Source organism: Oncorhynchus masou, chromosome 2 (genome assembly GCF_036934945.1).
Source record: "Oncorhynchus masou masou isolate Uvic2021 chromosome 2, UVic_Omas_1.1, whole genome shotgun sequence".
Taxonomy (NCBI): Eukaryota; Metazoa; Chordata; class Actinopteri; order Salmoniformes; family Salmonidae; genus Oncorhynchus; species Oncorhynchus masou.
Genome location: NC_088213.1, coordinates 27,756,298 through 28,044,655, shown reverse-complemented (window position 1 = coordinate 28,044,655; position 288,358 = coordinate 27,756,298). Strand labels below are relative to the sequence as shown.

The window sequence follows — 288,358 nt, the reverse complement described above, 5'->3', positions numbered from 1 at the left end:
TCAAGTAGACTTAAGTCAATCTGAGCCAATACTCCACAACATCTGTTGTACAGATATTGCTACAGGTTTTAGAAGGAATCTTCAGGCCTCAATCCTACATGAATGGGTAAATATGGTCAGGTAGATACAGACATATTAAGATGGGAATGATATGAAATAATATTTATGAAAAATGGAGTATGAGTCATGTGACTCACACTGTACTATATGAGTATGAATGGATGTGTGCCATCCATACCGGTGTCATACATTACCTCCAGAGAATGTACAGTGTCGTTATCGCTTACTTATATGAATTAGTGAATAGAGACGGTTCGTCTTTTGAATTATACTATACTAGGTGTTGCATACATGTGCAACAAAATTCACTTTGGCAACTTTACACTAGATTGTGATACTGACTCAACAGAACATCTTTTAAGCCTGAGTTTAATGCTTTCTTCTGTTCAGAATGGTGCATATGCTGCTGCCTGCCTACAGCAGACAGTATTGGACGCTGAGGGGGTCGGGCCTGGTCACAGCTGCCGACGAGGCTGAGAACCAGGACCTGGAGCACCTGGTCCTCAGGGAGAGGGGTGTGGTGTGGGCCGATCAGGAGAAGGCCGGGGAACAGAAGGACGAGGAGACCCAGGCTGAGGTTTCCAGGCTTAGGCCAGAGCTCGTACCTATCCTGTCATTTTCACACCTCATCTGTCCCCATCAAAACAGTCCCTGCAGTAGTAAGTCATGACTTCACATCTTATGTTGTTTTTAAAAAACGCAGACTTAGCTTCAACTCCCAGTGACAACGATGACATGTAATTTCCCCCTGAGGGATAAACTACAAAGCTATTGACTTTCTGCTTCATTAAGAAAGCTCAAGTTCAATATGTGTTTTTGGTTGATGATTTAATTAGACCATGCCCATTCTTTCTAGAAAATCTAAATATATTTTGGCACGTTAGCTGGCCATTGATCTTGCTTTGTAGTATACCCCCCCTGGTTGACTGTTTAATCCTCTGTTGTAGTGTACTTTATTTTCAGGCCACCAGTGGCCATACAGCAATATCTGGTGGCCCTGGGCTATTGGGCTCTATTTACTGTTGATCATGGGAAACTACACACACGGGAGCCACCATTCTCCAGGTCCTATCACACCCTGTATAACCCAGCACCAGTGCGCCATCAGGCCTCCTTTCATGACATTCAGCCCCTAAGAGACAATGGAGCGTGAACCAAAGCTGGCCAGCAATACTTAATTACTATGTTGCTGTCCATCATATGTCAGCAGGTGCACCCCGCACCTGTCCCCCTGCACCTGTCACATGCTTGTTTCCCTGTGTCTTTTATTTAGTATTTTTGGCTCTGTCCACTTGTGCTTGTAGTTGAGTGATATCCTGTAATTTGACCCTCCTTTCACAAGCCATGGGCACAAATGTATGATACCAGATCTCAATAGGTCCCGTCTGTTTGTTCTATTCCCTCTGTTTTCACCTTGCAATGACTATCCTGAAGACTACTGTTATTATATATTTAAAGCTACATTTAGTTAAATGCCCAGTGCAATCAAAACCTGATTTCCTGCATTTTATATATATATTTATTTATTTATTTACACTATGAAATTGTAAAGATTATGATGACGCCCATTTTTAGTTTAAGAAAAGACCGTCTAAAATGTCTGCCTGTTTTGGTGGGGTGGCATTTTGGCCTGCCTGGTGACATCACCAAGTGGTAAATTAGTTAATTAGAAAACGTTCCAAACCTCTCTGCCAATAACAGCTATTTTTCCCTTCTCCATTCAGACCACTCCCAGACAGTCCTAGAAAACTTCTTGCTTGAAAAATTGCGCTTTGCTAAGAAGCAATATTTGTTTCTTTTTGACCATTTTTAATTGAAAACAATCACAGTAAGGTACTTAATTGTTACCCAGAAATGATTTCATATTTTGATTAAAAATGGCTGCATTGAACCTTTACTCCCTTACACTTGTGGGAATTGGATAGGGATAGAGCTACATTGAAATGTTTCTTAAAGAAAAAATATGGAAATGCATAATCATGTAGAAGTTAGAAGGGAACAGTTTGGAGATTATGGAGAATTTATTAGACTAAAGGTGAGGCCAACCGTTCAGCTGACACAAGACTGAATCCAAACATTACACTGTTGATTTTATGAGCATTTTTAAATTTACAGTAATTTGACACACTTGTTTTGTTTTTTAACAATCTGGGACAAGTGGGTGAAATTTGAGCGCTTGTTCTATTGCCAACATGACTAGCAAAATTCTAAAATGAGATCTTAGTGTTAGGCTTTCACAAAGCAATTCAGAGAAACAGATTGTAATTTTGATATGCGCACAGAATGGATTCATGAGTAAATCCAAATGCCTGGTTCGCGGCAAATCTTCACAATACAACAAACAGGCTCCTTCTGTTCCGGACAACTCAGGGTATAACGCCAGGTTATCTTGTAACTGTACATCAAACATAGTAATCATAAACGTTGAGAATGTATATTACATACGTTTAATGATATGGAAATGTGAAGTGCACATTAGGACTCATGGGTGTTGGGCTTGCTTGTATGCCATCAAAGCAGTATTTATTATAATCCTTAGTCACATCTTTCAAAATACATAGAGTCCTTGTAATTTACAGCATTTCCCTCACTCAGACAAAACATTTTCTAAAGTTGCCCAATTAGCAGGAGGGATTGGGGCAACTTCTTGTCGTGTGCGGTGCTCAAGTTCAGAACGGCTGTCAGTCCAAACCCATACAGAGCTGTGAAGTGCAGAGCCTGAGTTCTGACGTCACGTATAGCATGTTACTGTACTGTTCCAATTTAAGAGCTTATCAATGTCCAAAGCTGACATTTTCAACCCACATACAGATACAAGTGTAAAGGGCTACCCATTTTTTTAGCCAGGCAAGTGTACAATCGCAGACGTTGCTACACAGTTCATGATGATTATTCACATTTACCACAGCCAAATGCTGAGGCACGATTGTGTCTGTTCTATTGATAACTGTGCAGGCTGAGCTGTGATGCTAGTCATGCTGTGTGTTGTGCTGATAACTGCGGGGGTGGCATGGTATTCATGAAGGAGGCTGTGTTGTTGAACATACTGTTGTCTGTCACTCAGGTGCTGAGAAACATAAGAGGAGAGTCTCGCTGCGCCTTCAACCCAATCCATCATCGAAAGGTAAACCTGTCTTTACTCTCCCTCAGGCCTGCTAACCTGGTCATTAATCTAACAGCTTGCCACATGGAATCCTTCATAGTGACAGTCCGAGGGGATCAAATATGTCCATCAAAGTCATCACTCCTGTGGTAAAAGCTCTGTTTCAGCTGTTAATTGTTCATCAGCAATTTCAGTTGGGTTAAAACTGGTTTCAGGATTCACTAGTATAAACTTGGGATGTTAACAGAGAAGGCTTGTTTCAGAAGACCACAAGAACTGAAATGGTTAAAATAATGAACTGACAATATTAAACATCCCCTCTGTAGTGCTCAAACTGAAGTGAGAAATTAGTAATATTGATTTGTGGATTAACAGTGGTTTTTGTTTTATTCCCACTGATCACTGGTGTTTAGTGTAACAACTTAATTTCCCTTCTGCCGTCCTCGAGATGATGGGATATCAATTGGCACTTCAACTGATTCTTAAACGAGGAAAAATAAAATCGGCAAACTGTTACAGAAACTTCAAAAAGTATTCCGACATGAAATAGAATTTGATTTCCAGTTGTGCAGCACTGCAGACTTTCTGGTCTGGAACTAAAGATATTTTGTGAAAATGAAATGACACTCGAGACCCCTTTAGAGAAAGAAAAGGACTGGAAAAACCTTTAGGGAAGTACAATAAGGAAGTATGTGAAATATGGCCGTCCAAATTGTCTGTAATGATATTTTCTGCTGAACAGATGTTCTACACTTGATTGAAACACATTGTGGGAAACGTCGGCTACATTTTTAAAGAAAACAACACCAGACGACCACAGCGCAACAGGAAATGGCTTTAAAAACACTTTTTACTAGGGCTGGCACAATTACTGTTTAACCGCCATGAAAATAAAATAACCCTCGTAAGTTGTACCTTTTTTTTTGTGGAACGGCTGGCTGAAGACGGGACGGCCAGGCATTTGTACGGTTGAGTCTGTTTCTACGGTAACATGGACTGTTAACAATGTGATGACTTTACTCCTTGCTGAAACAAGCAAGGTGTTGTAGCAAACAGGCAGCAGCACATGCAGTCAGGAGCAGAGCAGAGGAGATGTGTGTGTTTTTATTTTGCTATTCGAGCTGTAATAACGGTGACCACGGTCATTTGGCTGACCAATAACCGTCATCCAAAATTCCATGATCGTCACAGCCCTATTTTGTTTGCATGTCTTATCTACTTCAGAGTGGCTTTTTGTGATTGTGCATTACATGAATGGCCTTAAGGGTTTATCATAGTCCAAAACCAATACACATTTGCACTGTAGTGTTCTAGAATATTGGACCGGCTTTCATACTTTTCTCATTCTGAGCGCACCTCAAACAGTTTCGCCAACTGTCAAATCTTTCAAATGAGTAGAGGACGCGTACCAGACCAGAAAGTTGGTTGGGAATTGTGGGGCGGTGCGCGTTTGGGCTTTGTGTCCCCAGCAGATGGTTGTCTCAGATCCAGGTAGCTTTGTCACAATGGGACGCTGGACTATCGCTTCTGTGTCTGTGGACTATGATTTACATTTTAGATATGAAATAAGATCTTGTCCAAGTAATGTTACCTGTTTAGTGTGAAATCCTTGTTTTATTCTGTGTTTGTGCAACTAGCATCAGTGATTGAGTATGGAGATCCTCCCTCTTCCAACCTTCTCATTACAGCACCATCTCTAAGTGGATACGAGGGCAGGTCACCACACATGACCCTGTCAATAGGGTTCTGCACCCCACCAGTCCAATGCCTTGTACCCATCAGCACAGGATGGCCCACACAATTTCAATCACTCTTCTCTCTCTCTCTCTCTAACCTCATTCTGTGCCAGTTACTTTTTCCTGCACTATCACTCTCTTCCTCCTTGCCCCCCCTCCCCCTTTCCTCCATATCTTGTACTCAGTCAATCCATCATCCAGCCCTCCCAACCCAGGCTGCTCAAACCTCATTCATGAAAATGCAAATTCACTGCAGGGAAAAGCAGGTAGGCAAGGCAAGCGTAAACGCCCCTTCCCCGTCAGCGATAAAGTGGGAGGCAGCAGCCAAGCGACCCTAATACAGTGCAGTCTCCACCAGAAATAGCACCTCATGCATGTATTAATCCTACAAGCTAAAAATATGTGATTGAAAGAACTTGGCTGCCATTTATTGCCAGGCCAGATCTCCATCAGAAACGGTACCATTTATCACTGTCCCCTCATCCTGCCTTGCTATCTGAGCTGTGACTCAAATTTCCTAAATATTGCTTTCTGCTCTTCGTATGAATAAATAGGTCCATTAATCTTCCATATCCCCCCCTCCCTTTTATGATACACAAGTGTGTTGTTAAAAAATGTGAGCATTGTCACTTAAAAGCTTCTACATTAAACAATTTAGTTGGTTGTCCTATTTTGTCTGTGCGGGGGTGGGTAGGAAAATTGATATGTCAAATCCACCACCACACAGTTCACATTTCTGGGAATTGCCTCCTCCTCAGTAAAATGTAGTAGGTAGGAAGCGGCGTCACAGGGCTGTGGTCAGCAGCATGTAAATGATGCAGCCGCAGTGTCTCACTGCAACAAGTGAGTCTGCCTACTCGTGCTCTGATGCAACGTGCTCTCCACTTTACTCTTACACACCAGCCATTAACCTCGAACAACCCTGCTAACGTATGTTCTTTAGGTGACATAATCAATCTCAGCCAGGTTTTATCATAGTCTTCCTATTCTCGTAAAACACATTTATTCATGTTAATACGTTTAAGCTCTTATTACAGAATGAAATCCCAAAGTTCTATTCATAACATTTGGCCGGTTAACGGAAGACAAGTTTTCTATTAAAACGACTTTGGTGTATATTAAAAATGTATTGTGTAGCCTATATCAATTATTCCCATTTAATCAGTTGTATGTAAAGTTAGTTGTATCTTAATTATTGGTCATTTGATCAAGACTAACAGTATGTCGTGTGTATGACTCATCCTCACTGATGACTAATATGGTGATCCATTCAGTGTAGCTGTATCCTTTGTACGACAGGTTGCTAAGCGTGTGAGTCATCAATTATGGCTAGTGAGTGTGAACCACTTATACCATGAAATAACTTATCCTATGTCCACTCCTGCTTTGTCGGCCATAAGTTGTTTCCCCTCATTCCTTGCTTTGTGTTCCATAAGGATTTTATGTGGCCTTGTTATGTTTCCTTGATTGGTTAAAGTCCAAATGCAGCAGATTTTATCTCGGTATCAAATAATTTCTGGATAACAATTAAGTCATCTTACTGTCATCTTACTGTGATTGTATTCCATAAGCAAAGAGTAATTTCTCAAGCAAGAATTGTAGTCTGAGTGGGGAGGGGAAAACTAGCTGTTATTGGCAGAGTGGTTTAGAACTCTTATTGGTCCATTAACTAGTTTACCGCTTGGCGACGTCACAGGGCAGCCCAAAACAGCTTAAATTTTTGTCTTTTCAAACTGCTGTTATTAAACAGTTATTCCAACCTCGTGGTGTGGAAATATACACTGAGTTTACAAAACCTAATGAACACTGACCAGACTGACTAGGTGAATCCAGGTGAAAGCTATAGTCCCTTTTTGAATCCACTTCGATCACTGTAGATGAATGGGATTAGACCGTTTTAAAGAAGGATTTATGAGACATGGCTTGTGTATCTGTGCCATTGGGGGCGAATAGGCCAGATAAAAGATTTAAGTGCCTTTGAACAGGGTACGTTAGTAGGTGCCAGGCACACCGGTTTGTGTCAAGAACTGCAACGCTGCTGGGTTTTTCACACTCAACAGTTTCCCGTGTGAGTCAAGAATGGTCCACCACCCAAAGGTGTCAAGTTGGCTTGATGTCAACTGTGGGAAGCATTGGAGTCAACATGGGCCAGCATCCCTGTGGAATGTATTCAGCACCTTGTGGAGTCTGTGCCCTGACTAATTGAGGCTGTTCTGAGGGCTTTAAGTCTTGGTTTCTTTGAAACATCGAATTATATTTTCATTTTGCCTCATTTGATTCCTTTTCTTCTTTCCCCTACTTAGCCATCTTCCATGTCACATTAGCAGGGCTTGTCGGGACTGGTGAAACTCAATTTGTGAGTGTGTCCCGGCCCTTACTCCCTTACACCTCTGATTAATGTCTGCACTGTGTAAAGGTCACCAGGTTCACTTTCTTTGGCTACCTCTACACTTCTCCAACTGCCAAAAGATGAGAACCCATATTAGGCCTACTGCAGACATCGACTTCTCCTTTCAGTATTTTACAGAGAGGTTATTCCTTCATCTTTCAATGGTGGTGATACTGTCTTTTTATACCGGTGCCACCTAAGATCTATTCAGATGTGATTTATTTTCTTAAAACATGAGTATGGTGCTTCAACACAGATGGTAAGGCCATACAGGGGTTAAAGTTCTCCAGGAGGGTGATTATTTGGGGTGTTAAAATAAAAACACTCCAGACCACACTTGAATGTCTAGGAATAGATAGAACGTATGTGAAAATTTGTAATGGACATATCTATTTTCAAATAACTGCCCTTTTTCATGACCGCAAATCTATTTTTGACAAACATATCGGTCATAAAAAAATCTGTGCAGCACTGAATTTCGACATCCCAATGTGGACCTCGAGGCAAAATGTTTTCCTGCCAATCTAAGATCGACTCCAGTTCCAGTCATGGGATATAAAATAATCTTTCATCCCTGGGCCATGTATGACATTTCTATGTCAAACTACTGCCATGTTGTTAGTGAATACCCAATGCTGAAGCCGACAGCCTACTGTGATTTAGACTGGATAATAATATATAATAATAATATATCCCATTTAGCAGACGCTTTTGTCCAAAGCGACTTACAAGTCGGCTGGGGCCACTACTTTTACATATGGGTGGCCCCAGCGGGAATCGAACCCACGACGCTTGGCGTTGCAAGTGCCATGCTCTACCGACTGAGCCACACAGGACCCTGTGCATTCTTATCTTGCACTTGAGCTCAAACTAGTAAACCAAGTAGCAAGACCTCACCAACCACTAACAGAAAGTGTTCTGGCTGAACAGGATGAACCCTGAACCCAGTTCAGGAAGAAGCTTATAGAACGCCCCCATATAAATGTGTGTAGAACAGATGTGACTATCAAGTAAAACATGGAACCCTTTACATTTTTATAACCGCAACATTCCAAAGATCTTACCTCACTGAATACTTCCATGTAAGTGCTTGGTGGAGGATGTTTATGATTTTTTTTTTTCAATTACAATTCCATTTGACCTCTCAATTCATTAAGTGATTTGTAGAGTTAGGCCAGAATTGAAAAAAATCCCCTTGTCAATTCGCAGTACATGGATTGGACTGTATTGAAATGGAATTGACCTTGATGAAGTGTGTTGTGGAACTTTAGCAATTTATTTGATCATGTATAGGCTTAAATTTGTTTGGTTCTTTGGCTTCTTCATAAAAAAGAAATCCTATTGATGTTGTTTTCTAGGCCCATCGGCCCAGGTGACAGTGATGGAACCAATTCCCAAGAAACCTACCAGGAGGAAGCTGGCAGTGTCTCCACCAAACCCTGGGAGTGTTGTCTCCGCGTCAGCGCAGGTTCCCATGGTCCTCCAGGAGGTTTTAAGACAGGAGGGGATGTTTCCACTGCTCTACACTCCAGAGGCCAGCAGTACACTCAACAGGCCTTCACTCCTGCCTCTCCAGCACTCTGCAGTCAATGACCCCAACATGACATTTGACATTGAAGATGGAGACAATGAAGCAGATCTTGCCAACGCTACCGCCATCCTTTACCAATGTAGCCCCAATCATCAGGCTGAGACTTCGTGCCCCTTGAGTCCAAGCCAACAGCAGGCTCCCCGAGCCAATGACATGAGCAAACCCCCCAAAAGGTGGGTGTGGTATTGTCTAAGATGGTCATCATACTCCGGCATTTCAACTATCCAGTTTAATATTAGCTGCTGAACAATGTAAAACAGTGCGTACATTCATAGATTAAGACTTTCTCTGTATATATATATATATTTCTTTTGCCTCTTACAACGATTCACAATTTTATTTAACACATTTTGTCCCAGGACACAGACTGGCAGAAATTGTATTCGGGTTCGAGCCCGTCCAAGTACTTATTTCTAAACGTTGAGCTGCCTTGTCTTTTAAGTTTTAGGTACGAGCAAGTGGCAGTGAGAGAGCTCAGAATTGTCTAATGTAACAGAGTGCGGTACTCATTCCAGTCTGTTTATGTTTTGGTCACATGTCAGAGACTGTTCAAATATTGAGAAGGAAAGTGACATTGCCTGACTTGTTGTTTCCCGCAGACTGGAGATACCGTCTCTGTTAGACATCCGACGTGGCAAGACCTACATGGCCATGACTTCGGCTGCGCAGGGCAAACGCAAAATAAACTGGTAGGTGTGGTTGTGACATACTCAAAATAAATTTTTCTTAGTGAAGGATCAGCGAAGGAAGTGTTGTGCTGCTCAGATATTAACGTATTTCATCTCTTGTGTTTCCATCTCCCCCTGTAGCAGCAGCAGAGAGCAGGAAATCATTTCAGCACCCAAGCGCATAAAGCAGGACCCCACAGTAGTAGCAAGCAGACCACTAAGAGTGCGTCGTTTTGCTGGTGAGTGCAACAATACCAGTGTTTCTCCCCTGAAGTGACCGAGGGAAACAGTGTAGTTTGCTTTCATTCACTATTTATAAAATATATTCATGTGTGGCTTTTCCCCCCTCTAAAATCCCCATGTTCATTTCAATTAGTGGTGCTTACATGCAGAGCTTATGCCTACATCTGTCAGCTGCAACACAAAGTTCAGGGCAGGGCCAGAATATGCTTTTTTATATGCCTGTTATGAAGGACACAAGCTTTTAGAAAACCAAGCTGTTTTTAAATCTACAATGAAGGCGCTTGTCTGCCTGTTACGTATGGCGTGTATTTTATGAAGGGTTTTGTTTGGCTTTTGGACAACTGCAGAATTTGGTTTCTCATCAGATTGCATACTTTTGATGTGATGTGTTTTAGACAGCAATTTGTTTTACTATTCAATTTTTGTCATTTAAAATAACCAACTTTTTTTATGATGGGATTTTTCACACTGCAACGGAAAAACATTTAATTTGAAGCTCCCCATACAGACTGGGGCTCTATCTAAGCATTGTGTTTCTCCTTAGGGTCAGAGGAGAACGAGCCCAGAAGAGTTATGAGGAGTGTTTCTGAGGGGAATCTTCACCTCATGGATGTTCAGAGAAAAAAGTCCATATTCTATAAAACCTCCCAGAAATTCAAGAGTGTGACAAAGAGGATGTGAGACCTGCTTTTGACCAGATGTTGCTGATGTCGTGTAGATATTGGGGAATTGTGTGTAGCTATGGAGAGAGAAATTAAGTCCTATGGATTTCTTGAATCGTTTTTGCTTGAATTGTGTATGATTCTGAAGTTGTTCTTAGTTTTATTTTAGTTTGTAGAATTAATGTTTTTACATGATTTTCTACATTAATATTTGTTGTACCAATAATTTGTTATTTAGTAATAAAATGTTTAACTACTAATGTATGTGGATGGTTTTTACCATGAATAATTCAACTCTTCCAATCTTTTTTTTTTTCTCGAATGGTTCATTTCTGAGCCTTTCCCTGTACATATATTTCCTTTCAATGTAAAATTGAACGGAAGAGGCAGATTGAGTTATCAGACAGGCTGTTTTACTGTCAAGTCATGTGGCCATGCATGTGAATGCTGTTGACATGGAGACTTGTGATGTTCGTTCATTCTGCTTGTAACTCATCTGTATAGGGAAACTCATTCACCTGTGGAACTTTTTTCACTGTTCTATATCAGGCTACACATAAACAGAAATGAAGGCTCATAAAATATTGTTAAAGTTGAACAGTGTTAAGAATTCCTACTCACTGAGAGCTGTATTGAGCCCCATCTAGTTGCCACTCTAAAGTAAATACATGTTGTTTTCTACCAGCTCTAACAATAGGTGTTGTACATGCACTTTGATACCAGCTCCCTTTTGTAATGGCTGTATATATCTTCAGAGAAAAAATCAGACTTACATTATGTCTGGAAAGATGCCAACTCATCACTTTGAATTCAGTCTTTCTGTTGCACAGCATCCAATGTTGTTCTTTATTTTTAGCCAGGAAGCTCAATGCCTGGTGCGCAGCCCGCCCGCCCCACACACACCGCTTGTTCTGGAACTGGTCTACACACAATTCCCCATAATGTCAAAAAGGAATTATGTTTACAAATTAATTAATGAAAAGCTTATGGTAAGCCTAAATAAGTTCAGGAGTAAAAATGTGCTCAATAAGTTGCATGGACTCTGTGCAATAAGTGTTTTTACCATTTTTAATTGAGTACCACATCTCTGTAACCCACACAATTCTCTGTAAGATCCCTCAGTCGAGCAGTGAATTTCAAGTACAAAAAAGGAGGTTTTCCAATGGTTCACCAAGAAGGGCACCTAGTGGTAGATTGGTAAAAAATAAAACTGACATGAATATCCGTTTGAGCATGTTGAAGTTATTAATTACACTTTGGATGTTATATCAATACACCCAGTCATTACGAAGATGCATGCACCCTTCCTAACGCAGATGCTGGAGAGGAATGAAACCACAGAGATTTCACCATGAGGCCAATGGTGATTTTAAAACAGTTTAATGGCTGTGATAGATGACTGAGGATGGCGCAACAACATTAGTTATCCCACAATAATAACATAAATGAGAATGAATAGAATACAAAAATTCCGAAACTTGCAGCCTGTTTGCAATAAGCCAATAAAATACTGCTAAGTCATTAACTCCTGAATACAAAGTTATGTTTGGGTTAAATCCATCACCTCAATGAGTACCACTTCATATGTTCAATTATGGTGTCTGCATCATGTTATGGGTATGCTTGTCTTTGGCAAAGACTAGGGAGTTTTTTGTGATATAAGAAATAGAATAGGGCTAAGCACAGGCAAAACCCTAGTGTAAAACTTGGTTCAATCTACTTTCCAACAGATACTGGGAGACAAATTAACCTTTCAGCAGGACAATTACCAAAAACAGAAGGTCAAATATACACAAGCTGCTTACCAAGACAACATTGAATGTTCCTGAGTGGCCTAGTTAGTTTTGACTTAAATTGGATTAAAAATATCTGTCTAGCAAATATCAACAACCAACTTGACAGAGCTTGAATATTTTTTTTAAGGGGTAATGGGCCAATATTGCACAATGCAGGTGTGATTCTAACATGTATTTTGGAAAAAGTCAAGGGATGTGAATACTTTCTGAAGGCACTGTATATTGTTTTGTAAAGTTGTTCTGAACCCACTGCCCGCAAGTCGTCATGACGTCAAGATAGCCTGTTGGTTTGCTCTGTACAGAGCACGGCGCGCCCGGGTTGTGCCTGTTTTCAAGTCTGCGCTGTATGGAGATTGCGCACGCCGGTTATCCAAACTTGCATTGATTGAGATGCGGTCAGTGGTCAAGTGTGTGTTGCAAGCTACCACAGCAGCATAACATTTCATTAACACACGATAATACTTGATTTACGTCATCAACACTCGGTCTGGTTGGCTGATACGCGCAGCACAGAAGCAGAAAGACATAAAGAAGAGCACCTGAATCAACGACCCTCTGACTCGACTCCATCCCTTCTTCAGTTGGAAGTTGCACGTGTCAGGGCAGCAGCAACACAGGGAGTCTAGACTAGCTAACCACCACTCAAATATCTACACGAGCCTCTAGCCTGCCAGCCATATATCATGAGTTGGAAGATCATAAATATATTAAGTTATTATTTTAAAACGTTTAATTTTGAGCACCCCTGAAATGTCTGTGCACTGTGCTGCTCAATGCTAATATCCACACTCTGCTGCGCAAGTACTGACACCTCTTATTAACAAGAAACTCTTCATTTTGCTTTTTCTCCAGGAGAGGCAGGTCTTGACTAAAGTTTATTAACTTCCTCTGAGCCAATGAGGTGACGACTGCGTTTTACCCACTGACCAATGGGACAGATTGAGAGATTGTAGGTGGATGTTGCTTGGCAACTGCAGGTAGAATCTAGGATCATGTTGGTATCTTTGTCTTATCTCACCTCCCAGAGAGACAATACATGTTATGTGTTGTGACTTTTGAAGATGACATCTGTTTAAATGCGTAAAATAATTTGAAGGTAAGTCTTTTTTTTATACTTAAACTAAAACCTTATTTCCTTTTATAACGTCACTGCACAATGTCCCTTTAAGTCAGACCACTTTTAATTTAATACAATAAATACCCAAAGCCTATACTGAGTGTACAAAACATTATGAACACCTGCACTTTCCATGAAATAAGCTGACCAGGTGAATCCAGGTGCAAGCTATGATCCCTTATTGATGTCACCTTAAATCCACTTCAAATCACATTTTATTTGTCACATACACATGGTTAGCAGATGTTAATGCGAGTGTAGCGAAATGCTTGTGCTTCTAGTTCCGACAATGCAGTAATAACCAACAAGTAATCTAACAATTCCAAACTAATTTCTTATACACAGTGTAAGGGGATAAAGAATATGTACATAAAGATATGAATGAGTGATGGTGCCGATCAGCATAGGCAAGATACAGTAGATGGTATCGAGTACAGTATATATGAGATGAGTATGTAAACAAAGTGGCATAGTTAAAGTGGCTAGTGATACATGTATTACATAAGGATGCAGTAGATGATATAGAGTACAGTATATACGTATACATATGAGATGAATAATGTAGGGTATGTAAACACTATATTAGGTAGCATTGTTTAAAGTGGCTAGTGATATATTTTACATCATTTCCCATCAATTCCCATTATTAAAGTGGCTGGAGTTGGGTCAGTGTGTTGGCAGCAGCCACTCAATGTTAGTGGTTGCTGTTTAACAGTCTGATGGCCTTGAGATAGAAGCTGTTTTTCAGTCTCTCGGTCCCAGCTTTGATGCACCTGTACTGACCTCGCCTTCTGGATGATAGCGGGGTGAACAGGCAGTGGCTCGGGTGGGTGTTGTCCTTGATGATCTTTATGGCCTTCCTGTAACATCGGGTGGTGTAGGTGTCCTGGAGGGCAGGTAGTTTGCCCCCGGTGATGCGTTGTGCAGACCTCAATCACTGTAGATGAAGGGGAGGAGTCAGATTAAAGATGGATTTTTAAGCCCTGAGACAATTGAGACATGAATTGTGTGTGCCATTCAGAGGGTGAATGGGCAAAATAAAATATGTAAGTTCCTTTGAACAGGGTATGGTACAGTGGAGGCTGCTGAGGGGAGAATGTCTCAATGGCTGGAACGGAGCAAATGGAATGGCACCCAACACCTAGAAACCATGTGTTTGATGTATTTGATTACATTCCACTGATTCCGCTCCAGTCATTACTGTTCGCCCCAATTAAGGTGCCACCAACCTCCTGTGGTATGGTAGTAGGTGCTAGGTGCACCGGTTTGTGTCAAGAACGGCATCTCTGCTGTTTTTTTAAAGATCAACAGTTTCCTGTGTGTATCAAGAATGGTCCACCAGCCAAAGGACATCCAGCCAACTTGACATAACTGTGGGAAGCATTGGAGTCAACATGGGCTGGCATCCCTGTGGAACCTTGTAGTCCATGCCCCAACGAATTGAGGCTGTTCTGGGAGCAGAAGGTGTTCCTAATGTTTGGTATACTGAGTGTATACTGCCAACCCATTGGAAAATGCCTTCCTTAATTTAGACGTAAATGTGTTATAGTACTTCATCAACGGCCAGATTTTCTACTGTAGAATAATGGGGCAGGCCTACTATTATCAAATGAATACTGCTAACTGCTATAGTTATAGTTGTACTATTAAAAAACATTGATATGACAAAATGAAACCTTTATTCCCATACTTTCCTAGATCCTATGTTTTTTATTGTCAGGTTGCATCTTGTATAATTTTCCAGCTGAGGTGAGTTTGGCTGGACTTTTAAGGGAGGCTACTATTGATAAAGCTGAGCGCGCGAGAGAACATGGTTTGGGGGGTAGATGCTGAAGTTTTAGACAGATTGCAGCTTTCTGTTTCCATGACTAGTAAGCAGGAAAACAAGCACAGACTCCCACACAAACATACGCACTCCCCTCCTACAATGCTGCCGTCTCCCACAAGGCAGTGCGTCACAGCTGTGATCCTTTAGTCTCCTGACTAATTAGAGAAACTGAAGACTTAAGACTTCTTCTTGAGTGAAGAGTTGCTTTTTATTGTTTCAGTCACCCCCCTTCTTTCTTCCAGTAGTTTTTCAGCTTTTACTTTACTACACTTTTCTCTGTGGAGTGTCTTGGTTCGGTTTATCTTTGTATGTGGCTGTGTTTCTGTAAGTCTGTTTCTCAACCCAAATCCAAAAAGGATATATTAAACGTAGAGATCAGGCAAGGTGACATAATACTATGTGTATGAAAGTCATTATCACCCAAAATTATTACCAAAAAGAAGAGTGGCGAAAACCTCTTAAGATTCACCACTTCATTCTCAGGAGGGTCCAGTACAAGTATAAAAATAAGTAATAACAATCATTATAAACCACAAAAGAAGAGAATGTCAACAGAACACAAACTCACCAACAGACAAATAGAAGTCAAGTTCTTCAATGCACCTTGTGGAAACATCATCTAGTCTAAATGTTACTATATAATACTAAATTACTCTTTGCTTGCATACACTTAAATACATTAAGACTCGGGTTACCATTCAAGCTACTGTAAACCACTCTGCAGAATAGCATTGTATCGGCAGTGTAGAAATGAACAATGCTATTTTTCTAAAGTGATTGTGAAGGTAGGAATGAATTCTGTTCTTGGTAATCAGGGAGGGAAAACAGACAAAACAGTATCAAGCTTTTCTCTTGCAAGCTTAAAATCTATTTTGAGCAGGGGTTTTTTATCAGTAAACTTATTTTCTCCTGAGCCTAAATAAACGTTTTACACTGAATCCTGTCTGCTGGCATTAGCTCTATCCCAGCCTCAGCACCAAGCAAACAGCTTTGAGCCATCCCTGCCAAGTAGGGGGCCTGCCATCCTCCCTTTTCAATCTCAACAACCCCACACAACTGTGATGCAGGGTTTTTGTTAATCTCTTCAACTGTAGAGAGATTGGAACTGTTCACATTTGAAATTCAATTGCCTGCACTTAACTCTGGCTTCTCTATTTCCTACTGAGTTGGCATTTGGTCTCTGATGCTCATTAACCCTGTGTGACCCAACATTGTAAAAATACCAGCCAAGTCACCCGTGATACAAGTCAGTATTTGACGTCCATCCATGTCTGAGGATGTCGGGAGAGGACATGGAAACCGGTCACTAGGGGCAACAGTGAGCGCTGTTACCTTCAAGAAGGTATTGGGGACGGGGATAGTGGATGGGTGTAAGCAACTGCCTCTGATTCCTAAGGTTGCAAGTTTGAATCCAGCAATAGAAAGTTAACCCTTACCTTAAGCATTCGGAATGAAGGCCTAACCTTAAGAATGTGGAGTTAAATGCCTGAACTTAAGCCTGAACTTAAGAATGTGGAGTTAATGCCTGAACTTAAGCCTAACCTTAAGAATGTGGAGTTAATGCCTGAACTTAAGCCTAACCTTAAGAATGTGGAGTTAATGCCTAAACTTAACCTTTAACAAATTTGTCGTTTGGAACAACTTTGAAATTTGACTTTTGAGAAACATGGATGAACATCTAATTCTGATGTGAGACCGTGAGAGCTGGTAGCAGCATACAGTATTTTCTTAATTGCATCCTGCATTCATGTCAAACACTGCATGGTGCATCTCCGTAGATGTATCTTACAGTAATATTTGTTCAGTGTCAGTATGATTACTGTAGCATCAGTAGCCTCTGGAAAATGTGAAAACTGTCCACTCATCTAACACCACACTGGCCCCTACACAAGCATATATTGTAGGTCATCCATGCATGTACATGACATGAAATATGTTTTCCTGTCTTTTATAAGATGTAGTGATTATGTACAAAAGAAATGTAAATCTAGAAACAAACATTCTGAATCAGAGCGAGAGGCAGTTTTGTAAGTGTTGCAAAAAAGCTAAATTGGGTTTGAAGGGTTGACACACTGATAGAAACACTCTTAGAAAAAAGGTGCTCTCTAGAGCTTAAAGGTTTTTTTCGGCTGATCCATAGGAGAACCCTTTGAAGAACCCTTATGGGTTCCATGTAGAACCCTTTCCACAGAGGGTTCTACTTGGAACCCAAAAGGGCTCTACCCGGAACTAAAAAATGTTCTACATGGAACCAAAACGAGTTCTCCTATGGGGACAGCTGAAGAACCCTTTTAGAACCCTTTTTTCTAAGAGTGTAAGGCCACAATCATATTTTGATAGACAAGTTTCCTTTACAAATTCTGCAAATATGGACAACCAAATACTTCAAGAGTAACTTTGATGCCCTCTCTACACATCTAAATAACAAAACTGTATGTCTTTTTTTATGTGGTTTATGAGGTCAGAATAGTGCTGTTAACGACCATTCATTTTATGGTAGAGAAGTTCGATTGAAAGTTCTCTACAATTGAAGATAGAAAGGACAATAAGATATTACTCAAATTAAGTTATATGTTCTCCATACACAGAAAATTAAAAAAAATGTGTACTTTAAAACATAAACATTTGGATTGTTCAAGTTGATCAATTTGGCTATTTCAGACAAAATATAACTTCATTTTAAATGTATATAGCATTAGACAATATTTTTCATTACATGTAAATGCTTAGGATCCATTTTGATGTGATTTTAATATCATTTATGACCACAAATTGTTGCTACCATTGAAGCCCAATGTTGCATTTTTGCAACATTGGAAACTGTATGACATAAATAAATGCATTTGAAAGGATGATGAGGAAGCTGCGGGTATAAACCGAAGTCAAAAGTTGGAGTAAGTTGGAGGAGAGTAATACAGTATGATGATGTTTTATTACCATGTTTTAATTATCATTATCAATCCAGTGAAACTGGCTTTTTATAAAGGGTAGCTTTGGTCTCTGTCCCATGTTGCTAAATTTAAATATTTAAAAAGGGTTTATGGAAATTTCTGTCATGCACCCTGGATTTGAAATGTAAAGCAGGGCAGTAGAAGATGGTTGCTGGGACCCACTCCCTACCAACAGAACAGGACAGAACCCTGGCATTACATTGATTTGGGGTTCTGATATATTATTTTCTGGATCTGGGCCTGCACTAGGAGATATTGCAGTCCATAGGCAGTTGCCTGACAAGTGACACCTACTTTAGCTACAGAATAAGGTAAGCTTTGCTGCACAGATTCCTTTATGCTTGGATTGCACAGGTAGAATAGCACCACAGGATCGTGTTTCACCATATTTTATGACTCAAATCTTTCCATGGTTTCCTGTCAAACTTGATAACCTCAATGGAGATGTTAGTGTCTCATTTTCAACTGGCTTCATAAGTACAGTACATGTGGATGACCTTAGATCTTCTTTGTCAAACAAGGTGAGTGATCTAAAGCAAGCTATACAGGTAACTGCCAAGATAAATACCAACATAAAGTGTCCTAATAGATTGTTGGGCCTTTATGAGCCAGAACAGATTCAATGCACCTTGGCATGGATTCTACAATGTCCAGGACTCTATTGGAGGGATGTGACACCATTATTCCACAAGAAATTCCATAATTTTGTGTTTTATTGATGGTGGTGGAAAACACTGTATCAGGCACCACTCCAGAATCTCCCATAATTGTTCAATTGGGTTTAGATGTGGTGACTGAGATGGACATGACGTATGGTTTACATCATTTTCATGCTCACCAAACCATTCAGTGACCACTCGTGCCCTGTGGATGGAGGGATTGTCATCCTATGGGTGCATAGCCATGGTAGCCAAAATAACGGCCTGCCCAGCATTTTTATACATGACCCTAAGCACTGCTTAATGTTAATTGCTTAATTAGCTCAGGAACCACACCTGTGTTTAAGCACCTGCTTTCAATATACTATCCCTCATATACTCAAGTGGAGTGTTTCCATTATTTTGGTTTCCTGTAGCTATCAGTAACATTATTGGTCTGATAGGTCATATACGATATTCCAGACAGCTGTACATTAGCTTGTTAGGTCTTGTCAGTTTCTACTCTATATATTTATGTTATGGTGCATGATTTCGTTAGAATGGATTCATTTCATTAGATTGAATTCATTTTGATTTGAAACTCCTATTTGGTATCATCAGGTACCATGAATCTGCCTTGATTTATTAGTGGTTAATTTGCAGAGAGATCTTAGCAGGGTGTCTAGCTAGGAGATTGACTACACCAGTATTAAAATATAATATATATGCAGAATCGTTGGTTGGTTTGTTAGAATAGTTACAAGGATAATCCTAATGCATATATTCAATGTTTTGTCCATATACTGTATCCTGGTCCTGGACCATTGCTTAAAGGAATCCACTCAAAAGTTTAATTTTTTTTTATTAGTCCACTGTTGATAGAATCCCAACATGTGTTGCATGTCAGCAATCAAGTTTTCAAGATATAAAACTTTTCAAAAAGCAAGTTGTTGCCACATCATCATGATTCATGAAGAATGTGGGGGGGGGGGGGGTACAAATAATCTCTTTACCAGGTAATGTCTGCTGTTGTGAAATAAAGTGACATAAAATCACTATATAGCTGTGATGGCTCAGCAGTATGCTCAGCCCTGCTACCTCTACTCAGGAACTCAGCCAAAACACACCCAAAATGTATAGAGCTTGTGATGACTCACCCTCAGGGGAATGTGTTGTATTGTGCATGTAGCCTTGCATTTCAGCACTACAGCTTTACCCCAGCTTTGCCACGATGTTGTTCACCATCTGAATCATGCCTTCTGAGTATGATTGTCAGATTGATAAGCGTTTAGGTTTTGAGTAAGGGATCTTCAAAAAGACATGCTAGACAAAATAGACTGAATGCTATGTAGATGTCTATATTCGGCCATTTTTATTTGAAAATGAACTATTTCACACGGTAAAGAGGCCCTTTGTGAAAGGAAAACAGAATCTGAAGCTGTAATGACAGTATGTATATGTGCCACAAACACAGTATATTGTATGGTTTCTACCTCAAGGGGTGTTTGACGCAGGGATTACGAACTGATTACTGTTCAGAGCCGGTTTCTCAACCTCAACCTTCAACCTTTCCTTATTCAAATAGTGTAAAAACAAAAACACCTGACATTCTCTATCCAATTACACAGCATTCACTAAATTAACATGTAACATGGTAATACAATGTTGTTGCTATTAATTACTGCTTTACTACACAAGAATAAGTGTAACTTAATGTGAAGCGTTACCAAGAACCTAGATATCCAAAAGGAACAAAATAGGTTGATATAAGTAAATTGTATTGTAACAGGGCAATACGTATTTGTATTTAATCAAAAAAAATTCGTAAAGCATGCACATTTGGAAAGGTGAACTGCTGTTGTGCATGGACATAGTCTATCAAAACAGGTTAACCTTGATGAAATCTAAGTTTATTTGTCACGTGTGCCGAATACATCCTTACAGTGAAATGCTTACTTACAGGCTCTAGTCAATAGTGCAAAAAAAGGTTTTAGGTGAACAATGGGCAAGTAAAGAAATAAAACAGTAAAAAGACAGGCTATATACAGTAGCGAGGCTATAAAAGTAGTGAGGCTACATACAGACACCGGTTAGTCAGGCTGATTGAGGTAGTATGAAGATATGGTTAAAGTGACTATGCATATATGATGCACAGAGAGTAGCAGTAGTATAAAAGAGGGGTTGGCGGGTGGTGGGTGGCGGGACACAATGCAGATAGCCCGGTTAGCCAATGTGCGGGAGCACTGGTTGGTCGGCCCAATTGAGGTAGTATGTACTGTACATGAATGTATAGTTAAAGTGACTATGCATATATGATAAACAGAGTAGCAGCAGCGTAAAAAGAGGGTTTGGAGGATTGGGGGGGCACACAATGCAAATTGTCCAGGGTGCCATTTGATTACCTGTTCAGGAGTTGTCAGGACCCGGTTACGAACCTGGGTCTCCGGAGTGAGAAACAGTCACTTAACCAACTGAGCCACGAATAGTCAGCAGAACCCAGAAGATGAGGCAGACACAGCAGTACTTAAGACGGTGTATTTAATAAAGTAAAAAGGAGAAGTCCTTCAATACAAAAATGGTAAATCCAAAAGGTGGTAGGAATAGCACAAAAAAGCCTTAAGAGATACTCAAAAACAAAAACAGAATTCCACAAGAGCATCCACCGGAATCGACAAGAATACACAGAACACTAGGGCTGGGTGCTAACATACAAACACAGAGCACAGAACTGAGGGAAACTAAGGGTTTAAATACAATCAGGGAAAACGAGGCACAGGTGCAAATAATAATGGGGAACAAGGGAAAAAACATAAGGTCAAAAAGCACAATGGGGGCATCTAGTGACCAAAACCCGGAACAACCCTGGCCAAATCCTGACAGGAGTGTTATGGATTGGGGGTAAAAACTGTTGAGAAGCCTTTTTGTTCTAGACTTGGCACTCCGGTACCGCTTGCCATGCGGTAGTATAGAGAACAGTCTATGACTGGGGTGGCTGATGTTGGCCAGCACAGGCCAAAGGTTTCTCTCAAAGACATGGCGCAGTGCCAACACAGTGTATTAACTCTTCGTTTTAAGGTCATGATTGGAGTAGAGAAAGCTGATCCGAGAACAACGCTTCCAGTCCTATCAATCATTCCATAATATACACAGCATGTTACTCTATGCTCCAATTATGCCCTTAGTATTATACTTCCCTGTTTATTGAGACCCCTCACACATGGAAAAAAGCAACTGTTCCTAACATTCCCTTTAGTAGGAGAAGTTGGATTGAGGTAGCCTATCTGTACGATTTTAGTAATGAAGCTAATGTTAGCCATCTTGGACTTTCGTTATGGAAACTTATGGTCTCATCCCTCTAGGGTAAGAAAATACTTCATGCAATTACCAATTTGAGTGAACTATCACTTTAAGTCTCATCGATGTCGGGGGATGAACGTAGAGTTACCTATTGTGTTGCCATGGCAGCCTTATCAAATCATGGCTACGCTAGTATTATTGGTGTTAAAAGGTCCTTATGTTTGACAGAACAAGAGAAGAATCTTTTCTCCATTACTTTTTGTCCTTGCATTGGCAAGGCTTTTTATGTGTACTTAGAATTGTGAAGGGAGAAGATGTCCGTTGGAGTTCCTTTGGTTACATAGACATCTGGGTAGCTCATGTCTTCATCAGGAGAAGCAGACATTTGTAATTGTTGACATTCATCTGCATTTGCAACATCTTACTGGCCTTGCAAATCCCTTCTTGTTTGGACAAATATAGCTCTTAAATAATAAAAACAATATCCAGCTTATATCTGCAAGTTAGTGAGACACCCACACTCATTTACAGCGATAGGCAAATGACCTTAACGATGACTCATATCAGTCGATTAAAGACTTTTTTAAAGCACATTAAAAATCCTTTCATTCCAAGTCCAGACGCCCCTGAGAAAGAAGAATGGTGTAAAGCTTTGCTGTGAGCAGCGACCATGGGGCCATGGTTATTGTCAAAAATGCCCTCCCAAGTAAATTCCCCTGGAAACTCCCCTCATGTTCTAGTGCACAACAAACATATCAGTCATGTTTATAGAAGTGCAAATCATAAAGCCTGCATAAATAATGAGTCATTTCACAAACATGACATAACAGCTTTGTAAATCATTCATAAGCTTGTGTCATACTTGGGTGACATAGCTCATACTGGGGTGGCTACAATGGCATTACCACATGGCAAAGCACATGATCTACATAGCATATTGCATGTTACAGTTCTACAGTGTGTTATTCTTTAAAATAGTAATTCATGTCAAATGACCTGTATGTTATACCACGGTTAATTATGGTGTGCTACAGCATAATAATACTAATTCAACCAAGAAGTACATGCTGGAAATAATTTAATAATTACATTTTAAATGTAACCTTTCTTTAACTAGGCAAGTCAATTACAATGATGGCCTGTCATAAATATGTTGTGTATGGAATAGATAAAATAGCGAGTTTATCTGTAAAACCTCTGAAGTAATATCATATTCTTATGATAGTGAATGAGGTAATTGGTGTGGAGCTGCAGGCCAGTTTACTGTGGGTGAGCATGCATCTAACATAGGTTTTCAGGATGGGACAACAAAAAAGAGGACTTAGCTTCCCTGCCAGCTGCCACAACAATGTGTATTTGTCCAATCTGATCAGATCTGAGAGTACTTCGTTCTTAAAACCAGTAAGAACCTGACACTCATTTTAGGCCTCAGGCCTTAGGGGTGCAAGTGTTAACAGTCCCTGTCTTATCTGGCTGCATCAAGTTTACTTTGTTGTAAAAAAAAAAAAGTTGTGTAATTGGAGTCTTTAACAGGTTGTAAAAGGGACTGAAAGGATTCTGATGCAGTGATATTATATATCTGTCCTGGTCAGGGCAGACAAAAGCACACAGCAAACTGCCAGAGCAAAGCATGTCATCTGAATGGTAAGTCTTCTTTGCAGTGTATTACATCCAAAGGCTTTGTGTCCCTGAATTTGGCTGGTAGAATGCACAAAGGAAGCAGTTTGTTCGCCCCTGACAAGTGTGCTTTTATTTGCCGCGGCCCTTTGATGTATCGAGAAACTTTGGCTGTGATATCCCTCGTGGACAAATGCAGGAGAAATCCCACTCATTCGTATCATCCTTAACAATTCCTCACCATTCACTGGAGAGCCTTTATTCACTTTAAGACCTTAACTTTGAACCTTTGTGCCTACCGTCTGTTTCTTAAGTGTAATGAGGAATTTTGTATGACTTTATTGTTGGGGGTGGATGGTCGGTTGAAGTGAGGGACATGTTAGGAATCGTTGAGTAATGCTACAGAAGCATCACATCACAAACACATTAGCCCTGTGTTGATGCTTCATTAGCTGTCCTTTGGTGACATTCATCTTTGCACCTGCTGCATTTAAAAGAACTTCAAGTTTTGAGACAAATATTCTTCCTCAATTATATTCAACATCAGTAGCAAATTGCTCACACCGGTGAAACAAAGAAAACATGTTGATAGGTTAAAAAATATTTGTTTGTAAATCCAATGGATTTAAACACAGCAGCTGCATGGGTCTGGTCATGTTCTTAGGTATAAGTTGATCATATAAAAATGCTTAGTATCTGCATGGAGCCAGAGAAGTGTGAGATTTACACAAGGTCCCAACACTGTAATTGGGTGTTGACTTTGTGTTGACTGACAGCTTTGTTCTGACTGTATGCTTGAATAAAAGTTCTCTCATCTCAGCTGCCTTCTGTGAACAATATTATGAATAGAGCCCAACCGATCATGGCCCCTAAACTGCTTTTCCCATAGCATAGACAAAAGTATAGATATGAGTCCTACTCCAGTGAATAGAGTGAGGGCTTAAGATGGCGTAACAGATAGCTTTTAGGGGTGTGAAAGTTGGGTGCTGAAAAGGGGATGGTATGACCAGTATTTCTCTCTCACTTATTTGTAATGGGAGTAGTTAGCTCTGACCTTGGGCCCCAGCAGAAACTTCCATGAGTATGGAAGACAGTGTCTCTCACTACTGGACTAATATCATTATATTGAGGGCCAATCTACTACACTTCAGGTAGTTATTTTTTTCTATTAGTGTAATGGACTGTGTGAGTTGTCAGGCTAGTCATAAATGCAAATGATCAGGTCAGCACTCCTCGGAAGCCTGCAATGCCTTTGGCCTGGCTAAGGAACCATATGCAAATGTACTTATTCAAATGTACACCTACCTCTTTGTACACATACATGGGCCAATGAACTACTGCTTATGGACTGAGCAATACCATCACTGTATCTGTCTGTATATGTTGTTTGTTAAGAGGAGCAATTATTACCCTAGTGAAATGGGTGTGTTCATTCTTACCCTCAGCTCAGGGAGAGGGCAAGCAGCTCTACAGACCTGCAAAAGCCCCAAAAGTAATAGCAACATGCATATTTAATTTATTTTGAAATGTACATGGTTGGTTCTGAAATGTTGCTATTTAGTGATGAGCTCAGGCAAACCTGACAGGGTATGATTTATGACAAGCTCAGAGCTGTCAGCATGCAACAGGCCCTAGCAGGGCCATAAACAAACACATATCACCCCACTGGGAAAAAACTGGTTGAATCAACGTTGTTTACACATAATTTCAACAACAACAACAACAAAAATATGATGTTGAAATCAATGTTGAAAACTGATTGGATTTGCAAAAAGTACTTTTTTTCACCCAACTTTTTACCTAAATCCAATGTCATGGTGACATTTTTTGTTGATTTCACATTGAGGTAATGTTAGTTGAACTGACGTCTGTGCCCTATGGGATGTGACAACAACAAGGAAGAGAGTTAAAACAGAGTAAAAACATACATTGTTATGAAGGAAATGACTGACAGCCTGTAATGACTATGCTGATCATTCCTGTTCCTCATCGAGATAGATTTTATTTGACCCCATATCATTGTGGTTACCTCAGGGTTTTGGCCATGAAGGCCAGTCACTTTATGTCACAAGTTGGACCAACAGAATATGACTCGAGTATGACACTAGCAAGTAGACTGGGGAGGGGACATGTAATCTGATAAACCTATATTGATTCTGATGTTGCAGTGCAGCATGACAGAGAAGAACTACAAAGAGTTCAGCACACCGTGATGAGAAGATAAATAGGTTTTGCTAGTGTTCTCTTCCTAAAGGGCAGTCGAAATACGAGAGGGGTGTCTGCGTTACAAAAGCATAATTTAAAGCAATTCTCTCTTTTCTCTCTGTCCTTTTGTGACAGAAAAATACTTAGTCTTTCTGCATATTGGATTCTTAAATGGTAAATAAAAAGGGAGTGAAACAGTTTCACTGTCATGGTAGTAATTGTGCAAATCCATGTGCTCAGTATGCGCTCATCTGTAGAGCCCAACATCCTGTAAACAGAGACATGGGGAGAGAAGTTGAAGAGATGGACTGGGATCTGAGGGTTAGAGATATCCCGCCATCAGTGTGTACGCTATTTTTAGCGCAGGTACTAGTAACTCGTGACGTGAGGCACTCATTATCAATATTTATGGAACAAAGATTGAGACAGAGTAATGATACGCAATCCTCTTAGGACCCATCCACCCATAATAGTTGTCGTTACAGGCAACAAAGGAAAATGCTGATGGACAAATAAAATGTAGGCGGGCACTTTACATTTAGTAATGATTTCAGAGACCAGGCTATGCCCAAATGTAATTAACAGGCGTAAACAAGAAAGCCGGATGACCTAAAACACATGTTAAACTATAAAGAAACACACATTCTAAATAAATGGCTACAGTTAAACAAGCTACGGATTGTATTTTGGCCTAGCATTTTCCAAGCTAGCCCTGCAATACAAACACTATTTCACCTGTTGGAGCCTACTGAAAGAAACCCAATGTAATCACACATCTCTAAGGACTGCACTACATATCAAAGGAATAATGCATGAGGAATCTATTGAGGAAATTATCTTACAAACCCACAAAACAATAAAAAAAATGTTTTTAAAAGTGATTGAATTCTACCAGACTGTGGATCTATTGATTTGATTTTGATTATCAAATCAGGGTAAAATTGATATTGCAACTCAAAACGATGTACTGTTGCTATAAAATGAACAAAAAACTAAAGCCTTCGTGACTGTTGTATAATATGAGAGAATCCTGGATAGAGAACCTACAGGTAGTTAGTTGATGATGCTGCAGGTGAAGAGTTGCCCACCCCCTGCAGTAACAGACTGGCCATAGGGCATTTTGGGCAAATGCCATATTGTCTGGTCCATCTTTAGCAGTGGGCAGGTCTAAATAGGGGGTTTTGAACAGAATTATCATTATTTGGCTAATAATAAGCCTCAAGGGGAAAATGGGCCGGTGCATTAGAAATCCCTTGGCCAATTTCAGGTCCCAATCCGTCCCTGACCCCCACCATAATGGTGGGACCTGTGAGTAGTTCTCACAGGAGTAGGTCTAGTTTCTGTTCATTGAGGATTCAGGAACTGGAAATGTATCATATCAATGTGTTGACTAGGAGTAACAAATGATCAAATGTTTGTTACAATGTTTTTTGCTCATACTGAGTTTTTGTCCTGACTGAAATTTAGTTCCTTTTTGTGTTCGTAGTGAATATGCTGTAATGGAAGATTGTCGGATTGGTTTTCATTCCTTTGGGACTTTTGTTTCAAGATTGCTAATATGTACGGTCCCCGCTGTTAACTGACCTGTTTTGCTTTAAACGTTAAGTTCTGGTACATGGCCCCATTGTAGGAATCACTTCCTGGAATGGTCTTGGTGTTGATCAGTCTTGGATCTGTCCAATCACAGCTTGGAAAGATAAGAAGAGAATAATACTAACAAACCAGTTCATCTACAACACTTAAAGTCATGTGCATGTTTTGTAGACAAGAGGTGACTGATATTGTAGGGTAGGGCACATGGCATAGGGGAGAATTCCATGCCAACTAACATGTAGTCCAGGAATCATGTGATCAATTGGTGACCTCGGAGTCAGCCATAAGATATTGTGGTGCAGAGTGCAGGGGAGGGCATAGATAGTGGAAAAGGGGCGAGCATGAGTCAGTGGCAGAGTGTGTGAAAGCTGTGGGAGCAGAAGAAGCGTTAACAACATGACAAGTAGATGTAAGTCAAGTTGCCATGTTATGAGGAGGACTAAGGAGGACAGAGTAGGATGACGGTAGAAGACGGAGAGGTGACGGATGAAGTACCGCCTTCTAGAGAGCTCTGCTTTGTGGAAGGGCTACTACTAATCAAACTTAGTGATCTAATAATGTGTGGTTCATCCACAGTTTGCCTTAATTTAGCACGGAGCTGATTGGAGTCTAAAATAAGTGAGAATTAAACTAAAGAAAATGTAGTATCCATTGCCATAGAGGAAGACTGATTTATTTTTGTGTGCTGTTATTTTTGCCAAACAAAAACAGTCTTGGGGAATAGCCTTGCTGTAGAACAGGTATGGAAACTACATCCACGTTTAGTTGACATGTGATGAGCTATGTAAAAAAAATACATTTTTTTAAATAGCTAAAGAATAGGCTATCTGATTGTGCACAAGTGATGTTTTTGAGGGTATCAAGTTGGTTTCAGGGACTTCATAGTCTTTCACAAAGCCCTCTTGACTTCCATAACCCACCCCAAACACACACACAGTAACACACAAACACACACACACACATACAGGTTGATGGAGTTTGTGTATGTTTACCTGGGGAATGCTATCTCTCTTTACTCTAGAAGTTGTCTCTTGGACTGACAGTTCAAATAGACATACAGTATGTACACAATCAGAATTAGGGGAGGGTTACCATGCATGCAAGTGTCAGTGGCATCGTGTTTTCGGGTGCAGCCCTCTGATTGAGTTATGTGTTACATTGTTAAACCTAGTTGTCTAATTAGTCCAACGGTCCACGGATCCCATGTGGTGCGTGCAGTGTGCATATGCTAGAGATCTAATGTAGCCATAGGCTACCATTCCTACAGTATTTGCCATGAGCAACGAATTATTAATACCATTCTGTTTCACTTATTTTACAACTCCCTAGATAGTTCGAATCCTGGTTCAAAGTTGGGCAAATATCTCCTATTACTCATGTTACTTACCAGTACATTTGTAGCGCATATAGAAGTGTCACAGGTGTGACGAATACCCCAAGCATAGCGCTTCGTCACTGCATAACAATTAGATGGCTCAGTGTTCGCGGTGCAACTGATGGAATTTTACTGAAAACAGATATCGCGTTTGAACTTGGAATTTATGGTGGTAAACTGAAACATTTAGGATTTAAACCATTGAGGTGTAGGCTACAACAAAATACCTAAACATATCTAGAAGTTTAGGGCATAGCTTAGGCTACTTGAAGACGTGGATTCACTTCAGATTTTTCTAGGCATTTGAAAACGAAGCAAATAACAGTATATTGCAAATGTAAGTATATGAGTCTGGCTCTGTTTCGTCCACAACGCTAGTTTAATTTTTTTAGCAGCAACAAGTTCTCAAAGAACATCATCTCACGAGCGAGAGGGACGATAAAAGATTGAGAATTGTTTGTCTTATCGGGTATCATCCCACCTCTGATTGAAAAAAATCGAAATGTTAAAAGTTGTGCCGGCTTTGCGTAATATTGCCTGAGTGGTAACATTAGACAGGCAGCAAAAGCTATAACCTAGGCTACTTCGTGCATATGTCTTATATTGTACAACTGTTAGGGGGGCTGAACATTATTGTGCAAACATAGCCTAATTTAAATAATTGAGATTGTATTCATTGAGTGGTCAGTTAGGGTCCCTCATAAACTTGACTGCCTTCGCTTATTTCAATCACGCAAGACCTCTAATGGCGTTGTCCGGGGGAGGGTATTGCGTATATCTGTCTTTCTATCTATACAGGCTTTTGTGAAAATCGCGGCTGGTTGTTGTTTGTCCTGACTGTAGAGCCACCAAGGTGTTACAGACTATAAGCACGCGGAGATTGCAAAGGGTTATTAGATTGATAAGTCACCGAAGTGGTGGGCGATCTACTGAGCACAGCAGAAGTTCTCATATGATGACTTCAAACAAGACACATTACCTACCAGCATCTGTTGGAGTGAGTGGATATTAAGACACTTCTATCTCCAGGACAGCGTTGAGGAAAATGGTAAGTAACATGGAAATACAATCGAAACAGGAATGGTATCCAAGAAATAGCAATGCTTGCGATTTAATCCGGGAATTAATATAGGCTAGCTGGATGATGGGATGGACTCTGTGGGCTACTTAAGAAACTCTCAACAGAGACCCATGTGTATGTTAAGAATGATGATGTTGGCAAAGCTTGCGTACAAATATTGGAAGACATTTCTAAGCTCAAGAAATGCAGGTAAACTATGTATTGGGATATATTGTATCATCTGTGCGCGCAACGAGCGAGTGTGCTGTATTGTCTTTGAGGGCTTTAAGGTTGTGTATATTGCCAACCAGGGTTTTACGGTATGTATTGAATATTTTTTTCAAGTGTGGTGCCAATGAAAAGCAACATGTGTGTACCTGTCGTCCTGCCCTGTACATGACTTGAAGAGTGCGACAAAAACCCAGCAGGATCAGCATTGTTAGGTGTACAGCTATTTGGAGATGCTATTTGATTGAGTCTTTGTGGTGACAAGAGGCTTTTGGTATAGGTGCTGCTTTTCCTAAGGTCCGGCCAACATGTGATCAAATATTAACAGGACGGGCTTGGGGAGAAAAACGTTCACGTGACAAGGCGTTGGAAAGCAGTAGAGTAAAGCAGTATCAAATGGCACTTAACAAAACTATAGATTTTTTTTGCCCCCTTAGTTACCCTCGCTGTGTTATGCTTTCAGCACGTTGGACAGAGGCACCGGAGTCGTTGTATGGACTAAAACACCAAGTGGACATCAACTCTCTTTTGCTGTTCCCTTACCAAAGCTGGGGAATTTTTTTCAACTTTTGGTAAGAGTATGCTGAGGGAGCCCTGTGATCTAAAACGGAAAATAGGAGAAATGCGCGTATCAATGAAGGGCTTGCGCTTTGAGATTGGTCTCGCCACTTAGAGCATGTGAAAGTTGAAATCTTAGAGCCGCTGTATAGGGCGTGCGTTCTTTTCAAGCTCCAGTCTTGGTATACAGCTTTAACTTTGGGAAATGCAAGTCTTGGTCTTGGAGATCTAACCACTGATAGTGGTTGTCAGCCCTTAAAAAGGTAAGAGTTCACACCATTGTGATTCATTGTTATTCATCCGCAATCCTTGTCATTATCGTCTATATTGTTTTATGGTTTCAAATTGAACTTGGATCCTATCAAATGCACCGTCATGATATTGTGCATTGATTTGCGTGAAATTATATCCAGCTAATTATTTTCCAATTTGAATTACTATTTTGATTTGATTTGATTGATAACAGTCAGCGTTTATGGATTTATGCAGGGTGCTATTTAACCTCATCAAAGTTTCGTTTGAAGGATGTATATTTGTATACAGATTACAATATTTATCATTACTATGAGTACATGATGGAACCTTAAATTAAACACGCAAAGCACTCGTTTAGGTTTATGTTGTAGTCATTTAGCAAACGCTCTTGTTCAGAGTGACTTACCAAGGCTATGCATGAAGGGAAGCTAAATAAAACTCGTAAACAAAACCTTTAGAATCACTCAAATATATTTTTTAAACATTTACTGCAACACAATCTAGGCTACGGGATCCTGTCTCCCAATCGAAATGGAACTTTGGAATGCGCAATTCATGAATCATTCTACCCGACACTAAGCAGAATAATGGTGCATGTCCTAAATAAAATATTAGCCTCAGCCCAGGCTACCTTCTCACTGACTCGCATCATATTAGGGCATATCTATCTATCTATCTATCTATCTATCTATCTATCTATCTATCTATCTATCTATCTATCTATCTATCTATCTATCTATCTACCTACCTACCTACCTACCTACCTACCTGGGGCTATATGTATTTTTCATATCAAACTATTTTATTCCTCTCTCGACCCTAAGCGGCAAAATAATAGCCTACTCTTATCTGCTTAACATCTTACCATCCTCCGTCATCGCGATCAAATCACTTGTGTTTTTACTACGGCCGCTCCTCGGTTTCATTCATACTGCGCTTTCACTCGAGCACTAGCATCACCTGCTACCCCTCTTTGTCCGCGCGCAAGTCTGTGTAGCCCACATTCGACCTGTCGAAGACAACTTCCACCTTTACAATAAATAGCAAAACCACAAATTACACAATGATTTCATGAAATATGAATAACACAAACATTACCGAGAAATCCTCGCATAGAAATCAGATGAATTTCAAAGATGCAATCAGAGATATGAAATTACAAGAAAGATAGGCGTGGTCAAACTGCCTATTGGCAGATGTTAAGCTATGGCTGGCTAAAGGTGGTGCGAGATAAGATGGCTTGATAAGAAATTGTCTGAAAGCAGTGTGTTTTTAAGACAGTAGAAAATCAGACATGCAAGATTGCGATGATCTTCAAATTGATTTGAACAATGTTTTTGCTGATTTAACACCCAACGGACTTAGAAATTCGTCTTGCGTGCCAGCGAAGAAACTGCAGGATATTATCTGTATTCAATCTATCTCTTTGTACGGCTTCAGTTCAAATATTCTGATTTCAGGACGACGCTATTGAATGGCAAACAGCTGCGCGAGAAACCCTGAGATATCAACGCCCACAAGCGCTCGCAGCCCTGTTTTAATCAAGAGGCTTCCAGTGGGGTTACATTTCAATGCATTATTGATGCATTATCCTCATTTATAGGCTACGTCTGAATTATTACAGCTTCATTGTGTTTTTAAATTACATGTTTAAGTTCAATTCTAGCTTGCTTTAGATAACCAAATAAGGCTCTTTAAAACATAGTCCATGTGTGACTCATTATTTAATTCATTAATGTACTTAATAATTTAACGAAATTAGTATACTTATTAGGCTATTGCCTATAGGAAAGCAGGATACCCGTTAGCAAGGATGACGCTGTATGTTGTAACATATATCACAGCTGTAATAATAAGAACAAGAGGAATCATGTTAATATTATTAATAAAATATTGTATATAATAAGATGATAATTACTAGCGCTATGCTCAACGAATCGATCGCCTAAAACGTTTTCGTTGTATTTGTTGCAGTGGGTTTATGAATGAGTAGACCAGCGACAATATGACAAATTGGCTGCATACAAAGCAACGTGTATATTGTTATTTATTAGATTTTCAGATTATCTGTTATATTTCTTAATTTGGTCAGCTTTTTCTTTTAATAATTTTCTCAGGAATAACGTATTTTCTTCAGGAAAGTCGTAGCGAGAGGAGAAGTGGGTTTATGTGTAGGCGTGCGGAGGGAGGGAAGAGCGGAGGCGGGGTAGGGGGGGTCTGTGGGGTGGCACGACACACTTTGTATGTATGAAGTTTTTTTTTAGAACTTTCTGCAATGTACGTCATCGGATCAGTCCATAAATGGGGATGTGTTATCTTACTGAGAATCTCCCTCAACCCGCCCCCCTCTCCGCACTCTTAGCGCTGCAGAGTTGGGGTGGGCGTCAATAACAAATCTGAGGATGGTAGGTTTCATTCCAAATAACATTAAATGCTATTGTGGCATCATATTTGACAGAATATGCGTGTTTCATTCTTTATAGATGACTCACAGGGGCGATGAGAGATATTTCTGTTTGCGTTCCTATAAAGGTGTTTAGTTTTCCGAGTAAACCTTTCATGAACTTTAAATGGCGAGGGCTATGAATATGTATAGCTGTAGCTATAGCCTATAGCTCTCGGAAGTATTTTATTATTTTACATGGTAGGATCTGAAGTAGGCTAACAGTTGATAACACTCCAGTTGGAACTCCGACTCTCAACACAACGTTTTTACAAAACAAAAATCAGTTTCCATCCTTATCGTGCTTAATTGATAGGGGATAGTTTAACATTTCCATAACAGTAAAAAACAAAACCATCACAAGTCTAATAATTATCATAATATTAATTGGCTAATGATAATAATATTATAATAATCGGATTATAATCGGCGGCGGTGTGGTCATCATTTTCATCATCAGCACCTCCATCCATTCTAGTTATCGTGTCATCATACTGAGTTATGGCGGGTTTAAACGTTTGAATCCAGCTATTTATCTATTCAACGATGCCGAGACACATCTTGGTTACTTTAAATCATGGGAATACACGATTACAATAGTTGATCCAACACAATATGTCGAGGTTGTTGTTTCCAAAACCAATACCTTCCTGTGCTGCTTGTCCAGTAATTGTAACCAACGAGACAAGAGTCTGACTGGCTGCTGGCATGACGCCACTGCAGGACAATTCGGTGTGTGTGTGGGTGTGTTTGTGTGTGTGAAACAATGAGGTCCGATGAATTGCGTCTGTTCAGAAAATTATATTTACAATCAACTCAATTCCGTTCTTACATGTAATTGATTAAAGAGAGTGCATTGTACTGAATGTGCTCAGAAAAATATCTGTAATTGTAAAAGCATTTGTTGTGCATGCATATTATGCATATGTGTCTGTACAGTAGCCTAATTAATATTTGTATTCAGCATAACTTTGAGATGTCTTATGTGGTAGAGTTGGACTCAGGATACCTGCCATGAGTGTTTGAATATGGAATGGGGTGCTCAGCTCTACCACTGGTTGGCTTTCCACATTCTTTTGATATTGACATCAAGTTGGATGCCTCTGTTATGGACAGGGAGGGGCGAGCGACTCATTTACCTTACCTATTGAAATACTTGGGTGTAGTGCTCAAATAAGAGCTCATCTTAGATCCTCCAGACATTCTGGCAAACATTTCTGTGTCTGTACATTTCTTTTGTGTGAGTTGGTGCTGCAGTCAATTTGATGAAACAAAGTGTGTGTTTTTGTTGTTTTGTGGTTTGTGTGTATGTGTGTGTGTGTGTGTGTGTGTGTGTGTGTGTGTGTGTGTGTGTGTGTGTGTGTGTGTGTGTGTGTGTGTGTGTGTGAGTGAGTGAGTGAGTGAGTGAGTGAGTGAGTGAGTGAGTGAGTGAGAGAGAGAGAAAGATATATGAGACTTCTTGCATATTCCCCCGAACTGAGCTTGTTATGCCTTGTGCATTTTCTCATCCAGGTGTTCCCACAGGGTTTGGGCAGTATATACATAGACAGACTAGAGTTCAAACTTACCATTGGTTCTTAATAACACTATAGCCGGATATTCATTATGTTTCATGGGAAGCAGAGAAAGGGTTAATTGTACCCTGAAGTGTGAATTTTGATATAGAGTAGCTAATTCTCAGCAGATATGCTTATGATGCCCAATTTGATGCTGCCACAGAGCCTTGTTATTCTATTGTCTGATTACTTCCAAGAGGTATCTTCTGAAGGTGTCTTAATTGAATGTTCATGTCCCAGTGTGGATCTTGGCATCGCTGACTTGTCAGAATTATGTCACATTTGGCAAGAGAAGATGTGAAAAGATGTATGTCTGTGTGTAGTGTCATCAGTGTTGTTTTGGGCATCTGGTCAGTGAAGAGCAGGTATAGGGGGCCACAGTGTGTGCTTCTTGTGTTCGCTAAGTGAAGACTATCATGTTGTCTTTAACTTCAAAATGTTATTCAATATTTCTAAATTATTTGTTTATGGACTTCAGAACCATCTGTTTAAAATGTTATGTCTGTTTTAGTTTTTACAAGTTTAGTTCACCCAAAATACAAAATTAAGTTCAATATTCGCTCACATTGAAAATGGTGTAAAAGCTAGAGAGAGTGTATATTCCATGCTTCAGATTTCTGGTTACTGCCACCATCCCCTAAGATGGGAGTGAACAGGGCTCCATCACCATGCTCTAAATTGCATGATCAAACCACCTCATAGTACCCTTCAAGTAGCCTAACATTACGTGTTTATATAAAAAATAATGTAATTCATCATGCTGGCCTTTTCTGAGTAGAAAATAGTTCAGTGGGTAATAGAAAGCATGAGTAAGCCACTTCTGTCCAAGGATTGTAATGTTATGAAAGACGTGAAACAATGAAATGTTGGCTTGCCACACCATTCATGGTAAAGCACCCATCACTCGAGAACTCCTTTTGCATAGCAATGACACTTTTTGTCAAATATAACCCTAGTGGGAGATGTCCCACACTTAACCTCAAGAATGATGTCTATTTTCTGAAAAAGGATTGGCGGGGTAGCCTAGTGGTTAGAGCGTTGGACTAGTAACCGAAAGGTTGCAAGTTTGAATCCCCGAGCTGACAAGGTACAAATCTGTCGTTCTGCCCCTGAACAGGCAGTTAACCCACTGTTCCTAGGCCGTCATTGAAAATAAAAATTTGTTCTTCACTGACTTGCCTAGTAAAATAAAAAAAAGATATATTTTATTCTGAAAGTGGCATGCTGAAAGCCAGTTTGGTTCACTGCTCAACATAACATAAGGGTCTTATGTTAGCATGAGTGAGTGTGTCTGAGTTTTAGTTTAGGGGCAGCAAGTTCCGATCAGGCACCCAATGTAACCTTCATCAGACACATAGTGTACTGTAGGTGCAAGGGCTGATCATTAGCACTGACACGTATAGCATAGGATAGCATTGCATAGCATAGCACAGCATGGTACTCGGTATTGGCTAGCTCTTTCTGACTTTGCTTAAGCGTGACGCAACTATGCATTTTAAATTCAGTTGCGATGCACTTTATTTCTGACACCCTAAACTTTATTTTGAAGTTCTACACAAAATGCAAAATAATCTCCTCAAACAAACTCTCTTAGGTAACAAGTCTCCTGAATTTACCACTACTTAGAACGCCACCTTGCATTGTGCTGTATTTGCAGATATGAGAGAGACCATGTTGTTGTTCTTCTAATGAGATGCCAAGTGATTTATTTATGAATTACCTTGTTGGAACAGCCCCCGTGCAAGCTTCTTTTTTTTTGGAGTCATGTCGCTCAGCGATTGCTGATGCAACTCTTTGTCATCCAGAGTTTGCCCTCGCCTACTGTGATCCTTCGGGGAGGGCTATATTCATCTTGGCATGTCCCCAGGTGTGTTGGAGGTGGAGTGAATCACAAAACAGGTGTGAGCATTCAATCCCATACTGCTGTATGCCAAGTAAGAACCATCCACCTCATTAACTTGTACAGAGAAGAATCACGATGGCCATATAGCAAACACATCACAATAAATCTTTCATTGGAGGAGGTCCAAGCCACAAGGACAATGAACTGTTTCCTTCATTTGACTGAGGTTGAGCCCACAACCTTTTCTCTTCATCACTTGACTTCTCTAAACACCCACTGGATGCTAAAGTTAAAATCTTTATTAATTTAAGTGAGACATTTTTTTTTCCTTTTCCAAGTTTATTGATTCAAGCCTTATTGAACACGGCTGGGATCTTCAGAATAACGTGTACATTTTCTTGAGTGTATATCTTTAATATTGAGAAGCCTTACATTTAATGATAAGACTTTTGCTTTCATATGATTAAGTTATGTGTTATGAGAAGTTTACAATTTTATGTTAGGGGAAAAGGGAATGGAGACAATTGGTATCATGGCAAAAAGTGTCTACCAGTAGGCTTTCCGCTTGCATAGATCCCAACAACTAGTGCATGGAATCTTCTCATTATATAGGTTGCCTGGAAGCGGCGCTGTTCAGTAGCTCTAGTTCGCAATCAGCGATCAGTCATTCACTTCGCGCAAATCGTGGTGCTGTCCGCGGTTCTGAATGTTTAGTATGCGGCGCGTTGATAGAGGCGCTGTCCGTGGTGCTGAATGTTTAGTTCGTGGGCGCGCTGACCACAACACTGACAATGGTGTTGTTGTTTTCTCGAGCTGATCGCGGCGCTGTCCATGTTGCTGAATATTTGTGCACTGATATAATGGCACAACGAGGGATTCCCACAGATAAGTTAAATGTACACGCATGATTATATGTCAAGTTGGATAAAGGCGTCTGGTAAATGGCTATTTTGTATTGTATCTGCGGCTTCTTCAATTTAAGTTACAACAATTTCGAGAGCTAGCCTATTCAAATGCTTCTTTGTCTTAACTTTGGACATTCCCGGACATTATATCTACTTGTAACTCATAGTTTTGTTGGTATAACATACATGGCATAGCCTACCTATGGGATCTGACGATAAACCATGTCAAACGAGGTCGAGCTAGGCAGGCTTACCTTTTGCATTTATAACACATCTTCTGGTCTATACAATAGCATTTCAATGTATCCACTGCTAGTCGTAAGTGTTCTGTAGACTTAATCAATCTCATACAGAATATACACTTAGTTATAACACGTTAATGAAATAATTATGTAGCAGTTAATGTGTGATTCTGTCCAATTTCGCAACTAAAGTAGCAGTGCTCTCTAAAGAAATGCCATATTTCTGGTAAAATGCATGGAATAAGAATCTATATTTTTGGGTAGGGTATCGGTTTTCTTATTTTCATTATTATTATTATTTTTTAAAGACCAACACACACACACACACACACACACACACACACACACACACACACACACACACACACACATATATATATATATATATATATACACAGGCTATAAGCCTCGGACATCTTATCAGATCTATTCACCACTTATCATGACACGCAATGTAGCCACATGGCACGGAATCAAATGCGTTATTATTTTTTTATGAACAGTACAGCTACAAAAATATCACATCTGATGTCAGTGAAACACGGAAGAAAGATCCATGGCCAATCCCTTCTTTATCCCACTCCCATCTGTCGACCAAAGGCGTATAAAAAGCACGATGAGAGCTAGGCCTGCTTTAGGACTCTGGTAACCGTGTTTGGTGGCAAGCAACCAGTCAGCCAGCGGAGAGTCACATGCTGCAACGTCATTATGTAGTAAGTTACTGTAATTGCAAGGGATACAGGCGTCATTTCAAGCTCAAGAGGTCTCTCATCGCGTAGTGCCGTTGCGGTGCGGCGTATAGCATGCAACCCCTTCGGTTTTAAGCGATCTCCAAAGGAGCCGTACAGCCATGGGAGTCCATTACCTCAGCCATGCAATTTCCACCATCAATAATTTAATCTATTTGCTCCAAAGCTGAAGAGATATCCTGAAGCTGTCGGACAGTACAGGGAAAATATAGCTTAAGTAATTACACAGGGGGTTGTCCAAAACATCCCAGATGACACTGTCCTGTTGAATGGTCTCCTTTACGACTGGGCAATAAAAGGTATGTTTTTCTAAACTTTTTTTGATCATATTCGCTCTGCTGTGTCGATGCTCGCTCGTTTTGTAAGTGTGGAGATGTTTTAAAAGTATTGTAATCAAGTTGGGGATCATGCAGGCGCACCGACTTTGTCGCAGTTTGAGAGAGGATACGTGTAACTCTATCCTCTTGTTCATTAATAAAAAACGGCGTTATTATGCTGATTGAATTTCTAATAGGGACCACGAAAGAGGTCAGTGGAGGTAATCATTTAGTTGTCTGGTGTATTTAGCTGGTTAATTAATGCGAAGGGTTGTACATTTAGCCATGTTGGCTATTGCCACTGTAAGAAATAGGCGAGTAGGCTACATTGCCTACCAACATGAGCTGCAGGCCTATTGTAGATGATTCCTTTAAACCCATAATCCATAAATGCAATGCATTTAAATGTTATGTTAAATAATATAGCATCGTAATTCAGATAACATATATTTTTGACAATCTGTCAATTGACTATATTTTCTAAAAATAAAAAAAGACAGGTTTGTAAGCAAATTATGAAAACAAAAGTTTGATGTAGTCATTAAGACTTTATAGGAAACTTGAGACCTATGCTCAGCTATACCCTGCAGTGTTGGTCTAGCTCTCTCTTAATCCGGATAACCTCACAAGGAAAGGCGAGGATGAATATACGGATTTTAAAATGAATCCCTACATAGAGCAGTCGCGCAATTATCAAGGAGTCCGCGGAAAATCCACAATTATGACATTTTATACGCTCTAGATCGAGAACAAACCAACAGCGCTGCGATACTGCTGTTTACCAAGTAAACCTGGTTAATGTTTGGTGTAGAGATTTTTGTTTGCTTTCTGTCTGAGATTGTTGCTGTTTTGTAGAGTAGGCTAGTTTGTCTCGGGACATTGCATCAAATAGCTCTGAATGTAGCCTCCAAATTTGGCACAGACTTGGAAAACTAATTAAATATGAATTAATGCCATTCGGTTAAACACGATTTTCTTCTTGTTTAGTAACCTTTTGCTTTTTCAGTCTACAAGTGTTCATGTTTTCCTTTTTGACTTTGTTATCGCCTTAGTGTAAGTAAGTGTGTGTGTGGTGTGTGTGTGTGTGTGTGTGTGTGAGAGAGAGGGAGAGAGAGAGAGGGAGAGAGAGAGGGAGAGAGAGATGGAGAGAGAGGGGGAGAGAGAGAGAGAGGGCATGTGTCTTAAGAACATTTCGTGGTCTAATACGCCACCTAGTGCAAATATATGGAAACATCTTGACACCCGTTTTAAAGTAGGACGAGGTCTAGGTCTAATGTGCTGCTGCTGCCCCTTTATCTTATTATTGTTCGTATACACCACTTGCAATCAAATTCCAATCAACATCGTTTTAAGATACTCATGATTTATTTAAATATGAATATGTGCAGTAGGCTAATAAGCTAAATTGAGCACTGTTGATGAAAGTCATTATCTTCAAGACATGTATTTCATCACGTTGCTCAATGTAATTATCCTAAGGGTCTATAAGGGCTATTTAATGGTTGTAAAAATCCCAAAGAGAGCACAGAGTACTGGGCTTGTTGACCTATTTGGGGACACTGTCTGACAGTGTCAATAAATTAATTCACATGTAATGTAGACCTTATGTTTGTTAATGAATTAAGATGGCCTACACTGGTATTACAGGCTAGCAATTGGCAACTTGTAATTTTGACAGCCAATGTACACATAATAAAATATTGTTAGGCTGTGGTTTTGAAGCAGTTATCATTTTACCTGTGTGACCTGGTTGGCAGTCACTTTGACAAGCTAACATGTTGCACCACTAATTAGTAAGTGCAACTTATGGATAGACATGCTGTAAATGTTGCACTTATTAGAGTACTAAGTTTATCAGGAGGTGGCTTAAGTATGAAGCGGTTAACCTTTGAATATTATGATATTGTTATATATAGGCTATTGGACCTGTCTTTTGTAAACTGCCACATTAATGACACTCACTGGTTCTTTCCAGATGAAGTGGTGGAGGACAACGCCAACATTGTCTGTCAATGGAAAAGATACCACTTGGGCCTTCATGATCTACTGGAACATATTCCAACAGTCTTAACATGTCTTGTTTTAAGTGGTCATTACATTTATTTTATGATTCTTATCCATTTCAAGATGCTATTTGCAAGTGTCAGATAGGGAGCAGATCTCTCAAAACAGGCTTCCACGTTGTTTCTTGGTTGCATCTGTTAGCTATTACTGGGGGAAAAAAGGATAATGGCCTTACATTTGTATATTGTGACTGAGTCCTCTAGTATGTTTCCAAAATATATAGTTCATATAAATGAAGCATTATCTTTTCGGTAGGTTTATTTTGAACACATCCAAAGGTCATATTTTAATGGACTGGATAGGAAAACATGTTGATTGGTGTAGCTACAGCACAAGCTGATGTACAGGGATCTTGGATCATCTGGAGACTGGGTATTGTCCCCCTCATAGTGACTTACTTGACAATGTGTTTTCAAAGTGAAAACATAAAAAAAGAGAGGTGTGTTAAGACAAGAATCGTGAGAAAATTACTCTTTGAAAAAGAAAGTTAGTATGTATTGCCACAGAAAATTTGCCCACATTCATGACTGTGTAAGTTAAGTGTAAGTGAAATATGAAGTCATATGTTGTCATGTGCTGAGTTTTGTACATGGTGGAAACACCATTGTGTTTGTGAATCCACTCCAGCATCTGTCAAAGGGAGATTTTTCATTATAATCCCCACCTGACACGAAGAGCAAACACTGCAAGGCACCATGCTTTCTCTAAACCCAACTGTATAGCTGTGCCTGCCTCTCTCACAACAATTGAACAGGTGCTCATCTGAATGTGTCATCGCAAAGCCCTGCCACTATGTGGAAATCCGTCAACTTTTATCTATGAACGTTCTGAATGCACCAAATGCAACTGTAAAGGACTGATTTTATTTATGGAATATTGATATTATGGAATACATGTTATGGCTGGATAGAGTGTGGAAGTTTGATTGTTCTCTTCCACACCCATACTGTACGTATTCAGTACATGATCTTTAAATAACACTGCACTGATTACCTGGAGATAAGAAAAACTTGATTGTAAAATCCAATTCAGAGCTGAAGATATTCTCAAATCTAATATATTAAATGAAAACATACCAGCCATGGTGAGAATCACTTTTACTTTGGTTTGAATTAGATTGGTCTCAGAGAGTACTGTTATTCTGAGCCAGTCCCACAGCAATGAAGTGATTCATCGGCTAGATTGCATTTTAACAGGATGTTGATTGAGAGCATAAGCCACATTGATTTTCCTGATGGAAACAGGAAATAGCCGAGTTAGAATTACAATTATTTGTTGTTCCCGGTGTGAGGAGGCCCAGAGGACTGGCAGGCAATTGCACACTGATGAGTGGCACTGCCCCCAAAACACCTCCCCTCCATCCTGTCCCCTATGGAGACCTGGGAGAGACGTCATCGGTGGTTGTTATGCTGCAAAATGACGCCTGCACTGACTCCCCACCCCCTGTTACTGCAATTTAGCCCCAGTGATCCATCAGGGAAGAAGGACTACTACATCTGCTGCAGCATCTTCTACATGAAGATGGACCCCTAATCATAATGTATCACTAAGCAGTGTGATGGGATTTCAGTCCATGTATTTGTTTTCCTAGATCATTGGGGCAGCCTAATGACTGGATTTGACAGGTCACAGGAACACTTTATAGGATGATAAAGGATTACCTCATACGAATGATTATTTTCAAATTACAATATTGAGAAAAGGTTGGAATGATTTCCTGTTCATCTATGTTTGCTTGGCTGCGTTTTGTCTCCAAGGTTGTTTTGTCGGTAAGAGGAAAGATGCCCCCATCCCCCTGCAAACACATACAAACCAAGCCCTCCCATCCTCTCCTCCTCCATCCCCTCCCTTCCCTCTAACATACACTCACACTGGAGAAACACGTCACTGAGCTTGGGGACTCAGCGGCTCATTAAGGAGAAGGATGTGATATTCTCAATCGAGACTGTGAGACTCCCAGCACGCCTATTTATAGATGCAATATCTCTATGGCAGTCACCGTGGCGTTGGCTAATCGCAGCCGTGGCCCCAGACACCAATTAAGAATGAAACAAATGCTTTTTAGGTGGGGTCTGCCCCTCCCTTCTGCTAAGGTCCTTCCATCCGCCACACTGCCTGGTGGGGGAGCGGATCTGCTTGGAGCGTATTCCTGCATCAGGTCGGGACACAAGGAGGGCGGCATGCAGAGTGCAGTCAAAGCCCTGCCATGGCTATTTTTAAATGCCCCCCCTCGGGAGAGCAAGAGCTAGGTTTCTTATATTGTGGTTGTTTTCATATGTTTGACTCTGGGTCTGGGATGTCCGTGGATATGTTGAATTGCTGTGACTCATAGGGCATAAAGGTAAGAGATGCTATTGTGAGCTAGGGGTAAAGGATGAGGATGCGGGTGTGTTTGTATATTCATATATTTTGGCTCTGTTGGGCCCTTTTGGCGTTCTTTCCCTTGTAATGTCTGTGTACCAAATTTATGTGAGCAGCTGTACAGAGTATTCATCTGATAGAAGGGGTACGTGAGTGTGTCAGGATGCAAGCACATTACCTCTCTTTTTACCTCTCACTTTTCTAACCAGTACTTTACTGACTCTCCCTCAGCCTCTGCTAGCGCTACTGCTCACTCTCAGCATTCCTTTATTTAAACATCTCTATGTCCCTTAATAAATCCTGCCCCCAATTTGACCCTATCAAGTTTAGCATATTAATGGTAATATTACAACAAATATTGGTTGCCTTTTACAAAATTACACAAAATAAACAGTCACTTATCTGAACCTAGTCAGAAACATTCATGTATTTAATCAATCAATCGATCAATAACTCCAAATGTGGTGTGAAGTCAGGCTAACACATGAAAAGTGTTAGGCTACAATACATGACATTGGATTGGAAACATGATATAACGTGCCTGTTCAATAGCTAAACTGAAAAAAAGTATTCAGGCCACATAGCGTTTATGATACAGTACATACCATCCAGGGATTACAACATCAAAATATGAGAAAAATAATTATGATGATTATGGTGATAATGATGATTATGATGAAGACATACTGTAGTTTCCTTATCAGTTTAACGTAATTGTTTAAAAAAAATGGTTGTTATTTGTCGTTGTTGAAGAAGAGAAAATAATGATATATTGGGTTGCACTTCCTAGTAGGATGGCCCATTAGGAGATAATTAGCTAATGCTCTGGCATTTAAATCATGATGCCTAGCCACTCCACTCCCAGTCTGAAAGAACTTGGCCTCAGTTGAAAACGCTGATGTCAGCAGCCCTTAATGTTGCTTCTGGGGCCTTTGTGGGAAATATTGTATGGGAAATATTGTATGGGAAATATTGTATGGGAAATATTGTATGGGAAATATTGTATGGGTAATGAGGAAACAGAAAACATGGAAATCACAAGAACAGCACAATCGGTTACATGCCCAATTAATTCAACTAGGTCTAGGTTGTTATTTTTAAAGAGGTCCAATCCAGAAAAAAATATCCAATCATGTATGGTAATTACTTATACCTTTATTTTCAAGTTGGCCAAATAGTAGTGGGCACTCACGGTGGTGTCAGACTGCTGGCTTTCTTTGCAGCTGGAGGAGAAATGTGATACTCTGGTAGTAATGGGGGGAGATGGTAGGCATGCATCATCTAATGGTGCTTAGTAATAGCTGAAAGGAACACAATTAGATTGTGATCCAACCTTGAGATATTATGGAATACTGTAATAATGAGTGTATTATGTACAGTGTTTGTATAAGCACACAACTCTGATAACTCAATGGAAGAAAAGTGTTGATATATTATATAATACATAATATAGCTACATATTATTATATACATATAAGTTGCACTAACATTTCATCCTCTCTCCCCTCTCATCCCTCTCTCTCCACTCTCTCTTTCTCTCTCTCTCTCTCTAGTTCCACCAGGTTAGAAGAGTGATGACCATCCTGTTCCTTACTATGGTAATTTCATACTTCAGTTGCATGAGAGCTGCTCCCATGAGAGATGCCCCGGGTATGCGGGGCCACCGAACGGAAGGCTACTTGGGTGCTGCAGTGACAGCCGGCCGGGGCCACGGGACTCCACAGAGCGGGGGTGGGCCGGGCCAGCATGGGGGACTGCCCTCGCTCACAGACACGTTTGAGCAGGTGATTGAGGAGCTCTTGGAGGTGGATGGAGAAGCAGCTCAGCTGGGGCCAGGGCCTGACAAGGGCCAGGGAGGAGGGGGTCCTTCCTCTGTGGTCACCACGGAGACCAAGGATGTCGACCTGTATGCATCGCGGGTGATGATCAGCAACCAAGTGCCTTTAGAGCCACCGCTGCTTTTTCTCCTGGAGGAATACAAAAACTACCTGGACGCCGCTAACATGTCCATGAGGGTACGGCGGCATTCTGACCCGTCGCGGCGTGGCGAGCTGAGTGTGTGTGATAGTATTAGCCAGTGGGTGACAGCTGTGGACAAAAAGACAGCCATAGACATGTCTGGGCAGACCGTTACCGTCCTGGAAAAGGTCCCTGTCCCCAATGGCCAACTGAAGCAATACTTTTATGAGACCAAATGTAACCCTATGGGGTACACAAAGGAGGGCTGCCGTGGAATAGACAAGAGGCATTATAACTCCCAATGCAGGACAACCCAGTCCTACGTGCGAGCGCTCACCATGGATAGCAAAAAGAAGATTGGCTGGCGGTTTATAAGGATAGACACATCATGTGTATGCACATTGACCATTAAAAGAGGAAGATAGTGTATATAATGTATAGATTTTATTGAGAGTTTAAAAAAGAGAGTAAAGAGAAAATATCTATTTGTATATATACATAACAGGGTAAATTATTCCGTCAAATGAAAATTTTATGGACTGCATGTAAAAAAAGATGAAGTTTATACAGTAAAAGTGATACTACAGTCTATTTATTGAACATATTCATGACCTTGTAAACAATTAAAAAAAGATCTGATCAGTCATTTGCGCCCAGTTTAAATTACTATATCACATTCCTCAAGACATTGTGGTTTGTTTACGTTGCCAAGAATGTGAGAAAGAAGGAAAAGAGCGATGAGGATGAGGGAGAGGGTGAGGACGAGTTCCATTAAAAAAAACTTGCATGCTGCTTCAATTGTGAATTGAGAATTTGTCCACCTAAGAAAAAAGGATATGATACCGACCAAAACATTCCGTTTACATACTCAACAGTAAGGGTTTTCCTCCTCAGTACTTTATCTGTTTACTGTTCTAAACTTCTCAAGGTAATGTTGGAATTACATACTATGTCAAGGTGCTGTTGTCAAAGCTTTGCTGTTTATTTTTTTATCCCCACCAGAGGACAAAATATAAGATATATATATATATATATATATATATATATATATATATATATATATATATATATATATATATATATATATATATATATATATATATATAAATTTATTCATTGACATATGTTTCTGGATTAATATAATTCATTTTGTATGTTGTGAAGTTGTTTGCAATATTAAATTGAAATATTTGAAGAAATAAAAATGACTATAGGCAACTGAAAAACAAAACCAATGTCAATAAAGTTTGAACCCTACATTTCTAGTTACACTGCATAAAGATTAGATGACAACATGGACGGATGGACGGCCAGACAGATACATAAATACCTACCTTCCTACATGCATACCTACCTACGTACCCGCCTGTCTGCCTGCATGCATGCAGACCAGAGGAGGCTGGTGGGAAGAGCTAGAGGAGGACAGGCTCATTGTAATGGCTGGAATGGAATAAATGGAATGGTATCAAAACATATGGAAACCGCATGTTTGACTATGTTCCATTTATACCATTATGGCTCCAAAATGGGTCAATAGTCTATGTCCTCAGTTTTGCCGTTATGATAAGGTAACACAGTTTAATACATAGTAATGAGTACTAGGCCTATTACAATGAGCCCATCCTCCTATAGCAGACAGACAGACAGACAAACAAACAGACAAACAAATAGACCAGATAGATTTTAATTTCACCAGCATTAGCTTGGTTATAAAAGCCTCAATATATACTCAACCAACAACACAAAGAATCAGAACATATAGTAGGCCCATAAGTCCATGCCGTATATCCTAGGCTACAAGCTGATCCTTGATGACCTCTGAGAGCTTGATGATGAGTACATTCAAAAGTTTTCAACCTGAAGACAGGATCCTTGACTGGTGAATTCCTTGGATGGGCCATCTCAACCCTGTCCCATCGACACAGGTAGGTGTCCCATGCCTAGAAATGGATGGACAACATTCTCTCACAAAGGATACCAAAACATGCCTAATTGTGATAATAAGAGATAACAATAAAAGTGCATTCAAGGTATATTCCGTACGATTTGCACACACAAATAGCACTTAAATTATTGCATATATATCTATAGTACTCAGAAAATTGCATTTTATGATAGAAAAATCACTTTTCTAAACATCATTTGAGGTATCCTTCCAAAGTACAGGCCTACATAATGTGTTTACAAGTCTCCTATCACAACAAAAACATAAAAAATGGGTCAATAGTCTATATCCTCTGTTTCGCCGTTATGATAAGGTAACATAGTTTAATACACAGTAATGAGCCTATGTAGTGTTTCAGCTCTCAGAAGGCAAATTCCTTATTGCTGTGAGAAGTGGAAATGAATCAATAGAAATGCATACATTATGCAAGCACTGACAGAGATCAAAATTATGGCTTAAACATATTGAATCAACATTGTAGGTTTACAAAGACATTTACAAACAATTCATTTTGGGTTATAAATAATGATCAGATAAGACATTTTAATAACTATATGTTAAAATCTATAATTTAGATAACCATTGAAAAACTGTAAATATTGCAGGTTATACATTTAGGATACCACATATTGAAAAATATATATGACTTCTCAGTTTCTCCCCCATCGTGGATTGGGCACATTGGCCGTATATTGCGCCGATTGCGTGTCCTTGACGCAACAACAATCCCCGTCAATACAGCTCAAATCTGTTTATCGCCGAGTGGATATTTTGCTAGCCTGATAATTTCTCCTGAACAGTGCCGGATTTGGGCTATTATGGCGTCTTTGGGGGAACCTGTTCGACTGGAAAGAGGTAAAACGTCAAACAACACAGATCGCTTGATCAATAATAATGGTTACAATTATGAAAATACACACGAGCCAAACAGATGGCTTGCTAGATAACGGTAGCTAATCTGGAATTTAATTTAGTTAGCTAACGTTAGCCATTTAATTTTGAAATAACTAGCCCAAAGTGCAATCATCTCTCAAAAGTCGAAAGAAAAATAGATTATTCCAATATAATCGCTTTAGTTTTAAGAAAGACAGATGGGCTGAGTTGCTAATGTTGTAGCCAGCTAACGTTAGCTGATTTAGATAGCTATCCTCTAAGGCTGGTAGTTTGCAGTGGTGTAAAGTACTTATGAACAAATACTTTAAGGTACTACTTAAATCGTTTTTGGGGGTATCTGTACATTACTATTTATATTTTTGCCAACTTTTACTTCACTACCTATCTAAAGAAAATAATGTACTTTTTACTCCATACATTTTCCCTGGCACCCAAAAGTACTGGTTACAATTTTGACAGGAAAATGGTTCAATTCACACTTATCAAGAGAACATACCCTGGTCATCCCAACTGCCTCTAATCTGGCACACTCACTAAACACAAATGCTTTGTTTGTAAATTAATGTCTTGAGTGTGTATTGTGCTCCTGGCTATCCATACATTTTAAAAATGGTGCCGTGTGGTTTGCATATTGTAAGGAATTTGAAATTATTAATATGTTTACTTTTGATACTTAAGTATATTTAAATACCAAAACCAATAGACTTTTACTCAAGTAGTATTTTACTGGGTGACTTTAACTTGAGTTGTTTTCTAAGGTATCTTTACTTTTACTCAAGTGCGACAAATGGGTACTTTGTAGCTTCCTAGTAATGTTAGCAGTTGCACCCAAACAAAAGTTCAGCGTCCAGTATGTAGCTAGCTGTATAGCTCAGTAGCTAGCTAGGTTAGTTTGAAATGTTGCGCCCGAAAGCCCGGACTATGTTACTTGCAGTCCTGATGATACAAGTCCCTGTCCATTGAATTCTACCATGTGATTACAAGCATTGTGATGAAGATTTGGTAATGATCAGCTATGCCTGCATCATAATACCCTGTGCATGGACAGATTTACTTCATTAATCTGCAAAAATCAAAAACCAACAGACTCCATTACTCTTGTGCTGAAGTGTTAGATCCTCTGCCTCAAGCAATTATTTCCCAAACCAAAGTCTTTAAATCGATGTCAATTATTGGTAAGATCTCTGACGGTGGGTGGTCTCCATGTTTTCTCCCCACAGACATTTCTCGGGCCATTGAATTGCTTGACAAGCTCCAGAGGACAGGGGAAGTGCCACCCCAGAAATTGCAGGCACTGCAAAGGGTCTTGCAGAGCGAGTTCTGTAATGCTGTGCGAGAGGTGAGCTGTGACAATGCCATTAAATGCCCATCACACCCTTCAAAGTTCAACTCAAATTATGTGGCCAAATCTGGACCTCAAGGCCAGAAGTACTGCTGATTTTCATTCTCCCCCTCCAATAAGTGTGACTGATTCAGACCTGGGGCACCAGGTGAGTGGAAAAAAAATAATCAGCAGTACTCTAGACCTCCAGACTCAGATTTGTGTACTTATGTGAGATGGGGCTGATACAGACAGGCCTATAAAATATGAATTGTTTGATTGCTGCCTATAGACTAGTTATTTGATTTCAGATATAAGATTTGTCATTCCTTCAGTGTATAGTGCTGTGATTACGAAATAAGCTATCCAGTTTGAGGATTAATTAATAGCTTGGAACCCTGGACAGCAAGAACTACCAGGATCTCCATTTTTAACATGTCAGACCTTTTGACGGAAGTAATTCAGCTTTGCAGTTTGCATTCGACTAACCTTCTTTCTGCCTTTTCTAAACAACTCTGTAGGTGTATGAACATGTGTATGAGACAGTGGACATTAACAGTAGCCCAGAAGTCAGGGCAAATGCCACAGCCAAGGTATGTTAAAACAACAACAACCAATATTAAACAACTCTGTAGGCAACTCTGGGTTAACAACCTCTCTTGTCTTGTAGGCCACTGTTGCAGCGTTTGCGGCCAGTGAGGGGCACTCACACCCTCGCGTGGTGGAGCTGCCTAAGACAGAGGAAGGACTTGGCTTCAATATAATGGGAGGGAAGGAACAGAACTCTCCTATTTACATCTCACGCATCATTCCTAGTGGAATCGCCGACCGCCACGGGGGCCTCAAGAGAGGCGACCAGCTTCTTTCTGTCAATGGGGTGGTACGTGTTGTTTATGCAGTCTCTGGTTGTGTCCGAATACCCATACTTGCGTTCTAAATAGTAGGCATTTTGGGAAGGCGAAAAAGAAAGTTTTGTAGAATGTGCAATTTCGAAAATTGAGTATGCTTTAAAAATTCCAGGATGTCATACTCATTTTGGCTTTTTGTTTAGTAGTATTTGCTGCACTTGAGGAAGAGAATTGTATTTTGAGGACCACGTGTGTCTGACAACAGTTGAGGGGACAAGCTGTACCAAAATAAATTAATGTAGGGAATCGACACAATTGCCCATTGTAGGATGAGCCTAGTATGCTGTTATATTTTGCTTACTGCATTCGTTTTTACTAAACACAACATTCTAAATAGTACAGTTGAAGTCGGAACTTTACATACACTTAGGTTGGAGTAATTCACTTGTTTTTCAACCACTCCACAAATTTCTTGTTAACAAACTATCGTTTTGGCGCATCATCATGATGATGTGGCAACAACTTGCTTTTTGAAAAGTTCTATATCTTGAAAACTTGATTGCTGACATGCAACACATTTTGGGACTCTATCAACAGTGGACGAATAAATAAAATGTATACTTTTGAGTGGATTATTCCTTTAAGCAATGGTTCCAGGACCAGAATACAGTTGAAGTCATAAGTTTACATACACTTAGGTTGGAGTCATTAAAACTAGTTTTTTTCAACCACTCCACAATTTTTTTTGTTAACAAACTATAGTTTTGGCAAGTCTGTTAGGACATCTACTTTGTGCATGACACAAGTAATTTTTCCAACAATTGTTTCCAGACAGATTATTTAACTTATAATTCACTGTATCACAATTCCAGTGGGCCAGAAGTTTACATACAGTAAGTTGACTGTGCCTTTAAACAGCTTGGACAGTTCCAGAAAATTGTCATGGCTTTAGAAGCTTCTGATGGGCTAATTGACATCATTTGAGTCAATTGGAGGTTTACATGTGGATGTATTTCCAGGCCTACCTTCAAACTCATTGCCACTTTGCTTAACCTCATGGGAAAATCAAATCAGCCAAGACCTCAGAAAAAAAATGGTAGACCTCCACAAGTCTGGTTCATCTTTGGGAGCAATTTCCAAATGCCTGAACGTACCACGTTCATCTGTACAAACAATAGTATGCAAGTATAAACACCATGGGAACACGCAGCCATCATACCGCTCAGGAAGGAGACGCGTTCTGCCTCCTAGAGATGAACGTACTTTGGTGTGGAAAGTGCAAATCAATCCCAGAACAACAGCAAAGGACCTTGTGTAGATGCTGTACAAAATGATCTATATCCACAGTAAAACGAGTCCTATAACCTGAAAGGCCGCTCAGCAAGGAAGAAGCCACTGCGCCTAAACTGCCATAAAAAAGCCAGACTACGGTTTGCAACTGCACATGGGGACAAATATCGTACTTTTTGGAGAAATGTCCTCTGGTCTGATGAAACAAAATTAGAACTGTTTGGCCAGAATGACCATGGTTATGTTTGGAGGAAGAAGGGGGAGGCTTGCAAGCCGAAGAGCCCCATCCCAACCGTGAAGCATGGTGGTGGCAGCATCATGTTGTGGGGGTGCTTTGCTGCAGGAGTGACTGGTGTGCTTCACAAAATAGATGGCAGGAAAATTATGTGGATATATTGAAGCAACATCTCAAGACATCAGTCAGAAAGTTAAAGCAAATGGGTCTTCCAAATGGACAATGTACCCAAGCATTCTTCCAAAGTTGTGGCAAAATGGCTTAAGGACAGCAAAGTCAAGGCATTGGAGTGTCCATCACAAAGTCCTGACCTCAATCCTACAGAAAATGTGTGGGCAGAACTGAAAAAGTGTGTGCGAGCAAGGAGGCCTACAAACCTGACTCAGTTACCAGCTCTGTCAAGATGGAATGGGGCAAAATTCACCCAATTTATTGTGGGAAGCTTGTGGAAGGCTACTCAAAACGTTTGACCCAAGTTTAACAATTGAAAGGCAACACTACCAAATACTAATTGAGTATATGTTAACTTCTGAGCCCTGGGGATGTGATGAAAGAAATAAAATCTGAAATAAATCCTTCTATCTGCTATTATTCTGACATGTCACATTCTTAAAATAAAGTGGTGATCCTAAGTGACCTAAGACAGGGAATTTTTCCTGGATTAAATGTCAGGAATTGTGAAAAACCTGAGTTTAAATGTATTTGGCTAAGGTGTATGTAAACTTTGGACTTCAACTGTATGTATTATGATTAGTACACAGTATGCAGTTTAATTAAATAGCATGCAAGCCAGATTTCGGACACGGCTACTATCAATATACATTCATCATATTCAGTCACCTAATTTTGTTTGTTATTTAAATTAATCCTCCTTTTATCTCTTTCTTTCCAGAGTGTGGAGGGGGAGCACCATGAGAAAGCTGTGGAGCTTCTCAAAGCTGCCCAGGGCACTGTGAAGCTGGTGGTCAGGTACACTCCTAAAGTCCTTGAGGAAATGGAGTCCCGCTTTGAGAAGATGAGGTCTGCAAAGCGCCGGCAACAGAACAGCTATCCCCAATAGTGTTTTTTCATCACTGGCACGCAATTCCCTCATCTTTCACCCTCTTCCAGCCATCTGTCCCAGTCACAATTTTAACCTTCTTCTTAAACTTAGCACACTAAATTTTTAGTTTGTATCCACATACAGTGGGGCAAAAAAGTATTTAGTCAGCCACCAATTGTGCATGTTCTCCCACTTAAAAAGATGAGAGAGGCCTGTAATTTTCATCATAGGTACACTTCAACCCTGACAGACCAAATTATAAGAAAAAAAATCCAGAAAATCACATTGTAGGATTTTTTATGAATTTATTTGCAAATTATGGTGGAAAATAAGTATTTGGTCAATAACAAAAGTGTATCTCAATACTTTGTTATATAGCCTTTGTTGGCAATGACAGAGGTCAAACGTTTTCTGTAAGTCTTCACAAGGTTTTCACACACTGTTGCTGGTATTTTGGACCATTCCTCCACGCAGATCTCCTCTAGAGCAGTGATGTTTTGGGGCTATTGCTGGGCAACACGGACTTTGAACTCCCTCCAAAGATTTTCTATGGGGTTGAGATCTGGAGACTGGCTAGGCCACTCCAGGACCTTGAAATGCTTCTTACGAAGCCACTCCTTCCCTGCCCGGGCGGTGTGTTTGGGATCATTGTCATGCTGAAAGACCCAGCCACGTTTCATCTTCAATGCCCTTGCTGATGGAAGGAGGTTTTCACTCAAAATCTCACAATACATGGCCCCATTCATTCTTTCCTTTACACGGATCAGTCGTCCTGGTCCCTTTGCCCCAAAGCATGATGTTTCCACCCCCATGCTTCACAGTAGGTATGGTGTTCTTTGGATGCAACTCAGCATTCTTTGTCCTCCAAACACGACGAGTTGAGTTTTTACCAAAAAGTTATATTTTGGTTTCATCTGAACATATGACATTCTTCCAATCTTCTTCTGCATCATCCAAATGCTCTCGAGCAAACTTCAGACGGGCCTGGACATGTACTGGCTTAAGCAGGGGGACATGTCTGGCACTGCAGGATTTGAGTCCCTGGCGGCGTAGTGTGTTGCTGATGGTAGGCTTTGTTACTTTGGTCCCAGCTCTCTGCAGGTCATTCACTAGGTCCCCCCATGTGGTTCTGGGATTTTTGCTCACCATTCTTGTGATCATTTTGACCCCACAGGGTGAGATCTTGCATGGAGCCCCAGATCGAGGGAGATTATCAGTGGTCTTTTATGTCTTCCATTTTCTAATAATTGCTCCCACAGTTGATTTCTTCAAACCAAGCTGCTTACCTATTGCAGATTCAGTCTTCCCAGCCTGATGCAGGTCTACAATTTTGTTTCTGGTGTCCTTTGACAGCTCTTTGGTCCTGGCCATAGTGGAGTTTGGAGTGTGACTGTTTGAGGTTGTGGACAGGTGTCTTTTATACTGATGACAAGTTCAAACAGGTGCCATTAGTACAGGTAACAGGTGGAGGACAGAGGAGCCTCTTAAAGAAGAAGTTACAGGTCTGTGAGAGCCAGAAATCTTGCTTGTTTGTAGGTGACCAAATACTTATTTTCCACCATAATTTGCAAATAAATTCATTAAAAATCCTACAATGTGATTTTCTAGATTTTTTTTTCTTCTCATTTTGTCTGTCATAGTTGAAGTGTACTTATGATGAAAATTACAGGCCTCTCTCATATTTTTAAGTGGGAGAACTTGCACAATTGGTGGCTGACTAAATACTTTTTTGCCCCACTATATATTATATTTCTACCTTTTCTACACCCTACCCCTGCTACTTCTGACACCACGACTCAAGGCAAACACAAGATTTATCATATTTCTACAAGTAGTTGATCATTCACGCTTTACATGTGCATTACATTTTGGGCTGACATATTGGATGCCCTTTGAGGACCTATGAGACCCACAACAGAGGTTCATTGATTGAAGAGATGGTATTTTATTTATTTTAGTACAGCCTTTATAATGTGCCTCAGGGCAATACAAATGTATTTAAACTTGTACTGTCATACTGTCATTCAAATTACCTTCATTTTCATTTGGGTTTAAAACTAAGCTCAGATGATTTAACACTTCAATGCCAGTTTACTAAGCATTTGCAGGAATGCAAACTTCACACCTGCTATTTTTGAGAGTGAAAAGAACTGGTAGTGATAGAATACATTTGGGATAAAATAGATATAGAATATATTCTCTAAGGAATTGTGTGTAAATTTTTATAGACATTTTGTGTTTACCAGTATATGAAGGCTAAATGGAGACGTTATGTTTCACCATGGTCTCTCTTGTTTTTTCCCCTCCTGAAAATAACACGTGTGAACCTTTTGGTAGATCTGTGTTTAGTATTCTAATCTTAAATTGTAAAGGAATTAAATAATACATTCTCTGAATTTATTTTTAATCTTGTGCTGGTGTTTTTACTGTCTTACAAGCTTAAAAAAAAGATTTTGCTGTCTCATAAAATATTCAGCAACTTCTAGCTTTTGCATCCCATGAATCATTTAGAGCCTTCAGATGTGTAGGTTTACAGTGGACTGGGAGAAGGCTTACTAAGCACAGCATCTGTCTATTAAAATTCAGAAAACCGTTTCCCCTTATGACAGTAAGGGGGGACAGTATACAATTTTGAGACCTGAGGCAAACCTGACATTTTAAATATTTAAAAAGAGCAAATAAGTCAGAACCTTTCGAAACCACAGGGGTATTTCATGAACAGTGTCAGTGGATTTTGAGATTCCCCAAGAAAGCTGCATTCCCATAGCCATTTTTTTCTCTCTAATTTCTTTGAGTTATTTTGCTCTATTCACACATCAACAGTGTGGCCAACTCAACTCAAAGTGGGTTTACAGTAGGTCAGCCAACTTGTGGCAGCGACGACACAAATGCCATTGTTGTCCAACACAAACTGACGTTTCCAAAAAGCATAAACGAGAAAAAGACAATTGCACTACCACCAGCATGGTTGTTTGAAATAGGGTGCTACCTGCTATCTTTCAATGCGGGTAAACCCTTTATTGAATGGCATTCATCATAAATGCATGTTATCTACTGGTATGTGAAACCCACCTTCACTAATACAGTTCAAAATAAAGACCAATAACGTTGCTATGCTGTTGCTAAGCTGTGGTTGAGTTAACAAAGCCATATTTTTGGTTGCTGTCTTACAGGTTTGAATGATTACTTGTTGACCTATAAAATTAGGTACATGTCCCATTTGGGAGAATTATCCATTTAAGATGTTAACTTAATTTGGCATCACTGATTTCAATTCCATATATGTTATTTTTCACCTGAATAGTATAGTTTGTATTTTAATTTTATGGTCACTCGTGAATGTACTGTATAATTCCAGTTATGTTGATAAAATAGATTTAATGCTTTTGTTGAATTGAATCTAATGTATTCATCTAAATCAGGAAACATTTTGTATTTCATTCACAAGTTTTCTTCACTTCATAAAGAAAATATTCTATGTTCTATTCATACTTTTAAACAGATGTGTAAAATAAACAAAGGCTTAACAGATTTGGCACACCATAGCAAGTTGGTTACATGTCGGCTTGCCCCTCAGTATGATTACTGAAATGTTGTCCTTGTGACTGACATGAATGGTTTCAACAGAATGTTCAGGACAGTTACCTTGCCAATTCCTAGAGCTTTGTGAAACACCCCTCAGGTTTCTACCCTCTTATATTTTGGAAGGGTCAATAAAATATTTTATTTTTCTAAGTGTTTTCTTTTGATATTTTTATTTTTTACAAGGGATTTTCATGAGAGAGAAAAATCCTGAAATGATTTGTATTCCTTTTCTGACTGTTATATTCTTGTTTTGAGTACCAAGACCAAACTTGAAACTTTTATGAGAACTATTTGATATCATGTTTAATGTTTGCTTGTTTTGGACTGTTAGGTCTACTTACAAAATGTGCTTCTCTCAGTTTATTCTGTCCATTTGTATTGTGTTACGTTGATGTTGATGTATAGAATTATTTAGATCAAAATTATTTAGATCCAAAAACTGCACAAAATAAATGATACCATGAAAAATGTTTTCATTTGCTTATTTTTATTCTCAATTTACTATTACCATCACTTTTATTGTGTATTTCCTTTAACAATTGTAGTTTTAACATCCTTTTTGTTTAGGAGGCCCACGTTTTTTGTTTGATACCAAATTTTGATTATGCCATATTATGTCATATTGCCAGAGGCAAGAATGGTACTATAGTAAGGGCTCTGTGCCGTTTCATAGAGTATGGCACTATGTTGGTACTAATGTAGTCCAAATTAGGTGTCTGTTCTAAGGTCACAGCACAGTCCCAGCTCCATCTGTCCCGTTATTGACCACTGAGAGCAATGGGACTTTGCTGGACTGAACAGTGGCCCAATCACTTACATGCGGCGTATCATTATCACCATGTAGTGATTCCAGTTTCCCTAAATGTTTTTTTTTTTCTGACACTTTTCATTGGGTTGACGCCGCTCGGCCTCCGGACCATCTCCTCACTTCGCCTTGCAAATCAAGTCCACCCTGTTGGAATTTTCTCCTCCAATCAAAATTCATTCGATTTCCCCGCCCATCATGCGTTTTTCCGTTTCCCCCTGCCTTGGAACTTCCTTTCCGCCTGTGCAAATCTCGTCGTGAACACGCATCTCTGTCTTTTCCGTGTCAAGTGAGTGTCTTTTAAAGGCAATTTAGGATATACACACCCAGTGAAAATACGTCCAACACGGAACCGTAACGTAGGCATTCCTTTGAAATATTTGTCTTACCCCTAACCTAAAATTGGACAGCAAATGTATGGGAGAGGAGCATGCTAGCCAGTTAGCTTGCCACCTAACAGCCATGACATGTCACCATGTGAACTCGCTCTCACTATTGCCTCAAAGAAACAAGGCCCAAAACTAGCTAGCTAAGTGATTGGTAACATTATTCACTAGGGAGTTTTTCAGTGCCACATCTTCATATTCTGATTGAATAAATAAGTTATCAGTGACAACCTCACTAACTGGAACTTTGTGGACAGTGCGCTGGCAAGCTCGACTAGCTAGCTAATTTGCTAACCTCAGTTATCTAGTTAGCTAATCTATCAGATGTTTTGAGTAAGGCAATGAGTCCTAGTGTTTGGTTAAGATGCCCAACCAACGTGTTTTTTTCTCACTTAGATTCTGGAGAAGGTGTATACAAGGCATTTTTTAATGCCTTGTTTTTTATTGTCATATGATGTATAACTGCATCATGACCTGTATTGCAGAATGCGTTACGTTGCTGCATACCTGCTCTCTGCCCTTGGTGGTAATGCCAGCCCACAGGCTGCGGACATCAAGAAGATCCTGGAAAGTGTTGGCATTGAGGCTGACAAAACACGCATGGAGAAGGTATGCTTAATATCACATGTTTGGCCTTATCTCAGTGTTGAGTAAAATAAACGCACAACGTGTGTGTTCTGAAAGTTGAGCTCAAACAAAACATGCTTGCAATTTCTATGGACCACTAATTTATGACCCCTTTCTTTTCCCCCTTCAGGTCGTCACTGAACTCGGTGGCAAAAATGTGGAAGAGGTGATTGCCCAAGGTGAGTTGCAGAACTGTCAATGCATAATCTAAAGTCACTAAAGAGAACACATCTTAGTCCATTCTGGACTAAGCACACTGGTGGTTTAATCTGCTAGACATTTGCTTTGAAACTCTAGCAAGGCTTATCTGCCACTGTATTAGTGTTATTAGTTATTGGTATATACAGCAATATAGTTGTAATTAAATCAAACTGTCATTTTCCTCACAGGCTATGGTAAACTGGCCAGTATGCCAGCAGGTGGTGCTGTGGCAGTGGCCAGCTCAGGTGGAGCCGCTGCTGCTGGGGCAGCTGCCCCCACTGCAGGTGAGCGTACATCAGAGCCCACATGAGTGTTCGAGATCCTTGTCAAGTTGACCTTTTCTATAATTTTTCATACCAAACTGGGCTCAATGCCTTCTAATGGGGTGTTAAGTTATAGATATTGATGTGTGGGTCAGCTCAATATCTATTGGGCACTTGGTCAGGCAAGCTAAAGCTTATTTGCCTTTACTAAATACATAAATGTTATAGTAATGACCAGAACTGAAAAAATAGCAGGTCAGTTTCAGATTAGTAAATGGCTGATCAGCGCATTACTAGTTCATAAAGGGTAGTTTATTTTGTTTATGAACATGTATTTTGGTAAACTGTTTATTATATTACTTTCACTATAACTCACTTTGAATATCTGTTTTCAGACAATGTATTTGGTGAAGATGGTATTGTTAATTGATTACTGTGATCTCTTTACAGCTGAGGAGAAGAAGGAAGAGAAGGAGGAGTCTGAAGAGGGATCTGATGATGACATGGGATTCGGCCTGTTCGACTAAACTTGTTAAAAATCTGAAATAAACTTTGTAATTGAGGAATAGGCTAAATGTTCCTTGTATTTTCTGCATTGGGTATCTTGCTTAATGAAAGTTAACTTTTCTTTTCGTCTGGACACAGTCAGTCGCTGAAGCATTTGGGTGCTGCATAGCCCTTGATCATGACTGTTCCATTACATTACACAAGACATTGGATGACTGCGTCTTCTGTACTGGGGAATTTTGTTAAGAGCCCTGGATGCTCAGTTTGAACATTACCACACATCACTTGCGGCAGTGTTTTGGAAGCAAAAGGACCTTATCTTTCATATCAGATAGAAATATAATAAAAAAGGATGTGTTCCCAAAAATATAGTATCTCCATGTTACAGTGTTTACAGAAAACAGATTGAAGTTAGTCTACTTACAACCTGTGCTAATTGGCCATCTGCATCTCCTAACGTGTGTAAATGGACCCTACAAAAGGGTTGTCAGTGGAAAAATAATATTGGCTGCAACCTAACTGTACAACAAGTGAATTTAGCATTTGTGAAATTATTTTGGGATATGAAAGTAGGGATTTATGTTTATAGAATTTTACCACAATTGAGAATCGATTCAGGTTTAGATGGAGTATTTGGCTGTTTAGGCTTCCAGAGCCACATCTTTAAACAACATGTAAGGTCCTTGGACTATAAGGGGTACCGTTATATACCTTTAATCAATTTTGGGAATTATAGTCAAGGTGTGTGACTGGTATTGATTGTCGACTAATTTCACTGCTACTACACAATGATTTCGGTAGTTGCTAGTGTGGTAAAAGGTTAAATTCATGGGTAAAATAGCAGATGGCGCTATTTACCCTTCTGCTACTGGCCCTGTCCAGAAACAACCGTCTCCCTAGGCACTTGTCTTGAATGGGTAGTATAACAAATGTTGGGCTCATGAGTCTGCAGCTATGGTCCACATAAAACATCACAGGCTAATACATACATTAATAGACAAGGACAGAACTATATACACATATTTCAAATTGTATTTGTCACATGTGCCGAAAAAACAGGTATTACAGTGAAATGCTTATAAGCCCTTAACCAACAATGCAGTTCTAAGAAAATACCAACAAAAAAAGAGATAATAACAAATAATTAAAGAGCAGCAGTATATAACAATAGCGGGGCTACATACAGGGGGTACCGGTGTCGAGGTAATTGAGGTAATATGTGCATGTAGGTAGAGTTATTAAAGTGACTGCAGAGATATTAACAGAGTAGCAGCAGCGTGGAGGGGGGCAATACAAATAGTCTGGGTAGCCATTTGATTAGATGTTCAGTAGTCTTATGGCTTGGGGGTAGAAGCTGTTTAGAAGCCTCTTGGGCCTAGACATGGCGCTCTGGTAGCACTTGCCGTGCGGTAGCAGAGAAAACAGTCTATGACTAGGGTGGCTGGAGTCTTTGACTATTTAGGCCCTTCCTCTGTCACCGCCTGGTATAGAGGTCCTGGATGGCAGGAAGCTTGACCCCGGTGATGTACTTGGTCGTACGTACTACCCTCTGTAGTGCCTTGCGGTCGGAGGCCCAAGCAGTTGCCATACCAGGCACTGATGCAACCCGTCAGGATGCTCTCGATGGTGCAGCTGTAAAATGTTTTGAGGATCTGAGGACCCATGACAAATCTTTTCAGTCTCCTGACGGGGAAAGGGTTTTGTCGTGCCCTCTTCACGGCTCTTGGTGTGCTTGGGCCATGTTAGTTTGTTGGTGATGTGGACGCCAAGGAACTTGAAGCTCTCAACCTGCTCCACCGCAGCCCAGTCGATGAGAATGGTGCGTGCTCGGTCCTCCTTTTCCTGTAGTCCACAATCATCTCCTTTGTCTTGATCACGTTGAGGGAGAGGTTGTTGTCCTTGCACCACACAGTCAGGTCTATGACCTCCTCACTATAGGCTGTCTCAATGTTGTCGGTGATCAAGCCTACCACTGTTGTGTCATCAGCAAACTTAATGATGGTGTTGGAGTCATGCCTGGCCGTGCAGTCATGAGTGAACAGGGAGTACAGGAGGGGACTGAGCATGCACTTCTGAGGGGCCCCCGTGTTGAGGATCAGCGTGGCGGATGTGTTGTTACCTACCCTTACCACCTGGGGGCAGCCCGTCAGGAAGTCCAGGATCCAGTTGCAGAGGGAGGTGTTTAATCCCTGGGTCCTTAGCTTAGTGATGAGTTTTGAGGGCATTATGGTGTTGAACGCTGAGCTGTAGTCAATGAATAGTATTCTCACATAGGTGTTCCTTTTGTCCATTTAATATAAGTTGTCCATTTAATATAAGTATACACATTTATGCCTTCATAACCATGTGATTCATAGACTACTGAATGCAAGTGAAACACACGAAAATCGAAGTACATTAAACGAGATGTGTTGCAAATAGGCTGCTGACACTGCTAAATTCCCCTGATGTAAATAATGCTACCATGTTCCTATAGTTACCACCCTTAATGGGTATCCTGGGTATAGACTTTTACAATTACCACCCTCAATGAGTTTCCTGAGGTAAGATGTAATCTCTTAAAGGTCCAATGCAGCCGTTATCTCAATATCAAATCATTTCTGGCTAACAATTAAGTACCTTACTGTGATTGTTTTCAATTGAAATGGTCCAAAATCATCATATTGTAACGGCGTTCTTCGTTTGTCGAAAGAGAGTCGGACCGAAATGCAGCGTGTTGGTTACTCATGTTTATTAGTGAAACAAACAACGGAACTATACATGAAATAACTAATAAATACAAAACAACAAACGGAACGTGAAACCTATTACAGCCTATCTGGTGAACACTACACAGAGACAGGAACAATCACCCACGAAATACAAAGTGAAAACCAGGCTACCTAAATACGGTTCCCAATCAGAGACAACGAGAATCACCTGACTCTGATTGAGAACCGCCTCAGGCAGCCAAACCTATACAACACCTCTACTCAGCCGCAATCCCAAATACTACATACCCCAATACGAAAATACAATACATAAACCCATGTCACACCCTGGCCTAACCAAATATATAACGAAAACACAAAATACAATGACCAAGGCATGACAGAACCCCCCCCCCCTAAGGTGCGGACTCCCGAACGCACCTCAAAACCATAGGGAGGGTCCGGGTGGGCGTCTGTCCATGGTGGCGGTTCCGGCTCGGGACGTGGACCCCACTTCATAAATGTCATTGTTCCTCCCCTTCGCGTCCTGAGATGATTCACCCTCGCCACCGACCATGGCCGAATAGTCCTCACCCAGAACCCCACTAAACTGAGGAGCAGCTCGTGACTGAGGCAGCTCGGGACTGAGGCAGCTCGGGACTGAGGGGCAGCTCGGGACTGAGGGGCAGCTCGGGACTGAGGGGCAGCTCGGGACTGAGGGGCAGCTCGGGACTGAGAGGCAGCCCAGTACTGAGAAGAAGCCCAGTACTGAGAAGAAGCCCAGTACTGAGAAGAAGCCCAGTACTGAGATGAAGCCCAGCCAGGCAGTTGAATCCGGCAGATCCTGGTTGACTGGCGGATCCTGGCTGACTATCAGATCTGGCAGATCCTGGCTGACTGGCGGATCCTGGCTGACTGGCGGATCCTGGCTGACTGGCGGATCCTGGCTGACTGGCTGATCCTGGCTGACTGGCGGATCCTGGCTGACTGGCAGATCCTGGCCGACTGGCGGATCCTGGCTGACTAGCAGATCTGGCAGAGTCTGGTTGACTGGCAGATCTGGAAGAGTGTGGTTGACTGGCAGATCTGGAAGAGTCTGGCTGTCTGGCAGATCTGGAAGAGTCTGGCTGACTGGCAGATCTGGAAGAGTCTGGCTGACTGGCAGATCTGGAAGAGTCTGGCTGACTGGCAGATCTGGAAGAGTCTGGCTGTCTGGCAGATCTGGAAGAGTCTGGCTGTCTGGCAGATCTGGAAGAGTCTGGCTGTCTGGCAGATCTGGAAGAGTCTGGCTGACTGACAGATCTGGAAGAGTCTGGCTGACTGGCAAATCTGGAAGAGTCTGGCTGTCTGGCAGATCTGGAAGAGTCTGGCTGACTGGCAGATCTGGAAGAGTCTGGCTGACTGGCAGATCCTGGCAGACTGACGGCTCTGGCTGCTTCATGCTGACTGACGGCTCTGGCTGCTCCATGCTGACTGGCGGCTCTGGCTGCTCCATGCAGACTGGCAGCTCTGGCTGCTCCATGCAGACTGGCAGCTCCTTGCAGACTGGCAGCTCTAGCTGCTCCATGCAGACTGGCAGCTCCTTGCAGATTGGCAGCTCTAGCTGCTCCATGCAGACTGGCAGCTCTGGCTGCTCCATGCAGACTGGCAGCTCTAGCTGCTCCATACAGGCAGGAGGCTCCGGCAGCGCTGTAGAGGAGGAAGGCTCTAGAACCGCTGAACAGGCGGGAGACTCCGACAGCACAGGAGAGGGAGAAAGCGCTGGCTGCGCTGAACAGGCGAGGCGCACTGAAGGCCTGATGCGTGGTGCTGGCACTGGTGGTATTGGGCCGAGGACACGCACAGGAAGCCTAGTGCGGGGAGCTGCTACCGGAGGGCTGGGGTGTGGAGGTGGTACTGGATAGAGGACAGGCACAGGAAGCCTGGTGCGGGGAGCTACCATCAGAGGACTGGTGTGTGAAGGTGGCACAGGATGGACTGGACCGTGAAGGTGTACTGGAGAGCCTGAGAGCAGGACTGGCACAGGACGTGCAAGGCTAGGTAGGTACACAGGAGGCCTAGTGCGTGAGGCTGGCACATTTTTCACCAGCCGACTAACACGCACCTCAGGACTAGTATGGAGCGCTGACCCAGGTGCCATTAAATCCCCGACATGCTCCGTTGGACGAATATTGTACCTAAAGCACCAAACTAGCAACTCCCTCATTACTTTTTCCTCCAATTTCCCCATTAACTCCTTCACAGTCTCTGCTTCGCTCACCTCCAACACCGATTCTGGTCTCCTCCTTGGCTCTTCACGATAAACAGGGAGAGTTGGCTCAGGTCTGTCTCCTGACTCAGCCACTCCCCCTCTGAGCCCCCCCAAGAAATTTTTGGGGCTTCACTCTGCGCCGCCGTGTCTTTTTTTTCGACTCCATTCTCCTATAGCCCTCTTCGCACTGCTCCAGCGAATCCCAGGCGGGCTCCGGCACTCTCTCTGGGTCGGCCGCCCACCTGTCTATTTCTTCCCACGTCGTAATATCCATACTGTACTCCTCTCTGGGCTGCTCCTGTTTCCATCCACGTCGCCGTGCTGCCTCCTCATACCAGCGCCTCTCCGCTTTAGCCGCTTCTAGTTCCTCCTTGGGGCGGCGATATTCACCAGGCTGAGCCTTCTCCTTCCAGTTCCTGTTTCCTCTTCGCCTGCTGCACCTTTGGGCGGCTACACTCCCCTGGTTTAGCCCAGGGTCCTCTCCCGTCAAGGATTTCCTCCCATGTCCAGAAATCCTTAATACGCGGCTCCTCTTTGGGCTGCTCCTGCCTGTTGACACGCTGCTCGGTCCGTGTGTGGTGGGTGATTCTGTAACGGCGTTCTTCGTTTGTCGAAAGAGAGTCGGACCGAAATGCAGCGTGTTGGTTACTCATGTTTATTAGTGAAACAAACAACGTAACTAAACATGAAATAACTAATAAATACAAAACAACAAACGGAACGTGAAACCTATTACAGCCTATCTGGTGAACACTACACAGAGACAGGAACAATCACCCACGAAATACAAAGTGAAAACCAGGCTACCTAAATACGGTTCCCAATCAGAGACAACGAGAATCACCTGACTCTGATTGAGAATGCCTCAGGCAGCCAAACCTATACAACACCCCTACTCAGCCGCAATCCCAAATACTACAAACACCAATACGAAAATACAATACATAAACCCATGTCACACCCTGGCCTAACCAAATATATAACGAAAACACAAAATACAATGACCAAGGCGTGACACATATCTTAATAGCAAAGAGCAATTTCTCAAGAAAATAATTTTCCTATGACTGTCTGGGAATGGTCTGAGTGGGGAGGGGAAAACGGAAAACTAGCTGTTATTGGCAGAGAGGTTTGGAATACTTTCTTATTGGTCTATTAACTAATTTGTCAACAGGCAAGCCAAAACTCCATCCCACCAAACAGGCAGAAATTTCAGCCATATTTCAAACAACTCTTACACTAAAAGGGCATTATCATAATTTTCTACAATTTCACAGTATTATTCCAACCTCATAGTGCGGAAATATATAAAACACAGGAAATTACGTTTTTGACAGCACTGGGCCTTTAAATTTGTACAACTTTTGTTACAGCTACCACCCACAATGGGTTTCATTAGGTAAAATACAAGATTGGCACCTCCTCACCACTGATGAAAGGCGTCTGCATGCTTCCCAGCCAAAACAATTTATGCATATATTATGACAACATTTTGTGACATTTTGGTTCTTTTTGGTCTTCGGCAAGGGTTTTTTCAGTTGTTCAGGCACACAACATTTTTTCTTGAGGCAAGCCAAAGTCGGTTTCGGTAGCCGAAGTCGGTACCCCAAAGCCGAAGTCGGTAGCCGACTCGTCGACAATTGGTCAACAGTAAGGATTCTTCAATTAAGTGCCTGTTGTCATTCAAAGGGAGACGACACCTTCTTATGCACATTTTTTCCACTTGAGAAATACTGCACCAAACATCCTAGTCAGATGCAAAATTATGTGACGAAGGTCTCCTCTGCAAAAAAATTATCTTAGATTAATTCTGACTATTTTGAGGAAGTGTATACTGGCTACAGCGTCTGAAAATTGACAAACAGTATTATTGTCGCTTTTTTCTAATTTTTCAAGCGAAAGTATTTTTTAAGGTATAATGCAAGCACACTCGTTAGGTTCGGCTAGGCACCAGGCAAATTAAAGCATGCTGACGCCTTAACACAGGTGTCTCAGCCCTCTGCTGTACTCCCTGTTCTCGCACAACACCAACTCCATTATCAAGTTTGCTGACAACACCACAGATGTAGGCCTGGAAAACAACAACAACGAGTCAGCCTATAGGAAGGAAAGTGAACTGGCATTGGAATGCCAGGACACCAACCTCCCCCTCAACATCAGAAAAAGAAAGGGTTTGATTGTTGACTTCAGGAAACAGAGGAGGGAAAGTGCCCGAATCCACATCAATGGGAGTCAGTAGTTTTAAACTCCTCAACGTCCACATCACAGAGGACTTGACATGGACCAACAACACCAAAACTCTTGTCAAGAGGATGCAACAGCGTCTCTACTTCCTAAGGCAGCTAAAGAAATTCGGCATGCCACTCCAGGTCCTCTTCAAATACTACCGCTGCACCATCAGAGCATCCTGACTGGTTGCATCACAGCCTGGTGTGGGAATTGCTCCATCCATGACCACAAGACCCTCCAGCAGGTGGTGAGGACAGCCCAGCACAGGACATCTACTTGAAACGGTGCCTGAGGAAGGCCCGCAGCATCATCACGGACCCCACACATATCAGCTAAGAGCTGTTCACTCCATTACCGTCGGACAGACAGAATTGGAGCATGAAGTCTGATACCAACAGGCTCAGAGACAGTTTCTATCTACAAGCCATCAGACTGCTGAACACTTGAACTGGACTGACCACCAGCTCTGATTCTCCACACCTTAGCACACATGCACTCACACACACAGTCGTGTTTAATTAACTAACCTTGTGGGGACACACAATTAATAACCGTTCAAAATCCTATTTTCCCTAACCCCTAAACCAAACCCAGTACATCACTGGGGCCAAGCTTCCAGCCATCCCGGACCTCTATACCAGGTGGTGTCAGAGGAAGGCCCTAAAAATGGTCAAAGACTCCAGCCACCCTAGTCATAGGTTATTCTCTCAACCGGTACCGGAGCGCCATGTCTAGGTCCAAAAGGCTTCTCAACAGCTTCTACCCCCAAGCCATAAGACTCCTGTAAAGCTAATCAAATGGCTATCCAAACTATTTACATTGTCTCCCCTCTTCTTTTAAGCTGCTGCTATTCTCTGTTTATTATCTATACATAGTCACTTTAAAAACATCTTAAGGATCCGCCCATTTTTTCCCAATTTTCTCCTAAAATGACATACCCAAAACGAATTGCCTGTAGCTCAGGACCTGAAGCAAGGATATGCATATTCTTGATAACATTTGAAAGGAAACACTTTGAAGTTTATGGAATTGTTAAATTAATGTAGGAGAATATAAAACATTAGATCTGAAATGCAAGAGAAAGGCCATAATGTATTATTCCAGCCCAGGTGCAATTTAGATATTGGCCACTAGATGGCAGCAGTGTATGTGCACAGATTTATACTGATCCAATGAACCATTGCATTTCTGTTCAACATTTTGTATCAAGACTGTCCAAATGTGCCTAATTGGTTTATTAATACATTTTCAAGTTCATAACTGTGCACTCTCCTCAAACAATAGCATGGTATTCATTCACTGTATTAGCTACTGTAAATTGGACAGTGCAGTTTGATTAACACGAATTTAAGCTTTCTGACAATATCAGATATGTTTATGTCCTGGGAAATTTTCTTGTTACGTACAACCTCATGCTAATCACATTAGCCTACGTTAGCTCAACTGTCCCGCGGGGGACCCACTGATCCTGTAGAGGTTTTAACTCTACCTACATGTACATATTACCTCAATTACCTCGACTAACTGGTGCCCTGGCACACTGACTCGGTACCGGTACCCCTTGTACATAGCCTCGCTATTGTTATTTTACTGCTGCTTTTTTATTATTTGTTCATTTATTTGATATTTTTTACTTATCTATTTTTCCATTAACACTTTTTATTTTTTATTTTTTTTGTTGTTCTTAAAACCTCTTAAAGCATTGTTGGTTATGGGCTTGTAAGTAAGCATTTCACTGTAAGGTCTGTTCTATTCGGCACATGTGACAAATAACATTTGATTTGATTTGAAACCCTTACCCTAAACCAACCCTAACCTTAACCCCAATGTGATTTTCTGGATTTTTGTTTTAGATTCCGTCTCTCACAGTTGAAGTGTACCTATGATAAAAATTACAGCCCTCTACATGCTTTGTAAGTAGGGAAAACCTGCAAAATTGGAAGTGTATCAAATACTTGTTCTTCCCACTGTATATATTCATGCTACACACACATCACAACTGCAGCTACCAGACTAGTATTGTTAAATTGTTATATACTGTACAATTGAAACACTTGGCCCCCAAACCCCCGTCCTCAAAACACATGTAAATATTAGACTATAAATTGTGCCTTCCTGTATTATACTTGTTTAAAATGTTGATTCTATTCTACTGAGCCATTTACTTTATGTTCATAATCTTATCTTTTAGTATATATTATTGCAAGTAAGAATTTATTTGGAAGGTGTATACCATGTGTATCCTGTACATACGACTAATAAAACTTGAAACATTCATGAACATGAAATAACCAGGCCTTGAATCTTGAGCCTTGTTACAGTCTATCGCCCTTAATAACGGGTTAGCTGAGATATAGTGTGCTATGGGTTGCATTGGGTAAAATGCAACATTCATGAACATGAAATAATCAGGCCTTGATCTTGAGCCTTGGCATAGTCCATCACCCTTAACGGGTTAGCTGAGATACAGTGTCATGTGTTACATTCTACCACCCATGAAGGGTTAGCTGAGGTATTGTGCTGGGCTTTGGACCTGCTCATAAAATGAACAAGGTCCCTATGAATCAGTTGTTGTTACACTCCTGCTCATATAAAATTAACCAGAATCAGATGGAAGTTTCACCTAAGGTCCTTGGTTCCGCTGAGGCTTTCACCTCAGCCACCGTGATCAGAGTTAACGGACGTGAAAGCAGCAACCTTGAATCATGTGGAGTTTCCTCCCTCTAAAGTTTCAACTTAATGATTCCCACATTCATTTCCCTACACCACATTCACACCCAGCAGCATCCACCAGTCACACACATACACACATATCAGTACACACTTCGGTATCATGGACAGAACAAGATTTTTTAAAAGAATGCTCACTTTATACACGTATGCCTAACATTCCATACATCAATAATACTTTGCTCTACTGAGGCAGGCCCTGATATCCTAATGTCACCGCATCAATGTTCTTTACATAACTTGAGAGATTCTCACATCAGTCACCCACTGGGCACAGACGTCAATTCAATGTCTATTCAACATTGGTTCAACATAATTTCATCGAAATGACATGGAAACAATGTTTATTCAACCAGTGTGTGCCCAGTGAGTAGTCAGAGAGCTGAACAGAGTATCATATCATACAGAGCATGACTGAAGTCCTTACTCTACTGCTTTCTCTAAGCAGGCCCTGATATTGTCACACCCCAACCATAGTTTGCTTTGTATGTTTCTATGTTTTGTTCGGTCAGGGTGTGATCTGAGTGGGCATTCTATGTTACATGTCTAGTTTGTCTATTTCTATGTTTGGCCTGATATGGTTCTCAATCAGAGGTAGGTGTTAGTCATTGTCTCTGATTGGGAACCATATTTAGGTAGCCTGGTTTGTGTTGGGTTTTGTGGGTGGTTGTCTCCTGTGTCAGTGTTTGTACCACACGGGACTGGTTTGGGTTTTCATGTTTCTTGTTTTTGTAGTTTATTCATGTATGGTTTCATTATTGAAGAACCATGATTTATAACCACGCTGCATTTTGGTCCGCCTCGCCTTCACCAGAAGAAAACCGTTACAGATATACCTTTAACCCAAACACCAGATGTGCTCGAGATGAAGATGCTACAAGCTATTTAGGTCAGAGGCATTGTGATGTGCTGTTTTATTCATTTTTTGCCAAAATGTTGCTCTCTGATGGTCCAATTACACTTTGTGTTGAATGACTGAGAGTTGCAGATAAGTGAGAACTGGGTTAATGTCAACTTGTGTAAAGTTGTGAGAGTTGGTAAACATAATAAGGATGCAGCTGTCAGCATTAGTGTGCTTTGTCAGCAGCTACTGGCTGTTGGGCAGGTGGTAAATTGGCTGTGCCAAATAATCATTGACGTTTTGTGCCTCCACTAGCCCCAGTAAACACAATTTTCTGAGTCTGAACAATGCAATGTTTCTATCTAGGACACAGGAAGGAATTAAACATAAGCTGCCCTCCCAAGCAATAACTGCTCATAGAGTGGAACTGAGAAAAATGCCTTCAAAGTTTTTAAATTGTCCAGCCAAATGAATTCTAGGGAGATCATTGGAGATGTAATGATCTGTTGCCTTACTATGAGTATTGTTTTTATTCATGTTGACCCTGACCTCTGACATGACCTTTGACCCTTAAATGGCAGTTACTGCCTTCTTCTTTGGCGTGATATGTTATAAATTGCAGGGTAATACCAAAGCAAAGAGCAGTATCTGCCATTTTCATTTGTTAGTTTACTATACTTCTCATTTATGCTATTAATACAAGATGAGTCTAATTAGTAACAGTGTTGAAACTGCATCTTTTGTGTGTCTTCCACTAAGATACCAGTTGCATATACATAGAGATGTAGATTCTGGGTCAGTCACATTACCTACTGTGTTTGACAAGTATTCCATGTCTTGTTATAAGAATAAATGTGAAAAGCAGCACTGCAATTGTTTGCAGTGCTGTATTTGTATTACCCTATGTCATACTTCTATCATGTTCCATCATTATATATTACAAGACAGGTAATCATTTCATGTAATAATTACCTGTCTTGTAATATATAATGATGGAACATGATAGAAGTATGACATAGGGTAATACAAATTATAAAAAATTACCATGAGATTGCTATTTTTTGTATTTTTCAAATGACACTTTTGAATGAATAAATAAATAACAGCTATAAGAATACATTTGAAACAGTTACATTGAATTTTTAAGTAAAACTTCTTCAGTGCTCTTCCATATCACTCCTTATCCTCAGCAATGCTGTTCACAGCCAAGGCATTCCAGAACTGCCTTCGATTTGCAGGCATCAGAGGACATAGCTTGGTGATTATGTCCAGCTTCTTGGACACTTCAATCCCGCTATCCTGTGTACGTAGTCTCTAGAGTGACTCTTCATGATAAAGTCAAGCTCTGTGAAGTCCTTTTCTTCATGGGAGACTTTGTAGAAGAGGCTCCTGGATCCACGTCTCAACTGGATCTCAGCCATCTCTGCCAGCTGTGGTGCTGCTGCCTTCTTCAGCTTGACGATGGAATGGCCAGCTTTCCATGCCAGGATGTTTTCCTTTTTCATTTCAACCACCTCCACCTTGCCTGCATTGGAAGTGGCGACCACATGGAGGAAGTCCCCGAAGTTGTACACCACACCTGCAGGTCGAGCTTTCATTTCCTGTTCCATGCCATGGTGGAAACTGTCTGCACTCATGAAGGTGTGTCCTGGCTCGAAGAACTTGAGGGTGATGTTCTCCATCAAAGTTGAGTCAGCATTGACAACACTCACCAGTGATGTTAGGAGGCACCAGTTTTTGTTTTGAGAAGTGCACCCAATACACTGCATGCTTGACATCTCTCTCATTCTCCAGTGCCTTTGCGTAAAATGAAGTAATCTCCTCTGCCTTCCGAACAGCTGTTCCTTCATGCCATACCACTGAGATTGTTTACTTCTTCTTTTGAGACTTCTTTCCAATGGTGGTGAATGTCTCGTGATAGGCAACGATTCTTCTTGTGAACAATGCTGATTTCACACCTGGCATGTGAGGGAGCATGGTGACTTTTTGCATATCAATGCTCCTCACAGACCAATCCTCAGGCCAATCTTTCTGTGCATCAGCCTGATAATGGCTTCTACTCTGCCCTGCAGACTTCTTATGTTCCTCATATTTCCTACATTGCCTGCAGTCGGGGTTGGTGATGGTGAATTCAGGTGCTGCATGGCTGTTGTCTTGGCAGGCTTGGGTTTCCATGGCCTCATTCTCCCTGTGCTCCATCTTCAGATGATGACCCTGCACCAAGCAGAGCTCGCACTCCTCCTCTCCAAGCTTCACAAAGCTGATGTTCCTTCCCTTTACCGCCTTGCGATAGGTTTCCTAACCGCAGCTGGCCTTTTTGTTCTTCTCCTTGTAGTCATTATGCATGAACCGAATATTGACGTCACTAGGGAGGTAGAGGCGATGTGGGACATGCTCTCGTCTGTAGTGGCTGATTTGGGGACGGAAGGACTCAATGTGTTGCAGGATTGGATTCATGTTCAATTTGCTCGCTGAAGCTATCTTTCCCCTCTGATCCTTTGGTGGAATCAGTTTGGTGGTGATTGACTTGCCCATCATCGTGACAATCAGCCTGTTATTTTTGGGATGGTAGCCAAATGTTGTCAGAAAAAACACTTTGCACACCTGTTGTGCAGAACCGCTCTGGTTTGGAAGATTGTACAGAAACGACCTGCTGCATCGACTGTCAGCACCAACAGTGATATTTTTCTTAGATTGCTGTGCCACCATGTGGAAGATCCATGTCCTCTTATACTTTATCTCCCAATACTTTTCCCATATTTCCTTTTGCCTACCCTGTGAAATATTCTGAGTACATTGTCTCTTGCATTTGGGACCACATGGCTTACCCATTGGTGGAATCTTGGATTTCTTGTTTGATAGGTTGTCTGGATGAACTTTACAACCAATTACATTTTATAACCTATGTTTCAGTACCCTCATTAACTGTCAGTTCATGACATCAATATACACTGAGTGTACAAAAAATGTGTGTGTTGACACATTGTCATGAGTGTGTGCTGCAATACCACTGGTGACATTGTGGCCTCATTGAAAGAGTGTGTGCGTTAGTGGTGCACGTCTCAGCTGTTGGTTCACCCACCCACAATTGCTAATACCCCCGTCCCCCCCTCCCCAACTGTATGTGATAAAGTATATATGTGATAACGACTCGCACCCAACCCCTTATGCTTGATCCAAAAATGTGGTCATAGGTATTCTTCGTATGGAGGGTGTGACGCAATTGCGGAGCCACCGGAGGCATGCAGAGGCCAAATCAAAATCCATACCGCATAGCTCTGCTCTGCTAAGAGCAAGAAGAATGAAAGTCCTGACGTCTGCGGCTGCTGCATCGCAGTAAATGCTGATTGACCACGCAGAGCCTATAACCCGCAAATGTAACGACGTTTTTCTGTTGAAGGAGGAGTGGACCAAAATGCAGAGTGGTGGTTACTCATATTTATTGTTGAAAATGACTAGACATGAAAATACTGAAATGTACAAAAAAAAACAACAGACGGAAACGTGAAAAAAACTATACAGCCTTTCTTGTGACTACAAACACAGAGACAGGAACAATCACCCACGAAACACTCAAAGAATATGGCTGCCTAAATATGGTTCCCAATCAGAGACAACGATAATCACCTGACTCTGATTCAGAACCGCCTCAGGCAGCCATAGACTACGCTAGACACCCCACAAAACCTCAAGACAAAAACACACCACAATAACCCATGTCACACCCTGGCCTGACCAAATAAATGAAGATAAACATAATAAATTTTGACCAGGGCGTGACAGCAAATATACACTGAGTGTACAAAACAACACCTGCTCTTTCCATGACATAGACTGACCAGGTGAATCCAGGTGAAATCTATGATACGATATTGATGTCACCTTTAAATGTAAAATCCCTGGTTCTGGTACCGGTTCCGACCGACATTTTCGCAAATAAATAGTTCTGTGGACACCATAGATCAAAATGGCTTGCATTGAGTGATAGCCCTTGTTCCAACGGACATTGTATGATATTTTTTGAACCTGTATGACACAGGATGTGAAATCTAAAAACACTTGAAACTCTTCTGACAGTCCAGCAACTCCTTCACTCATGCCGCAAAACATACCCTCGTAAAACTGACTATCCTACCGATCCTCGACATTGGCGATGTAATTCACAAAATAGCCTCCGACACTCTACTCAGCAAATTGGATGCAGTCTATCACAGTGCCATCCGTTTTGCCCCCAAAGCCCCATATACCACCCACCACTGCGACCTGTATGCTCTCATCGGCTGGCCCTCGCTACATATTCGTCGCCAGACTCACTGGCTCCAGGTCATCTATAAGTCTTTGCTAGGTAAAGCTCCGCCTTATCTCAACTCACTGGTCTCGATAACAACATCCACCCGTAGCACGCGCTCCAGCAGGTATATCTCACTGGTCATCCCCAAAGCCAACACCTCCTTTGGCCACCTTTCCTTCCAGTTTTCCTCACGCCTTTTGCACACACTGTATATAGACTTTTCAAAATTGTATTATTGACTGTACGTTTATTTATTCCGTGTGAAACTCTGTGTTGTTGTTTGTGTTGCACTGCTTTGCTTTATCTTGGCCAAGTCGCAGTTGTAAATGAGAACTTGTTCGCAAATGGCCTACCTGGTTAAATAAAGGTGAAATAAAACAAATAAACTCCTGGCTGAATCCTACCTCAGCCACTGACAAAACACATGCCTGATTCTTAAAAGACTCTACATGGCCAATCCAATGTCTGCAGTGGCCGTACAGCATTTATACTTCTTGCCTTTGCTGAGCATATCAGAGCTGTTGTCAAGGAAGTTGTTTACAGGACCTCCCGTCCTCACCTTCCGTCAACCAATGTCAATGTGGAGCTATACAGAGCCCTTCGCATTGTTATAACATTTGGAGAGACGCATGGCAATGCGCATTTTGGCCTCTGCATGCCTCCACAGGTCGCTGCAATTGCTTCACGCCATCCATTCCACGTCCCCGGCCACATTATTTGACCAAGCATACATTGGCTTATAGCCTACATTGTAGAGTAGCATGAGAGAGTGGTTAAATCACTGTAGCACATTCAGAGATCGATTTATAGCCATTCATCTAAAATAATTCATAGATTTTAAACAAAAAACACTTTCTGTTTGTCATAAATGGATAAGATTTAATGAGTTCAAGAAGCCAAGCTAGATGGGGGCAGACGTTTTGATCAAGAGAGACCTTTAGAAAATATGCACATTTTCTCGAACACTAAACATACAAATATGTATTTTACAGTTATAAAGAAGGTGACATCTTATAGTTAGTCATTTTATTTGATTATGTAAAGCATATAAGTCAAGTCTTATTCTTACAGTTTTGTTGAATAGGAAATACATCATAAAATATTTTATATTTTTATCATATTTGCACTATTTACTTGAGCTTGTGTCCTCACAAGTGACCACACCTCAGTAATTCATAATTATTTTTTATTATTATTATTATTTAGAAAGTTGAGATTTGAACCTTTCTTGGGGTATGCAGCATTACTAGTTATTGTTTATGACCCTCTCATGATAAACAATTACTTTTGGGGATTACGTAGATTACATTTTGTTACATTTAACTGGTTAAATCCGCTTCAATCAGTGTAGATGAAGGGAATGAGACAGATTAAAGGATTTTAAAGTCTTGAGACAATTGAGACATGGATTGTGTATGTATGCCATTCAGAGGGTGAATGGGCAAGACAAAAGTTTACTCACAGACATTATTTTAACGGTTTTCGAAACTTCAGTGTTTTCTATCCAATGCTACCAATTACAGTGGGGGAAAAAGTATTTAGTCAGCCACCAATTGTGCAAGTTCTCCCACTTAAAAAGATGAGAGAGGCCTGTAATTTTCATCATAGGTTCACTTCAACTATGACTATGACAGAGAAAAAAAATCCAGAAAATCACATTATAGGATTTTTAATGAATTTATTTGCAAATTACGGTGGAAGATTTGCTGCTGGATGGACTGGTGCATTTCACAAAATAGATGGCTTCATGAGGCAGGACAATTATGTGAATACATTGAAGCAACATCTCAAAACATCAGTCAGGAAGTTAAAGCTTGGTCGCAAATGGGTCTTCCAAATGGACAATGACCTCAAGCATCCTTCCAAAGTTGTGGCAAAATGGCTTAAGGACAACAAAGTCAAAGTATTGGAGTGGCCATCACAAAGCCCTGACTTCAATCCTACAGAAAATGTGTGGGCAGAACTGAAAAACCATGTGCGAGCAAGGAGGCCTACAAACCTGACTCAGTTACACCAGCTCTGTCAGGAGGAATGGGCCAAAATTCACCCAACTTATTGTGGGAAGCTTGTGGAAGACTAACTGAAACATTTGACCCAAGTCAAACAATTTAAAGGCAATGCTACCAAATACTAATTGAGTGTATGTAAACTTCTGACCCACAGTGAATGTAATGAAAGAAATAAAAGCTGAAATGAATAATTCTCTCTACTATTATTCTGACATTTCACATTCTTAAAATAAAGTGGTGATCCGAACTGACCTAAAACAGGACATTTTTCCTGGATTAAATGTCAGGAATTGTGAAAAACTGAGTTTAAATGTATTTGGCTAAGGTGTATGTAAACTTCTGACTTCCACTGTATAGCACATGATATGCTTCCTAGCATTGGGAGGAAGTGTATGATGAATGACATTAATTGAAATGTGCAAATGAGAGATTGTGAGACCTAGTGGCAAAGGAAACGAGACAGTCTTATTCATGGGTTGGATTTTCAACCAATGTTTATGGCATTATGTTGCAGCATTTTCTGTTGTGATTATATGATACACTGTATGACAATGACCCAGCAGTCCTCTGCTCTGGATGGCTGACTGTCTGGTACACACAGTGGTTATTAACTGTGTGTAGCATACCAGACAGACAGAGAGAACTGTGGTGATGATAGTACTGTTTATCTGCTACAGCTGTTCAGTGTCATGTAGTGTCAGTATTTAGTCACATGGTGATGGTTCTTCCCATTATTTAAAATCAAGTCTAGCCTGAAACTTGTAGCCACACAACTGTAATAGAAGAATTTATCATGGTTTTGTATACTTATCTGAATTTGCCCTATTTTTCCACCATGATAATGCCAATCAACTAAGTAGGACTACACCATAAATAAGTAATTTCACTGCTGGTATCTCATTCATGTGGCCACAGTTAGACTCTCATAACCTATTTTAATGTGTGGCATCCATTGTGTTTGGGATTCTGAGATATTTTGTGTTGATCAGACTATGACATCTGTTCTGCTGTTGTCACTTCAGGGAAATTCAAATACCCTCTTCAAAATACCTGTTAGGTAATATCATGAATTGTCAGCATCTCTGCTAAGAAAATGTGGTCTACGTGACTGTTTAGTGTATTGTTTAGTTCCTTATTTGATGAATCCTGTTAATTGTGTAAGGCCAGCCGTTTTTAAAGTGGGACCTGACCTGGGAAACACTCTGGGTCCATCCTTGGGAGCCTTAGCCTAGTATTTTTGGGGTTTTGTCTGGTGGTCTGGAAAAACTCTAGGCCAGGGATCATCAACTAGATTCAGCCGCGGGCCGATTTCTTCTTGAGTGGTGCTGGAACATAGACTGCCAATTGACTGCAAGAAGCCCAAGAAGATATAATATTTGTCAAAAACATAATTTCAAACCTTGCTTGCATATGATCTCTCTATTATGGTTGAAAATAAATGAGGCATTCAGCAGACACTCTTATCAAGAACAATTAGACTTAAGTGCCTTGCTCAAGGGCAAACATATAATTTTCACCTAGTTGGCTCGGGGATTCGAAACAGCACTCTTTCAGTTACTGGCCCAGCGCTCTTAACCGCCAGGCTACCTGTCACCCAGATTGCTCAAATAAAAATCACTTGAAGCGGGCCGCCAGTTGGGGAACCCTGCTCTACTCATGTGATACCATTTTCATCCGTTTGCTATGGCTCACTGAGTACGAAAGGATTTCAAACAAGTGGCTTGCTTTACCATATAGTTTACACAAGTTTGACCGAATAGAGTAATATTTTATATGAAAAAAATGATGTGCTTTGACAGTCCCTCATTGCGCCAATCTCCTCCCCTTACAGCTTTTGACGACGTCATTCCCTATTTAACCACTGCGCAACGCTCACGATTATCAGTTTGCAGACGAGAGTAAAGGTTACCTGCTTCAACAGTGCTTGAACGGCAACCTTCTACTCTTTCGAAGCAATTTATTTTTTGATGAAATTCATCCCTTTTAAGCACCAAATTAGATCAAGCTACCCATAACATTTCGGAACATCGTTAATACGAACAATTCGAATCACTCACACCACCACTTCGGACCAGAAAAACAAGGTAAGACATAACATATCTAGCTAAGGATAAATAAGTTACTAAACTAACGTTAGCTGGTTGGCATAATAGTTGGAAGGATTATGTACCTTAACGTAGTTCGCTAACCACTGCCGCCCAAGGCCGTACTAGTGAGGGTGGCTAGCTAACTACGTTTGGTAACAAACTACGCTACCTACTGTAGCCAGCTAGTTAACGTTAAACGTTAACAAGCTTGCGACGATAACGTAATAACGCGGAGTAATCTTACAATGTTTAAATAGCTACTAGTAGTTAAGTTGTCTGTTATGGCGGTGTTTTTCGATATCACTCTTTTACTTCATGTCCTTGTTTTGCCGAATTCTGGCGTCCAGTATTGGGAACTATATTTTTCAGTGGTCGTCTCCTCGATTTGCCGTTGCGTCGTCACAGCACCAATTTAACTCGCTGCGTTCCCAGACGTAGAGTTTTCGCCATCTCCTACGCACACCTCGCCCTTTGTTCTTCTCTGCCTGTTTCAGTGAGCTCTCGTTTGCGGTAGAATTAAGTGGGGAAAGTCGCCATGCTATCAACTAAACCTTGTCTGTCTGAACTCGCTAAATATTAATTGGCAACACTGATGGCATTGGTCGGTCAAGTGCGACGATCTATTATATTGGCAAGATGGTTGATTTAACAATGGAAATGCATGCCTTCAGAGGCGAGATTCATCTAGCCAATCTTTTGTAAAAAAAATATATATAAATTCCCTCGTTAACAACCTAAACATTTTCTATTCGCTCAAATAAACTTCATTTATCAAAATATAATTTCAGTTTTTTTTTAAACTTATTTAATTGGGTTAGTCAGTTAAGGCCAAACCTGAGGCACTGAGCTGCAATGCCTTTGACCACTGTGTGACATCAATATCCCATGTGACATCAATACAATGCCGAACATTTTATTTTACTGTCAAAATTGACTACAGTGTAAATGGGATAATTTGCCAGTCGGGTCAAACTGATTTTTGTGATACTTGTGGTTGTGCCTGCATCCCAACATATTTTGAGTTTGGTTTTGTATCAATCCTGGCCACACCTGGCAGCCCCCATGTAATCATCAATTCGGAGTGCAGTTGCATGCAACCTTTCTAAATGTTGGTTTACTTCGGATATCCTTACAGGGCTAGTTGGGGACCTTCGGTAAGTTGGTGTACTGTATATGGGACTGTTTCTACATTTCAACGGCTTAACCTCAAACGAACTGAAATGTATACACATATTGAAAGCATTTCATGAGAACTAAAAGGTGTGCACAATAAATGTTGTCCCCATTTACACTGTAATTTATAGATGTTATGAAGTAGCCCCAGAGGTTTATCGAAAGACCAACCCAAATCATAATTAGGACTCTTCCCACCTATCAAACCACACCCTGGAACCAATTAGTTTGAGTTCAGTCATAGCCGGTAGCACTTAATGAACCAAATAAAAAACAAGGCTATATCAGGAAGTGCAGTCGCCCTTATAGCAGACCATCTGCTTAATCTGTATGTATTTTGGGCGGCGTCGACCCTCTTACTTCCTCATTGGGTGCGATGCGCATAGATACGGTCTAAGTATCTAGCTAAATAGAGGAATATATTTGTTTCACTATTTAGTGGCAGCTGGATTTGCAATGACAACGACCTGCCCATGTTGAAATGCATCAGTTGTTTTGATGATAGTTACACACGGACACTGCGTGTGTGGAGAGGTGCAAGCTTCAGAGTCCAAATACTTGCGAGACTCACGCTCTTAGCCAACTAAAGGGCTACAGTGACATCTCATAACCAAACAAACCATTTATCTATTGCATGGACTATGACCTGATGGCACCAACTTTCTGTAACGTTAGACTGTTACTCTTCAATAATTCAATCTTCACTTTGGCAACAGTGCACTCCATGCTGTTTTAAGTGCCGGAATTCATTGAACCAAAGTGTCCGAAACATGCCTGCCTTTCCTCTGACAGTTAATGTATTTCAATTTCAGAAACATGCCTTCTGTGAGACAGAACTTCCATCAGGACTGTGAGGCTGCCATCAACCGGCAGATCAGCCTGGAGCTGTACGCTTCCTATGTCTACCTGTCCATGGTAAGAGCAAGAGTTGAATGGAGATGTAGTAAGGAAGAAGGGTTTGGCAAGTGTGGTCAAGGACACTAATATGACAAATTGAATGACTGATGATTAGATTATAGGTCCACGGAGTCATGCGGTGTAGTAAAAAGTTTACACCCCATGATGGTGCAGATGGGTGCGTTCAACACCCTGGCCTCTGGCACTCATATTAATACTAGGACTGGGCGGCATGGCCTAAATCATCTTTGTTTTCGACCTTGTGAGTGATTGATTTTATTTAGTTATATCACACGCTCTGAATAAGCTTTGAAAAATTCACTGTTCCAGAAGTCAGCAATAATCATGAATTCAGGCTTGTGAAATTATATATCTAGGCTAAATATAAGCCTTCCATAACCGTAAGGCTCACTAATATATTAATCAAAGAAGTGCTGTACTTTCAAAATGGTTTACCTGATATGGGTGAAAATACCCTTAAATTAAAGCGGACAGTCTGCACTTGAACCCCAGTCATTGTATCATTTCAAGTGCTGGAGTACAGATCCAAAACAATGTCACTGTATCAATACGTGTGGAGCTCATTTTATCTGCTTACTGATGGCACAGTTATCACTAAACGCATATTGATTCCACTGATAGCCAGCCACTACTTATGTTAATGAATATTTTGATATTGGGCTTTTGATTCAACAAAGTTAAGGTCTTGTGATCAGCTTTTCATGATAGAAGTGGAACCAGCCAGGTAGCTTTGAACTAAAGGGCTTTTCTCTCCGTCCCAGGCGTATTACTTTGATCGTGATGACCAGGCCCTACACAACTTTGCCAAGTTTTTCAAGAACCAGTCCCACGAAGAGCGTGAGCACGCTGAGAAGCTGATGAAAGTTCAGAACCAGAGGGGAGGGAGAATTTTCCTGCAGGACATCAAGGTGATTGTGTGTGCAAGTGCTTGTGTGTACATCCATGTTTTGCCTGTTAGGAAATGCGTGCTTTCAACAGGAGTTTAGTGTGGGGATATGGTAGTGCCCCTCTAGGGAGGGCCAATGGGAGATTGAGGGTGTGGACCACTCATCTCTCACAGACATTTAAACTGCTGCCAGTGATCAAAACTGTCAGGGAAAAATGTATGGTTGCAATGAGAGAACATTAAACAGCAGCCATATTGGATCCTAGAGATAGACAGACTTTGCTTACAGAGTAATGCAATGAGGGGTTAAGAAAACAGAAGTTTTAAACTTGACTGATTGGCTACTTAATAATGTGTACTCCAGTTTGTCTGACATAAGCTGGTGGGTGGTGTGGAAGCACTACTGCTGCTCTAACAGCATATGTATGGCTTGTTCTAGAAACCAGAGAAGGATGAGTGGGGTAGTGGTGTGGAGGCCCTTGAGAGTGCCCTGCAGCTGGAGAAGAGTGTAAACCAGTCCCTGCTGGACCTGCACAAGGTCTGCTCTGAACACAACGACCCACACGTGAGTATTTGGAGACAAGAACAATACAAAGGCAAAATACCATGTTATTTTAACTGCAAGATGTTAAAAATGTCAATAGTTTAAATCTGAATCTAATCCACCCACATTTCACATAATTCAGTATATCATAAACAGTGCCCAAATATGAAAAGCCTGACCTACGTCAGGTTTTTCCGTGTACACTTTCAAGTCCAGTGGGGCACATGAAGGTTTTACTACTCTGGGTTGTAAAAAAATAAACTTTTCCTCTAGGGTCTAGAAGAACACTAGATTATTCATCCATTTTCTGTTTGAGGCATCACTCCACTGAGTTTTGCTAAACTGTTTTTCCTTGTGCTCTTGTTGTCCTTCTCTTTTTCTCAGATGTGTGACTTCATTGAGACACACTACCTGGACGAGCAGGTGAAGTCTATAAAGGAGCTGGGTGACTGGGTGACCAACCTCCGCCGCATGGGTGCCCCGCAGAACGGCATGGCAGAGTACCTGTTTGACAAACACACTTTGGGGAAGGAACGCGAATAGATAGACCCTCAGTTTTCTTGCTGTAGTTCTGTCTTGCTTGATAGATCTGACTAGTCTATTTTTCTGTCAGGGACTGGCATCAATAACTTTTATCCTTAAATCCTTAGTTTGCACTAAGCTTCAACCTCCAGTTCCTATAAGCCATTAGCTCTTTGCCTCTCCAAATTGACTGTATCCCCTGCTTTTGTTTTGATGGCAGTTGTTGTGAAATAAAAACCCTCTGGATTCTGATTTCTGCAGGTGTGTGTCTGAAGATTAGTCTAAATGGTCAGCATTCAGTTAAACAAACTGGTCTGACACAAAATGGATGGAATAAGGCCCATTCAAGAAGCTTGAATTGAGTGACTATATTGATTTAGAATGGCACTGATATTTCTAAGAAATTATTTAAGCAAATTCAGCTGATCCCATTGGAATAATATTAATGAGTGTGCAGGGCCCCAGTGATTCAATGCTCTTAAGAAACTGCAACACCCAGGTGGCTCTGAAAGGATTTAATAGGGTACACCAAAACTTAGGAACACCATCCTAATATTGCGTTACTGTGTATCTTCCAATGTATTGAGTTTCATTCCAATGCTTTTATCCACTTCATTCAAGTGCTTATGGATACCTTTGAGTAAAAATGTAGTCAGGTTTCCATCCAATCTTATGTATATGTCGGAATTAAGATTTTAATTTGTGGCCCCCACAATTTAAGTTGCTCATCCCTGTTGTAGGCTATACCTGCACTGTATCTACGAGCTGTTGGCTTGAGTGCATGTGTCAATACCAGAGTGGGCACCTTCGCTTTATTAACTCAATATTTAAAAAACATCAGTTTAAAATGTGGTGGAAACCAATTGAACAAGTCTGACTTATGGTCAGACTCGCTCGTGCAGAACCACCTATGCTTGTGCCTTCTTTCAATGCTAATTTGAATGTCATTGAACACATGTCCCTTTGTTTTTCTCAAACATCCGTTCTGAATTTAAAAGTAATCTAGTTTGTCAAAAGTATCTAATCTGATTACAATTTTGCTAACGAAATGGATTACACTTACTGTTTAATCCCTTACATGTAACAGATTAGATGTAATCTGTTACTCCCCAACCCCTCCCTTTGTGTACAGGGGGGTCTATGACCTATCTAGGGTTCTACATCTATGATCACCAATGTGTCATTTATACTGTTCTTAAATATGTAGCCATATGGATATGTCACATTTGACTATAAAACATTGCAGTGGTACTCTTTTCTCTGAGTGAGGTGGATTTATGGCATTTTGCAACAGAATATGATAGTCTCTTTGAAATGAAACCATCTAATGATAGATTTCAAACAAATACACGTCTGTCATTTAATAACCATGCCCCGATATGGAAAAACACATCTGTCTTTATTTCATGTCAACTGTCTATTTGGGGCTACGGTTTGTTTTGGACAGGACAATAGTAACACTGTCAAAAACAGGATGTGATGCTGAGGAAATTCCGAAGTTTCATTTCCAGTCAGAACTGTTAGGAAAGGAGAACTGGCATCTCAGCTGGCTTTCACTGCCAACAAAACATTATTGTGCTGCAAGTTTATAATGTTCAACTAAAACTGAAACTAAAATATTAATCATGAAAAAAATGAATACTCATACACATGAAATGACATACATTTATACTGACTACACACACTCATGAAACACTGCTGCTACTCTATTCATCATATATACTGATGCCCAGTCACCTTACCCTTATACATATCTACCTCAATCGATCCAGTATCCCTGCACATTGTAAATATGGTACTGGAACTGACCCTGTATATAGCATGCTTTATCTTTTTATTTCCATATCTCGTGGGTTTTTGTTCTCCCTTGATTAATGCATTGTTAAGGTTAGAGCTCAAATTCTTATTTACAATGACAGCCTACCCCAGCCAAACCCAGATAACGCTGGGCCTATGGTGCACCGCCCTATTGGACTCCCAATCACAGCCGGATGTGATGCAGTCTGGATTCAAACCAGGGACTGCAGTGATGCCTCTTGCACTGAGATGCAGTGTCCAAACTGTACTTATGTATGTGACATTAAAACTTGAAACTGAAACTTGAAATAAAGAAATTAACAGACCTGTTTGAAAAACTAAAAGTATTCTGAAACGTGGAATGACTCCAATGTAAAATTGGAGTCATGAGAAGGGCTAACCTATGACCTGACCCATCACCTTATATGTTACTGCCCCCCAGTTATGACATCCCAAAAAACACACAACAACCCATATTTCTTCTAGCCTCCCACAAATGCTTCATGCTCTTAACACTAAAACTGAAACAAAATAATATAAAAATGAAATATAAATATTTTTTATACAACTTAAACTAAATAAAGTTATGTAAAAACGAACAGAAATAAAAACAAATATAAAAACACATAACCTTGCTGTTCTGTCTCCACACTGACATGTCATTATACCAACATGACGTCATCATGGCCATAAAAGTTTAAAACTAGTTTACATTTTTTCTTTTTTTGTTACCTTTCAAAATGGTCATATTTGGTGACACTTTACATTAAGGTACTATGTTAAGTGTGTTTAAGTACATGTAACTGCCAAAATAAAGGAAACACTTGAATAAATGATGGATACAAAGTATATTGAAAGCAGGTTCTTCCACACAGGTGTGGTTCCTGAGTTAATTAAACAATGAACGTCCCATCATGCTTAGGGTCATGTATAAAAATGCTGGGCAGGCCATTATTTTTGCTATCATGGCTATGCCCCGTAGTATGACATTGCACCCATCCACAGTGGTCATTGATCTGGTTGGCTGAGCCATATACCATGGCTGTTTAAGTGACCAGATCTCAACCCAATTGAACACTTATGGGAGATTCTGGAGCAGCGCCTGAGACAGTGTTTTCCACCAAAAAACAATGATTTCCAATTGAGGACTAAAACTGAATAGGACAGTACAGTAAAGCATTAAAATCTGTATATTTTTTTCTGATGTGTTGTTGCTGACTAGAAGAGGCAATGTTAGTTCTCCATTCTCAAGAGTCCAGACAGGGGTTATATCCAGAAACTGGTAGGCCTCACTAGATGCTAAGAGGGCTATGTACTTTAAAATATCCATATACATTTTTGTTGTTGTTGCAGTATGCCCCATAAAAGCTCCCTGGTCTTTGTTATTTAATCTTTGTTTGAAATTCACTGCTTGACTAAGAGACCTTACAGATAATTGTATGTGTATGGTACAGAGATTAAGTAGTCATTCAAAAATCATGTCAAACACTACTGTTGCACACAGAATAAGTCGATGGAACTTATTATGTGACTTGTTAAGCACATTTTTACTCCTGAACACATTTAGGCTTGCCATAACAAAGGGATTGAATACTTAGTGACTCAAGACAATTCAGATTTTCATTTTGAATTAATTTGTAGAAGTTTCTAAAACCCAAATTCCATGTTGACATGATGGGGTATTTTGTGTAGGCCAGTGACATAACATCTTTAATTGAAACATTTTACATTCAGGCTGTAACACAAAAAAATGTGGAAAAAGTAAATGGAGGTGAATACTTTGTGAAGGTACTGCACATGTCGACAGCAGAGGGAGCACGTCCCATCCACATCGACGGGGCCGCAGTGGAGAAGATGAAAAGCTTCAAGTTCCCCTGCTCAACAGCACTTCTTCAATCTTAGGAGGCTAAAGAAATCCAGCTCGGCCCCTAAGATCCTCACAAACTTTTACAGATGCACCATTGAGAGCATCCTGTCACTGTCTGGTTCGGCAACTGCACCACCCGCAACCGCAGGGCTCTCCAGAGGGTGGAGGGCTCTCAAGATTGCTTGTCGTAATATTGATATGTTTCTTAATTCCATTCTTTTACATTTAGATCTGTGTATATTGCTGTAAATTGTTAGATATTACTGCAATGCTGGAGCTAAGAACACAAGTATTTTGCTACACCCGCAATAGCACCTGCTAAATATGTGTATGCGACCAATAAAATGTGATTTGATTTGTAAACAAGCGTAATTGTGACCAGTAGTAGGATAAAAAGATAGATACTAATGGTAATGGAAATCAATAATCAATGAACAGCAACATAGGTGTGAGGGGGAGCAGTGATTGTGTCAACCGTAAGATACAGGTGCAATCAGTACGTTGTGGACATGTAAAGTGCTTTTCATGTCTATGTCTATTAAATACCTGTATTCTACCCTACTATAGTAGTCTATAATGAATCATACCATCAGGAATCATTCTCTCATATTAGGTGAGAGGCAAACGTTTGGAACCTCATCCATCATGACAATTACGACATTAAAAGCAGAAAAACAAACTTCATTGCCCCCATTAGTCTTATTAATGCTGACACATCCCATTTGATATCTTGGTTTTTAAAGCGGTAGGCCGAGTTACACAATTGAGGAGTATCCTCCTTATTGCCCAAGACTTCAGAGCAGGTAATCTAATTTTGTAATGACCTCATCTTGTGTAGCGGACAGACATTTCTGAGTGTAATAATTCGGGAGGACGAAGTTCGGGAATTCCAGCTTTTGCAAAACTAAACTCCTCCTTGGTCTGAGTGGAATATAAGAACAAGCTGCGGACCATAAACCAACACAAAACACAAGGGAGATCAAACTGCCTGATTGACTAACTAACTAAGGAGCTGAAAGGTAAGAGATAACTCTGTTATATGAGGCGGTCACAGTTTAAATGTAATAAATTATCTGTAAATATGTTAGCAATTCATATAGTAGCCTACGTTCTCTCTCTCCATGTTTCTTTTAGTCTGTCACATCTGCAAGTATGAAGCTGCTTCTAGCTGGACTTGTTCTGACCCTTATTGTGGGGGCTCAAGCTCAGTGGTACCACTTCCCTGGTGAAGCTGCTCGAGGTCCGTTTATACACTTTAATCATTATTTCTTCATTGTTGACAGAAATAGATACACAAATCAAGAGTAACAAATCATTCAAGAATAACAAATCATTCAAGAGTAACTAATCATTCAAGAGAAACAATGTACTGTATTCGAGGACTCCTTTAAAGTCATTGTTGTTTCTTGAGGCTAGTAGTTTGAAATGTTGTAAAGTTCCTTGTAAGTGTCAAACTCAACATCCGTGTCCACCTGACCCTGCAGGTGCTAGAGACATGTGGCGTGCATATGGCGACATGAAGGACGCCAACTGGAAAAACTCAGACAAGTACTTCCACGCTCGGGGCAACTATGATGCTGCCAGGAGAGGACCAGGGGGCAGGTGGGCAGCAACAGTCATCAGGTGGGTGATTCTCAAATATCTGAGAGACGCTTATAATGTGGTTCAGTTGCTCATCAAATTATCTGATCAAAACTTTCTCCATTTAGTTCTTTATGCCACATTTTGTAAAAAAATAAATAAATAAAAATGTCTGGTCAGAAAGACAATTTGACCATTATTGGTTCACTGTGGTTGATGTGTGACTTATGTAATATTTCTCCTCTCTCAGTGATGGCCGGGAGATGGTTCAGGGTTCCAGTGGTCGAGGACATGAGGACTCAGCAGCTGACCAGGAGGCTAACCGCTGGGGACGTAATGGAGGGGACCCCAACCGATTCAGACCCCAAGGACTCCCCAAGAACTACTGAACCTAAAAAAAGGTGGTTACTAGCCAAACTGAAAGGACAACAATCCAAACAACTACACTGCAATTAATTACTGCTTTTGGTTAAAAAAATGTCATATTCTCAAAAATGATTTTGCCCAAATGTTCTGATAATAGACAAGAACATGGTACTGAAACTTAGTATACAATGTATTTCAAAAGTGTTGCAAAAATAAAGTGATTACGCAACTAGAGACTGAATCTCTTTCTGTAATCAGTATGATACGACTGGGAAGGTTGGAAAGAAATGTTCAAATCCTGAAATGTATACTCAAATGATCTGGGGTTGACATTTTCTCAGCTCTCAACTGGGTCAGCCCTTTACAACTAGTAACTGGGACATTTGGACAGTGGGTCAGCCGTACATAGTACATGTTTTTCATAGGATAGACATAGAAGAAGCTGAGAAAAACATAGGATACATAGAAGAAGCTGAGAGTATTGCAGGTGACACAGTGATGTGAACTTTGAGGGTGCAACAACAATTCTAAGCCAATAGAGGTTGTGCATTTATTTGCCTCTGCTCATCACTAAGCTCCCTCCCTCTCGCCAACACAACACACACCGTGTCCTCCCCTTCTCACTTACAACCAATAGATGTTGGTTTAATTGACCACTGATCCACCAGGCCAATTTATTGAGTGTAATGATATAGCAGGGAATCCTGTTATTCGCGGGGCAGGGGATGTAAGGAGGCCTGCAGGTACCGTATAGGCTTGAACAGCTGGTCCATGAGGATGGTAGGTCAGTTCATCACAAATTGCAATTATAATATTGTTATCTGCCACGTCCATTTCAGTATAATTGTTAATCATTGAGGGTCACTGATGAAATCATTGTGAAAATAGAGACATGCTCTGGAACAAAGCTGGTGCCAGGCTATCCTTATGACATCACAAGAGAAGCATGGGGAGAGAGGCCAAAGGGGAGAGGATGGATGCCCCTGCTGTTAATGGAACATGACAGTTTGAATGAGGATTCGATTCAACATACTATGCAACTCTATGGAGACCGGAGGTTAGATGAGTAGGCTATGTATAATCTAACGTAGATAGATAATATGCATACAATTAGTATACAGTTAGGCTTTTGAACATAACCACTCATTATTACAGAATGCAGAATTACAGGCATACTGTAAAATATGCACAGACATACAAATGTAACACAGAGGAATTGTAACACAGGGGAATTGTAACACAGAGGAATTGTAACCCAGGTATATGGCTTTCCTAGGTTTTCAGTTTTTGTCACTCTTAATTTGAAAATATGAACTTTAGGGCTCAAAGTGATGTCAATAGCAATAGATATTGCAATATCAATATCATAGATTTCGCTATATCATGATACACTTCACCTGAAATGTGTAATGGTGAGCAACAGGGTTCAGCTTCACCAAGTAGAAATAAGTAGCCTCAGCAGTTGCACTCAGCATCTATGTGATGAGCCCTGAAATGCAGCTAGGAAAACATAAGTATCATGTCTTGATCCCCTGATCCCCAAATACATTTATGTGGAAGGTTCACCGGGTGAGCAATGATGTGTAGTTAATGGGTGAACAATGTTAAGTCAGGTTTACCTGACAATCATAACACTCAAATCTGAATGTGCAAGGCATAGTGTTATGTGGATGTATCTATTCATGATGTATTGACAAACTAGATGTGGTAAGTCTCTCCATTACCACATGTAATCCATTCCTGGCAATGAAAAATACATGAGCTCGTACTGTACATATACATGAAATCAGACATTGAGTAGACAGACCACTCCTGTGGCTTCTCTTAGGTACTATTCTATGACCAAGGTTTTTGCACAGCACAGAATATCATTTTATAAAGACAACAAAGTGAAATATTTGGTCAAAGGTATGTTGTTACAAACCTGCAAAGAGAGAAGGAGTGCTGTGAGGTGACAGACTAGACCTCAAACAGATATACACCCATATTTCTAATCACAGTATTGGATGTCCCATCTCCCTCTCTCTTTCTCTGCTTTCTCTTGCTCCTTTCAAATACAATGCACACAGGAGAGATTTGGGAGGAGTAGGAAGGAGTAGAGGAAATAGAAAGAGTGGGGGTTAGAATTAGCATTGAGGGAGGGGTGGAGGAGAAGGATTGATGTGATTGGTCCAGAAGGAAGGTGGCTATACAATCAGCTTCTTCTGAAAGCATGGCTTAATGAATGAACACTCTTCATTTCAGGTAGCCAGGCAACACAACAATGAGGTAAATACTATTATGCCCAGGGATAAGCCAAGTACTTTCCATGCACAGATGTTTCTCAAAGCTTTAACTGAGTGTCAGATTACTGTTCTGATATGGATTTCTACTTTGTTCTTTTCCAGTTCTCCTCCATAGCTGGCCAATTACTTGACTGACTGACTAACTGACTGAAACTGACGATTGAACATTGGCTGGTTGACCGAGGTATTCTCCATCTATCTTCCACTAATCCATTGTTTTCCTTAAACACAGAGGTGCAGATCACGTTTACAGATACACAGACAGAGAAACTGCCAGAGTAACTGTATCTCAGATAGATGGCTAACAAGCAGATCAGGTAAGTGCGGATAAGGATATTGATGGAAACAGGATTTTGAGAGGATTTTATCAAATGTTTTAAATGATGTTCCAGGTTGAATCTTGTACTAATTCCTCCACCATTATCCCTCTCTCTCATTCTTGTTTTTCTCTTTTGTTATTGATTGGTCAACGTCACCTTTTTGATACCTTCTCACCCTTCTCTCTTTCAATTCAATTCAATTCATTTAAATTAGCTTTATTGGCATGGGAAACATATGTTAACATTGCCAAAGCAAGTGAAGTAGATAATATACAAAAGTTAAATAAACAATAAAAATGAACAGTAAACATTACACTCACAGAGGTTTCAAAATAATAAAGACATTACAAATGTCATATTATCTATATATACGGTGTTGTAACGATATGCAAATGGTTAAGGTCTGCCTATGGTGGCCTTTCTTGGGTCTAATTGTGTTGCGTTCTGTTGGCTTTATGGGGTCTGTTTGTGTTTGTGAACAGAGCCCCAGGACCAGCTTGCTTAGGGGACTCTTTTCTAGTTTCATCTCTCTGGAGGTGATGGATTTGTTATGGAAGGTTTGGGAATCGCTTCTTTTTAGGTGGTTGTAGAATTTAACAGCTCTTTTCTGGATTTTGATAATTAGTGGGTATCAGCCTAATTCTGCTCTGCATGCATTATTTGGTGTTCTACGTTGTACATAGGATATTTTTGCAGAATTCTGCATGCAGAGTCTCAATTTGGTGTTTGTCCCATTTTGTAAATTCTTGGTTGGTGAGTGGACCCCAGACCTCACAACCATAAAGGGCAATGGGTCCTATAACTGATTCAAGTATTTTTAGTCAGATGCTAATTGGTATGTCCTTTTATGTTCCTTTTGATGGCATAAAATGCCCTTCTTGCCTTGTCTCTCAGATCGTTCACAGCTTTGTGGAAGTTACCTGTGGCGCTGATGTTTAGGCCAAGGTATGTATAGTTTTTTTGTGTGTTCTTGAGCAACGGTGTCTAGCTTCAATTTGTATTTGTGGTCCTGGTGACTGGACCTTTTTTGGAACACCATTATTTTGGACTTACTGAGATTTACTGTCAGGGCCCAGGTCTGGCCGAATCTGTGCAGAAGATCTAGGTTTGTATAGCAGACTCTCATACAGGCAGTCTGCGGCAGGGTAGCCTAGTGGTTAGAGCATTGGACTAGTAACCGCAAGGTTGCAAGTTCAAACCCCCGAACTGACAAGGTACAAAATCTGTCGTTCTGCACCTGAACAGGCAGTTAACCCACTGTTCCCAGGCCGTCATTGAAAATAAGAATTTGTTCTTAACTGACTTGCCTGGTTAAATAAAGGTAAAAATACCAAATTGAGTAAAAGGCTTTTTTGAAATCAACAAAGCATGAAAAGTTTTGTTTTGTTTTGTTTGTTTGTCAATTAGGGTGTGCAGGGTGAATACGTGGTCTGTCGTACAATGATTTGGTAAAAAGACAATTTGACATTTGCTCAGTACATTGTTTACACTGAGGAAATGTACGTGTCTGCTGTTAATGATAATGCAGAGGATTTTCCCAAGGTTGCTGTTGACGCATATCCCACGGCGGCTATTGGCGTCAAATTTGTCTCCACTTTTGTGGATTGGGGTGATCAGTCCTTGGTTCCAAATATTGGGGAAGATGCCAGAGCTAAGGTTGATGTTAAAGAGTTTTAGTATAACCAATTGGAATTTGTTGTCTGTATATTTTATCATTTAATTGAGGATACCATCAACACCACAGGCCTTTTTGGGTTGGAGAGTTTTTATTTTCATTCAAGGCAATTGGAGAATCCAGTGGGTTCTAAGATTTGTATTTGATCATGCATATATTTTTGCTGTTTGATCTTTGTTTATAGAGCCAAAAAGATTGGAGAAGTGGTTTACCCATACATCTCCATTTTGGATAGATAATTCTTTGTGTTGTTTTTTGTTTAGTGTTTTCCAATTTTCCCAGAAGGGGTTAGAGTCTATGGATTTTTCAATAACATTGAGCTGATTTATGATGTGCTGTTCCTTCTTTTTCCATAGAGTATTTCTGTATTGTTTTAGTGATTCACCATAGTGAAGGCGTAGACTCGGGTTTTCTGGGTCTCTAGGTTTTTGGATGAACAGGTTTCTCAATTTCTTTCTTAGGTTTTTGCATTCTTTATCAAACCATTTGTCTTTGTTGTTCATTGTCTTCAGTTTTCTATTTGAGATTTTTAGATTTGATAGGGAAGCTGAGAGGTCAAATATACTCTTCAGATTTTCAACTGCCAAGTTTACACCTTCACTATTACAGTGGAACGTTTTGTCCAGGAAGTTGTCTAAAAGGGATTTAATTTGTTGTTGTCGAATTGTTTTTTGGTAGGTTTCCACACTACATTCCTTCCATCGATAGCATTTCTTAATTTTACTCAGTACCTTTGGCTTTGATGCCTCATGATTGAGTACTGCTCTGTTGAAGTAGACTGTGATTTTTCTCTGACAGTGGGCTGACTGATCTGAGAGGTCCTAAATGGGGTGTGTGCATGTTGACTTGAGGGAGTGTTGATTGGTTGGGGTGGGGGTGTGGATGTGGCTGGTGATGTTGTGGTCTGGATGTGGGTCCTCTATGTGTAGGTCTTGGGGAGGGGGTTCCGCAGGTCTGGAAGAGTGTCTCGCTGGTGTGGGCGGGGTGTCTATTGATTTGTTGCTCCTGTGTGAAGTGTTGGGGCTGCGTTTGAGAGCGATGTCCTTTACGGTCTGGGTGAAGGTGGGCACTGCCGCCTTGTCTAGGTGGACCTGGTCATAAAGGCAGTCCAAGTTCAGGGTGGGCCAGGTAAAAATTTGCTTTTGAGTCACAGTCACGGGAAAAACTTGCTTTTATCTGCTGTATGGTAGCAGGGTGGAAGTCCTTTTGTGGTAGCACGGTGGATATAACCACTTGTGAATTAAGGAAAGTAGAAGAAGCTTTTTCAATCACTCCCTTGAGTGCTGTGGCCAACCTTTCCTGCTGTGCTCTCAGGACGTTTGTGCCTGTGTGTATTATTATGTGGCTACGTGAACCTAGTTGGTCCTCAGACAGAATCTCTAGGGCGCGTTGGGTGTTTGGACACCAGGGTTTAGGAAAAGGTTTTTTTCTTGTATATATTTCCAGTTTGAGTCCATAAGGAGAACAATCTATGTCTTGTGTATGTCCTCAGTGGTTGTGGGGGAGTTGTCAGGAGGGCTATCAGGGTGGCTGACAGTGGGGGTGCTCAGAGGGGGCTTGGGGTTCTTCATTTGTCTGTTCCACTGTGATGTCGATGCGGTCAGGGGTGGACTGTTCCTGCTGTGGTGTCAAGACTTTTGTTGGGAGCTGAGGTTGGTTGTTCTGCCTGCTTCCCTGCGGGGGTGGCCACGTCTCTAGTTTTTTAAATTTTACCTTTATTGTACTAGGCAAGTCAGTTAAGAACAAATTCTTATTTTCAATGACGGCCTAGGAACTGCCTGTTCAGGGGCAGAACAACAGATTTGTACCTTGTCAGCTCAGGGATTCGAACTTGCAACCTTTCGGTTACTAGTCCAACGCTCTAACCACTAGGCTACCCTGCTATTCTCTGTCACACGACATCCCCTCACCCTCTCCTCCAGTAGTCTGATCCTCCCCTCTAGTGCTCGGTTCTTCTCCTGCTCCTGCTTTTTCTCCTGTTGATGTTGTCTCAGAGTGCAGATATATCTCTCTCCTCCTCCAGCTCTCCAGGTCTGGATAAGGGGGTGTTGTTGTGCTGGACTGTTGTCTGGGTCTGTGCTGACTGGAGTGTAATCACCTGTTGTTGCAGCTCCACCTAACTTACCTCCAGCTGGGTGAATTTATTCTAAAACAAACATGTAGTTTGCTTGTAGTATCTGCTTACCTTGTAGAATCTGGTTGATTCTCTGAGGTCTTTGCACAGCAATCCTTATTAATGTTCACTCCACAGGTCACATTGCCTTATCAAGACCATCCGATCAGAGGGATACTTTGGCATGTACAGAGGTAGGACAAAATGTGTGTGTGTGTGTGTGTGTTTGAGCATGTTCTTTGTTTTTGACTCTGTGTCTCTCTATTTCTTTGGCCATTAGGTGCTGCTGTGAAACTGACTCTGGTCACTCCAGAGAAGGACATCAACCTAGCTGCCATTGACTTCCTTAGCCAACACCTGTCCAAGGATGGGTGAGTAGTGCTCAGAGGCCTCTTTCAAACACCTACCTGTCAAATACAATCATACACCAGTCGTAACTGACTGGTACACCAACCTCGAGCCCACTCTGATCTCTTTGAATAGATGTACTTGAAAGGTGTAGTGTATACTATATCAGCTTTAACTAACTTCTTGTTTGGATTTGATATACATATCACAAATAGGATTCTAATAATATCTTCACCATGTGCTGGGATCTAGTGGTAATACATTAGAGGTATAAATATTTTGTAAACATACAGCATGGATGATAGGACCGATCCCATAGGCCCCTGCAGCATTATCCGCATGACATACCTGGGCTATCTTTAGCGTCCCCCAACATTTCCATGGGGACCAAGAACATGGCTGATAAATTATTGAGTGACCAGCGCTCGTGAATTATTAACATGTTTCTAAGACTGTGTGTGTGTGTGTGTGTGTGTGTGTGTGTGTGCGTGTGTGTGTGTGTGTGTGCGTGTGTGCGTGTGTGTGTGTATGTTTATGTATGTTTCTCCATATGTATCATTAATGTTATGTTTATTGCTTTATGCATGTTTATGGTCATGTCCTTTGCATGTAGAAACAGGGAGTTTTAAGTTGTATGCATGTTGTTTAATGTATGTAAAACACTTGAGATAGCACCAGACCATCCAAAGAAATTAGCAAAGTCATTAAACTAAAATAATTATGACATTTGTTTTCTCTCTCAGTCAGAAGCTCACCCTGCTGAGGGAGATGCTGGTGGGTTGTGGTGCTGGTCCAGACAGCTGATGTTCTAAAAGAGCTGCACAATCTGGATCCCTACAAATCAGCTGGGCTAGACAATCTGGACCCTCTCTTCCTAAAATTATCTGACTCCATTGTTGTTACCCCTATTCGTAGTCAGTTCAACCTCTCTTTCATATGGTCTGAGATTCCTAAAGATTGGAAAGCGGCCGTGGTCATCTCCCTCTTCAAAAGGGGCAGACACTCTAGACCCAAACTGTTACAGACCTATATCCATCCTGCCCTGCCTTTCTAAAGTTTTTGAAAGCCAAGTGAACAAACAGTTCAACAACCATTACGAATTCCACCGTACCTTCTCCGCTATGCAATCTGGTTTCCGAGCTGGTCACGGGTGCACCTCAGTCACGCTCAAGGTCCAAAACGATATCATAACTGCCATCGATAAAAGACTACTGTGCAGCCATCTTTATCTGCCTGGCCAAGGCTTTTGATTGTGTCAATCATCGTATTCCTATCGGCAGACTCAACAGCCTTGGTTTCTCTAATGACTGCCTCGCCTGGTTCACTAACTACTTCTCAGATAGAGCTCAGTTTGTCAAATTGGAGGGACTTTTGTCTGGACCTCTGACAGTCTCTATGGGGGTGCCACAGGGTTCAATTCTAGGGTCGACTCTTTTCTCTGTATATATCAATGATGTTGATATATATGACAACACCATTCTGTATACATCTCGCCCTTCTTTGGACACTGTGTTAACAAACCTCCAAACGAGCTTCAACGCCATACAACACTCCTTCCGTGACCACCAACTGCTCTTAAATGCTAATAAAACTAAATGCATGCTCTTCAACTGATCGCTGCCCGACTAGCATCACTACTCTGGATGGTTCTGACTTGTGGACAACTAGAATATGTGGACAACTATAAATACCTAGGTGTCTGGCTAGACCGTAAACTCTCCCTCCAGACTCACATTAAACATCTCCAATCCAAAGTTAAATCTAGAATCGGCTTCCTATTTTGCAACAAAGCCTCCTTCACTCATGCTGCCAAACATACCCTCATAAAACTGACCATCCTACCGATCCTTGACTTCGGCGATGTCATTTACAAAATAGCCTCCAACACTTTACTCAGCAAATTGGATGCAGTCTATCACAGTGCCATCCGTTTTGTCACCAAAGGCCCATATACTACCACAACTGCGACCTGTATGCTCTCGTTGGCTGGCCCTCGCTACATATTCGTCACCAGACCCATTGGCTCCAGGTCATCTATAAGTCTTTGTTAGGTAAAGCTCTACCTTATCTCAGCTCACTGGTCACCATAGCAACACTCACCCGTAGCACGCGCTCCAGCAGGTATATTTCACTGGTCATGTCACGCCCTGACCTGACCGTAGATTGCTTTGTATGTTTCTATTTTTATTTTGGTCAGGGTGTGATGTGGGTGGGTATTCTATGTTGTAGGTCTAGGTGTTGTGTTTCTATGTTTAGGCCTGGTATGGTTTCCAATCAGAAGCAGCTGGTTATTGTTGTCTCTGATTGAGAACCATACTTAGGCAGCCTGTTTTCCCACTATGGGTGTGGGTAGTTGTTTTCTGTCTTTGTGTGTCTGCACCAGACAGAACTGTTTTGTTTGTTCCGCTTTGTTGTTTTTTTGTTCTAGTGTTCAGTTTCTTTATTAAATTTACCATGAACATGTACCATGCTGCACCTTGGTCCTCTCCTTCCAACAGCCGTTACAGAACTACCCACCACAACCGGACCAAGCAGCGTGGTAACCAGGAGCAGAGGGTTCTGGACTCCTGGACATAGGAGGAGATTTTGGACGGTAAGGGACCCTGGGCACAGGCTGGGGAATATTGCCTCCCCAGGGAGGAGCTGGAGGCAGCTAAAGCCGAGCGGTGGTGTTATGAGGAGTTAGCACGGCAGAGCAACAGGGACGAGAGGCAGCCCCAAAAATGTATTGGAGGGGGCACACGGGGAGTGTGGCTAAGTCAGGTAGGAGACCTGAGCCAACTCCCCATGCTTACCGTGGCGAGAGGTGGACCGGGCAGGCACCGTGTTATGCCGTGAGGCACACGGTGTCCCCAGTGCGCAGGCATAGCCCGGTGCGCTACATCGCAGCTCCTCGTATCGGCCGGGCTAGAGTGGGCATCAAGCCAGGAGCAATGAAGCCGGCTCAGTGCATCTGGTCTCCAGTGCGTCTCCTCGGCCTGGGTTATATGGCACCAGCCTTAGGCACGGTGTCCCCGGTTTGCCAGCACAGCCCAGTGCGATCTCTTCCACCCCGCTGCACTGGCCGGGCTACGGGGAGTATCCAGCCAGAACAGGTTGTGCAGGCTCGGTGCTCGAGACCTCCAGTGCGCCTCCACGGTCCGGTCCATCCGGTGCCTCCTCCAGCACCAGGCTGTCTCTCCGCCTCCTCCCTCCAGGTGCTCCCGCCTGTCCAGCGCTTCCAGAGTCTTCCTCCTGTCCAGCGCTTCCAGAGTCTCCCTCCTGTCCGGCGCTGCCAGAACCGCCCGTCAATCTGGAGCTGCCAGAGCCGCCCGTCTGTCCGGCGCTGCCAGAGCCGCCCGTCAGTCAGGAGCTGCCAGAGCCGTCCATCAGTCAGGAGCTGCCAGAGCCGCCCGTCTGTCAGGAGCTGCCATAGCCGCCCCTCAGTCCGTCAGGAGCTGCCTGAGCCGCCCATCAGTCAGGAGCTGCCAGAGCCACCCGTCAGTCAGGAGCTGCCAGAGCCACCTGTCAGTCAGGAGCTGCCAGAGTCGCCCGTCAGTCAGGAGCTGTCAGAGTCGCCCTTCACTCCGGCGCTGCCGGAGTCTCCCGTCTATTCGGGGCCTGATGCAAGGGTCCCCAGGCCGAGATCGGCGGCGAGGGTCGCCTGTCCAAAGGCGCCACTTAAGTGGGCCAAGACTATGGTGGAGTGGGGTCCACGTCCCGCGCCAGAGCCGCCACCGCGGACAGGTGCCCACCCAGACCCTTCCCTATGCGTTTAGGTTTTGCGGCCGTTGTAGGTCTAGGTGTTGTGTTTTTATGTTTAGGCCTGGTATGGTTCCCAATCAGAAGCAGCTGGTTATCATTGTCTCTGATTGAGAACCATACTTAGGCAGCCTGTTTTCCCAATATGGGTGTGGGTAGTTGTTTTCTGTCTTTGTGTGTCTGCACCAGAGAGAACTGTTTTGTTTGTTCCGCTTTGTTGTTTTTTTGTTCTAGTATTCAGTTTCTTTATTAAATTTACCATGAACATGTACCACGCTGCACCTTGGTCCTCTCCTACCCACAGCCGTTACAGGTCATCCCCAAAGCCAACACCCTCAGTGGCCGCCTTTCCTTCCAGTTCTCTGCTGTCAATGACTGGAACAAATGACAAAAATGACTTATCTCCCTCACAAACTTTAAGAGTCAGCTGTAGGAGCAGCTTACTGATCGCTGCAGCTGTCCACAGCCCATCTGTAAAAAGCCCATCCAACCAACTACCTACCTCATCCCATATCTGTATTTGTTTTTCTGCTATTTTGCACATCAGTATTTCTACTTGCACATCTTCATCTGCACTCCAGTGTAATTGCTAAATTGTAATTACTTCGCTACTGTTGGCATATTTATTGCCTTACTTCCTTACTTCATTTGCACACACTGTATACAGATCTTTCCATTGCGTTATTGACTGTACCTTTGTTTATCCCATGTGTAACTCTGTGTTGTTGTTTTTGTTGCACTGCTTTGCTTTATCTTGGCCAGGTCGCAATTGTAAATGAGAACTTGTTCTCAACTGGCCTACCTGGTTAAATAAAGGTGAAATGAAAAATAAAATATAAAAAACATGTCAGGTAAACTCAGCTGGGGTATCAGCCTCAGACAGCTTTCTACTACCATCTTGTGGCTCAACAGTTGTGTGTCATGCCTGGGTGTTTGAACTCTTCTGAAACACAGTCACACAGTCTCTCCATCTCTTTGTCTCTCCATCTCTTTGTCTCGCCATCTCTCTGTCTCTCCATCTCTTTCTCTCCATCTCTCTGTCTCTCCATATCTCTATCTCTTTGTCTCTCCATCTCTTTGTCTCTCCATCTCTTTGTCTCTCCATCTCTCTGTCTCTCCATCTCTCTGTCTCTTTGTCTCTCCATCTCTCTGTCTCTCCATCTCTCTGTCTCTTTGTCTCTCCATCTATTTGTCTCTCCATCTCTTTGTCTCTCCATCTCTCTATCTCTTTGTCTCTCCATCTCTTTGTCTCTCCATCTCTTTGTCTCTCCATCTCTCTGTCTGTCCATCTCTGTCTGTCCATCTCTTTGTCTCTCCATCTCTGTCTCTCCATCTCTTTGTCTCTCCATCTCTCTGTCTGTCCATCTCTTTGTCTCTCCATCTCTTTGTCTCTCCATCTCTCTGTCTGTCCATCTCTGTCTGTCCATCTCTTTGTCTCTCCATCTCTGTCTCTCCATCTCTTTGTCTCTCCATCTCTCTGTCTGTCCATCTCTTTGTCTCTCCATCTCTTTGTCTCTCCATCTCTGTCTCTCCATCTCTTTGTATCTCCATCTCTCACTCTCCATCTCTTTGTCTCTCCATCTCTCTGTCTCCATCTCTTTGTCTCTCCATCTCTCTGTGTCTCCATCTCTTTATCTCTCCATCTCTCTGTGTCTCCATCTCTCTGTCTCTCCATCTCTCTGTCTCCCATCTCTCTGTGTCTCCATCTCTTTGTCTCTCCATCTCTTTGTCTCTCCATCTCTCTGTGTCTCCTTCTCTTTTTGTATCAATGTAAATTTGTTATTTTATTGCTTGACCACATTTGTGACTCTTCCTTGTGTTCCTGTGATTCCCCAAATGTATTTTTGTTTGCCAACTTTTCCTGCTGCATTCTTGCATCTCTGTCCCTGGTTGATGATGTCACACTGATTATAATGCCGGTGTTGTGTGTGTTATGACACATGTAGAGGCTCAGAGGAAGCTGATGTTCCAGGCTGCAGGTGGGGCCCCTGGGGGTCCAGTGGAGTTGAGGTCCCATACAGCAATGCAGCTCACCCGGGAGATGGTAAGGACATCTCCATACAGCAATGCAGCTTACCTGTGGATGGTAAGGACAGTCATGTGTGTTTATACAGGTTTGAGTGTTTATACAGTTGTAAGGTTTTTCCGTGCATCGGCAAGACAGAACAGCTGCCTCCGTTAAGACAAGGAGTGGAGGTCTGTGTCTATTTGTCAATAACAGCTGGTGAGCAAAATCAAAAATGAAGGAAGTCTCGAGGTCTTGCTCACCTGAGGTAGAGTATCTCATGATAAGCTGTAGATCACACTATTTACCAAGAGAGTTTTCATCTATATTTTTCGTAGCTGTCTATTTACCACCACAAACCAATGCTGGCACTAAGACCGCACTCAACGAGCTGTGTAAAGCCATAAGCAAACAAGAAAATGCTCATCCAGAGGTGGCTCTCCTAGTGGCTGAGGACTTTAATGCAGAGACATAAATCCGTTTTACCTGTTACATGTGCAAAAAGAGGGAAAAAACTCTAGACTACCTTTCCTCCAAAAACAGAGATGCGTACAAATCTTTCCCTCGCACTCCATTTGGCAAATCTGACCATAATTCTATCCTTCTGATTCCAAGCAAAAACTAAAGCAGGAAGTACCAGTGACTTGCTCAATACGGAGGTGGTCAGATGACGCAGATGCTAAGCTACAGGACTGTTTTGTTAGCACAGACTGGAATATGTTCCGGGACTCATCCGATTTCATTGAGGAGTATACCACATCAGTCACTGGCTTCATCAATAAGTGCTGTCACGCCCTGACCTTAGAGATCCTTTTTATGCGTCTATTTGGGTTGGTCAGGTTGTGATTTGGGGTGGATATTCTATGTTCTATTATTTGTATTTCTATGTTTTCGCCGGGTAGGGTTCTCAGTCAGGGACAGCTGTCTATCGTTGTCTCTGATTGAGAACCATACTTAGGTACCCTTTTCCCACCAGTCTTTGTGGGAAGTTGACTTTGCTTATGGCACATAGCCTTTAGCTTCACGGTTTGTTTTGTAGTGTTTATTGTTTTGTTCGGCGTCTTTTCTAAATAAAAGAATATGTACCCTCACCACGCTGCACCTTGGTCCAGTTCTTTTAACAGCTGTGACAAGTGCATCAATGACGTTGTCCCCGCAGTGACCGTACGTATATACCCCAACCAGAAGCCATGAATTGCAGGCAACATCCGCACTGAGCTAAAGGGTAGAGCTGTCGCTTTCAAGGAGCGGGACTCTAACCCAGACGCTTATAAGAAATCCTGCTATGCCCTCAGGTGAACCATCAAACAGGCAAAGTGTAAATACAGGACTAAGATTGAATCCTACTACACAGGCTCCAATGGTCGTCGGATGTGGCAAGGCTTGTAAACTATTACAGACTACAAAGGGAAACCAAGCCGCGAGCTGCCCAGTGACACAAGCCTACCAGACAAACTAAATTACTTCTATGTGCGCTTTGAGGCAAGCAACACTGAAACATGGATGAGAGCACCAGCTGTACCAGACAACTGTGTGATCACGCTCACCGCAGTCGATGTAAGAACTTTAAAAAAAAATGTTTAAAAAAATGTGAACCCCCTTTTTCTTCCCAATTTTGATCTTGTCTCATCGCTGCAACTACCCAGCAGGCTCAGGAGGCAAAGGTCGAGTCCCACATCCTCCGAAACATGACCCACCAAACCTCGCTTCTTACCTTCTTATGGGCGTCCCACCTGGCCAACATCCGATGAAATTGCAGAGCGCAAAATTCAAACTACAGAATTATAAATATTTAACTTTCATAAAATCACAAGTGTAATACATCAAAATAAACCAGGCAGGTGCGCCACGAAAGTCAGAAATAGCGATATAATAAATTCCTTCGCTTTGATGATCTTCTTCTGTTGGCACTCCAAAAGGTCCCAGAATCAGAAATGGTTCTTTTGTTCGGTAATGTCCTTCTTTATATCCATAAAACTCAGTTTAGCTGGCACGCTTCAGTCAATAATCCACCCAGGTTCCCTCCATCAATGCATTCAAAATGAATCCCAAACGTTACTAATAAACTTTTCCAACCAAGTCAAACAATGTTTACAATCAAACCTTAGGTACCCTAATATGTAAATAAACGATCAAACGGACTCTAGGAAGAAAAGAAAAGACGACGAAAAAGAATCAAAATGTATTAAATGTTTTTGGAAAAGGTCAATTGATTCAAGACATCCTGTATGACAGTAGGTCTGACTGATCACAGTTGAAAATAGTGATGCACAAACTAATCTTGCACTTGGTTCTGAAGCCTAACTCTATGATATAACTATGATATATATAAGCACTCATTGTCCAGTGGATGAGATGTTACTATCCGTTGTGCAAGCACTTCCAAGAGTTAATAAACAGTGAACGTGGTGAAATTTGGGGAGCGCATCGTCAGTAGTGTACCTTTGGTTCCTAGGGTGTTTCGGCCTTTCACACTATACACCCTCCCCAAAGGCGGCCAGCGACAGGGTGATCAATCCTACGCTTGCGTCCCATTCCCAATTAGTCATAGGAGTTGCCTTGTTGTTGATAGCCAACATCCCATGGGACTATGCATGGCAGGGGCGTCCTCCTCCCTGAGTCAAGCATTGTTGACCGCATACCTCCTGGCCCTCTCACTTCGGGGCCCAGCTGGGGTCTTTCCTCTTCATCCAGAGCCACTGACTGCTGCCTTCTGCCGCCTCTGATACAGCTTTGATTGCCGAACGCTGGCTCTGCCGAACGCTGGCTCTGGCCCTTAATATATATAATTGTATTTTGTTCAGTGTAGGCCTCTACTTGAATGCATATTCTACACGCTACCTCTATCCTAAATGTTACCTTTATGTTCAGTGGGAATGAATCACATGACTACTATACAGTTGTTAGTGAATGTTGCACTAATATGTCACAATGACAATGTTACAATGAATATTGCACTAAAGTACAAGTTCAAATGTTACAATAAAGTTACAATATTAATGTTTCAATAGATGTTGCACTAAAGTAACAATGTTACAATGTATGTTGAAATATGTTGATGGTTGTTGTCTTTTTGTCTTTGCTCTCAGTATTCATATCGTGTTCTATAGGTTTTTGATATGTAAAATAGTTACACTAGAATGTGTTGGGGCATTCTAGAGGCAATGCTGGGGACTGCCAGTGACAGAGGTTTAAATGTGTCAATAACTGGGTTGGGATTTATAAGAACTTTGAGAACTGCATAGGAGAAATATGATAATTTAGTATACTAACATTATCCCACCGGTCACAATTGTGACCGACCATAAAACACACTTTTTCACCTACTTTTCCACTTCGCTATATTAACTCAATATTTTATGTAACAAAACCATCAGTTTAAAATGTGGTGGAAACCAATTGTACATTTAAGTCTCTGACTTGTGGTCAGACTCGCTCGTGCAGAACCACCTATGCTTGCGCCTGATTTCAATGCTAATTTGAATGTCATTGAGAAAACAGAGAAGTGTCCATTTTTTTTCTCAAACATCCTTTCTGAATTTAAAAGTAACCTTCAAAGTAATCATTTAGTTTTTCAAAAGTATCTGTAATCTGATTACGATATTTTTGCTGCTAACGAAATGGATTACAGTTACAGTTTTTTTGTAATCCTTTACATGTAACGGATTAGATGTAATTCATTACTCCCCAACCCCGCCATTCGTGTACAAGGGGGTCTATCTAGGGATCTATATCTATGATCACCAATGTGTCATTTGTACAGTTCTTAAATATACTGTATAACCATATGGATATACATATATTTGTCACATTTGACTATAAAACATTGCAGTGGTACTGTTTTCTCTGAGTGAGGTGGATTTATGGCATTTTGCAACAGAATATGATAGTCTCTTTGAAATGAAACCATCTAATGATAGATTTCAAACAAATACACGTCTGTCATTTAATAACCATGCCCCGATATGGAAAAACACATCTGTCTTTATTTCATGCCAACTGTCTATTTGGGGCTCCGGTTTGTTTTGGACAGGACAATAGTAACACTGTCAAAAACAGGATGTGATGCTGAGGAAATTCCGAAGTTTCATTTCCAGTCAGAACTGTTAGTCAGGAAAGGAGAACTGGCATCTCAGCTGGCTTTCACTGCCAACAAAACATTACTGTGCTGCAAGTTTATAATGTTCAACTAAAACTGAAACTAAAATATTAATCATGAAAAAAATGAATACTCATACACATGAAATGACATACATTTATACTGACTACACACACTCATGAAACACTGCTGCTACTCTATTCATCATATTTACTGATGCCCAGTCACCTTACCCTTATACATATCTACCTCAATCGATCCACTATCCCTGCACATTGTAAATATGGTACTGGAACTGACCCTGTATATAGCATGCTTTATCATCTTTTTATTTCCATATCTCGTGGGTTTTTGTTCTCCCTTGATTAATGCATTGTTAAGGTTAGAGCTCAAATTCTTATTTACAATGACAGCCTACCCCAGCCAAACCCAGATAACGCTGGGCCTATGGTGCACCGCCCTATTGGACTCCCAATCACAGCCGGATGTGATGCAGCCTGGATTCAAACCAGGGACTGCAGTGATGCCTCTTGCACTGAGATGCAGTGTCCAAACTGTACTTATGTATGTGACATTAAAACTTGAAACTGAAACTTGAAATAAAGAAATTAACAGACCTATTTGAAAAACTAAAAGTATTCTGAAACGTGGAATGACTCCAATGTAAAATTGGAGTCATGAGAAGGGCTAACCTATGACCTGACCCATCACCTTATATGTTACTGCCCCCCAGTTATGACATCCCAAAAAACACACAACAACCCATATTTCTTCTAGCCTCCCACAAATGCTTCATGCTCTTAACACTAAAACTGAAACAAAATAATATAAAAATGAAATATAAATATTTTTTATACAACTTAAACTAAATAAAGTTATGTAAAAACGAACAGAAATAAAAACAAATATAAAAACACATAACCTTGCTGTTCTGTCTCCACACTGACATGTCATTATACCAACATGACGTCATCATGGCCATAAAAGTTTAAAACTAGTTTACATTTTTTCTTTTTTTGTTACCTTTCAAAATGGTCATATTTGGCGACACTTTACATTAAGGTACTATGTTAAGTGTGTTTTAAGTACATGTAACTGCCAAAATAAAGGAAACACTTGAATAAATGATGGATACAAAGTATATTGAAAGCAGGTTCTTCCACACAGGTGTGGTTCCTGAGTTAATTAAACAATGAACATCCCATCATGCTTAGGGTCATGTATAAAAATGCTGGGCAGGCCATTATTTTTGCTATCATGGCTATGCCCCGTAGGATGACATTGCACCCATCCACAGTGGTCATTGATCTGGTTGGCTGAGCCATATACCATGGCTGTTTAAGTGACCAGATCTCAACCCAATTGAACACTTATGGGAGATTCTGGAGCAGCGCCTGAGACAGTGTTTTCCACCAAAAAACAATGATTTCCAATTGAGGACTAAAACTGAATAGGACAGTACAGTAAAGCATTAAAATCTGTATATTTTTTCTGATGTGTTGTTGCTGACTAGAAGAGGCAATGTTAGTTCTCCATTCTCAAGAGTCCAGACAGGGGTTATATCCAGAAACTGGTAGGCCTCACTAGATGCTAAGAGGGCTATGTACTTTAAAATATCCATATACATTTTTGTTGTTGTTGCAGTATGCCCCATAAAAGCTCCCTGGTCTTTGTTATTTAATCTTTGTTTGAAATTCACTGCTTGACTAAGAGACCTTACAGATAATTGTATGTGTATGGTACAGAGATTAAGTAGTCATTCAAAAATCATGTCAAACACTACTGTTGCACACAGAATAAGTCGATGGAACTTATTATGTGACTTGTTAAGCACATTTTTACTCCTGAACACATTTAGGCTTGCCATAACAAAGGGATTGAATACTTAGTGACTCAAGACAATTCAGATTTTCATTTTGAATTAATTTGTAGAAGTTTCTAAAACCCAAATTCCATGTTGACATGATGGGGTATTTTGTGTAGGCCAGTGACATAACATCTTTAATTGAAACATTTTACATTCAGGCTGTAACACAAAAGAATGTGGAAAAAGTAAATGGAGGTGAATACTTTGTGAAGGTACTGCACATGTCGACAGCAGAGGGAGCACGTCCCATCCACATCGACGGGGCCGCAGTGGAGAAGGTGAAAAGCTTCAAGTTCCCCTGCTCAACAGCACTTCTTCAATCTTAGGAGGCTAAAGAAATCCAGCTCGGCCCCTAAGATCCTCACAAACTTTTACAGATGCACCATTGAGAGCATCCTGTCACTGTCTGGTTCGGCAACTGCACCACCCGCAACCGCAGGGCTCTCCAGAGGGTGGAGGGCTCTCAAGATTGCTTGTCGTAATATTGATATGTTTCTTAATTCCATTCTTTTACATTTAGATCTGTGTATATTGCTGTAAATTGTTAGATATTACTGCAATGCTGGAGCTAAGAACACAAGTATTTTGCTACACCCGCAATAGCACCTGCTAAATATGTGTATGCGACCAATAAAATGTGATTTGATTTGTAAACAAGCGTAATTGTGACCAGTAGTAGGATAAAAAGATAGATACTAATGGTAATGGAAATCAATAATCAATGAACAGCAACATAGGTGTGAGGGGGAGCAGTGATTGTGTCAACCGTAAGATACATTTGCAATCAGTACGTTGTGGACATGTAAAGTGCTTTTCATGTCTATGTCTATTAAATACCTGTATTCTACCCTACTATAGTAGTCTATAATGAATCATACCATCAGGAATCATTCTCTCATATTAGGTGAGAGGCAAACGTTTGGAACCTCATCCATCATGACAATTACGACATTAAAAGCAGAAAAACAAACTTCATTGCCCCCATTAGTCTTATTAATGCTGACACATCCCATTTGATATCTTGGTTTTTAAAGCAGTAGGCCGAGTTACACAATTGAGGAGTATCCTCCTTATTGCCCAAGACTTCAGAGCAGGTAATCTAATTTTGTAATGACCTCATCTTGTGTAGCGGACAGACATTTCTGAGTGTAATAATTCGGGAGGACGAAGTTCGGGAATTCCAGCTTTTGCAAAACTAAACTCCTCCTTGTTCTGAGTGGAATATAAGAACAAGCTGCGGACCATAAACCAACACAAAACACAAGGGAGATCAAACTGCCTGATTGACTAACTAACTAAGGAGCTGAAAGGTAAGAGATAACTCTGTTATATGAGGCGGTCACAGTTTAAATGTAATAAATTATCTGTAAATATGTTAGCAATTCATATAGTAGCCTACGTTCTCTCTCTCCATGTTTCTTTTAGTCTGTCACATCTGCAAGTATGAAGCTGCTTCTAGCTGGACTTGTTCTGACCCTTATTGTGGGGGCTCAAGCTCAGTGGTACCACTTCCCTGGTGAAGCTGCTCGAGGTCCGTTTATACACTTTAATCATTATTTCTTCATTGTTGACAGAAATAGATACACAAATCAAGAGTAACAAATCATTCAAGAATAACAAATCATTCAAGAGTAACTAATCATTCAAGAGAAACAATGTACTGTATTCGAGGACTCCTTTAAAGTCATTGTTGTTTCTTGAGGCTAGTGGTTTGAAATGTTGCAAAGTTCCTTGTAAGTGTCAAACTCAACATCCGTGTCCACCTGACCCTGCAGGTGCTAGAGACATGTGGCGTGCATATGGCGACATGAAGGACGCCAACTGGAAAAACTCAGACAAGTACTTCCACGCTCGGGGCAACTATGATGCTGCCAGGAGAGGACCAGGGGGCAGGTGGGCAGCAACAGTCATCAGGTGGGTGATTCTCAAATATCTGAGAGACGCTTATAATGTGGTTCAGTTGCTCATCAAATTATCTGATCAAAACTTTCTCCATTTAGTTCTTTATGCCACATTTTGTAAAAAAATAAATAAATAAAAATGTCTGGTCAGAAAGACAATTTGACAATTATTGGTTCACTGTGGTTGTTGTGTGACTTATGTAATATTTCTCCTCTCTCAGTGATGGCCGGGAGATGGTTCAGGGTTCCAGTGGTCGAGGACATGAGGACTCAGCAGCTGACCAGGAGGCTAACCGCTGGGGACGTAATGGAGGGGACCCCAACCGATTCAGACCCCAAGGACTCCCCAAGAACTACTGAACCTAAAAAAAGGTGGTTACTAGCCAAACTGAAAGGACAACAATCCAAACAACTACACTGCACTCAATTACTGCTTTTGGTTAAAAAAATGTCATATTCTCAAAAATGATTTTGCCCAAATGTTCTGATAATAGACAAGAACATGGTACTGAAACTTAGTATACAATGTATTTCAAAAGTGTTGCAAAAATAAAGTGATTACGCAACTAGAGACTGAATCTCTTTCTGTAATCAGTATGATACGACTGGGAAGGTTGGAAAGAAATGTTCAAATCCTGAAATGTATACTCAAATGATCTGGGGTTGACATTTTCTCAGCTCTCAACTGGCAACGGGTCAGCCCTTTACAACTAGTAACTGGGACATTTGGACAGTGGGTCAGCCGTACATAGTACATGTTTTTCATAGGATAGACATAGAAGAAGCTGAGAAAAACATAGGATACATAGAAGAAGCTGAGAGTATTGCAGGTGACACAGTGATGTGAACTTTGAGGGTGCAACAACAATTCTAAGCCAATAGAGGTTGTGCATTTATTTGCCTCTGCTCATCACTAAGCTCCCTCCCTCTCGCCAACACAACACACACCGTGTCCTCCCCTTCTCACTTACAACCAATAGATGTTGGTTTAATTGACCACTGATCCACCAGGCCAATTTATTGAGTGTAATGATATAGCAGGGAATCCTGTTATTCGCGGGGCAGGGGATGTAAGGAGGCCTGCAGGTACCGTATAGGCTTGAACAGCTGGTCCATGAGGATGGTAGGTCAGTTCATCACAAATTGCAATTATAATATTGTTATCTGCCACGTCCATTTCAGTATAATTGTTAATCATTGAGGGTCACTGATGAAATCATTGTGAAAATAGAGACATGCTCTGGAACAAAGCTGGTGCCAGGCTATCCTTATGACATCACAAGAGAAGCATGGGGAGAGAGGCCAAAGGGGAGAGGATGGATGCCCCTGCTGTTAATGGAACATGACAGTTTGAATGAGGATTCGATTCAACATACTATGCAACTCTATGGAGACCGGAGGTTAGATGAGTAGGCTATGTATAATTTAACGTAGATAGATAATATGCATACAATTAGTATACAGTTAGGCTTTTGAACATAACCACTCATTATTACAGAATGCAGAATTACAGGCATACTGTAAAATATGCACAGACATACAAATGTAACACAGAGGAATTGTAACACAGAGGAATTGTAACACAGAGGAATTGTAACCCAGGTATATGGCTTTCCTAGGTTTTCAGTTTTTGTCACTCTTAATTTGAAAATATGAACTTTAGGGCTCAAAGTGATGTCAATAGCAATAGATATTGCAATATCAATATCATAGATTTCGCTATATCATGATACACTTCACCTGAAATGTGTAATGGTGAGCAACAGGGTTCAGCTTCACCAAGTAGAAATAAGTAGCCTCAGCAGTTGCACTCAGCATCTATGTGATGAGCCCTGAAATGCAGCTAGGAAAACATAAGTATCATGTCTTGATCCCCTGATCCCCAAATACATTTATGTGGAAGGTTCACCGGGTGAGCAATGATGTGTAGTTAATGGGTGAACAATGTTAAGTCAGGTTTACCTGACAATCATAACACTCAAATCTGAATGTGCAAGGCATAGTGTTATGTGGATGTATCTATTCATGATGTATTGACAAACTAGATGTGGTAAGTCTCTCCATTACCACATGTAATCCATTCCTGGCAATGAAAAATACATGAGCTCGTACTGTACATATACATGAAATCAGACATTGAGTAGACAGACCACTCCTGTGGCTTCTCTTAGGTACTATTCTATGACCAAGGTTTTTGCACAGCACAGAATATCATTTTATAAAGACAACAAAGTGAAATATTTGGTCAAATGTATGTTGTTACAAACCTGCAAAGAGAGGTGTGAGCTGACAGACTAGACCTCAAACAGATATACACCCATATCCGCTGTACCCGCACCCCACCATACCCCTGTCTGCGCATTATGCCCTGAATATATTCTACCATGCCCAGAAACCTGCTCCTCTTATTCTCTGTCCCCAATGCTCTAGGCGACCAGTTTTGATAGCCTTTAGCCGCACCCTCATACTACTCCTCTGTTCCGCGCGTGATGTGGAGGTAAACCCAGGCCCTGCATGTCCCCAGGCACCCTCATTTGTTGACTTCTGTGATCGAAAAAGCCTTGGTTTCATGCATGTCAACATCAGAAGCCTCCTCCCTAAGTTTGTTTTACTCACTGCTTTAGCACACTCTGCTAACCCTGATGTCCTTGCCGTGTCTGAGTCCTGGCTCAGGACGGCTACCAAAAATTCCGAGATTTCCATACCCAACTATAACATCTTCCGTCAAGATAGAACTGCCAAAGGGGGAGGAGTTGCAGTCTACTACAGAGATAGCCTGCAAAGTAATGTCATACTTTCCAGGTCCATATCCAAACAGTTCAAACTACTAATTTTGAAAATTACTCTCTCCAGAAATAAGTCTCTCACTGTTGCCGCCTGCTACCGACCCCCCTCAGCTCCCAGCTGTGGCTGGACACCATTTGTGAATTGATCGCCCCCCATCTAGCTTCAGAGTTTGTTCTTTTAGGTGACCTAAACTGGGATATGCTTAACACCCCGCAGTCCTACAATCTAAGCTAGATGCCCTCAATCTCACAAAAATCATCAAGGAACCCACCAGGTACAAACCTAACTCTGTAAACAAGGGCACCCTCATAGACGTCATCCTGACCAACTGGCCCTCCAAATACACCTCCGCTGTCTTCAACCAGGATCTCAGCGATCACTGCCTCATTGCCTGTATCCGCTATGGAGCCGCAGTCAAATGACCACCCCTCTTCACTGTCAAACGCTCCCTAAAACACTTCTGTGAGCAGGCCTTTCTAATCGACCTGGCCCGGGTATCCTGGAAGGACATTGACCTCATCCCGTCAGTTGAGGATGCCTGGTCATCCTTTAAAAGTAACTTCCTCACCATTTTAGATAAGCATGCTCCGTTCAAAAAATGCAGAACTAAGAACAGATACAGCCCTTGGTTCACTCCAGACCTGACTGCCCTCGACCAGCACAAAAACATCCTGTGGCGGACTGCAATAGCATCGAATAGTCCCCGCGATATGCAACTGTTCAGGGAAGTCAGGAACCAATACACGCAGTCAGTCAGGAAAGCTAAGGCCAGCTTCTTCAGGCAGAAGTTTGCATCCTGTAGCTCCAACTCCAAAAAGTTCTGGGACACTATGAAGTCCATGGAGAACAAGAGCACCTCCTCTCAGCTGCCCACTGCACTGAGGCTAGGTAACACGGTCACCACCGATAAATCCATGATTATTGAAAACTTCAACAAGCATTTCTCAACGGCTGGCCATGCCTTCCGCCTGGCTACTCCAACCTCGGCCAACAGCTCCGCCCCCCCGCAGCTTCTCGCCCAAGCCCTTCCAGGTTCTCCTTTACCCAAATCCAGATAGCAGATGTTCTGAAAGAGCTGCAAAACCTGGACCCGTACAAATCAGCTGGGCTTGACAATCTGGACCCTCTATTTCTGAAACTATCCGCCGCCATTGTCGCAACCCCTATTACCAGCCTGTTCAACCTCTCTTTCATATTGTCTGAGATCCCCAAGAATTGGAAAGCTGCCGCAGTCTTCCCCCTCTTCAAAGGGGGAGACACCCTGGACCCAAACTGTTACAGACCTATATCCATCCTGCCCTGCCTATCTAAGGTCTTCGAAAGCCAAGTCAACAAACAGGTCACTGACCATCTCGAATCCCACCGTGCCTTCTCCGCTGTGCAATCTGGTTTCCGAGCCGGTCACGGGTGCACCTCAGCCACACTCAAGGTACTAAACGATATCATAACCGCCATCGATAAAAGACAGTACTGTGCAGCCGTCTCCATCGACCTTGCCAAGGCTTTCGACTCTGTCAATCACCATATTCTTATCGGCAGACTCAGTAGCCTCGGTTTTTCGGATGACTGCCTTGCCTGGTTCACCAATTACTTTGCAGACAGAGTTCAGTGTGTCAAATCGGAGGGCATGCTGTCCGGTCCTCTGGCAGTCTCTATGGGGGTGCCACAGGGTTCAATTCTCGGGCCGACTCTTTTCTCTGTATATATCAATGATGTTGCTCTTGCTGCGGGCGATTCCCTGATCCACCTCTACGCAGACGACACCATTCTATATACTTCCGGCCCGTCCTTGGACACTGTGCTATCTAACCTCCAAACGAGCTTCAATGCCATACAACATTCCTTCCGTGGCCTCCAACTGCTCTTAAACGCTAGTAAAACCAAATGCATGCTTTTCAACCGATCGCTGCCTGTACCCGCATGCCCGACGAGCATCACCACCCTGGATGGTTCCGACCTTGAATATGTGGACATCTATAAGTACCTAGGTGTCTGGCTAGACTGTAAACTCTCCTTCCAGATTCATATCAAACATCTCCAATCGAAAATCAAATCAAGAGTCTGTTTTCTATTCCGCAACAAAGCCTCCTTCACTCACGCCGCCAAACTTACCCTAGTAAAACTGACTATCCTACCGATCCTCGACTTCGGCGATGTCATCTACAAAATTGCTTCCAACACTCTACTCAGCAAACTGGATGCAGTTTATCACAGTGCCATCCGTTTTGTCACTAAAGCACCTTATACCACCCACCACTGCGACTTGTATGCTCTAGTCGGCTGGCCCTCGCTACATATTCGTCGCCAGACCCACTGGCTCCAGGTCATCTACAAGTCCATGCTAGGTAAAGCTCCGCCTTATCTCAGTTCACGCGCTCCAGCAGGTGTATCTCACTGATCATCCCTAAAGCCAACACCTCATTTGGCCGCCTTTCGTTCCAGTACTCTGCTGCCTGTGACTGGAACGAATTGCAAAAATCCCTGAAGTTGGAGACTTTTATCTCCCTCACCAACTTCAAACATGTGCTATCTGAGCAGCTAACCGATCGCTGCAGCTGTACATAGTCTATTGGTAAATAGCCCACCCATTTTCACCTACCTCATCCCCACACTGTTTTTATTTATTTACTTTTCTGCTCTTTTGCACACCAGTATCTCTACCTGTACATGACCATCTGATCATTTATCACTCCAGTGTTAATCTGCAAAATTGTAATTATTCGCCTACCTCCTCATGCCTTTTGCACACAATGTACAGTGCCTTGCGAAAGTATTCGGCCCCCTTGAACTTTGCGACCTTTTGCCACATTTCAGGCTTCAAACATAAAGATATAAAACTGTATTTTTTTGTGAAGAATCAACAACAAGTGGGACACAATCATGAAGTGGAACGACATTTATTGGATATTTCAAACTTTTTTAACAAATCAAAAACTGAAAAATTGGGCGTGCAAAATTATTCAGCCGCTTTACTTTCAGTGCAGCAAACTCTCTCCAGAAGTTCAGTGAGGATCTCTGAATGATCCAATGTTGACCTAAATGACTAATGATGATAAATACAATCCACATTTTTATCAAATGTTTTAAATTATGTTTTAGGTTGAATCTTGCACTAATTCCTCCACCATTATCCCTCTTTCTCATTCTTGTTTTTCTCTTTTGTTATTGTTGGTCAATGTCACCTTTTTGATACCTTCTCACCCTTCTCTCTTTCAATTCAATTCAATTCAATTCAATTAGCTTTATTGGCATGGGAAACATATGTTAACATTGCCAAAGCAAGTGAAGTAGATAATATACAAAAGTTAAATAAACAATAAAAATGAACAGTAAACATTACACTCACAGAAGTTCCAAAATAATAAAGACATTACAAATTTCATATCATGTATATATCCGGTGTTGTAACGATATGCAAATGGTTAAGGTCGGCCTACGGTGGCCTTTCTCAATAGCAAGGCTATGCTCACTGAGTCTGTACATTGTCAAAGCTTTCCTTAAGTTTGTGTCAGTCACAGTGGTCAGGTATTCTGCTACTGTGGACTCTCTGTTTAGGGTCAAATAGCATTCTAGTTTGCTCTGTTTTTTGGTTAATTCATTCCAATGTGTCAAGTAATTATCTTGTTGTTTTCTCATGATTTGGTTGGGTCTAATTGTGTTGCGTTCTGTGGGCTCTGTGGGGTCTGTTTCTGTTTGTGTACAGAGCCCCAGGACCAGCTTGCTTAGGGGACTCTTTTCCAGGTTCATCTCTCTGGAGGTGATGGATTTGTTATGGAGGGTTTGGGAATCGCTTCTTTTTAGGTGGTTGTAGAATTTAACAGCTCTTTTCTGGATTTTGATGATTAGTGGGTATCAGCCTAATTCTGCTCTGCATGCATTATTTGGTGTTCTAAGTTGTACACAGGATATTTTTGCAGAATTCTGCATGCAGTCTCAATTTGGTGTTTGTCCCATTTTGTGAATTATTGGTTGGTGAGTGCACCCCAGACCTCACAATCATAAAGGGCAATGGGTTCTATAACTGATTCAAGTATTTTTAGCCAGATGCTAATTGGTATGTCCTTTTATGTTCTTCTTGCCTTGTCTCTCAGATCGTTCACAGCTTTGTGGAAGTTACCTGTGGCGCTGATGTTTAGGCCAAGGTATGTGTAGTTTTTTGTGTGCTCTAGGGCAACGGTGTCTAGCTTCAATTTGTATTTGTGGTCCTGGTGACTGGACCTTTTTTGGAACACCATTATTTTGGTCTTACTGAGATTTACTGTCAGGGCCCAAGTCTGTCTGAATCTGTGCAGAAGATCTAGGTGCTGCTGTAGGCCCTCCTTGGTTGGTGACAAGCACCCGATCATCAGCAAACAGTGGACATTTGACTTCAGATTCTAGTAGTGTGAGGCCGGGTGCAGCAGACTGTTCTAGTGCCCTCGCCAATTCGTTGATATATATGTTTAAGAGGGTGTGGCTGCATCCCTGTCTCACCCCATGGCCCTGTGGGAAGAAATGTGTGTTTTTTGCCTATTTTAACCGCACACTTGTTGTTTGTGTTCATGGATTTTATAATTTGTATAACAGACTCTCATATCAAATTGAGTAAAAGGCTTTGTTGAAATCAACAAAGCATGAGAAGTTTTGTTTTGTTTGTTTGTCAATTAGGGTGTGCAGGGTGAATACGTGGTCTGTCGTACAATGATTTGGTAAAAAGCCAATTTGACATTTGCTCAGTACATTGTTTTCACTGAGGAAATGTACGTGTCTGCTGTTAATGACAATGCAGAGGATTTTCCCAAGGTTGCTGTTGACGCATATCCCACGGCGGCTATTGGCGTCAAATTTGTCTCCACTTTTGTGGATTGGGGTGATCAGTCCTTGGTTCCAAATATTGGGGAAGATGCCAGAGCTAAGGTTGATGATAAAGAGTTTTAGTATAACCAATTGGAATTTGTTGTCTGTATATTTTATCATTTCATTGAGGATACCATCAACACCACAGGCCTTTTTGGGTTGGAGAGTTTTTATTTTCATTCAAGGCAATTGGAGAATCCAGTGGGTTCTAAGATTTGTATTTGATCATGCATATATTTTTGCTGTTTGTTCTTTGTTTATAGAGCCAAAAAGATTGGAGAAGTGGTTTACCCATACATCTCCATTTTGGATAGATAATTCTTTGTGTTGTTGTTTGTTTAGTGTTTTCCAATTTTACCAGAAGGGGTTAGAGTCTATGGATTCTTCAATAACATTGAGCTGATTTCTGATGTGCTGTTCCTTCTTCTTCCATAGAGTATTTCTGTATTGTTTTAGTGATTCACCATAGTGAAGGCGTAGACTCAGGTTTTCTGGGTCTCTATGTTTTTGGATGGACAGGTTTCTCAATTTCTTTCTTAGGTTTTTGCATTCTTCATCAAACCATTTGTCTTTGTTGTTCATTGTCTTCAGTTTTCTATTTGAGATTTTTTAGATTTGATAGGGAAGCTGAGAGGTCAAATATACTCTTAAGATTTTCTACTGCCAAGTTTATACCTTCACTATTACAGTGGAACGTTTTGTCCAGGAAGTTGTCTAAAAGGGATTTAATTTGTTGTTGTCTAATTGTTTTTTGGTAGGTTTCCACACTACATTCCTTCCATCGATAGCATTTCTTAATATTACTCAGTACCTTTGGCTTTGATGCCTCATGATTGAGTACTGCTCTGTTGAAGTAGACTGTGATTTTTCTCTGACAGTGGGCTGACTGATCTGAGAGGTCCTAAATGCGGTGTGTGCATGTTGACTTGAGGGAGTGTTGATTGGTTGGGGTGGGGGTGTGGATGTGGCTGGTGATGTTGTGGTCTGGATGTGGGTCCTCTATGTGTAGGTCTTGGGGAGGGGTTCCACAGGTCTGGGAGAGTGTCTCGCTGGAGTGGGATGGGGTGTCTATTGATCTGTTGCTCCTGTGTGAAGTGTTGGGGCTGCGTTTGAGAGCAATGTCCTTTACGGTCCGGGTGAAGGTGGGCACTGCCGCCTTGTCTAGGTGGACCTGGTCATAAAGGCAGTCCAAGTTCAGGGTGGGCCAGGTAAAAATTTGCTTTTGAGCCACAGTCACGGGAAAAACTTGCTTTTATCTGCTGTATGGTCGCAGGGTGGAAGTCCTTTTGTGGTAGCATGGTGTATATAACCACTTGTGAATTAGGGAAAGTAGAAGAAGCTTTTTCAATCACTCCCTTGAGTGCTGTGGCCACTCTTTCCTGCTGTGCTCTCAGGTCGTTTGTGCCTGTGTGTATTATTATGTGGCTAGGTGAACCTAGTTGGTCCTCAGACAGAATCTCTAGGGCGCGTTGGGTGTTTGGACACCAGGGTTTAGACACACTGTGTTTGGGAAAAAGTTTTTTTCTTGTATATATTTCCCGTTTGAGTCCATAAGGAGGACAATCTATGTCTTGTGTATGTCCTCAGTGGTTGTGGGGGAGTTGTCAGGAGGGCTATCAGGGTGGCTGACAGTGGGGGTGCTCAGAGGGGGTAAGATCCCCGAGGCTTGGGGTTCTTCATTTGTCTGTTCAGCTGTGATGTAGACGTGGTCAGGGTCTGGGGTGGACTGTTCTGCTGTGGTGTCAAGACTTTTGTTGGGAGCTGAGGTTGGTTGTTCTGCCTGCTTCCCTGCGGGGGTGGCCACGTCTCTAGTGGGTTGTTCTCTGTCACACGACATCCCCCTCACCCTCTCCTCCAGTAGTCTGATCCTCCCCTCGAGTGCTCTGTTCTTCTCCTGCTCCTGCTTTTTCTCCTGTTGATGTTGTCTCAGAGTGCAGATATATCTCTCTCCTCCTCCAGCTCTCCAGGTCTGGATAAGGGGGTGTTGTTGTGCTGGACTGTTGTCTGGGTCTGTGCTGACTGGAGTGTAATCACCTGTTGTTGCAGCTCCACCTAACTTACCTCCAGCTGGGTGAATTTATTCTAAAACAAACATGTAGTTTGCTTGTAGTATCTGCTTACCTTGTAGAATCTGGTTGATTCTCTGAGGTCTTTGCACAGCAATCCTTATTAATGTTCACTCCACAGGTCACATTGCCTTATCAAGACCATCCGATCAGAGGGATACTTTGGCATGTACAGAGGTAGGACAAGATTGTGTGTGTGTGTGTGTGTGTTTGAGCATGTTCTTTGTTTTTGACTCTGTGTCTCTCTATTTCTTTGGCCATTAGGTGCTGCTGTGAAACTGACTCTGGTCACTCCAGAGAAGGACATCAACCTAGCTGCCATTGACTTCCTTAGCCAACACCTGTCCAAGGATGGGTGAGTAGTGCTCAGAGGCCTATTTCAAACACCTACCTGTCAAATACAATCATACACCAGTCGTAACTGACTGGTGCACCAACCTCGAGCCCACTCTGATCTCTTTGAATAGATGTACTTGAAAGGTGTAGTGTATACTATATCAGCTTTAACTAACTTCTTGTTTGGATTTGATATACATATCACAAATAGGATTCTAATAATATCTTCACCATGTGCTGGGATCTAGTGGTAATACATTAGAGGTATAAATATTTTGTAAACATACAGCATGGATGATAGGACCGATCCCATAGGCCCCTGCAGCATTATCCGCATGACATACCTGGGCTATCTTTAGCGTCCCCCAACATTTCCATGGGGACCAAGAACATGGCTGATAAATTATTGAGTGACCAGCGCTCGTGAATTATTAACATGTTTCTAAGACTGTGTGTGTGTGTGCGTGTGTGTGTGTATGTTTATGTATGTTTCTCCATGTGTATCATTAATGTTATGTTTATTGCTTTATGCATGTTTATGGTCATGTCCTTTGCATGTAGAAACAGGGAGTTTTAAGTTGTATGCATGTTGTTTAATGTGTGTAAAACACTTGAGATAGCACCAGACCATCCAGAGAAATTAGCAAAGTCATTAACTAAAATAATTATGACATTTGTTTTCTCTCTCAGTCAGAAGCTCACCCTGCTGAGGGAGATGCTGGTGAGTTGTGGTGCTGGTCCAGACAGCTGATGTTCTAAAAGAGCTGCACAATCTGGATCCCTACAAATCAGCTGGGCTAGACAATCTGGACCCTCTCTTCCTAAAATTATCCGCCTCCATTGTTGTTACCCCTATTCCTAGTCTGTTCAACCTCTCTTTCTTATCATCTGAGATTCCTAAAGATTGGAAAGCGGCCGTGGTCATCCCCCTCTTCAAAAGGGGCAGACACTCTAGACCTAAACTGTTGCAGACCTATATCCATCCTGCCCTGCCTTTCTAAAGTCTTCGAAAGCCAAGTGAACAAACAGATCACCAACCATTTCGAATCCCACCGTACCTTCTCCGCTATGCAATCTGGTTTCCGAGCTGGTCACGGGCGCACCTCAGCCACGCTCAAGGTCCTAAACTATATCATAACTGCCATCGATAAAAGACTACTGTGCATCCGTCTTCATCGACCTGGCCAAGGCTTTTGACTGTGTCAATCACCGTATTCTTATCGGCAGACTCAACAGCCTTGGTTTCTGTAATGATTGCCTCACCTGGTTCACTAACTACTTCTCAGATAGAGCTCAGTTTGTCAAATTGGAGGGACTGTTGTCTGGACCTCTGACAGTCTCTATGGGGGTGCCACAGGGTGAAATTCTAGGGCCGACTCTTTTCTCGGTATATATCAATGATGTCGCTCTTGCTGCTGGTGATTCTTCGATCCACCTCTACGCAGACGACACCATTCTGTATACATCTGGCCCTTCTTTGGACACTGTGTTAACAAACCTCCAAACGCCTACAACACTCCTTCCGTGACCACCAACTGCTCTTAAATGCTAATAAAACTAAATGCATGCTCTTCAATCGATCGCTGCACGACTAGCATCACTACTCTGAATGGTCCTGAATGGTGGACAACTAGAATATGTGGACAACAATAAATACCTAGGTGTCTAGCTCACATTAAGCATCTCCAATCCAAAGTTAAATCTAGAATCGGCTTCCTATTTCGCATCAAAGCCTCCTTCACTCATGCTGCCAAACATACCCTCGTAAAACTGACCATCCTACCGATCCAGCTTACTGATCGCTGCAGCTGTACACAGCCCATCTGTAAAAAGCCCATCCAACCAACTACCTACCTTATCCCATATCTGTATTTGTTTTTCTGCTATTTTGCACATCAGTATTTCTACTTGCACATCTTCCTCTGCACTCCAGTGTAATTGCGAAATTGTAATTACTTCGCTACTATTGGCATATTTATTGCCTTACCTCCTTACTTCATTTGCACACACTGTATACAGATTTTTCCATTGTGTTATTGACTGTACGTTTGTTTATCCCATGTGTAACTCTGTGTTGTTGTTTTTGTCGCACTGCTTTGCTTTATCTTGGCCAGATCGCAATTGTAAATGAGAACTTGTTCTCAACAGGCCTACCTGGTTAAATAAAGGTGAAATGAAAAATAAAATATAAAAAAAACATGTCAGGTAAACTCAGCTGAAGTATCAGCCTCAGACAGCTTTCTACTACCATCTTGTGGCTCAACAGTAATTATGCACACTAGTTGTGTGTCATGCCTGGGTGTTTGAACTCTTCTGAAACACAGTCACACAGTCTCTCCATCTCTTTGTCTCTCCATCTCTTTGTCTCTCCATCTCTCTGTCTCTCCATCTCTCTGTCTCTCCATCTTTTTGTCTCTCCATCTCTTTGTCTCTCCATCTCTTTGTCTCTCCATCTCTCTGTCTCTCCATCTCTTTGTCTCTCCATCTCTTTGTCTCTCCATCTCTCTGTCTCTCCATCTCTCTGTCTCTCCATCGCTTTGTCTCTCCATCGCTTTGTCTCTCTGTCTCTCCATCTCTTTGTCTCTCCATCTCTTTGTCTCGCCATCTCTCTGTCTCTCCATCTCTTTCTCTCCATCTCTTTGTCTCTCCATCTCTTTGTCTCTCCATCTCTCCATCTCTTGGTGCAGGTCATCATCACCACTCCCATGGAGATGCTAAAGATTCAGTTACAGGATGCAGGGTGGATAGGTGAGAGATGGGTATAGAAGGAGAGAGGAGGTTGGATGTTCCCCTGTTCCCAGTCACTGTTTCATGACCAACCAATGTCTTGTGAGCCAAACAAACACAAACAGATCACAGGTATCTGATCAGTTAGAACCAGTAACAACCAGCATTGTTTTTGTATCAATGTAAAATTGTTATTTTATTGCTTGACCACATTTGTGACTCTTCCTTGTGTTCCTGTGATTCCCCAAATGTATTTTTATTTTCCAACCTCCTGAGGCATTCCTGCTTTTCTGTCCCTGGTTGATGATGTCACACTGATGATAATGATGATGTTGTGTGTGTTATGACACACGTAGAGGCTCAGAGGAAGCTGATGTCCCAGGCTGTAGTTGGGCCCCTGGGGGCCCAGTGGAGTTGAGGTCCCATACAGCAATGCAGCTCAGCTGCTGTGGAGCCAGGGCATCGCAGGGCTCTACAAGGGCCTGGGGGCCACACTCCTGAGGTAACCTGCACAGAGACACAATATAAGCCTTGCAAGAACACAAACAAATTAAGATGATTCACATTTGTTGGACCATTCCTCTGTTCGCTTAGGGACGTGCCATTCTCCATAATCTACTTCCCTGTTTGTCAATCTGAAAAGTCTTGGTGGCCGTGGAGCTAATGGCCCCACTCCCTTCTATGTGTCCTTTGCATCAGGCTGCTTCACTGGCAGTACAGTTGCTGTGGGAGTTAATCCTGTGGATGGTAAGGACAGTTGTGTGTGTGTATGCAGTTGTATGGTTTTGCCTTGAATCGGCAAGACAGAACAGCTGCCTCCAGTAAGACAAGGGGTGGAGGTTTGTGTCTATTTGTCAATATCAGCTGGTGATCAAAATCACATTTTTAGGAAGTCCCAAGGTTTTGCTCACCTGAGGTAGAGTGTCTCGTGATAAGCTGTAGACCACAATATTTAACGAGAGTTTTCATCTATACTTTTCGTAGCTGTCTATTTACCACCACAAACTAATGCTGGCACTAAGACCGCACTCAACGAGCTGTGTAAAGCCATACGCAGACAAGAAAATGCTCATTCAGAGGCCGCTCTCCTAGTGGCCGAGGACTTTAATGCAGAGAAACTTAAAGGTGAAAAAACAGGAGACTACCTTTACTCCAAACACAAAGACACGTACAAAGCTCTCCCTCGCCCTCCATTTGGCAAATCTAACCATAATTCTATCCTCCTGATTCCAATAAAAAACTAAAGCAGGAAGTACCAGTGACTCGCTCAATACCGAGGTGGTCAGATGACGCAGATGCTAAGCTACAGGACTGTTTTGCTAGCAAAGACTGGAATATATTCCGGGACTTATCTGATTTCATTGAGGAGTATACCACATCAGTCACCGGCTTCATCAATAAGTGCATCAATGACATTGTCCCCACAGGGACCGTACGTATATACCCCAACCAGAAGCCATGAATTGCGATGAACTGAGCTAAAGGGTAGAGCTGCCACTTTCAAGGAGCCAGACTCTAACCCGACACACACACAATAAATCCTACTATGCCCTCAGATGAACCATCAAACAGGTGAAGTGTAAATACAGGACTTAGATTGAATCCTACTAAACTGGTTCCAACGCTCGTCAGATGTGGCATGACTTGCATACTATTACGGACTACAAAGGGAAGCCCAGTGACACAAGCCTACCAGATGAACCAAATTACTTCTATTCAAGCAACACTGAAGCATGGATGAGAGCACCAGCTGTTCTAGATCACGCTCGCTTACCTGCTTTTTCTTCCCAATTTTGATCTTGTCTCCTTTGTGCAACTCCCCAACGGGCTAGGGAGGCGAAGATTGAGTCATGCCTCCTCTGAAATATGACCCACCAACACCCATCTGCTTAACCCGGAAGCCATCTGCACCAATGTGTTGGAGGAAACACTACCAATTGTGCAGTTCTGATACAGCCCAGGATTAAACCAGGGTCTGTAGTGATGACTCTAGCACTGCGATGCAGTACCTTAGACCACTGCTCCACTCAGGAGGCACATGAGTAAGATCTTTAAAAAGGTCAACATTCACAAGGCTGCAGGGCCAGACGGTTACCAGGACGTCTACTCCGAGCATGCGCTGACCAACTGGCAAGTGTCTTCACTGACATTTTCAACCTGTCCCTGACCGAGTCTGTAATACCTACATGTTTCAAACAGACCACCATAGTCCATGTGTCCAAGAACACCAAGGTAACCTGCCTAAATGACTACCGACCTGTAGCACTCACGTCTGTAGACATGAAGTGCTGTGAAAGGCTGGTCATGGCTCACATCAACACCATCAGCCCAGAAACCCTAGACCCACTACAATTTGCAAACCGCCCCAACCGCCCCAGCAATCGCAACTGCACTCAATACTATCCTTTCCATCCTGGACTAAATTAACAGTTATGTGAGAATGCTGTTCATTGACTACAGACTTCAGTGTTCAATATCATCGTGCTCTTAAAGCCCATCACTAACCTAAGGACCCTAGGACTAAACACCTCCCTCCTGTACTCCCTGCTCACCCATGACTGCGTGGCCAAGCACAACTCTAACTCCAACACCATCATTAAGATTACAGATGACACAACGGTGGTAGGCCTGTTCACCGACAACAATGAGACAGACTATAGGGAAGAGATCAGACCTGAAAGTGTGCTGCCAGGACAACAACCTTTCCCTCAATGTGATCAAGACAAAGAGATGATTGTGGACTACAAGAAAAGGAGGGCCGAGCATGTCCCCATTCCCATCGATGGGGCTGTAGTGTTGCGGGTTGAGAGCTTCAAGTTCCATGGTGTCCACATCACCAACACACTATCATGGTCCAAACACACCAAGACAGTCGTGAAGAGGGCACGACAATGCCCATTCCCCCAAAGATTTGGCATGGGTCCTCAGATCCTCAAAAAGTTATACAGCTGCACTATCAAGAGCATCACCGCCTGGTATGGCAACTGCTCGGCCTCCGACCGCAAGGGGCTACAAAGGGTAGTGCGTACGGCCCAGTACATCACTGGGGCCAAGCTTCCTGCCATCTAGGACCTATTTACCAGTCGGTGTCAGAGAAAGGCTCACATTTTTTTTCTTAACGATTATTTTTCTTAAAACTGCATTGTTTGTTAAGGGCTTGTACGTAACCATTTCACGGTAAGGTCTACACCTGTTGTATTCGGCGCATGTGACAAATGAAATGTGATTTGATTTGATTATGCCTGCCGTGTCTCCTGTAAACCATTTGATACAGTTAGTGTGTTTCAGCGATTAAGACCAGAATTCAGACCATGACACAGAGAAGTCAGGAGGACACCTACAGCAGAGTGACTGACTGCATCAGGTAACCTCTCCTTCTCACTCTAACTCTTCCACTGCTTCCCTCCTGGTTTTTACAGGCCTTTTCTGTTCGATTATATCAATATTATCTGATGGTAGAACATGACAACATCTACTGGTACTATGAAATAAACGGAGAAGGCATTTTAGGCTAGAATATACAGTGCCAGTCAAAAGTTTGGACACACCTACTCATTCAAGGGTTTTTCTTTATTTTTACTATTTTCTACATTATAGAATATTAGTGAAGACATAAAAAAAATGAAATAATACCTATTGTCACACCCTGATCTGTTTCACCTGTCTTTGTGATTGTCTCAACTCACCTCCAGGTGTCTCCCATCTTCCCCATTGTCCCCTGTGTATTTATACCTGTTTTCTCCGTTTGTCTATTGCCAATTCGTTTTGTTTTGTCAAGACTACCAAGCCTACCTGTCTCTCGATTGTTCCTGTTTCCTAGTTTTCTCTGTGTTTACCATTCTGCCTGCCCTGACCCTGAGCCTGCCTGCCGTCCTGTACCTTTGCCCCACCTTTCTGGATTAATGACTTTTGTCTGCCCTGAGCCTGCCTGCCGTCCTGTACCTTTGCCCCACCTATCTGGATTACTGACCTCTGTCTGCCCTTGTCCTGCCTTTTGCCTGCCCCTTTTCAAATTAATAAACTGTTGTTACTTCGACCAAGTCTGCATCTGGGTCTTACCTGAAATGTGATACATATGGAATCTTGTAGTAAACAAAAAAGTGTTAAACAAATGAAAATATATTTTATATATTAGATTCTTCAAAATAGCCACCCTTTGCCCAACCTCAACCCAATTGAGATGGTTTTGTATGGGTTGGACTACAGAGTGAAGGAAAAGCAGCCAACAAGTGCACAGCATATGCGGGAACTCCTTCAAAAAAGCATTCCAGATGAAGCTGGGTGAGAGAATGCCAAGAGTATGCAAAGCTGTCAGCAAGGCAAAGGGTGGCTACTTTGAAGAATCTCAAATATAAAATATATTTTGATTTGTTTAACACTTTTCTGGATACACAATGATTACATGGGAGTTATTTCATAGTTTTGATGTCTTCACTATTATTTTACCATTAAGAAAATAGTAAAAATTAAGAAAAACCCTTGAATGAGTAAGTGTGTCCAAACTTTTGACTGGTACTGTAGATACACCACTATATCACGACCCTCTTGTCTAACAGGAAGATTCTGCGCCAAGAGTGTCCCTCTGCTTTCCAGAAGGGGGCGTACTGCCGTGCTCTGGTCATTGCTCCCCTCTTTGGCATCGCACAGGTTGTCTACTTCCTGGGAGTGAGAGAGTTCCTTCTCAGCTTCCTGCCTCAATGGAACAACTAGTCTTGCACTCTCATACACAGCCCACAATGGAGGCAGATAATTTGTCTCTTTCCTATCACACACAGCCGACATTGGAGCTAGGTAATCTGGTACCTTCCTCTCATACACAGCCCACACTGGAGCCAGGTAATCTGTCACTTTCCTCTCATACACAGCCCACACTGGAGCCAGGTAATCTGGTACCTTCCTCTCATACACAGCCCACACTGGAGCCAGGTAATCTGGTACCTTCCTCTCATACACAGCCCACACTGGAGCCAGGTAATCTGGTACCTTCCTCTCATACACAGCCCACACTGGAGCCAGGTAATCTGGTACCTTCCTCTCATACACAGCCCACACTGGAGCCAGGTAATCTGGTACCTTCCTCTCATACACAGCCCACACTGGAGCCAGGTAATCTGGTACCTTCCTCTCATACACAGCCCACACTGGAGCCAGGTAATCTGGTACCTTCCTCTCATACACAGCCCACACTGGAGCCAGGTAATCTGGTACCTTCCTCTCATACACAGCCCACACTGGAGCCAGGTAATCTGGTACTTTCCTCTCATACACAGCCCACACTGGAGCCAGGTAATCTGTCACTTTCCTCTCATACACAGCCCACACTGGAGCCAGGTAATCTGGTACCTTCCTCTCATACACAGCCCACACTGGAGCCAGGTAATCTGTCACTTTCCTCTCATACACAGCCCACACTGGAGCCAGGTAATCTGTCACTTTCCTCTCATACACAGCCCACATTGGCCAAAGCCCTAAGGAGTTAGTTAGAGTCAGACAGAACGGTGTGTGTGTTCTAGACCAGAGTTTGCCCTCTGCACCTGTTGAGGGTGTTCTGATAGGTCATCCTTTTTTATATCCTCTACCTGAGATGAATTACTGTAAATATTTACATTTAGGTCTGATTTATAATAAAATAATCATTCAATATCATTTCAAGTGTACTTTTAGTAGTGCCTTATCAAGGTTAAGTCATAGAACTCTCTTTATTGTTTTTACTAAGATGTTGCTATCATGATATATAAATCTGTCAAATCATATTAACTCAGTGTATATCTGTCTCAACATGACTGTACTGTAATATGTTCTGTCTGTATTGATGCTATGTTTTATTGTGGTTTTGTGGCTGTTTTGCACAGCTTCTGTACCTCTTTCCAAATTGTGTTTCCCTCTTCATCCATGAAGAAGCTTTAGAATTGCATTCTTCTTCCAAGAATGCAATGAGTATTTCATCACAGTGATACTATGAGCTGATCTGGGGTGTATTCAGGATTACCAAAGATAACATAAGATGTTGGCAGAGGTTGGAAACAATGTACTCAAGCTGTGTGCCGAGAAAGAGTCAACATTGGCTGCAGCAAATGTAGCTGGTTGGTGACATTGGTGATTACACACCAAACACAATTTGCTGCCCAGCCACCATGTTGGCACCATTTTGTGACTAGGTGTCAGTTTAGGTGCCTGCCTGAATTTTATGATAGAAACTCTCCTTTTTGTGGGCAAAATGTTTTCCATTTTGTGTAAACGTTTTCTGTTAGAAAACATTTTGCAACAGACAAAACGTTTCGCAACAGAATCTGCTAAATTAATACAACCCAGGGTTCTGAGAGTGGCCCTTCACTCACAGCACTCAGCCAGAGTCAAGTCATCAAATCAAAAAGATAAAAACCCACCCTTGACATTTGTGCAAGCCCATCGCCATTATCATTACTGAAAGGTACATTTGTAGACCCTGTATGACCCTGTATCATAGTAACCTAGATTATATTGTGCTGGTTCTTCCCTGGACCGTTATTCCCTCTTCTCAGGAGGACACATGCACGTCCAAGCACTTTTATGTCGCCACCCCTCTTCCCTCCCCTGTAGATATGGTGGGTGTTGGGTTATCAGTTTGGATATGGATGTGCACTGAAGGTGTAAAACAGACTGACAGCTATTTTATAATTAATTTGAGGCAAAATAAGAAAGGAAAAAATGTATCCCTCTCGTATATATTGCTGTCTGAAAAATGAATGGGATTGTGCTACCTGTGTTGCCTTATGATTCTTTCTCTCTATTTGTGTGACAGTCTTTGGTGTGTGGTTTGTCCTCATTCTACCGTAACAAGTCTCAAGGAAATCTGAAGAGGCCCCCTGGACTGTGGTAACCAAGGAAACAATGGAGGGAGGGCTTCACCAAATTAATCTATCTCAGTATCTTGCTGTCTCTGTCAGCCTGTCTCGTTCCTACGGAACCATGTGTCCATCCAATAGCCAGATTCTCTAGTTCACATGGGCATGTCTATCCTTGTGTCCTGTTGCTTTCTTGGCATTGTCTCCTTTGGAGGAGATCCATTTCCCACCTGCAGTGTTTGTCTTTCTCCACTCTCATGGATACCACTCAGATCCCATTTGAAAACAAGCAAGCAGAGACACTGTGTATAGAGGACACATTATTTACACCTCCCATTGTTACGTGATTACTACAGTGTTAGCATATGTCCAGTGGATGGAGCAGCTGCAAGCCGGCATGCATTTAATGTATACTACATTTCATAGAATTGAATACAATTACAAGAAGGAGATGTTTGTACTATGATTATTATTCATATGATTAATTATTAATAATCATTCTAATATGTTATTATTATGTACTTTGTATGCTGCACAGGGGAATATGGCTAATACAGGTGGAGTCAAGGAACACGGTAAACCGATAAGAAATGGGAAGAAGAGAAGGGAGGGGAAGAGGGAGAGATTAGAGATGGGGAGATCGAGGCACTCAACCAAATCAGGGCATAGATTACAAAAGAAGTGAGTGCCTGGAGGGTGAGAATCTACTGTCAAGGACTGTCAAACACACACAGACCAGAGGGGATGGAGATGCCCCACCATTATTTAGATCAATTTCATTATATTAATCTAGATTCAATTTATCGTAGGCCTACTGTCACAGGCAGTGCCATACATTTCACTTTCATAAGACTTAAATTGCCTTCCTAGTGATCAATTAGCTTATTTACTATGACATTTCATATGTTGAGAAATTACATTCTCAAGGGGAATTGCAATAGCTGTATTATTCACCCTTTTTTAGGGGAATGGGAGAGTATGGTGTGTAAATGGCTCGAGAAATGATATCTACCTCATTTGATGGTGTATAACAGGCAGGAATTGTGTCTCAGGGCTATGAAAGTGGAAGAAATTGTACCAGCAAGTATGGCTGAAATGGATAGGAATATCTACTGTATGTAGCTAAGTGATCTAAATCTGTTACGGTTCTGTTGTCATTATTTGTAATCTACAGTACAGTAAATGGCATTGATTCATCAACAATTAATTTACTGTAAAATTGACATAAGACTTTTGAAAACTGCACTTTATAGGTCTACCAGCAGATTGGTATTGGGGCAAGCTGGCAGCTGCAAAATGACATAATGTCAATGAAAACCCTCATTGCTGAAGTTGCGTTGATGAAAGAGTTGCCTTGAGTTCGGAGGCGAGAGTGTGACAGGCTAATTAATATTCATGCTAGAGATGATGGGAGAGAGAGAGAGCGAGAGAGAGAGAGGGAAGGAAGGAAGGAGCAAGTCCTACGAGAGATGTAGAGAGGGGTTTTGGAATATTTGTTTGAGATCCAGTGTGTAGCTCTGAGTGGGCTGTAACCTACACTCTAAAAAATGCTGGGTTAAAAACAACTCAATTTGGGTTATTTAGTAACCCTGCGCTGGGTAAATATTGGACAGACCACATGCTGTTCTTTTGACCCAGCCAGTTGAGTTGCGTTGCGTTAATAACCCAACATGTTGGGTTGTTTGAATTACCAAACATGGGTTAATTTAACCATCAATTGTTTTTTTATTCACTTTCATGCTGGGTCTTTTTTAATGTAATTCTATGTTATTTTAAGGAGACATGGCCTATTATGGGTGTGGCTTTAATATCGTTATTTTTGGCCACCCATGAGAGTAAATGTCATTCTGGTCAATCATTTTAAGTTTGTATATTACAAAATAAAATGTTTCTTGAATATTGTTGCAAATTACACATTTTAATATAAAGTTAATAACATTATAATGGCAGCAGTTAGTCTAGTGGTTAAGAGCGATTGGCCAATAACCAAAAGGTTGCTGGTAGGAATCCCAGAGTTGGAGAAGTGGAAAAATGTGGTGTTCTGCCCTTGAGCAAAGCAGTTTCTTGTGTTTCTCAAGAATGGTCCACCACCCAAAAGACACCCAGTCAACTTGACACAACTGTGGTAAGCGTTGGAGTCAACATGGGCCAGCATCACTGTGAAACGATTTCAACACCTTGTAAAGTCAATGCCCCGACGAATTGAGGCTGTTCTGAGGGCAAAAGTGTGCAACTCAATAATAGAAATGTGTTCCTAATGTTTTGTCCACTCAGTGTCAGTGAGAGAGAGAGAGAGAGAGAGAGATGCCAGACAGACAACTGAGTTCTGGGACAGAGAAAGCATTATCTTGCAGCCAAAAGGCTTACAATGAGACAGGAAGAGGCACATGGCCAGCATCGCTCCAAGGATCAGCATATACACTCCAATCTCATGGAGTTGTCATTGGCTTCCATTATTATTGAGCACTCAAGGTTAAGGAATGGAAGATGGGTAAGACGAAAGTATAGGCTTATGCATAGACCACCTTGTAGGCCTACAACCCAGTTGCTTTAGCACATTTTGTTTGAAACATTTTAAATGTAAAATTAGAGTAAGAATGTTTCTCAACGTTATATGGGCTAGCCTACTTATCAATATCAATTAAATGCGTAATTGATAGCCCATGTCATTAAATACTTGGCATGTGGTCAAATGAAGATGGGTAAATAAGATTAGGCTACACCAAACTTTAATAGTCCTTCATAAAATAACAATTATTGAATGTACTGTTTGCCATTCGATGTTCTACAACACTAGGGACCGCTGGTGAGCCATGTCAGTCATGTTGCTACGGGTGGACGTGAGCGGTGAGTAAATCAACTTTTCGTATTGGCTATAACAGTCATATGGCGAACACAGATTGAGTGTTAAAAATAACAGGCTCAAGGAATCGAGGATGAAGAAACGCTTAACACAAAAAAAATGTGAAGGATGTTAGGCTACAGTATGTGCGCGCGAGAAAAGGCAACCGTTTCTCACACACGAACCCCAATTAATTTTCCACCTGCAGTTGGGAGTCACTGACAACCTGTCGCCCATAGACTACCAACCAGACCAGGCTGAGACGACACACCTACAGACACATATTAGCACATTTCCAGTTTGGTTACTTATGAGGCCACAAAGGCACACACATTTCCAGGTCTCTTTTTGTGGTGAATCAATCCCTCTCTCGCCCCCTCTATATGTAGTAGCCATCTGAGACGGTTTCTGGAATTCTCAAAGGACATGCTTATGAAATGAAGGGATTATAATAATAATAGTGATTGAGGTGAGGATAAGGATGGTGATATAATGGTGACTGTAGACTAACATCTAACTAGGTCGAACGAGGAGCGTACAATTTGGAGACGATTAAGTCCCTTTAAAAAATAGGCAACATTAAAGTGTATGGTTCCAGTCCGAACACGGATTTTGACTCCAGCTGCGAGTACTTTGCACGGACTGCTTTCACGTCACCCCGCCCGTCTGCCCGTCTCCTCCCTGCAATCTTATTGCGACCATCTCTTTTGAGCGCATCTGAACTGGAGAGAGAGAGATAGTAAATAGATTCAGGCACCAACATTTACCTACCTGCTCGAGCGAAATACGGGGAGGACGCTGAAGTACGCGCGCGTCCACGCGCACTCGCTGAGTAGCAAGACAATAAGGCAATAAATAAAAACCAAAATTGGAATTTCAGTTTTCAACACGAAGGCTATTCCTTAAAAATAAACATATAAGAATACAGCTTTACTGAAAAAAGCAACAGCCATGCATCTGAACAGAGAAGAAGGGAACAGCAAAGGTGAGAGAAATACCCCAATTTATATTTTCCATGCCAGACTGTCTGTCTCCCTTTTAGGCTAGTTTGTTTGAGACTCTTGTGATCGTTCAAAAACGCCCTTGAGTAGGATTTGTTGGTCTCAAGTAATGATGCTGGGAGTCATCGCCACAACACAAGCAGCATGTTATTGCTGATTTTACTAGTGTCATCTCTATCAGAATGCATAGCCCATGATGTTGTTTACTCGTTACATTCCTTGTCATGTGCCTGGATGACATTCAAAGGCTACATCATCGTTCAGAGACCGCACCAAAGGCAATTGTATAGATGGAATGACTAAAATTAGGCTGGCAGCATGGAGACTTGAGTGTAAGTTAAATATGCTTGTGCACTTGTTGTTCTCTTAGTATTGTTAACGTTAGCCTACATGCCCGAGTGTCACGGGTTTTTACTTCAGGTAAACTGAGCGGCAAAGCACACAAGGTCATCTCATCTCCTATCATGTCCACGGGTGTTTGTGTCCCTGTCATAGAGGAGGGAGAGAGGAGCATATTGTATGTGTGTGCGGGTGGGGGGCACCTATTTAAGAAATGTATCCCACGTGCATCGGGGGCGTGACAGGTTACATGGAGGAATAGTGGCCCTCTTCCCGCCCCTAAGTGTCGCCCCTGGTGGCAAGCAGTAGGCTGCACACCTTGACAGCAAACACCTGCTGCTCAGGGAGAGAAATGTGTGAACTGAATGATCCTCTGTGAAGACTGTCAGTAAACGTGAAATAGCTGAAAACAGCTTTATTCATTCATGGCCTCATTATGGCAGTGAAAAATGCACTTCCAATAAATCACCCAGTTCCAATAAATATTATTGGCTGTAGTCTGAATATATAAGAAGGCATAGTTCTATAAACACTGTGTCCCTTTGCACATCCCTTTTGTGACAGATCACTTGAAAAATAGGCCTATATATTGAGGGTCATTTGCAGAGAGGATGGTGTCTGGAACAAGTGTGTTTCTGAACACTGTACTCTATAAAATGACCTAAATCTATCCACATAATAGAGCAAAAGCAAATTGCAAACTTTCATGAACACAGAAAATGTGAGATTTGTTCATTTTCCATCATCCACTCTAGAATTACAGGCTTATTTACTGTAGTTCCTACAGCCATGTGCTGTATGTCAAAAGTATGTGGACACCTGCTCATTGAACATCTCATTCCAAAGTCATGGGCATTAATCTGGATTTGCTGCCATGACAGCCTTCATTCTTCTGGAAGGCTTTCCACTAGATGTTGGAACATTGCTGCAGGGACTTGCTTCCATTCAGCCACAAAACCATTAGTGAGGCCGGCACTGATGTTGGGCAATTAGGCCTGGCTTGCAGTCTGCGTTCCAATTCATCCCAAAGGTGTTCGATGGTCTTGAGGTCAGGGCTCTGTGCAGGCCAGTCAAGTTCTTCCACACTGATCTTGACAAACCATTTCTGTATGTACCTTGCTTTGTGCATGGGGGCATTGTCATGCTGAAACAGGAAAGGTCCTTCCCCAAACTGTTGCCACAAAGCTGGAAGCATAGAATCGTCTAGTATGTCATTGTATGCTGTAGCATTAAGATTTCCCTTCACGGGAACTAAGCTGCCTAGCCCGAGCCATGAAAAACATCCACAGACCATTATTCCTCCTCCACCTAACGTTACAGTTGGCACTATGCATTGGGGCAGGTAGTATTCTCCTGGCATCCACCAAACCCAGATTTGTCCTTCAGAGTGCTAGATGGTGAAGTGTGATTCATCACTTCAGTGAACACATTTCCACTGCTCCAGAGTCCAATGTCGGAGAGCTTTAAACCACTCCAGGCAAAGCTTGGCATTGCGCATCTTAGTGTGTGGCTGCTCGGCCATGGAAACCCATTTTATGAAGCTCCCGATGAACAGCCTTGTGCTGACGTTGCTTCCAGAGGCAGTTTGGACCTTGGTAGTGAGTGTTGTAACCAAGGACTGATGATTTTTATGCGCTACGCGCCTCAGCACTCGGTGGTCCTGTTCTGTGAGCTTGTGTGGCCTACCACTTCGGGGCTGAGCCGTTGTTGCTCCTAGACTTTCACAATAACAGCACTTACAGTTGACCAGGGCAGCATCCTCCAAAACACAAACCAGCCAAGCCGCGCTGCTTCTTGACACAATGCCCGATTAACCCGGAAGCCAGCCGCACCAAGGTGTTGGAGGAAACACCATACACCAGGCGACCGTGTCAGTGTGCATTGCGCCCGGCCCGCAACAGGAGTCGCTAGAGCACAATGGGACAGGGACATCCCTGCCGGCCAAACCCTCCCCTAACCCAAACGACGCTGGGCCAATTGTGCGCCGCCCCATGGGTCTCCCGGTTTCTCCCGGCTGGCACAGAGCCGACAGAGTGGGATTTTGCGGAGGGGGCACACTGACTTGATAATGGAATAAGAATATATGGATGAGCGATGACCGAGCGGCATAGGTTAAGATGCAGTACATATTATAGATTACAGTATATACAGTGGGGCAAAATAGCATTTAGTCAGCCACCAATTGTGCCATTAATTTTCATCATAGGTACACTTCAACTATGACAGACATAATGAGAAAAAAAAATCCAGAAAATCACATTGTAGGATTTATAATGAATTTATTTGCAAATTATGGTGGAAAATAAGTATTTGGTCACCTACAAACAAGCAAGATTTCTGGCTCTCACAGACTTGTAACTTCTTCTTTAAGAGGCTCCTCTGTCCTCCACTCGTTACCTGTATTAATGGCACCTGTTTGAACTTGTTATCAGTATTAAAGTCACCTGTCCACAACCTCAAACAGTCACACTCCAAACTCCACTATGGCCAAGACCAAAGAGCTGTCAAAGGACACCAGAAACAAAATTGTAGACCTGCACCAGGCTGGGAAGACTGAATCTGCAATAGGTAAGCAGCTTGTAGGTAAGCAGTATGTCTTCCATATTAGGAAATCTCCCTCGATCTGGGGCTCCACGCAAGATCTCACCCCATGGGGTCAAAATGATCACAAGAACAGTGAGCAAAAATCCCAGAACCACACGGGGGGACCTAGTGAATGACCTGCAGAGAGCTGGGACCAAAGTAGCAAAGCCTACCATCAGTAACACACTACGCCGCCAGGGACTCAAATCCTGCAGTGCCAGACATGTCCCCCTGCTTAAGCCAATACATGTCCAGGCCCGTCTAAAGTGTCCTAGAGAGCATTTGGATGATGCAGAAGAAGATTGGGAGAATGTCATATGGTCCGATTAAACCAAAATAGCACTTTTTGGTAAAAACACAACTCGTCATGTTTGGAGGACAAAGAATGCTGAGTTGCATCCAAAGAACACCATACCTACTGTGAAGCATGGAGGTGGAAACATCATGCTTTGGGGCTGTTTTTCTGTAAAGGGACCAGAACGACTGATCCGTGTAAAGGAAAGAATGAATGGGGCCATGTATCGTGAGATTTTGAGTGAAAACCTCCTTCCATCAGCAAGGGCATTGAAGATGAAACGTGGCTGGGTCTTTCAGCATGACAATGATCCCAAACACACCGCCCGGGCACCGAAGGAGTGACTTCGTAAGAAGCATTTCAAGGTCCTGGAGGGGCCTAGCCAGTCTCCAGAACTCAACCCCATAGAAAATCTTTGGAGGGAGTAGAAAGTCCGTGTTGCCCAGCAACAGCCCCAAAACATCACTGCTCTGGAGGAGATCTGCATGGAGGAATGGGCCAAAATACCAGCAACAGTGTGTGAAAACCTTGTGAAGACTTACAGAAAACGTTTGACCTCTGTCATTGCCAACAAAGGGTATATAACAAAGTATTGAGACAAACTTTTGTTATTGACCAAATACTTATTTTCCACCATAATTTGCAAATAAATTCATTAAAAATCCTACAATGTGATTTTCTGGATTTTTTTCCTCGTTTTGTCTGTCAGAGTTGAAGTGTACCTATGATGAAAATTACAGGCCTCTCTCATATTTTTAAGTGGGAGAACTTGCACAACTGGTGCCTGACTAAATACTTTTTTTGCCCCACTGTACATATGAGATGAGTAATGAAAGAAATGTAAACATTATTTTACCTGCGGGTGATGGGCAGGACTCACAGGAGGTATGTTGGTAAAGGAATTTAATCAAGCTATGTAGCCTTTTGATTTCTTCTTAATGAATAAATACAACTAAAATGTTTTGTTGTTTCTCTGTAATACTAGCCACCTAGCAATTTTATGACGTTGGCTTTAACTAGCCAGCTAGATAGGTTTCGAATCTCCCAACATCAAAACTATCTACCAAGCCATTTCAGGCTATCAATTAAGTTAAAGTAGCTTGTCTGACTATCTTAGCTGGAAAGCCTGCTGGCAAGGTTTCTAGACTTTAGAAAAGCAAGCAATTACTAAATGTACTGAATAAAACTCACATTCCTTTCAATCTTTTACCCAGATTTTAGCAGAGATGTAGAGAAGCATATGTGACCGACCGCCTTGATTCGGGGCTTATGTAGCAAAATTTGAAATTGTGTTTTTTACATTGGATAAAAGCACAGAGCTACAAAATGGTATATCATACACTACATTTGAGGCACAATGGGACAGTAATTCTGCTTTGGAAGTTGATAAACTTATAACCTCACTTTTGAGAAAATTCCCTTTGAATGTTTTGGAACCTACTGGAGAGCTCTTCTTTGTGTCAGGTCACTCTGGTTCACACTGACTGTGTGCAATGCCATAAGAATCATCAGATCTTTCTCCCTCTCTGTCACGAATGCCATGGTTGCCCTTAGTTTGAAGATATAATCCGGAGACAGGTGTTCTCTTTTCAACTCCCTCTGCATTTGCAATCAAATGGCAAAATTCTATTAATCTCTACCAGACATTCCACTGATTTCAAAACTTGGTCAACTTCTTCCGTGACAACAACACTGTTGATCTCTGTTTATTCCCCATCACTGTCATCAGAAGACTCTACAATGTCTTCTTCAAAGAACATGTTTTTACCTAAATCAGGCATTTCCTAATCATCTGATTCATTTTCAGAGTCAGAGAGAATCAGCATGGCACGATCATCCTCCAGAAAGTAGCCCATCACAACCTTTTCCCACTGACCTTTAAATTCAGGGGAGCATTTGTTCTCCATTGCTAAGCATTATCTAAGCATAACGAGCAGCTCATTTTATAGACATTAGATGCTACAACACAGACCAATCTGAAACTCATCTCTCTGCATGTTCAACCCACTCATTATCTCAGCCAATCATGGCTAGTGGGAAGGTTCCTGTCTTCTTCTGTGGCTAAACCAACTTGGCTCGTAATTTAACGTGTTAACGGTACAGGTTCCCCAAGGGCACCCCCCCCCCGCTCAACTCAAAAGGTGGCGCACAGAATGCAAAAATATTCTTAGAAATATTTAACCTCCACACATTAACAAGTCCAATAGCTCAAATGAAATATAAACACCTTGTTCATCTACCCAGCGAGTCAGATTTCTAAAATGTTTTACGGCGAAAACATAGCACATATTTATGTCAAACCACCACAAAGACACAGATGATATACAGCCATCAAAAGATGCAATCACAAACGCAGGATTAAAAGAAAAATAATTCACTAACCTTTTGAAAATCTTCATCAGATGACAGTAATAGGACATGTTACACAGTACATTTATGTTTTTTTCAATAATATGCAATTTATATCCATAAATCTCCGTTTACATTGACGCCATGTTCAGAAAATCCTCAAAAATGTCCGGAGAAATTATAGATAGCTCCGCCAGATAACAGAAATACACATCATAAACTTTGACTAAATATACATGTTCTACATATAGTTAGAAAGATACACTGCTTCTTAATGCAACCGCTTTGTCACCTTTATTTTTAACGTTACAGAAATCGCTCACTATGCAATAATCTGAGGCGGCGCTCAGATGTAAGCAATATTTCTCCGCTATGTTGGAGTCAACAGAAATACAAAATTACAACATAAATATTCCCTAACCTTTGATGGTCTTCGATCAGAATGTAGTGGAAGGAGTCATACTTACCCAATACATTGTTTTGTTTCAAGTCGTGTGTCTTTGTATTAGCTTCTCTTAACACTTTCAGCTGAAATGCATCCAAAATGACTTCTGGTCCCGAACAGTTGCGCATCAAAACTTCAAAATTACATATTATATGTCGACTAAACTGGTCAAACTAAGTGCAGAATCAAGCTTTAGGATGTTATAAACGTACAAAACAATTGGCGATTCAACCGGACAAAAGCAATTCTTCTCAGACAATCTGGAACAGAGGAATGACTGTGTACAATTTGCGCCCTAACGCGCATGTATTTTCTCGCGACACCCACTCTTTTGCCTCCCAAAGGGTCAAAGCTCGCGGTATTTGCACAATTAAATGCTCTACTGAATGAGGACATCTAGTGGAAGACATAGAAAGTGTTTCCAGATCCATAGCTGGTTGGGAAGGGTGGGGGCGATGATGTCAAAGTTGGCCCAACTTTCATGTTTCCAAAACTAGTTTGGGAGATTGGCTGCCCTGTGAGTTCTGCTATACTTACAGACATAATTCAAACGGTTTTAGAAGCTTTAGGGTGTTTTCTATCCAATAATAATTATTATATGCATATATTAGCAATTTTGGGCAGATTTTGTTTTCAGTTTACTATGGGCACGCAATTCATCCAAAGGGGGCAGTATTGTCCCGAGCCTTAACAGGTTTAACAACTTTATTCACATTTACAGATGGCATATAAGTTTGTTATTAAGGCACATGAAAGTTCAAATGTTCCAGAAGGCATTTCTGCCAAAAAACACATTTTGATTAAAAAAAATAATGTTCAAATGACTCTCCTGTGAAGTCGTGACTTCCAACATTCGCCTAGTTTCCTGAAACAAGTCACATATCACTTTTTTTTATAGAACCACCAGTCAGGATGTATGCTTAGATATGCTAAAGAAAATACTTGGTTTAAATGTAGTCATGATATTAGTGTATGTGTCACGCCTTGATCTTAGTATTTTGTGTTTTTAGTTAATTAGTTGGTCAGGCCAGGGTGTGACATGGGTTTATGTTATTGTGTTGTCGTATTGTTTTTTTTGTAGGCATTGGGATTGTGGTTGATTAGGGGTGTGTTTAGTTTAGGTTTGGCTGCCTGAGGCAGTTCTCAATCAGTCAGGTGATTCTTGTTGTCTCTGATGGGGAACCGTATTTAGGTAGCCTGGGTTTCACTGTGTATTTCGTGGGTGATTGTTCCTGTCTCTGTGTAGTTTCACCAGATAGGCTGTAATTAGGTTTCACGTTCCGTTTTGTTGTTATTTATTTATATCAGTTATTTCATGTACCGCGATTCATTCATTAAAAAACATGAGTAACCAACACACTGCATTTCGGTCCGACTCTCATTCAACAAACGAAGAACGTCGTTACAGAATCACCCACCACACACGGACCGAGCAGCGTGTTAACAGGCAGGAGCCACAGGAGAGGCAACAGAAGCAGCTTCAGTGGGAGAGGCTGCACCACTTGGAGAATTGGATATGGGAGGAAGAACTGGACGGAAAAGGACCCTGGGCTCAGCCTGATGAATATCGCTGCCCCAAGGAGGAATTAGAGGTGGCTAAAGCGGAGAGGCGCTGGTATGAGGAGGCAGCACGGCGACGTGGATGGAAGTCCGGGAATCAGCCCCAAAAATTTCTTGGGGGGGGGGGGGGCTTTCAGGGAGTATGGCTACGCCAGGTAGGAGACCTGCGCAAACTCCCTGTGCTTACCGGGGGGCTAGAGAGACCGGGCAGGCACCGTGTTATGCAGTGGTGCGCACGGTGTCCCCAGTGCGGGTGCATAGCCTGGTGCGGTATATTTCAGCTCCGCGTATCGGCCGGGCTAGATTGAGCGTCAAGCCAAATGCCATGAAGCTGGCTCTACGCATCTGGTCCCCAGTGCGTCTCCTTGGGCCGGCTTACATGGCACCAGCCTTGCGCTCGGTGTCTCCGTTTCGCCTACATAGCCCAGTGCGGGCTATTCCACCTCGCCGCACTGGCAGGGCGACCGAGAGTATTCAACCGGGTAAGATTAGGCAGGCTCGGTGCTCAAGAGCTCCAGTGCGCCTGCACGGTCCGGTCTATCCAGTACCTCCTCCACACCCCAGCCCTCCGGTAGCAGCTCCCCGCACCAGGCTTCCTGTGCGTGTCCTCGACCCAATACCACCAGTGCCAGCACCACGCATCAGGCCCACAGTGCGCCTCGCCTCTCCTGCGCTGTCGGAGCCTTTCTCCTCTCCTGCGCTGTTGGAATCTCCCACCTGTTCAGCGCTTCTAGAGCCTTCCTCCTCTACAGCGCTGCCGGAGCCTCCTGCCTGTTTGGAGCAGCTTGAGCTGCCAGTCTGCATGGAGCAGCCAGAGCTGCCAGTCTGAATGCAGCAGCCAGAGCTGCCAGTCTGCATGGAGCAGCCAGAGCTGTCAGTCTGCATGGAGCAGCTAGAGCTGTCAGTCTGCATGGAGCAGCTAGAGCTGCCAGTCTGCATGGAGCAGCTAGAGCTGTCAGTCTGCATGGAGCTGCCAGTCTGCATGGAGCTGCCAGTCTGCATGGAGCAGCCAGAGCTGCCAGTCTGCATGGAGCAGCCAGAGCTGCCAGTCTGCATGGAGCAGCCAGAGCTGTCAGTCTGCTTGGAGCAGCCAGAGCTGCCAGTCTGCATGGAGCTGCCAGTCTGCATGGAGCTGCCAGTCTGCAAGGAGCTGCCAGTCTGCAAGGAGCTGCCAGTCTGCATGGAGCTGCCAGTCTGCATGGAGCTGCCAGTCTGCAAGGAGCTGCCAGTCTGCAAGGAGCTGCCAGTCTGCAAGGAGCTGCCAGTCGGCAAGGAGTTGCCAAAGCTGTTAGTCTGCATGGAACAGTCTGAGCTGTCAGTCTGCAAGAAGCCGACAGAGCTGTCAATCTGCATGGAGCAGCCAGAGCCGCCAGTCAGCATGGAGCAGCCAGAGCCGCCAGTCAGCATGGAGCAGCCAGAGCCGTCAGTCAGCATGGAGCAGCCAGAGACGTCAGTCAGCATGGAGCAGCCAGAGCCGTCAGTCAGCATGAAGTAGCCAGAGCCATCAGTCTGCCAGGATCTGCCAGTCAGCCAGACTCTTCCAGATCTGCCAGTCAGCCAGACTCTTCCAGATCTGCCAGTCAGCCAGACTCTTCCAGATCTGCCAGTCAGCCAGACTCTTCCAGATCTGCCAGTCGACCAGACTCTTCCAGATCCGCCAGACAACCAGACTCTTCCAGATCCGCCAGTCAGCCAGGATCTGCCAGAACTGCCAGCCAGCCAGGATCTGCCGGATTCAACTGCCTGGCTGGGCTTCCTTTCAGTGCTGGGCTTCCTTTCAGTGCTGGGCTTCCTTTCAGTGCTGGGCTTCCTCTCAGTGCTGGGCTTCCTTTCAGTGCTGGGCTTCCTCTCAGTGCTGGGCTTCCTCTGTTCCAAGCTGCCCCTCTGTCCCGAGCTGCCCCTCTGTCCCGAGCTGCCCCTCTGTCCCAAGCTGCCCCTCTGTCTTGAGCTGCCCTTCTGTCCCGAGCTGCCCCTCTGTCTCGAGCTACCCCTCAGTCCAGTGGGGTTCTGGGTGAGGACTACTAGGCCATGGTCGGCGGCGAGGGTGGATTATCCCAGGACGCGTAGGGGAGGAACTATGACATTAATGGAGTGGGGTCTACGTCCCGAGCCGGAACCGCCACCATGGACAGACGCCCACCCGGACCCTCCCTATGGTTTTGAGGTGCGTCCGGGAGTCCGCACCTTAGGGGGGGGGGGGTTCTGTCACGCCTTGATCTTAGTATCTTGTGTTTTTAGTTAATTAGTTGGTCAGGCCAGGGTGTGACATGGGTTTATGTTATTGTGTTGTCGTATTGTTTTTTTTTGTAGGCATTGGGATTGTGGTTGATTAGGGGTGTGTTTAGTTTAGGTTTGGCTGCCTGAGGCGGTTCTCAATCAGTCAGGTGATTCTTGTTGTCTCTGATGGGGAACCGTATTTAGGTAGCCTGGGTTTCACTGTGTATTTCGTGGGTGATTGTTCCTGTCTCTGTGTAGTTTCACCAGATAGGCTGTAATTAGGTTTCACGTTCCGTTTTGTTGTTATTTATTTATATCAGTTATTTCATGTACCGCGATTCATTCATTAAAAAACATGAGTAACCAACACGCTGCATTTCGGTCCGACTCTCATTCAACAAACGAAGAATGTCGTTACAGTATGAATTATGTTACCATGATATGTGCCTGTATCCCCTGTACTGTGTTGTAATTTTTATGTCCTAGGCATGTTAGTGCAGTATATTGAGATGTGTGATTTACAACAGTCAAAATGACACCCTCATTAAAATGACAATTGAACAGGTAAAGAGGTATGCTAAATGACCTGTGCAGAAAAATATACATATTTTTTCATATTTAATTAGGCACAATGCTTAAGACTCTAGATTGCAGGAAAAGCTTTGTCAGGTGTTTGAAATACTTTGTGCCCCTTGCAGATTTGGGCTATCACTATTTTATTACAGTGATAAGTGTAGGCAGATTTTTCTCTCCTCACAAGGCCACTGGCACTCCAGTGGATGTGTGAAAATACACATAGTCAGGGAATGCTCTGTCTCCCTTTCCCTGTCTCGGGTGGTGTGAAAGGTTTTTATTAGACAAGTGTTTTACTGGCAGGTTTCATCAATGGTTATTGGCATAATTATTGTTTGCCTATAAATGTATCATAATATATTATTATTATTAATATTAGCACAATTCTGCCAAATTGCATCCCACACTGGGTGGCCAATATGACAGTCAGATGATGGTGTGTTTATATCACAGCAATCCTTTCCAATACAGATGTCTGTCCCTCCATTATCAGTAAATCACATACTGTGATGTAAATCACATCCAAAATGTTGGCCTTTACAGAGGACTACAAGGCTGTGGAATCCAGAATGTCCAGCATGTCTTAATTCCACTCTGGAATGGTTTCCACCAATCCATCTCCCAGCAGGGAATCTATTTCCCATCAGGAATGGTTCCCTGACAGGCAGCCTGTGCTGTGCTGTGGGGGGATCCCTGCAGTGGCAGGTGATCTGACATCGGCACACACTGGCGCTATTGACTCTGGTTAATCTCAGCCCTAGGTAAAGATTAGACCACATCTAAACCCTAACTCACTTATCAGACAACAGCAATGACTACATTTAGTAGGGAATTCTTCAACCGCCACAACCAATGGCCTTTCTGTGGAAAAGCAGTTTCAGGGGGCTGTAGGTTTTGATCAGTGGGGATAGGTGGAAGCTCAACATGGTGATAAATATTTTGTGATGAAATTCCTACCACTATTTATAGAGGTCACAAAGCCAAGGGAAAAAGGTATAGATTTTATCTGTCAAAGGTTTTTCAGTGATTTCAGAATCTTGAGCCTGCTGGCGGCCAAAATCCAAACATACCATTAATAATGCTATGCTAAATGTCATATTAATGGTATATGTCAATTGTTATGTAATTGGAGGGTTTACCACCTTTATCCATCCTGTTTATTAGTATTCCTGCAGGGTGGCTCTGTCATAGCAGAGCAATAATCCAAACACTGGAAGAAGGTCAGAGGTATTGTGTTAGATGTCAGGACGTTTATCTAACGTGTTCAGGTCTCCCATGTTAGCTAAGTTAGATCAGGGTAATACTTCTTCACTGGAAAACAAACTGCCACTCCTCTCAAAGCATTGTGGTCATTATGCATATACAATACATGAATTATCAGCTTAGATCTAGCTACGTTCACAAAGTCTGTGTTTTTGGACATGGACTACTCACATAACCGCCTGTACTGCAGATACACTCCATGCCCTTTTTATGGCCTTTACCTGATGTGTTCTAGTGTGGATGGAATCTGTGATAGCTTGGCTGCAGGGTGTCTGTAATGTCTGTCTAGTGCGCCTTGTCTCATGTGGGCTGGATCGTTGATAGTGGAGGACAGTGAAATGGTTTCACTCTACTGTGTCTTTAGTGATCTGGGAGTTTGCCATGGCATCGCTCTAGTTCTATCATCCGTTCTGTGGATAGGAGATGTGCTGGGAGATTGTGCCACCATGACTCTGTCAAGGCCAAACGCAGAGAAGAGACAGTGAGGGAGGGAGACAGTAGGTATGGAGGGAGGGAGACAGTAGGTATGGAGGGAGGGAGACAGTAGGTATGGAGGGAGGGAGACAGTAGGTATGGAGGGAGGGAGACAGTAGGTATGGAGGGAGGGAGACAGAAGGCATGGAGGGAGGGATACAGTAAGCATGGAGGGAGGGAGGGAGGGAGACAATAGGGAGGGAGGGGACAAATGGGGAGATGGATGCACACATTGGTCAGTCATGCTGAGGACCTTTTTCCATCCCGGCAGTTTGTAAACGTCTGAGGTAATTGCCTATTAATACCAGTATCCAGATCCATTGTCAAATGTCTTGTTAATATTACATTCCTTAGAAGGAGAAATAATGAGCTCCAATCATCTGGCTTATCAGTGTTTTATATGAGGAGAGGGAGGAGGAGCCAGAAAGAGGGAGAGGAGAGAGAGAGAGAGATGGAGGGAGGGAGGGAGGGAGGGAGGGAGGGAGGGAGGGAGGGAGGAAAAAGCAGCTATTAGTCAGGTGCTGGCAATAATAGCCATCTGAAATGAATGTATTTTTATCCAGTGGTGGTATAACTCTGGTGTGTAATGGGGGAAGGCACAGAGATCAGTTCCTCTCACTATCATACAGACTCATGAAGTACAGAGACTGGAAGGCAGGATTGGAGAAGATGTGGTTCTGTTTGTTTTTACACAAAAGGCAAAGAGGGGAAATCAGATTGGTACATAGATAAAGAAAGTGAGACTTGTGATAGTAGGGCAAATGATTTGAGAGAGACAGAAAGTGAGAAAAGCATGGATGAGAAGCAGGGCATGGAATGGGTGTTTTGCCTGGGTCAGACATTGTCCCCCACCGTCTCAATAAACCGTCACATTGATTAACCAAGACGGAGCCTGACTTGGATTGAAGGGAATCAGGAGGGAAGGAGAGAGGTGTGTGTGTGTGTGTGTTTGTGCGTGTGTGTGTGTAAGCGGGTGCATTAAGATGGGCGTAAGGTTACACACCAGTTTCTCTCTACTGATACAGAACACTCTCTGGTTCACTAGAGATGGTGGTGTCTCATGTGCACGACTCAAGTCTCTTCCCCTTGCCACCACTGCCTCTCTGTCTTTTTGTCTCATGATTATTCACAAGTAGATGCATACATTCAGGCAGACACCAGGAAGAGAAGAGATAATGATGGAATCTGGTGAGGCGCAGGCGAGAAACTCTCTCAGCAGCAAGTGTTTGTTGAGAATGATATAAGTGGACAAAAAGGTTTATGGAGAAAGATGAAAAATGAGAATTGGAGATAGAGACAGAGAGAGGGGGTTTGCACTTTGTGAGAACATCTAGGCTATGCCTCCCAGAAGAGAGTGCTTTTAAAGAGGCAGAAAAGAGAGAGAGAGAGAGAGAGAGAGAGAGAGAGAGAGAGAATGTATGCCTTTTAATCAGTGAGCTCATTGAAGGCGTGTTGGTTCCCAGAGGCTCTACATGGACAGTAAAATAGAGAGAGAGGAAGGGAATGAGGGAGGGAAACGGGAGGGGTGATGCATTGTTTTCTATTTCTCAAAGTTCTTAGCTCCGTTTGTTTTGGATGTTGATAATGGACTGCATTTAGGTGTATTTTACTGTATCAGATCAAATCAAAATGTATTGGTTGCGTACACACATTTGAAGTTGTTATCGCAGGTGCAGCAGTTATATCTAGCAATACAATAATAAACACATAATCCCCAAAGTTTTTAAATATATAATTAAGAAATATCAGACAAGCAATGTTAGTGTCCAGAATATACATTTGTTTAACACTTTTTTTGTTACAACATGATGCCATATGTGTTATTTCTTAGTTTTGATGTCTTTGCTATTATTCTACAATGTAATAAATTGTCTGAGTCATGTGTACAGGGAAGTCAGGCGCAGGAGAATCGAACTGAGTGTAATGGAGTATTTAATAACAAATAAACTAAACATACTCCAAACACTGACGGCTCCACCAGCGCGTCTACACAGGCCTTGGGGATGACCCAGAGGGCGAGGTGCATGGCGATCCGGATGGAGACGGTGGAATTCTCGCAGCATGGAAGGAATCTAATAAGTCCTCCACCGGAACCCAGCATCTCTCCTCCAGACCTTACCCCTCCCAGTCCACGAGGTACTGAAGGCCCCTCGCCCGACGTCTCGATTCCAAGATGGATCGAACGTAGTACGCCGGGACCCCCTCGATGTCCAGAGGGGGTGGAGGAACATCCTGCACTTCAGCCTTCTGGAGCAGGCCAGCCACCACCGGCCTGAGGAGAGACATATGGAACGAGGGGTTAATATAGCGATTAGTGGGTAGCTGTAACCTGTAACATACCTCGTTCACTCTCCTCAGGACTTGAAACGGCCTCACAAACCGCGGACCCAGCTTCCGGCAGAGCAGGCGGAGGGCAGGTTTTGGTTCGAGAGCCAGACCCTGTCCCCTGGTCCGAACACCGGGGCCTCACTGCGGTGACGGTCTGTGCCAACTTTCTGGCGCAGTATGATGCACTGAAGGTGGTCGTGGGCGGCCTCCCAGGTTTCCTCCGCGCGCTGGAACCAATTGTCCACCGCAGGAGCCTTGGTCTGACTCTGATGCCAAGGAGCCAGAACCGGCTGATACCCTAATACACATTGAAAGGGAGTAAGGTTAGTGGAGGAGTGGCGTAGCGAGTTCTGGGCCCTCTCTGCCCAGGGCACGAACTTCGCCCACTCCTCCGGCTAGTCCTGGCAATAAGACTGCAGAAACCTACCCACATCCTGGTTAACTCTCTCCACCTGCCCATTACTCTCGGGGTGAAAACCTGAGGTAAGGCTGACCGAGACCCCAGACGTTCCATGAACGCCTTCCAGACCCTTGATGTGAACTGGGGACCCTGATCAGACACTATATCCTCACGCAACCCATAATGCCAGAAAATGTGTGTAAACAGGGCCTCCGCAGTTTGTAAGGCTGTAGGGAGACCGGGCAAAGGGAGGAGATGACAGAACGTAGAGAAACGATCCACAACGACCAGGATCATGGTGTTACCCTGTGAAGGTGGAAGATCAGTTAAAAAAATCCACCGACAGGTGCGACCACAGCTGTTGTGGAACGGGCAAGGGTTGTCTAGGAGCCTTGCATTGGGCGCATACTGAGCAGGAGGAAACATAAATCCTCATGTCCTTAGCTAAAGTGGGCCACCAGTACCTCCCATCAAGACAGCACACCATCCGACCTATCCCCGGATGACCAGAGGAGGGTGACGTGTGGGTCCAATAGATCAGTCGGTCGCGGACAGCAGACGGAACGTACAGACGCCCAGCTGGACACTGAGGGGGAGAGGGCTCTGCACGTGACGCCCGCTCAATGTCCACGTCCAGCTCCCACACTACCAGCGCCACCAAACAATAAGCTGGGAGTATGGGAGTGGGTTCCATGGACTGCTCCTCTGTGTCATACAGCCGGGACAATGCGTCTGCCCTAACGTTCTGGGAGCCTGGTCTGTAGGAGAAGGTAAACACAAAACAAGTGAAAAACATGGCCCACCTTGCCTGACGAGGATTCAGTCTCCTCGCCTCCCGGATGTACTCCAGATTGCGATGGTCAGTCCAGATGAGAAAGGGGTGTTTAGCACCCTCAAGCCAATGTCTCCACGACTTCCAGGCTTTTACGACAACTGGTTCCCCAAATCATAGTTTTGCTCCGCCGGGCTGAGCTTCTTCGAAAAGAAGGCACAGGGGCGGAGCTTCAGTGGCGTACCCGAAAGCTGAGAGAGCACTGCTCCTATCCCAGCTTCGGATGCGTCCACCTCCACTATGAATGGCAAAAAGGGATCCGGATGAGTCAACACCGGAACCGAGGTAAACAGAGCCTTCAGGTGCCTAAAAGCCCTGTTCGCCTCAGCCAACCACTGCAAGTGCACCGGGCCCCCCTTTAGCAGTGAGGTAATGGGATAAACCTCCGGTAGTAGTTGGCAAACCCTAAGAATCGCTACACCTCCTTTACCGTGGTGGGAGTCGGCCAATTACGCACGGCTGCAATGCGGTCGCTCTCCATCTCCTCTCTTGACGTGGAAATCTGATGCCCTAGGAAGGAGACGGATTGTTGGAAGAACAAGCATTTCTCAGCCTTGACATATAGAACATGCTCCAACAGGGAACCAAGCACTTTGCGCACCAGGGACACATGCTTGGCTCGTGTATGGGAGTATATCAGGATATCATCGATATACACGACTACACCCTGCCCGTGCAGGTCTCTGAAAATCTTGTCTATAAATGATTGGAAGACTGATGGAGCATTCATCAACCCATACAGCATGACGAGGTACTCATAATGACCTGAGGTGGTGCTAAATGCCGTCTTCCACTCATCTCCTTTCCAAATAAGCACCAGATTGTACGCACTCCTGAGATCCAGTTTAGTGAAGAAGTACGCCCCGTGCATTGACTCAATCGCTGCAGTGATAAGAGGTAGCGGGTAACTATATCTCACAGTGATTTTGAGACCTCGATAATCAATGCACGGGCGCAAACCGCCATCCTTCTTCACAAAAAAAGAAACTTCGAGGAGACAGGGGAAATGGAGGGCTGAATGTACCCCTGACACAGGGATTCAGAGACATATGTCTCCATAGCCACCGTCTCTGCTTGCGATAGGGGATATACGTGACTCCTGGGAAATGCAGTGTCTACCAGGAGATCTAGCGCACAATCCCCCCGTCGATGGGGTGGTAATTGAGTCACCTTCTTTTTACAGAAGGCGAGAGCCAAATCGGCGTATTCTGGGGGAATGCGCACGGTGGAGACCTGGTCTGGACTTTCCACCATAGTAGCACCAACGGAAACCCATTAACACCTACCTGAGCACTCTCGCGACCTCCCCGTGAGAGCCCTCTGTGGCCAAGAAACAGTGGGGTTATGACAAGCTAACCAGGGTAGGTCCAGCACCCCAGAATATGCAGGAGAATCAATAAGGAAAAGACTGATCTTTTCCCTGTGACCCCCCTGCTTTACCATACACAAAGGAGCGGTGGCCTCCCTGATCAACCCTGACCCTAATGGTCGACTATCTAAGGCGTGAACGGGGAAAGGCATATGCCATGGGTACAGGAGAGAGGGTGCGGGAGGATGGAACAACCAGACCCCGATCTAGACGTCCACGAGTAGCCACCATGTTGTCCAGCCTGATGGACATGCCTCTACAGGCCAGCTCCCGACGGACGTCCTCGCGTAGACTACAGCGGTAATGGTCGATCAGGGCCCTGTTGCTCCATCCAGCGCCGGCAGCCAGGGTCCTAAACTCCAGAGCACTCCTTGTCTCCTGCCTCAGATGGTAGAGGCGCTCACCCGCCGCTCTGCCTTCAGGTGGGTGGTCGAATACTGTCCTGAAATGGCAGGTGAACTCCTCAAAATGGTCCAACACTTCCTCTTCTCCACACACAGCGCTGGCCCACTCCAGGGCTTTCCCGGTGAGGCACGAGACGAGGGTGTAACTCTTCTCATGGTCCGATGGAGCTGGGCGGACTGTGGCCAGATACAAGCTTAGTTTGAGGAGAAAAACCCTGCCAGCCGGCTGTATCTCCGTCGTACCCCTTAGGCAGGGATAAATGGATCAGGCACAGGAGAATCAAACTGAGTGTAAAGGAGTATTTAATAACAAATAAACAAAACATACTCCAAACACTAAATGTAACAATAAAAAAAGTGGGTACGAGGACCCGTCGCACACCAATACAAAAACAACACAACACTGAATAAGAAACAATCTCTGACAAAGACATGAAGGGAAACAGAGGGTTAAATACACAACAGGTAATGAATGGGATTGAAACCAGGTGTGTAGGAAGACAAGACCACCAATGGAAAATGAAAAATGGATCAATGATGGCTAGAAGACCGGTGATGTTGACCGCGGAGCACCGCCCGAACAAGGAGAGGCTTCGACTTCGGTAGAAGTCGTGACATAAATATATAAAAAAATAAAGAAAAACTGTTGAATGAGCAGGTGTGTCCAAACTTTTGACTAGTACAGTACTGTATATAAACTCCCAGTAATTTATTGGGATAAACACCAACTTTTCGGCATCCATGTGCCTTCTTCAGGGTAGTTTAATGAATGCTTAAACCAGGTTATGTAGACAAACAGTGCAATTAGTGCAACCAATGACAATAGTGAGGGGTGTGTCATTATTAGGTGAAACTGTTAAAAGACAATAGTTTACAGCATATATAATATATTAGGCTATTGTTATCATATGGAAACTTAATTAGATATTATACATCATATTAGTATCAACATACATTATTGTTTAATTTAATTTTACATGTATATTTAATTGTTTCCAATTTCATTTCATTTTTGTTACGTGTATTCTTTGGTTCAACCATAATGCATAATAAGCATCATCAACAGGGGAACATATAGGTGTACGCTGATAAGCTGTAGAAAGAATATATTCATTTATATGACGTGTTCATAAAGAAGAGTGAGTTAATAAGATGTGTTCATAAGAAGGGCCTGAGATCAAAGTCAATATTCAGACCACTAGGGGTCAATGTTTTTAGAAAGGAAATCCAGTAGGCCTCCCTCTGTAGTAGTAGGATCTCCACGTTCCCTCCTCTCCTTGGTAGAGTAACATGCTCAATGTCTGTGTATTGCACTGTGCGCATGAGACACTTTTGTAGTTCTCATTTGGAATAGGTGTCAAGAGTGTCTGAGTGGGCTCAGGGGGCAGGTCAGATCTCACTAATCTATCCCCAAAATTGCAAGCACGCTTATAGACCAGACCATAACACTACAAAAACATCCTTCTTCAGACACCCACATACTGTTATGGGTATCATGTCATGCATGACAAAGGAAGTAATCTATATCATAACATGTTCATGTGGAAAAGCCTACGTTGGACAAACTAAAAGACAATTACAATAACACATAGCTGAACACCGCAGCTCAATCAGGTGTAAGAACACTGACTATCCAGTAGCAGCTCACTTTGTTGAAGATAACCATCCTCCCTACAAATACACAGGCATTGAGCATGTTACTATAGCATGCATGCTCGGTAATGCAGATTGGCATGTAACATGCATGACAACAGTGAAGGTTGATCCAGTGTTGAGTGGAGAAGATAGAGGAAGTCACCCTCCCTAAAGCATCCTACTAGCAGGAGGACTAGAGTTCCTGACGAGCTCATTCTCATTTGTAGAAGACATGAGACATAATAGCATTTACTATAAGTTCATCATGAGAGAAAGCGTGATCGAGGAGGTTATAAGAAGGGATAATACAAGGGTTTGTGGTTTTTGGTGTGAACATTCTGTCAATCCACAGAGTACAGGTGTAACAGTGAGTCATGGTGGCACTCAGGATAGAGGACGAGGAAGGGGAGGACTGTGTGTGTCTCAGGGGAGCAGAATGGACATCAGAGAGAGATGAGGCAGTGGGGGAGTGAGGTCACCACAGACACATGCACCTTCTCACATTTCAAACTTCACCAGTTCTATTAGGCTTGTCCAGATACCCATATTGTCATACTGTCCTTCTGTCATACCGGGATTTACAGTATTATAACTTAAAAAGCATCTACAAATGTTCAGATTTATTGAAAGACTTCAAATAAATAGTTTTGACAGTATTTAAATACCATCCTGTGGCTTTTTTCCAAATATCTCGGTAGACAGTATATACAGTATACCGCCCAAGCCTAATTTCTATATCACCTAACATACTCACACTGCACACAGCATTATCACACTCTCCTCTATACAATACCTTTGTCACCTTTTGAGTAATGGAAATACTAGATGGCTGGATAGATAGATGAATGGATGGATGGATAGATAGATTAATGGAGGATGGATTTATGGACAGTAAATGGAAAGAAGTTTTTAACAAAAGAGGAAAAGATGGGGGCATATTGTAAGACTTGTAATGGTAGAGGAAGCATTTTAAAAACAACCACAGACATTCATAATGCCAGGAACAGATGGTGGGACAGATCTTCCCACAGACAGACCCAGCCTGCCAATACCAGTCTGACAGAACAAACTCACACCATGCACACACTGTTCCCCCTACCCCTTCTCACACACATGCACTCATGCACACACACACACACACAGACACACACACACACACACACACGGGCATGCACGCATGCACAGCTATGTCTTACTATACTTGTGAGGACTTTTTGGGGACAAACAATTGATTCCCATTCAAAATCTTATTTTCCCTAACCCTAACCTTAACCCCGAAACCTAACCCTAAACCTAGCTACTAACCCCAATTCGAACCCTAACCCTTAACCTAACCCCTAAGCCTAAAATAGCCTTTTTACAAGTGAGGAATGGCAAAATGTTCTAATTTCTCTGAATTTTAGTTTGTTTACTATTCTTGTGAGGACTTATGGTACTCACAAGTATAGTAAAACACACACACACACACACACACACACACACACACACACACACACACACACACACACAGACACACACACAGACACACACACACACACACAGACTGTCAGTCAAACGCAAATGTCTCAGTTCTATGCCTTCAAACACTTGGAGATGAAAGAGAATCTGGGACTATGTCCACCCTCCAACACCCTCTTTTCCACCCTCTCTCTCTCTCTCCTTCTCTTTTATTTTATTTTCCATCCCCTTCATCAACTACTTCCCCATCTCTTTCCTCCCCATCAAGACTCTCCACCCTCCTCTACGAGATCTTTTCTCTACCGTCCTCATTCCCTCTCTTCCTCCTCTTCCCCGTCTCCTTCCTTCCTGTAGCTCACTCTTCCCTTTGATCTCCCGTCCTACTTCCTCTGTTATCTGGCTGTGTTCTCCCTAGGTTTCTAGTAAACAAACACATTTGTATTCTCTGCTCCCCTCCTTCATCAGTAGTCTGCTCACTCTTGGATGACAACGCTTATCGTCTGTTGTTTGTTTTGCCAGTACTGTAAATTAGTGTGGTCTTGGTGAGCTGGGAATCAGACAGACGTGTGTGTGTGTGTGTGCGCGTGTGTGTGTGCGCGTGTGTGTGTGCGTGTGTGTGTGTGTGTGTGTGTGTGTGCGTGCGTGCGTGCGTATCTGCCAAATCTGTAATCTGGTGTACGGGCCCAGCAGTCACCTGAGGCCCAGAGCTAGCTACTCTCCACACTCCATCCTACACCACATGTGACCTTTTAGTGGCGTAGATTTGGTATATTATGGTCATAATTGCTAATTCATCATTATCAGCTATCCATATCCACTCTGTTGTCCCATGGGATGTGTACGGATATGAGGAGACATGGCTGTGTTTTCTTGGTGTTTGTGCACACTAGCCTAATGGATAAAAAAAGTTACATATTTGGTTGTGTGTGTTGTTATTATCTGTGTGTGTGAGTGAGGTAATACTCCTCGATGCCTGTCAGAGGGGTAGCATGTATCAATGACTTACTAACTGTTTTGCCAGCTGTCATAACACCCTACCTTTTTCTCTCTCTGTCATTCTATTTATCTCCCTCTGTTCTTAAGGGACTGTGTGTGTACCCGTCTCTCAGGCCAATGCACACACAAACAGTCAACTTAATTACAGAGAACCAGAGAAAGGGGGAGGAAGAGGTCAAAGAGCAATGAGGGATCTCACTTGAGTGTTTGAGGTTCAGAGGGGAGAGGAGAGAGGGAAAAGCCAGGGAGATAGATGTAAGAGGGAGAGAGGACCGGTGACTAGGAGGAGGAGTTAGTGGGAGGGTGAAACAGAGGCTGATAGAGGAGGTACTGAGAGCTATGAGGGTGCAGCAGTAGAGAGGAAAGAAGGGAGCAGCCTGTGTTTATTTATAAGTAAATGCTTTGAATCATTTAGTAGAGCTTTTAAGTGGCCAACTCTGCCCAAGTTTAATGGACAGGCAGGGCTAGGACCCAGGCACACACATTTCAGGGAACCACACACTGACACACTGTCAGAGAGACGGACCCACATACCACAGCTCAGCAGGTGCCTCAAAGGAAACACAGACAGAGATATGGGGCCTCGGCACAACACATATGCTCAGCAAACACAAACTGACAAACACTGTGAGGAAATTCACACTGACACAACAGCAGAACACAGTAGTAGAATCCCCATCCCCTGTCAGTCTCCTCCATGCTGTCCTCACCTCTCTGTGGCCCGTTAATCCACTCCAGGTGTTTTCTATTGAAGTGTGAAGAGACCACATATCACGTTAAGAAAACCTAGTCCTTCATGCTGTCAGCTGTTCACTGGGTATATCTCTCTCTTCCTAAATCTCTCCTGCTCACACAGGCACTCCTCATAATGGCCTCTCCGATCTCTTTGGCACCAAGGCCCACGACCATAAAACACTGCATGGATCAGAGGAGCACCAGTCAGAAAGATGGGAGGTAGAGAGATGAAAGAAAGTAAAAAAGACAGAAAGAGAATGAGAGAGAGAAATAAAAACGAGACAGATGGAGACTGAAGGACAGACAGAAAGGGAGTAAAAGTTGAAAGGGTGAGTGAGGGTTGCTGTACTTGTTGTTTCAGTGCCATACATACTCATTACCCACTGAGAGTGATGTGGGGTCTTCTGCCAGGACTATACTATTGAGGCCTCTGCCAACTCAACTGCTCTGCTTTCAGGCGAGCTGTTTTTAACTATTATTGGCTTTCCATGTTATTTATATGCTTAGAAGACATTTGATCCAAAATGCGTCAAAGCTGTCCCAAATTGGATGGATACTAAATGAAAGTCAAGATAAAAATGTATTTTAAATCACTTTACCAAGACATACTACTGTGTGAATTTCTTCAAAATAACAAACATGTCAGATGCATTAAAAATAGATATTTTAGAAGCACCCAACAGGAAGTGTCCTACACTGACAGAGAGTGTCCTACATTCAAGCAAAGTGTAAAACCTGTTTATACTGGGGTTAAAATCAACACATTCAGATCAGAACTACGTACATCAGATCAGTGATAGTCTGCATTTTTGCTGTCCAGTCTGTACATAAACACGTTTCTGCTGGTTTCGTCATCCAGTCTCATTAAAATAATTCACTACAAACTTGTTCAGCCAAGTGTGTTGTCTTGTTGCGTCTGACTAGTGAACAGTACAAGATGATTGAGGACTACAAACTGTGTGAACTGAAGAAGTGGTATAATTGTAGCTTTTGAGTAACAGCTAACTGTCGAGGAGAGGCCGGGGGGCTATTATGTCTCAGAAGTATCCACGGTGTCTCTGTAGTATCCACGGTGTCTCTGTAGTATCCATGGTGTCTCTGTAGTATCCACGGTGTCTCTGTAGTATCCACGGTGTCTCCGTATTACGATGTCTCCGTAGTATCCACGGTCTTCCGTATTACGATGTCTCTGTAGTATCCACGGTGTCTCCGTATTACGATGTCTCCGTAGTATCCACGGTCTTCCGTATTACGATGTCTCTGTAGTATCCACGGTGTCTCCGTATTACGATGTCTCCGTAGTATCCACGGTCTTCCGTATTACAATGTCTCCGTAGTATCCACGGTGTCCACATATTACGATGTCTCCGTAGTATCCACGATGTCTCCGTATTACGATGTCTCCGTAGTATCCACGATGTCTCCGTAGTATCCACGGTCTTCCGTATTACGATGTCTCAGAAGTATCCACGGTGTCTCCGTATTACGATGTCTCCGTAGTATCCACGGTCTTCCGTATTACGATGTCTCTGTAGTATCCACGGTGTCTCCGTATTACGATGTCTCCATAGTATCCACGGTGTCTCTGTAGTATCCACGGTGTCTCTGTAGTATCCACGGTGTCTCTGTAGTATCCACGGTGTCTCCGTATTACGATGTCTCCGTAGTATCCACGGTGTCTCCGTATTACGATGTCTCCATAGTATCCACGGTGTCTCTGTAGTATCCACGGTGTCTCCGTATTACGATGTCTCCGTAGTATCCACGGTCTTCCGTATTACGATGTCTCCGTAGTATCCACGGTGTCTCCGTATTACGATGTCTCCGTAGTATCCACGGTCTTCCTTATTACGATGTCTCCGTAGTATCCACGGTGTCTCCGTATTACGATGTCTCCGTAGTATCCACGATGTCTCCGTATTACGATGTCTCTGTAGTATCCACGGTCTTCCGTATTACGATGTCTCTGTAGTATCCATTTTGTTTACATATCCGCTGACATCTCTCATTTCTCATTCATTTCGAAATGGTCGTTGGCAGACACAAATATAATCACTGTCTGGACAAACAGAATGGAACCTGGCATGTAAGAAATTGTTTTTGGACAGCCAGTCAGAAATATCAGATCTCAAATAAGATCTCAAATGAAATGTGATTCCTTACTCACATCCGCCCTTCACATGTAGCATGTATACCATCAATGTTTGGGAAGCTTGTTGAGCAAATAACAGGGGCTGAAACTACAGTGCATTCGGAAAGTATTCAGGTCCCTTGACTTTTTCCACATTTTGTTACGTCACAGCTTATTCTATAATGGATTTAATCATTTTTTCCCCTCGTCAATCTACACACAGTACTCCATATTTGTCACGACTTCCGCCGAAGTTGGCTCCTCTCCTTGTTCGGGCGGCGTTCGGCGTCACCGGCTTTCTAGCCATCGCCGCTCCATTTTTCATGTATCCATTTGTTTTGTCTTGTTCCCTGTACACCTGTTTTTCATTCCCCAATCAATCTACATGTATTTATTCCTCTGTTCCACATCATGTCTTTGTGTAAGATTGTTTGTGTTACGTGTGTATTGTTGACACGCCAGACTGGCTTGTTTTTTCCGTGTTATTTTTCACAAAGATTTTTATTGTTAAACATAATTATTGTGACTGTTTTGGCGCGTTTTGCACATTTGCCTAAATAATGTGTGCGCCTGTTCATGTAGCGATCGTCTGTGGTGGAAGAAAGTGAGGACCCAACCGCAGCGTGGTAAGTGTTCATGTTTTTTTATTAAAGTAATGAACACTGAACAAAACAATAAAAGTGAAGAAATCAAACCGAAACAGTCCCGTGTGGCACCAACACTGACACGGAAAATAATCACCCACAACTCAAAAGTGAAACCAGGGTACCTAAATATGGTTCTCAATCAGGGACAATGATAAACAGCTGCCTCTGATTGAGAACCATACCAGGCCAAACACAGAAATCCCAAAACATGAAAAAGGAACATAGACAACCCATCCAACTCACGCCCTGACCATACTAAAACAAAGACATAATAAAATGGCCGCAAAACCTCTGGCCGCAAAACCTGAACTTATAGGGGAGGGTCTGGGTGGGTGTCTGTCCGCGGTGTCGGCTCTGGCGCAGGACATGGTCCCCACTCCACCATAATCTTTCTCCGCCTCTTTACCCGCCTCCGTGGCCTCTTTAACGCGGCGACCCTCGCCGCCGACCTCGGACTGGGGACCCAAGCCACGGATCCCGAATGGACGGGAGATTCCGGCAGCACCGGACGGACGGGAGACTCCGGCAGCTCCGGAGTGAAGGGCGATTCTGGCAGGTCCTGGCTGACTGACGGCTCTGGCAGCTCCTGGCTGACTGGCGACTCTGGCAGCTCAGGACAGACGGGCGACTCTGGCAGCTCAGGACAGACGGGCGACTCTGGCAGCGCTGGGCAGGCGGAAGGCTCTGGCAGCACTGGACAGGCGGGAGCACCTGTAGGAAGGAGAACGAGAGACAGCCTGGTGCGGGGGGCTGCCACTGGAGGGCTGGTGCGTGGAGGTGGCACCGGATAGACCGGACCGTGAAGGCGCACTGGAGCTCTCGAGCACCGAGCCTACCCAACCACTACCTGGCTGAATGCTCCCCGTAGCCAGGCCAGTGCGGCGAGGTGGTATAGCCCGCACTGGGCTGTGCTGGAAAACCGGGGACACCATGCGTAGGGCTGGTGCCATGTACCCTGGCCCGAGGAGAGGCACTGGAGACCAGATGCTCTGAGCCGGCTTCATGGCACCTGGCTCGATGCCCACTCTTGCACGGCCGATACGAGGCGCTCGCTGCGCTGTAACGCACCGAGCTATGCCTGTGAACCGGGGACACCGTGCGCCTCACGGCATAACACGGTGCCTGCCCGGTCCCTCTCTCTCTACGGTAAGCACGGGAAGTTGGCGCAGGTCTCCTACCTGACTTAGCCACACTCCCTGTGTGCCGCCCCAAGACATTTTTGGGCTGCCTCTTGGGCTTCCAGCCGCGCTGCCGTGCTGCCTCCTCATACCGCCGCCTCTCAGCTTTCGCTGCCTCCAGCTCTGCCTTGGGGAGGCGATATTCCCCAGCCTGTGCCCAGGGTCCTTTGCCGTCCAGGATCTCCTCCCAAGTCCAGTTCTCCAGGTATCTCTACCTCTCGTCACCACTCTACACTGACACGGAAAATAATCACCCACAACTCAAAAGTGAAACCAGGGTACCTAAATATGATTCTCAATCAGAGACAACGATAAACAGCTGCCTCTGATTGAGAACCATACCAGGCCAAACACATAAATCCCAAAACATAGAGAAAAGGAACATAGACAACCCACCCAACTCACGCCCTGACCATACTAAAACAAAGACATAATAAAATAACTAAGGTCAGAATGTGACAGTTCACAAATCTCTGCTCTCCTGCACTTGACTTCGCTACCAGCATGCACACATCTGACAATAATGATGAAACAAAAACAGGTTTTTAGAATTTTGGGCACATTTACAGTACCAGTCAAAAGTTTGGACACATCTACTCATTTCAGGGATTTTCTTTAATTTTACAATTTTCTACATTGTAGAATAATAGTGAAGACATCAAAACTATGAAATAACACATATGGAATCATGTAGTAACCAAAAAAGGGTTAAACAAATCAAAATATATTTTATATTTCACATTTTTCAAAGTAGCCACCCTTTGCCACCCCAGTCATAGACTGTTCTCTCTACTACCGCATGGCAAGCGGTACCGGAGTGCCAAGTCTAGGACCAAAAGGCTTCTCAACAGTTATTACCCCCAAGCCTGAACAGGTAATAAAATGACTACTCGGACTATCTGCATTGTGTGCCCCCCCACCCCCCTTTTACACTGCTGCTACTCTCTGTTTATTATACTGCCTCAATTGGCCCGAACGACCAGTGCTCCTGCATTGTGTCCCGCCACAACTCTCTGTTCATCATATACAGTATGCATAGTCACTTTAACCATATCTACATGTACATACTACCTCAATCAGCCTGACTAACCGGTGTCTGTATGTAGCTTCGCTACTTTTATAGCTTTTATAGCTCTACTGTATATAGCCTGTCTTTTTACTGTTGTTTTTATTTCTTTACTTACCCATTGTTCACCTAAAACCTTTTTTGCACTATTGGTTAGAGCGTGTAAGTAGGCATTTCACTGTAAGGTCTACTACACCTGTTGTATTCAGTGCATGTGACCAATAAACTTTGATTTGATTTGAACATTTTGTGAAAGTGACATAAAAAAATATTTATAAAATGAATCTGTATTGTTTATCCCCTTGCTACCTTTCCTTACTATTTTCTGTCACCTAGCTATTTGACCATAGCATCAATTCTTTCTATAATCATCGACCCATTCTCCTCATTATTTTGCTTTTCCCTTCCATCTCTCCCCCTCTCTTTGCCTCTTGGCCTATGCTGGGATCTTCCAGAACAGCCTGGTGAGTCACTTTCCATGCTCTGAGTAATTATACACACCCAGAGGTGCCAACACACACACACACACACACACACACACACACACACACACACACACACACACACACACACACACACACACACACACACACACACAGACACACAGACACACAGACACACAGAGAAAGAAATAAATGCATAAATTTAGAATTCACACATGACATATACAGCCAGGTCCATAATTATTGGCACCCTTGATAAAGATGAGTCAAAAAGAGCCACAGTAAATGGGGTTCACAGGATGACAAAGATCAGTTGGATAACAAAGCAAGCACTCTATCATGTAGGAACTATCGACCTTTATGTGCAATCATGTGTCCAACTACAAAATCTGGAGTGAATCTGACTTCTGATTCATGATTTTGAACAGTAGCGTTACATATGCAAAGAGTTAGTTGTCAATACTTTGTTTTCTGATATGTCAATACCAAACTCAGTGAGGTTCATCCTGGGGATGTCCATGACAGCAGTGACACATTTAAATTGATACGCCACTGTGGAGTGGCGTAAAATCTGATTATGGATTTGCCAATAACTCAGTCATCTTTTGAACATATCCCTTTGCTTTCCTTCCAAATTTGGTGTCATTTTGGTCCTATGGTTCACAAGAAGAAGATTTGCGTATGTGCTAATATGCATCTACTGGTATAGTGTGGCCATCTTTCAATGCATCAATGTTATTTTCTCAAACTCTTTAGGGATTATTGTGATGAGTCCACAGACCAAATTTGGACTGAATCTGACTTTGATGACCCTAACATTTTCAAGTTGATAGGCCATTGTGAAGTGGATTTATAAAGGATTTTAATGGACACGTATAATCTGATTTCCTGATTTATTAATAACAGACATTTCTATGGATCCGACCCTTTCTTTCAATTTTCTTCAAAAATGACATACCCATATCTAACTGCCTGTAGCTCAGGACCGGCAAGCTTTACCACACTCCAGCCGACGCTTGGCAATTGCACATGGTGATCATAGACTTGTGTTTGGCTGCTCAGCCATGGAAACCAATTTCATGAAGCTCCTGACGAACAGTTCTTGTGCTGACGTTGCTTCCAGAGGCAGATTGGAACTCAGTAGTGAGTGTTGCAACCGAGGACGGTTGGCAGTCCCATTCTGTGAGCCCGTGTGGCCTACCACTTCGGGGCTGAGCCGTTGTTGCTCCTAGACATTTCCACTTCACAGCTCTAGCAGGGCAGACGGTGCCTCATTGAGCTCTTCAGTAAGGCCATTCTACTGCCAAAGGTTATCTTGCATGTCTGTGTGCTCGATTTTATACACCTGTCAGCAACGGGTGTGGCTGAAATAGCTGAATTCTCTAATTTCAAGTGGTGTCCACATACTTTTGTATATAAATTGTACCTCATCCCTACCGTATAATACGTTGGAGGATCTTTAATGTTATGGGGCTGTATTGTTTCCACTGGTCCTGGGGCCCTTGTTATTGTCAAAGGCATCATGAAGCTTACCCAGTACAAGGTCATTTTATCCAGAAACCTGGTTGCCTCTGCCAGGAGGCTGCAACTTGGCTTCAAGGGAATCTTCCAGCAAGACAATAATCCCAAGCACACATCATAATACACAAATAAATTGTTATGTGACCACAAAATAAACATTTTGCAATGACCATCTCAGTCTCCGGACTTGAATCCCAATGAAAACGTGTGGTTTGAATTGAAGAGGGCCGTCCATAAGAGCATACGAAGGATATCAAGGTCCTGGAAAGATTCTGTATGGAAGAAAGGTCTAAGTCCTTTGTTCACGTTGGCAGTTTGAAGTGACTCAAAGCCAATTTTCCATATCTGATTTGAATCTGTTCTTTTTCCTGCAGTCTGAACATCTAAAAAGCACATGGAATCTGATATTTCAAGCCACATTTCAAACCACCTTTGTCTGAACACACACACCTGTCATTACTATAACAAGTAGCATAGCCATGTCAGCAAATGACTGCTGTCTGAACACACACACGTCCGTGTGTGCATCATGCATGTGTGTGCATGTGTGTGACAGCCCTGACCACGAGTTAAAAAGGTCAGACACTCTGGTTGTGTTAGCAGAACAAGTCATTTTATTAGCATGGCCTATTGTTGAGCTCTTTCTCAAGCTGTTGAACTGGGGATTCTGTAAGCTGCTTAGTTGTTCATTGAGGGACCCAATCATTTTAAACTTGGGTTCTATCTATGCTGGTGGCCAACAGTGCTTTGCATATGCCCTGTTAGTGTTTATTTAATGTTTTTGCACATGTTGCAGCTGACTTTGGAAAATGCAAGGTGCTATTCGACATGCTACTAATGGTCTAATTTGGCTCCCTCCATTAGGCTCCACCACTGTGACAGAAAGTGTGTGTTACAGTAGGACACAGAATTAAACTCTCCATCTGTTTTGATAAATATATCTCATGTGTACTGTTAGTCACACCTCTTTAATGTGCTGTCAGTTGTTTTACATCACTTGGTCACTGTGCCAAGGTATTTTAATAGCAAGTGGAGGGTGAAAAAGAATTACAGTAAAATAATTCTGGTAATAGAAGAAGTGTTATCTAATTTTCCATTATTTAGAAACATTCGCTATGTTACCCGAAGAGGGAAAAGCCACCATTGCCAACATAACAGGAGCAGCCAGACTGTAGAATGCTAGCTTGGACAAATTGGATACACCTGGGTAATTAAAGTCATGCACGTAAATGAATTTCCTCTTTCCCTATTTATTGCGTCACAACACAGTTGGGACTCGGGAGTGCAAAGAGAGGTCCCTCGGCAAGGTGGGATATGACTATTCTTATTGTTTAAAACCAGAGCTATAGGCCTAGAGCAGGGGTGTCAAAGTCAAATGGACGGAGGGCCAAATAAAAAATTTAGCTACAAGCCGAGGGCCGGACTGTTCGAATGTTCATTGAAAAATTTTTAAATGACGCATATAGTCTAGTGAACCTAATTGAACCTACTGAAAACCTAACAAATATATTCCAATATGATCAGATAAATAAAGCAATATTTTCTTATGGCTCTGTCAGTAATCTTTAATTTTCAACAGACACAAAAGACAAATTTCCTTTATATAAAAATCCCCATAACATGAACATTAAATGAAAGAAACCGGTATTCAAGGCACCATCAGTAGCCTATATTTTCTATTTTAGCAAAAGTGGGCTAAATTTACTTCAAAGAAAAAAACAATAATAGCAATTTTCTATCATCCACTCAACTGAAATATTTTTAAAATATAATTGGATTGAAATACAATAAAATAAAGTGCAAAAATCTATTAATCAAAAACAACACTTTGTTTAAGGAGAAGTAACATGCAGTGAAAACAAATATTAAACTTTAACTTTTAAACTTGAACTGAGTAAAAACTCTAAATATGTGATTGCACAGTAATGTTCACTTGTTTGAGGTTGAGGGTGATACTTGGTGGTGTCCCATCTTTTCCACAAGTTCATCAATGTTCGGGGTAAGGCTCTGAGCTGAGGAAATCCTCAGAATTGAGTGGAGGTGTTCAGCAGTAAGTCGACTTCTGTGTGATGTTTTGTTCAGGTTCATCAAAGAAAAAAGTTGTTCACACAGGTATGTGCTGCCAAACATAGACAACGTTTGAGCAGCCTGGATGCGCAGCTGGGGCATTGTGTCGGGGAGGAAACGGGCGAACTCCGCAGCACCCACTGCCGCATATTTTGCCCTCAGTGCATCATTGCATTGGAGGTCAATCAACTCCATTTGGAGGTTTGGTGGTGAGCTTTCCACGTCAACAGCAAATGGGTTACCGAGCAGTTCCAACCTGCTTTTTTGTGCTTCAAAGTCAGCAAATCGGCGTCGAAAGTCAGCGGCAAGCATACCTATTTTATCAGCCAACTGTGCGCTCGGGAACGCACTGGTAGAGAGCTTCTCTTTCATGGTCTGGCAGCTGGGAAAGTGGCTCAAATTTTCTTTCCGCATCTGCGTCTCCCACAGAGTCAGTTTGGTTTTAAATGCCTTCACTGTACTGTACATATCAGAGATGACATGATCCCGACCCTGCAGCTGCAAGTTCATTGCATTCAGATGACTCGTAATGTCACACAGAAAAGCCATTTCACACAGAAACATTTCGTCTCGGAGTTGTGTTGTGTCTTTCCCTTTGCTGTCCAAGAACAGACAAATCTCCTCACGAAGCTCGAAACATCTTTGAAGCACCTTTCCCTGGCTTAGCCATCGCACCTCTGTGTGATAAGGCAAATCACCATGCTCCGTTTCTAACTCCGTCAGAAATGCCTTGAACTGGCGGTGATTCAAACCTTTGGCTCTGATAAAGTTAACTGTGCGCGTGATGATGCTCATTACATGCTCCATTTTCAAGGCTTTACCGCACAATGCTTCCTGGTGTATGATACAATGATAAGCTGTCAGCTCACCTGTCGCGTTTTCCTCTTGCATCTTTTCCCGTATCTTCGCCACCAGTCCGCTCCTGTGTCCACACATCGCAGGTGCTCCGTCGGTTGTCAAACCCACGAGTTTTTCCCAAGGCAGCTCCATCTCATTTACACATCTTGACACCTCTTCATACAAATCATGCCCCGTAGTTGTGCCATGCATAGGACGTAAAGCCAAAAACTCCTCTGTCACGCTTAGGCTGGAGTCCACTCCGCGGATGAAAATTGACAACTGGGCAATGTCAGAAATGTCGGTGCTCTCATCCACAGCCAAGGAATATGCAATGAAATCTTTTCCCTTTTTCACAAGCTGCTCTTTTAGATTGATGGACAACTGGTCTACTCTCTCGGCAATGGTGTTTCTGCTCAGACTCACATTTAAAAAGAGTTGCCTTTTTTCTGGGCAAACTTCGTCACAAACTTTAATCATGCAGTTTTTGATGAAATCCCCTCCGTAAATGGCCGGGCTGATTTAGCGATCTCTTCTGCCAAAATAAAACTGGCCTTGACAGCAGCCTGGCCTTGTGATTTGGCTTTTTTGAACAGAGCCTGTCGAGATTTGAGGCCTCGTTTTAATTCCTCTGCCTTTTGTAGCCTTTGTTCCATGTCCATATTCTTGTTTTTGTCCGCGTGTTTCGTTTCATAATGTCGTCTCAGATTATACTCTTTCAGTACCGCCACACTTTCTCCACACAGAAGACACACAGGTTTTCCAGCTACCTCCGTGAACATATACTCCGTGTAAAAGATCTGCGGGCTGCCGGCTTGCTGCGGTCTGCGGGCCGGTTCTAATAATAAATCAAGATCATCCCAGGGGCCGTAAAAAACCTTCTCGCGGGCCGGATGTGGCCCGCGGGCCTTGACTCTGACATATGTGGCCTAGAGGATTCAAATGGTCTTGCCATTAGGCTGGTATTAGGATTAGGATTTTGAAAAGGGGTGAAAGTAAGGGCTATAGGTTTAGGCTTGGATTTGTAAGATTTATGATGAAGCTGGGAATAATTATAATTTCTATACTAGGAATGGGCATGAGTAATCGAGTACTTGAGAACACGAACGGACGTCAAAGCTCAATCTTTAAACAATCAAACAAAACAAGTTTCAAATACTGTAAAACTATTTGGTGGAATGTGCTTTTATGGCTGCCCGAATGGGCAAATGAAATTTTGTCATGAAGACGTTAATTTGCTTTGACTCTAGTGTTCCAGTTGTACATGTGCATTAGCTGGGCACAACAAAAAAAGAAGGCAAGCATCACACTTTTCTTCTCCCTAAATTCACTTTTCCCTCCTTGTCTCACTCAATTGCGTTGTGACCGCTCCCTCCGCACACACTCGGGCTGAGTGCTCCCTCCGCACACGCGAGCTGAGTGCTCCCTCCACACACGCGAGCTGAGTGCTCCCTCCGCACACGCTGGCTGGGTGCTTCTTCCGCACACGCGGGCTGCTCCACACACACGGGCTGAGTGCTCCCTCCACACACGCGCGGCTGAGTGCTCCCTCCACACACGCGGGCTGACCGCTCCCTCCACACACGCGGGCTGACCTCTTCCTCCACACACGCGGGCTGACCGCTCTCTCCACACACGCGGGCTGAGTGCTCCCTCCACACACGCGAGCTGAGTGCTCCCTCCACACACGCGAGCTGACCGCTCCCTCCACACACGCGGGCTGACCGCTCCCTCCACAAATGCGGGGTGAGTGCTCCCTCCACACACGCGGGCTGAGTGCTCCCTCCACACACGCGGGCTGAGTGCTCCCTCCACACACGCGGGCTGAGTGCTCCCTCCACACACGCGGGCTGAGTGCTCCCTCCACACACGCGAGCTGAGTGCTCCCTCCACACACGCGAGCTGAGTGCTCCCTCCACACACGCGAGCTGAGTGCTCCCTCCACACACGCGAGCTGAGTGCTCCCTCCACACACGCGAGCTGAGTGCTCCCTCCACACACGCGAGCTGAGTGCTCCCTCCACACACGCGAGCTGAGTGCTCCCTCCACACACGCGAGCTGAGTGCTCCCTCCACACACGCGAGCTGAGTGCTCCCTCCACACACGCGAGCTGAGTGCTCCCTCCATACACGCGAGCTGAGTGCTCCCTCCACACACGCGGGCTGAGTGCTCCCTCCACACACCCGGGCTGAGTGCTCCCTCCACACACCCGGGCTGAGTGCTCCCTCCACACACGCGGGCTGAGTGCTCCCTCCACACACGCGTGCTGAGTGCTCCCTCCACACACGCGTGCTGAGTGCTCCCTCCACACACGCGGGCTGAGTGCTCCCTCCACACACGCGGGCTGAGTGCTCCCTCCACACACGCGGGCTGAGTGCTCACTCCACACACGCGGGCTGAGTGCTCCCTCCACACACGCGGGCTGAGTGCTCACTCCACACACGCGGGCTGAGTGCTCCCTCCACACACGCGGACTGAGTGCTCCGTCCACACACGCGGGCTGACCGCTCCGTCCACACACGCGGGCTGACCGCTCCCTCCACACACGCGGGCTGACCGCTCCCTCCACACACGCGGGCTGAGTGCTCTCTCCACACACGCGGGCTGAGTGCTCTCTCCACACACGCGGGCTGACCGCTCCCTCCACACACGCGGGCTGAGTGCTCCCTCCACACAGTCGGGACTCGGGAGTGCAAAGAGAGGTCCCTCTGCAAGGTGGGATATGACTATTCTTATTGTTTAAACCCAGAGCTATAGGCCTAGAGGATTCAAATGGTCTTGCCATTAGGCTGGTATTAGGATTAGGATTTTGAAAAGGGGTGAAAGTAAGGGCTATAGGTTTAGGCTTGGATTTGTAAGATTTATGATGAAGCTGGGAATAATTATACTTTCTATACTAGGAATGGGCATGAGTAATCGAGTACTTGAGAACACGAACGGACATCAATGCTCAATCTTTAAACAATCAAACAAAACAAGTTTCAAATACTGTAAAACTATTTGGTGGAATGTGCTTTTATGGCTGCCCGAATGGGCAAATGAAATTTTGTCATGAAGATGTTAATTTGCTTTGACTCTAGTGTTCCAGTTGTACATGTGCATTAGCTTGGCACAACAAAAAAGAAGGCAAGCATCACACTTTTCTTCTCCCTAAATTCACTTTTCCCTCCTTGTCTCACTCAATTGCGTTGTGACCGCTCCCTCCACACACGCGGGCTGACCGCTCCCTCCACACACGCGGGCTGAGTGCTCCCTCCACACACGCGGGCTGAGTGCTCCCTCCACAAACGCGGGATGACCGCTCCCTCCACACACACGGGCTGACCGCTCCCTCCACAGACGCGGGCTGACCGCTCCCTCCACACACGCGGGCTGAGTGCTCCCTCCACACACGCGGGCTGAGTGCTCCCTCCACACACGCGGGCTGAACACTCCCTCCACAAACGCGGGCTGAGTGCTCCCTCCACACACGCGGGCTGACCGCTCCCTCCACACACGCGGGCTGAGTGCTCCCTCCACAAACGCGGGATGACAGCTCCCTCCACACACACGGGCTGACCGCTCCCTCCACAGACGCGGGCTGACCGCTCCCTCCACAGACGCGGGCTGAGTGCTCCCTCCACACACGCGGGCTGAGTGCTCCCTCCACACACGCGGGCTGAACGCTCCCTCCACAAACGCGGGTTGAGTGCTCTCTCCACACACGCGGGCTGACCGCTCCCTCCACACACGCGGGCTGAGTGCTCCCTCCACACACGCGGGCTGAGTGCTCTCTCCACACACGCGGGCTGACCGCTCCCTCCACACACTCGGGCTGAGTGCTCTCTCCACACACGCGGGCTGACCGCTCCCTCCACAAATGCGGGCTGAGTGCTCCCTCCACACACGCGGGCTGACCGCTCCCTCCACACACGCGGGCTGAGTGCTCCCTCCACACACGTGGGCTGACCGCTCCCTCCACACACGTGGGCTGACCGCTCCTCCTCCACACACGCGGGCTGACCGCTCCCTCCACACACGCGGGCTGAGTGCTCCCTCCACACACGCGGGCTGAGTGCTCCCTCCACACACGCGAGCTGAGTGCTCCCTCCACACACTCGGGCTGAGTGCTCTCTCCACACACACGGGCTGACAGCTCCCTCCACACATGCGGGCTGAGTGCTCCCTACACACACGCGGGCTGACCGCTCCCTCCACACACGCGGGCTGAGTGCTCCCTCCACACGCGGGCTGACCGCTCCCTCCACACACGCGGGCTGAGTGCTCCCTCCACACACGCGGGCTGAGTGCTCACTCCACACACGCGGGCTGAGCTGAGTGCTCCCTCCACACACGCGGGCTGAGTGCTCCCTCCACACACGCGGGCTGACCGCTCCCTCCACACACGCGGGCTGACCGCTCCCTCCACACACACGGGCTGACCGCTCCCTCCACACACGTGGGCTGACCGATCTCTCCACACACGCGGGCTGAGTGCTCTCTCCACACACGCGGGCTGAGTGCTCTCTCCACACACGCGGGCTGACCGCTCCCTCCACACACGCGGGCTGAGTGCTCCCTCCACACAGTCGGGACTCGGGAGTGCAAAGAGAGGTCCCTCTGCAAGGTGGGATATGACTATTCTTATTGTTTAAACCCAGAGCTATAGGCCTAGAGGATTCAAATGGTCTTGCCATTAGGCTGGTATTAGGATTAGGATTTTGAAAAGGGGTGAAAGTAAGGGCTATAGGTTTAGGCTTGGATTTGTAAGATTTATGATGAAGCTGGGAATAATTATACTTTCTATACTAGGAATGGGCATGAGTAATCGAGTACTTGAGAACACGAACGGACATCAATGCTCAATCTTTAAACAATCAAACAAAACAAGTTTCAAATACTGTAAAACTATTTGGTGGAATGTGCTTTTATGGCTGCCCGAATGGGCAAATGAAATTTTGTCATGAAGATGTTAATTTGCTTTGACTCTAGTGTTCCAGTTGTACATGTGCATTAGCTTGGCACAACAAAAAAGAAGGCAAGCATCACACTTTTCTTCTCCCTAAATTCACTTTTCCCTCCTTGTCTCACTCAATTGCGTTGTGACCGCTCCCTCCACACACGCGGGCTGACCGCTCCCTCCACACACGCGGGCTGAGTGCTCCCTCCACACACGCGGGCTGAGTGCTCCCTCCACAAACGCGGGATGACCGCTCCCTCCACACACACGGGCTGACCGCTCCCTCCACAGACGCGGGCTGACCGCTCCCTCCACACACGCGGGCTGAGTGCTCCCTCCACACACGCGGGCTGAGTGCTCCCTCCACACACGCGGGCTGAACACTCCCTCCACAAACGCGGGCTGAGTGCTCCCTCCACACACGCGGGCTGACCGCTCCCTCCACACACGCGGGCTGAGTGCTCCCTCCACAAACGCGGGATGACAGCTCCCTCCACACACACGGGCTGACCGCTCCCTCCACAGACGCGGGCTGACCGCTCCCTCCACACACGCGGGCTGAGTGCTCCCTCCACACACGCGGGCTGAGTGCTCCCTCCACACACGCGGGCTGAACGCTCCCTCCACAAACGCGGGTTGAGTGCTCTCTCCACACACGCGGGCTGACCGCTCCCTCCACACACGCGGGCTGAGTGCTCCCTCCACACACGCGGGCTGAGTGCTCTCTCCACACACGCGGGCTGACCGCTCCCTCCACACACTCGGGCTGAGTGCTCTCTCCACACACGCGGGCTGACCGCTCCCTCCACAAATGCGGGCTGAGTGCTCCCTCCACACACGCGGGCTGACCGCTCCCTCCACACACGCGGGCTGAGTGCTCCCTCCACACACGTGGGCTGACCGCTCCCTCCACACACGTGGGCTGACCGCTCCCTCCACACACGCGGGCTGACCGCTCCCTCCACACACGCGGGCTGAGTGCTCCCTCCACACACGCGGGCTGAGTGCTCCCTCCACACACGCGAGCTGAGTGCTCCCTCCACACACTCGGGCTGAGTGCTCTCTCCACACACACGGGCTGACAGCTCCCTCCACACATGCGGGCTGAGTGCTCCCTACACACACGCGGGCTGACCGCTCCCTCCACACACGCGGGCTGAGTGCTCCCTCCACACGCGGGCTGACCGCTCCCTCCACACACGCGGGCTGAGTGCTCCCTCCACACACGCGGGCTGAGTGCTCCCTCCACACACGCGGGCTGAGCTGAGTGCTCCCTCCACACACGCGGGCTGAGTGCTCCCTCCACACACGCGGGCTGACCGCTCCCTCCACACACGCGGGCTGACCGCTCCCTCCACACACACGGGCTGACCGCTCCCTCCACACACGTGGGCTGACCGATCTCTCCACACACGCGGGCTTAGTGCTCTCTCCACACACGCGGGCTGACCGCTCCCTCCACACACGCGGGCTGAGTGCTCCCTCCACACACGCGGGCTGAGTGCTCTCTCCACACACGCGGGCTGACCGCTCCCTCCACAAATGCGGGCTGAGTGCTCCCTCCACACACGCGGGCTGACCGCTCCCTCCACACACGCGGGCTGAGTGCTCCCTCCACACACGTGGGCTGACCGCTCCCTCCACACACGTGGGCTGACCGCTCCCTCCACACATGCGGGCTGACCGCTCCCTCCACACACGCGGGCTGACCGCTCCCTCCACACACGCGGGCTGAGTGCTCCCTCCACACACTCGGGCTGAGTGCTCTCTCCACACACACGGGCTGACAGCTCCCTCCACACATGCGGGCTGAGTGCTCCCTACACACACGCGGGCTGACTGCTCCCTCCACACACGCGGGCTGAGTGCTCTCTCCACACGCGGGCTGACCGCTCCCTCCACACACGCGGGCTGAGTGCTCCCTCCACACACGCGGGCTGAGTGCTCCCTCCACACACGCGGGCTGAGCTGAGTGCTCCCTCCACACACGCGGGCTGAGTGCTCCCTCCACACACGCGGGCTGACCGCTCCCTCCACACACGCGGGCTGACCGCTCCCTCCACACACACGGGCTGACCGCTCCCTCCACACACGTGGGCTGACCGATCTCTCCACACACGCGGGCTTAGTGCTCTCTCCACACACGCGGGCTGACCGCTCCCTCCACACACGCGGGCTGAGTGCTCCCTCCACACACGCGGGCTGAGTGCTCCCTCCACACACGCGGGATGACCGCTCCCTCCACAAATGCGGGCTGAGTGCTCCCTCCACACACGCGGGCTGACTGCTCCCTCCACACACGCGGGCTGAGTGCTCCCTCCACACACGCGGGCTGAGTGCTCCCTCCACACACGCGCGGCTGAGTGTTCCCTCCACACACGCGCGGCTGAGTGCTCCCTCCACACACGCAGGCTGAGTGTTCCCTCCACACACTCGCGGCTGAGTGCTCCCTCCACACACGCGCGGCTGAGTGTTCCCTCCACACACGCACGGCTGAGTGCTCCCTCCACACACGCGGGCTGAGTGTTCCCTCCACACACGCGGGCTGAGTGTTCCCTCCACACACGCGGGCTGAGTGCTCCCTCCACACACGCGGGCTGAGTGCTCCCTCCACACACGCGGGCTGAGTGCTCCCTCCACACACGCGGGCTGAGTGTGCAGTTGTGAACACAAGGTCCTGTTAAGGCTACAGAAATAAATACCTGTTAAAACGGATCAAACTGATAAGATACACAAGCTACAGCCAAATGATGACAGTTTAATCACAAATTCAAAATGGACTAGTTGATTGAAGTAGGAAAAGGATTTGTTCCAACAACAAGCTGCAGTTTTGGAATAATTGCATCCTGCCTATTTTCCGCTTAGGCTACTTTGCGAACTGCTAGTGCCATTTAGAATTGACTAGCCTAGGCTACACAGGTTCCACACTGAAAATATACAAAAACAATAGTTTGATAAAGACAGAGCTTATTTTCATTAGAATCATTGAGCATAAGCCTATTTACCAAACAGATGTCCTGGTCATAATTCATCACCATGCAGTGTTCAATGTGGAATTGTTTATCCATATAGAAAATTTCAAAAGCAGACAGAATAAACAATTTTGAACGTCTATACAGTATATCAAAAAGAACACTTTCAACTCGCCAAATTGAGCCCCTTTTCAAATGATCACTTTTTGAGAATAACTGTTCCAGAAGTGAGATGTGCATTACTTCACGCTGGAAACGTTTTTATTTGGAAAAATATTGTTATATTTTATTGGGTTATATTATATCATGTTTTTACTATAAAATAGGTGTGTCTTGACAGTGATAAGGGCTTGGGAAATAAGAGTGTTGTGTCTGCTAAATTAACAAAACAAAGCCATTCCACAGCCATATGCTTCTACTAGCAAGTGCCACTGCTGAAGTTACTTCCTTTTTGAAGATTGTGTTCCACGATATAATATAACCAGTTGATGTTAAGGTTTCAATAAATTATTACTAAATGGCACTTTAAATGGCTCTGCTTTTTAAACTTTATTGAACTGCGTCAGTTAAGAAAAGATCTTATTTACAATGACAGCCTACCGGAGAACATTGGGTTTAACTGCCTTATTCAGGGGAAGAATGACAGATTTTTACCTTGTCAGCTTGGGGATTTGATCCAGCAACCTTTCAGTTACAGGCCCAATGCTCTAACCACTAGGCTACCTGCCTCACTATTGACTAAATATGTACAGGTGAAGTCGGAAGTTAACACACACCTTAGCCAAATACATTTAAACTCAGTTTTTCACAATTCCTGACATTGAATCCTAATAAAGATTCCCTGTCTTAGGTCAGTTAGGATCCCCACTTTATTTTAACAATGTGAAATGTCAGGATAATAGTAGAGAGGAGGATTTGTTTCAGCTTTTATTTATTTCATCACATTCCCAGTGGGTCAGAAGTTTAAATACAATTAATTAGTATTTGGTATCATTGCCTTTAAATTATTTAACTTGGGTCAAACGTTTCAGTTAGTCTTCCACAAGCTTCTCACAATAAGTTGGGTGATTTTTGTCCCATTCCCCCATACAGAGCTGGTGTAACTGAGTCAGGTTTGTAGGCCTCCTTGCTCGCACATGCTTTTTCAGTTCTGCCCACAAATTTCCAATAGGATTGAGGTCTTGGCTTTGTGATGGCCTCTCCAATAACTTGACTTTGTTGTCCTTCAGCAATTTTGCCACAACGTTGGAAGGATGCTTGGGGTCATTGTCCATTTGGAAGACCCATTTGCGACCGAGTTTTAACTTCCTGACTGATGTCTTGAGAAGTTGCTTCAATGTATCCACATAATCTTCTGCCTCATGATGCCATCTATTTTGTGAAATGCACCAGTCCCTCCTGCAGCAAAGCACCCCCACAACATGATGCTGCCATCCCCGTGCTTCACGGTTAGGATGGTGTTCTTCGGGCTTGCAAGCCTCCCCCTTTTTCCTCCAAACATAACGATGGTCATTTGGGCCAAACAGTTCTATTTTTGTTTCATCAGACCAGAGGACATTTCTCCAAAAAGTATGATCTTTATCCCCATGTGTAGTTGCAAACCGTAGTCTGGCTTTTTTATGGCGGTTTTTGAGCAGTGGCTTCTTCCTTGCTGAGCGGCCTTTCAGGTTATGTCGATATAGGACTGGTTTTACTGTGGATATAGATACTTTTTTACCTGTTTCCTCCAGCATCTTCATCAGGTCCTTTGCTGTTGTTCTGTGATTGATTTGCACTTTTTGCACCAAAGTAAGTTCATCTCTAGGAGACAGAACGTGTCTCCTTCCTGAGCGGTATGATGGCTGCGTGGTCCCATGGTGTTTATACTTGCATATTATTGTTTATACAGATGAGCGTGGTACCTTCAGGCATTTGGAAATTGCTCCCAAGGATGAACCAGACTTGTAGAGGTCTACAATTTTTTTTCTTAGGTCTTGGCTGATTTCTTTTGATTTTCCCATGATGTCAATCAAAGAGGCACTGGGTTTAAAGGTAGGCCTTGAAATACATCCACAGGTATACCTCCAATTGACTCAAATTATGTCAATTAGCCTATCAGAAGCTTCTAAAGCCATTTTCTGGAATTTTCCAAGCTGTTTAAAGGCACAGTCAACTTAGTGTATGTAAAAGTCTGACCCACTGGAATTGTGGGAAAAATTACTTGTTGGAAAAATGACTTGTGTCATGCACAAAGTAGATGTCCCAACCCGACTTGCCAAATCTATAGTTTGTTAACAAGAAATTTGTGGAGCGGTTGAAAAAACGAGTTTTAATGACTCCAATATAAGTGTATGTAAACTTCCAACTTCAACTGTATACAGTGGGGCAAAAAAGTATTTCGTCAGTCACCAAAAGTTTTCCCACTTAAAAAGATGAGAGAGGCCTGTAATTTTCATCATAGGTACACTTCAACTATGACAGACAAAATGAGAAAACAAATCCAAAAAATCACATTGTAGGATTTTTTATGAATTTATTTGTAAATTATGGTGGAAAATAAGTATTTGGTCAATAACAAAAGTTTCTCTCAATACTTTGTTATATACCCTTTGTTGGCAATGACAGAGGCCAAACGTTTTCTCTAAGTCTTCACAAGGTTTTCACACACTGTTGCTGGTATTTTGGCCCATTCCTTCATGCAGATCTCCCCTAGAGCAATGATGTTTTGGGGCAGTTGCTGGGCATATATGGGGCAATATAGCTGTTATGATTTGTTATCTGTAGTGGTTATGATAAATGCACACAAAAAAAATTAATGCGAGTACTTGAACAGTAAAAAAATATTATAGTGCCTAAATTCATCTTGCACTATTTTTTGTCCCAGACATGAGGTCTGTAGAGTTGTGCAGTGAAGTTCAGAATAGCCATGTTAACAAAAGGTTCACATCTCTCCTCCTCGCTGTCTCTGAACATGACCTTGGGAGGCCAAGCTCATTCCAGCAGAGTTGCCTCTAATAAAGGACCCTTTAAAAGTGCTAATGCATGTTAATGGGTGGTAATGCTTGTTCAGTATGGCATCCATTCCCTGTCTGTGACCCCACTCTCTCTCTCCCTCAGAGTGATGATCTGATGATCCCCAGGCTGTTTCTGTTCTCTTTTTCTGCCTTTCTATCTCTGTCTCGGTTCGCCCCCTTCTTCTCTCCCCTCCATCTCCCTTGTTCACATCTGTCTCTCTCCACAGAGACACAGAGACTAACCTATTGCCACACTGATAAGAGGGAGAGAGATGGATATGCAAGATGTTGGCAGAAGGGTTATGTGATGGGTAGACAAACAGATGGTTGGAGAGATAGTCGACCAGACAGACGAACTGACCAGATGTGAAAGAACAGACAATGAGCAGACACCCGACAGCAGACACCTAAATAGACAGACTCCTGAAAACAGAGAGAGAGTCAAAGAGAGCGCGAGTGACATATCGCTCCACACACAGGCTCCCAGCCCAACGACCAGACAGGCTGTGGACGCAAACGCAGGGGCCAGAGGAGGTGTGTCCATTTGGGGTTATGTTTAATGGACTCCCCTGTCAAAAGCACTCAGCACTCCAGTCCGTCACTGTGTTGTGGGGCAGGGTTAACACTGTTCTCGGGTTTAACTGCCAGTAATGAAGTCATAAAGCCCTCCACACAGGGACCTTAAAGTGACAGAGCCAGACGGAGGCAACGCCACTGGCTAATTATCTTTGCACTGAGGTTATCAGACCCAGGTGTATGCATCTGACCACAAAAGACTGGCCTTTCCACATGGCTCCAAAGGCCAAGGCGTCTGTGTGTGTCTGGCTGAGGGACTGAAAAACTGAGAGAAAGATGTGTGTAGGGCCCTATAAAATCTACGATGCGGAGAACACGGACAGAATCACAGAATCCAACAATATTTTTAAAAAAAATTAAACTTAGTAGGGAATCAACTAAATGTGTTGGAAATTAATTAATTAGTCAAGTTTATCATAAGACATGAACAGAATGCATCAGTGATTTGTATTTCCTGCCACTGTCTGAAGAGACAATGAGAATTCCCCTTGTCTGTGTAGTGCGTGCCCGCTAGCACTTTGTGTCACCGTTAGTGATGATGCTAATGAAAAATCTTTTGGAAGATGGAAAGCTTTCCCAAAAAAGTTCTAAATTAAATGTTAACTACAAAATAGCCTATGCTTACCTACCAGAATGATATAATGATTATTTGCATCAATTTGTTTAGCAAACTCTGTGTGTGCTACAAAATTCCTCGGTGTGCACTGGAATGAACAAAATCTATATAAAAAAGTGTGATTTTGAGTTTGAAAACCTGAAAAAAATCAGGGAAAAGGAAACCTGGAAAAACAAAACAGAGAAACGGAATGTGGGGAAAAAAACTAAACGAAATCAGGCGGAAAATAAAATAGATTTTATAGGGCCCCATGTGTCTGTTTCTCCATAACAGTCATTGCAAGAGAAAATTAGTCCTGTGTAGAGTTGGACAGTGCTGCGGTGCTGGAAAGACTCAAACCCCTTAGTAAACCCCGTCAGGTGCACGGATTACGTGACCTGTGTGCGAGTGTGACTGATTCACCACGAGACTGGCTGGCACCCTTCGCCCAAGCACAGCCCTGTCACAGAGTCCTGCCTAATGCACCCAGACACCTCTGCCCCCTCTGGGGACTTTATTCCCATAATCCTGCTCTCTCGTATCCACTCCTCTCTTCTCCTCCCAATTCTCTCTTCTCCTCTCCTCTCCCCTCACACCCTGGACTGATGTGAAATGATGTGATGTGGTTCAGAGAGTGTGCATAATGTATGTGTGAGCATGCTCCTCAATAATGGGTATGGGTGAAGTTGGGATTTACAGAGCATATATGTGTCATGTAATGTGTTTGTGAATGTATAGGTCTGTGTTCTGATCCGGTGTAAAAGCAGGGTTGTCAGTAGCTTGTTAAGAGATCAAGGTTCATCCCCATCTCCCGCTCCAACTCTGCCTCACCATCCCTACTCTCCCCAACTGTGTTAGAGAGAGAGACCACAGCTAGATTATACAGGAGGAGGAAAGGGAAGGGAAGAGCTGATGGGAGGATGATAATATCGGGTAATGGTGTCACATGCAGAACATTGAAATAAGATTTCTTTGGTTTATTTTGGCACTAACTGTAAGGAGAGCACAGTTACCATGACGGTTACTGATTGTGTAGATATAGTGAGCGAGATCTAAGTGAATTTATGTGTAGAATGAACTTTTGTATATATAGTGTATGTGGTCACCCCTTCAAATTAGTGGATTTGGCTATTTCAGCCACACCCATTGCTGACAGGTGTGTCAAATTGAGCACAAAGTCATGCAACCTCCATAGACAAACATTGGCTGTAGAATGGCCTGACTGAAGAACTCTGTTGCTTTCAACATGGCAACGTCATAGGATGCCACCTTTCCAACAAGTCAGTTCGTCAAATTTCTACCCTGCTAGAGCTTCCCGGCCAACTGTAAGTGCTGTTAAGTGGAAACGTCTAGGAGCAACAACGGCTCAGCTATGAAGTGGTAGGCCACACAAGCTCAGAGCATGGGAGCACCGAATGCTAAAGCACGTAGCACATCAAAGTCGTCTGTCCTCGGTTGTACCACTCACTACTGAGTTCCAAACTGCCTCTGGAAGCAACGTCAACACAGGAACTGTTCACCGGGAGCTTCATGAAATGGGTTCCCATGGCTGTGCAGCCACACACAAGCCTAAGATCACCATACGCAATGTAAAGCGTCGGCTGTAGTGGTGTAAAGCTTGCCGCCAATGGACTCTGGAGCAGTGGAAACGCATTCACTGGAGTGATGAATCACGCTTCACCATCAGCAATCCAACAGACGAATCTGGATTTGGCGGATGCCAGGAGAATGCTACCTGCCCCAATGTATAGTGCCAATTGTAAAGTTTGGTGGAGGAGGAATAATGGTCTGGGGCTGTTTTTCTAGGTTCGGGCTAGGCCCCTAGGTTCCAGGGAATTGAAATTTTAACGCTACAGCATACAATGACATTCTAGACGATTCTAGACGATTCTGTGCTTCCAACTTTGTGACAACAGTTTGGGGAAGGCCCTTTCCTGTTTCAGCATGACAATGCCCCCAAGCACAAAGCGATGTCCATACAGAAATGTTTTGTCGAGATTGGTGTAGAAGAACATGACTGGCCTGCACAGAGCCCTGACCTCATCGAACACCTTTGGAATGAATTGGAACTCCAAGCCAGGACCAATCACCCAACATCAGTGCCCGACTTCACTAATACTCTTGTGGCTGATTGGAAGCAAGTCCCTGCAACAATGTTCCAACAAGCCATCCCAGAACAGTGGATGCTGTTATAGCAGCAACGGGGGAACCTACTCCATATTAATGCCCATGACTTTGGAATGAGATGTTAGAAGAGCAGGTGTCCATATAATTTTGGTCATGTTGTGTAGCTCTGTATAGCTCACTCAGCTGTACATTCTGTTGGTAGATACTCTCCTGGAGGTGTTGTGGATGTTCTGTGTGGATTTTTATGCGCATTTCTCTTTGTTGCAACTTGCAATCCATTTGTCATTATACCCTGATAAAGACAGCTTGTCTGTCGAAACATTGGTTATTAAATTATTGCATCTGTGCTCCTAGTGTGAGGCTCTCCTTTTATTTTTCAAGTGTTCTACTCTTCTAGCCAGCACCTCGCCTAGACAGGTGTGCGTTTCTTTCGCCTCCGCAACTTGCAATCCAGCTTTTTTTTGGCTCTCTCTTCTCTTTAGACAGCATCACCTCTGAGATCTTTAGCAGTGGACTTTCAGAAATGTTTTTGTTTTATTGGGGGGAAAACTCAACTTTACATTCAGAATGTGTAAGAGCTGCAGGCGAACTGCCAACTGGGCTGAAAATACTACATTTCTTTCATCCTCCCCTCTCCCCCTTCTCAACCCAACCTCTACCCCTCTCTCTCTTTCTCTCCTCAATATATTCTTCCTCCTTACTTCGGTGTTATTTTCTTTGCTCTTAAAAGGCGGCTGAACTTCCTGATTTGGCATCATTTTTTTGGCTTGGTCATTAAGAAATGCAGCAGCCATGACTGAAGCCAAACGAGAGTTGTCTTGGGGTGGGGGGGGGGGGGTTAATGTGGGTGTCTCTTGTGTGTTCGCATGTGGCAAACATTTGCACATTCTTTCTGTCTAAACAGTGCACAGTTAGCCACTCACCCTTATAGATAACTTAACACTCTAACCAGGTATTGTATCTTGAAGTAACTGTTAGGCTATCCAATGTCAAACCAACTTTGTTATCTCTGGGGATAGTTAGGGACCGTCAATAAATTACTCAATGTAAATGGGACAATATTTTCATGTTGCACATCTTTCAGTTGTCTCATTAAATGCTTTCAATATTTGTATTTGAATTGTCACAATTTATAGTTTGTTTGAGGTTTTTAAGTCATTGAAATTTGGAGCTTTAAAATATTATCCAATGTATATTGTGTGATTTACTGATGGTCCCTAACTAGCCTCATAGGGATATCAAATGTCAAACCAAATTGACCATGGTTATTACTATTCGGTCACTGTGCTCCAAATTGATGATTACTTGGGTGCTACCAGCTGTGGGTATGTGGACAGGATTGAAATAAACTCAACCCAAGGAGAACTGTTACAGTACTCTTCTTTCTGTAACATACCATTTTTTTCCTATCGTCTCACAAATCTCAGTTTTGGTCCAGGCAGAATTTATGACCACATCGATGCCACATAGGCCATTTTTAAAACAAGAAGTTGCTTTTTAGGGGCAGTTGCTCTGTAAAGCAATTCAACACATGTTCCTTTCTTGTCTTTGTCCCTCCACTCCTCTCCCTCAGTTGACCCGTGACACCTGTAACCCCACAGAAAGCTCATGATTTAATGCAGCTGCTTCTTCTTTACTCTCAGAATCCCTCGGTCTCTTACAGTGGCTTCTCTGACCTCCACTCCCCCTCTCTCACCTGCAGTCTCTTCACCTCTGCATCTGTCCCTGAGTTATGATGACTCAACTGCACACACTCAGCCATAGATGGCCTTGTCGCTCAAAACAAACCTTTGAATCTTCCTCAGTAAAGGCATGGCTATGAGAAATGGCCTTTACTGGTCCTGCCTGTGAACTGCTTGGATGTTTTGCCCAGATAAACACACCTGCCAATCAAATAAATTAGGTTTAAGAGTGTTTTGTTGGGACTGCCAGGGCTCCGGATGATAGGCAATGTAGCCTCGTCGTTGAGGGAATGTTTTTCAGCTGCCCGGGGGCTACTAAGTAAATAGATTTTTATTTATTTATTTATTTGATTTCACCTTTATTTAACCAGGTAGGCTAGTTGAGAACAAGTTCTCATTTACAACTGTGACCTGGCCAAGATAAAGCAAAGCAGTGCGACACATGCAACAACACAGAGTTACACATGGAATAAACAAACATACAGTCAATAATACAGTAGAAAAAGTCTATATACAGTGTGTGCAAATGAGGTAGGATAAGGGAGGTAAGGCAATAAATAGGCCATGGTGGCGAAGTAATTACAATATAGCAATTAAACACTGGAATGGTAGATGTGTAGAAAGTGAATGTGCAAGTAGAGATACTGGGGAGCAAAGGAGCAAGATAAATAAATAAATGCATTATGGGGATGAGGTAGCTGGATAGGCCATTTACAGATGGGGTATGTACAGGTGCAGTGATCTGTGAGCTGCTCTGACAGCTGGTGCTTAAAGCTGGTGAGGGAGATATGAGTCTCCAGCTTCAGTAATTTCTGCTGTTCGTTCCAGTCATTGGCAGCAGAGAACTGGAAGGAAAGGTTGGCCAAAGGAAGAATTGGCTTTGGGGATGACCAGTGAGATAAAACTGCTGGAGCGCGTGCTACGGGTGGGTGCTGCTATGGTGAGCAGTGAGTTGAGATAAGGTGGGGCTTTACCTAGCAGAGACCAGGATGACCTGGAGCCAGTGGGTTTGGCAATGAATATGAAGTGAGGGCCAGCCAATGAGAGCATACACAGTGGTGGGTAGTATGGGGTTTTGGTGACAAAACGGATGGCACTGTGATAGACTGCATCCAATTTGTAGAGTGTTGGAGGCTATATTGTAAATGACATCGCCAAAGTCGAGGATCGGTAGGACGGTCAGGTTTACGAGGGTATGTTTGGCAGCATGAGTGAAGGATGCTTTTGTTGCGAAATAGGAAGCCGATTCTAGATTTAATTTTGGATTGGAGATGCTTAATGTGAGTCTGGAAGGAGAGTTTACAGTCTAACCAGACACCGAGGTATTTGTAGTTGTCCACATATTCTAAGTCAGAACCGTCCAGAGTAGTGATGCTGGGCAGGCGGGCAGGTGCGGGCAGCCATCGGTTGAAGAGCATGCATTTAGTTTTACTTGCATTTAAGAGCAGTTGGAGGCCACGGAAGGAGAGTTGTATGGCATTGAAGCTCATCTGGAGGTTAACTAACACAGTGTCCAAAGAAGGGCCAGATGTATATAGAATGGTGTCGTCTGCGTAGAGGTGGATCAGAGAATCACCAGCAGCAAGAGCGACATCATTGATGTATACAGAGAAGAGAGTTGGCCCGATTGCCAGAGGTCCGGACAACAGGCCCTCCGATTTGACACACTGAACTCTATCAGAGAAGTAGTTGGTGCTCCAGACGAGGCAATCATTTGAGAAACCAAGGCTGTTGAGTCGAAAGCCTTGGCCAGGTCGATGAATACGCCTGCACAGTAATGTCTCTTATGATATCATTTAGGACCTTGAGAGTGGCTGAGGTGCACCCATGACCAGCTCTGAAAACAGATACATAGCGGAGAATGACGGTGGGATTCGAAATGGTCGGTAATCTGTTTGTTCACTTGGCTTTCGAAGACCTTAGGGTAGGATAGATATAGGTCTGTAGCAGTTTGGGTCTAGAGTGTCTCCCCCTTTGAAGAGGTGGATGACCGCGGCAGCTTTCCAATCTATGGAAATCTCAGACGATACAAATGAGAGGTTGAACAGGCTAGTAATAGGGGTTGCAACAATTTCGGCAGATTATTTTAGAAAGAGAGGGTCCAGATTGTCTAGCCCGGCTAATTTGATGGGGTCCAGATTTTGCAGCTCTTTCAGAACATCAGCTATCGGATTTGGGTGAAGGAGAAATGGGGAGGCATGGGCGAGTTGCTGTGGGGGGTGCAGGGCTGTTGACCGGGGTAGGGGTAGCCAGGTGGAAAGCATGGCCAGCCATAGAAAATGTTTATTGAAATTCTCAATTATAGTCGATTTATCGGTGGTGAGATTGTTTCCTAGCCTCAGTGCAGTGGGCAGCTGGGAGGAGGTGCTCTTATTCTCCATGGACTGTCCCAGAACTTTTTTGAGTTTGTGCAACAGGATGCAAATTTCTGTTTGAAAAAGCCAGCCTTAGCTTTCCTAACTGCCTGTGTATATTGGTTCCTAGCTTCCCTGAAAAGTTGCATATCACGGGGGCTATTCGATGCTAATGCAGAACACCACAGGATGTTTTTGTGCTGGTCAAGGGCAGTAAGGTCTGGAGAGAAACAAGGGCTATATCTGTTCCTGGTTCTACATTTTTTGAATGGGGCATGCTTATTTAAGATAGTGAGGAAGGCAATTTTAAAGAATAACCAGGCATCCTCTATTGACGGGATGAGGTCAATATCCTTCCAGGATACCCGGGCCAGGTCGATTGGAAAGGCCTGCTCGCTGACGTGTTTTAGGGAGAGTTTGACAGTGATGAGGGGTGGTCATTTGACCGCAGACCCATTACGGATGCAGGCAATGAGGCGGTGATCGCTGAGATCTGAAAACAGCCGAGGTGTATTTGGAGGGTAAGTTGGTTAGGATGATATCTATGAGGGTGCCTGTGTTTATGGATTTGGGATTGTACCTGGTGGGTTCATTGATAATTTGTGTGAGATGAAGGGCATCAAGCTTAGATTGTGGGATGGCCGGGGTGTTAAGCATGTCCCAGTTTAGGTCACCTAGCAGCATGAACTCTGAAGATAGATGGGGTGTAATCAATTCACAAATGGTGTCCAGGGCACAGCTGGGGGCAGAGGGTGGTCTATAGCAAGCGACAACGGTGAGAGACTTGTTTCTGGAAAGGTGGATTTTTTAATATACTTTTTTTACCCCTTTTTCTCCCACATTTTGTGGTATCCAATTGTTTAGTAGCTACTATCTTGTCTCCTCGCTACAACTCCCGTACGGGCTAAGGAGAGACGAAGGTTGAAAGTCATGCGTCCTCCAATACACAACCCAACCAAGCCGCACTGGTTCTTAACACAGCGCCATTAAACCCGGAAGCCAGCCGCACCAATGTGTCGGAGGAAACACCGTGCACCTGGCAACCTTGGTTAGCGTGCACCACCACAAGAGTCGCTGGTGTGCGATGAGACAAGGATCTCCCTACCAGCCAAACCCTCCCTAACCCGGACGACGCTAGGCCAATTGTGCGTAGCCCCACAGACCTACCGGTCGCAGCCGGTTACGACAGAGCCTGGGCGCGGACCCAGAGTCTCTGGTGGCGCAGCAGGCACTGCAGTACAGCGCCCTTAACCACTGTGCCACCTGGGAGGCCCTAAATGGTGGATTTTTAAATGTAGAAGCTTGAATTGTTTGGGTACAGACCTGTAAGTAAGACAGAACTCTGCAGTAAGACAGTAAGATAGTAAGACAGAACTCTGCAGGCTATCTCTGCAGTAGATTGCAATGCCGCCCCCTTTGGCAGTCCTGTCTTGTCAGAAAATGTTATAGTTAGGGATGGAAATTTCAGGGGTTTTGGTGGTCTTCCTAAGCCAGGATTCAGAAATGGCTAGGACATCCGGGTTGGCAGAGTGTGCTATAGCAGTGAATAAAACAAACTTAGGGAGTAGGCTTCTAATGTTAACATGCATGAAACCAAGGCTTTTACGGTTACAGAAGTCAACAAAGGAGAGCACCTGGGGAATAGGAGTGGAGCAAGGCACTGCAGGGCCTGGATTAACCTCTACATCGCCAGAGGAACAGAGGAGGAGTAGGATAAGGGTACGGCTAAAGGCTATAAGAACTGTTTGTCTCGTACGTTCAGAACAGAGAGTAAAAGGAGCAGGTTTCTGGGTGCAATAGCATAGATTCAAGGCATAATGTACAGACAAAGCTATGGTAGGATGTGAGTACATTGGAGATAAAACTCGGCATTGAGTAATGATGAGAGAGATATTGTTAAACCAGGTGATGTCATCGCATCCGTGGGAGGTGGAAATAAATGGTTGGTTAAGGCATATTGAGCAGGGCTAGAGGCTCTACAGTGAAATAAGACAATAATCACTAACCAGGAAAGTAATGGACAAGGCATATTGATAATAGGGAGAGGCATGCGGAGCCGGGTGATCATAGGGGTCCAGTGAGTGGTTGGGCTGGCTGGAGACACGGCGATTCAGACAGCTAGCAGGCCAGGGCTAGCAGGCTAGCAGAAAGTCCTTAGAGGTACGTCGCGATAGAGGAATGTCTGTTTTGCCTCCTTGTGCGGTGACGTCAATAGACCAGTCGTGATGGATTAGTAGGGTTCCAAGTAGCAGAGGGGTCCAAGTCCAATTGGCAAAATAGGTATAGTGGCCCAAGAAATTGACCGATGGATCTATTCAGCTAACAGTCCAAAATGCTCTCGACAGCTAGTGGGCCCCAGCGAGCAGGCTAGCAGATGGGCATTCAGGAGACGTTGCGGCGGAGGGGCCTGTTGGAAAAAATCCCCTGGCAGATTACATTGGTAGTCCAGTCTTGATGGATAAGCAGGGCTTCGTTGAGTAAAAGGGGCCCAAGCCAATGTCGTAATAGGTATAGTGGCCCAAGAAATTGGCCGATGGGCCTATTAGCTAACAGTCTGATATGCTCTAGACAGCTAGCAGATGGGCATTCAGGGGACATCGCGACGTAGGAGCCAGTTGAGTACCCCCTCGAGCAGATTACGTCGGTAGTCCAGTCGTGAAGCATCGACGGGGTTCTGTGCCCCATACCGGCAGATGAAGGGGTCCGGGTATTGTAGCCCAGATGAACTCATTGGAATGGGGTGACTGTGCAGAAAGCAGAATAGTTACAGTGATGCTGGCTCACACTGTAACCCGCCTAACATGAGATCTAGTGGCAATATACTGTTACAGGAATGTCTCTCAGGTGCTGGTCCTGTATAATGAGAACAGCCAAGGTGTCGTCTCTTTTTCTCCGCTGATGGTTGGTCCTAGTGGCGGGTGGCAGGGTCAAGGGTTCAGCTCTCCAGGTGGGGCTTCACTCGGCTCTGCCTTCCCCGATCGCCCACCCCCGTCCCCTGGACCAGACAGACATGCTCCTCTGCTGGTCCCCTGTGACTAATAACCCTGATTCTGTGTCAGCTTGGGCACAAACACCAGTGGCTGAGTGAGCAGAACACAAGCAGATTAGCACAGCAGGTGAAGCAGAGGAGAGAGAGAGGAGGTAGAAGGGAGGGAGGTAGAGAGGGAAGAAGGGAGGGGGCTCTTCTGACAGTGTGCAGGATTCTCACTTAAAGCAGCTGTAAATAACTCCGGGTCCTCACGGCGGTGCACTGAAACAGATCATCAAGTGAATCACACTGAATCATTTGTAAATATTTATTTTATCCCAATCGATGCCTCACAATTGACATGGAGGATAAAATATGTCGGTAGTTACTAGGCCTGGGAAATGCCAGGCACCTCACAATACAATATGTACTGCGATTCTCACGATTCTACAGCATATACTGTATGTACAGTTGAAGTCGGAAGTTTACATACACTTAGGTTGGAGTCATTAAAACTAATTTTCAACCACTCCACACATTTCCTGTTAACAAATGATTGTTTTGGCAAGTCAGTTAGGACATCTACTTTGTACATGACACAAGTAATTTTTCCAACAATTGTTTCCCAGGACAACAGCAAAGGACCTTGTGAAGATTCTGGAGGAAACAGGTACAAAGTATCTATATCCACAGTAAAACCAGTCCTATTTCGAAATAACCTGAAAGGCCGCTCAGCAAGGAAGAAGCAACTGCTCAAAAAACGCCATAAAAAAGCCAGACTACGGTTTGCAACTGCACATGGGGACAAAGATCATACTTTTTGGAGAAATGTCCTCTGGTCTGATGAAACAAAAATAGAACCGTTTGGCCAAAATCACCATCATTATGTTTGGAGGAAAAAGGGGGATGCTTGCAAACTGAAGAACACCATCCCAAACGTGAAGCACGGGGTTGGCAGCATCATGTTGTTGGGGTGCTTTGCTGCAGGAGGGACTGGTGCACTTCACAAAATAGATGGCATCATGAGGAGAAAAATTATGTTGATATATTGAAGCAATATCTCAAGACATCAGTCAGGAAGTTGAAGCTTGGTCGCAAATGGGTCTTCCAAATGGACAATGACCCCAAGTATACTTCCAAAGTTGTGTCAAAATTGCTTAAGGACAACAAAGTCAAGGTATTGGAGAGGCCATCATAAAGTCCTTGTCCGCGTGTGCGAGATAGGAGGCCTACAAACCTGACTCAGTTACACCAGCTCTGTCATTAGGAATGGGCCGATATTCACCCAACTTATTGTGGGAAGCTTGTGGAAGGCTACCCAAAACGTTAAACAATTTAAAGGCAATGCTACCAAATAATAATTAAGTGTATGTAAACTTCTGACCAACTGGGAATGTGATGAAACAAATAAAAGCTGAAATAAATTATTCTCTCTACTATTAATCTGACATTTCACATTTTTAAAATAAACTGTTAATCATAACTGACCTAAGACGGGTAATTTTTTCTCTGATTAAATGTCAGGAATTGGGAAAAACAAAGTTGAAATGTATTTTGCTAAGGTTTATGTAAACTTCTGACTTCAACTGTATTGCTATTCGATACTGTGATTTTATTGCGATTTAATGTTCCAAACATATTGCTCACTATATGTCTGCTGCAGAGAGACAAGAGAGAGCAGGAGAAAACAAGTGTTGCTTTTGATCAGTCAGGGAAATAAAAGAGTTGAAAAAATGTTGGCTCACTATTTAAAACAAAGATGGAGAACCAACTATAAGATATAAGATGAAAAATACCAGTGTTTTGGCGCAGGTACAGCCGACCTAACGCTAGCTAACGCTAACTAACTCTAACTCTACCTACAGTAGCCCCAAAAGTGTTTTCCCCCCATCACTCGTAGTTACAGCAGATGACTTAGTGATTATGTTGATGAAATGATGATGCCGTTATGTGTGTGTGTTTTAGAAGTGGGTCAGTGACCTCATTATGATGGATCCTCTACATCTGTCTGGCGAGGTGGAGAGAAAGGTGCTTGGGGAAGACAGACAGCAGCAACCTTTAGTTCAGAGTGAGAAGGATGAGAGCAGCCAGGTGTAGATGCAGGCATACCTGGGACTTTCAGGTAGAGATGTTGAATATGCATGCATTTGGTACACTACCCGTCACAAAACAGACACCAATTGCAGTGTAATTTGGTCATCTTTTTATCTATCCGTACAATCCTTAGATACTAGTAAACCAGTGGAGAGGATGGCTGCATGTGGGGTTAATGTGGGTTTAAAACCCAGAGAGGGTTGGAGGGATTGTTATGGAGGCTATTCTTTCTGATGAGTAGTTTTAATCGTTTCAGTAGAAAATCATGTAATTACTTGATGAGGGAAAATAGTGGTGGACCGACAGGGGCTCAGAGTGGGAAGATGAGAGAGAAATATAACAACTGAGAGGAATAGACTGAAAAGACACTCGCTTTATTTTTCTGTTTGTAGTTTTATGGAAACGCCAAAGCTCATGCAGTATGTGTACAATACAAATGAACTTTCAAGAGGGCAGTGATGAAATGAGACAATAGGAGCTAGTGCTGTGTGTGTGTGTGTGTGTGTGTGTGTGTGTGTGTGTGTGTGTGTGTGTGTGTGTGTGTGTGTGTGTGTGTGTGTGTGTGTGTGTGTGTGTGTGTGTGTGTGTGTGTGTGTGTGTGTGTGTGTGTGTGTGTGTGTGTGTGATAGCTGCAGTGCTGTGAATGTCTGGCGCTGGAATTAGCCACAGGAGGCTCTCTGTGTGACACCCAGCACAGCACTGCATGGGGCCTCTCCTGGGGAGAGAGTCAGTGAGAAGGGCCATCCGTGTGACCATATTGTTTTTGCCAGAGCTGTCTTTGTGTTGTACTCTGTAATAAATTGCCTTACTGGGGCAGAACTCATTAGCTTTTAGTGATTCATAGTCTCCATGTGAATTATTTGGACCGTAAAAGTATTAGGGAAGCTGTCGCATTCCTTTTGAAAGCATCCCTATCTGATGCACCCATCCCTGCCCAACGACCATACACACCACAGCTGTAATACAGTCTGATTCAACCCCTTGTTTACACTACCACCACCTTCTGTTAGGCTCGCTGCTATTTCCCACCCTTTTTCCTCAGTGAAATGCAGCACAGCTGTATCCATCTGCAGTGGCTTGCGAAATTATTCACCCCTTGGCATTTTTCCTTTTTGGGGGTTTGTATCATTTGATTTACACAACATGCCTACCACTTTTATGATGCAAAATATTTTTTATTGTGAAACTAGAGCGTGCATAACTATTCACCCCCCAAAGTCAATACTTTGTAGAGGCACCTTTTGCAGCAATTACAGCTACAAGTCTCTTGGGGTATGTCGCTATAAGTTTGGCACATCTAGCCACTGGGATGTTTGCCCATTCTTCAAGGCAAAACTGCTCCAGCTCCTTCAAATTGGATCGGTTCTGCTGGTATACAGCAATATTTAAGTCATACCACATATTCTCAATTGGATTGAGATCTGGGCTTTGACTAGGCCATTCCAAGACATGTAAATGTTTCCCCTTAAACCACTTAAGTGTTGTTTTAGCAGTATGCTTAGGGTCATTGTCCTGCTGGAAGGTGAACCTCCATCCCAGACTAAAATCTCTGGAAGACTGAAATTGTTTTCCCTCAAGAATTTAGCACCATCCATCATTCCTTCAATTCTGACCAGTTTCACAGTCGCTGCCGATGGAAAAACTGTTCTCGGGGTAATGAGAGGTGTTGGGTTTGCGCCAGACATAGCGTTTTCCTTGATGGCAAAAAGCAACATTTTAGTCTCATCTGACCAGAGTACCTTCTTCCATAAGTTTGGGGAGTCTCCCACATGTCTTTTGGCGAACACCAAATGTGTTTGCTTATTTTTTATCTTTAAGCAAAGGCTTTTTTCTGGCCAATCTTCTGTAAAGCCCCACTCTGTGGAGTGTATGGCTTAAAGTGGTCCTATGGACAGATACTCCAATCTCCGCTGTGGAGCTTTGCAGCTCCTTCAGGATTATCTTTGGTCTCTTTCTTGCCTCTCTGATTAATGCCCTCTTTGCCTGGTCCGTGAGTTTTGGTGGGAGGCTTGGCAGGTTTGTTGTGGTGCCATTTTCTTTCCATTTCTTTCCATGCTCCATGGGATGTTCAAAGTTTCTGATATTTTTTTATAACCCAACCCTGATCTGTACTTCTCCACAACTTTGTCCCTGACCTGTTTGGAGAGCTCCTTGGTCTTCATGGTGCCGCTTGCTTAGTGCTGCCCCTTGCTTAGTGGTGTTGCAGACTCTGGGGCCAGAACAGATGTATATATACTGAGATCATGTGACAGATCATGTGACACTTCAATTACACACAGGTGGACTTTATTTTACCAATTATATGTCTTCTGAAGGTAATTGGTTGCACCAAATCTTATTTAGGGGCTTCAGAGCAAAGGGGGTGAATACATATGCACGCACCACTTTTCTGTTTTTAAAATGTTTAATTTAATTTTATGAAACAAATCATTTTTTTCATTTCACTTAAACAATTTGGACTATTTTCTATTTTTATGTCCATAACATGAAATCCAAATAAAAATCCATTTAAATTACATGTTGTAATGCAACAAAATGGTAAAAACGCGAAAGGGGATGAATACTTTTGAAAGGCACTGTATCTCTATCCCAGGCTCTTTTACAGCAGCACGGCTGGACTGGTAGACATATTAAAGCTGCTGTTTAATCATTTCAGGAACTCACCGAGCTAATGACCAGGATGCAATTCTCTGCCCTATCAGAAGCATCTAATGGATGTGCCTCTGGGAGATCAAGATGAGTTTCAATATTAGGGTGGGCCAGCTCACAGTAGTAATTGCGCTGTGTAGCAACCTTACAGCAACCTTACAGTCAGGAAGCTAGCTACCTCGGCTTATTTCTCCTCCTGGTTATTATGTATGCTGTACTTAACAGCTCCTTTGTGCCAGGCCAGGTCATTAAACACTTATTGTTAAATCATTTTAGTGTGTTATCTTTCTAGTTTTTGGTTATTATTGGTTATGCGAGAGAATGCTGTGTCTCTATTTCTTCCTGGTATAAGCCTATGGGCTATTCCCCATTTATCTTCAGGGATTGTCGTAATGGAATGGGTAGCTCCACTACAACTATAAAAAATGGTCCACACTGCCCGGGTGAATTCCAATTCTGTCACTGTCCACACTGTCCGGATTCTGTCTCTGCCCACACTGTTCGGGTGAATTCCGATTCTGTCTCTGCCCACACTGTTCGGGTGAATTCCAATTCTGTCACTGTCCACACTGTCCGGATTCTGTCTCTGTCCACACTGTTCGGGTGAATTCCAATTCTGTCACTGTCCACACTGTCCGGATTCTGTCTCTGCCCACACTGTTCGGGTGAATTCCGATTCTGTCTCTGTCCACACTGTTCGGGTGAATTCCGATTCTGCCGCTGTCCATTGTGCTGAATCACAGCTGTTTGTTTAACATCCATTGGCTGTTCGGCGCAACATTGGTCTTTGTTCATAAGTTAGCCTACCTTAAACCAAACAATGATCTTCAGCCATTATGTAGCTCAACAGTGGACTAAATAGGCTAGGAACTGTTTTTGACCATTTCACTGAAACGTATACACTGCAGTCTAATCCACAGCAATGACGAAGGTAAGAGAAGAAGATAAAAACACTGCAATTAAAAATGGCATCGAGACACAGATCTACTTTTTTAACATTACAGCAGCATACTGTATATGGTAGGCCTCAGGGTCATCCATTTCATCCCTTTAAAAAAATACTGAAAAGATGAGAGCTCCATGAAACACCTGTCATTATGGCCACTTATCAGAAGCATTATGACATGTTGAATTGCTGTCTGAGTGAGATGACCAGTAATGGATAGTTACAGTATCATTGTCATTACTCAGGTTCAGTTGAAAACATAATGTCAACTGATTGCTTCCTTTGATGGATGTGTTCTACAAAGGCTACTCACTCTATTATTTTTCTCACAATAGATAGTAGAAAAATAAATTGAACAACATACTGAGCAAAAGGAGAGCCAGAAAGAATGGCGAAAGGTAGGAGGCCTCATGTGGAAATAGAGGAAGGATGACAGGAAATGAAAGAAAGTGTGAGGGAAGAGTGATATGTGGATGTTTTTACCAAGCTACTCCTGTTCTCTGCCATGAACAACTTACAAGAACTGAAGTTTTATAGGGAGGGATGGAGAGAGGGATGGAGAGAGGGATGGAGAGAGGGGCGTAGAGAGGGGCGTAGAGAGGGGCGGAGAGAGGGGCGGAGAGAGGGATGGAGAGAGGGGCGGAGAGAGGGATGGAGAGAGGGATGGAGAGAGGGGCGGAGAGAGGGGGCGGAGAGAGGGGCGGAGAGAGGGGCGGAGAGAGGGGCGGAGAGAGGGGCGAAGAGAGGGGCGAAGAGAGGGGCGGAGAGAGGGATGGAGAGAGGGGCGGAGAGAGGGATGGAGAGAGGGATGGAGAGAGGGGCGGAGAGAGGGATGGAGAGAGGGAGGGATGAGAAAGCAGAGGAATTGTGTAGGCAGAGGGACAGAGAAAGGGAGAATGTAACAGAAAGAATGGGAGGATGAGGTGGAATTGAAGTCCATTGTTTATGCACAATGTTGTTTGCCAACACGCCTTTGCCTTTTGAATTGTCTTGGCAGAGGAGGTGGGCAAGATGAATAGCATTCAAGATGCAGTGATGTAGTTATTTTTTTTATCAGAAATGTGTGCGTGAAAGAGGTTTCGTCTCTCAAGTTTGGTCTTGACTTCTTGAAAGATGAACAAAAGACAAGAGGAAAAGCTGCAGTACTGATCATGTACAATGCGACACCAAAGAGGAAGGAAGCTGCAGATTACAAGACTTGTAATTGAACCCTCTTAATGACCATTGTTTTTCTTTTCCTTCGTTTCAGCAACTCTGTATTCATTCACCAGCTGTAGATCCTGACACAGATGGGGAAAGTAGACATGATATTTATGCCGGTACACTTGCCCTCTTTTCCTGTCTCTTTCCCTTTTTCTCTTGATAGATTGCTCTGTCTGCAGGTTAGTGATGATTGAGTGGGAGAGAGCATATTAAAAAAGCACATTACAGGCTCACACTTCCCTCTCCTCCCACACTTACTTCTCCTATGCCTCATTTGTGTATTTTTCCTGCATGTGTTTATTAGATTTTACCAACATATTGCCAAAGGGATATGTATAGATATTCTTTCAACAACATTTGCTCTTGGTCTTGCCCTTTCTCTCCTTCTCATCTCATGATCGACTTCTCCCTCGCTATCTCTCTTCCTCTCTCTCCCCTCCCCCCTCTGTCCCCATCTCTCTCTCTCTCTCTCTCTCTCTCTCTCTCTCTCTCTCTCTCTCTCTCTCTCTCTCTCTCTCTCTCTCTCTCTCTCTCAATTCAATTCAATTCAATTCAATTCAAGGAGCTTTATTGGCATGGGAAACATGTGTTAACATTGCCAAAGCAAGTGAAGTAGATAATATGCAAAAGTGAAATAAACAATAAAAATTAACAGTAAACATTACACATACAGAAGTTTCAAATCAATAAAGACATTACAAATGTCATATAATATATATATATATATATATACATACAGTGCCTTGCGAAAGTATTCGGCCCCCTTGAACTTTGCGACCTTTTGCCATATTTCAGGCTTCAAACATAAAGATATAAAACTGTATTTGTTTGTGAAGAATCAACAAAAGGTGGGACACAATCATGAAGTGGAACGACATTTATTGGATATTTTAAACTTTTTTAACAAATCAAAAACTGAAAAATTGGGCGTGCAAAATTATTCAGCCCCCTTAAGTTAATACTTTGTAGCGCCACCTTTTGCTGCGATTACAGCTGTAAGTCGCTTGGGGTATGTCTCTATCAGTTTTGCACATCGAGAGACTGACATTTTTTCCCATTCCTCCTTGCAAAACAGCTCGAGCTCAGTGAGGTTGGATGATGAGCATTTGAGAACAGCAGTTTTCAGTTCTTTCCACAGATTCTCGATTGGATTCAGGTCTGGACTTTGACTTGGCCATTCTAACACCTGGATATGTTTATTTTTTAACCATTCCATTGTAGATTTTGCTTTATGTTTTGGATCATTGTCTTGTTGGAAGACAAATCTCCATCCCAGTCTCAGGTCTTTTGCAGACTCCATCAGGTTTTCTTCCAGAATGGTCCTGTATTTGGCTCCATCCATCTTCCCATCAATTTTAACCATCTTCCCTGTCCCTGCTGAAGAAAAGCAGGCCCAAACCATGATGTTGCCACCCCCATGTTTGACAGTGGGTATGGTGTGTTCAGGGTGATGAGCTGTGTTGCTTTTACGCCAAACATAACGTTTTGCATTGTTGCCAAAAAGTTCAATTTTGGTTTCATCTGACCAGAGCACCTTCTTCCACATGTTTGGTGTGTCTCCCAGGTGGCTTGTGGCAAACTTTAAATTACACTTTTTATGGATATCTTTAAGAAATGGCTTTCTTCTTGCCACTCTTCCATAAAGGCCATATTTGTGCAATATACGACTGATTGTTGTCCCATGGACAGAGTCTCCCACCTCAGCTGTAGATCTCTGCAGTTCATCCAGAGTGATCATGGGCCTCTTGGCTGCATCTCTGATCAGTCTTCTCCTTGTATGAGCTGAAAGTTTAGAGGGACGGCCAGGTCTTGGTAGATTTGCAGTGGTCTGATACTCCTTCCATTTCAATATTATCACTTGCACAGTGCTCCTTGGGATGTTTAAAGCTTGGGAAATATTTTTGTATCCAAATCCGGCTTTAAACTTCTTCACAGCAGTATCTCGGACCTGCCTGGTGTGTTCCTTGTTCTTCATGATGCTCTCTGCACTTTTAACGGACCTCTGAGACTATCACAGTGCAGGTGCATTTATACGGAAACTTGATTACACACAGGTGGATTGTATTTATCATCATTAGTCATTTAGGTCAACATTGAATCATTCAGAGATCCTCACTGAACTTCTGGAGAGAGTTTGCTGCACTGAAAGTAAATGGCCTGAATAATATTGCACGCCCAATTTTTCAGTTTTTGATTTGTTAAAAAAGTTTGAAATACCCAATAAATGTCGTTCCACTTCATGATTGTGTCCCACTTGTTGTTGATTCTTCACAAAAAAATGCAGTTTTATATCTTTGTTTGAAGCCTGAAATGTGGCAAAAGGTCGCAAAGTTCAAGGGGGCCGAATACTTTCGCAGGGCACTGTATATATATATATATATATATATACAGTGTTGTAACAATGTACAAATAGTTCAAGTACACAAGGGAAAATAAATAAGCATAAATATGGGTTGTATTTACAATGGTGTTTGTTCTTCACTGGTTGCCCAACAGGTCACAAATCTTGCTGCTGTGATGGCACACTGTGGAATTTCACCCAGTAGATATGGGAGTTTATCAAAATTGGATTTGTTTTTGAATTCTTTGTGGATCTGTGTAATCTGAGGGAAATATGTATCTCTAATATGGTCATACGTTGGACAGGAGGTTAGGAAGTGCAGCTCAGTTTCCACCTCATTTTGTGGGCAGTGTGCACATAGCCTGTCTTCTCTTGAGAGCCAGGTCTGTCTACGGCGGCCTTTCTCAATAGCAAGGCTATGCTCACTAAGTCTGTACATAGTCAAAGCTTTCCTTAAGTTTGGGTCAGTCACATTGGACAGGTATTCTGCCACTGTGTACTCTCTGTTTAGGGGCAAATAGCATTCTAGTTTGCTATTTTTGTTTTTTTGTTAATTCTTTCCCAATGTGTCAAGTAATTATCTTTTTGTTCTCATGATTTGGTAGGGTCTAATTGTGCTGCTGTCCTGGGGCTCTGTGGGGTGTGTTTGTGAACAGAGTCCCAGGACCAGCTTGCTTAGGGGACTCTTCTCCAGGTTCATCTCTCTGTAGGTGCTTGCTGTTTGGGGTTTTAGGCTGGGTTTCTGTACAGCACTTTGAGGTATCAGCTGATGTACGAAGGGATATATAAATACATTTGATTTGACTTTGTTATGGAAGGTTTGGGAATCCCTTCCTGTTAGGTGGTTGTAGAATTTAACAGCTCTTTTCCGGCCTAATTCTGCTCTGCATGCATTATTTGGTGTTCTACGTTGTACACAGAGGATATTTTTGCAGAATTCTGCATGCAGAGTCTCAATTTGTTGTTTGTCCCATTTTGTGAAGTCTTGGTTGGTGAGCAGACCCCAGACCTCACAACCTCTCACCCCCCCCCCTCTGTCTCTCTGCAGGGTCTCTATCTATCAGTGTGTTTCTGGTATCTCTGGGGCTGACGGTGTGTGCCGTGTGGCTCGTAGCTCTATGTGGAGTCTGCACCTGGTGCCAACGCAAACTGGTGAGTGGACCACTAACATTTACCTATGACATTATATCCTATTATTTGGTTTTAGGACACATTGTCCTTCCCAGAACAACACAGTACAGCAGGCTTCCATCCACTCTTCCATGACTCTTATTTATTTGTACAACTTTTAATCATCTAAGTTGGTCAGTTGTCATCGGCAATGATGAAGTGGCCGAGAGGTCAATATACACATGTTCAGGTCAAATTACACACCCCAGCACTGACCCATAATATTCCCCAGAGCTAGTAGGGATTTATCCTGAGTTAGCTTCCTGGTAGGGTTAGCTGCCTGGTAGGGTTAGCTGCCTGGTAAGGTTAGCTGCCTGGTAGGGTTAGCTGCCTGGTAGGGTTAGCTGCCTGGTAGGGTTAGCTGCCTGGTAGGGTTAGCTGCCTGGTAAGGTTACCTGCCTGGTAGGGTTAGCTGCCTGGTAGGGTTAGCTGCCTGGTAGGGTTAGCTGCCTGGTAGGGTTAGCTGCCTGGTAAGGTTACCTGCCTGGTAAGGTTATCTGCCTGGCAAGGTTACCTGCCTGGTAGGGTTAGCTGCCTGGTAGGGTTAGCTGCCTGGTAGGGTTAGCTGCCTGGTAAGGTTAGCTGCCTGGTAGGGTTAGCTGCCTGGTAGGGTTAGCTGCCTGGTAGGGTTAGCTGCCTGGTAGGGTTAGCTGCCTGGTAAGGTTACCTGCCTGGTAGGGTTAGCTGCCTGGTAGGGTTAGCTGCCTGGTAGGGTTAGCTGCCTGGTAAGGTTACCTGCCTGGTAGGGTTAGCTGCCTGGTAGGGTTAGCTGCCTGGTAGGGTTATCTGCCTGGCAAGGTTACCTGCCTGGTAGGGTTAGCTGCCTGGTAGGGTTACCTGCCTGGTAGGGTTAGCTGCCTGGTAGGGTTAGCTGCCTGGTAAGGTTACCTGCCTGGTAGGGTTAGCTGCCTGGTAGGGTTAGCTGCCTGGTAAGGTTAGCTGCCTGGTAAGGTTAGCTGCCTGGTAAGGTTAGCTGCCTGGTAAGGTTAGCTGCCTGGTAAGGTTACCTGCCTGGTAAGGTTAGCTGCCTGGTAAGGTTAGCTGCCTGGTAAGGTTAGCTGCCTGGTAGGGTTATCTGCCTGGTAGGGTTAGCTGCCTGGTAGGGTTAGCTGCCTGGTAGGGTTAGCTGCCTGGTAGGGTTAGCTGCCTGGTAGGGTTATCTGCCTGGCAAGGTTAGCTGCCTGGTAGGGTTAGCTGCCTGGTAAGGTTAGCTGTCTGGTAGGGTTATCTGCCTGGTAGGGTTAGATGCCTGGTAGGGTTAGCTGCCTGGTAGGGTTAGCTGCCTGGTAGGGTTAGCTGCCTGGTAGGGTTATCTGCCTGGCAAGGTTAGCTGCCTGGTAGGGTTATCTGCCTGGTAGGGTTATCTGCCTGGTAGGGTTATCTGCCTGGCAAGGTTAGCTGCCTGGTAGGGTTATCTGCCTGGTAAGGTTAGCTGCCTGGTAGGGTTATCTGCCTGGTAAGGTTAGCTGCCTGGTAGGGTTATCTGCCTGGCAAGGTTAGCTGCCTGGTAGGGTTAGCTGCCTGGTAGGGTTAGCTGCCTGGTAGGGTTAGCTGTCTGGTAGGGTTAGCTGCCTGGTAGGGTTAGCTGCCTGGTAGGGTTATCTGCCTGGTAAGGTTAGCTGCCTGGTAAGGTTAGCTGTCTGGTAGGGTTAGCTGCCTGGTAAGGTTAGATGCCTGGTAGGGTTAGCTGCCTGGTAAGGTTAGATGCCTGGTAGGGTTAGCTGCCTGGTAGGGTTAGCTACTTGGTAGGGTTAGCTACTTGGTAGGGTTATCTGCCTGGTAAGGTTGAACCCCAGAACTGTATACACACACATTTGCACAGACATGCCCCACATCCTCATAATAGAACTGCAGGATAGTGAGAGAGAGAGGTGTTAGGCTGTAGGTGTTACATATTGCACAAGAGGAAGACTGTGAGAGACTGAGACATGTGAGAGACGGAGACATGCAAAGACATGCTTTGAGATTATGTCTGTAATGAAAAGCTCTGTAAAAGTTTCATCAATTCTCTCCATCTTTCGCTCTCCATCTCTCCCTCTCTCTCTCTCTCTCCCCCCCCTCTCTCTCTCTCCCCCCCCCCTTCTCTCTCTCCCCCCACTCCCCCTCCTCTCTCCATGATAATGCACTATGTCCGTGCCCTTCTCCGAACCCCATACCATTAAAATGGTACAGTTGGACACCCAGGTAATTAGCTGCAGTTAATAATGAGCTATTTGCTGCCTGTTCCTGCCGTTTGGCAATTAGAGGAAAGCAGAAAGATGGTTCATGGATCTGACATTCAGAATGAAAAGATAGTCTATTTGATTGAATCATTTTACCATTGTATATCATTGAGTATATCATATTCTATTTAGTAAAGAATGATTTCCCCTCCTCTCATTCCTTCATTCTCTCACCTCCCCCACCCGTACATCTGGTCTCAGTGTATTGCAACATATGTGTGCATAAACTGTAAGCTACATTCACTACATTAACATAAGCAAAACAGTAATACACACATTCCAGGACACTAAAATGCAGACACTGAGGATAGAACATGAGCACATTGAATTTTGTGTCTAGCAGTTAGTCAATGGCAGAATCACACTTTTGAGTTCATATTTTGGGCTCCCGAGTTGCGCAGCGTTCTAAAGCACTGCATCTCAGTGGTTAGGGCGTTGGACTAGTAACTGAAAGGTTGCTAGATTGAATCCCAGAGCTGACAAGGTAAAATTCTGTCGTTCTGCCCTTGAACAAGGCAGTTAACCCAGTGTTCCTAGGTTGTCATTTTAAGTAAGAATTTGTTCTTAACTGACTTGCCTAGTTAAATAAAATAAAATAAAAAGAGGTGTCACTACAGTCCCTGGTACGAATCCAGGCTGTATCACATCCGGCTGTGATTGGGTGGCCCACAATTGGCCCAGCGTCGTCTGGGTTTGGCCAGGGTAGGCAGTCATTGTAAATAAGAATTTGTTCTTAACTACCTTGCAAAGTTAAATAAAATTTCAGTCTCTTGCCAGCTTTAGTTTATATGCTAGACCGCATAACTCCAAATTACTTTTTTCTGCCATAAAAAACTCCTTGGATAAAAGTTGCAGTGCTTTCCGGTTGTGTTCTATTTTTCTTGAGTATCCTTCTGTTTCCATAACTTTGTGTGTGGGCTCTTGGTAGTGTGCAAGGGGAATGGTATGGGGAGATGTTGTGTGGCCATGATGGTGAACATGAACAGAATTCTCCATTAGGTTATGTAAACATGGCTTTGTGCTCTGAGCAGTGCGTGTGCCTGCTTGTCGCCGGCTCCTGGTCCCATGCTAATGATTCATATGCTAATGTACACATCACTCTGAGCTATTGGCTGCTGCCTGAACAACTGTGATTCTGCCCATATGTTTCATCTGGAAATACTCTCCCCTGCTTTTGCTCCCTCCCTCTCTCCATCGTTCTCCCCCTCCTCTGTCTGTCCCTCTCCCTCTCTTGGCTTTTCTTTCTCCGTCTCTTTCTAGTTATCTCTCTGTCACTATCTTGGCCTTTCTCTCTCTCTCTCTCTCTCTCTCTTTCTCGCTCGCTCGCTTGCTCGCTCTCTCTCTCTCTGTCTAGGAGCATTTGTGGAGTGAGGACAACACATAGGTGGGTAAAACATGCAGAGGACTGAATTCAGCTGAGAACGGTTCTGAAGTGAGATGGAGATTGAATAAGCATGCTTAAAGCATGTAAATAATATGTAATATTAGTAACTGGTATTACACACATTTGTATTGCTGCACATCTATGATATTTTACCAGTCTGTCACACCCTGTGTAGATTGAGAACTTTCAGTCTGGTCTTCAAAGATGAATCATATCATACCCTGTCAAATACACAGACACACACACAGTAAAACTACTCAACCCTCACTGTCCATTTCTCTTGTCCTCGCCCTTTCTATTTCTCTATTTACCCTCACACTCTTTGTCTGTCTTTGCAAATACCATATGTGTTTCGAAACCGTAATTCAGAGTCTCCAGATGCTGAGAGACACGATAGTCCGGCGTCCCATTGTGACATAGCTATGCGGCTCTGAGACCATTGTGTTTATGAGGAAGTACACAGAGATAGACACAATTAGATAAATACTGTGATAAATACTGTGATATTTAGCCCATGGTAGTTGATAGATGCAGCCCTGTGTAGAGGTGCAGTATATCAGCCCAGCATATGGGTGAGGGAAGATGAAGAAGTCAGAAACAGGTCTCATGGGTCGATTATGGCAGGAAGGAGGAGGGAAGGAGGAGAGGATGGAGGGGAGGGGGGGAGCAGAGAAGGGGAAGAAGGAGAGGGAGGAAGCAGGAAGTGGGGAGGGAGGAGGGGATGGAGGAGATGAGGAGGGGAAGAAAGAGTTGGATAGAGGATGGGAAGAGGGGAGGAGAAGGGAGAAGGGAGATAGGAGTGGTGTTGGCAGCCATTATGTGTGTTGTGCTGTGACAGATATAACGACAGCGGGACTGAGGGCTGAGGACAGATCCTTCACAGGGCTGCAGCATTACACTGTTCTTAGCGGGGAGACATCCATGATGTCCACCTCTTCTCCCCCACCCTCTCCCCATCCTCTCCTCTATTCTCTCCCCCTTCCCTCTCCCCATCATCTCCTCTATTCTCTCCCCCATCCTCCCCTACTCTCTCCCATATCCTCTGATGTCTCTCCTCTCTCCATCTCACTTTATTCTGTTTCAACTCCCCTCATTCTGTCTCTCTCTCTCTCTCCCACTCAATCATACATTGCCTCTGCCTTTCTCTCCATCTTCTTTCCCTTCTCTCCCCTCTCCCTCTCTCTCTCTCGTGTCCCACTCCCTGTCTTCAGTGTTTTCTCTCTCCTTCCCCTACTCTCTAGCCTCCTGAAGATTTTATGATAGTGTTAAATGATAGATGAGCTGCACTTGATAGCATATTCTTGACTGTTTGAAATCTAGCCTTTTTCTGAGTCCCTAAAACAACTGTGTGAGTGAATGACTGTGTGTGGGGTGGATGGGTGGGCAGTGGTGTTAGGTCATTTCCAGAGATCTGCCCTCTATTGATAAGTGTTTATAACAAACAGGCCATGTAATTTGTGACAGAGAATGTGACAGTAAGTCTATAGTAAAACCATTTCCTGCTCCAAACTGCCTTTTGAAAAAATTTCTTTACAGGGTTAAGGTTTCCTCTACTACATGTGATGTATATGTTTGGAAAGGAACTGAAATGAAAGGAAAATCCATCATTATTTGATTTTACAAGGATCATATTGTAAATATTAGGTTTGGTGAGTAACACCTATTGAATCAAGTTAGTTTAGAAAAGCCAAGAGAGGGAGAGGGACAGACAGAGGAGGGGGAGAACGATGGAGAGAGGGAGGGAGCAAAAGCAGGGGAGAGTATTTTTTCGATTTGAAACTATAACATTCTGAGTCAAACCATATCAATTATATGATCTGAAACACAAGTCATTCTAATATTATGTATTTAATGCCTATTACCCATCACTCATAGTGCAGGGTTGATGTGTCCACTCACTGTGCTCTTACACATTTCAAATGGAATAGCTTTAGTTGTTTTACAGTCTATTTGAAGGGTGTAGTACTTTCTTTATTCATTGAAAATGTAATGAGCATTGAAATGAAAAACAAGATTATGTAGCTGTACTTTGTGACAGTGTGTGTTTAGTGTTTGGCTTCAGTGTAAAAATTGTCATCAACTCTGCATTAATTTGATACGCAAGGCCAGGCCAATCATATAGCTGCAGTCCTGAGTTCCAAGGTTTATCATATAGCTGCAGTCCTGAGTTCCAAGGTTTATCATATAGCTGCAGTCCTGAGTTCCAAGGTTTATCATATAGCTGCAGTCCTGAGTTCCAAGGTTTATCATATAGCTGCAGTCCTGAGTTCCAAGGTTTATCATATAGCTGCAGTCCTGAGTTCAGATTAATCTCAAAATGTTTCATTATAATTCCACTGACTGTTGGGAATTCTGGGTCTATTTTAACACCTATGTTTTATGTATGTTTGGGCGTGTACTGTTTCTGAGTGTGTAGTGTTGTATGTGTGTTGGGAGTGTTGTATGTGTGTGGACGTGTCTGATCCCCACTGTGTCTGATGCTTGATGCTCCATCCGTTCATTCTGTATGGTTAACAGATGTATGGATTATTGCTGTGGAGAGGGTTTGGATTCACATGTAGATCCTGAGAGCTGGCTGTATGTAGCAACGGTCATCAAAATTGCTAAAAGGGTTTAAAAACAATTCTAATAAATGCAACTGTTGGACAATAGAATCATTAAAATCATTAAAATCCATCAGATATTAACTGAAGAAAGTCCCATCAGATATTAACTGAATTATAGCACATAACACATTTTACTGGCACAGACAACTAATGAATGGAGTTCAGGGATTCTGGTGGGAATTCAGGTATTCAATTTATTGTACAATTACCTTTTTATGCACTCATACAGTGCATTCAGAAAGTATTCAGACCCCTTGACCTTTTCAACATTTTGTTACGTTACAGCCTTAAATTGTTAAATTGTTTTTTCCCTTATCAATCTACACACAATACCCCATAATGACAAAGCAAAAAATATCACATTTACATAAGTATTCAGACCCTTTACTTAGTACTTTGTTGAAGTGTCTTTGGCAGCGATTACTGCCTCGAGTTTTCTTCGGTATGATGCTACAAGCTTGGCACACCTGTATTCAGGGAGTTTCTCCCATTCTTCTCTGCAGATCCTTTCAAGCTCCGTAATGTCGGATGGGGAGCGTTGCTGCACAGCAATTTTCAGGTCTTTCCAGAGATGTTCGATCGGGTTCAAGTCTGGCCTCTGGCTGGGCCACTCAAGGACATTCAGAGACTTGTCCTGAAGCCACTCCTGTGTTGTCTTGGCTGTGTGTTTATGGTTGTTGTCCTGTTGGAAGGTGAAACTTCGCCCCAGTCTGAGGTCCTGAGCGCTATGGAGCAGATTTTCTCTGTACTTTGCTCCATTCATATTTTCCTCGATCCCGACTAGACTCCCAGTCCCTGCCACTGAAAAGCATCCCCACAGCATGATGCTGCCACCACCATGCTTCACCATAGGGATGGTGACAGGTTTCCTCCTGACGTGATGCTTGGCATTCAGGCCAAAGAGTTCAATCTTGGTTTCATAAGAACAGAGAATCTGTTTCTTATGGTTTGAGTCTTTTAGCTGCCTTTTGGCAAACTCTAAGCGGGCTGTCACGTGCCTTTTATTGAGGAGTGGCTTCCGTCTGGCCACTCTACCATAAATGCCTGATTAGTGGAGTGCTGCAGAGATGGCTCATGAATTACTTGTTGCTGTCACGTTCTGTTCCATAATTCAACAAGTATGTCAATAGCAGGATACCCTTAGATTAAAAATCAACACGCTTGGCTCCAGATTAAACCTACAGTTGAAGTTGGAAGTTTACATACACCGTAGCCAAATACATTTAAACTCAGTTTTTCACAATTCCTGACATTTAATCCTAGTAAAAATTCCCTGTTTTGGGTCAGTTAGGATCACCACCTTATTTTAAGAATGTGAAATGGGGGGATCACGTGACCCTTGAACGAGATGGCCGCATGAACTAAGAGCTCCGCACAAGTTGTTTCCAATTCCTAAACTTACCTCCACTTCAAGTTTAAACTCCTTTAGCTTTAGTCATAAAGTCATGGCGGCTACAAAAGACTCGAGCATTAGCGATGGAAAAAGCCTCCAAGAAGCAGCTAGCTTCAGAAAAATCTAGCACCATTAGCCAGGATGCAAGAGGACCCATTCCCCCCCGAAGCCCAACGAATGCCAACCCCACACTCTGTCGAAGACGTCCTTTCTGAGTTGAGATCCCAATGTACAGAACTCAACATTAAATTAGATGCCATTAACTCTCAGCTCAGTGTGATAGGGGGCAAGGTGACAATCCTGGAAAATGCTTTGCCTGACATCAACAACAAGATGGATGCGCCTGGACGAGGCAGAGGGGCGAATCCTATCCATGGAAAACTTATTGACAGACGCCATGGAAACAATAGCATATGCTAAAAAGAAAATAGAGCATCTGGAAGAGAAAAAAGAGGACCTGGAAAACAGGGGGCGAAGGGAAAAAAAATCTATTAAATCTGGGCGAAAAATAAGAGGGCAACATGCCACTGATCCGCTACCTGCAAGACAAACTTCTCGAGTGGCTCCACCTGTCCACCGACAGGCCCATAGAACTCAAGAGAGCTCGCCGAGTACTGAGGCCCCCACCAGCAGCCAGACAACCACCGCGCCCAATCACCATACGTTTCCTGAGATTCACCGACAAGGAACGAGTCCTACAGGCGGCGAAAATGAACACCATTACAGTGGGAAACGCCAAACTCACTTTACACCAGGACCTGTCAGCTGGAATACGCCGAAAGCGCAGAGAGTTTGACGAGAGTTTGAACTCGGCTGGGGTGTTCAGAGATTATTATTTTATATATACCATCTATTTTCCTTTTATGTGAATGCAACTGTAACTATTATCCACCTTTGCCCAGAGATGACTTGCACTAAAGTTTGATTACTGTTCGATGACTAGCACCTTAAATCTACTGACATGGAACTACCATGGTCTAGGTCATGCAATAAAATGGAAAAAGATACTATGTGCTCTAGAAAAGGAAAACATTGCGCTATTACAAGAGACACACCTCTGTGATGCTGAACATGCCAAACTCTGCAGAGCTTGGGTGGGACAGGTGTATTTCTCATCTTTCAAATCAAACAGTAGAGGCACAGCGATACTTATCCATACAAATGTTCCATTCATAATTGACAAAAACATATCTGATCCGGAGGGGAGATTTATTTTGATAACTGGGTCACTGTATGGACAACCAATTACTATCTTAAACATATACGCCCCTAACACAGATACTCCTGCTTTCATGTCAAAAATGATAACCCTGTTCAATGAGCATTGTGTTTCCTTTGGCGTGGTGGCCGGAGATTTTAATTGTACCCTTAACCCAACCCTAGACAAATCATCTCAAGTCCCCACCACAAATCCTAGATCTGCAAAGATGTTGAACTCTCTTACTAAATAGATGGGACTGATAGATATCTGGAGAGAGACTAATAGCTCATCTATGCTCATCTATACATACTACTCTAATGTCCATAACACCTACTATCGTATAGATTACATTTTTATCCCAAAGAGTTTCGTAAATTCAGCCACGTGTACAATCGGACCCATAGCACTTTCAGATCACGCCTTTGTCCACCTCCGCTTTGACCTCTGCAAAAACATCCCGAGGTTAAAGAGCTGGAAATTCAACACCTCCATGTTATCAAACAAAGTGTTCCATACATTGGTAACTACATGGATAGACAACTACACACAAGACAACAAAGATTCTCATGTTTCTCCGGCCACAATGTGGGATGCTGCCAAAGCCACACTAAGAGGTCATCTAATTGCATATGCTTCCTCTAAGAAAAAGCAATGGAAGCACACAGGCTAGATCTTGAGAGGGAGCTAGAATGCTGTGAAAGAGTACACAAACAATCCCCAGACAGCACCTCCTGGAGTCAATTTAAAGCAGCCAAAACCAAACTGAATTTTGACTATACTTGGAAGATAAAAAAATATATGTTTTCTTTACTAAACAGAAATACCATGAGTATAGCAATAGGCCGAGTAGATTGCTTGCTTACCAATTTAAAAAAACATGGCTTTTCATGATTTTTACTGTAAACTAATATACCTCTGAGAGAAAACACACGGAGGCAGAACTCCACTCCTTCCTAGAGGTAAACTTGCTACATAAACTATCAGATACCGACCAAGAAGATCTCAACTCCCCCTTTACTCCTGAGGAGATCCTGGAGGCAATTACCTCCATGCCACCTAACAAGTCCACAGGCCGAGATGGATTCCCCAGAGAGTTCTACAAAGCTTTTTGGCCCCAGCTTAGCCCTATTTTCATGCCAATGCTGGATGATTTTTGCAAAAACGGAGTTCTCCCAGACTCAATGCACACAGTTCGCATTACAGTGTTGCTCAAAAAAGGCCCATAAGCTTGTCGGATTTCGACTACAAAATAATTACCAAATTGCTCGCCAAAAGACTAAACACTTTTCTTCCCAAAATAATAAAAGCTAACCAAACTGGATTTATTAGAGACAGATACTCTTCTGATAACATTCGCCGTCTTTTTGATATTATTGAACAAGTAAACACAGAAGACCCCTGTCCTGCTGGCTTCACTGGATGCTGAGAAGGCGTTCGACAGGATGGAGTGGAGCTTTCTGTTCTCAGTCTTAGAAAAGTTCAATATGGGCCCAAACTTTATTAAATGGATCAAATCACTATACTCTCATCCAAATGCCATGATGACTACTAACGGACTGAATTCTGACAGATTCCCTTTGGGACGGGGCACAAGACAAGGGTGCTCGCTGTCCCCCCTGCTCTAATTGTTTGGGGCGGAGCCGCTGGCAGAGTTGATAAGGAGCAATCCAAGTATTACGGGTGTTTCTGCAGGCGGCCTACAGCACAAGATTTCGCTTTACACAGATGATGTCTTGCTCTACATATCCAACCCAGAGAAATCCCTCCCAATTTAGACACAATTGCTCAGTATGGCAAATTTTCAGGTTATAAGATCAATTTGAACAAATCCACTGTATGCCCTCTCAATCTTACACTCACCAGCTCTATGAAAACACTATGTCCATTCCTATGGAAGACACAGATCTGAATAGCCTTTTCAAGGAAAACTATCTTCCACTCCTGGATCGAATCAAGAACGATCTCCAAACCTGGATCTCCCTCCCAATTAGCTTAGTAAGAAGAATTAATGTCATCTGTATGAACATCCTCCCTAGATTGAACTATTTACTTCAGATGCTCCCATGCTATCACCCAGTTTCCTTTTTCAAAACAACTAACCAAACCATCACCAAATGTATATGGGGCAATCAAAAACCTAGGATCAAGTTCTCCACTCTATCGAAACCTCAATCTAAGGGTGGTCTTGCCCTTCCCTCCCTCTGCCCAAATCCGCAACATGCTAACATGGATCACAAACAGACGAGTCAACGTGGATTTAGATAAAAGCCCAATCCTGTGGTTTATTGCCACTAAGCTCAATTATATTCATCAATAACTTTAGTTAAGTGGGCAACATAGCCAAAACCTTTGTGATTTACAGCATCCTACTAGCGTGGAGGGACTGTAAGAAATACCTGGGCATTTCCTCCCAAATATGTTCACACTTGCCCATAGTAGGCAACCCAGACTTGCCAAAAGTCCTGAAGGATGCCAACTTTAATCTTTTGCATACTCTAGGAATCAGGACCATTTCAGACCTATTTCATCAGAAACCACTTCACTGAAATCCTTTCAAGAGCTCTGCAGTGAATTCAATGTGCCAAATAAATTTTTAAATAACTTCAAATTAGACATGTCATTTCCTCATTTACTTCCAAAAGCAGGTTTAGAACTCAGTTGAATGAAGTTGAAACCCTTCTTGTCACAGTACAATCCATTAAAGGCTAAATATCTTATATCTATAGACTCCTTTCTGAGAAAGGAGGCTCCTCCTTTACTCCTTTGAAAATAATCTGGGAAAAGGACCTTGGTCTGACTGTCAGTGATGAGTTATGGGCGGAGGTTTGCGACAGGGTATACTGCTCCTCTACTAATGTAAAAATGAAAGAATCTAATTACATATTTTTGTACACATTTTATTACACTCCTTTGAGACTCCATAGAATGAAAATTGACACGTCTCTTAACTGTAAAAGATGTACCTTTGAAAGTTTAACCTATATGCATGTATTTTGGAACTGTAGAGAGATTGCCAGATTTAGGCAATCTATACATACTGCTGCACAGAAAATACTAGATGTACCATTTGAAATGACCCCGTGTATCTATCTTCCTAATGCCCAGCAGGACTTTGTTCTTGATCTTGCCAGCGAAGGCTAGAAATAGCTAATAAGAACCTTGATAGTGCTGCTGCAATAACTATATATTATTATTATTTTTATTTTTTATTACTATTATTATTATTATTTTTAAATATATTTTTTTACTTTTTTTATTCATATATTTTTTACATATGTCACATCTGTGAATGCGGAATGTGTTTTGTTGGTTGTGTCATGCCCTGGTCTTAGTATTTTGTGTTTTCTTTATTATTTTGGTCAGGCCAGGGTGTGACATGGGTTATTTATGTGGTGTGTTTTTGTCTTGGGGTTTTGTAGGTTATGTGATTGTGGTATAGTAGAGTTGTCTAGGTAAGTCTCTGGTTGCCTAGAGTGGTTCTCAGTCAGAGGCCGGTGATTATCGTTGTCTCTGATTGGGAACCATATTTAGGCAGCCATATTCTTTGAGTGTTTCGTGGGTTATTGTTCCTGTCTCTGTGTTTGTTTGCACCAGATAAGGCTGTTTCGGTTTTTCACGTTACGTTTATTGTTTTTGCATTGTTCATCATTATCTTTATTAAAGATGTATGAAGATAACCACGCTGCGTTTTGGTCTGATCCCTGCTACTCCTCCTCTTCAGAGGAAGAGGAAGAAGAAAATCTTAACAGTTTGATTGAAAAACAAGAAAACTTAATAAAACTTTAAATTGAAAAAAAAGAATGTGAAATGTCAGAATAATAGTAGAGAGAATGATTTCTTTCATCGCATTCCCAGTAGGTCAGAAGTTTACATAAACTCAATTAGTATTTGGTAGCATTGCCTTTAAATTGTTTAACTTGGATCAAATGTTTTGGGTAGCCTTCCACAAGCTTCCCACAATAAGTTAAGTGATTTTTTTCCCATTCCTCCTGACAGAGCTGGTGTAACTGAGTCAGGTTTGTAGGCCTCCTTGCTCGCACACACTTTTTCAGGTCTGCCCACACATTTTCTATAGGATTGAGGTCAGGGCTTTGTGATGGCCACTCCAATACCTTGACTTTATTGTCCTTAAGCCGTTTTGCTACAATGTTGGAAGTATGCTTGGGGTCATTGTTCATTTGGAAGACCCATTTGCGACAAAGCTTTAACTTCCTGACTGATGTCTTGAGATGTTGCTTCAATGTATCCACATCATTTTCCCACCTTATGATGCCATCTATTTTGTGAAATGCATCAGTCCTTCCTGCAGCAAAGCACCCCCACAACATGATGCTGCCACCCCCGTGCTTCAAGGTTAGGATGGTGTTCTTTGGCTTCCAAGCCTCCCCCTATTTCCTCCAAACATAACGATGGTTATTATGGGCAAACAGTTCTATTTTTGTTTCATCAGATCAGAGGATATTTTTCCAAAATGTACGATCTTTGTCCCCATGTACAGTTCCAAACCGTAGTCTGGCTTTTTTATGGTGGTTTTTGAGCAGTGGCTTCTTCCTTGCTGAGCGGCCTTTCAGGTTATGTCGATATAGGATTTGTTTTACTGTGGATATAGATACTTTGTACCTGTTTTCTCCAGCATCTTCACAAGGTCCTTTGCTGTTGTCCTGGGATTGATTTGCACTTTTTGCACCAAAGTACGTTCATCTCTCGGAGACAGAACGCGTCTCTTTCCTGAGCGGTATGACGACTGCGTGGTCCCAAGGTGTTTATACTTGCGTACTATTGTTTGTACATATGAACATACCTTCAGGTGTTTGGAAATTGCTCCCAAGGATGAACTAGACTTGATAGGCCTTGATGTACGTCCACAGGTACACCTCCAATTGACTCCAATTATGTAAATTAGCCTTTTCAGAAGCTTCTAAAGCCATGACATAATTTTCTGGAATTTTCAAAGCTGTTTAAAGGCACAGTCAACTTAGTGAATGTAAACTTCTGACCCACTGGAATTGTGATAAAGTGAATTATAAGTTAAATAATCTGTCTGTAAACAATTGTTGGAAAAATTACTTGTGTCATGCACAAAGTAGATGTCCTAACCGACTTGCCAAAGCTATAGTTTGTTAACAAGAAATTTGTGGAGTGGTTGAAAAATAATTTTTAATGACTCCAGCCTAAGTGTATGTAAACTTCCGACTTCAACTGTAACTACACATAAACTCAGCAAAAAAAGAAACGTCCGTTCTTCAGGACTAAAAATCCAAATAACTTCACAAATCTTCATTGTAAAGGGTTTAAACACTGTTTCCCATGCTTGTTCAATGAACCATAAACAATTAATGAACATGCATCGGTGGAACGGTCATTAAGTCACTAACAGCTTACAGACAGTAGGCAATTAAGGTCACAGTTATGAAAACTTAGGACACTAAACAGGCCTTTCTACTGACTCTGAAAAACACCAAAAGAAAGATGCCCAGGGTCCCTACTCATCTGCGTGAACGTGCCTTAGGCATGCTGCAAGGAGGCATGAGGACTGCAGATGTGGCCAGTGCAATTAATTGCAATGTCTGTACTGTGAGACGCCTCAGACAGCGCTACAGGGAGACAGGACAGACAGCTGATCGTTCTCGCAGTGGCAGACCACGTGTAACAACACCTGCACAGGATCGGTACATCCGAACATCACACCTGCGGGACAGGTACAGGATGGCAACAACAACTGCCCGAGTTACACCAGGAACGCACAATCCCTCCATCAGTGCTCAAACTGTCCGCAATAGGCTGAGAGAGGCTGGACTGAGGGCTTGTAGGCCTGTTGTAAGGCAGGTCCTCACCAAACATCACCGGCAACAACATTGCCTATGGGCACAAACCCACCGTCGCTGGACCAGACAGGACTGGCAAAAAGTGCTCTTCACTGACGAGTCTCGGTTTTGTCTCACCAGGGGTGATGGTCAGATTCGTGTTTATAGTCGCAGGAATGAGCATTACACTGAGGTATGTACTCTGGAGCGGGATCGATTTGGAGATTGAGGGTCCATCATGGTCTGGGGCGGTGTGTCACAGCATCATCAGACTGAGATTGTTGTCATTGCAGGCAATCTCAACGCTGTGCGTTACAGGGAAGACATCCTCCTCCCTCATGTGGTACCCTTCCTGCAGGCTCATCCTGACTTGACCCTACGGTATGACAATGCCAACAGCCATACTGCTCGTTCTGTGCATGATTTCCTGCAAGACAGGAATGTCAGTGTTCTGCCATGGCCAGCAAAGAGCCCGGATCTCAATCCCATTGAGCACGTCTAGGATCTGTTTGATCGGAGGGTGAGAGCTAGGGCTAGGGCCATTCCCCCCAGGAATATCCGGGAACTTGCAGGTGCATTGGTTGAAGAGTGGGGTAACATCTCACAGCAAGAACCGGCAAATATGGTCCAGTCCATGAGGAGGAGATGCACTGCAGTACTTTTTGCAGCTGGTGGCCACACCAGATACTGACTGTTACCCCCCCCCATTGTTCAGGGACACATTATTCCATTTCTGTTAGTCACATGTCTGTGGAATTTCTTCAGTCTATGTCTAAGTTGTTGAATCTTGTTTATGTTCATACAAATATTTACACATGTTAAGTTTGTTGAAAATACACTCAGTTGACAGGGAGAGGACGTTTACTTTACATTGTTTGCGACATCAGACATAATATCACTATAATCAGAGTGTTCATTTTATGAAGTTGCTTTTATTTTATTTGTAAACATTTCACTTCCACAAAATATGAACACCCATCAAAATTGAGGTCTCTTTCTTCTCTTGTGATGTAAGTGTCTAGACGATGCGTTAAATCCCCGACTAAGCAAGCGTTCTTTTAGATGCAATGGATCGACTGTGTATTCCATTGAGCCCATTTCTGTGGTGTGTTTGACAGGTCATTACAAACATTTCCACGGTTGTGACATTAATGGGAAAAAAATAACAGGCACTAGCAAGAGTATGAAAGAGTCACATGAGTAAAATGAAAGTAATCAATCCAGCTAAATTTAAGTGACAAGTGGATTTTTCACCCCTCAAACACAGGAAATGGATCCTCAGGTGGGCGGAGCATGCACATGTGCTGGCTCGCATCCAAAGTGTTGCCTGGAATCATTTAGCATATTTTTGGCACCTTTTTGGCACCTGATGGCATGCTAAAGGCTCTGTAATGAAGGCTCCACTGGTAAAGTGATTTCAGATGTAAACAGCTATCAAGACAGCTCACAGAAAGACACAAGGCAATGGACACGAAGGAAATTATTTATCTCCTCTGTCTCTCTCTCTCTGTCTATCTCTCTCTGCCTCTCTTTGCCTCTCTCTCTGTCTCTCTGCCTCTCTCTCTCTCTGTCTCTCTCTCTCTCTCTCTCTCTCTCTCTCTCTCTCTCTCTCTCTCTCTCTCTCTCTCTCTCTCTCTCTCTCTGTGTCTCTCTCTCTCTCTCTCTCTATCTCTCCCTGTCTCTCTCTCTGTCTCTCTCTGTCTCTCTCTCTCTCTGTCTTGTTCTCTCCCTCTCTCTCTCTCCCTCTCTCTCTCTCTCTCTCTCCAGGGGAAGAGGAACAAGCCTGGGGTGGAGGCAGCCAGCACCCCAGATTCAGTTCAGATTCGTGGCCGAGGGGAAAACAAAGCCATCAAGTAGGTGTTGGGTGGTTGTGGGGGGGGGGGGGGGTTCACTACAGCACAGCTAACTGGGACTGTCAAGAGGATGAGAGGCAAATACCTGGGTGTGCTCAAATAAAAGGCAACAACACTGAAACCCGCTGAGATATGGAGGGTGAAGGAACATATTTAGCAATGAAAAGGGGAGTTGTGGTTGTTAAATAAGCGTATCTTGACAACTCCTTTACAGTCCTTCCTGTGAAGACAAGAAGCATAAATTATAGCATACTTCATTTGACAGGCTTCAGATAAAGAGAATGTTAAAGTCCAGTAAAATGAGGAACTACATGATGTGTCCCTGAACACTCAATGGGACGGTAATAATGTCTTACTGACAAAGGAAAGGGGGGACCTAGTCAGTTGTCCAACTGAATGTATTCTACTGAAATGTGTCTTCCACATTAAACCCACCCCTGATAAGCCACTAGTTTACTGTCCAACAGCAGTGTTACTTTATTTTACAGCCTGAAGGTTATTACCTTGGCTGAGTTTCAGTTGAAATTTAAACTTGAAACCTAAAACCAATGTTCAACTTGGATTGCACTAAGGTACCCTTTATCTCAATGCCTTGTAAAGTAAAATAGTCAGAATCACTTAAACGTGCACTATACCTAATATTATGCGTATCATAGTACATTAATAACAGTAGCCCAATCCCAATAAAAAAAATAGTATTTGATGTCCAACGTTACCAGCAGCAATGTCTTGATATGTTCTACTGTATGACTGTTTGTTGTTAACATTCCTGCTTCATGGTTGCAGCTGCGCAGCCCAAGACCTGACGGACGGTGGTCTCTGTCTCCAGCTAACCCAGCAGTCCTCTCCCTCCTCTGTCACCATACCACCTGTTCTCCCATTCCCCCTTTCATCACTCTCCTCCCTGTTTCATTTCTCCCTTCTCTCTTTCTGTCTCTCTCTCTTTTTCCAAGATATGTTTTATCTGTGTAACCAACCTTTGCTGTTTCACTTTGACTTATAACATACTGTATATTACTCTGTGATTGATGTTGAATACATTTTTTACTCTTTCACTGTTATCTAATCCCTTGTACAGAGGAAGGTATAATCTATTCATTTGTCCATGAGTCTGGATGCTGTATCAGCTCACAGAATAGACCATATGCATTTCCCAAACTCTATCCCCTTTAGACCTATACAATTTTTACCTTCCTTAATTCACTTGTTTTCCTACTTTCTTTTCAAAGACATAAATGTTTTCCTCTGAAACTATATTATGAACATTAACATGGAATTACTTTTATAAATGCAGTACCAGGGCCAGATTACCGAACAGGCACACAGGGCATGTGCCCCTAGGCCCTCGACCTCCAGGGGGCCCCCAACCCAATTTGTTTTTGTTAAATTGGGGGGGAGATAGCATACGATAGCAGAATGTGTGGAATTGCAGGAAATTTGCTTCAAAACTGCAACATTTTCTCTCAGCCTCATGGCAAAACATATAGAATAGCAGGAAATTAGCTTGAAAAATTGTGAATGCACGGGATCTGAAGACGCCGCAAAAATGTATCTTGTTTTTCCAACAAATTTTATCATGTCATTGCTTCATCATGTTTTAATACAAAAAGTAAAAGAGTACTTATTGTTGCCAGACGCAACTTCCAATACAATGATTTAGGTGGAGGATCCCTCAGGGAGAGTACAATCAATTTTGTTAAGCTGACCTTTATTAAGCTGTTTAATAAAACAAGTAATACTATTCTGTTGGTGTATGCACCAAACACTTACGATAACTCATTTCATGACCAATTCTGTACTCTGACACTAGATTTAGCTGACTTCTGACCAGTTATTGGTGGCGATTTTAATGCAGTTTGAGAGTACAGGCTAGACAGATCTGGGCAGACAGGGGGGAGACCAGCATCTGACCTCTGTGGCACTGCGGAAATGGGCAAATGAGGTGACAGTTGACAATTTAATGTCGAATTATGAATCCCTCCTATGGAAATTTTACATTTTTCTCTCGTGGACTTTATATTCACTTCAAAGGACCTGTACAACAAAGTTCTTGATATAGATGTATTAGCCATGGCCCTCGCCGACCATCGAGCCATTCTTAGCAGACCCGCTATCAGAAATTGCACTTTTAATTTACAGGGCAAATCCTTCTTCTTTTATTTGCAACTTCACTCTGCCATGCGAGCATATGATGTCCCCTGGGGCGAAACACTACCAACTAACCCCCTCCGCAGCATTTTTGAAAACTGGCCTAAACCCAGGGGACTGTTTTTTGATCTATACTTGCATTTCTTAAAAGCATTTTAGAAGCCCCTGCCAACCGACCTACAATAGAAGAGACGTCTTACCTTCAATCACTGAAATGAACTGGTCTGTAATTCTCTCTTCTAGAAATCCTAAATATCAAAATATCCATTTTAATTTTGTCCGCAGATCTTATCTTACACAGACTATTCCAAATTAATATTCATCCAACCCCGAAATGCTCTCTATGCCTTCAAGGTGCTCCTGGTACCTATGGGTCGGTGCAACTGTCCTGTGGTGGGAGGTGTGGGTGGGTACAGTGATCCTGTGGGAGAAGGTAAAGGTTTTCCCTCTGCACCATGGAAAAATGTGTTGAAATATAGTAAGTTAGCTGATTTAAGAAATGGGGGCCCCCGGAGGTCGGTGCCCCAAGGCCCTACCCCTATTGTGGTAGTCCGGCCCTGTACAGGACCCCCTACCCCTAATGTATTTTCCATTTATTTTCTACAAATATTAGAGGTGTATCTCTATTGCCTGGATTGACATTTCTCTCATTCATCTATTAAACTAAGGTTGTTTCCCTATCCTGTCTCTCTCCAAGAAACATCCTTCACTTTGCTCCACTGTGATTGGCTCTGCTGCTCTGACCTATCTTTCTTACTATCCCTGAAACTCCTCCCTCCTACTCAACTGTGATTGGCTGTACTGCTCTTACCTGTCTCTCTCTCTGGCTGCAGTGATCTAGACAGGGACTTTTGGAATAACAATGACAGCAGCAACGTGCAGCAGAGATGGAGCTCCTACCCGCCCAAGGAGTTCCTCTTAAACATGTCCCCCTATGCCCCGTATGGAGACCCTCGCCTCACGCCCAAGTGAGTCTCGGTCGCGGCTGGTAAGGGACCCCTCTCTCTGTGCAGGGCTGTAATGAAGCGGGGGAGCCAAGCCTCTCACAATGAGTTCTGTGCCTCCGTACCCCCAACCCTCCACAACACCCTCAGTCTGACTCAGTCTGACCCTCAACACCCTCAGTCTGAAACAGACAAACATTGCAGACAAAATATGCATCCAAAGACACAGTACATTGTCTACATAGGAACATGCCACCCTAGTCCACTTGCATGCATTTCTCTCTGCCGGACATACACGTAAGAGCTACATGATGCACAAAGTATGTGCTTTATACTTTACACAAGTAGCTCATTTGCCAAACAGTAGCTCTGAACCCAAGGCATAACCTAATGCATATGTCCCGGTAAAGGTCATTGCTAAGGTCAAATGTAATAGCCTAAGGGGGCCACATGGCATTATTAAGTGATGTTATCCACGTAACATGCCCATCGTACATAAAGTATCTTCTGTCTTGGGAGAGTTCTGTTGATTGGCATTAGTAATTCCTTTTCCTGCAGCCAACAGGGTCTGAAAGGTAAAGCTATTTAGTATGCATTGTTGGCCATGCAGAACTAGATTGAGTTGTACAGGGCTGCCACTAGGATGTTTCTACTTGCCTCACCTTAGAGGTGACTGACATCAGTATAGGGATGGCCAGGCGTGAGGTCAGCCTTGTCTCCCTCCAGCCCTCTGATCTTCATCTCGGGTGCGTCACAAATTTGACCCTATTCCCTCTGGTTAAAAGTAATGCACTACATAGGGAATAGGGAGCCATTTGGGATGCAGCCTTAGATTGAATCAAGAAGGGGGTTGTCTCTAGTGGTGTTACCAAGACCGATCAAATTTTAATTGGATGGAGACACTAATAGATGCAGATCATGTCTGAAGCTGCCCCCCACTATGAACACTATTAACACACTATTCTTTATACTAGCCTTTCCCACCCGGACACATTAATATGTAACACAAATCTTTAAAATACACACAATATAGACATACAGAAACTTAACATACTGAAACTTAGCATACTGAAACTTAACATGAAGAAACATTTACCTATATACCAACATTTACCTATATACCAACCAACCAAACAACATTTGAAATGCCCCCTATTCCCTACAGCCCTGCCAGCCTCACTAACCCTTAACCTCTAAACCTTCACCTCCAGCCCATGGAGTGCTACCATGGAGACGGACAACCCTCAGACCATCTGAGCAGAAACCCTTTATAGATCCCACTCACACAGCCCAATCAATACCCACCTTTCCACTGAAACTCACCAACCATCCCCTAATCTTAAAGGTATTAACCGTAAACCCATTGCCCTCAGTTTAAACCGTCCAATCAGCTCTGTCATCGAGGGTTGACCGTTGTTTTGGGCTTTTGCTCCTAGTTTTTGCTGTTGTTGTTTTTCTGTCACATTCTATAGGAGTCCTGTGTCGTTCCCTAATCACCTCTCCTCACTCTCGTTGTGCCTCGTGGTTTTGTGCCACCACCACCACCACCTCCACCAACAGGTGCTATAAGGCTGCCTCTCCTTAGTCAGACCACCTGAGCCCTCTGGACACACCAGTTACACTATAGCTGTACAGCACAGTACATTAATCACTAAAGGCTCTAATGTCATTGATGTTTTTCCTGCATGGAGAAAGTCGTTTTTAATTTAATTTTATAGCTTACCAGAGAAAAGATAAAGAGAGAGTTTATTCTCAATGGGTGTATTGTCTTTAGAGTTCATGGGCTGTGATACAGTGAACCTGCTAAGATCCATTGATCCCTTTTTGAGATCCCGTCAAATGTTTGCCCTTTTCGCCGTCATGTTACGAGGTCTTGAGCAAAGGATGGGAAGCCCTGTGCATAAGCTACATATCACTTACCTTAAATCTCCCTAAAGGGTCAACTCCATCCCTACCCCTACCCCATGCTCACTGTAGAACTGTTGCAGGCTGGACGCACATATCCTCTGTCTAAAGTGATATCCCTCTCGGCCAGAAGCTGTGTTCTCTGACTGTGTCTGTGTGTCTCCACTGAGTGTAGTGACACTGTAGTGAAACTGTGTCTGGTCTGTCTGCTGTTGTCTCTGTGACGTTGTCTAGGTTACGGCTGCTTGTGCTGCTCTGGGTTACGCGGGAGAGGAATGAAGTGTGTACTCAACAGATTCACTGTGCTGATTAACTGCTATACACTACAATGTCTTACTAGAGACTTTCGAGCCACTCACTCCAACAATGTCATTACACACACCATAATCTTTCAATCAAGCCTATCTGTTTCATTTAACGTTGTAGTTCCTACTGTACATAACAAAGTAGATCAACTGTTTCTTTTAAAATATAAAGAGGCCATAGATAACTTACATAATTCAATGATCATGACTCCCTCGGTTTTATTGCAAACACCATGAAGTCCTTGATAGAATAATCCATTTGGTCATGTATATTTAATGTGCAGTATAAAGTACTGCTGCAGAATGGCCAGTCAGTCTAACTGACAGGTACACAAAACACAGCCAGCATCTGTCTGTCTCAGTCCCACTGCACCCAAACACACACCACTCTGTCACTCTTCCCATCTGGTTCAGACAGACAGACGGACGGACGGACGGACGGACGGACGAACAGGCAGGCAGGCAGGCAGACAGATATACACAGTGAATCTCAGCCCATCTCCCTCCTGCTAACCCAGCAGCAGCCCAGCCTACTGACTTGCTGGCTGGCTGCTACTCCTCTGTATTGGAAACCTGTATTGGAAACCTGTAGCTGGATTGGTAACACCACTTCCTAATGCTATTCTGCTGTGTTGTTCACTTTCCGGGTTGTTCTTCCTCACTGATTCTACTGTTATGATCCACCTCTCTCTCTTTCTCTGTCTCTCTCTCTCCTCAATCTGTCTCTCTCTCCTTTATGTCTGTGTCCGTCTGTCTATCTGGTGCCCCCTGTCTCTCAGTGGGGTGGAGAAGGGGGATAGGGGCGGGGCTGGGTGTGGGAGCGGGGCAGGTCCCAGTCGCAGTGACAGCGTGAGAAGCATAGTGACGGGGCTGGGCCCTGGCAGCAAGGCTGGGCGCTGGCAGACGGTCCAGAGCCACATGCACGCCGGAGGCCTGAGGCCCAGAAAGTGAGTGACATGTGTGACATGGGTTGGCTGGGCATGAGGTCACGCATGGGGGTTATTGCTGAGCAGCGCAGGGGCATGGAATGGATGGTTTGGGGGACTACAGTCAGAAGCAGCAAGGCTTATATGTGATATATGCTGCATTCGGAAGTGCAGAGATTTATGAAAGGAAAATGGATGGAAAGAGGGAAGAAACTATTGAGTGCTTGTACTGACATTTGATGCATGGGAACATGTTGTCATGGTAAGGCTCTGTTGACTAAAGAGAACATCCTCTCTCACAAACAAATACAAAAAGTTACGCAACGTCTGCCACTGCTTCATCACTGTATTGGACCACAAAATATCTACTTTTTGATTTGGAATCTTATAGCAGGGCCGTTCTTAAGACGCCTGAAACCCCCCTCTTAGAAAAAAGCTGCTATCTAGAACCTAAAACAGTTCTTTTGCTGACCCCATAATGCAAACCCTTTGAAGCACCATTTTGGTTCCAGGTAGAACCCTTTTGGGTTCCATATACAGTAGAACCTTTTCCGTAGAGTGTTCTACATGGAACTCTAAATCGCTCTACCTGGAACCAAAAAGGTTTCTACTTGGAACTAATTGGGTTTTTCCTCACTGAAGGAAGCAGAACCCAATGGGGAAAACCAAATAACCCTTTTTTCTAAGAGTGCATAACCATTTTAACACGTTCAGTCAAAATCTAATTCCCTCTTTACCTGCCTTCTTCAGTCCTCTACTTTTTACCTCCCCCCTCCTCCTAATCAAATCTAACTTTTTCCCCATTTCTGGTCTGTAATTGGTTTCTAATTTAAGGTAGCCATGTGTGTCTATGTTTTTGCTATAAGATATGTCTCACTCTCCCCTCTCTCTACCTCTGCCCCTCCTCAAGGCTCTTTAATTACAAATCACAAGGTTTTTAGTCAGTTTAATTGACTTTCTGGGTAGGAGATATCGAAGAAGCCCTCAAGTCAGCAGGGGGAGGATACAGGCAGCAGATAGAAGGGCTTATGGCCTTCCTGGCAATTTGAATGACAGGGTAGGTAAGTAATTTACTATACACGCAGATAGACAAATTAAATATCTATTTGCAGTTGAATCTATTCAACCTTGGACAAAAGAGATATTGAAATAGTAGAGAAATGTACAGTGAAAGAATTAGGTGTTGAGCTTGCTACGGTATCTGGATAGGAGCTGTAAAAAGCCGAAGCCAATTTTATGTCACAGGAGAAATGTATTTCTGTGTGAATTGGACTCCCAGAAGTCTGGCTGGCCCTATGCCACGTATTCCATCCAGATTTATTGATGAATCATTCTGTCAGTTATGACAAAAATAATTGTTGGACTGTAAAATGTAGCGCATACTGCAGCTGATGTGGTGCATACTGCAGCTGATGTGGCGCATACTGCAGCTGATGTGGCGCATACTGCAGCTGATGTGGAGCATACTTCAGCTGATGTGGCGCATACTGCAGCTGATGTGGCGCATACTGCAGCTGATGTGGAGCATACTGCAGCTGATGTGGCGCATACTGCAGCTGATGTGGCACATACTGCAGCTGATGTGGCGCATACTGCAGCTGATGTGGCGCATACTGCAGCTGATGTGGCGCATACTGCAGCTGATGTGGCGCATACTGCAGCTGATGTGGAGCATACTGCAGCTGATGTGGCGCATACTGCAGCTGATGTGGCGCATACTGCAGCTGATGTGGCGCATACTGCAGCTGATGTGGCGCATACTGCAGCTGATGTGGCGCATACTGCAGCTGATGTGGAGCATGCTGCAGCTGATGTGGAGCATACTGCAGCTGATGTGGAGCATGCTGCAGCTGATGTGGAGCATGCTGCAGCTGATGTGGCGCATACTGCAGCTTGACACTGAATGTGTCATTGTTGGAGGTGCAGAGAGGAATTATTTTATTGAAAGACTTTTATATGATGTTGCTATCTATGACCTGCTGCTTTCATAGATACATTTCTATCTCTGAGTCATATGTATTCTTTATATTGTTATATTTTTCTTTTGTCACTGATAGCTTGGAAGCCTATCTTTCATACCTAATTAATCCATCCATATTATTTCTTCCTTACCTCATTCTTTAGATTCTTTATGCCATATAAAAGGTCCAATGATAATACTTTGGATGAGATGAGTGAGAGGAAGGATTTAGGCAGTGGTGATACAGGTGAACAGAGAGAGTGGGAAAGCATGATACTGATGAACTTCAATCAAACCAACCTAATGTCTTATATTATATGCAGTTGAAGTCAGAAGTTTACATACACCTTAGCCAAATACATTTAAACTCTGTTTTTCACAATTCCTGACATTTAATCCTAGTAAAAATTCCCTGTTTTAGGCCAGTTAGGATTACCACTTTATTTTAAGAATGTGAAATGTCAGAATAATAGTAGAGAGAATGATTTATTTCAGCTTTTATTTATTTCATCACATTGCCAGTGGGTCAAAAGTTTACATACACTCAATTAGTATTTGGTAGCATTATCTTTAAATTGTTTAACTTGGGTCAAACGTTTCAGGTAGCCTTCCACAATTTTGCCACAACTTTGGAAGGATGCTTGGGGTCATTGTGTCACGACTCCCACTGAAGGTGGCTCCCCTGCCTGTTCGGGCGGTGCTCTGCGGTCGTCGTCGCCGGTCTACCACCGATTCCTTTTTCCTTTTCATTTTGTTTTGTCTTATTGGTTGCACCTGTTCCCTGTTTCGTTTCTTGATTTATGTCTATTTAAGCCTGTTAGGTCTGCCTAGGTTTGTGCGGGATTGTTACTCTGTTGGTTGTGGATGTGATTTTCGTGTTTGTTTTCTCCTGACTGTTTGGTCCTGTGTTTGGGCTGGTCTGTTTTATGCGCCCTGTATTTTGGCGTGACCGTTTTGTGCCGGAGAATAAATTACGATTTACCGAACCCTCTGCGCCTGACTCCAACCCACCACTCCTAGTAAACTCTGACACATTGTCCATTTGGAAGACCCATTTGTGACCAAGCTTTAACTTCCTGACTGATGTCTTGAGATGTTGCTTCAATATATCCACATCATTTTCTTCCTTATGATGCCACCTATTTTGTGAAGTGCACCAGTCCCTCCTGCAGCAAAGCACCCCAACAACATGATGCTGCCACCCCTGTGCTTCACGGTTGGGATGGTGTTCTTCGGCTTACATTTCTCCAAGAAGTACAATCTGGCTTTTTTTATGGCGGTTTTAGAGCAGTGGCTCCTTCTTTGCTGAGCGGCCTTTCTGGTTATGTCGATATAGGATTTGTTTGACTGTGGATAGAGAAACTTTTGTACCTGTTTCCTCCAGCATCTTCACATTTTATTTGTCAAATGTTTTATTTAACTAGGCAAGTCAGTTAAGAACAAATTCTTATTTTCAATGACGGCCTAGGAACAGTGGGTTAACTGCCTGTTCAAGGGCAGAAAGACAGATTTGTACCTTGTCAGCTCGGGGATTTGAACTTGCAACCTTTCGGCTGCTCGTCCAGCGCTCTAACCACTAGGCTACCCTGCCTCCCAGGTTGCCTAGATGTTAATGCATGTGTAGGGAAATGGTTGTGCTTCTAGTTCAGACCATGCAGTAATATACATATGAGAATAGTAATGTAGGGTATGTAAACATTATATAAAGTGGCATTGTTTAAAGTGACTAGTGATACATTTATTACATCCAATTTTTAATTGGATTCACAAGGTCCTTTGCTGTTGTTCTGAGATTGATTTGCACTTTTCACACCAAAGTAGATTTATCTCAGACAGAACACGTCTCCTTCCTGAGCGATAAGGCGACTGCGTGGTCTCATGATATTTATACTTGTGTACTATTGTTTGTACAGATGAAAGTGGTACCTTCAGACGTTTAAAAATTGCTCCCAGTGATGAACCAGACTTGTGGAGGTCCACAATTTTTTTTCTGAGGTCTTGGCTGATATCTTTTGATTTTCCCATGATGTCAAGCAAAGAGGCACTGAGTTTGAAGGTAGGCCTTAAAATAAATTCACAGGTACACCTCCTATTGACTCAAATTATGTCAATTAGCCTATCAGAAACTTCTAAAGCCATGACATCATTTTCTGGAATTTTCCAAGCTGTTTAAAGGCACAGTCATGTAAACTTCTGACCCACTGGAATTGTGATACAGTGAATTATTAAGTGAAAATATCTGTCTGTAAACAATTGTTGGAAAAATTACTTGTGTCATGCACAAAGTAGATGTCCTAACCGACTTGCTAAAACTACATTTGTGGAGTGGTTGAAAAACTAGTTTTAATGACTACAACATAAGTGTATGTAAACTTCCGACTTCAATTGTACAATCCGAGCAAATCCGATGGCACTTGTAGATTTTCTGGAATGTTTAACGCAACACTCATCAAATGTGCTGTAACTGCTATTAGCACATACCATAAGCCCATCCCAAGACACGTCCATACCCACTGACCATTCATATAATGACTGTAACACTCATTCTCACTAACCACAGCTCATATTCAGTCAACACATTGTCCTGAGCTGTATGTGAGCTATCTGAAAGGCCATGTGGGGAGTATGAAGTATGACTGGTATTAATCTGGTCCACAAAGTCCCTCCTCTCGGGGCCCTGCCTCTGGTGCTCTCCAGTAGAATTACTACAGCGCTGTGGAGTTAGCCCAGGGCCCACTGAAGAGCACAGTCAACACAGCCAAAGGCTGTAAATCCTCCAGCACTGCACTAGCCTAAGACAGAGGCTGTTTAGCCAGAGCTTACAGTACTCATGAAGGGCAGAAATCGAAGAGGGTGAGTAGGGAAACACTATTAAACTAGTGTAAAAGCAGATGGATGATTAGAAAGACAGAGGGGTTTCAGGGAGGGGAGAGGGTTGTTTGGTTAGATGAATGGGTTGAACTGATGGCAAGCAAGGTAAGATGAATAGAGCTGACAAAGACCAGTTGACCTAAGAGAAGCAGCATAGTGTGAGACGTAGCCAGGAGGCTAGTGTAAAGTCATCATGGGTTGGAGGAGGACAGATTAATGGGATGACAAAAAATAGATACAAAGGAGGGGGAAGAGGTCAAGGTAAATCAGGGAAAAAGTGACATGAAAAGGGTAAGAGCAGTGGATGGAGTAAAATAGAGATAAAGGCTGTTAGCTCCTGTTTGTTGTGGGGCTGAGCACTGTCAAAAACACAAGCCTACCCACAGACTGTCAGACACTCACATACAAGCATCTATACAAGCATCTTCTACAACTGTATAACTGCTGCTGAACTGATTTAACCTGACAATGCTCTATTTCCTGTTTTTCATCTCTCCATACCCTCCTTTCTCTATGTTGAACTCTCTGGGCCCGTTCTCATTTTTGTTCCCTCTGGTACTTGTATTGTACTCACACCATCACTCTCCCTCTGTATCTCCTGTTTTCCAATTATGGATCTCTTCTGTCAATCTCTCTGGTTACCACTATCCTTCTCATCTATCCCTCTCCTTCCCTCTTCTCTCACGTGCATCCCCTGCAAACCCGTGTTACCATCTCTTCCCTTGCTGCTCTGTCTGGTCAGTTTTGGGGACCCCTCCCTCTCGGCCGCCTCTACTCTGGAGCACATTCCATCCTCAGCAGCAGCCCGTCCTCGTCCCCTGGTGCGACAGCAGAGTCTCCAGCAGCCTCTCACCCACCAGCCCCCTCCGGGCCCCAATGACCCCCCAGCCACCTCCCAGAGCCTGGGCCAGCTGCACACAGGGCTCGGGGGCGGGGGGCACCGGGGAGGCCCGCGGGGGGTGCGGGGGAGTCCGGCGGGGACAGGTGCTTCCCGGTACAGAGGAGCAGGAGGAGGACGCTCCAGGTCCAACCCAGGCAGCTGGGACCACATGATGGGGCAGATCCGCAACAGAGGACTGGATGTCAAGTCTTTCCTGTGAGTCTGCTGATCTAGGAATGTTCTAGATTCCGCTATTGGTTCTATTCTGAACCTGTTTGCACTGTCCTCTGTCTGTCTCTTTGGGCTTTCTCAACCTCAATGTGTTGTCCTTATTATATCAATTATCCCCCTTCTCCTCGGGTAATTGTCCTAAAGAGTTTCGTATACTGTAAGATTCACTCCCAAAATGCCAAGCCTAAGCCATGTACTGGAGCTGTTTTTTGGCATTACTTTAATATGCTGTGTAATTTATGCATTGTTCTTGGTAACTCTGTCTGTATGCCCTTTAGTGTCTGTTTTTAAGTTTACTTGAAGTCACATGTATTATCTTTGCGTAGGTCACACTTGTCTACCCGAGGGTGGGGGACAAACTATTTGTGCTAATAAGTATGCTGCAGCATACCGTACTCTGAAGTCTTTACTGTGTGTATGTGTGTGTGTGCGTGTGTGCGTGTGTGCGTGTGTGTGCATGTGAGCTTACAGTGTATATCACATTTATAGCCTGTGTGCATCAACATGGGTGTAGGATGAAGGTTAAACCCAAGGAGACGAGGAGGAGTTGTTAAGGTGGAGATAGTTCATTCTCTGTGTGGATATGGATCGAATACTACCACTTCCTAATTCAATTTAGCTCTAATTTTTTACAATATTTATGCTATGATAAAGCTAAATGTACCATCAAATGTACCATCAAAAATACGGCTAAATGCAAGTTTTTTTTATGACCTGCAGTCAGCAGTACTTCAGTACTTCACAGACCCCTCACAGCATATTGGAGAGAGTAGATCTACTGTAGGTGGAGGAGCGATCTGGAGGCCAGAAACTCCTGACACATTTGACGGTGTCACCTATTTTCCAATGATCTGGTGTTGAAATGATTGGCTATTTGTTAGAGAAACATAACACAGCGATTCCTTCTTCTCCTGTATGTGAACGATGATGGATGTCTGAGGCTGTGTAGGGCAGCCTGCGGACCTCCCGACCCCCCTTAACACAGGCCCCAGACCAGTGACCTCCTCACTGAATCATCGCTCAATAAAGGCAGGGCAGATATGTGGAACATGGAGGGAGAGGTGGCCTTGCCCACAGTCCCTGTAAACATGAATCTTTCTGGACTGGGACCAGGCCCTGGGGGATGGGAGGATGGGGAGAGGTGGAAAGATCGAGGCAATGCGGACTGTCTAATTGTTATGATTTTTTTATATTGCGGATTTACAGAGATGCAGAGAATGAAGTTGTGTTACTTTTAAGTCATCATCTCCAACATTGTGACCTTCCATGATAATAGAGCTTTGCTTTGGTGTGGATTTAGGCCTATAAATTCATATCAGTTGTGTTCCTCTATTGTGGTCACCTTTCCTTATGTCTATTGTGGATTGTGTTTCTGTGGGCCAATGGAAAGTCTACAAAACTATGAGCAAACCAACCTTTGTATTGAATACATGGAATTCGATTGTGAAGATACCGATGAATGAATGCTGCACATAATGTGCATATTTCTTTTTCATGAGGAATGATATTTGATTTAATGTGAATTAAATATTTTGGTGAACTTCCACCTTGGATAGTACTTTATTTTGATCACCATGATTTAATGACTGTAAAGAACGTGTATTGATCTACTTGGATTTTAAAACACAGACAACATTTCTGTTTTGTCTGCTTCAACTCAAGAGATAAGTATGGTTGCGTTAATCTTTTTGCAGGCAGTCGTGTTATTTTGATACATGTATTTTCAATTTTGGGAGGGAGGGAGGGAGGGAGGGAGGGAGGGAGGGAGGGAGGGAGGGAGGGAGGGAGGGAGGGAGGGAGGGAGGGAGGGAGGGAGGGAGGGAGGGTAGAATGTCAGAAATTCAAATTACATTAAATAAAATATTTGGGTTAAATATGGAGGGAAAGAAAAACTGCTATAAGATGGAGGAAAAACACAAGCAGGATGGATGCCAATACATTTTTTACATCGTGATGAATAGCTGTATGATGCACAGACTCCATGTGTCATTTAGGTAGCTGGACATGGAGCAAAACATCTTCAGCCTCCTCACAGACTGCACTAAAAGATGATAACTACTGCTATTAACTACACACTACGAGTTTGTCCCCCAAAGACAATATGTTGTGATATTCTTGTGCAGGAAGACCGAAGATGATTAGAGAACAGTGAGGGTCAGAGTGGGTTTTGTTGAACAGGGGTCAGGAATGTGTTATGTAAAGGCCCTGTTAGGGAAGGAAGAGAATGATAGAGAGAGTTAGACAGGACAGGTCCATGGAAACAGTGACTCACCTCACAGCTTTACACGAACTGGGGAAGAGGATCCCCTAGGGGTAGCTAAGAGTGTGTGTGTGTGTGTGTGTGTGTGTGTGTGTGTGTGTGTGTGTGTGTGTGTGTGTGTGTGTGTGTGTGTGTGTGTGTGTGTGTGTGTGTGTGTGTGTGTGTGTGTGTGTGTGTGTGTGTGTGAGAGAGAGAGAGAGAGAGAAAGTGAGTAAGAGCAGGAGTGTGTGAATGTTTGCTTGTAAAGAGCACTGTGTGCCTGGCCCCTTTCAGACTTCAGCATACTTCAATATGACTAAAGCCTGTAACACGGTACGCTTCAAAGCACACAGACAGTAAACAATCTGTGTCTACAACAGCTTTGGTTCAATTAAATGTTTTAAGGATGAGATTTTGTATCACTCCAAGTGATAATATGTAATGTTTCACCACTCAATATCACCTTTCTCTCCTCTTTACATTTTTTGTAACTACCTGTCTCTACTCTGTCTCTGTACTCGTTGTGTGTGTGGGTTGTTGTGTGGAGCAGCGAGGGGAAGATGGTTGTTCTGTCTCTAGCAATCGGGCTGGCTGAACAAGATGACTTCGCCAACCTCCCAGATCTACAGGAAGCACCAGCGTGCCAAGAAAACTCAACTCCACCGGACAAATCAAGGTACCAGCCAGCCTACGAACAAAAGAGTGAAAGGATGAGAAAGAGGGAGAGTGTGAAAGAAGGAAAGAAAGAAAGAAAGAGTTGAGAGATAAAGCCCTGGTGAAATGAGATAAGAGAGATTGAGGGAAAATAGTTGGTGTAGACTTCTCAGCAGTGTGTGTGATGTTCGGTGCAGATCCTTGTGGTCCAGTTTTGAAGCTACTGTGTGATCGGCATGATCCACAGTGAGAGTGAGCCTATAACAACCCAATGGGGACGCTGTAATTGGATGGGCTGACAGAAGCATCTGATTGGTTGGTTTCAGTGTCTTCCTGCTGTGAGAGTCCTTAGTTTGTACATTAGTAACAGGATTAGATATAGTGACTCTGAGAAGGCAGCAGGAAGTAATTATCATTACTATCTGCTCCCCATATATTGTCTCTGATCCCGGCCAATCAACCATTCCCCAATTCCTTCTCCTGATTTGAAATAGGAAATATCAGATAATAACACTAGAATGTCCAATCATCAAGTGTTAACTATGTGTCTACATCCTGTCCCACTTCATTGGTCCTAGCCTTACCGCAACATGTTTGTTTACTTTTGCCAGTTCAAGTCAGCTTTCGCTTTTTTCCTCAGGTTTTCCATCTTTCCTTTTTCATGCTCCCTTGTTCTTTTCATGCTCCCTCTCATCCTGCCTCCCCCTTGTTAGCCTGTTTGCCTCCCGCTCTTCCTCACCAGCTCAAAGAGGGTTTGATCTGCATGTCTCCATTCCTCAGCAGGGAGCATGGTGGGGGCGGACTCATTATTCTGGAGTGTGGTCCCCCCGTGTGAAACCCCTGTCTAAAAATATGCTAACCGTTCTTCTGCCACCGACTCCATATGCATTCCCCAACAGCTGTCAGAGACAAACACGCTAACAGCCAACTACCAGCTGGGAAATAAGAACCAGAGCAACTCTTGTGGTGAGCAAACAGCTAGATAGGCTGCCGTGTTATCACCTAAAACGTTCTCAGGAATTGAGTGCTCTGCTTGCCTCCTGTCCCTCATGGGTAGTGGACTGTACATAAATCCCTATTATTGGGTAAGGAGTCCTACTGTGTAAGGTGGTGTAGTAGTGAGTGCTTTTATATGGTAGCGTTCAGTACATTTCTGTCCCAGATGAGCAATAGAACAACTCTTACATTTATCAGACAATAGTTAGTTTTCACTGAATCTCTCTGATGTAGACTATTTTGTACTGCATCTTATGATTTCAATACCATTTGTAATGCTTCCTGGAATTTCCACATTTCCTTTGTACTCAGTTCAAAAAGGAGCATGAACGATGGTCAGAATACAGCCCTGGTGTACATAAGGGCTGTATTCTGACCATGTGCAGTGGTCAGAATACAGCCCTGGTGTACATAAGAATTTTGTTTTGAAGGAACGTTATTGTGCTGTATTGGCCTGTGGGTTTGTCCTGTCGTGGTCATGCTAATCGTATTTCATGGTCATGCCGCGGCTATGACCTGTTCAGCCTTGAAATGCCTACATTGCAGTCACGGTGTGGAGGCACGCCTGCATGCTCATCTTCTCACTCTTCCTGGCCGGATGCCTGTCCAACACCCGTCTTTAATCAAAGCGATCTGGTGCGAGGCACAGTCGCGTGGGCCAACTTGTCTAGTGTCCTTCCACAATGAATAACCACTTTCAATCATCATCTCTGTCTATCTCGCAGTCTCTCTAGTTACCCCTGTGTGGGTCCCAGTGCCCCTGCCTTTCCCACCCCTGGCCTTATGATGGATCCCAGCAGACTGAAAATTATGGAAAGCGATGATGCCTCTGTGTGTGTGTGTGTGTGTGTGTGTGTGTGTGTGTGTGTGTGTGTGTGTGTGTGTGTGTGTGTGTGTGTGTGTGTGTGTGTGTGTGTGTGTGTGTGTGTGTGTGTGTGTGTGTGTGTTGTGGTGGCTTATTTCTGCTTTACCAAATGAGAGAGTTACAAACTTCACACACCAGTCAGAGTTATACTTAAACTACATATTTTTAAATAAGATCTTTGCAATAACCTTTTTGACTTTCAATGATGCGCTATCTCCAATGAACCATTGAAAAGTACCAACAGAAAAGTACAAAGATCTTTTATAGCCAAGATTACACCCCTCTCAACTTACATGATGAACCACAGACCTTAGGAACAGTTCACAAAGAAAGACTTTTTCTTGAGAAAGGAGTATCCCTTAGCCAGATAACATTCACTATAAATTATCGTTCAGTTTGGTCCCTCCGACAAGGTTCTAATCTCGTTCCTGGTACTTCATAGTACAAAAACAGCAACTCATCCAATGGCATATATCAATTATCAACTCTATCTCAAGTAAACCCCCTCTTGACCCCACTCCTGGACAAGCTCACTGAGGGGAGTGAGCCTCTAGATCATACACTATCCCAGCATAAATGCAACATTGGAGAGGACATACAATGTTTCCAGACACTGCCATACACCTCCCCCCAATGGGAAAAGGAGGGAGTGACTGGCACACAGACGTTGTGGAGACAAGTAATTGGTTCCCCATTAGGTAAAGACACATTCACATATGAAGACAATGTTCTATTCTGTCCTCTTCCCTTTCTGATATTCTGCATAGCACCAGGGACATGTGAAAGACAAGCCTGACCTCTCCCCTCTCTGGGCCCCAAGTGACCTGTCTGAGGGAAAAGTGCAACTGCCAACACTGTAGTCCAAAAGGATACATTCTAATGACACGTATCTCACATAAGCTTATTATGCAAATAAAACATCTTAATTAACTATGTTACCCAACTAATTCTGAGAGAGAGAGAGAGAGAGAGAGAGAGAGAGAGAGAGAGAGAGAGAGAGAGAGAGAGAGAGAGAGAGAGAGAGAAAGAGAAAACATATGCTGTCAGACAAAGAGAAAAACCTTTGCTTTCAGGTTGCCAGTGAAATGTACACTCACTACCAAAAAGACAGAAGTATTCACTCAAGGAGAAATGGAGCCTTTCACAATTACAACCATTCACAACCTTACTGTATATTAGAATATGATGTCCTTGCATAGACAGAGAAAGGGTCATTGGTAGAGAGGGAAGGTCAATCATTCTCTCAAATGGAGAATATGTTTTCATTCTCAGGAGACAGGAGTGTGCACTCAGATGCTTAGAAGCAAGTAATCAAAGCTTCGTGAGAAGCATAAACTAGAGGCAGCGTAATCTCTGTTTCTTTTGCTATGGCAGCTCAATTAGAAACAAATCATAGTGTTACAGCACAACTCTAAAGCCAGTGATAACCAAGCTCTATCCACAAGGAGATGAGGGAGGAAAACAATGGAATTATCCTGGAAGTCATTTGTATTTATTAGTAGTCTGGAAACATTTGTGCTGAGAGATTAGTGATGCTCCACAAAGTAGTCTAACCCCAATGTTGTCTGACTCTAAAGCATGCTACTGCAGCTGCTTCTATTGACCATTGTTCTATTCTCTGACGATACCATTCTTACAGATATGATATCTGATCCAGAAAGTGTTTGTATTGTAAAAACTCGGTCCAAAGGGTGAGTACAGTATTCTGTAGGCTATACCTTAAAGCTGGTTATTGAAGTTGTGGTCATCGAGTCATGCACAGGTGGCTGAGGTCCATTGTGTCAGAGGCCTTAAGCCTCAAGGCTGACTGGAGTCACTGGACTAACCCTCCCACCAACATGCAGTAGCTACGGAGTTTTATCATGGCAGCTCGATATCATTACCATCTCCGAAATAAACTCTGCTGTAGCATGACAGTGCTAGCCCCCAGACACGCAGACACACAGAGAACACGTAAATAAGGAGCTCAACGCTCCATGCTCTTTGAGCCTGGACCACCAACTCCTTGGGGCCAGAGTTGCTGGCCTGTAATCAAACTGAGTCAAGCCTTATAATTACTCTTCTGGCTTGGCAACGGTCTCCATGGCCGCCTCTGGAGCTAGCTCAGGGAAACTTGATTGGCTGGGAACAGAAATATAGGTCAGCACAAAAGAGATATTTAAAAAAAAAAGTCAGCTCTGTCTCAGGAAGTCATTCACCAAGCCTTGCTGAGGCGTTTGAGTCGGAACACAAAGTTGATTAAAGGAAAGCGCAGTTATATAATCTGATGGAAAACAGTGAGAAATCCGCTTCGGAAGTCCTGTGTGGAAAAAAGCGCTGCATAAATTCACCTTAATCAATATCTAAGTGAGATATAAGAAGGAAATGACATCACTTTACCATCTCTTTACTTTATTAGGTGTTTGTGCAATAAATGAGAGCTTGAAGATCAGTTGAAGCATCAACCAGCATTTACGGGGTACCAACCAATCAGGATGACTCAGACTCAGGTTGGAGAAAAGTATTCAAACAACAGTTAGCTGGACAACATATAGTAGATGGCTCCATTAGTTGTATTAAGCTGGTACGGAGGGAGGTGGCCTGCTAATATGTTGGATGTTTGCATTGAGTGGGCTGACACCAGAGCTCAGGCCTCATCCATCACAGCCTGGGGACCTGTGATTGTGTTGCGCTGCTCTCCTGGGGCATTGTATGATCAGCATGCCCATATACTGAATGTGTATGGATACATGCTTTCTCCCAAGCCAGGTCCCCCTGTTGACCCCTCATCTCTTATGTTTTCACCACTCTACCCCCTCTCCCGTCATTAGAACCCATCCCTCACTCCCACTCCACCTCACCTCCATCTCCTCCCTTCATCATGCTGCCCTCTACAACACCAACCCGCACCTCTCAATCCATCTCTCCAGCTCTCATTCTTTCTCACTGTCTCTCTCTCTGCCTCTCATGCAGTCTCTCTTCCTCCCTTGATCTAATTGATCTATTAACCCTTTACTTACCTTCCCTCCCTTTGTCAGCCCTTTCTTTCCCTCCCTCTACCTCTCTATCTCTTTATTCATCTAATCGTGCTTCCCCTGGGGGTGTTGACTGGCGCTTTGTTGGGATGATGTCAGAGCTCCGGTCCTCTGTCAGGGTGGATGACTGTCTGCCCAGGCAGCCTGGCTGGGTTACATCTGCATCACTGTTGAATATCACAACAGGGGAATGAGATTCCCCTGTGGGCAGCACACACACACACACACACACACACACACACACACACACACAGATATGGAGATGGAGAAAAAGGAGTAGGGACACATACACACAGGAAAAGAGACACTCCAGAGATTCACATACACTCTATGTAATCAACATGCAAAACGTGTCTTGGGCTCAGCCTGTTTGGGGACCTGTATTTGATACTTAAGCAAGTCAATTGTTTTTGCAGTGAAGCACCACTGTTTCCCTCCAATAATACTATGAAGATGCTCATATCATTCATATCTCATGAAGGCTTGCCTGCTATGAATGATATTATCGAGAGTACACTGAAAGATTTTCTGCTCTAACAAACTCATCATTCCACCTCCATATAACTTCCTTAACTCTATCTAACATCATCTAACTCCATTAACTCTATCTAACACCATCGAACTCCATTAACTCTATCTAACACCGTCTAACTCCATTAACTATATCTAACCCCATCTAACTTCATTAACTCTATCTAACATCATCTAACTCCATTAACTCAAACCAAATCCATGAACTCTATATAACTCCATTAACTCTATCCAACTCCATTAACTCTATCCAACTCCATTAACTCTACCTAACTCCATTAACTCTACCTAACTCCATTAACCCCATTAACGCTATCTAACTCCATCGAACTCCATTAACTCTATCTAACTCCATCTAACTTCATTAACTCCATCTAACTTCATTAACTCTATCTAACTCCGTCTAACTTCAGTAACTCTATCTAACTTCATTAACTCCATCTAACTTCATTAACTCTATCTAACTTCATCGAACTATATCGAACTCCATTGCATTTAAGTAGAGAACACAATGAGTTATTTTCGGAAAATATCAGTTTTCCATATGAGGCTACCCAATTATTTGTTTATAATTTCAATATAACTTTCATATAATGGAAGATTAAAAGAAATGTTAGAGAGATGAGGGACAATTCATTTCCATTTCAAACTTCTTTAATCTCCCTTTGTTCAATTATCTTTTCCCCACTACACTCTCCTTCCATCCTGGTTGGTTACACTTCAAGAAGTCTCAGTGCATCCTTTGATTTGTTAGTATTGCTGCCCCTTTCAGAAAATCAGGAAGCATCTAAAGGCATTTATCTAGTAGATGACATAACATTGTATGCTCCCCTGCAACACAATATACAGAGATATGCACATTATAATGTCTTTGTTTCACAGTATGTCATCAGGTCCAGGTTCTTTTGAACTAGTTAACACTACTAACCATGGTTACTCGAACCCCTAAAGTATGAATTATATAACCATTGAATTTGTGAAGGAAAGAGCGCAATGGACTAGTCTTTACTTTACAGTAGCTCATATCAATGGACTAGTCTTTACTTTACAGTAGGTCATATCAATGGACTAGTCTTTACTTTACAGTAGCTCATATCAATGGACTAGTCTTTACTTTACAGTAGCTCATATCAATGGACTAGTCTTTACTTTACAGTAGCTCATATCAATGGACTAGTCTTTGCTTTACAGTAGCTCATATCAATGGACTAGTCTTTACTTTACAGTAGCTCATATCAATGGACTAGTCTTTACTTTACAGTAGCTCATATCAATGGACTAGTCTTTACTTTACAGTAGCTCATATCAATGGACTAGTCTTTACTTTACAGTAGCTCATATCAATGGACTAGTCTTTACTTTACAGTAGCTCATATCAATGGACTAGTCTTTACTTTACAGTAGCTCATATCAATGGACTAGTTTTTACTTTACATCAGCTCATATCAGTGATCTAGTCATTACTGTACATTAGCTCATATCAGTGATCTAGTCATTACTGTACAATAGCTCATATCAATGGACTAGTCTTTGCTTTACAGTAGCTCATATCATTGGACTAGTCTTTACTTTGCAGTAGCTCATATCAATGGACTAGTCTTTACTTTACAGTAGCTCATATCAATGGACTAGTTTTTACTTTACATCAGCTCATATCAGTGATCTAGTCATTACTGTACATTAGCTCATATCAGTGATCTAGTCATTACTGTAAATTAGCTCATATCAATGGAATAGCTCATATCAATGGACTAGTCATGATTGTACATTAGCTCATATCAATGGACTGGTCATTACTGTACATTAGCTCATATCAATGGACTAGTCATTACTGTACATTAGCTCATATCAGTGGTCTAGTCATTACTGTACATTAGCTCATATCAATGGTCTAGTCATTACTGTACATTAGCTCATATCAGTGGTCTAGTCATTACTGTACATTAGCTCATATCAGTGGTCTAGTCATTACTGTACATTAGCTCATATCAGGAGTCTAGTCATTACTGTACATGAGCTCATATCAGTGGTCTAGTCATTACTGTACATTAACTCATATCAATGGAGTAGTCTTTACTGTACATTAGCTCATATCAATGGAGTAGTCTTTACTGTACATTAGCTCATATCAGTGGTCTAGTCATTACTGTACATTAGCTCATATCAGTGGTCTAGTCATTACTGTACATTTACTCATATCAGTGGTCTAGTCATTACTATACATTAGCTCATATCAGTGGTCTAGTCATTACTTTACATTAGCTCATACAAATGGAGTAGTCATTACTTTACAGTAGCTCATATCAATGGTCTCGTCTTTACTTTACATTAGCTCATATCAGTGGTCTAGTCATTACTCTACATTAGCTCATATCAATGGAATAGTCTTTACTGTACATTAGCTCATATCAGTGGTCTAGTCATTACTGTACATTAGCTCATATCAGTGGTCTCATCATTACTGTACATTAGCTCATATCAATGGAGTAGTATTTACTTTACATTAGCTCATATCAATGGACTAGTCATTACTGTACATTAGCTCATATCAGTGGTCTAGTCATTACTGTACATTAGCTCATATCAATGGAGTAGTCTTTACTTTACATTAGCTCATATCAATGGTCTAGTCTTTACTTTACAGTAGGTCATATCAATGGACTAGTCTTTACTTTACAGTAGCTCATATCAATGGACTAGTCTTTACTTTACAGTAGCTCATATCAATGGACTAGTCTTTACTTTACAGTAGCTCATATCAATGGACTAGTCTTTGCTTTACAGTAGCTCATATCAATGGACTAGTCTTTACTTTACAGTAGCTCATATCAATGGACTAGTCTTTACTTTACAGTAGCTCATATCAATGGACTAGTCTTTACTTTACAGTAGCTCATATCAATGGACTAGTCTTTACTTTACATTAGCTCATATCAATGGTCTAGTCTTTACTTTACAGTAGGTCATATCAATGGACTAGTCTTTACTTTACAGTAGCTCATATCAATGGACTAGTCTTTACTTTATAGTAGCTCATATCAATGGACTAGTCTTTACTTTACAGTAGCTCATATCAATGGACTAGTCTTTGCTTTACAGTAGCTCATATCAATGGACTAGTCTTTACTTTACAGTAGCTCATATCAATGGACTAGTCTTTACTTTACAGTAGCTCATATCAATGGACTAGTCTTTACTTTACAGTAGCTCATATCAATGGACTAGTCTTTACTTTACAGTAGCTCATATCAATGGACTAGTCTTTACTTTACAGTAGCTCATATCAGTGATCTAGTCATTACTGTACATTAGCTCATATCAGTGATCTAGTCATTACTGTACAGTAGCTCATATCAATGGACTAGTCTTTGCTTTACAGTAGCTCATATCATTGGACTAGTCTTTACTTTGCAGTAGCTCATATCAATGGACTAGTCTTTACTTTACAGTAGCTCATATCAATGGACTAGTTTTTACTTTACATCAGCTCATATCAGTGATCTAGTCATTACTGTACATTAGCTCATATCAGTGATCTAGTCATTACTGTAAATTAGCTCATATCAATGGAATAGCTCATATCAATGGACTAGTCATGATTGTACATTAGCTCATATCAATGGACTAGTCATTACTGTACATTAGCTCATATCAATGGACTAGTCATTACTGTACATTAGCTCATATCAGTGGTCTAGTCATTACTGTACATTAGCTCATATCAATGGTCTAGTCATTACTGTACATTAGCTCATATCAGTGGTCTAGTCATTACTGTACATTAGCTCATATCAGTGGTCTAGTCATTACTGTACATTAGCTCATATCAGGAGTCTAGTCATTACTGTACATGAGCTCATATCAGTGGTCTAGTCATTACTGTACATTAACTCATATCAATGGAGTAGTCTTTACTGTACATTAGCTCATATCAATGGAGTAGTCTTTACTGTACATTAGCTCATATCAGTGGTCTAGTCATTACTGTACATTAGCTCATATCAGTGGTCTAGTCATTACTGTACATTTACTCATATCAGTGGTCTAGTCATTACTATACATTAGCTCATATCAGTGGTCTAGTCATTACTTTACATTAGCTCATACAAATGGAGTAGTCATTACTTTACAGTAGCTCATATCAATGGTCTCGTCTTTACTTTACATTAGCTCATATCAGTGGTCTAGTCATTACTCTACATTAGCTCATATCAATGGAATAGTCTTTACTGTACATTAGCTCATATCAGTGGTCTAGTCATTACTGTACATTAGCTCATATCAGTGGTCTCATCATTACTGTACATTAGCTCATATCAATGGAGTAGTATTTACTTTACATTAGCTCATATCAATGGACTAGTCATTACTGTATATTAGCTCATATCAGTGGTCTAGTCATTACTGTACATTAGCTCATATCAATGGAGTAGTCTTTACTTTACATTAGCTCATATCAATGGTCTAGTCTTTACTTTACAGTAGGTCATATCAATGGACTAGTCTTTACTTTACAGTAGCTCATATCAATGGACTAGTCTTTACTTTACAGTAGCTCATATCAATGGACTAGTCTTTACTTTACAGTAGCTCATATCAATGGACTAGTCTTTGCTTTACAGTAGCTCATATCAATGGACTAGTCTTTACTTTACAGTAGCTCATATCAATGGACTAGTCTTTACTTTACAGTAGCTCATATCAATGGACTAGTCTTTACTTTACAGTAGCTCATATCAATGGACTAGTCTTTACTTTACATTAGCTCATATCAATGGTCTAGTCTTTACTTTACAGTAGGTCATATCAATGGACTAGTCTTTACTTTACAGTAGCTCATATCAATGGACTAGTCTTTACTTTATAGTAGCTCATATCAATGGACTAGTCTTTACTTTACAGTAGCTCATATCAATGGACTAGTCTTTGCTTTACAGTAGCTCATATCAATGGACTAGTCTTTACTTTACAGTAGCTCATATCAATGGACTAGTCTTTACTTTACAGTAGCTCATATCAATGGACTAGTCTTTACTTTACAGTAGCTCATATCAATGGACTAGTCTTTACTTTACAGTAGCTCATATCAATGGACTAGTCTTTACTTTACAGTAGCTCATATCAATGGACTAGTCTTTACTTTACAGTAGCTCATATCAATGGACTAGTCTTTACTTTACATCAGCTCATATCAGTGATCTAGTTATTACTGTACATTAGCTCATATCAGTGATCTAGTCATTACTGTACAGTAGCTCATATCAATGGACTAGTCTTTGCTTTACAGTAGCTCATATCATTGGACTAGTCTTTACTTTGCAGTAGCTCATATCAATGGACTAGTCTTTACTTTACAGTAGCTCATATCAATGGACTAGTTTTTACTTTACATCAGCTCATATCAGTGATCTAGTCATTACTGTACATTAGCTCATATCAGTGATCTAGTCATTACTGTAAATTAGCTCATATCAATGGAATAGCTCATATCAATGGACTAGTCATGATTGTACATTAGCTCATATCAATGGACTAGTCATTACTGTACATTAGCTCATATCAATGGACTAGTCATTACTGTACATTAGCTCATATCAGTGGTCTAGTCATTACTGTACATTAGCTCATATCAATGGACTAGTCATTACTGTACATTAGCTCATATCAATGGACTAGTCATTACTGTACATTAGCTCATATCAATGGACTAGTCATTACTGTACATTAGCTCATATCAGTGGTCTAGTCATTACTGTACATTAGCTCATATCAATGGTCTAGTCATTACTGTACATTAGCTCATATCAGTGGTCTAGTCATTACTGTACATTAGCTCATATCAGTGGTCTAGTCATTACTGTACATTAGCTCATATCAGTAGTCTAGTCATTACTGTACATGAGCTCATATCAGTGGTCTAGTCATTACTGTACATTAACTCATATCAATGGAGTAGTCTTTACTGTACATTAGCTCATATCAATGGAGTAGTCTTTACTGTACGTTAGCTCATATCAGTGGTCTAGTCATTACTGTACATTAGCTCATATCAGTGGTCTAGTCATTACTGTACATTTACTCATATCAGTGGTCTAGTCATTACTATACATTAGCTCATATCAGTGGTCTAGTCATTACTTTACATTAGCTCATACAAATGGAGTAGTCATTACTTTACAGTAGCTCATATCAATGGTCTCGTCTTTACTTTACATTAGCTCATATCAGTGGTCTAGTCATTACTCTACATTAGCTCATATCAATGGAATAGTCTTTACTGTACATTAGCTCATATCAGTGGTCTAGTCATTACTGTACATTAGCTCATATCAGTGGTCTCATCATTACTGTACATTAGCTCATATCAATGGAGTAGTATTTACTTTACATTAGCTCATATCAATGGACTAGTCATTACTGTACATTAGCTCATATCAGTGGTCTAGTCATTACTGTACATTAGCTCATATCAATGGACTAGTCTTTACTTTACATTAGCTCATATCAGTAGTCTAGTCATTACTGTACATGAGCTCATATCAGTGGTCTAGTCATTACTGTACATTAACTCATATCAATGGAGTAGTCTTTACTGTACATTAGCTCATATCAATGGAGTAGTCTTTACTGTACATTAGCTCATATCAGTGGTCTAGTCATTACTGTACATTAGCTCATATCAGTGGTCTAGTCATTACTGTACATTTACTCATATCAGTGGTCTAGTCATTACTATACATTAGCTCATATCAGTGGTCTAGTCATTACTTTACATTAGCTCATACAAATGGAGTAGTCATTACTTTACAGTAGCTCATATCAATGGAATAGTCTTTACTGTACATTAGCTCATATCAGTGGTCTAGTCATTACTGTACATTAGCTCATATCAGTGGTCTCATCATTACTGTACATTAGCTCATATCAATGGAGTAGTATTTACTTTACATTAGCTCATATCAATGGTCTAGTCATTACTGTACATTAGCTCTTATCAATGGTCGAGTCATTACTGTACATTAGCTCTTATCAATGGTCTAGTCATTACTGTACATTAGCTCATATCAGTGGTCTAGTCATTACTGTACATTTACTCATATCAATGGACTAGTCATTACTGTACATTAGCTCATATCAGTAGTCTAGTCATTACTGTACATTAGCTCATATCAATGGAGTAGTCTTTACTTTACAGTAGCTCATATCAATGGTCTCGTCTTTACTTTACATTAGCTCATATCAGTGGTCTAGTCATTACTCTACATTAGCTCATATCAATGGAATAGTCTTTACTGTACATTAGCTCATATCAGTGGTCTAGTCATTACTGTACATTAGCTCATATCAGTGGTCTCATCATTACTATACATTAGCTCATATCAATGGAGTAGTATTTACTTTACATTAGCTCATATCAATGGACTAGTCATTACTGTACATTAGCTCATATCAGTGGTCTAGTCATTACTATACATTAGCTCATATCAATGGAGTAGTCTTTACTTTACATTAGCTCATATCAATGGTCTAGTCATTACTGTACATTAGCTCTTATCAATGGTCGAGTCATTACTGTACATTAGCTCTTATCAATGGTCTAGTCATTACTGTACATTAGCTCATATCAGTGGTCTAGTCATTACTGTACATTAGCTCATATCAATGGTCTAGTCATTACTGTACATTAGCTCATATCAGTGGTCTAGTCATTACTGTACATTAGCTCATATCAGTGGTCTAGTCATTACTGTACTTTAGCTCATATCAGTGGTCTAGTCATTACTGTACATTAGCTCATATCAACGGTCTAGTCATTACTGTACATTAGCTCATATCAGTGGTCTAGTCATTACTGTACATTAGCTCATATCAGTGGTCTAGTCATTACTGTACATTTGCTCATATCAGTGGTCTAGTCATTACTTTACATTAGCTCATATCAATGGAGTAGTCATTACTTTACAGTATTTCATATCAGTGGTCTAGTCATTGCTGTACATTAGCTCATATCAATGGAATAGTCTTTACTGTACATGAGCTCATATCAGTGGTCTAGTCATTACTGTACATTAGCTCATATCAGTGCTCTCGTCATTATTGTACATTAGCTCATATCAATGGAGTAGTATTTACTTTACATTAGCTCATATCAATGGACTAGTCATTACTGTACATTAGCTCATATCAGTGGTCTAGTCATTACTGTACATTAGCTCATATCAATGGAGTAGTCTTTACTTTACATTAGCTCATATCAATGGTCTAGTCATTACTGTACATTAGCTCATATCAGTGGTCTAGTCATTACTGTACATTAGCTCATATCAGTGGTCTAGTCATTACTGTACATTAGCTCATATCAGTAGTCTAGTCATTACTGTACATGAGCTCATATCAGTGGTCTAGTCATTACTGTACATTAACTCATATCAATGGAGTAGTCTTTACTGTACATTAGCTCATATCAATGGAGTAGTCTTTACTGTACATTAGCTCATATCAGTGGTCTAGTCATTACTGTACATTAGCTCATATCAGTGGTCTAGTCATTACTGTACATTTACTCATATCAGTGGTCTAGTCATTACTATACATTAGCTCATATCAGTGGTCTAGTTATTACTTTACATTAGCTCATACAAATGGAGTAGTCATTACTTTACAGTAGCTCATATCAATGGTCTCGTCTTTACTTTACATTAGCTCATATCAGTGGTCTAGTCATTACTGTACATTAGCTCATATCAGTAGTCTAGTCATTACTGTACATGAGCTCATATCAGTGGTCTAGTCATTACTGTACATTAACTCATATCAATGGAGTAGTCTTTACTGTACATTAGCTCATATCAATGGAGTAGTCTTTACTGTACATTAGCTCATATCAGTGGTCTAGTCATTACTGTACATTAGCTCATATCAGTGGTCTAGTCATTACTGTACATTTACTCATATCAGTGGTCTAGTCATTACTATACATTAGCTCATATCAGTGGTCTAGTCATTACTTTACATTAGCTCATACAAATGGAGTAGTCATTACTTTACAGTAGCTCATATCAATGGTCTCGTCTTTACTTTACATTAGCTCATATCAGTGGTCTAGTCATTACTCTACATTAGCTCATATCAATGGAATAGTCTTTACTGTACATTAGCTCATATCAGTGGTCTAGTCATTACTGTACATTAGCTCATATCAGTGGTCTCATCATTACTGTACATTAGCTCATATCAATGGAGTAGTATTTACTTTACATTAGCTCATATCAATGGACTAGTCATTACTGTACATTAGCTCATATCAGTGGTCTAGTCATTACTGTACATTAGCTCATATCAATGGAGTAGTCTTTACTTTACATTAGCTCATATCAATGGTCTAGTCTTTACTTTACAGTAGGTCATATCAATGGACTAGTCATTACTGTACATTAGCTCATATCAATGGAGTAGTCTTTACTGTAAATTAGCTCATATCAGTGGTCTAGTCATTACTGTACATTAGCTCATATCAGTGGTCTAGTCATTACTGTACATTAGCTCATATCAGTGGTCTAGTCATTACTGTACATTAGCTCATATCAATGGAGTAGTATTTACTTTACATTAGCTCATATCAGTGGAGTAGTCTTTACTTTAGAGTAGCTCATATCAATGGTCTAGTCATTACTGTACATTAGCTCATATCAATGGAGTAGTCTTTACTTTACAGTAGCTCATATCAATGGTCTAGTCTTTACTTTACATTAGCTCATATCAGTGGTCTAGTCATTACTCTACATTAGCTCATATCAATGGAATAGTCTTTACTGTACATTAGCTCATATCAGTGGTCTAGTCATTACTGTACATTAGCTCATATCAGTGGTCTCATCATTACTATACATTAGCTCATATCAATGGAGTAGTATTTACTTTACATTAGCTCATATCAATGGACTAGTCATTACTGTACATTAGCTCATATCAGTGGTCTAGTCATTACTGTACATTAGCTCATATCAATGGAGTAGTCTTTACTTTACATTAGCTCATATCAATGGTCTAGTCATTACTGTACATTAGCTCTTATCAATGGTCGAGTCATTACTGTACATTAGCTCTTATCAATGGTCTAGTCATTACTGTACATTAGCTCATATCAGTGGTCTAGTCATTACTGTACATTAGCTCATATCAATGGTCTAGTCATTACTGTACATTAGCTCATATCAGTGGTCTAGTCATTACTGTACATTAGCTCATATCAGTGGTCTAGTCATTACTGTACTTTAGCTCATATCAGTGGTCTAGTCATTACTGTACATTAGCTCATATCAACGGTCTAGTCATTACTGTACATTAGCTCATATCAGTGGTCTAGTCATTACTGTACATTAGCTCATATCAGTGGTCTAGTCATTACTGTACATTTGCTCATATCAGTGGTCTAGTCATTACTTTACATTAGCTCATATCAATGGAGTAGTCATTACTTTACAGTATTTCATATCAGTGGTCTAGTCATTACTGTACATTAGCTCATATCAATGGAATAGTCTTTACTGTACATGAGCTCATATCAGTGGTCTAGTCATTACTGTACATTAGCTCATATCAGTGCTCTCGTCATTACTGTACATTAGCTCATATCAATGGAGTAGTATTTACTTTACATTAGCTCATATCAATGGACTAGTCATTACTGTACATTAGCTCATATCAGTGGTCTAGTCATTACTGTACATTAGCTCATATCAATGGAGTAGTCTTTACTTTACATTAGCTCATATCAATGGTCTAGTCATTACTGTACATTAGCTCATATCAGTGGTCTAGTCATTACTGTACATTAGCTCATATCAGTGGTCTAGTCATTACTGTACATTAGCTCATATCAGTAGTCTAGTCATTACTGTACATGAGCTCATATCAGTGGTCTAGTCATTACTGTACATTAACTCATATCAATGGAGTAGTCTTTACTGTACATTAGCTCATATCAATGGAGTAGTCTTTACTGTACATTAGCTCATATCAGTGGTCTAGTCATTACTGTACATTAGCTCATATCAGTGGTCTAGTCATTACTGTACATTTACTCATATCAGTGGTCTAGTCATTACTATACATTAGCTCATATCAGTGGTCTAGTTATTACTTTACATTAGCTCATACAAATGGAGTAGTCGTTACTTTACAGTAGCTCATATCAATGGTCTCGTCTTTACTTTAAATTAGCTCATATCAGTGGTCTAGTCATTACTGTACATTAGCTCATATCAGTAGTCTAGTCATTACTGTACATGAGCTCATATCAGTGGTCTAGTCATTACTGTACATTAACTCATATCAATGGAGTAGTCTTTACTGTACATTAGCTCATATCAATGGAGTAGTCTTTACTGTACATTAGCTCATATCAGTGGTCTAGTCATTACTGTACATTAGCTCATATCAGTGGTCTAGTCATTACTGTACATTTACTCATATCAGTGGTCTAGTCATTACTATACATTAGCTCATATCAGTGGTCTAGTCATTACTTTACATTAGCTCATACAAATGGAGTAGTATTTACTTTACTTTAGCTCATATCAATGGACTAGTCATTACTGTACATTAGCTCATATCAGTGGTCTAGTCATTACTGTACATTAGCTCATATCAGTGGTCTCATCATTACTGTACATTAGCTCATATCAGTGGTCTAGTCATTACTCTACATTAGCTCATATCAGTAGTCTAGTCATTACTGTACATGAGCTCATATCAGTGGTCTAGTCATTACTGTACATTAACTCATATCAATGGAGTAGTCTTTACTGTACATTAGCTCATATCAATGGAGTAGTCTTTACTGTACATTAGCTCATATCAGTGGTCTAGTCATTACTGTACATTAGCTCATATCAGTGGTCTAGTCATTACTGTACATTTACTCATATCAGTGGTCTAGTCATTACTATACATTAGCTCATATCAGTGGTCTCGTCTTTACTTTACATTAGCTCATATCAGTGGTCTAGTCATTACTCTACATTAGCTCATATCAGTGGTCTAGTCATTACTGTACATTAGCTCATATCAATGGAGTAGTCTTTACTTTACATTAGCTCATATCAATGGTCTAGTCATTACTGTACATTAGCTCTTATCAATGGTCGAGTCATTACTGTACATTAGCTCTTATCAATGGTCTAGTCATTACTGTACATTAGCTCATATCAGTGGTCTAGTCATTACTGTACATTAGCTCATATCAATGGTCTAGTCATTACTGTACATTAGCTCATATCAGTGGTCTAGTCATTACTGTACATTAGCTCATATCAGTGGTCTAGTCATTACTGTACTTTAGCTCATATCAGTGGTCTAGTCATTACTGTACATTAGCTCATATCAACGGTCTAGTCATTACTGTACATTAGCTCATATCAGTGGTCTAGTCATTACTGTACATTAGCTCATATCAGTGGTCTAGTCATTACTGTACATTTGCTCATATCAGTGGTCTAGTCATTACTTTACATTAGCTCATATCAATGGAGTAGTCATTACTTTACAGTAGTTCATATCAGTGGTCTAGTCATTACTGTACATTAGCTCATATCAATGGAATAGTCTTTACTGTACATTAGCTCATATCAGTGGTCTAGTCATTACTGTACATTAGCTCATATCAGTGCTCTCGTCATTACTGTACATTAGCTCATATCAATGGAGTAGTATTTACTTTACATTAGCTCATATCAATGGACTAGTCATTACTGTACATTAGCTCATATCAGTGGTCTAGTCATTACTGTACATTAGCTCATATCAATGGAGTAGTCTTTACTTTACATTAGCTCATATCAATGGTCTAGTCATTACTGTACATTAGCTCTTATCAATGGAGTAGTCTTTACTGTACATTAGCTCATATCAGTGGTCTAGTCATTACTGTACATTAGCTCATATCAGTGGTCTAGTCATTACTGTACATTTACTCATATCAGTGGTCTAGTCATTACTATACATTAGCTCATATCAGTGGTCTAGTTATTACTTTACATTAGCTCATACAAATGGAGTAGTCATTACTTTACAGTAGCTCATATCAATGGTCTCGTCTTTACTTTACATTAGCTCATATCAGTGGTCTAGTCATTACTGTACATTAGCTCATATCAGTAGTCTAGTCATTACTGTACATGAGCTCATATCAGTGGTCTAGTCATTACTGTACATTAACTCATATCAATGGAGTAGTCTTTACTGTACATTAGCTCATATCAATGGTCTAGTCATTACTGTACATTAGCTCTTATCAATGGTCGAGTCATTACTGTACATTAGCTCTTATCAATGGTCTAGTCATTACTGTACATTAGCTCATATCAGTGGTCTAGTCATTACTGTACATTAGCTCATATCAATGGTCTAGTCATTACTGTACATTAGCTCATATCAGTGGTCTAGTCATTACTGTACATTAGCTCATATCAGTGGTCTAGTCATTACTGTACTTTAGCTCATATCAGTGGTCTAGTCATTACTGTACATTAGCTCATATCAACGGTCTAGTCATTACTGTACATTAGCTCATATCAGTGGTCTAGTCATTACTGTACATTAGCTCATATCAGTGGTCTAGTCATTACTGTACATTTGCTCATATCAGTGGTCTAGTCATTACTTTACATTAGCTCATATCAATGGAGTAGTCATTACTTTACAGTAGTTCATATCAGTGGTCTAGTCATTACTGTACATTAGCTCATATCAATGGAATAGTCTTTACTGTACATTAGCTCATATCAGTGGTCTAGTCATTACTGTACATTAGCTCATATCAGTGCTCTCGTCATTACTGTACATTAGCTCATATCAATGGAGTAGTATTTACTTTACATTAGCTCATATCAATGGACTAGTCATTACTGTACATTAGCTCATATCAGTGGTCTAGTCATTACTGTACATTAGCTCATATCAATGGAGTAGTCTTTACTTTACATTAGCTCATATCAATGGTCTAGTCATTACTGTACATTAGCTCTTATCAATGGAGTAGTCTTTACTGTACATTAGCTCATATCAGTGGTCTAGTCATTACTGTACATTAGCTCATATCAGTGGTCTAGTCATTACTGTACATTTACTCATATCAGTGGTCTAGTCATTACTATACATTAGCTCATATCAGTGGTCTAGTTATTACTTTACATTAGCTCATACAAATGGAGTAGTCATTACTTTACAGTAGCTCATATCAATGGTCTCGTCTTTACTTTACATTAGCTCATATCAGTGGTCTAGTCATTACTGTACATTAGCTCATATCAGTAGTCTAGTCATTACTGTACATGAGCTCATATCAGTGGTCTAGTCATTACTGTACATTAACTCATATCAGTGGTCTAGTCATTACTGTACATTAGCTCATATCAACGGTCTAGTCATTACTGTACATTAGCTCTTATCAATGGAGTAGTCTTTACTGTACATTAGCTCATATCAGTGGTCTAGTCATTACTGTACATTAGCTCATATCAGTGGTCTAGTCATTACTGTACATTTACTCATATCAGTGGTCTAGTCATTACTATACATTAGCTCATATCAGTGGTCTAGTTATTACTTTACATTAGCTCATACAAATGGAGTAGTCATTACTTTACAGTAGCTCATATCAATGGTCTCGTCTTTACTTTACATTAGCTCATATCAGTGGTCTAGTCATTACTGTACATTAGCTCATATCAGTAGTCTAGTCATTACTGTACATGAGCTCATATCAGTGGTCTAGTCATTACTGTACATTAACTCATATCAATGGAGTAGTCTTTACTGTACATTAGCTCATATCAATGGTCTAGTCATTACTGTACATTAGCTCTTATCAATGGTCGAGTCATTACTGTACATTAGCTCTTATCAATGGTCTAGTCATTACTGTACATTAGCTCATATCAGTGGTCTAGTCATTACTGTACATTAGCTCATATCAATGGTCTAGTCATTACTGTACATTAGCTCATATCAGTGGTCTAGTCATTACTGTACATTAGCTCATATCAGTGGTCTAGTCATTACTGTACTTTAGCTCATATCAGTGGTCTAGTCATTACTGTACATTAGCTCATATCAACGGTCTAGTCATTACTGTACATTAGCTCATATCAGTGGTCTAGTCATTACTGTACATTAGCTCATATCAGTGGTCTAGTCATTACTGTACATTTGCTCATATCAGTGGTCTAGTCATTACTTTACATTAGCTCATATCAATGGAGTAGTCATTACTTTACAGTAGTTCATATCAGTGGTCTAGTCATTACTGTACATTAGCTCATATCAATGGAATAGTCTTTACTGTACATTAGCTCATATCAGTGGTCTAGTCATTACTGTACATTAGCTCATATCAGTGCTCTCGTCATTACTGTACATTAGCTCATATCAATGGAGTAGTATTTACTTTACATTAGCTCATATCAATGGACTAGTCATTACTGTACATTAGCTCATATCAGTGGTCTAGTCATTACTGTACATTAGCTCATATCAATGGAGTAGTCTTTACTTTACATTAGCTCATATCAATGGTCTAGTCATTACTGTACATTAGCTCTTATCAATGGAGTAGTCTTTACTGTACATTAGCTCATATCAGTGGTCTAGTCATTACTGTACATTAGCTCATATCAGTGGTCTAGTCATTACTGTACATTAACTCATATCAATGGAGTAGTCTTTACTGTACATTAGCTCATATCAATGGAGTAGTCTTTACTGTACATTAGCTCATATCAGTGGTCTAGTCATTACTGTACATTAGCTCATATCAGTGGTCTAGTCATTACTGTACATTTACTCATATCAGTGGTCTAGTCATTACTATACATTAGCTCATATCAGTGGTCTAGTCATTACTTTACATTAGCTCATACAAATGGAGTAGTATTTACTTTACTTTAGCTCATATCAATGGACTAGTCATTACTGTACATTAGCTCATATCAGTGGACTAGTCATTACTGTACATTAGCTCATATCAGTAGTCTAGTCATTACTGTACATTAGCTCATATCAATGGAGTAGTCTTTACTTTACAGTAGCTCATATCAATGGTCTCGTCTTTACTTTACATTAGCTCATATCAGTGGTCTAGTCATTACTCTACATTAGCTCATATCAATGGAATAGTCTTTACTGTACATTAGCTCATATCAGTGGTCTAGTCATTACTGTACATTAGCTCATATCAATGGAGTAGTATTTACTTTACATTAGCTCATATCAATGGTCTAGTCATTACTGTACATTAGCTCTTATCAATGGTCGAGTCATTACTGTACATTAGCTCTTATCAATGGTCTAGTCATTACTGTACATTAGCTCATATCAGTGGTCTAGTCATTACTGTACATTAGCTCATATCAATGGTCTAGTCATTACTGTACATTAGCTCATATCAGTGGTCTAGTCATTACTGTACATTAGCTCATATCAGTGGTCTAGTCATTACTGTACTTTAGCTCATATCAGTGGTCTAGTCATTACTGTACATTAGCTCATATCAACGGTCTAGTCATTACTGTACATTAGCTCATATCAGTGGTCTAGTCATTACTGTACATTAGCTCATATCAGTGGTCTAGTCATTACTGTACATTTGCTCATATCAGTGGTCTAGTCATTACTTTACATTAGCTCATATCAATGGAGTAGTCATTACTTTACAGTATTTCATATCAGTGGTCTAGTCATTGCTGTACATTAGCTCATATCAATGGAATAGTCTTTACTGTACATGAGCTCATATCAGTGGTCTAGTCATTACTGTACATTAGCTCATATCAGTGCTCTCGTCATTATTGTACATTAGCTCATATCAATGGAGTAGTATTTACTTTACATTAGCTCATATCAATGGACTAGTCATTACTGTACATTAGCTCATATCAGTGGTCTAGTCATTACTGTACATTAGCTCATATCAATGGAGTAGTCTTTACTTTACATTAGCTCATATCAATGGTCTAGTCATTACTGTACATTAGCTCATATCAGTGGTCTAGTCATTACTGTACATTAGCTCATATCAGTGGTCTAGTCATTACTGTACATTAGCTCATATCAGTAGTCTAGTCATTACTGTACATGAGCTCATATCAGTGGTCTAGTCATTACTGTACATTAACTCATATCAATGGAGTAGTCTTTACTGTACATTAGCTCATATCAATGGAGTAGTCTTTACTGTACATTAGCTCATATCAGTGGTCTAGTCATTACTGTACATTAGCTCATATCAGTGGTCTAGTCATTACTGTACATTTACTCATATCAGTGGTCTAGTCATTACTATACATTAGCTCATATCAGTGGTCTAGTTATTACTTTACATTAGCTCATACAAATGGAGTAGTCATTACTTTACAGTAGCTCATATCAATGGTCTCGTCTTTACTTTACATTAGCTCATATCAGTGGTCTAGTCATTACTGTACATTAGCTCATATCAGTAGTCTAGTCATTACTGTACATGAGCTCATATCAGTGGTCTAGTCATTACTGTACATTAACTCATATCAATGGAGTAGTCTTTACTGTACATTAGCTCATATCAATGGAGTAGTCTTTACTGTACATTAGCTCATATCAGTGGTCTAGTCATTACTGTACATTAGCTCATATCAGTGGTCTAGTCATTACTGTACATTTACTCATATCAGTGGTCTAGTCATTACTATACATTAGCTCATATCAGTGGTCTAGTCATTACTTTACATTAGCTCATACAAATGGAGTAGTCATTACTTTACAGTAGCTCATATCAATGGTCTCGTCTTTACTTTACATTAGCTCATATCAGTGGTCTAGTCATTACTCTACATTAGCTCATATCAATGGAATAGTCTTTACTGTACATTAGCTCATATCAGTGGTCTAGTCATTACTGTACATTAGCTCATATCAGTGGTCTCATCATTACTGTACATTAGCTCATATCAATGGAGTAGTATTTACTTTACATTAGCTCATATCAATGGACTAGTCATTACTGTACATTAGCTCATATCAGTGGTCTAGTCATTACTGTACATTAGCTCATATCAATGGAGTAGTCTTTACTTTACATTAGCTCATATCAATGGTCTAGTCTTTACTTTACAGTAGGTCATATCAATGGACTAGTCATTACTGTACATTAGCTCATATCAATGGAGTAGTCTTTACTGTAAATTAGCTCATATCAGTGGTCTAGTCATTACTGTACATTAGCTCATATCAGTGGTCTAGTCATTACTGTACATTAGCTCATATCAGTGGTCTAGTCATTACTGTACATTAGCTCATATCAATGGAGTAGTCTTTACTTTACATTAGCTCATATCAATGGACTAGTCTTTACTTTACATTAGCTCATATCAATGGAGTAGTATTTACTTTACATTAGCTCATATCAGTGGAGTAGTCTTTACTTTAGAGTAGCTCATATCAATGGTCTAGTCATTACTGTACATTAGCTCATATCAATGGAGTAGTCTTTACTTTACAGTAGCTCATATCAATGGTCTCGTCTTTACTTTACATTAGCTCATATCAGTGGTCTAGTCATTACTCTACATTAGCTCATATCAATGGAATAGTCTTTACTGTACATTAGCTCATATCAGTGGTCTAGTCATTACTGTACATTAGCTCATATCAGTGGTCTCATCATTACTATACATTAGCTCATATCAATGGAGTAGTATTTACTTTACATTAGCTCATATCAATGGACTAGTCATTACTGTACATTAGCTCATATCAGTGGTCTAGTCATTACTGTACATTAGCTCATATCAATGGAGTAGTATTTACTTTACATTAGCTCATATCAATGGACTAGTCATTACTGTACATTAGCTCATATCAGTGGTCTAGTCATTACTGTACATTAGCTCATATCAATGGAGTAGTCTTTACTTTACATTAGCTCATATCAATGGTCTAGTCTTTACTTTACAGTAGGTCATATCAATGGACTAGTCATTACTGTACATTAGCTCATATCAATGGAGTAGTCTTTACTGTAAATTAGCTCATATCAGTGGTCTAGTCATTACTGTACATTAGCTCATATCAGTGGTCTTGTCATTACTGTACATTAGCTCATATCAGTGGTCTAGTCATTACTGTACATTAGCTCATATCAATGGAGTAGTCTTTACTTTACATTAGCTCATATCAATGGACTAGTCTTTACTTTACATTAGCTCATATCAATGGAGTAGTATTTACTTTACATTAGCTCATATCAGTGGAGTAGTCTTTACTTTAGAGTAGCTCATATCAATGGTCTAGTCATTACTGTACATTAGCTCATATCAATGGAGTAGTCTTTACTTTACAGTAGCTCATATCAATGGTCTCGTCTTTACTTTACATTAGCTCATATCAGTGGTCTAGTCATTACTCTACATTAGCTCATATCAATGGAATAGTCTTTACTGTACATTAGCTCATATCAGTGGTCTAGTCATTACTGTACATTAGCTCATATCAGTGGTCTCATCATTACTATACATTAGCTCATATCAATGGAGTAGTATTTACTTTACATTAGCTCATATCAATGGACTAGTCATTACTGTACATTAGCTCATATCAATGGAGTAGTCTTTACTTTACATTAGCTCATATCAATGGTCTAGTCTTTACTTTACAGTAGGTCATATCAATGGACTAGTCATTACTGTACATTAGCTCATATCAATGGAGTAGTCTTTACTGTAAATTAGCTCATATCAGTGGTCTAGTCATTACTGTACATTAGCTCATATCAGTGGTCTAGTCATTACTGTACATTAGCTCATATCAGTGGTCTAGTCATTACTGTACATTAGCTCATATCAATGGAGTAGTCTTTACTTTACATTAGCTCATATCAATGGACTAGTCTTTACTTTACATTAGCTCATATCAATGGAGTAGTATTTACTTTACATTAGCTCATATCAGTGGAGTAGTCTTTACTTTAGAGTAGCTCATATCAATGGTCTAGTCATTACTGTACATTAGCTCATATCAATGGAGTAGTCTTTACTTTACAGTAGCTCATATCAATGGTCTCGTCTTTACTTTACATTAGCTCATATCAGTGGTCTAGTCATTACTCTACATTAGCTCATATCAATGGAATAGTCTTTACTGTACATTAGCTCATATCAGTGGTCTAGTCATTACTGTACATTAGCTCATATCAGTGGTCTCATCATTACTATACATTAGCTCATATCAATGGAGTAGTATTTACTTTACATTAGCTCATATCAATGGACTAGTCATTACTGTACATTAGCTCATATCAGTGGTCTAGTCATTACTGTACATTAGCTCATATCAATGGAGTAGTCTTTACTTTACATTAGCTCATATCAATGGTCTAGTCATTACTGTACATTAGCTCTTATCAATGGTCGAGTCATTACTGTACATTAGCTCTTATCAATGGTCTAGTCATTACTGTACATTAGCTCATATCAGTGGTCTAGTCATTACTGTACATTAGCTCATATCAATGGTCTAGTCATTACTGTACATTAGCTCATATCAGTGGTCTAGTCATTACTGTACATTAGCTCATATCAGTGGTCTAGTCATTACTGTACTTTAGCTCATATCAGTGGTCTAGTCATTACTGTACATTAGCTCATATCAACGGTCTAGTCATTACTGTACATTAGCTCATATCAGTGGTCTAGTCATTACTGTACATTAGCTCATATCAGTGGTCTAGTCATTACTGTACATTTGCTCATATCAGTGGTCTAGTCATTACTTTACATTAGCTCATATCAATGGAGTAGTCATTACTTTACAGTATTTCATATCAGTGGTCTAGTCATTACTGTACATTAGCTCATATCAATGGAATAGTCTTTACTGTACATGAGCTCATATCAGTGGTCTAGTCATTACTGTACATTAGCTCATATCAGTGCTCTCGTCATTACTGTACATTAGCTCATATCAATGGAGTAGTATTTACTTTACATTAGCTCATATCAATGGACTAGTCATTACTGTACATTAGCTCATATCAGTGGTCTAGTCATTACTGTACATTAGCTCATATCAATGGAGTAGTCTTTACTTTACATTAGCTCATATCAATGGTCTAGTCATTACTGTACATTAGCTCATATCAGTGGTCTAGTCATTACTGTACATTAGCTCATATCAGTGGTCTAGTCATTACTGTACATTAGCTCATATCAGTAGTCTAGTCATTACTGTACATGAGCTCATATCAGTGGTCTAGTCATTACTGTACATTAACTCATATCAATGGAGTAGTCTTTACTGTACATTAGCTCATATCAATGGAGTAGTCTTTACTGTACATTAGCTCATATCAGTGGTCTAGTCATTACTGTACATTAGCTCATATCAGTGGTCTAGTCATTACTGTACATTTACTCATATCAGTGGTCTAGTCATTACTATACATTAGCTCATATCAGTGGTCTAGTTATTACTTTACATTAGCTCATACAAATGGAGTAGTCATTACTTTACAGTAGCTCATATCAATGGTCTCGTCTTTACTTTACATTAGCTCATATCAGTGGTCTAGTCATTACTGTACATTAGCTCATATCAGTAGTCTAGTCATTACTGTACATGAGCTCATATCAGTGGTCTAGTCATTACTGTACATTAACTCATATCAATGGAGTAGTCTTTACTGTACATTAGCTCATATCAATGGAGTAGTCTTTACTGTACATTAGCTCATATCAGTGGTCTAGTCATTACTGTACATTAGCTCATATCAGTGGTCTAGTCATTACTGTACATTTACTCATATCAGTGGTCTAGTCATTACTATACATTAGCTCATATCAGTGGTCTAGTCATTACTTTACATTAGCTCATACAAATGGAGTAGTATTTACTTTACTTTAGCTCATATCAATGGACTAGTCATTACTGTACATTAGCTCATATCAGTGGTCTAGTCATTACTGTACATTAGCTCATATCAGTGGTCTCATCATTACTGTACATTAGCTCATATCAGTGGTCTAGTCATTACTCTACATTAGCTCATATCAGTAGTCTAGTCATTACTGTACATGAGCTCATATCAGTGGTCTAGTCATTACTGTACATTAACTCATATCAATGGAGTAGTCTTTACTGTACATTAGCTCATATCAATGGAGTAGTCTTTACTGTACATTAGCTCATATCAGTGGTCTAGTCATTACTGTACATTAGCTCATATCAGTGGTCTAGTCATTACTGTACATTTACTCATATCAGTGGTCTAGTCATTACTATACATTAGCTCATATCAGTGGTCTCGTCTTTACTTTACATTAGCTCATATCAGTGGTCTAGTCATTACTCTACATTAGCTCATATCAGTGGTCTAGTCATTACTGTACATTAGCTCATATCAATGGAGTAGTCTTTACTTTACATTAGCTCATATCAATGGTCTAGTCATTACTGTACATTAGCTCTTATCAATGGTCGAGTCATTACTGTACATTAGCTCTTATCAATGGTCTAGTCATTACTGTACATTAGCTCATATCAGTGGTCTAGTCATTACTGTACATTAGCTCATATCAATGGTCTAGTCATTACTGTACATTAGCTCATATCAGTGGTCTAGTCATTACTGTACATTAGCTCATATCAGTGGTCTAGTCATTACTGTACTTTAGCTCATATCAGTGGTCTAGTCATTACTGTACATTAGCTCATATCAACGGTCTAGTCATTACTGTACATTAGCTCATATCAGTGGTCTAGTCATTACTGTACATTAGCTCATATCAGTGGTCTAGTCATTACTGTACATTTGCTCATATCAGTGGTCTAGTCATTACTTTACATTAGCTCATATCAATGGAGTAGTCATTACTTTACAGTAGTTCATATCAGTGGTCTAGTCATTACTGTACATTAGCTCATATCAATGGAATAGTCTTTACTGTACATTAGCTCATATCAGTGGTCTAGTCATTACTGTACATTAGCTCATATCAGTGCTCTCGTCATTACTGTACATTAGCTCATATCAATGGAGTAGTATTTACTTTACATTAGCTCATATCAATGGACTAGTCATTACTGTACATTAGCTCATATCAGTGGTCTAGTCATTACTGTACATTAGCTCATATCAATGGAGTAGTCTTTACTTTACATTAGCTCATATCAATGGTCTAGTCATTACTGTACATTAGCTCTTATCAATGGAGTAGTCTTTACTGTACATTAGCTCATATCAGTGGTCTAGTCATTACTGTACATTAGCTCATATCAATGGACTAATCTTTACTTTACAGTAGCTCATATCAATGGTCTAGTCATTACTTTGCAGTAGCTCATATCAATGGACTAGTCTTTACTTTACAGTAGCTCATATCAATGGACTAGTTTTTACTTTACATCAGCTCATATCAGTGATCTAGTCATTACTGTACATTAGCTCATATCAGTGATCTAGTCATTACTGTAAATTAGCTCATATCAATGGAATAGATCATATCAATGGACTAGTCATGATTGTACATTAGCTCATATCAATGGACTAGTCATTACTGTACATTAGCTCATATCAATGGACTAGTCATTACTGTACATTAGCTCATATCAATGGACTAGTCATTACTGTACATTAGCTCATATCAGTGGTCTAGTCATTACTGTACATTAGCTCATATCAATGGTCTAGTCATTACTGCACATTAGCTCATATCAGTGGTCTAGTCATTACTGCACATTAGCTCATTTCAGTGGTCTAGTCATTACTGTACATTAGCTCATATCAATGGTCTAGTCATTACTGCACATTAGCTCATATCAGTGGTCTAGTCATTACTGTACATTAGCTCATATCAATGGAGTAGTCTTTACTTTACATTAGCTCATATCAATGGTCTAGTCATTACTGTACATTAGCTCTTATCAATGGTCGAGTCATTACTGTACATTAGCTCTTATCAATGGTCTAGTCATTACTGTACATTAGCTCATATCAGTGGTCTAGTCATTACTGTACATTAGCTCATATCAATGGTCTAGTCATTACTGTACATTAGCTCATATCAGTGGTCTAGTCATTACTGTACATTAGCTCATATCAGTGGTCTAGTCATTACTGTACTTTAGCTCATATCAGTGGTCTAGTCATTACTGTACATTAGCTCATATCAACGGTCTAGTCATTACTGTACATTAGCTCATATCAGTGGTCTAGTCATTACTGTACATTAGCTCATATCAGTGGTCTAGTCATTACTGTACATTTGCTCATATCAGTGGTCTAGTCATTACTTTACATTAGCTCATATCAATGGAGTAGTCATTACTTTACAGTAGTTCATATCAGTGGTCTAGTCATTACTGTACATTAGCTCATATCAATGGAATAGTCTTTACTGTACATTAGCTCATATCAGTGGTCTAGTCATTACTGTACATTAGCTCATATCAGTGCTCTCGTCATTACTGTACATTAGCTCATATCAATGGAGTAGTATTTACTTTACATTAGCTCATATCAATGGACTAGTCATTACTGTACATTAGCTCATATCAGTGGTCTAGTCATTACTGTACATTAGCTCATATCAATGGAGTAGTCTTTACTTTACATTAGCTCATATCAATGGTCTAGTCATTACTGTACATTAGCTCTTATCAATGGAGTAGTCTTTACTGTACATTAGCTCATATCAGTGGTCTAGTCATTACTGTACATTAGCTCATATCAATGGACTAATCTTTACTTTACAGTAGCTCATATCAATGGTCTAGTCATTACTTTGCAGTAGCTCATATCAATGGACTAGTCTTTACTTTACAGTAGCTCATATCAATGGACTAGTTTTTACTTTACATCAGCTCATATCAGTGATCTAGTCATTACTGTACATTAGCTCATATCAGTGATCTAGTCATTACTGTAAATTAGCTCATATCAATGGAATAGATCATATCAATGGACTAGTCATGATTGTACATTAGCTCATATCAATGGACTAGTCATTACTGTACATTAGCTCATATCAATGGACTAGTCATTACTGTACATTAGCTCATATCAATGGACTAGTCATTACTGTACATTAGCTCATATCAGTGGTCTAGTCATTACTGTACATTAGCTCATATCAATGGTCTAGTCATTACTGCACATTAGCTCATATCAGTGGTCTAGTCATTACTGCACATTAGCTCATTTCAGTGGTCTAGTCATTACTGTACATTAGCTCATATCAATGGTCTAGTCATTACTGCACATTAGCTCATATCAGTGGTCTAGTCATTACTGCACATTAGCTCATATCAGTGGTCTAGTCATTACTGTACATTAGCTCATATCAGTGGTCTAGTCATTACTGTACATTAACTCATATCAATGGAGTAGTCTTTACTGTACATTAGCTCATATCAATGGAGTAGTCTTTACTGTACATTAGCTCATATCAATGGTCTAGTCATTACTGTACATTAGCTCATATCAATGGAGTAGTCTTTACTTTACCTCATATCAGTGGTCTAGTCATTACTGTACATTAGCTCATATCAATGGACTAATCTTTACTTTACAGTAGCTCATATCAATGGTCTAGTCATTACTTTGCAGTAGCTCATATCAATGGACTAGTCTTTACTTTACAGTAGCTCATATCAATGGACTAGTTTTTACTTTACATCAGCTCATATCAGTGATCTAGTCATTACTGTACATTAGCTCATATCAGTGATCTAGTCATTACTGTAAATTAGCTCATATCAATGGAATAGATCATATCAATGGACTAGTCATGATTGTACATTAGCTCATATCAATGGACTAGTCATTACTGTACATTAGCTCATATCAATGGACTAGTCATTACTGTACATTAGCTCATATCAATGGACTAGTCATTACTGTACATTAGCTCATATCAGTGGTCTAGTCATTACTGTACATTAGCTCATATCAATGGTCTAGTCATTACTGCACATTAGCTCATATCAGTGGTCTAGTCATTACTGCACATTAGCTCATTTCAGTGGTCTAGTCATTACTGTACATTAGCTCATATCAATGGTCTAGTCATTACTGCACATTAGCTCATATCAGTGGTCTAGTCATTACTGCACATTAGCTCATATCAGTGGTCTAGTCATTACTGTACATTAGCTCATATCAGTGGTCTAGTCATTACTGTACATTAACTCATATCAATGGAGTAGTCTTTACTGTACATTAGCTCATATCAATGGAGTAGTCTTTACTGTACATTAGCTCATATCAATGGTCTAGTCATTACTGTACATTAGCTCATATCAATGGAGTAGTCTTTACTTTACCTCATATCAATGGACTAGTCATTACTGTACATTAGCTCATATCAATGGTCTAGTCATTACTGTACATTAACTCATATCAATGGTCTAGTCATTACTGTACATTAGCTCTTATCAATGGTCTAGTCATTACTGTACATAAGCTCATATCAATGGACTCGTCATTACTATACATTAGCTCATATCAATGGTCTCGTCATTGCTGTACGTTAGGTCATATCAATGGTCTAGTCATTACTGTACATTAGCTCTTATCAATGGAGTAGTCTTTACTGTACATTAGCTCATATCAATGGTCTAGTCATTACTGTACATTAGCTCATATCAATGGAGTAGTCTTTACTTTACCTCATATCAATGGACTAGTCATTACTGTACATTAGCTCATATCAATGGTCTAGTCATTACTGTACATTAACTCATATCAATGGTCTAGTCATTACTGTACATTAGCTCTTATCAATGGTCTAGTCATTACTGTACATAAGCTCATATCAATGGTCTAGTCATTACGGTACATTAACTCATATCAATGGTCTAGTCATTACTGTACATTAGCTCTTATCAATGGTCTAGTCATTACTGTACATAAGCTCATATCAATGGACTCGTCATTACTATACATTAGCTCATATCAATGGTCTCGTCATTGCTGTACATTAGGTCATATCAATGGTCTAGTCATTAATGTACATTAGCTCTTATCAATGGTCTAGTCATTACTATACATTAGCTCTTATCAATGGTCTAGTCATTACTGTACATTAGCTCATATCAGTGGTTGAGTCATTGCTGTACATTAGCTCTTATCAATGGTCTAGTCATTACTGTACATTAGCTCATATCAGTGGTCTAGTCATTACTGTACATTAGCTCTTATCAATGGTCTAGTCATTACTGTACATTAGCTCATATCAACGGTCTAGTCATTACTGTACATTGGCTCTTATAAGTGGTCTAGTCATTACTGTACATTAGCTCATATTTCGCTGGCTTCCCATCAGTACTCAGAGCCCATCTGATCTCTCCTTTGATGTTTATAGTAGTCCACTACACACATAACCTCCCTCAATATTAGCCCACTACAGTGGTGTAGTGCTGTTGTTTAGTTGTGTGAGTGCAACAATCTGTTAAAAAAGGATGTCGTAACTTCTCAGTCAAAGTTTGTACCAACAGATATAGCCTATTGAATATTATTATAGAATATGCATAAGTTGCCTCTTCCAATTGCAACGTCTGCCCTATGCTCACACATGTTGTCCCAAGACAATTGTCTAGTTTATATGTTTATTTGCCCTATGCTCACACATATTGTCCCAAGACAATTGTTGAGTTTATATGTTTATTTGTCACATGCTTCGCATATACAACAGACGAAGACTAACAGTGAAATGTTTACTTACAGGCCTCCCCAAAAATGCAGAGATATCACCAAGTTAGGCATATGTAATTTCAAAATAGCCCATCATCACTGTCCATCCTAAATGATAATTGTTCACGTTTTACTGGTGAAATGTCCAAACTGCGTCTGCATGCAGATCATTTGATCTCAATCAGTTTCATGGGAATATGCATGTAGAGCTTCTTCAATGACTGTTTTGTGAGAGAATTAGAGCAGATGATTTTAACAAACTATTATCCTTTCTTGTATTTTGTTTCAATCAAAGCATACAGTATAACCTGCCTAGTGGCGGGTAACCATCCTAAAAGGTCATTAGAAATGAGGAGGTGTTTTTGGTGTAACAGTATCGTTATAGGCTTACTATGCCGTTATATTTGTTATTATTATTATTCCTTTCTCTATTGACACTAGAGTATGATGACAGGCTGACTCAGGTTTTAGTGTAGGGCAGTGGATCCAGGGCTGTGTGTATGTGTCTGTCTGTCTGTCTGTCTGTTTGTGTGTGTCTTTGTCTCTTGTATTGGTCATTAAGTGAATCATGGGGGAGGTGGGTAGGGGAGGGTACTGGGAGCGTGCGGGCAGGAGAGGGTTTTCTTCAGCCTTGCAGCGGAGTGTCCCCACCTCTTCCCTTTTTCCTTTGGTCTCAGGCTCTGGGCACAGGTAACACTCCATAAGGATATTATCACAGGTCATGGTGAGAAGTAGAGGCCTCGCCTGCCTCCACATGCCCCTGCTAGTTTGTATGTGTGTGTGTGTGTGTTTGCGTGTGTGAGTGTGTGTGTTTTCCCAGAGGGACTCACCTGCACCTGTCATATGTCCTCCAATCCCGTTGTGTCTTGCTGTTGATGTGTCTGCCTGTTTGCTGCCCTCTGCGACCCCCAGCCAAGCCCCCACGCTGCACGCCTACCCTCCTTTCACTCCCTCAATCCCAGGTGCTTGCTGTCTCTCCAGCCGTTGCCGTGCCAACAGAGCAGCCCATATTCTTTAGCTGGTGATCTGGGAAGGGAAACAGCATGGGTTGGTCCGGGCGCCATCAGCCACCTCTGGCAGCTGCAAGCCACTGCAAACTGACTGACATGACCCTCACCATGCCCATACACAACCATGCCACATGTTAGCATCACGTTAGCCCCACGTTAGCCTCATCAGTTAGCCTTAACAGTAAATATGGAAGAAGAGAGAAGATGACCTTACCTAACTCTATCTAGTTAGAGTGCTTTGTATGGAGTCCCTCTTGTTAGCCTGTTTGGAGTCATTTGTTTTGATGGTAGGAAGTTGATTGAATCAGACTGAGACAGTCATTCCCTGTGGGTGGGACACGAGTCTCTAGACATCGACAGCAGGCTTTGGGTTAGATCCAACCTTTAATGAATCAGCATACAAGGAGATAATAGACTAAGGAAGGAAAGAGAAATGGAGAAGATAGATTAGGACTGAGGGAGTAAAGAGGAAGGACAGCAGGAGATGTTGGATATGAGAAAAATTGGCGTGATTCGGTAAAGATAAGATAAACGGAAGACGAAGCAAGGTGTATCAGTTGTTGAGATGTTTGGCACTTTGACCTCTCCCCATTCCATCATCCTATGTCTCCCCTCATTCAACCCCCTCCTCTGCAGTCTACGGTGTGAATCCTCCTGACAGCTTTCCCCTCCAATCACAGCTATGCCAATCAAGAGACCCCCCTGGAACCAGGCTCATCCACATGACCTGTTTTGCTTACACTTACCTGTCTGTCTGTATGTCTGTCTACATTCATTGTCTTTCTCTGTCTGATGCCGCGCTTCTTACTCTATACGTGCTCCATTATCTGCCTGTGTCCCTGTCTGTGACTCGGTGTCAACCCGTGTCTGTCTTATCTGGATAACTCAGTCTTATCCTCACCAAGTGGATAAACTCTGTTATTTATTTGTTGCTCATTCAACTTCACTGATCACCTACACAGAGGGTGCAGTGATCCATTTGTTTTCTCTATAAGGCACTAAATGGATGTTAGACAGGAAGGGGAATGACTAAAGGAATGGGGGTAAGTGGTGTTAGTGCCTTATTCTATTAGTGCCTTATAGAGAAAACAAATAGATCACTGGACAGACAGACAGACATGATATGGGGCGTAGTCCTCCCTAGGTTCTGAGATGCAGGCAGCAAATACTAGCTGAGAGATTGTTTTGTATGTGCATGTTGTTGCTTGCGCTTTGCTAAACTGTAGTATAATGGCACAGTGAAACTCTGCATGCCTCTGTTGTACTGTATATAAGTGAAATCCAGCCAGCCAGTGTTCATGGAAGGACACAGTGCACAAGAGTTACAGTCTCTCTCTTGTGTTAGGCAGCCCAACCCAACCACAGATACTGGATTTGCATTTGTGGACTGACCCTTCACACAGAGAGAGCCCGACCAGACAGAGACATGTCTGCGGTCCTACAACAGTGACTGACCCTTCACACAGAGAGAGCCCGACCAGACAGAGACATGTCTGCGGTCCTACAACAGTGACTGACCCTTCACACAGAGAGAGCCCGACCAGACAGAGACATGTCTGCGGTCCTACAACAGTGACTGACCCTTCACACAGAGAGAGCCCGACCAGACAGAGACATGTCTGCGGTCCTACAACAGTGACTGACCCTTCACACAGAGAGAGCCCGACCAGACAGAGACATGTCTGCGGTCCTACAACAGTGACTGACCCTTCACACAGAGAGAGCCCGACCAGACAGAGACATGTCTGCGGTCCTACAACAGTGACTGACCCTTCACACAGAGAGAGCCCGACCAGACAGAGACATGTCTGCGGTCCTACAACAGTGACTGACCCTTCACACAGAGAGAGCCCGACCAGACAGAGACATGTCTGCGGTCCTACAACAGTGACTGACCCTTCACACAGAGAGAGCCCGACCAGACAGAGACATGTCTGCGGTCCTACAACAGTGACTGACCCCTCAAACGACCAGGAACACAGACATCTGTAGCCTCAACCACAGAATTACAGATACTTCAGGAACCACAATTACCATCCTCCCTCCTCCTTGATAACCCATATGGCTAACATGCCCACTTGCATCCTCTAACATCCCTCTGGATTGGGATTAACCTCACTCAGCCAAACGATTAGTTCCTTGTATCTATTTGGCGGTTAACATGTTGTGTGTGTTATGTTTATACCCTCCCACATCACATCTTATCCCTCCTTTTCTCTTTTTCTCTCGCTCGCCTACTTCTTTTTCCTGTCAGCCTTTCTGATGTACTGCCTCCAGCCATACCCCTCCCTCTCTGACTCGACCTCTTATTTTGTATGCCCATATCTAGTCCGTTTTTTGTCTCTATTCTTCAGTCCTTATTGTGCTTTCTTACTAAAAGTAAGTCTTTGTTTTTTTCTCCCAGCCTCTTATCCTCTCTTATCTCCTTTATTTCTCTTCCAGCTTCAACTGAACTATGTTGTGGTGTCTGTCTCTGTCTCACGTTCATATGAGTCAGTAACCTCACTTTGTTCATTCTGTTAATCCTCCTAGTCTTAACAAAGACAAATCCCCCCTTTTCTCTGCAGAGATCTTCAAATCTACTTCTTCTTCTGCACTCATCTTTCCCACAGCACCCATTCCTAATCCCACTTCCTATCCCTCTATTTCTACAGTGCACCTGCACTGTTTTTCCTCTCTCTTCCTCTTGTCATTTTCCAGTGTGTAACCTGTAATTAGTGTTGTCTGTCTGTGTCTTGACTTGTGTCACCTGCTATAGCTCAGCATGTCTTCTGCTCACCAGACTGTTACAACATATTGGCTAGGGATACTTTGTCTCCAACACCCAGTCCTCCCCCACCCTGTCCTCTTTCTTTTACTCTTTTGTTCATTCATTGTGTTGATTTTTGTGTCTGTTTTGTAAATATCACACTGTTACATGCTTGTAGTGACTAAGGTTTGGAACTAAGTGTGCATGTATGCGTGTGTGTGTGTGTGTGTGTGTGTGTGTGTGTGTGTGTGTGTGTGTGTGTGTGTGTGTGTGTGTGTGTGTGTGTGTGTGTGTGTGTGTGTGTGTGTGTGTGTGTGTGTGTGAGTGTGTGTGTGTGAGTGTAAGTCACTAAAATTCCCTTGTTACTCCCAAGTCTGGGGACATTATTAGTCACATTCAGATCTGGACTCTGGATAGTCTAGACCTGACACAAGACCTTGCAGCCTCACCTGTGGTGGGAAGCCATCACAGAGCTGAGGCTGGCTCTTTGTCTTCAGAAGCAGGATTCTCCTAGTGCTCCATTATCCTCTCTCTCAGTGTCCGTCCTGACTGTGTCTCTGCCCCCCCAGCAGGAGCCTGGGTAAACCTGGGAGCCAGACCCCAGATGAGGCAGGCCGCCTCGGGAACTCCTCCGTCACAGACCTGGCCAACTCTGTCACCACCAGCGACATTCACATGGTAAGGAAATCCGCTCCCTTCCTGTCTGTCTGTGTTAATGATTGTTCATCTGTACTCCTCTATGCATGTCTGGGTTTGCCCACCGCCACCCACTTGTAGCAGTATTTAGATTTGCAAGATGTCTTCAATGACAAAACGTGCTAATTACATGACATTTCCCAACCCAGCTTGGCTATCACAAAGGAGAAACTCAGTAGAATATGCTTTATTCAGCAAAAGCTGGTAATTACGCTGCGAACACAGTGCTGTGAGTGCTGGGTGGACAGGGCGCGGGTGGGGGATGGGCCTGTGTTATTATGTGGGTTGCACGTCTGCGTTATGGAGGTCCCGATGATGCTTAATGATGATACTTTCACTTTGAGGGGGAGCCAACAGGGCCTGTCAGTTGGATCAGACCTGCAGTTGGCCACGGTCTCTTTCCATCTCTGGTCTCTCACTTCACTATGTGGGTCGAAGACTTTCACTAGGCCTAGTTAATAACTATTAAAAATAAAATAAAATCCCTGAGGCACATTTTTTTTCCCCGGGGGGGTGGGGGGGGTCATTGTGATACTACCTATGCAGGTGTTTAGGAGTTTTATGTGCGTTTACAAAAGTGAGCTAAGTTCATTAATCCTGGTACCCAGAATCAAATCTTGTGTAAACTGGCCAGCCTTGTCAGTCTGTCACAAGAGATTGGTGTGTGTACATATTATGTTAATAATATGATTAATCTAGTGTTCTGACACTCACATGGTCTGGGGGTGGAGAGATGTGTATAGTGTAGGTGGGCTCAGTATATGGCTGTATTTTGTGGAGGTGGAGGTTCTGTATCTATGTGGGTTATGTGGGTTTCAGGCGAAGCGATTGGGCAACAAGTATAAATAAAAATGATGAAAAAACAGATTGACCCTGAAAAATTGTTGACAACTGTAGGTGGGACAGATTTCAGGAGAGAGCGGTCTGAAAGCCGGTGGGTGCATTCATGTGTCCATGTGTGTATGTCTGTGTGTGCATGTGTGTATGTCTGTGTGTGTTTCAAAGACAGACAGACATCAGACACCAAGAGAGTGAAGGAGGAGAGATGATCAGATTTAGAACGGAGAGGTAGAGCAACAGTGAGATGTGTGGGAGAGAATACAGAATGTGAGATTAAATTCCAGGAACTGCACCTTGGGCCAGGCCTCTGGTCCCTCTCTATCAGATAGCAGCCTTTTAACTGGATTTCCTTCCCTCCATCAGGGCCCAGCTCCAGTTAGGCAGGGGGTCTCTCTACTCACAGAATATCTCCTGCCTCTCATCTCCTGATATACCTTCTCCCCCATTGCTCCCTCCCTTATCGCTTAGTAAAGCCCAGACATATGACATAACATTATCTGAAAGTTAGGCTAGCATGATGGTGGCATTGCATGTGAGTTCCAGTGCTGTTTGACTGCCCCCTTGTGGATGAGAAACAAAGCTCCTTGTTCACCTTGGGTGTCCATGTCCCTGAGTGTTTGATCTGTGTGTTCCATGCTGGGAAAGGGTGGGGCTAGTAGGATGAGGGTTGTTGAGTGTACATAGGGAGAATCTCAATTGCGTAGTCCTCGCATCCTCTCTCTTTCTCCTCGCCTCCTTCTCAAAACCCATTGGATGAGAGTGCCAGAGGTCCATTACTCTGACCTTCTCCAATGTGTTTTGAGTAGGAGTCGAGGAGAGAGGACACAAGGAGTATGCAATTGCGATTCTACCATCGTATAGACTGGATAAATATTATAGTGCTCTGCTGCTGTTCTCTCCCAGCTCTCTCCAGGCTCAGAAGAGGACACAGAAGGGCCTGTGGTTGAGAAGCTGGGCCGGATTCAGTTCAGTGTGGGCTACAGCTTCCAGGACTCCACCCTGACCGTGAAGATCCTCACGGGCCAGGAGCTCCCCGCCAAGGACTTCTCTGGCACCTCAGACCCCTTCGTCAAACTCTACCTGCTGCCTGACAAGAAGCACAAGCTGGAGACCAAGGTCAAGAGGAAGAACCTCAACCCTCGCTGGAACGAGACCTTCCTGTTTGAAGGTCAGACTGTGAAATCACCGTGCACACAGAGGTTGCATACCTAATGGCGCCCTATTCCATATATAGTGCACTACTTTTGTCCAAAGCCCTATGGGTCCTGGTCAAAAGTAGTGCACTGCATAGGGAATAGGGTGCCATTTGTGACAAACCTGGTCAAAAGTAGTGCGCTGCATAGGGAATAGGGTGCCATTTGGGACACACGGATACACTCGCGGGGTGGCATGTAGCCTAGTGGTTAGAGTGCTGGGTCACTAACCAAAAGGTTGCTGGATTGAATCCCTGAGCTGACAAGATAAAAACCTGTTGTTCTGCCCCTGAACAAGGCAGTTAACCCACTGTTCCCTGGTAGACCGTCATTGTAAATAAGAATTTGTTCTTAACTGATGTGCCAAGTTAAATAAAGGTTAAATAAACATTTTTTAAAGCTACAGTACAACTACTGCACATGATAAAAAACACATCTATACACATAACCAGACTTTATGGCTATTGGTCATCCTGTATAAAGTCTTAAATCTCTGTCCAGCACATATCAGCCTCTTATCTGTCTGTATATGTATCTGTCTGTTCCCCCCAGGGTTCCCCTATGAGAAGGTGATCCAGAGGACCCTCTATATGCAGGTGCTGGATTACGATCGTTTCAGCAGGAACGACCCCATCGGGGAGGTGTCCATTCCCCTTAACAAGGTGGACCTGGGCAACCAGCAGACCTACTGGAAGGAGCTGAAGCCCTGCAGCGACGGCAGCGTGAGTAAAGTACACACACAGACTAGGACAGTTGCAGAGGGACAGGGGAGGGGTGGAGAGAGGGAACAAGGAAAAGGAGGGATGACTGGGAGAGAGAAGGGGGTAGAGGGGATGGAGGGAGTGAGAGGGTTGGTGAGTGGTGATGTCATTGTGTTTCTCAGGGGAGTCGAGGAGACCTGCTGGTGTCACTGTGCTACAACCCTCAAGCCAACACCATCACTGTGACCATCATCAAAGCCCGCAACCTCAAAGCCATGGACATTGGAGGCACCTCCGGTACAGTACATACAGTACTCTGTCATCACCTGTTTCCTGTGCTGCAGTCTGTCTACCTTAACATGTGTCAATGTGGTTTCAGTATTTCTCCATTCTTGACATCCCAAATGGCACCCTATTCCCTAAATAGTGCACTACTTTCTATGAGCCCTGGTCAAAATAAGTGTACTGCATTGGGATTAGGGTGCCATTTGGGATGTAACCTCTGTGTTTAAGTGATGTAACCTCTGTGTTTAAGTGATGTGTCTCCCCCGTCAGATCCCTATGTGAAGCTGTGGCTGATGCACAAGGACAAGCGTGTGGAGAAGAAGAAGACGGTGACAATGAAGTGCTGTCTGAACCCCGTGTTCAACGAGTCCTTCCCCTTCGACGTCCCCGCCCACGTGCTCCGAGAGACCACCATCATCATCACCGTCATGGACAAGGACAAGCTCAGTCGCAACGACGTCATCGGCAAGGTACCGCCCCCTCGTAACGCCCAGACCACCAGCCACTTACATCACCAATCCACACTGACCCCTGCTGGCACATACTGAGACACACACACACACATGCGCACACATACATACACACACACACACACACACTCACTCACACACAATGATCCTGCTCTCACACACACTAACACAACGACACATTAACAGTCACTGTCTCAAGATTGCTCTTACATACTGACACAGTGAGATTGATATCCATTGATTGTGTGGTTCGTTTGTGGCACGCAGAGGCACTATCCCATTGATTTTCTGACACACTGTAACCCTCATACAGGCTTCCTTACTATGGATCCAGTGTCTGATAGTGACCCTTCAGTAAACCAAACACGCCTCATCACAGGCGCTGGCCCTTTCACCCACAGTCTAATCACCAGCAGTAAAACACAGCTGCGGCTTGCTTGGGAGCCTCCATCTCTCTGTCTAAACATAAGTCTCATTCTCACACAAATCTTTCCCCCTGTTTCCCCTGCTCTGAAAATTGCTGAGAGTAAAACAGCTGTTTCATCTTAATGACTCTCCTCAGCTCCCGATATGAATTAAGTTCAGATTAGGGTGATTGGCAAGCTTTATGGTAACAGCAGGGACACTCCAGACTTCAGAGAGTTTAGTTTACCTCTCTCTGTTTGAGTATGAGTAATATCGATCTCTGTGACGTCAGATATCCTGCTCATCCATCTCACCCCCTCGCTCTCTTTCACTCCATCTCTCTCTCCTCCTCCCTTCATCCCCTTCTCTTCCTCTCTTTCTTCCCACCCTCCCTCTTGCTCTCTCTCTCAGATCTATCTCTCGTGGAAGAGTGGTCCGGCGGAGGTGAAGCACTGGAAGGACATGATGGGTAAACCTCGTAATGCCGTGCAGCAGTGGCATGCCCTCAAGGCCTGATACTGTAGGTCCAGTCACATCCACCCAGACCACCCCAGCCCCCTGCCCTGCCCTCCCACTCTATCGTTATGCACAAGGCTGACTCACTGCAGAACATGGGTACAAATAGCCATCCAACGCATCCACCCTCTCCTCCTGCCTGTCTTCTCTCAGATCCCTAATGAACTTCTCCTTCCTCTACTCCCCTCTGTTAAGCCGGGTCCTTTCTGAGTCTTGTTGCTTTTAAGTTTCCTCTCAACCGTTGTTTTTTCTCCTTGGTCCACCTTTACTCTGTTTTACTCTGGAGCAGCACACTCTGCCAGCCCTAGGGTGAGCCCCAGGAATCCAGTTCCTCCATTCATCCTGTGTCTCTCCATCGTGGCAGTGAGGGGAGGCTTCTTCTCTCCCTAATCACTGCTCTCTCTGTCGTCAGAAGCGATCTGGTTGGATGTTCATTATTGTTTTTTGCTTCCCACATTGACCCTTTGGTCCGCTCTCTTCTGCAAACACACAGAGAATATAACAGGAAGGATCGATAGAGAGAGAGAGGCAAACCAATGGAATAGAAGAGGGATGGACTGTCTGGATGATAATGGAATTAGACGTGACACTGTCACTCCACCCCGTTCATCACCTCTGATCTCTTTCTCTCCCACCACTGTAGTGATTCTTCCATGGCTGGACCCCCTTGTTGTCTGTGCGTGCTGTGGGTGATGTGTTGTAACTCCAAATGAAGTTCTAGATGAAAAAAGGAGAAAATGACTGATCATTTACACTGGTCCATGGGGGAAATGTAAAAAGACGTTCCTATTTTCCAGAGAGAAAAAAAAAGAATAATGACAGAAAAAGAGTAAAGTCATCAATGTTGTGTTTTGTTTTTAAAAAGCCTAAAGAGACCAATCAAAATGTTCTTCCACAGACAGTAAATAGAAGCAAAAAGACAGCTATTATTCTGTCGTATTCTCTCTGTGTGTGTGTGTGTGTGTGTGTGTGTGTGTGTGTGTGTGTGTGTGTGTGTGTGTGTGTGTGTGTGTGTGTGTGTGTGTGTGTGTGTGTGTGTGTGTGTGTGTGTGTGTGTGTGTGTGTGTGTGTGTGTGTGTGTGTGAAAGTAATGGGCTTGCACTGCTATCAAATGAATAACGACAATATTACTGATAATAATGATGACAATAATAATCATCAGTATTCTACTGGATATGTTTGAAGACTTGGAGAGGTCACAGCAGCTGAGCAGTGACAGAGAGAGAGGGGTACAGTCTGTAGGGTAGTGCCTGCTACCTGGTGTGGAACCGTAAGCAGAGGAGGAACTTGACATGAACCACCAGTCTTCATCTGAGGTGCTTTCTCTCAGTTGCATCATCCACTGCAGATAACCATAAATAAATGCCCCTCTCCCAACCAAGTCAGTTTAGTTTATAATGGAGCACTAAGCCAAATGATCTTGTCCCCATCAAGGTTTATAACGTTACCTGTTTGTCTCTGTCAGTAATTTTCTGTAATTCTGCCTGTCTATTGGAATGTGTGTCTGTTACGTCAGTTAGTCTGTTCCATTACTGGCCAGACCCCCTCTGCTCTGTCCTGCTCCTGATGTTAGATAGTTAGGGTGTTAGTATGTCTTCAGGACCACGGCTGTTCCATTACTGGCCAGACCCCCTCTGCTCTGTCCTGCTCCTGATGTTAGATAGTTAGGGTGTTAGTATGTCTTCAGGACCACGGCTGTTCCATTACTGGCCAGACCCCCTCTGCTCTGTCCTGCTCCTGATGTTAGATAGTAAGGGTGTTAGTACGTCTTCAGGACCACGGCTGTTCCATTACTGGCCAGACCCCCTTTGCTCTGTCCTGCTCCTGATGTTAGATAGTAAGGGTGTTAGTATGTCTTCAGGACCACGGCTGTTCCATTACTGGCCAGACCCCTCTGCTCTGTCCTGCTCCTGATGTTAGATAGTTAGGGTGTTAGTATGTCTTCAGGACCACGGCTGTTCCATTACTGGCCAGACCCCTCTGCTCTGTCCTGCTCCTGATGTTAGATAGTAAGGGTGTTAGTATGTCTTCAGGACCACGGCTGTTCCATTACTGGCCAGACCCCCTCTGCTCTGTCCTGCTCCTGATGTTAGATAGTAAGGGTGTTAGTATGTCTTCAGGACCACGGCTGTTCCATTACTGGCCAGACCCCTCTGCTCTGTCCTGCTCCTGATGTTAGATAGTAAGGGTGTTAGTATGTCTTCAGGACCACGGCTGTTCCATTACGGACCAAACCCCCTCTGCTCTGTCCTGCTCCTGATGTTAGATAGTTAGGGTGTTAGTGGGTCTTCAGGACCACGGCTGTTCCATTACTGGCCAGACCCCCTCTGCTCTGTCCTGCTCCTGATGTTAGATAGTTAGGGTGTTAGTATGTCTTCAGGACCACGGCTGTTCCATTACTGGCCAGACCCCCTCTGCTCTGTCCTGCTCCTGATGTTAGATAGTAAGGGTGTTAGTATGTCTTCAGGACCACGGCTGTTCCATTACTGGCCAGACCCCCTCTGCTCTGTCCTGTTCCTGATGTTAGATAGTAAGGGTGTTAGTATGTCTTCAGGACCACGGCTGTTCCATTACTGGCCAGACCCCCTCTGCTCTGTCCTGTTCCTGATGTTAGATAGTTAGGGTGTTAGTATGTCTTCAGGACCACGGCTGTTCCATTACTGGCCAGACCCCCTCTGCTCTGTCCTGCTCCTGATGTTAGATAGTAAGGGTGTTAGTATGTCTTCAGGACCACGGCTGTTCCATTACTGGCCAGACCCCCTCTGCTCTGTCCTGCTCCTGATGTTAGATAGTAAGGGTGTTAGTATGTCTTCAGGACCACGGCTGTTCCATTACGGACCAAACCCCCTCTGCTCTGTCCTGCTCCTGATGTTAGATAGTTAGGGTGTTAGTGGGTCTTCAGGACCACGGCTGTTCCATTACTGGCCAGACCCCCTCTGCTCTGTCCTGCTCCTGATGTTAGATAGTTAGGGTGTTAGTATGTCTTCAGGACCACGGCTGTTCCATTACTGGCCAGACCCCCTCTGCTCTGTCCTGCTCCTGATGTTAGATAGTAAGGGTGTTAGTATGTCTTCAGGACCACGGCTGTTCCATTACTGGCCAGACCCCTCTGCTCTGTCCTGCTCCTGATGTTAGATAGTAAGGGTGTTAGTATGTCTTCAGGACCACGGCTGTTCCATTACTGGCCAGACCCCCTCTGCTCTGTCCTGCTCCTGATGTTAGATAGTAAGGGTGTTAGTATGTCTTCAGGACCACGGCTGTTCCATTACTGGCCAGACCCCCTCTGCTCTGTCCTGCTCCTGATGTTAGATAGTAAGGGTGTTAGTGGGTCTTCAGGACCACGGCTGTTCCATTACTGGCCAGACCCCCTCTGCTCTGTCCTGCTCCTGATGTTAGATAGTAAGGGTGTTAGTATGTCTTCAGGACCACGGCTGTTCCATTACAAACCAAACCCCCTCTGCTCTGTCCAGCTCCTGATGTTAGATAGTAAGGGTGTTAGTATGTCTTCAGGACCACGGCTGTTCCATTACTGGCCAGAGCCCCTCTGCTCTGTCCTGCTCCCGATGTTAGATAGTTAGGGTGTTAGTATGTCTTCAGGACCACGGCTGTTCCATTACTGGCCAGACCCCCTCTGCTCTGTCCTGCTCCTGATGTTAGATAGTTAGGGTGTTAGTGGGTCTTCATGACCACGGCTGTTCCATTACTGGCCAGACCACCTCTGCTCTGTCCTGCTCCTTATGTTAGATAGTTAGGGTGTTCGTGGGTCTTCAGGACCAGGCTGTTCCATTACTGGCCAGACCCCCTCTGCTCTGTACTGCTCCTGATGTCATCCTGGTGTGACCTGTTCCAAGCTTAAGTCTCTCTCTCATCACACAATGGGCTGAAGGATAGCTACAAAAGTAATAATATCAACTAAACCTATTTTCTGTTTACATGTGACTGTTTATTTGTGTCTACTGAATGTGTGTGTGTGTGTTTGCAATATGTGTATGAGTGTGTCAACATCTGACTGTAAGTTTGTGTGTTTGTATTTACGGTGTATGTATGTGTGCTCGTTGTTCACTTTTGCCATTTTCATTTTCTTAATATCGAATCTGTTTTTTTGGCTGTTTTTATTCTGTATAAAGTAATTTAGATGTTCTTCAGTTAATTATTTATGTTGTCGCTGATCGCTAAGAAGAAGACGCTAATGATTACTGGGATGTTGGTACGTGACAAAGGGCATGTGTCTACTTTCTATTTGTTGGGGTTTTATGAGTTGGTTGGGGAGGGGGCCATAGACATTCGAGAGTCTTGAGTGAAGAGAGAAGGAAAGACAAGGGAGAGGGGAGCTCATTACATCTGACAATACCACATACAGCATATTCTATTCTAGCCCTCTTCTGTTGGGCAGAGGGACTGTTCACTCAGGCCTGTGTGCATTAGGAGCCTTGTGTTCTGGTTTATCATTTAATAGGTGGCTTACAGAACCACAACACGCTGTCCCTCTGCTCTAGGTCTGGCCCAACACGCTGTCCCTCCGCTCTAGGTATGGCCCAACACGCTGTCCCTCCGCTCGAGGTCTGGCCCAACACGCTATCCCTCCGCTCTAGGTCTGGCCAAACACGCTGTCCCTCCGCTCTAGATCTGGCCCAACACGCTGTCCCTCCCCTCTAGGTCTGGTCCAACACACTGTCCCTCCCCTCCAGGTCTGGCCCAACACGCTGTCCCTCCGCTCTAGGTCTGGCCCAACACGCTGCCCCTCCCCTCTAGGTCTGGCCCAACACGCTGTCCCTCCGCTCTAGGTCTGGCCCAGCACGCTGTCCCTCCCCTCTAGGTCTGGCCCAACACACTGTCCCTCCCCTCTAGGTCTGGCCCAACACACTGTCCCTCCCCTCTAGGTCTGGCCCAAACACGCTGTCCCTCCGCTCTAGGTCTGGTCCAACACGCTATCCCTCCGCTCGAGGTCTGGTCCAACACACTGTCCCTCCCCACTAGGTCTGGCCCAACACACTGTCCCTCCGCTCTAGGTCTGGTCCAACACGCTGTCCCTCCCCTCTATGTCTGGCCCAACACACTGTCCCTTCCCTCTAGGTCTGGTCCAGCACGCTGTCCCTCCCCTCTAGGTCTGGTCCAGCACGCTGTCCCTCCCCTCTAGGTCTGGCCCAGCACGCTGTCCCTCCCCTCTAGGTCTGGCCCAGCACGCTGTCCCTCCCCTCTAGGTCTGGCCCAACACGCTGTCCCTCCCCTCTAGGTCTGGCCCAACACTCTGTCCCTCCCCTCTAGGTCTGGCCCAACACGCTGTCCCTCCCCTCTAGGTCTGGTCCAACACGCTGTCCCTCCCCTCTAGGTCTGGCCCAACACACTGTCCCTTTCCTCTAGGTCTGGTCCAGCACGCTGTCCCTCCCCTCTAGGTCTGGTCCAGCACGCTGTCCCTCCCCTCTAGGTCTGGTCCAACACGCTGTCCCTCCCCTCTAGGTCTAGCCCAACACGCTGTCCCTCCCCTCTAGGTCTAGCCCAACACGCTGTACCTCCGCTCTAGGTCTGGCCCAACACACTGTCCCTCCTCTCTAGGTCTGGCCCAACACGCTGTCCCTCCCCTCTAGGTCTAGCCCAACACGCTGTCCCTCCGCTCTAGGTCTGGCCCAACACACTGTCCCTCCCCTCTAGGTCTGGCCCAACACACTGTCCCTCCCCTCTAGGTCTGGCCCAACACGCTGTCCCTCCCCTCTAGGTCTGGGCCAACACTCTGTCCCTCCCCTCTAGGTCTGGCCCAACACGCTGTCCCTCCCCTCTAGGTCTGGTCCAACACGCTGTCCCTCCCCTCTAGGTCTAGCCCAACACGCTGTCCCTCCCCTCTAGGTCTAGCCCAACACGCTGTCCCTCCCCTCTAGGTCTGGTCCAACATGCTGTCCCTCCCCTCTAGGTCTGGCCCAACACTCTGTCCCTCCCCTCTAGGTCTAGCCCAACACGCTGTCCATCCCCTCTAGGTCTAGCCCAACACACTGTCCCTCCCCTCTAGGTCTAGCCCAACACGCTGTACCTCCGCTCTAGGTCTGGCCCAACACACTGTCCCTCCCCTCTAGGTCTGGCCCAACACGCTGTCCCTCCCCTCTAGGTCTGGTCCAACACGCTGTCCCTCCGCTCTAGGTCTGGCCCAGCACGCTGTCCCTCCCCTCTAGGTCTGGTCCAACACGCTGTCCCTCCCCTCTAGGTCTGGCCCAACACTCTGTCCCTCCCCTCTAGGTCTGGTCCAACACTCTGTCCCTTCCCTCTAGGTCTGGCCCAACACGCTGTCCCTCCCCTCTAGGTCTGGTCCAACACGCTGTCCCTCCCCTCTAGGTCTAGCCCAACACGCTGTCCCTCCCCTCTAGGTCTGGTCCAACATGCTGTCCCTCCCCTCTAGGTCTGGCCCAACACTCTGTCCCTCCCCTCTAGGTCAAGCCCAACACGCTGTCCCTCCCCTCTAGGTCTAGCCCAACACGCTGTACCTCCGCTCTAGGTCTGGCCCAACACACTGTCCCTCCCCTCTAGGTCTGGCCCAACACGCTGTCCCTCCCCTCTAGGTCTGGTCCAACACGCTGTCCCTCCCCTCTAGGTCTGGCCCAACATGCTGTCCTCCCCTCTAGGTCTGGTCCAACACGCTGTCCCTCCGCTCTAGGTCTGGCCCAGCACGCTGTCCCTCCCTTCTAGGTCTGGTCCAACACGCTGTCCCTCCCCTCTAGGTCTGGCCCAACACTCTGTCCCTCCCCTCTAATTCTAGCCCAACACGCTGTCTCTCCCTCTAGGTCTAGCCCAACACGCTGTCCCTCCCCTCTAGGTCTAGCCCAACACACTGTCCCGCTCCTCTAGGTCTAGCCCAACACGCTGTCCCTCCCCTCTAGGTCTAGCCCAACACACTGTCCCTCCGCTCTAGGTCTGGTCCAAAACACTGTCCCTCCCCTGTAGGTCTGGTCCAACACACTGTCCCTCCCCTCTAGGTCTGGTCCAACACGCTATCTCTCCCCTCTAGGTCTAGCCCAACACGCTGTCCCTCCCCTCTAGGTCTAGCCCAACACACTGTCCCTCCCCTGTAGGTCTGGTCCAACACGCTGTACCTCCGCTCTAGGTCTGGCCCAACACACTGTCCCTCCCCTCTAGGTCTGGCCCAACACGCTGTCCCTCCCCTCTAGGTCTGGTCCAACACGCTGTCCCTCCGCTCTAGGTCTGGCCCAACACACTGTCCCTCCCCTCTAGGTCTGGCCCAACACACTGTCCCTCCCCTCTAGGTCTGGCCCAACACGCTGTCCCTCCCCTCTAGGTCTGGGCAAACACTCTGTCCCTCCCCTCTAGGTCTGGCCCAACACGCTGTCCCTCCCCTCTAGGTCTGGTCCAACACGCTGTCCCTCCCCTCTAGGTCTAGCCCAACACGCTGTCCCTCCCCTCTAGGTCTAGCCCAACACGCTGTCCCTCCCCTCTAGGTCTGGTCCAACACGCTGTCCCTCCCCTCTAGGTCTGGCCCAACACTCTGTCCCTCCCCTCTAGGTCTAGCCCAACACGCTGTCCCTCCCCTCTAGGTCTGGCCCAACACACTGTCCCTCCCCTCTAGGTCTAGCCCAACACGCTGTACCTCCGCTCTAGGTCTGGCCCAACACACTGTCCCTCCCCTCTAGGTCTCGCCCAACACGCTGTCCCTCCCTCTAGGTCTCGCCCAACACGCTGTCCCTCCCCTCTAGGTCTGGTCCAACACGCTGTCCCTCCCCTCTAGGTCTGGCCCAACACTCTGTCCCTCCCCTCTAGGTCTAGCCCAACACGCTGTCCATCCCCTCTAGGTCTGGCCCAACACTCTGTCCCTCCCCTCTAGGTCTAGCCCAACACGCTGTCCCTCCCCTCTAGGTCTAGCCCAACACGCTGTCCCTCCCTCTAGGTCTGGTCCAACACGCTGTCCCTCCCCCCTCTAGCTGTCTGGCCCAACACGCTGTCCCTCCCCTCTAGGTCTGGCCCAACACGCTGTCCCTCCCCTCTAGGTCTGGCCCAACACGCTGTCCCTAGCCCAACCCCTCTAGGTCTGGCCCAACACACTGTCCCTCCCCTCTAGGTCTGGTCCAACATGCTGTCCCTCCCCTCTAGGTCTGGCCCAACACACTGTCCCTCCCCTCTAGGTCTGGTCCAACATGCTGTCCCTCCCCTCTAGGTCTGGTCCAACACGCTGTCCCTCCCCTCTAGGTCTGGCCCAACACTCTGTCCCTCCCCTCTAGGTCTAGCCCAACACGCTGTCCCTCCCCTCTAGGTCTGGTCCAACACGCTGTCCCTCCCCTCTAGGTCTGGCCCAACACTCTGTCCCTCCCCTCTAGGTCTAGCCCAACACGCTGTCCCTCCCCTCTAGGTCTAGCCCAACACACTGTCCCTCCCCTCTAGGTCTGGCCCAACACGCTGTCCCTCCCCTCTAGGTCTGGTCCAAAACACTGTCCCTCCCCTGTAGGTCTGGTCCAACACACTGTCCCTCCCCTCTAGGTCTGGTCCAACACGCTATCTCTCCCCTCTAGGTCTAGCCCAACACGCTGTCCCTCCCCTCTAGGTCTAGCCCAACACACTGTCCCTCCCCTCTAGGTCTGGTCCAACACGCTGTACCTCCGCTCTAGGTCTGGCCCAACACACTGTCCCTCCCCTCTAGGTCTGGCCCAACACGCTGTCCCTCCCCTCTAGGTCTGGTCCAACACGCTGTCCCTCCGCTCTAGGTCTGGCCCAACACACTGTCCCTCCCCTCTAGGTCTGGCCCAACACACTGTCCCTCCCCTCTAGGTCTGGCCCAACACGCTGTCCCTCCCCTCTAGGTCTGGGCAAACACTCTGTCCCTCCCCTCTAGGTCTGGCCCAACACGCTGTCCCTCCCCTCTAGGTCTGGTCCAACACGCTGTCCCTCCCTCTAGGTCTAGCCCAACACGCTGTCCCTCCCCTCTAGGTCTAGCCCAACACGCTGTCCCTCCCCTCTAGGTCTGGTCCAACACGCTGTCCCTCCCCTCTAGGTCTGGCCCAACACTCTGTCCCTCCCCTCTAGGTCTAGCCCAACACGCTGTCCCTCCCCTCTAGGTCTGGCCCAACACACTGTCCCTCCCCTCTAGGTCTAGCCCAACACGCTGTACCTCCGCTCTAGGTCTGGCCCAACACACTGTCCCTCCCCTCTAGGTCTCGCCCAACACGCTGTCCCTCCCCTCTAGGTCTCGCCCAACACGCTGTCCCTCCCCTCTAGGTCTGGTCCAACACGCTGTCCCTCCCCTCTAGGTCTGGCCCAACACTCTGTCCCTCCCCTCTAGGTCTAGCCCAACACGCTGTCCATCCCCTCTAGGTCTGGCCCAACACTCTGTCCCTCCCCTCTAGGTCTAGCCCAACACGCTGTCCCTCCCCTCTAGGTCTAGCCCAACACGCTGTCCCTCCCCTCTAGGTCTGGTCCAACACGCTGTCCCTCCCCTCTAGGTCTGGCCCAACACGCTGTCCCTCCCCTCTAGGTCTAGCCCAACACGCTGTCCCTCCCTCTAGGTCTGGCCCAACACGCTGTCCCTCCCCTCTAGGTCTAGCCCAACACGCTGTCCCTCCCCTCTAGGTCTGGCCCAACACACTGTCCCTCCCCTCTAGGTCTGGTCCAACATGCTGTCCCTCCCTCTAGGTCTGGCCCAACACACTGTCCCTCCCTCTAGGTCTGGTCCAACATGCTGTCCCTCCCCTCTAGGTCTGGTCCAACACGCTGTCCCTCCCCTCTAGGTCTGGCCCAACACTCTGTCCCTCCCCTCTAGGTCTAGCCCAACACGCTGTCCCTCCCCTCTAGGTCTGGTCCAACACGCTGTCCCTCCCCTCTAGGTCTGGCCCAACACTCTGTCCCTCCCCTCTAGGTCTAGCCCAACACGCTGTCCCTCCCCTCTAGGTCTAGCCCAACACACTGTCCCTCCCCTCTAGGTCTGGCCCAACACGCTGTCCCTCCCCTCTAGGTCTGGTCCAACACGCTGTCCCTCCCCTCTAGGTCTGGTCCAACACGCTGTCCCTCCCCTCTAGGTCTGGTCCAACACACTGTCCCTCCCCTCTAGGTCTGGCCCAACACGCTGTCCCTCCCCTCTAGGTCTGGTCCAACACACTGTCCCTCCCCTCTAGGTCTAGCCCAACACGCTGTCCCTCCCCTCTAGGTCTGGCCCAACACGCTGTCCCTCCCCTCTAGGTCTGGCCCAACACGCTGTCCCTCCCCTCTAGGTCTGGTCCAACACGCTGTCCCTCCCCTCTAGGTCTGGCCCAACACGCTGTCCCTCCCCTCTAGGTCTAGCCCAACACGCTGTCCCTCCCCTCTAGGTCTAGCCCAACACACTGTCCCTCCCCTCTAGGTCTGGCCCAACACGCTGTCCCTCCCCTCTAGGTCTGGTCCAACACAATGTCCCTCCCCTCTAGGTCTGGCCCAACACGCTGTCCCTCCCCTCTAGGTCTGGTCCAACACGCTGTCCCTCCCCTCTAGGTCTGGTCCAACACGCTGTCCCTCCCCTCTAGGTCTGGCCCAACACACTGTCCCTCCCCTCTAGGTCTGGTCCAACATGCTGTCCCTCCCCTCTAGGTCTGGCCCAACACGCTGTCCCTCCCCTCTAGGTCTAGCCCAACACGCTGTCCCTCCCCTCTAGGTCTGGCCCAACACGCTGTCCCTCCCCTCTAGGTCTAGCCCAACACGCTGTCCCTCCCCTCTAGGTCTGGCCCAACACACTGTCCCTCCCCTCTAGGTCTGGTCCAACATGCTGTCCCTCCCCTCTAGGTCTGGCCCAACACACTGTCCCTCCCCTCTAGGTCTGGTCCAACATGCTGTCCCTCCCCTCTAGGTCTGGTCCAACACGCTGTCCCTCCCCTCTAGGTCTGGCCCAACACTCTGTCCCTCCCCTCTAGGTCTAGCCCAACACGCTGTCCCTCCCCTCTAGGTCTGGTCCAACACGCTGTCCCTCCCCTCTAGGTCTGGCCCAACACTCTGTCCCTCCCCTCTAGGTCTAGCCCAACACGCTGTCCCTCCCCTCTAGGTCTAGCCCAACACACTGTCCCTCCCTCTAGGTCTGGCCCAACACGCTGTCCCTCCCCTCTAGGTCTGGTCCAACACGCTGTCCCTCCCCTCTAGGTCTGGTCCAACACGCTGTCCCTCCCCTCTAGGTCTGGTCCAACACACTGTCCCTCCCCTCTAGGTCTAGCCCAACACGCTGTACCTCCGCTCTAGGTCTGGCCCAACACACTGTCCCTCCCCTCTAGGTCTGGCCCAACACGCTGTCCCTCCCCTCTAGGTCTGGTCCAACACGCTGTCCCTCCGCTCTAGGTCTGGCCCAGCACGCTGTCCCTCCCCTCTAGGTCTGGTCCAACACGCTGTCCCTCCCCTCTAGGTCTGGCCCAACACTCTGTCCCTCCCCTCTAGGTCTGGTCCAACACTCTGTCCCTTCCCTCTAGGTCTGGCCCAACACGCTGTCCCTCCCTCTAGGTCTGGTCCAACACGCTGTCCCTCCCTCTAGGTCTAGCCCAACACGCTGTCCCTCCCCTCTAGGTCTGGTCCAACATGCTGTCCCTCCCCTCTAGGTCTGGCCCAACACTCTGTCCCTCCCTCTAGGTCAAGCCCAACACGCTGTCCCTCCCCTCTAGGTCTAGCCCAACACGCTGTACCTCCGCTCTAGGTCTGGCCCAACACACTGTCCCTCCCCTCTAGGTCTGGCCCAACACGCTGTCCCTCCCCTCTAGGTCTGGTCCAACACGCTGTCCCTCCCCTCTAGGTCTGGCCCAACATGCTGTCCCTCCCCTCTAGGTCTGGTCCAACACGCTGTCCCTCCGCTCTAGGTCTGGCCCAGCACGCTGTCCCTCCCTTCTAGGTCTGGTCCAACACGCTGTCCCTCCCCTCTAGGTCTGGCCCAACACTCTGTCCCTCCCCTCTAATTCTAGCCCAACACGCTGTCTCTCCCCTCTAGGTCTAGCCCAACACGCTGTCCCTCCCCTCTAGGTCTAGCCCAACACACTGTCCCGCTCCTCTAGGTCTAGCCCAACACGCTGTCCCTCCCCTCTAGGTCTAGCCCAACACACTGTCCCTCCGCTCTAGGTCTGGTCCAAAACACTGTCCCTCCCCTGTAGGTCTGGTCCAACACACTGTCCCTCCCCTCTAGGTCTGGTCCAACACGCTATCTCTCCCCTCTAGGTCTAGCCCAACACGCTGTCCCTCCCTCTAGGTCTAGCCCAACACACTGTCCCTCCCCTCTAGGTCTGGTCCAACACGCTGTCCCTCCGCTCTAGGTCTGGCCCAACACACTGTCCCTCCCCTCTAGGTCTGGCCCAACACGCTGTCCCTCCCCTCTAGGTCTGGTCCAACACGCTGTCCCTCCGCTCTAGGTCTGGCCCAACACACTGTCCCTCCCCTCTAGGTCTGGCCCAACACACTGTCCCTCCCTCTAGGTCTGGCCCAACACGCTGTCCCTCCCCTCTAGGTCTGGGCAAACACTCTGTCCCTCCCCTCTAGGTCTGGCCCAACACGCTGTCCCTCCCCTCTAGGTCTGGTCCAACACGCTGTCCCTCCCCTCTAGGTCTAGCCCAACACGCTGTCCCTCCCCTCTAGGTCTAGCCCAACACGCTGTCCCTCCCCTCTAGGTCTGGTCCAACACGCTGTCCCTCCCCTCTAGGTCTGGCCCAACACTCTGTCCCTCCCCTCTAGGTCTAGCCCAACACGCTGTCCCTCCCCTCTAGGTCTGGCCCAACACACTGTCCCTCCCCTCTAGGTCTAGCCCAACACGCTGTACCTCCGCTCTAGGTCTGGCCCAACACACTGTCCCTCCCTCTAGGTCTCGCCCAACACGCTGTCCCTCCCTCTAGGTCTCGCCCAACACGCTGTCCCTCCCTCTAGGTCTGGTCCAACACGCTGTCCCTCCCTCTAGGTCTGGCCCAACACTCTGTCCCTCCCCTCTAGGTCTAGCCCAACACGCTGTCCATCCCCTCTAGGTCTGGCCCAACACTCTGTCCCTCCCCTCTAGGTCTAGCCCAACACGCTGTCCCTCCCCTCTAGGTCTAGCCCAACACGCTGTCCCTCCCCTCTAGGTCTGGTCCAACACGCTGTCCCTCCCCTCTAGGTCTGGCCCAACACTCTGTCCCTCCCCTCTAGGTCTAGCCCAACACGCTGTCCCTCCCCTCTAGGTCTAGCCCAACACACTGTCCCTCCCCTCTAGGTCTGGCCCAACACGCTGTCCCTCCCCTCTAGGTCTGGTCCAACACGCTGTCCCTCCCCTCTAGGTCTGGTCCAACACGCTGTCCCTCCCCTCTAGGTCTGGTCCAACACACTGTCCCTCCCCTCTAGGTCTGGCCCAACACGCTGTCCCTCCCCTCTAGGTCTGGTCCAACACACTGTCCCTCCCTCTAGGTCTAGCCCAACACGCTGTCCCTCCCCTCTAGGTCTGGCCCAACACGCTGTCCCTCCCCTCTAGGTCTGGCCCAACACGCTGTCCCTCCCCTCTAGGTCTGGTCCAACACGCTGTCCCTCCCCTCTAGGTCTGGCCCAACACGCTGTCCCTCCCCTCTAGGTCTAGCCCAACACGCTGTCCCTCCCCTCTAGGTCTAGCCCAACACACTGTCCCTCCCCTCTAGGTCTGGCCCAACACGCTGTCCCTCCCCTCTAGGTCTGGTCCAACACAATGTCCCTCCCCTCTAGGTCTGGCCCAACACGCTGTCCCTCCCCTCTAGGTCTGGTCCAACACGCTGTCCCTCCCCTCTAGGTCTGGTCCAACACGCTGTCCCTCCCCTCTAGGTCTGGCCCAACACACTGTCCCTCCCCTCTAGGTCTGGTCCAACATGCTGTCCCTCCCCTCTAGGTCTGGCCCAACACGCTGTCCCTCCCCTCTAGGTCTGGCCCAACACGCTGTCCCTCCCCTCTAGGTCTGGCCCAACACGCTGTCCCTCCCCTCTAGGTCTAGCCCAACACGCTGTCCCTCCCCTCTAGGTCTGGCCCAACACACTGTCCCTCCCTCTAGGTCTGGTCCAACATGCTGTCCCTCCCCTCTAGGTCTGGCCCAACACACTGTCCCTCCCCTCTAGGTCTGGTCCAACATGCTGTCCCTCCCCTCTAGGTCTGGTCCAACACGCTGTCCCTCCCCTCTAGGTCTGGCCCAACACTCTGTCCCTCCCCTCTAGGTCTAGCCCAACACGCTGTCCCTCCCCTCTAGGTCTGGTCCAACACGCTGTCCCTCCCCTCTAGGTCTGGCCCAACACTCTGTCCCTCCCCTCTAGGTCTAGCCCAACACGCTGTCCCTCCCCTCTAGGTCTAGCCCAACACACTGTCCCTCCCCTCTAGGTCTGGCCCAACACGCTGTCCCTCCCCTCTAGGTCTGGTCCAACACGCTGTCCCTCCCCTCTAGGTCTGGTCCAACACGCTGTCCCTCCCCTCTAGGTCTGGTCCAACACACTGTCCCTCCCCTCTAGGTCTGGCCCAACACGCTGTCCCTCCCCTCTAGGTCTTGTCCAACACACTGTCCCTCCCCTCTAGGTCTAGCCCAACACGCTGTCCCTCCCCTCTAGGTCTGGCCCAACACGCTGTCCCTCCCCTCTAGGTCTGGCCCAACACGCTGTCCCTCCCCTCTAGGTCTGGTCCAACACGCTGTCCCTCCCCTCTAGGTCTGGCCCAACACGCTGTCCCTCCCCTCTAGGTCTAGCCCAACACGCTGTCCCTCCCCTCTAGGTCTAGCCCAACACACTGTCCCTCCCCTCTAGGTCTGGCCCAACACGCTGTCCCTCCCCTCTAGGTCTGGTCCAACACAATGTCCCTCCCCTCTAGGTCTGGCCCAACACGCTGTCCCTCCCCTCTAGGTCTGGTCCAACACGCTGTCCCTCCCCTCTAGGTCTGGTCCAACACGCTTTCCCTCCCCTCTAGGTCTGGCCCAACACACTGTCCCTCCCCTCTAGGTCTGGTCCAACATGCTGTCCCTCCCCTCTAGGTCTAGCCCAACACGCTGTCCCTCCCCTCTAGGTCTGGTCCAACACACTGTCCCTCCCCTCTAGGTCTGGTCCAACACACTGTCCCTCCCTTCTAGGTCTGGTCCAACACACTGTCCCTCCCCTCTAGGTCTGGCCCAACACACTGTCCCTCCCCTCTAGGTCTGGCCCAACACGCTGTCCCTCCCCTCTAGGTCTGGCCCAACACGCTGTCCCTCCCCTCTAGGTCTGGTCCAACACGCTGTCCCTCCCCTCTAGGTCTGGCCCAACACGCTGTCCCTCCCCTCTAGGTCTAGCCCAACACGCTGTCCCTCCCTCTAGGTCTAGCCCAACACACTGTCCCTCCCCTCTAGGTCTGGCCCAACACGCTGTCCCTCCCCTCTAGGTCTGGTCCAACACAATGTCCCTCCCCTCTAGGTCTGGTCCAACACGCTGTCCCTCCCCTCTAGATCTGGTCCAACACGCTGTCCCTCCCCTCTAGGTCTGGCCCAACACACTGTCCCTCCCCTCTAGGTCTGGTCCAACCTGCTGTCCCTCCCCTCTAGGTCTAGCCCAACACGCTGTCCCTCCCCTCTAGGTCTGGTCCAACACACTGTCCCTCCCCTCTAGGTCTGGTCCAACACACTGTCCCTCCCTTCTAGGTCTGGTCCAACACACTGTCCCTCCCCTCTAGGTCTGGCCCAACACACTGACCCTCCCCTCTAGGTCTGGCCCAACACGCTGTCCCTCCCCTCTAGGTCTGGCCCAACACACTGTCCCTCCCCTCTAGGTCTGGTCCAACACGCTGTCCCTCCCCTCTAGGTCTGGTCCAACACACTGAGACTAAGACAGACGAGGTCTCCATACGTCAGTGCTGACGTACTTCAACACCCCACTGTGACACACATGCTTTTTGGCACAAGGTGCTCTTAAACAACACCCCTCCCCCTCTCCTCCATATGCTCTAACTCCCCAAGTGTCACATAGAAAAGGTGAGACAGACAATGATCATCACCTCATTTGCATCACTGCCATCTCTCCAGGCAGAGCAGAACATAGCAGAGCACCTATCTGCTCCTAAAATAACTGGGAACAGTCACCTCCCTGCCTCATACTGAGCACACACGCAAACGATACATCATTATGCATCAGATGCAGCATTAAATTGAAAAGATGAGCCAGAATAGGTAACACAGATAAAATGGCACGATTCAGGTGAAAATGAATTATTTGTCTGAAAATAAAATAGGAAGCCAGGTATGGTCCATTTGCCTCTGAGGCATTGAGCTGGGATTCTTAGTAGAGTCCTTCCTTGGCTCTAGAAAAGTAACAATTCAATACACAGATCTAAATAAATCTGAAAACTGATCAGTGTTCACTCAGATTGAAATCACCCTAAATGTCTTATTAGGGCTCTCTACACAGATATTGGTGGAGATACGAGGAGGATTGTCCAAAATAGGCCATGATTTTGTGACATTGTATAAAGGATAAATGAAAATTGTGTATGTAAAAACTCATCAGTGTTAATTGGGGATGTTGATATCTGTATGTCCTTGACATCCCTTTGTCCCATTTCTTGCTCTCTTCTGTTCTCTCTTTAGTCACACATCTGTGGGGTGCACAATCTTATATTTCAACCATTTAAAAAAAAATCTGTACAGTGTATAAATATATAAATGTGTACATAAAAAGAAGAAACTTCTAAAATAGTTTTTGTTGTTTTTCTAAAGCTGATTTACTGTGGTATTTCATTGTGGCTTGTGGCTTTCTCTCCCTATTTGATTTCCATCAGAGGAACTTAGTGAGGTTTCTAACTGTTCCCACTGGCTAGTACTAGTTGAAACAGTAGTTCTGTTGCAGTAAAAACACTGTTGTGAAGAGTCAAGTCTGAAACTCACCTGCAAATCTGGTCTTCAACTTGAACATCAAACTCAGTTCTTATAGGAATGATATACAGTACATTCATGGTTTTCTGTCAAACCAAGCTGTCTTGATTCCTTTAATTACTGTAGATGTAGTTTACTTTCATATTTTCACAGCTATGCATTTCAGAAGTTGGTAGCTAATCTAATGAGTAGCAACATGTTAGAGCTCAGTTTGGACTCATACAGGAGTATGTTTTGACTATTTTTGACAGGTTATAAAAATGGTTTCTAAGTGCTGGTTTACACACAGTTGTATTATTTTGTCCTTTTCTCAAGTGTTTAAAAAACACACCACAACCCACACACATTGCTTCCCACACAGTTCATTCCTAATGCTCACTCACTGTAGTTACAAGCAGAACACAAGAACAGAATAGATCTTCAGTCTGTCTTTTACAAATCCACTTCCTACATACATCTGCCCTACTCCCTCCTTTGGGCTTCTTTTTAATACATTTTATTTTCTATAGTTCATTTCAACTATTGATCTTTGACATGTGGTTATTTTTGAGTCAACTACAGAAACCCTGTTAACTCTGAGCATGAAGGAGAGGGGATGTGTGCATGTTCGTGTTAAGATTTCTAAACCGGTGCACAACAGAAGTTTTTCCTGACCACATGACCTGGGCAGGAAAATTGGCCCTGAATACAGGTTATTAGTAGTAGAATAGTGAAACTACTACCGTATTTTGTCTCTGTTGTACAGTTCCCTTTCTGCAGACTTCTCTCAAGTACAGAGAGAATGAGAAGACATGTTGAGGAGAGGGAGATAGACGGTGAAGAAAGAGAGAGGGCTACAATTTTAATTCCAGGGGAGCAGAGATTGGCGGTAGTGCAGAGCGGAGGATAAAACTGAGAGCTGTCACGACACAGAGACACAGCGCTAGAAGAAGACAGGAACACGTCGGCCTGGAGATGGGGAGAGTGGGCGGCTGTGGGCGACTGACGGATCCACACTCCAAACAAGCTTAACGGGAATGGAAAAACATGAAATGTGCAGCACATGAAAGCCTGATGTGTAGAATTCACAGGTGAGGTGAATCATTTAATAGTGAGAGAACAGGGCTAAATTACATTGTTACAGTCATTTAGCAGATGCTCTTATCCAGAGCATTTACAGTAGTGAGTACATTTTTGTTATGGTCCCCCATGGGAATTGAACCCAAAACTCTGCTGTTGAAAGCACCATACTCTACCAACTGAGCCACATGGGACCATTGCTAAATGAGGATATGGAATCGGGACCATTGCCATGTGAGCAAAGGAAAGTGCACACTGAGTTTGTGTTTGATTAAAGTCACACCCACATGATCTAAGTTTATTTCATGCAGTATGTTCAGATACAAGTGTACAGACACTCCTACAGAATGTGTGTCTGAACATCCACATCAGACAACTGTTTCTCAGCAGGTTTCTAATTCTTTCAGATTAAAACCTAATCAAGACAAACAGTTAAGAAGTAAGATGATAAAGAAATCCATTGAAGAAATATAAAGATACAAACTTGGCACAGGCCAATACATCTTTGACACTAGTGGTGTTGGAAATAATGACACCCGGATGAGTGGCCGAACACAAAGTTATACAGACAGACTGACCGTCAGTCAGGTAAATAGCAGAACACTGACAGAGACAAATATATTTAAAAAAGGACAGACAGACAGAGGTCAGAAGAAGATGTGTCCAGTCTTTGTCTCTGAAGTGGGACAGATGGCGGCAAAGTCACAGAGATGACACAGAGGGGGACTCTGCTGACATCACAGTGTGCTATTTAAAGACACACACCCAGCATCTCCACCTCACCATGTCCATGCAGGAGCTGTATGTAAAATTACTTTGTGTGGCAATTTAATCTTTGATCAATTGTGAGCAAATCACCACTTTAAGATTTATGCCAAGAGGTTTTATTATTTTATTGCCAAACGAGGAAGTAGCCTGGGTACAGAATATTGAAGACTACTGAAGTGCAAATTGTGTCTGTGCTCGTGAGCTGAGACTGTTCTCTCAGGTGATGGACTTAATATTTTAAATCATAAATGTCTTCTGTAATCTCCTGAGTGTCCAGCACAATGGTTCTGGTGACTGGAGGGTAGAACCAGGCAGAGGGAGGATTGTCTCATTTCTGTTCGAATACTCTGCACACCCCCTGGCCAAAGGGCACCTCCCTGCTGGTCTGAGAACATTACACTGAGATTACATGATAACAGAGAAACTCTTACCACTGTCAACATGGTAGCAGGGGGAGAGGGAGAAAGAAACAGTTTATGTGTTTCAGGGAAAATAGAATCTACAATCTAAGAACTGATACTATTTGACGCTCAGACACACAGCCCTAAAATCACATGTAA

At 43.4% G+C, this 288,358-nt stretch overlaps 8 protein-coding genes and 1 pseudogene across 10 annotated transcripts in view; all 9 read left to right on the top strand.

Moving 5' to 3' along the window:
* The window catches only part of kif18a (kinesin family member 18A), a 22,183-nt gene extending 11,471 nt beyond the window's left edge, over positions 1 to 10,712 (top strand). For both annotated transcript variants that reach the window (XM_064991777.1, XM_064991769.1), the window contains exons 13-18: positions 451 to 719; positions 3,125 to 3,184; positions 8,647 to 9,052; positions 9,479 to 9,568; positions 9,689 to 9,786; positions 10,335 to 10,712. In XM_064991777.1, the coding sequence (XP_064847849.1) occupies positions 451 to 719; positions 3,125 to 3,184; positions 8,647 to 9,052; positions 9,479 to 9,568; positions 9,689 to 9,786; positions 10,335 to 10,471 (1,060 nt within the window). In that variant the 3' untranslated portion in view covers positions 10,472 to 10,712. The remainder of the gene's footprint in view (positions 1 to 450; positions 720 to 3,124; positions 3,185 to 8,646; positions 9,053 to 9,478; positions 9,569 to 9,688; positions 9,787 to 10,334) is intronic.
* A 27,952-nt stretch (positions 10,713 to 38,664) lies between these two features.
* bdnf (brain-derived neurotrophic factor) lies at positions 38,665 to 46,411 on the top strand. Its single transcript, XM_064991811.1, has 2 exons — positions 38,665 to 39,007; positions 45,004 to 46,411. Exon 2 carries the CDS (start codon positions 45,025 to 45,027, stop codon positions 45,832 to 45,834), a length of 810 nt encoding a protein of 269 aa, XP_064847883.1. The 5' UTR covers positions 38,665 to 39,007; positions 45,004 to 45,024; the 3' UTR covers positions 45,835 to 46,411.
* A 1,659-nt stretch (positions 46,412 to 48,070) lies between these two features.
* LOC135558046 (protein lin-7 homolog C-like) lies at positions 48,071 to 55,380 on the top strand. The gene is made up of 5 exons (XM_064991812.1): positions 48,071 to 48,209; positions 49,469 to 49,587; positions 50,091 to 50,162; positions 50,240 to 50,449; positions 52,835 to 55,380. The coding sequence occupies exons 1-5, from the start codon at positions 48,173 to 48,175 to the stop codon at positions 53,000 to 53,002; spliced, it is 606 nt and encodes a 201-aa protein (XP_064847884.1). The 5' UTR covers positions 48,071 to 48,172; the 3' UTR covers positions 53,003 to 55,380.
* Positions 55,381 to 57,587: 2,207 nt separating this feature from the next.
* On the top strand, positions 57,588 to 59,419 carry LOC135558092 (large ribosomal subunit protein P2-like). Of its 2 annotated transcripts, none has more exons than XM_064991844.1 (5): positions 57,588 to 57,663; positions 58,246 to 58,369; positions 58,518 to 58,566; positions 58,777 to 58,872; positions 59,302 to 59,419. In XM_064991844.1, exons 2-5 carry the CDS (start codon positions 58,247 to 58,249, stop codon positions 59,376 to 59,378), a joined length of 345 nt encoding a protein of 114 aa, XP_064847916.1. In that variant the 5' UTR covers positions 57,588 to 57,663; position 58,246; the 3' UTR covers positions 59,379 to 59,419. The 2 variants fall into 2 exon arrangements, with proteins under 2 accessions (XP_064847916.1, XP_064847922.1); XM_064991850.1 differs by having other exon boundaries at positions 57,606 to 57,733.
* An 18,840-nt stretch (positions 59,420 to 78,259) lies between these two features.
* Positions 78,260 to 82,781, top strand: LOC135558060 (ferritin, heavy subunit-like). Its single transcript, XM_064991815.1, has 5 exons — positions 78,260 to 78,483; positions 80,472 to 80,574; positions 81,339 to 81,485; positions 81,903 to 82,028; positions 82,392 to 82,781. The coding sequence occupies exons 2-5, from the start codon at positions 80,476 to 80,478 to the stop codon at positions 82,548 to 82,550; spliced, it is 531 nt and encodes a 176-aa protein (XP_064847887.1). The 5' UTR covers positions 78,260 to 78,483; positions 80,472 to 80,475; the 3' UTR covers positions 82,551 to 82,781.
* A 4,323-nt stretch (positions 82,782 to 87,104) lies between these two features.
* On the top strand, positions 87,105 to 88,374 carry LOC135558081 (serum amyloid A-5 protein-like). Its single transcript, XM_064991835.1, has 4 exons — positions 87,105 to 87,212; positions 87,328 to 87,433; positions 87,678 to 87,816; positions 88,025 to 88,374. Exons 2-4 carry the CDS (start codon positions 87,346 to 87,348, stop codon positions 88,161 to 88,163), a joined length of 366 nt encoding a protein of 121 aa, XP_064847907.1. The 5' UTR covers positions 87,105 to 87,212; positions 87,328 to 87,345; the 3' UTR covers positions 88,164 to 88,374.
* Positions 88,375 to 107,795: 19,421 nt separating this feature from the next.
* LOC135558070 (serum amyloid A-5 protein-like) lies at positions 107,796 to 109,065 on the top strand. The gene is made up of 4 exons (XM_064991824.1): positions 107,796 to 107,903; positions 108,019 to 108,124; positions 108,369 to 108,507; positions 108,716 to 109,065. Exons 2-4 carry the CDS (start codon positions 108,037 to 108,039, stop codon positions 108,852 to 108,854), a joined length of 366 nt encoding a protein of 121 aa, XP_064847896.1. The 5' UTR covers positions 107,796 to 107,903; positions 108,019 to 108,036; the 3' UTR covers positions 108,855 to 109,065.
* An 8,970-nt stretch (positions 109,066 to 118,035) lies between these two features.
* On the top strand, positions 118,036 to 125,956 carry LOC135552819 (mitochondrial glutamate carrier 1-like; annotated as a pseudogene).
* Positions 125,957 to 131,622: 5,666 nt separating this feature from the next.
* LOC135557993 (synaptotagmin-7-like) lies at positions 131,623 to 270,915 on the top strand. The gene is made up of 12 exons (XM_064991757.1): positions 131,623 to 131,897; positions 195,546 to 195,649; positions 212,045 to 212,130; positions 215,112 to 215,246; positions 223,932 to 224,285; positions 227,090 to 227,215; positions 264,649 to 264,757; positions 266,519 to 266,783; positions 267,361 to 267,530; positions 267,692 to 267,806; positions 268,065 to 268,264; positions 269,081 to 270,915. The coding sequence occupies exons 1-12, from the start codon at positions 131,864 to 131,866 to the stop codon at positions 269,183 to 269,185; spliced, it is 1,803 nt and encodes a 600-aa protein (XP_064847829.1). The 5' UTR covers positions 131,623 to 131,863; the 3' UTR covers positions 269,186 to 270,915.
* The last annotated feature ends 17,443 nt before the right edge of the window (positions 270,916 to 288,358 follow it).

Bases quoted from the DNA above. Each gene is read 5' to 3' on its own strand.
- bdnf (XM_064991811.1), top strand. From the start codon at position 45,025: ATGACCATCCTGTTCCTTACTATGGTAATTTCATACTTCAGTTGCATG.
- LOC135558046 (XM_064991812.1), top strand. From the start codon at position 48,173: ATGGCGTCTTTGGGGGAACCTGTTCGACTGGAAAGAG. The intron at 49,588-50,090 runs GTGAGCTGTGAC...ACAACTCTGTAG, and splicing joins TCTGTAATGCTGTGCGAGAG to GTGTATGAACATGTGTATGA. The intron at 50,450-52,834 runs GTACGTGTTGTT...CTTTCTTTCCAG, and splicing joins TTCTTTCTGTCAATGGGGTG to AGTGTGGAGGGGGAGCACCA.
- LOC135558092 (XM_064991844.1), top strand. From the start codon at position 58,247: ATGCGTTACGTTGCTGCATACCTGCTCTCTGCCCTTGGTGGTAATGCC. The intron at 58,370-58,517 runs GTATGCTTAATA...TTCCCCCTTCAG, and splicing joins ACAAAACACGCATGGAGAAG to GTCGTCACTGAACTCGGTGG. The intron at 58,567-58,776 runs GTGAGTTGCAGA...TTTTCCTCACAG, and splicing joins GGAAGAGGTGATTGCCCAAG to GCTATGGTAAACTGGCCAGT.
- LOC135558060 (XM_064991815.1), top strand. From the start codon at position 80,476: ATGCCTTCTGTGAGACAGAACTTCCATCAGGACTGTGAGGCTGCCATC. The intron at 81,486-81,902 runs GTGATTGTGTGT...GGCTTGTTCTAG, and splicing joins TTTTCCTGCAGGACATCAAG to AAACCAGAGAAGGATGAGTG. The intron at 82,029-82,391 runs GTGAGTATTTGG...TCTTTTTCTCAG, and splicing joins CTGAACACAACGACCCACAC to ATGTGTGACTTCATTGAGAC.
- LOC135558081 (XM_064991835.1), top strand. From the start codon at position 87,346: ATGAAGCTGCTTCTAGCTGGACTTGTTCTGACCCTTATTGTGGGGGCT. The intron at 87,434-87,677 runs GTCCGTTTATAC...CTGACCCTGCAG, and splicing joins CCCTGGTGAAGCTGCTCGAG to GTGCTAGAGACATGTGGCGT. The intron at 87,817-88,024 runs GTGGGTGATTCT...CTCCTCTCTCAG, and splicing joins TGGGCAGCAACAGTCATCAG to TGATGGCCGGGAGATGGTTC.
- LOC135558070 (XM_064991824.1), top strand. From the start codon at position 108,037: ATGAAGCTGCTTCTAGCTGGACTTGTTCTGACCCTTATTGTGGGGGCT. The intron at 108,125-108,368 runs GTCCGTTTATAC...CTGACCCTGCAG, and splicing joins CCCTGGTGAAGCTGCTCGAG to GTGCTAGAGACATGTGGCGT. The intron at 108,508-108,715 runs GTGGGTGATTCT...CTCCTCTCTCAG, and splicing joins TGGGCAGCAACAGTCATCAG to TGATGGCCGGGAGATGGTTC.
- LOC135557993 (XM_064991757.1), top strand. From the start codon at position 131,864: ATGCATCTGAACAGAGAAGAAGGGAACAGCAAAG. The intron at 224,286-227,089 runs GTGAGTCTGCTG...TGTGTGGAGCAG, and splicing joins CTGGATGTCAAGTCTTTCCT to CGAGGGGAAGATGGTTGTTC. The intron at 264,758-266,518 runs GTAAGGAAATCC...GTTCTCTCCCAG, and splicing joins CCACCAGCGACATTCACATG to CTCTCTCCAGGCTCAGAAGA.